Genomic DNA, 288358 nt, shown 5'->3' with positions numbered 1-288358 from the left:
CCGCTGCTACATGTGGCTCCAGGGGATCTTGTCTGCACTTCTACTGCCACCTGTGGTAGATCGCTCACTTAGCTGCACACAGAGGTAGACACAGGTACTCCGTCTCTTTAAATCTTTGGTTGGTTTATTATAACAGCATAAACCAACATTAAGTCCGTGCAAATAAACACAGCCCACTGGGCAAAACAGGAAAACAAAAGCAAAAATGATAACACAAAGAACGCAGTCCTTGTAGTAGCAGGGCTTCGTCTGATGGGAGTTCAGCAACTTACCAGGGTTCAGGAACTAACACAAGCTCCCTTCTGGAGCTTACTTCTCCAGACATTGAACCCTGAATACCACAGCTGGACAAGTACTTAACTCTCCCAGACCACACCCTGAGGTGGAGAGATATTGTGAATGACCTCCCAGCCTTCACAATAGTCATTCACAAAAACCACTCCCTTTTACTATAGAGTTAACCCCTCTCAACAAATAACATGCTGGGGGAAACTTAATGGTTTTAGTTCACTGACGCCAACAGCCTCAGGGAAACATCTCCCCTCCAGCACTTTACCAGTAACTTTGTCACAAGTATTAGACTATATTCCTTTGCTTTTGATGACAAGAATAGACAGAACACAAAATTAAGGATTCCTTGTTAAAAACAATTTTAGGCCGTATGGAAAATCTACAACTACATAATGGTTTCCATTATTTGTGTTATTACAAAGGTATAAGTTGATATGTGATGCAGGTGTGAGCCCACCTGTTCATGCACTGTCCCCATCAGTCACTGGCTTTAAAAAATAGTGCAGAATAAATCTGGTTTCTATTTCTCCTTAGTTCACTAAATAGCCCAGACCCAAGAGATTAAGGTAAGTCTCCTGTTTTACAGGTACACTGTGTGGTGTGTGGGCTAGTATTGCGTGAACATGTTTGGATAAGGAGTTATCCGAGCACGCTCGAGTCCTAACCGAGTATCTTTGGCGTGCTCGCAAAATATGTCCACATCACTGCGGCTGAATGTCTTGCGGCTGTTAGACAGCAGCAACACATGCAGCTATTGCCTGTTTGTCAGGAAATCCCTTCATGTTTCGCGGCTGTCAAACAGCCGCTAGATATGCAGCTGTGGCGACGCGAACGTATTTTGCGAGCACGCTAAAGATACTCGGTTAGGACTCGAGCGTGATCAGATAACGCCTTATCCTGGCACCTTCATGCAACACTAGTGGGGGCCTATCTCATGAGGTCGCATTGTGGCAGGTGGGCTCGCACAATCTAATTTAAACCTGTACAAAAAAACTCAAATGTATACGTCACAATTCCACCCCTCAGTGTGTTTGAGATGCACTTACTGACGGCTCAGCTGTCCAATTTGGTACAGGGGCATTGTGACATGCAGAAGTAGTGCTGTTGCAGAGTGTGACATGCAGACGTAGTGCTGTTGCTTTAAAAGCATTCAGCAACTATTAGAAGTAACACAAGCACATGAAACAGGAAGTGTTGTGCTCCAGAAGCATCCAGCAACTAGAGGGGTTAACACAGTCACAGGAAAAGGGGAGTGTTTTAGCAGAGCCCCAGGAGGATTGTGGGGAAGTTGTTTACTGTCTGGCTAGAGCAGAAGAGAAAGGTGGTGTGTGTGTTCTGCATCTGACAAAAGTGCCCCTGCAAGTGAAAAGGATTCAAGTCAGGAGTGAAGCTAAACACAGGTCAGGTAGAGTTCCTGAACTAGCAGTGCAGAGTATTGTCAGGCAGAAAGATAAGGACTGGAAGAAATGGTGTCACAGGGATCATCTCCCTCAGCAAACCCTCCCCCCTTCTCACTGTGCTGTAAAGAATGCTGTGTTCATTAATGTGCCTTTGCATTAGAACTGTGCTGTCCTGTACTACTAGGAAGACCGTGAACAGCTGTGCTGCTAAGGAAACTGTACTTTTTGTCACTGGAGCCTGTTGCTCATAAGACTTAACTTGCACTGGCTGTGCGACATCTTATTAAATGCTACTGTTCTACCGTTTATTAGGACTCTTGTCAAGTGTGAATGGTCAGTAAGTGAAACAACCTACGTGTCTGTGCCTGAGGGCCAATACCCCTGTGTGCCTGAGAGAAGCTGCAGCACATGGTCTATGGTCGCCCTGAGTAACGGTTCCCCCAGGATTCCAAAGAATTCATGTAACCTGTCTCGCTCCTATCTGAACCTAGCGGCGTGCGTGTAACAGCATGCTGAAGCTGCCAGTACTTTGACAGCTCAGTGTCCAGTCTGGTGCAGGGGCGTGCTGAGCTGTTGGTGTTTTGATTGACAGCTTGGCCGTCCAATCTGAGACTGGGAGGTGCTAGCTGTCTCCAGGTGCTCATTGTCCCAGGTGATTGCTTTGCTACTTAGTTGGGCTGTTAGTCCCAGACCTCTTCCAGACATAGCTTCAGCTAAGTGTGGTTGTTTTTTTCTGTGCCTAGTGTTTTGCTTGATGATCTATCGCTGCCTGAACTTGAACCTCATTCTAACCAGCCGTTTGTTTAACCCCTTTGTTCTGATGCGCTATCTTTCTGGTCTTTTCACCTCGGACAGTTACCTGATTACGCCTTTGTCTCTTTCCTGTGCTTATGAAGTACCCTCCTGGCTTTTGACTTCGGACTCCTTGACTATCCTGACTCATGGCTTGTCCGTGAGAAGTGACTCAGCATCACAATATAAACATAGTATATACAGAAGAACAAATTAAAATATTATCTGTTTGCCAGGGTTGTAATTAGAAAAGGCAAATGTCTAAATGCCCAATGAACATCCATGTGAAAGTTAAAGGGTTATTTCTATCTCGACGTTTCATGACTGAGACTAGAAAAACTCTGTCAAGACACGGACTACGTGAGCTAGGGCTATGGAAACAATGAATGAGAGTTGCGAAAACAGAGTAGCACAGCAAGCTTAGGCGTAAATAAGGAGTTACAGAGAGAGCATAACTTGTGCTACTGTTTCCATAGCTCTCATTCATTTCTATGGAAGTTACAAAACTGCACAGCTTAGGAACTCATGTTTGCTTTCAAAGCCCCATCTCTTGTTCCCTGCGGCTGGATGGAATTATTTCCATCTAAGATGGCTAAACTGGGAATGGGTATAATCCTTTAAAAGGGATATTTTAGTACAAGAAGTCATTACCTATCCACTGGTAATGGAGCAGTGTTGGAACTTGTGTTTTAATGTTCTATTTAAATTTTATATGACTTACGGAACCAGCAACTATAACACCTGTTGATTGTTTCTAATGGAAACCAGCACAATGGTGTAATTGAACAAAGCTATCATCACCATAGATTATTATTTGCATGCATTTAAGGCTCCCACATTAGACCAAATGGACAAATTCGATCAAATCGATCATTCTTCTTTCGGTTCTTTAGATGGCAAAAGATTGACTTTTGGGCAATGAATGTTCGATAGATTGATCAGGCATATCTGATATTTTCGTACCACTCTTGTCCATATAATAATGTGTATGTGCTGATCATTCGGGAAAACTAACAATCTGTTATTCCTAGCTCAACCTTTTGGGTGTATCAAGTTAAGATTTGATGTTTTCCTTCTTTGTACATGAAATGTGTATGGCTTCATCTTAAAGATATTTGTACATGTAATCGAACATGTGTATGGTGCGGTCGTGTATACAAAGTTTCGCACAAACGATCATTCATCATTTGATGTCATCTCATGTTTATGGGGGTATTTACACACAAAGCTGTTCAGCCACATCGCTTAATTTGTGCTATCAATGACAGTGAGCTAGAAAGCAATGTAAAAAAAATGGGGACAACACAAACGGAAAGTATCAAACATATTGTTTTTTTACTTATAGTATGACAAAATAGCACTGATAAATAATTCTGACAATCACAATGCAAAAGTTCCAACGAGGCCCCCAATTATTACAAGTCTTTATTAGTATTGGTCTTTTCAATAACTTTTGGGGCCCCTTAGGTTCCAGGGCCAGGGTGCGAATGCAACCTCTGCACCCATTGTAGTTACGCCCCTGTATGAGTTTCTTCTTGTTTTTATATGTCCAAGGTACAGAATTCAGACAATACTGGTTTATCCAAAAATGGGATCCTCGAGCATGCAAAATAGAGTTCACTGCTTCCCATTTTGAGACAGCTTTTCTTGTAATTTAAAAAATGAAAGCACCACTCAAACATTTTTTTAATTTCTATGCTAAAGTGGTTTAATTAATCTAAGTTTCGTGACTCTAGTATTACACTTACCTGCCGTCGTCTTCAGCTGTCCCCTGTGCCGCTCCAGTCCCGTCCTGTCATCTTGTGACCACAGCTCCTGACTGACCAGAAGTCAGAGGTAACGGTCACAAGCTCTCAGTGTAAGTCTAAGAGACCCTCATTCTGGCCTCGTTCTGCCTCTCATAGGCTTAAATTGAGAAATGACTTCAGGCTCACCCAGCAAACACTGGAGCGATCCGGCAGGTCACACACAACCTGCTGGATGCCAACAGGAGAGGTGCCGATAAAACATGAAGACAGTAAGTAGTAGTAGTAAGTATAATATTAGTGGAAGGGAATTTAGATTAGTTACACCACTCCAGCATTGCAATAAACAAAAACAGCTGTAGTGGTGCTTTAATATCGCCATACAATGCCAAACCTAATATCATAATATATAATATGTTTATAACAATGTCCTATGTTGCCCACACAATAATGCCATTCAGTACCTACAAAAATTACCATTCAGTTTCCAAACATACTGCCATACAATGCCTTAAAAATATTTCCAATACGCCAAAACAATAAAGTCATATAGTGAAAAACAGAATAGAGGGTTTTGTTATTATTATTATTATTATTATTATTATTAATTTTTAGGAATTGTGGTTCTGTGCTCCCAGCTGGGAATGGGTCGGGTCTGGTGCAACGCTACTCCGGTCACAAGCGCTGCCATTGTCCTGCTGGCCCCAAGAGGGTACGCTGTCAGCCTTCCCCAGTTATCAGGAAGGGGTCTGTTCACCCTGGAGACGGAGCTACCGCACGCGCAGTGGGAATCGCATTCTGGAGGAGTAGGATGTGTGAGGACTTGGGATGTTGTATCTCCCACGGATTTCACTGCCCGGGGAACATGCGACGCTGTGTTTCCCGGTTGTCAGGCAATGCAGGCCGTTACTGTGTCTGGTACTAGGCAGCGGTGGGATTGTGTCCATTCTGCTGTGCAGGTTAGCAGGGAGTGGGTGCCTGGTGATGATTGGGAGGTATTCAACACCTGATCATTTCCTACAGCATTAGGTTGGCTATTTAACCCTGTTCCTAGCCCAAGTATTTGCTGTTTATTGCAGTTCCTATGTGCTGTAGTGCTGAGTTGTGCTTGCAGAATTGGTTGCTCTCTTTTCAAGGTTGATCTTAGAGTTCTTCTCCTTGTTTCTTCGTGCTACACTCCCAGGGTTTCTCGCAGAGGTACCTACCTGTTTCTTGTCTAGGCACCAGCCGCGTCTCCAGATGTCAGCTGCCTGGCAACAGCGGGCCTGGGAAAGGGTTCTGCCAAAGTCAACCTCCCATTTAATGGGAGCTGGTTGAAGAGTATCCTGGACTTAAAGGCTCACCTAGCTGGGGCAGCTTGTGCCAGGTGAGTCTGTGGCTGCCCTTTTGTTGGTTTAGTGCCAGTCTTGCTGGGTCCCTCTGCGTTAGCGCAAAACATTAATATTATCCTTAATTTAACCTACAACTGTGTATTGCTAAAGATCAGCTGTAAATGTGGACAGGTCCCAGTAAGATAAGACGATTTTACCCGTGATGACAGCTCTCTGGTGCTAAAGGACAGATTATTTAGTATTACCCAGTTTTCATCGGCTTTAAGACTATCACAATTACAGCAGAATATAATATTATCCATTTATCCTTGTAAAAGGGAACCTTTAAATAGATGGAGTAGACAGAACGGCAGATCATAACACAGAATTGTGCGCCATTTGAAACCACTGTGGCTTTTTTACTGTTCCATTCTACTGATAACAATAGGGTAGGTTACCCCTAAATGTTTCCCTGGAGAGGGCAGAATTGCATCTGACATGAATCAGAACTTTACTCAGGCAATCAGCTCTTAACAATGAAGACCTATTGAATGACCATCAAAGTGCAAGAACCTTTGTGAGCCTGGATTTCAGAGATCGTGCCCTTGTGTTTCCTGGCACATTAAACACATTCCACTCAGGTTTCAAACTATGCCTCGCTGAGCATATACTCCACATTAATTCCAAACTAGTGCTGTAGACACATGGTCCCTGCTCACATGCTTACCAGGAATAATGCAAATTATATGTGTAGCGTGAAAATGAGTAACCTTAATTCATCAGAATTGTCTGTTAGTCAGCAGAGTCCATTAGTGGTGAGCGTGCAATTATGGCTGAAGTGTGGCGCCCTTGAGGGTTCGACCGCCACAGGGATGCTGCACCTCTCTAATGGGGTGTGGTATCCCTCTTTCGAGGTAAGAACGGTGCAATGATCAGGACCTCACCTCCACATCCAACACCACACTTCTCCCACCAGAGGGGGCTAGTAGGCACTAGGTGCTGCTCCTACTGGGAATTGGGAGACTGGGGAACCAAAAGATAGGGGGAACCATGTAGTGGGTGAGGGTGGAGGACTCACATTTAGTTTACACTTAATATTTCATATTTAATACACAGCCATCTTGGCTCTTGGTTCTTTGATTGTGATCTCCCTCCCTGAACGTGGATCCTCTGTGGACCAGCAGTGGATGGGGACACGGCCCTCGTACCCTGGCCTTGGGTCGAGGCGCAGGTTCGAGTTAACATATGTCTCAACCCGGTCAAGGACCATGACCAAGAAGGCCCAGAGCTTAGGAGTGTAGCTCTGCCGCAAAAGGATCCCAGGGGGATGCAGACGGAGCGGTATACGCCACCTGTCCTCGCTAATCTGATCTAGTCATAGGGATTCCGGCTGCAAGAGGGGTACCGGCCCCCGACACCTGACTTTGCTACGCCACGTCCTAGTCAGGGAAGCCCGGCAGGCCCTGAGGATCCCACCGGGTAATGGAAGGAGTGGAGCTGCCACCCGTACCCTGTTTCTGAGCTTAGTCCAGAGGGAGACCCGGCCTATCTACACACACAAATAGGAGAGGACTCAGTCTGAAGTCTAGGAACACTCTGGTGCGGGGTCCTGATTGAGCACTTGAATTACTCGGAGGTTGTCGGACCCCCGTTCCCTGGTGACCGCAGAACTCCATGAGGAGCAGGGAGAAGCCTTGCAGCTGCATTCTCCACCGTGAGTAAACAACCCTGGAAGTCAACCCCCTATGGCCTCCGGACTCGTTATTTCTGCACCACACCGCGCAGCACCAGACACCCTACACTACGACTCCCTCCTTCCTTCTCCTCTGCCCTGAGGCCCTGCTCCGCCTGTGGGGAGTAGTATCAACGTCGGCTGCCACAACATCCCGCCTCAGAGGACTGCAGCAGCGCTGGTGGCCTTCACCAGGTACCACAGGTGGCGTAGTCGATAGCAACCACTCAACCCTGATAGCCCTTACATCCTTTTTAATGTGATGGCCCTGGGCACGGGACGGGTCCAGGCCACGGCTGCACCCCACCTTCCATAGGACCCGGCCCCGAGTAACCCCCCATCTTCCCAGGGCAGGGCTGCGAGCGTCACATCACTGGCGTAGTCGGCAAGATTGCGTACCCGCAGCAACGGAAGGAAATTGCCCATTGCTACCGGGTACTGTGCGCCTTACACCTTAGACTGTCGTTTCCACTTAAAATGGCGCCCGCCCAAGAAGAACAGACGCCATAGTGCATCAGAAAGACAGTCTCCTAACACCTCCTATCGTGGGCCAGGCTCCCACATGGCGCCAAAAGTGCGGACCGCCCCTTCCATCAGAGACTGTCCGCGGGGTAATGCCCATCAAAATGGATGGGCTGAACGAAGGCGTGCCTGTCAGCATACCGCCCTGGAGCCGCCCCAAAAAGAGGAGGGAATGGAAAAACAAGAGGTGCGGCCATAGCAGTTGGAGTTTAGCGACCTTCAGGAGCAGACATGGACGCTGTTGGAGCGAAACAATCGGAACCTTCTGAACCCGGCCCAGATTTTTCTCCCATCAGGGAGCGAGGCGGCACGATCCTCACATCGGGAGATATTGAATTTCTCCACCAGGAAGCCCCGGGTCTCGTGCGGAGACTGGATGAGGCCCAGAAAGCGGCATCTGCTGCGTGGCGGGAAGAAATGCTGCTGCGCATCCGGACCTGCTGCCAAGGAACAGAAGCTCAGGAAGAAGCAGTAACAGAGGATGTGAGCAGCCCTGAGGCGGGTGAGTGTGCTACCCCTGCCCCGGCTGCTGAGCCTACCGTGCCCGTACTGGACCTCATGACCGGCGCGGTCACCTGGGAGCAGGTCTTTGCCCCAGAGCTCGAAGCTTCTGCTATCAGCGGGGACCTGCACTGCCGCCCAACTCCTGACTCGGAAGATCCTGAGTCTGCTGGGGTATCCACCGACCCCAACCCGGACTGGTCCGCACTTGCAGAGGACCCGCAGCAGCCCCTGCTGTCACCGCTGCCCGCACCTACAGTCACCTGGCCGGCGGCTGAAGAGTGGGCCTGGGACAACCAGGGGGGGGACCTGATGGGCTTCCCCCAGGAGACCCAGGCTGAAGCACGGAGGAGGAGCGAGCTGTGCCGTCAGCAGATCCTCCAACTCGGCCGGGAGCAACGCCAGAGGGAGGTCCGCTGCGAGCGCCTCAAGGTGCGCGCCAAGGCTGCAAAGTCCCGGGCCCGCCAGGAGGAGGCGACCCGGCCAAGCCCCCGTGTGGAAGGGCAAGTTGTCCGCTTCCACCATGAGGCGGGGTGGGGATTCATACGGAGTTCCCAAAATGAGCACGACGTCTTCGTCAGCCGGCGGGACGTCGATCCGCGGCTGAAAAAGGGACACCCTGGCCGGAACCTCTTTCCGGGTGACATAGTCACGTACACCCGCCACCACGGGGTGCAGGGGTGGTACGCCCTGGATGTCCACAATGTGTCCGGGAGCGATGCCCCCTCGCGCTCGGCCATAGAGGACCGGTCAGCCTCCGTCGGGAGGAATGAGCCTTTTCCCTGGAGGGGACCAGAGAATTAAGCAGCCCCGGCGGCTGTAACTGGTTTAAAGTTATAATGTTTATGTTGACCTTGTTTTTCCCCGGTTTCTAGAGACATTTGTCCCTGCGGACTTGCAGTAGACAGACTCTTTATCTGTAAATAGTTTGCATCTCTTTAGGTGCTCCTTATTGGTTTTATGTAAAACTGCGGCTATTTCTACCTCAGACCTCAGAAGAAAAACCTGTCTGGAGTGGCTCTTCTGGAGGTCCAACTCGGGATCTTCATGCCCTGCAGCCACCCCAGGGTCTACGTTGGGGGTTTGGGACAGGTCCCTCGTGCTTCTGAACTGACTCTTAGTCCTTGCACTTTAATCCGTCTGTCTATGCATAAATGTCTCTGGATGGTTTTATACTTTTATATTCTTATACTTTTGTACTTTTATATTATATGTTGTTTGTAACATTAAAGATGAAGTGCCTCCCATAATGGGAAGATTGTTTACTGTTATATAAAAGGACGGTACCAGGTTTTGCTCTCTTTGCAGCCCGCGGACGTGCTGTGTTTCACCAGGGGGGAATGTGGCACCCCTGAGGGCTCGACCGCCACAAGGATGCTGCACCTTTCTAATGGGGTGTGGTATCCCTCCTTTGAGGTAAGAACGGTGCAATGATCAGGACCTCACCTCCACATCCAACACCACACTTCTCCCACCAGAGGGGGCTAGTAGGCACTAGGTGCTGCCCCTACTGGGAATTGGGAGACTGGGGAACCAAAAGATAGGGGGAACCATGTAGTGGGTGAGGGTGGAGGACTCACATTTAGTTTACACTTAATATTTAATACACAGCCATCTTGGCTCTTGGTTCTTTGATTGTGATCTCCCTCCCTGAACGTGGATCCTGTGTGGACCTGCAGTGGATGGGGACACGGCCCTCGTACCCTGGCCTTGAGTCGAGGGGCAGGTTCGAGTTAACATACGTCTCAACCCGGTCAAGGACCATGACCAAGAAGGCCCGGAGCTTAGGAGTGTAGCTCCGCCGCAAAAGGATCCCAGGGGGATGCAGACGGAGCGGTATACGCCACCTGTCCTCGCTAATCTGATCTAGTCAGAGGAATTCCGGCTGCAAGAGGGGTACCGGCCCCCGACACCTGACTTTGCTACTCCACGTCCTAGTCAGGGAAGCCCGGCAGGCCCTGAGGATCCCACCAGGTAACGGAAGGAGTGGAGCTGCCACCCGTACCCTGTTTCTGAGCTTAGTCCAGAGGGAGACCCGGCCTATCTACACACACAAATAGGAAAGGATTCAGTCTGAAGTCTAGGAACACTCTGGTGAGGGTCCTGATTGAGCACTTGAATTACTTGGAGGTTGTCGGACCCCCGTTCCCTGGTGACCGCAGAACTCCGTGAGGAGCAGGGAGAAGCCTTGCAGCTGCATTCTCCACCGTGAGTAAACAACCCTGGAAGTCGACCCCTATGGCCTCCGGACTCGTTATTTCTGAACCACACCGCGCAGCACCAGACACCCTACACTACGACTCCCTCCTTCCTTCTCCTCTGCCCTGAGGCCCTGTTCCGCCTGTGGGGAGTAGTATCAACGTCGGCTGCCACAACATCCCGCCTCAGGGGACTGAAGCAGCGCTGGTGGCCTTCACCAGGTACCACAGGTGGCGTAGTCGATAGCAACCACTCAACCCTGATAGCCCTTACATCCTTTTCAATGTGACGGCCCTGGGCACAGAACGGGTCCAGGCCACGGCTGCACCCCACCTTCCATAGGACCCGGCCCCGAGTAACCCCCCATCTTCCCAGGGCAGGGCTGCGAGGGTCACAGAAGCATAGCCATGAACATGTGGCCTCACTTGTTTACACTCCTCGACATTGGAATTGCCATTATCAAGAAGGAAAAGCATTTTTTTTATATCAGAAAATAAAAGGAATTCCAATTACACCAATCTGTGTATGCTAAAAAGATGCAAATTTGGCCTACGCTAAATGCATGTGCACCTATGGACACGTTGGATGCACATGTCGGGGGAATTCTCCCCTCATATGTCTCTTAACAGGTTGAAGAACAAAGTATAAACATTGCCTTACCAATAGGCCTCCCAATCCAGTTTCTCATAGGGTACCTACACTTTCTTTTCTTTCTTTTCTAATATGTGATACAAGTTGAAATGCTTCGAAGATCAATGTGACTCTAGGTCGCTCCTCAAAGCACTTGTCACATGTGCGCTGCTGAGAAAGCTGGAGCACTCTGCTCATATATGAGCGTGCATCAGAGCGGTGTATAAGCTCAAAAGAAAGTCTATGAGCCGGTACGCCGCTCTTTGTCTCCGTGTGCGCATTCATGCAGGAGCAGAGCGCACATTTGACAAGTGTTTTGAATGATCGATGAGAGTCTGGGTATTTTATTCCCATAAAGACTAGGTACCCTTTAAGCACAAGGGCCAATTTCTTAGGAAGAGTGTGGGATGAAAATGGAAGAATCGGAAGAGATAGAAATAAGGGATCGCTCACACTCGCATATAAATAATTGGTCCCATTCTCATCTAGGAGAGTGGGACTATTTTTTCTTCACTTGTCATCCATGAGTTGTCCGTATGCAATCTGTTTTTGCTGCGATCTCACTCTGAAAATCTGATGGGTGTGAGAAAAAAAAAATGGCATGCCATCAGTACGGTATCCGATTTTTACAGATACATTATAATTCTGTAGCATAGGAAACTGTAAATGGTTAATAGCTGCTGAGTAAAAAAATGGATTGTATACGGACATCACATGGATGACAAGTGAGAAGAAATCGTCACACTCTCCTGGAGAGAGATTTGTGATATCACGTCTTGTTAGCCAGGGGGACCTGATCTTCAATTCTTCTCCCCGGACAAGACATGGCTATCATGACAAGATTTACATACAGATGACAAAAAGGAAGAAGGAGCCATTTTTAAGGAAAGGAGAGGCGCAGAAAGAAAAACAAAACAACGCCAGGTTCAGGGGAAGAGCGGTATTTAGACCAGGTAAATAAAAGACATATTTATGGAAAGTGACAAGTCTTATTTAACTCAGCTTCACATATGTGGGATCTATCTGTGACCTTGGTATGGACCATGTATTGCATGCACATTGCAATGATTGGTTTGAGGATTAATAAATATGGCGTTCTGCCTGAATGCGTCTTTTCAATGCAATTTCACCAGAAAGGTGGTTAATTGCATTGATAAAAATGATCCTTACTGTTAAATAACAATGAGTCTGCACATCTTTTTTAGCATTCAAAGTTTTGTGCCTTTCTACCATATGCCTAATAAAGTTTGATGTAACCTAAAGAACAATGTGCTAATGAGCCATGCAAATAGTAAAATGAAAGAAATTTTCCAAGAGAGGTGACTCTAACCTGTCTGTAATTGTTCAGCTCAGTATTCAGGAAGGGAATTGAATCCTTTTTTTCCCTCTAAAAGTGCATTTACACTGCATGATTATTGTGTAACGCTTCCTAATAATTGTGCAGTGTAAACAAGCTGACGATCACCCTACGAACAACCAAAATGCTTGTTTGTCGGGTGAAATAATCTTTTGATTGGCTTAAAAGATCATCGTCATTGGCAGCACCCTGTCCTGTCTAAACACAGGGCATGTGCTGCCGAGAACAATGGCAGTCTATGTGCATAAAACAATCTATTACTAATTGCTCTGGGCATATCTGAAGCATGGTCTGCCTGTGTAAACAAACTATGCAATGACCACAGATAGGCAAACATGTTACTGATCGGCAGCTGTATAACCCCGCCAGTTGACTGGTGCAAACTCGGCCTGCCAGTGAGAACTATCCTTTCTATCATTTAGAGGAGAATACTATCTGTTATATTGCATGCTATCTTTTTTTGAGACAGGAGATTGGCTGTAAACTGAGCTGTTACTTGCAATTCCCATTGATAGTTTATCTAATTTAGATAATGAGCTTTGGCAGTTTTCTTGTATAAATGTCTTGAGAATTATGGTTAAAGCTGAAGTGATCTGACTTCTGACACTTTTGGGGTTCAGGTATTCTATTCTAAGCACAGTAGGCTATTTTTTTAAATTAAAGATTAGTGTTGAGCGAGCACTAAAATGCTCGGGTGCTCGAAGCTCGGGCCGAGCACACCGTGATACTCGGGTGCTCGACCAGAGCAACGAGCCCAATGTTAGTCTATGGGAGACCCGAGCATTTTTGCGACGGCATCCCCGGCAGTCTGTAGAAAGCCTAAAAAGTGCCCAAAACGATAGTGACAGTGCTCAAAAGACATGGGGGCAGCATGGGGATCGCCCCCATGCCCCCAGCATTTCTGACCCCCAGGTCACTGCTGTCAACAACGTGGTCCGAGGTATTAAGCCACTTTTATGGGCTCACAATAAAACGTTCAAAAACTAAACTGAAACGGTTTTCCTGTGAAATATGTTAAGGAATTTCCTTTCCAGGGTAAAGACTTGTGTATAAGGTAAAATAAATGACCAAAAACAAAAATACTCCTCCATACCTTGGGCTATGTTCACAAGTAGCATTTTTCATGCGTTTTTGCACTTTTGCATTGCTTTCAACCGTCACAAATGCATTCACCGGGAAATGTCATTTTAACATTTTACAACCTTATCTGGCCATGTGCTATGTGACACATGGATACAGTGCTGAAAAGACATGGGAACAGCATGGGGAAGACCCCTGGAAGCATCTCTGACTCCCAGGTCATTGCCTAAAAGTGTGCCCATCAGAAGTGATCCTTGCCGCATCAGAAGATGCAGACTTGCAACTATCCCCGTGCAAGTCCTTGTCCCAGGGCAGTGTTCAATTGTACCTCCCCCATTCCTTGCAATGCAAGCGCAAATATGCAGCCAACCACCCACCCGCAGGCTGCAATACCATACTGTTAGCTTTCACTTGAAATGGGGCCTTTTAGTTTGGAGGAGGCTGAAGCTGGCCACTACCTCATGGCTGCTTCGGCAGCGAGGTATCCATACTCAGTTCCCAGCTGCCCGGCGGCCGCGTGTCCACGCTCGGTCCCCAGCCGCCAGGGGGCGGCCAGGTGTCCATACTCGGTCCCCAGCCGCCTGGGGGTGGCCGGGTGTCCATAAATGGTCCCCAGCCGCCCCTATTTCTCCTGTCACCTTCCCACACACTTTTCTTAGCCTGGCATGCTTTAGGGCAGCATTGGACGAGCCCACCAGAGAACCAGACTCCTCCGGTGGGCCCTGGCTTCTCCATCCGGAGAGTTGAGAGTGCCAAGGTGAGAGTGCCTCCCACCCTGCACCTGTCGTTGCAGACTTGCAACTATCCCCGTTCAAGTCCTTGTTCCAGGGCAGTGTTCAATTGTACCTCTCCCATTCCTTGCAATGCAAGCGCAAGTATGCAGCCTGCCACCCACCCACCCCCAGGCTGCAATACCATACTGCTTGCTTGCACTTTAAATTGGGCATTTTAGGCATGTGGAGGCGGAATCTGGTCACCACGTCATGGCTGCGTTGGCGGCCTGGTATCCATACTCAGTCCCCAGCCGCCCGGCGGCCGGGTGTCCACACTCGGTCCCCAGCCGCCAGGGGGCAGCCGGGTGTCCATACTCGGTCCCCAGCCGCCCCTATTTCTCCTGTCACCTTCCCACACACTTTTCTTAGCCGGGCCTGCTTTAGAGCAGCATTGGACGAGCCCACCAGAGAACCAGACTCCTCCGGTGGGCCCTGGCTTCTCCATCCGGGGAGTTAAGAGTGCCAAGGTGAGGAGCATGATGATGATGATAGAAGTTAGCATCTGCTTTGTTTTCTTGGAATGCAAGCGCATGTATGTAGTAGCGGCTAGGCCTGAGGTGGTCAGCGTTTTGGCGCATATCCTACCTCCTCCGAGGATTGCTGGATGTTTTCCTGCTACTATCCCAGTTCTAGGACTCCCGTTAAAACAAAGCTTCAGGTGATAAATTATGGATGAGGTGGTGGCAAAGGAGAAAGAGCAGGAGGAACAGTGACCATTCACATCAATATCAGGCCAGTCAACCACACATGTCTTGTAGGATATGTTTCTGCACCAAAAGGAGCGGTTCGGCTACACAGTTATAGGGCATACAGTGAGTGCAATGCCTACCAAAAATTTTGAGGCACTCCAATGCCCCTTGGAAGTGACATGGAGGTCAGAGGGCCTTAACTAAATCATTTTTTCCATTTATAGCAACTGGGTGTCCTGTACACTGTTGGCCTAAGCAGTGAATGGAAGGCTTTCCAAAAATTATGAGGAACTGCAATGCCCCTTGAAACAGACGTGGATTACAGCGTACTAAAAACCTTCTACCCATTATTGGGGAGTGGGTCTCCCTTAGTTTTTGCCTTTGCATTGAAAAGCAAAAGCTGACTAAAATTAGGAGGAAATGCAATGCCCGTTGGAAGAGTCGTGGAGGTTAGAGGTAATTAAAAACAACATTTCAATGCCCCTTGGAAGAGCTGTGGAGTTCAGAGTGGTTTAAGAAGACGCTTTTAATGCCCCTTTGAAGAGACGTGGAGGTCACAGTAGCTTAACAAGACGGTTTTAATGCCCCTTGGAAAAGTGGTGGAGGTCACAGTATCTTAACAAGACGGTTTTAATGCCCCTTGGAAAAGTGGTGGAGGTTACAGTAGCTTAACAAGACAGTTTTAATGCCCCTCAGAAGAGACGTGGAGGTCGCAGTAGCTTAACAAGACGGTTTTAATGCCCCTTGGAAAAGTGGTGGAGGTCACAGTAGCTTAACAAGACGGTTTGAATGCCCCTTGGAAAAGTGGTGGAGGTAGCAGTAGCTTAACAGGATGTTTTTAATGCCCCTTACAAGAGCCATACAGTACAGCATCTTAAAAACATTATTCCCATTATTGAGGAGTGGGTCTCCCATAGTCTTTGCTTATGCCTTTCAAGCAAAATCTGCCAAAAATTAGGATGGAGGAACTTGCAATGCCCCTTACAAGAGCCATGCAGTACAGCATATTACAAACATTATTGGGGAGTGGGTCTCCCATAGTCTTTGCCTATGCCTTCCAAGCAAAAGCTGCCAAAAATTAGGACCGAGGAACTTGCAATGCCCCTTACAAGAGCCATGCAGTACAGCATATTACAAACATTATTCCCATTATTGGGGAGTGGGTCTCCCATAGTCTTTGCTTATGCCTTCCAAGCAAAATCTGCCAAAAATTAGGACGGAGGAACTTTCAATAATGGCAACACGGACCACGGTCACCCAGGTGGTATAGTGGTGGTGGAGGCTGAGAATAAGGAGAAGAACATAAAACAGCCGAAATGAGGAAGCGTATACCCATGTGTGGGTGTGAAGCGGTGCATGTGAATACACCTCCCAAAATAACACAGTGGATTTGACTTTATGTTACTCTGCTGTCATTTGGTGGTGATGAGAAGTCTGGCCCAATCCAGCCCTTGTTCATTTTGATAAGGGTCAGCTTGTCAGCATTGTCAGTTGACAGGCGAGTGCGCTTATCAGTTATAATTCCCCCAGCGGCACTAAAAACACGCTCCGATAACATGCTAGCGGCAGGGCAGGCCAGGACCTCCAAGGTGTACAGAGCGAGTTCATTCCAAGTGTCCAGCTTGGATACCCAATAATTAAAAGGCACAGAGGAATCACGGAGGACGCTGGTACGGTCGGCAAGGTACTCCCTCACCATCTTTTGAAACTTTCCACTCCTTGTGAGAGTACCCCGCGCCTCAGGGTCTGTCCGAAGGGAGGGTCTGAGAAAACTGTCCCAGAACGTTGACAGTGTTCCGCTGCCTCTGCTGGATTGGAGCTGCGTCTCTCTCGCATGTACGCCTTGGTTGGGCAACGAACTGTGAACTCTGTCACTAGTGTGTTCAGATGGGAATTTTTTTAACAGTTCTGCAGCAAGGGCCTTCTGGTACTGCCCCATTTTTGTAGACATCTCCACCTCAGGAATAAGAGAGTGAAAGTTCTCCTTGTAGCGGGGGTCTAAAAGTGTCACCAACCAGTAATGACTGTCACCCAACATTTTGACAACGCGAGGGTCACGGTTAAGGCAGCATAACATAAAGTCAGCCATGCGTGCCAGACTGGTAACGGACAAGACTTCCGTGTCCTCACCAAGATGACGACTGCCATGCTCTCCTCCTCCTCCTCCTCCTCCCCCCTGTCCTTAGGCCACCCACGCTGAACCGACGGTATGACAGTTGTACAGGTACAACCGTCTACAGCGCATGATACCAGATCCTGTTCTTCCTCCTCCTCCTCTCCCTCATTGTCCCCCAATGCACGTTGGGATGAGATGAGGCTGGGCTGTGTGTAATCGACCGCTACGGCTTCTTGATCCATCTCATCATACTCTGGCTGCAAAGCCTCCTCTTTAATTCTCTGCACAGAGCGTTGCAAAAGACAGACAAGTGGAATGCTGACGCTAATGATGGCGTCATCGCCACTCACCATCTTGGTGGACTCCTCAAAGTTTGTCAAGATGGTACATATGTCAGACTTCCAGGTCCACTCCTGAGGTCTTATGTGTGGAGTATGACCTGAATATCGACGGCCTTGTTGCAGCTGGTACTCCACAACTGCTCTCTTCTGCTCACAAATCCTTTGCAACATGTGGAGAGTAGAGTTCCAACGTGTAAGGACATCACACACCAGTCGGTGTGACGGAATCTGCAAACGCTGCTGCAACACAGCAAGGGCGGCGGAAGCTGTAGCCGACTTGCGAAAATGAGCTGACAGGCGGCGTACTTTGACGAGCAGATCTGGCAACTCGGGGTACGATTTAAGAAACCGCTGAACCACGAGGTTAAGCGCATGAGCCAGGCATGGTACGTGTGTTATCTCGCCTCGCCTCAGAGCCGCCACCAGGTTACGGCCATTGTCATATACGACCATGCCTGGATGTAGTTTCAGCGGTCTCAGCCACAGATCTGCCTGCTCTTTCACAGCTGTCCACAACTCACAAGCAGTGTGAGGTTTCTCACCTAAGCTTATGAGTTTCAGCACAGCCTGTTGCCGCTTGGTGAAGGCAGTACTGCAGTGCTTCCAGCTTGTAACTGATGTGGTGATATCTGAGATGGAGGCTGAACATGAGGAGGAGGATGATGCACTGGATCTGTACACTGTGGGGGCAACTCTGACTGACATAGGGCCCGCAATCCTCGGTGTGGGGAGGATGTGTTCCGTCCCAAGGTCCGATTGGGTCCCTGCTTCCACTATGTTTACCCAGTGTGCCGTCAGGGAGATGTACCGTCCATGGCCACAAGCACTTGTCCACCTGTCCGTTGTCAGGTGGACTCTCTCAGTGACGGCGTTGTTGAGGGCACAGCAGATGTTTTGGGACACGTGCTTGTGTAGTGCGTGGATTGCACACGGGCAAAATAGTGTCGACTGGGGACCGAGTACCGAGGGACGGCCACCGCCATAAGGTTGCGGAAGGATTCCGTGTCTACCAGCCTAAAAGGCAGCATTTCCAACGCAAGCAGTCGTGAAATGTGCGAATTTAGGACTGTGGCCTGTGGGGCGTTGGCTGCGAATTTCCGCTTTCATTCAAAGGTCTGGGATATGGACAATTGAACGCTGCGGTGGGACGTGGACGTTGATGCTGTTTCTTAAGAAACTGCCATAACCAGTGAAGACTGAGAGGAGGGGGCATCTTTGTATGCAGTATGGACAGGGGATTGCCTTGCACACACAACAGGGGGTTCTATTGCATGCACAACAGCGGAAGAAGCAGTGGTGACACCCGCTGACACTGGTCGTGGACCCTGGGGTTCACCCCACAAAGTCGGATGCTTTGCTGCCATGTGCCTGATCATGCTGGTGGTGGTCAGGCTGGTAGTTTTGTCACTCCTGCTGATGCTGGCATGGCAGGTGGTACAAATGGCCTTTTTGGGGTTATCAGCAGAGTCTTCAAAAAAATTCCAGACTCTGGAAGACCTACAGGTTGTACTGGCAACGTCCCTCGTGTTGGTGTTACGGGGAACTGTTGCCTGCCTTCTGTGTGCGGCCACCACACTGCTTCTTCCTGCCTGTTGGGGTACTCTGCCTCCCTCACCCTGTGTGCTGCTGGCCTCGCTCTGCATGTCCTCCTGCCACGTTGGGTCAGTTACTAGATCATCCACCACCTCCTCCTCTTCCACTTGCGCACCTCGATCCTCCTCCTCACTTCCTGGCAATTGTGTATCGTCATCGTCCACCTCTTGTGACAAATTGCCAGCGTCGACTTCCTGTGGCCGTGGCTGTTCAAATATTTGGGCATCGCTACATGGGATCTCCTCTTCCACCACTTCAAGCGGAGCAGGCGAGGGGCACAAATCTGGAAATGGACCAGTGAACAGCTCTTCAGAGTGTCCAAGTGTGGGATCAGTTGCTGTCTGACGACACTCGGCATGGTGGGAGGAAGGAGCATCAGGGTGAGGAGGAGTATGCGGTCGAGACTCACGGCTACTAAGATTTGACCGTGTGGAAGACAGGCCAGAGGTGGTGTTGCCCAGGTAACTGGAAGTATTATCTGCTATCCAATTAATAACCTGTTCACACTGATCAGGTCGCAATACTGGTGTTGTTCTGTGCTTCCCTAGTAATTCGGTCATGAACTGGGAGTGAGAAGATGTGGCTGTTGGTTGTGGCACATTTTCACCTTGGCCACAGCCCCGTCCTCTGCACGCACCATCACCAGAACGTCCAGTTCCACGTCCCTTGCCACGCGCCTTGCCCATTGTAAATCAAGTAAAATAGCTTACACTCGCACTATCAATGGAAAAAGGGTAATAAAAAGGAGATTAGAACTGTGGAAGAGGAAAACCACAGTTCTATTTCTCTGGCCTACACCCAACTCTTTTAAACTATCTGAACAATCAGGGAGAAACTATTACTGTTTTTCTTTACGGAAAAAATACCAAAAGCTGGATAATAGAGATTTTTTAACGTGGAACGGCAAAACCACAGTTATAATTTACTGGTGTATACAAGACTCTTTTAAACAGATATATTTGTGTCTGAACAATCAGGAGACACTATTACTGTTTTTCTTTACGGAAAAAATACCAAAAGCCGGATAATACAGAGATTTGACCTGTGGAACTGCAAAACCACACTTCTATTTCTCAGGCCTACACCAGACTATTTTAAACAGATATATTTGTGTCTGAACAATCAGGGAGACACTATTACTATTTTTCTTTACGGCAAAAAATGCCAAAAGCAGGATAATAGAGATTTTTTACCGTGGAACGGCAAAACCACAGTTGTAATTTACTGGTGTATACCAGACTTTTTTAAACAGATAAATTTGCGGCTGAACAGTGAGCGACACACTCAAACTGTTTTTTTTTAGGTAAAAATGGCCCAAAAGTGGATAATACAGAGGTTTGAACAGTGGAACTGCAAAACCACACTTCTATTTCTCTGGCCTACACCAGACTATTTTAAACAGATATATTTGTGTCTGAACTCTCAGGAGACACTATTACTGTTTTTCTTTACGGAAAAAATACCAAAAGCTGGATAATAGAGGTTTTTTTACCGAGGAACGGCAAAACCACAGTTATAATTTACTGGTGTATACCAGACTATTTTAAACAGATATATTTGTGTCTGAACAATCAGGAGACACTATTACTATTTTTCTTTACGGCAAAAAATGCCAAATGCAGGATAATAGAGATTTTTTACCGTGAAACGGCAAAACCACAGTTATAATTTACTGGTGCATACCAGACTTTTTTAAATAGATATACAGTTAGGTCCATATATATTTGGACAGAGACAACATTTTTCTAATTTTGGTTCTAGACATTACCACAATGAATTTTAAACAAAACAATTCAGATGTATTTGAAGTTCAGACTTTCAGCTTTCACTTTAAAATTGGATGAAGGGTTTAGAAGTTTCAGCTCCTTAACATGTGCCACCCTGTTTTTAAAGGGACCAAAAGTAATTGGACAGATTAAATAATTGTAAATAAAATGTTCATTTCTAGTACTTGGTTGAAATCCCTTTGTTGGCAATGACTGCCTGAAGTCTTGAACTCATGGACATCACCAGACGCTGTGTTTCCTCCTTTTTGATGCTCTGCCAGGCCTTCACTGCGGTGGTTTTCAGTTGCTGTTTGTTTGTGGGCCTTTCTGTCTGAAGTTTAGTCTTTAACAAGTGAAATGCATGCTCAATTGGGTTGAAATCAGGTGATATACTATACTGTTTGTTTGATTTGGCAGCCTTTACAGACCCTACACTAACTATTTCGCAGTATATATCTCTCCCTAAATCAGCAGCGCTGTCCCTACACTGTCTGATCCCGGCCGTCTGTGTCCAAGATGGCGGCGCTCGATTTTAAATACTCGATGTGACGCTGTGCGGCCAGCCAATTAATGTAATGCGCACAACCAACATGGCTGCGGCATTACAGTGACTGGCTGGCAATCCCTGCATGTTCATTGGCTCTGTAAAGAGCACCAAACATGCAGGGTGGAGACCCGAGCTCCCGCCCGAGTAACCCGGAAATGCTCGGTGCCACCGAACATCCCGAGTAGCGTGTGTAACGGATCTGGGAGGCGGAACCTCTGAGCAACTATACAAGGGGGCGGTCCTTGTAAGGAAGCGGGTGGCTCCCAGGGAAGACGAGCAGGTAGTCACGGCAAGTGACAGGGACAGTCTCTGGGTAGAAGGGCAGGTAGTCACGGCAAGTGACAGGGACAGTCTCTGGGTAGAAGGGCAGGTAGTCACGGCAAGTGACAGGGACAGTCTCTGGGTAGAAGAACGGGTACTCATGGCGAGTGACAGGGACAGTCTCTGGGTAGAAGGACAGCAGGCAGGTGGCTGGTGAGCGCTCCCAGGTGAGCGGGCGAGAGTCTTTGGACAGGCAGGTGGTCACGGCAAGTGACGGCAGAGCCTCCAGGTAGGCTAGCAGGCAGGTAGCAGGTGAGTGCTCCCAGGTGAGCAGGCAAGAGTCTCTGGACAGGCAGGTGGTCACGGCAAGTGACGGCGGAGCCTCCAGGTAGGCTAGCAGGCAGGTAGCAGGTGAGCGCTCCCAGGTGAGCAGGCAAGAGTCCCTGGACAGGCAGGTGGTCACGGCAAGTGACGGCGGAGCCTCCAGGTAGGCTAGCAGGCAGGTAGCAGGTGAGCGCTCCCAGGTGAGCAGGCAAGAGTCTCTGGACAGGCAGGTGGTCACGGCAAGTGACGGCGGAGCCTCCAGGTAGGCTAGCAGGCAGGTAGCAGGTGAGCACTCCCAGGTGAGCAGGCAAGAGTCTCTGGACAGGCAGGTGGTCACGGCAAGTGACGGCGGAGCCTCCAGGTAGGCTAGCAGGCACGTAGCAGATGAGCGCTCCCAGGTGAGCGGGCAGGCTGGTCCATAGACAGACTGACAGGTGTCGGAAGGCAGACCGTCGGACCGCAGGCTTGCAAGCAGGTAAACGGATATCAGGCAGGTATCAAGCAGGAATCTGACAGGTGACTGGCAGGTAACTGGTAAAGGGACCTGAGGGCTGAAGCAGAGTGAAGGCTTTGCAACAACATTGCTCGGGCACCTCCATTTTGGAGGAGGTGCCTTATATATGGTGAGGTCCTCCGGCCATTGGCCGGGGACTCCTTAGGACGGCGCGCGCGGCCACTTTAAGAGAGGGGGAGCGCGCGCGCGCGCGCCCTAAGCACAGTGGCCGGGAAGCAGCACGCGCTGCCAGCAGAGCGGGAGGAGGACGCCGGGCACGGAGTGGAGAGGTGAGGGGAACAGCGTCCCTGCCTAGCAGGAGGCAGGGACGCCGACGCTACAGTACCCCCCCCCTTTAGGCCCCCCCTTTTTTAGGCCAGACAGAAATTTATCAAGGATGAGAGGGGCATGGATGTTCTCCCGGGGCTCCCAAGTTCTCTCCTCAGGACCAAACCCCTTCCAATCTACCAGAAAAAAGTTTTTTCCTCTTACCCTTTTGGTGGCCAGAATGTTCTCTACCTCAAACTTGTTTTCAGCGGAAACCGGAGCAGGAGGCGTACCTGTAGACTTGGAAAAAGAGTTAAGTACCACGGGTTTGAGGAGAGATACATGGAAGGAGTTAGGGATCCGCAAGTTGGCCGGGAGTTTCAATTTATAGGCCACTGGGTTGATTTGTTTGATAACTTCCAGTGGGCCGATGAACCGAGGCCCTAACTTGTAGGAACGAATCTTGAGCCGGACATACTTGGACGAGAGCCAGACTTTATCTCCAGGACGGAATTGTGGAGGATCCAGGCGTTTCTTGTCAGCGTGTTTTTTCACCCGCTCGGACGACAGAAGGAGTGCGGATCGGGTACTCTCCCAAATGGAGGAAAATTTGCTAACGAGAGATTCCGCAGCCGGATTGTCCACCGAGGTGGAGACGGGAAATGGGATCCGAGGATGCTGACCGAAGACTACAAAAAACAGGGACTTGGAGGAAGATTCGCTCTCGTGATTATTGTAAGAGAATTCGGCCCATGGCAGGAGATCCACCCAGTCTGAATGGTGGGCATTAACGAAGTGCCGGAGGTAACTGGTCAGGATCTGATTGATCCGCTCCACTTGACCATTGGACTGTGGGTGGTATGCGGAGGAGAAGTCCAGGGTGACGTCTAGCAGCTTGCATGTGGCTTTCCAGAAGCGTGAGGTGAACTGGACCCCACGATCCGACACGATGTGGAGAGGCAGGCCATGGAGACCGAAGATGTGGCGGATAAAGTCTCTAGCCAGCTCGGGTGCAGACGGGAGGCCTGGCAGGGGAATGAAATGAGCCATTTTGGAAAAGCGGTCAGCGACCACCCAAATGACCGTACAACCGGCAGAGACAGGGAGATCTGTTATGAAGTCCATAGCTATATGCTGCCAGGGGGCAGCAGGTACTGGAAGAGGAAGGAGGCGACCGGCTGGCAGGTGTCTCGGAACCTTGTTGCGGGCGCAGGACACACAGGCAGAAACAAAGTCTATTACGTCCTTGTGCAGGGTAGGCCACCAGTAGTGCCGGGTGATAAGCTGGAGGGTTTTTTTATGACCGGCGTGGCCAGCAAGCTTAGACGAGTGACCCCAGTGTAGGATCTTCTCCCGATCAGGTACCGTTACGAACGTCTTACCGGGAGGGAGACGATTTAGACTCACGGGGGCCACCTGCATTACTCTGGCGGGATCGATGATGTGTTTAGGTTCCTCCTCAAGATCAGACACCAGGAAGGATCGGGACAAGGCATCAGCTTTGATGTTTTTGTCAGCCGGGCGAAAATGAAGAACAAAATCAAAGCGAGCAAAAAACAAGGACCACCGGGCTTGGCGCGGGTTAAGTCTCTGGGCACTCTGGAGGTAAGCCAAGGTCCGTGTAAATTATTACCGGGTGAAGAGCCCCCTCGGCAGGTAACGCCACTCCTCCAATGCCAGCTTAATGGCCAATAACTCTTGGTCTCCTATAGAATAGTTGCGCTCGGAAGAGGAGAAGAGTTTGGAGAAGAAGCCGCAAGTTACCATTCTCCCGGAAGACGATTTTTGGGTAAGTACCGCTCCGTCTCCAGAAGAGGAGGCGTCAACTTCCGGGAAGAATTGCTTGTTGCCGTCCGGGCAATGCAGCACCGGGGCGGAAGAGAAAGCCTGTTTTAAGGAAAGAAAGGCTTCCTCTGCTTCGGGCGGCCATTCTCTGGGATTAGTGCCCTTACGGGTGAGCGCAGAGATAGGGGCAGTCCGGGAAGAGAAGATGCCGTATGAAGAGGCGGTAGTAGTTGGCGAAGCCCAGGAACCGCTGAATAGCCTTCAACCCCTCTGGTCGAGGCCACTTCTCGATGGCAGACAGTTTCTCAGGATCCATTCGTAGGCCGGTCTGAGAAATTATGTAGCCCAAAAACGGAAGCGAAGTCTGCTCAAAGGGGCACTTCTCATATTTAGCGTAGAGGTGGTTCTGCCTGAGCCTGAGCAGAACCTGACGAACAGCCCTCCGGTGTGTGGGGAGATCCGGAGAGAAGACCAAGATGTCGTCCAGGTACACCACTACGCAGGAGTAGAGAAGGTCCCGGAAGATGTCATTGACCAACTCTTGAAAGACGGCAGGAGCGTTACAGAGACCGAAGGGCATTACCAGGTATTCATAGTGGCCGTCCCGGGTGTTGAATGCCGTCTTCCATTCATCCCCCTGACGGATACGGACCAGGTTATACGCCCCACGGAGGTCCAGCTCGGTGAAGATTCTAGCCCCCCTCAGACGGTCAAATAATTCCGGAATGAGCGGAAGGGGGTATTTATTCTTCACCGTGATCTGGTTAAGGCCTCTATAGTCTATACAGGGACGGAGTGAGCCGTCCTTCTTTTTGACGAAGAAGAAGCCTGCTCCCGCCGGGGAAGTAGATTTCCGGATGAACCCCGTGGCCAGATTCTCCTCAATATATTCTGACATGGATCGGGTCTCAGCAGCGGACAAAGGGTAAATGCGCCCACGGGGAGGAGTAGCGCCGGGCATCAGGTCGATTGGGCAGTCGTATGGTCTATGAGGGGGTAATGTCTCTGCCTCCTTTTTATTAAAGACGTCCGCATACGACCAATAAGGAGCCGGAAGACCAGGTAGATTGGCTGGAGTAGGAGAAGGACGGACAGGATGGACGGGAACTAAACAAGTCTTATGGCAGTCCTGTCCCCAGCGAAGGACTTCTCCGGTCTGCCAATCAAGCATGGGTGCATGTCTCTGAAGCCAAGGTAGGCCTAGTAAGAGGGCGTGAGAGAGTCCAGGCAGAACATGAAAGAAGATGCTCTCAGAGTGCAGCATTCCCACCTGCAGGGTTATGGATTCGGTGATGAGTTGGATGGGATGTGGTAAGAGGCCCCCATCCACGGCAGCGACAGATAAGGGTACAGCTAGAGGTTTGGTGGGAATGCGGTATTTCTCTACCAGAGGCTGAGAAATTAGATTTCCGGCAGCTCCAGAGTCAAGTTGGGCTAGTTCAAAATAAGAGTTCTCCCCGCAGATGATAGAGACCGACAGCAACAGAGATGGAGAGGGTTTACTCTTGTCTAGGACAACCTCTCTGAGCGATCCTAGACACAGGCGTTTCCCGACCTCTCCGGGCAGGAACGGATCCGGTGCTCCTTACTGCCACAGTAGAAGCAGCTCCCCTCGGCCCGGCGTAACTCTTGACGGGTTTTGACCATCTTGGTCTGGTCGACCTGCATAGGCTCGGGTGAGTGCGCCTGGGGAGTAGCGGGAGAAGTGACAGATTTCTGAAAGGTAGGGACTAGACGTGGAAACCTCCTCTCACGGGTGACCTCTTTGGCGCGTTCCTGGAACCGGATGTCAATCCGGGTGGCAAGAGTTATTAAGTCGTCGAGTGTGGTAGTTATGTCCCGACCGGCGAGTTCATCTTTAATACGGCCGGACAGACCCTCCCAAAAGACAGACACCAGGGCGTCGTTATCCCAGGCCAGCTCCGAAGCAAGGGTACGGAACCGTATGGCATATTGGCCCACGGTGAGACTTCCTTGATGGAGGCGTAGCAGAGATGATGCGGATGAGGTCTTCCGTCCGGGTTCGTCGAAGACTTTCCGGAAAGCCGTGAGAAAGGCTGGCAGGTTGGACACCAGGGGGTCTCCTCTCTCCCATAGAGGATTTAGCCAAGCCAGTGCCTCCCCCGTGAGATGGGACATGATGAAGGCTACTTTGGCCCGGTCGGAGATAAACTGGTGGGACAGGAGTTCAAAGTGCAGAGTGCACTGGTTTATGAAGCCCCGAGCTTGAGCGGGGTCGCCTCCGAAGCGAGGAGGTGCAGAAAGCCGGGGTCCGGGGCAGGATGAAATGGTATTGGTGGGCAGCGGCGCTGCCGGGCTGCGAGTCATGACACTAACGGTGGTTGCTGGTGGAGCAGTCAGAGTGTCCAGGCGAGAGTTGACATTCCGCAGATGACTCAGGATGGACTCCTGTTGGGACCTCTGACGGGACAGTTCATGACATAGGTCCGAGAGCGAGGGAGCTTGGGTGCCACCGGGTTCCATGGCCCGAGCAAACTGTAACGGGTCTGGGAGGCGGAACCTCTGAGCAACTATACAAGGGGGCGGTCCTTGTAAGGAAGCGGGTGGCTCCCAGGGAAGACGGGCAGGTAGTCACGGCAAGTGACAGGGACAGTCTCTGGGTAGAAGGGCAGGTAGTCACGGCAAGTGACAGGGACAGTCTCTGGGTAGAAGGGCAGGTAGTCACGGCAAGTGACAGGGACAGTCTCTGGGTAGAAGGACGGGTACTCACGGCGAGTGACAGGGACAGTCTCTGGGTAGAAGGACAGCAGGCATGTGGCTGGTGAGCGCTCCCAGGTGAGCGGGCGAGAGTCTTTGGACAGGCAGGTGGTCACGGCAAGTGACGGCGGAGCCTCCAGGTAGGCTAGCAGGCAGGTAGCAGGTGAGCGCTCCCAGGTGAGCAGGCAAGAGTCCCTGGACAGGCAGGTGGTCACGGCAAGTGACGGCGGAGCCTCCAGGTAGGCTAGCAGGCAGGTAGCAGGTGAGCGCTCCCAGGTGAGCAGGCAAGAGTCTCTGGACAGGCAGGTGGTCACGGCAAGTGACGGCGGAGCCTCCAGGTAGGCTAGCAGGCACGTAGCAGATGAGCGCTCCCAGGTGAGCGGGCAGGCTGGTCCATAGACAGACTGACAGGTGTCGGAAGGCAGACCGTCGGACCGCAGGCTTGCAAGCAGGTAAACGGATATCAGGCAGGTATCAAGCAGGAATCTGACAGGTGACTGGCAGGTAACTGGTAACGGGACCTGAGGGCTGAAGCAGAGTGAAGGCTTTGCAACAACATTGCTCGGGCACCTCCATTTTGGAGGAGGTGCCTTATATATGGTGAGGTCCTCCGGCCATTGGCCGGGGACTCCTTAGGACGGCGCGCGCGGCCCCTTTAAGAGAGGGGGAGCGCGCGCGCGCCCTAAGCACAGTGGCCGGGAAACAGCGCGCGCTGCCAGCAGAGCGGGAGGAGGACGCCGGGTTCGGAGTGGAGAGGTGAGGGGAACAGCGTCCCTGCCTAGCAGGAGGCAGGGACGCCGACGCTACAGCGTGATGCTCGGGTGAGTACCGAGCAGTGTCGAGCATGCTCTCTCAACACTATTAAAGATGTCTTGGGACAGATTTCCAGATACTGGAATATCTGAAGATAAGCCAGTCAGAAAGAGCAGTGTAAGAAGTATAGATTTTAAGGGCCTGTTCAGGAACAAGGGTACATTCAGACTTCCCCGATAATCGAGAACGAGTATTCCTGAGAATGCTCTTTTTATGATTATTGGCCTGTCTAAAAAGGTCACCAATCACCTGATGAGTGTTTGTGAGGTGAAATGATTTTTAAGCTTGCTTACAAAATAATAATTCTCAACAGCACATTGTGCTGTATAAACAGGACTTGTGCTGTCAAGAACAATGATCTTCTGTACACACAGAATGTGGTTGTTCTGTCTAAACAGTTTATTAAACAACCTCTGATTGTCTTACCGGAAATCTGTTTTGTTGCCTAGCTATTAAACAGCCTCTGATCGGTATTCCTTTAACGACCACAGTCAGCCAGTGTAAATGTACCCCATGGTATTATTTACTTATCCCAATGATATCAGTGTGAGATTGGTGGTGGACTGACACCCGGTACCACTACCAATCAGCTGTTTTAAGGTCCTGCAGCCGCTGCAAGTATACCGTGTATGGTGCTAGAATATCAAAGTTCAAAACACTGTGTACCAGCCCTTCTTGGGTACTGCAGCTTCGTTCCTATTGAAGTGAATGAGATCTGATGTCACGGGTGTGTCAGGTGTAATAGACAGTCGCTCTGGATCTGGCTGTAGAAGGTCACTGTGCTTGGCATTACAGATGCCTTCTTAATCCTTCTTCCTTTTGGACCCAGTGGTGACCCCCTCCTGCTGCTGTTTGACACACCCTTACCTGGGAGTTAAAAACACTGTTTGCTCCAGGGAATCGCTGGTGATACTTCTATGTACCTTTGTGCAAGCTTGGAGCACTAGCAGTCGGCTAGCTTCTTCTCTGGTGCCCTTGGAGGACAGTTGGCGTTACTCTTCTGATGTCTGCTCAAGCTAAGTTTATCCCCTTTGTTTGTCTACCTTGTTGTCTTTTGTTTGTAGTGGGGCCTGACCAGTGCTCACTAGGGACATCCAGGGCTTAGGTTCCTGCTCGGCAATAGGTGTGGAACCAATATAGGGATGGTAGGGTAGGCAGGGTGATATTAGATATGCCTAGGGATCTCCACTCTCCCTTTCCCTAGTGTTTGGGCTTCCTCCCCCTCTTCCCTTTGTGTTGCACTTAGTCTTTCCTACACCTTGCGTGACATCTGAGCACTGAACACGCTTTACCTGTGGCAACTATGGGACCTGGTAACCAGCGTACATGAAATCATGGGGCCCCATAGCAGAAGTTCTTATTAGGCCCCCTTCCCCCGAAAAAAAACCCATCCACACAGTATAACCTCCCCAACACAACCCTCCACACAGTATGATGGCTCTTACTAGTGCTCCAAACAGTATAATGGACCCCACACAGCTTTCAAAACAACATAATGGCCCCCCATACAGCCCCCCCCAAACATCATAATTGTCTCAACATCGTTTTCCAAACAGCATAATGACCCCAATACAGCCCTCCACACACTATGATAGAACCCACACAAACCTTCACAATGTTTAATTGCTTGCATTCAGTATAATTGCCTCCATCATAGCCCTCCAAACAGTATAATGGCCCCCACATAGCCCTGCAAAGCTTATAATGGACGACCCACATAGCCATGCAGTCTATATAATTGTTACACGCACGCCGCCTAAGTTCAGATAGGGGCAGGACCAGTTACATGAATTTGTTGGAATCCTGGGGCAACCGTTACTCAGGACGACCATAGGCTGCAGCTTCTGTCAGGCACACGATAGATTCAGTTACTGACCAGACACATCTGATAAGAGTCTTCATAAACGGTAGAACATGTTAGAACCTTGCTGTTAGGTTTTTTTTCCTTTGCTGGTCACATGACCTTGTTGGCCTATTTAATCCTGCTCCGCCCTTCTGGCTTTGCTGGACTTCATTGTATATCTACTTTCTAGCTAGCCTGTGCTCTGTATCTAACTCTGTTAGTTTGCTTGGTCTACGGACCTCTATGTTCTATCTATTTTGTTTGTTCGTCTGTCTGCTACTATTTCTGTTAGGAGGTGTCCCATATTCTTCCCAGTCCTTAGTACTTGTAGGGATTCCCTCCTCACATCTATAGGTCTCCGTACAGACTAGATTAGGACTTTAGCAGGTCTGATCGCAGGATCAGGTTCCCTGTTACATCGTAGGGATTCAGCTGAGTCTTATAGTAGGGACAGATCTCCTCTCTTTCCTTAGCTTTGGTAGCAGAACATAACAGTAAGTCCAGCCTGCAAATTCTCTAAGGAAAGTTTTTTTTTTTTTTTTTTTTTTTTGTTCCATCATGGTGTCGGTTCAGGATTTGGCTAAACACCTGCAGGGACTCTCTCTGGAAGTGGCCGAGCTCCGTCAGCACGTGAGTAACTGTCCTGGAGCATATTTCTTGGAGCCTAAGGTATGTTTGCCGGATTTATTTTTTGGTGAACATCGAGAATTTTTTTCATTTAAAAATGCTTGCTTATTGTATTTTCGTTTGAGACCCAAGTCCTCTGGGGATGAATCCCAGCGCGTAGGGTTCATAATGTCACTTTTGCGCAAAGAGCCTCAGGAGTGGGCCTTTTCTTTGCAACCTAGTGATACATGCTTCAGATCAGTGGATAGTTTTTTTTCTGCTTTAGGACTATTATATGATGATCCTGACCGTGTGGCATCAGCTGAGACTGAGTTGAGACGTTTAAAACAAGGATCAGGTAATGTCGAAAAATATTGTACTCATTTTCGTCGTTGGTCCACTCAAACAGGGTGGAACGATTCTGCTCTGAAAAGTCTATTTCTTGCTGGGCTCAGTGAAAGGGTTAAAGACCTGCTAATTGCTTATCCTACACCTGAGGATTTGCAACAGGCTATGCAATTAGCTAAAACGGGTGGATAGAAGACTGCGTGCTAGGGTTAATGAGAGCAAATCCTCTGCTATGTCAGTTTCTGGTTATGATAATGTGTGTACTAACAGTGGTGAACCGATGGAGATTGGATTGGTGGCACCTTGCTCTCAAGAAAAAGACCGTCGTTTTTCAGAAGGCTTGTGTTTCTATTGCGGAAAATCTGGTCATTTGATTAAAGGCTGTGAGCTTCGTATGAAGAAAGAAAAAAAAAAGGTCAGTCAAGCCCGTATTGCCTGTTTAAATTCCAAGGGTATATTTTTAGCTGCTTCCACGATTGCTCAAGAAAAATTAATGGAATTTCGGGTGTTTGTTGATTGCGGGTCTACACTGAATGTAATTGATGGGGGATTCGTGGAAAAACTCAATTTAAAACCTGAACCTTTATCATCCCCCATTGCTGTGGTTTCTGTGGATGGCTCCCCTTTGAAGAATATTACTCTCAAGGTCAGTGAATTTCCTCTCACTATTAATGGTGTTCACCATGAGAAATTGGATTTGGTAGTGTTGAATAACTTGCCTTCTCCAGTAATATTGGGTTTGCCCTGGTTAAAATTTCACAATCCTGTACTGGATTGGTCTACCAGTGAAATTAAATCCTGGAGCCATAAATGTTATGACAAGTGTTGTAACGGGCGTATTGCAGCTTTGGATAGGGGAGAATTGCCTGTTCCTATTCAGGATTTTTGGAGAGTTTTTTCTGAGAAGGAATCGCAGGTTTTGCCTCCCCATAGAGACTATGATTGTTCTATTGAATTTGTCCCTGGAGCGACTCTTCCTAAAAGTCGTTTATTTAACCTTACCATTCCTGAGAGGAAGGCTTTGGAGGAATACATACAGACAAGTTTGGCCGCCGGTCACATTAGGCCCTCTAAGTCTCCTGTGGCGGTTGGATTTTTTTTTGTAAAAAAAAAGGACGGCGGTTTACGTCCTTGTCTGGATTTTCGTGAGATTAACAAAATTACGGTACGCAATCCTTACCCACTGCCATTGATTCCTGATCTGTTTAACCAGTTATTGGGGGCCAAGTGGTTCTCTAAAATTGACCTTAAGGGGGCATACAATCTGTTGCGCATGAAGGAGGGTGATGAATGGAAGACTGCTTTTAACACTCCTGTGGGTCATTTTGAGAATCTGGTTATGCCTTTTGGTCTTACTAATGCTCCTGTATTTTTTCAGAATCTGATTAATGACATCCTTAGACCTTTGATCGGTAAAAATGTGGTTGTGTATTTGGATGACATTTTGATTTATTCGCCAGATCTGGAGTCTCATTGGCGGAGCGTGCGTGAGGTATTACTGTTATTAATGGACAATTCGCTTTTTGCTAAGCTGGAGAAATGTGAGTTCGCTGTACAGAGAATTAGTTTTTTGGGCTACATTATCTCCAGCAAAGGTTTTGAGATGGATCCGGTTAAGGTTCAGGCTGTGCAGGAATGGCCTAGGCCTATTGGTTTGAAATCGATACAGAGGTTTTTGGGTTTCGCCAATTACTACAGAAAATTCATAAAAAATTTTTCTAGTATTGTCAAACCTCTGACTGATCTCACCAGGAAAGGTGCTGATGCGGTTCAGTGGTCTTCTGAGGCCATTGAAGCTTTTGTGTATCTCAAGGAGAGGTTCACCTCTGCTCCCATCCTTATGCAGCCTGATGTTACTAGGCCGTTTTTGGTTGAGGTTGATGCTTCCTCTGTGGGGGTTGGCGCAGTATTGTCTCAGGATAACGGGGATGGATTACATCCCTGTGCCTTTTTTTCAAAAAAATTTTCGGAGACTGAACTGAATTACGATATTGGTAATCGGGAATTATTGGCTATTAAACTCGCATTTGAACACTGGCGCCACTTCTTGGAAGGTGCGGAATTTCCCGTTCAGGTTCTTACGGATCATAAAAATCTGATATATCTTGATGCTGCCAAGCGCCTGAATGCCCGTCAGGCTAGGTGGGCACTGTTTTTCTCGCGGTTTAATTTCTCCGTTACTTACATCCCTGGTACTAAGAATGTTAAGGCGGATGCCTTGTCTCGCAGTTTTTCTCCCATAGTCGGTGCTGAGAAAGAGGAAAACATTTTACAAGAAGGTGTTGTGATAGCTGCTTTAGACTCCGTTTTGGAAGATGAGATTCTTAAAGCTCAGGAGAATGCCCCATCTAACACTCCTCATGGGAGGTTGTTTGTGCCTGGGACCTTTAGGAGAGATTTGTTTGTTGAGTGTCACGAATCTCGGTTGGCAGGTCATCCCGGAATCTCTGAGACCAAGAGACTGGTGGGTCGCAGTTTTTGGTGGCCTGGATGGCAGAAGGAAGTCATTAAGTGGGTGCGCCAATGTACTATATGTGCTAGATCTAAGTCCTCACATACTCCTGCTGCGGGGTTGCTTTGTCCTTTGGAGGTCCCCAGTGCTCCTTGGACACATTTGGCTATGGACTTTATAACTGACCTTCCCTCCTCTGAGGGTTTTACTGTCATCTGGGTGGTCGTGGACCGTTTTAGCAAGATGTGTCACTTGGTTCCCTTCGTCAAACTGCCCTGCGCTAAAACTCTCGCTAAGGCCTTTGTCAAGGAAATTGTCAGACTTCATGGCGTTCCTACTGACATTGTTTCTGATAGGGGTCCTCAGTTCGTGGCTCGTTTTTGGCGTGCCTTTTGTGACAGGTTGGGAATTCATTTGTCGTTTTCGTCCGGATATCATCCTGAATCTAATGGCCAGACAGAAAGGAAAAACCAGGATGTTGAGCAGTTCTTGCGTTGTTTTGTGGCAGACAATCAAGAGGGGTGGTCTGAGTTTCTGCCACTTGCCGAATTTGCTCTGAACAATCATACATCTTCTTCTGCTGGTTGTTCGCCTTTTTTTTGTTGTTCTGGGAGACATCCGTCGTTTGGGTCGTTCTCCAAGTTGGGATCTGCCGTGCCTGAGGAGGAGAATTTTTCCGGTGATTTGGAAAGAGTTTGGACGGATGTGCGTGGTAATCTTCAGGAGGCCAACAGAAAATCTAAAGACTACTTTGATAGGAAACGACAGGAGGTTTTGTTCGCTGTTGGTGACATGGTTTGGTTGTCCTCTAGGAATCTGCGGTTGAGGATTCCTTCTAAGAAATTGGGTACCAAGTTTGTAGGGCCCTTTAAGGTGCTTCAGGTTGTCAACCAATCTGCTGTTAGGTTGGAGGTTCCTACCTCCTGGAGAATTAATCCGGTCTTTCATGTCTCTCTGTTAAAAAAAGCTGTTGTGTCGGATGGTGACGCCTCTGCCTCTGTTCCTCCGGTGGTGGAGGACGGGGAATATGAAATTTCTCGCATCCTTGACTCTAGACGGTATAGAGGTAGTTTGCAGTATCTTGTGGCCTGGAAAGGTTTCGGACCCGAGGATAACTCTTGGGTGAGGTCAGATGATGTTTCCGCGTCCAGACTTATCAGAGCGTTTCACAGGAGATTTCCTGATAAGCCTGGTCCTAGGGGATCCGGAGGATCCTCTTAGAAGGGGGGGTACTGTTAGAACCTTGCTGTTAGGTTTTTTTTCCTTTGCTGGTCACATGACCTTGTTGGCCTATTTAATCCTGCTCCGCCCTTCTGGCTTTGCTGGACTTCATTGTATATCTACTTTCTAGCTAGCCTGTGCTCTGTATCTAACTCTGTTAGTTTGCTTGGTCTACGGACCTCTATGTTCTATCTATTTTGTTTGTTCGTCTGTCTGCTACTATTTCTGTTAGGAGGTGTCCCATATTCCTCCCAGTCCTTAGTACTTGTAGGGATTCCCTCCTCACATCTATAGGTCTCCGTACAGACTAGATTAGGACTTTAGCAGGTCTGATCGCAGGATCAGGTTCCCTGTTACATCGTAGGGATTCAGCTGAGTCTTATAGTAGGGACAGATCTCCTCTCTTTCCTTAGCTTTGGTAGCAGAACATAACAGTAAGTCCAGCCTGCAAATTCTCTAAGGAAAGTTTTTTTTTTTTTTTTTTTTTTTTTGTTCCATCATGGTGTCGGTTCAGGATTTGGCTAAACACCTGCAGGGACAGATCTCCTCTCTTTCCTTAGCTTTGGTAGCAGAACATAACAGAACAGTAACATTTAATGAGGCACGGCCAGTGCAATGCAAATGTCTCTTTGAGCAACAGGCTGCAGTAATAACAGTACAGTCTCCTTTGCAGCACAGCAGTACACAGTCTATTATCCAGTAGCACAGTACAGCACAGTTTTAATGCATGCACAACCACAAGCTTTTCCTTCACAAGGACTCAATAGTACACAGCATTCTTTATCCTGCATGGAGATGGAGGTGGGAAGGGTGTGATGAGGGAGATGATCTATATGACAGGCTTCCTTCCAGTCCTTATCTTCCTGGCTGATAATACTCCACACTGTTAGCTCAGGGAGTCTAACTGACTTTTGTTTAGCTTCCCTCCTGACCTGAATTCTGTTCCCTTGACATCTGTGAGATACAGATCATAAGCCACCTTTCTCTCTGGCTCCGGCCAGACCGTAAACAACTTCCCCACAACCCCCCTGGGGCTCTGCTAAAACACTCCCCTTTTCCTTTGACTGTGTTAACTCCTTTAGTTGCTGGATGCTTCTGGAGCACAACACTTCCTGTCTCCTGTGCTTGTGTCACTTCTAATAGTTGCTGAATGCTTTTAAAGCAACAGCACTACTTCTGCATGTTACACTCTGCAACAGCACTACTTCTGCATGTCACATAATGGACCCCCACATAGCCTGCAAACAGTATAATAGCCACACATAGCCCTGAAAACCATAAAATGGCACCCTACATATCCCTCCGTAAAGTATAAAGGTTCCTACATAGCCCTCCATATAGTATTCGAATTAGGCCCCATTCTCCTGAAAAAAAACCTCCACACACTATGACCTCCCCAACACAACCCTCCACACAATATGATGGCTCTCATTAGTGCTCCAAACAGTATAATGGACCTCACACAGCTTTCAAAACAGCATAATGACCCGCCACACAGCCCCCAAACAGCATACTGGCCCCAACACAATTTTCCAAACCGCATAATGACCCCCACACAGCTCTCCACACAGTATGATAGATCCCACATAAACTTTCACAATGTATAATAGCCGCACACAGCCCTGAAAACTGTATAATGGCCCCCTACATTGCCCTCCATAAAGTATAAAAGTTCCTACATAACCCTCCATATAGTATAATAGCCCTCACATAGCCCTGCAAATAATATAGTGGCCCTCACATAGCCCTTCAAATATTATAGTGGTCCCATACATAGCCTTCCAATAGTATGATGGCCCTCACATAGAATAATGGACCCCACATAACCCTACAAATAGTATAACAGCCCCCAACATAGCCTTCCATATAGTATAATGGGTACAACATAGCCCTCAATATTATTATTATAATATATATTTTAGAGCACCGTTGATTCCATGGTGCTGTACAAGAGAAGTGGATACATAAAAATAGAAATGTAAATTATGGTGAACAACATAACAATGACGTATTGTATAATAGGCTCCACATTGCCTTCCATGTAGTATAATGTACCTCACATTGCTGTCTATGTAATATAATGCACCCCTCATAGTCTCCATGTAGTATAATGGGCCCCACATTGCCCTCCATATAGTATAATGCACCCCACACTCTACTTCCTGTAGTATGATGCACCCCACATTATCTTCCATGTAGTATAATGCACCCAACATTGTCCTCCATGCAGTATAATGGGCCCCACAATGTCCTCAATGTAGTATAATGGGTCCACATTGCCATCCATATAGTATAATGGGCTTCACTTTGTCCTCCATGTAGTAGAGTGCATGCCACTTTATCCTCCATGCGGTACAATGGTCCCCACAATGTTCTCATTGATTAAAAAATAGATACTCACCTTTCCTCTATCTCTGCTGCTCTGATCTATGCAGCGTGTGGTTTGAAGTGTTGCACGTCTCAGCGTAGCGGGCGCCATGTAGTGACATTATCACGCCTGAGGCGCTGAGACGTCAAATCTCAGACGCTGAGGGAGAATGATAGAGGAGGGATGCTGATACAGTTGAAAGTGCAATGCCACCGGGTGGCGGGTGGTGGTCAAGTGCTGGCGCTGGCATTGGGCCCTGACTCACGGGCTCCATAGCGGCAGCGTAGTCTGCTGCTATTGGCGGTATGCCACTGCTGGTAACAACTGATTGGTGGAGGTACCGGGTGATGGATCAGACCAATCTCGTATTAATTAACTTTTCTAAGAATAGGTTATCAATACCTTGTCATGGACAACCCCTTTATATGATATGTTGGTAGGCATCAAGTGATAGAGCACAAACACTCTTTGAAAACTAGCCCCAGGCAATCATCAGCTGGCTGATGAGGTCTGGATTATGGCATGGATTATGGCCAGGAAAAGCTATCCAGAAAGATAGCTAAATCTATAGCCAACTAGATAAATGTCCAAACATGTAATGCAAGGATTGCTCAAGTCAGCCAGAGAACATCTCCATTTTGGCCCATAAAGGCTACAACTTAAAAGGAAACATGGATGGGAACTGTCTTCACTAGACAATCCATTTAAAAATTTTCTTCTTATCAGCCCTTAAAGGATTGTGAACTACTCAGACAACCCCGTCTCAATCAGTCTGTTTGGCCCCTGTAAAATATTAACACTTATACTCACCTCCAGTGCCAGCGCTGATTGTATTAAAGGGGTTATCTGGCCTTAGGCTACAAGTCTGCCTTCACTTTATGTCACATTGCACGTCGGGAGCGGTGGGCGTGTGACTGAAAGTATGTGATTTGCATACATGCGGTCACATGCTGACTAGACATGCACAGTCTTGCTCAATGCAAGTGTATTGAGTGAGGTTGTTCAAGTCTTGTCGGAATGTGAGCGGTAAGTATGGAAATTTCATACTTGCGGTCACATGACTGCCCGCACCCGGTGCGCTGGAGAATCCTCACAGCGAGCTGTGCATGTGATGTGAGGATTCAAAGTTTACTGTCATGGGGATACCGCGACAGAGAGGGGCCAGAAGATCGCAGTATCTGGTTACACTAACTCCTGCGCTAATTAGAACTGCTTCACCTTCCTATTAACAGTGCAGGTTTCCTTGCTCTGTCATTGAAAGGGTTAATCGTTTTAGTTGATCCTGGAGCTCTCCATCCTAATTGTCTCAGCTGTTCTATGTTGGCCACTCCCCTCTCGTATATATGCTCACAACTGGTACTTGAGAGTTGCCAGTGATAGTTTCTCGACTTCCTGATTTGGAGTTGAAGGAGTTGAAGGAGAAAGTAGGGATAAAAGAAAACTACAATCTTACAAATACTCTTACAAAACAACAGAGTGGAATCAGGGGAGGAATAGGAGGAAGAAACCAAATAGGAGAGGATAAGGATAAACACTCACACCAACTCCATGCAGATATCTCCGGAAAAACTCTCCAACCGCCTACGCCAAACACTAAACTTTTCCCTTCAACTCCAAACCAGGAAGTGGAAAAACTGTCACTGGCAACTCCCAAGTGGCAATGGCGAGCATATATACCAGAGGGGAGTGGTCAACACAGAACAGCTGAGACAATTCAGTATGGAGAACTTCAGCAACCTAGCTGATTGACCCTTGCAAAGACAGAGCAAGGAAAACCTGCACTGTTGAAAGGAAGGTGAAGCAGTTTTAATCAGTGCAGGAGTTCGTATAACCAGACACTGCAATCTTCTGGCATCTCTTTGTCGTGGTATTCCCATGACACCTGCAGTCACATATACTGACTGCAGACTTGTACCCTAGGGCACAACCCTTTAAATAATTGTTCTGTGCGCATAGAATGATCAGCGGGAAGTCCAAACAGGCCAATACCAAGCACTGATCAGTTGGTATATAGTGGATCGGCGGTCGTTTAATGACATGGATCTGCCCTTTTAGAGGGGCCATAAGAGAGACATACATATCAGTCTGCTAAGGGATAACTTAATGCCACCATAGATTCCACAGATGATCTCAATGGGGATATCATGAAGTAAACTGCACAAGGTTTGCTTATGTTTCCACTCCATTAATATACAATATATTCCAGGAAACGAAAGGAAAATACAATATATACTGATTTAAAAATATATTTCTGTAAAATATCCTTTTAACATTGGTGCCTGCCAAGAAACCAAAGCAAGCACAATAACTATCAGATTGGTAATTTACTCTACCCTGTGGGAATTCAAGGACCTAAGCAGAACTCACTGAACTTAACATGCCCCCTCTGAACTCTTATTGAACGTGTAACTGGTCTTTAATAATCTATGGAACCAAATTAATGCTTTTTGTTAAAACCCAGATCACCAAATAAGTGCGCACTCGAAAAAAGTGAAGGGCATGAATACATGATCGTCACATCTGTGCCGCTGTATGGAACAAAACAAATTCTTCACAAGCATCAAATGCTAATTTGTGAATTCTTCTAACTATATGGGGTTTCTGAGAGGTGCACGCTTCCAAGGCACTACAGAAACAAAGTGCATTGAAATGCATTGTTTGTCAGGTTTTAGAACTAAACTGAAAGAGTGAGATGATTTACCTCTTCTATGAAAATCTGAAGTATTGTATTATATTTAGTTTGTCGGAAAATAAAGTCCTCTTTCTGCATGATTGGGCTGTAATTATGCAGAGCAAATCAAAAGTCTGTTAGAAGTCCACCCTAATGCCCACACACCTTAGACAGAGGTCAGCAGCTATCTTTCCCACAACGCCCCTACACATGAACGCCCTACTGAATGTTCATAATGTTCATGCTTTTTCAATGGGGAGAGAGGAACAAGCCACTGTCAAATAGCCAAAGACTTATATCCCTGGAGAACAAAAGGATTGGACATTTAAAGGGTTGTCCAGTGAAAAGAAGAATAGGTTATATTAGCAGGGTCGGACTGGGGTGTCTGGGGCCCACAGGGGGAATTGACTCTAGGGGCCCACCTACAGCAATATGCAAATATCTGTTATCCGCTATCCCTGTTATAGTGGAGCATTGACTGGCGGTTCCTACACATCTACTGTGCACATACTATAACTGGGATGTACAATTATGGTAGTTTACATTAAAGAGCTTATTTGGTTAAAACAAGTTATCACCGATCCATGGGCTCCACAGGATAGGTGATAACTTATTGATCGTTTTGGTCCAAACATTGGAAACTGCACCGATCTGAAAAATGGGGTACGTTTATCCCTGACAGGACACTTATCCCCATTTTAAAATGCAGCGACAGGTGGGACATCTGACTGCAACCTCATTCATTCTCTTGGGGGCTTCCAAAAAAGAGCAGCACTCACAGCCACTGAGGGAATGAATGGATCAGTGGTCGAGTTGCACATGAGCTCCAGTCTAATGGGGAGAAAAGCTCTACAGTCTGCCGATCGGTGCAGGTCCTAGCAGTCAGACCTCCACCAATCAATAAGTTATCAGTTATCCTGTGGAGAGGTGATTACTTGTTTTCACCGGAGAACCCCTGTAAAGGCCCCGTCACACTAAGCGACGCTACAGCGATCCCGACAACGATACGACCTGTCACGGATCGTTGCTGCATTGCTATGTGGTCGCTGGTGAGATGTCAAACAGTCAGATCTTCCCAACGACGCAGCAGCGATGCAGCGACCCGTAACGATCTGTATAACGATGCACACCTATGTGTTTCTGTGTCTGAGTCGTCAACAAGGTCGTTGGTAAGGTATCAAACACACCGATACATGCTACCCAGCGGGGCCTCAACGATCAAAGAAATGTCCAGATCATTCCGACACGACCAGCGATCTCACAGCAGGGGCCTGGTCGCTGCTAAGTGTCAAACGTAGCGAGATCGCTACTGAGGTCGCTGTTGCGTCACAAAACTTGTGACTCAGCAGCGATCTCGCTAGCGATCTCGCTTAGTGTGACGGGGGCTTAAGTGCATCTCTGATGCTCTGGTCCCAGTATTTAACCTCTAAGGCCACGGCCCCACTATCAGTATTCGGTCAGTCTTTTTTCTCAGTGGGAACCAAAACCAGATCACATATTACCACCACAAAGTGACCGAATAATAACACATACAAGGAACAAATACAGCCACACCATGACCGGACCACATATTACCACCTCAAAGTGACCGAACAATACCACATACAAGGAACAAATACTGCCACACCATGACCAGATCACAAACTACCACCACATAGTGACCAAATAATACAATACTGATCATGAATACAAACCACAATACTAACAACACTGTCACTATACACATGAGCTCTGTATATAGTGTCAGTGTACAGGTAATGCAGTGATTACCGGTGACATTATACACAGGAGCTCTGTATATAGTGTACAGGTAATACAGTGATCACGGGTGACTTTATACACAGAAGCTCAGTATATAGTGTATAGGTAATACACTGGTCACCAGTGACATACACAGGAGCTCTGTATATACTATATAGTGTAAGTGTACATGTAATACACTGACTCACTGTAGCATTGGCGTCTCTGCCTCCTGCCCGGCAGAGACGCCGTCCCCCTTACCGCCGCGGTCCTGCCCCGGCGTCTTCTGGCCTCCCTGCAGCTGCTGCTGGTGCACGCAGCTTCCCTGGCCCTGTGCTTAGGGCGCGCGGGTGCTCCCAACCTCTTAAAGGGGCCAAGCGCGCTGTTCTAAGAAGTTCCCGGCCAATGGCCGGAGGACTTCCCCTATAAAAGGCACCTCCTCCAATATGGAGGTGCCCGTGCAAGGTTGTTGCTCTGTATGCTAAACTCTGCTTCAGCCCACAGGTCCCGCTGCCTGACTGACTACCAGTCTAGTCCGTCTGACTATCAGTCCAGTCTGCCAGCCTGATTACCAGTCCAGCCCGACAGTCTGCTTACAGCCCAGTCCGCTAGTCTGTCTATGGGCTTGGCCAGTCCGCTTATCCGGAGCCTCCACCTGCTCCCTGTCTCCGCCTGCCAAGGACACTCTCCAGCCCGACGGTCTGCCTCCGGTCAAACCCGCCAGTCTGTCTATGGGCTAGGCTAGCCTGCCTACTTGGAGAACTTGCCTGTTACCTGGAGGCTCCTGCCTGCACCTGCCGTATATACCTGACAGCCTACCTAGAGGCTCCCGCCCGCCACTTGCCGTGACCACCTGACAGTCTACCTAGAGGCTCCTGCCCGTCACTTGCCGTGACCATCTGACAGCCTACCTAGAGGCTCCTACCTGCACCTGCCGTGTATATGACGCGCCCCCTGGGCCAGTGTTGTTTAGGGGATACCCGGAGCCGGATCAGATGGGGGTTGTAGTCTCCGAGTGGCGGTGACCCGGTCCGTGCCCAGGGTGTCAAGCTCAGTGTGTGGCAGTCCTACAGATGTTGCTGGATGTTCTTTAGTGTCGACTATGCCACCCGTTGATTTGCGGTCAATACGGCCGCCGCTGCAGCAGGGTCCGCTGAGGCTGATGGTGTGTGTGCAGCTTCTGATAGTATAACCCCCAACGGGAGGGGTATAGCCTCAGGGGGTCAGTTGTAGAGGGTGGTGGTTGTGGTGGTGCAGTGAGGATGGTAATCAGACTCAGATTCGGGCTGTGCAGTTCAGGGTTTTTACTTACTGCTGTTGTGCTGGTCACTCCGGCCTTGAGTGACCGCCCGAGCCGTGCTGCGTCCACCAGGTCCTGGACTCTACCAACCCCCAGGTAATTCTGGAGCGTGATCCTGAGCTCCCTTTCTGACGTTCCTTTTCTCTGGCCTTCCCCACCAGGGATCCACTTATGTCCGGCTCCCTCGGGCCTCTTGTTGGTAAAACCCTTGCCTCTGGGTTCCCTGACCCTATACTTGGTGTGCCTTCGCAGTGGATATAGTGGGGGGTTGTGGCAGATCCTGCCCACAACCTCCGGTCTCTGGCTGAGGATTAGTGCCCTCCACCAGCTTGGGATCCGGTACCCTTGTGCCAACCCTTCACCCTGTTGCTTGTATTTGGGCTCTTGGGGTTCCCTCTTCTTCCCCTCTGGGTCCTTTTCTTCTCCTCTCTCTCTTCTTTCAGGACTGCTTGACCCTCTACAACAGACTGACTGGTAGCTGTCTGCCTGTCTGACCCTGATCTAAGATGGTCCCCACCTTATATACTCCCTCTATGTGTGAGCTCAGGTGACCAGCACCCAATGAGCTCCTAGCCTTACCCAGACTGCTCCCCCTATCTGCCCCTACACTACTGGGATGTTCCACCCCCCTCCCACTCCAGCCAGGGACAGACTCTATCGTACCTGCACATAAACTGGTGGGAGTACCGTTGATCTGTCCCCCGGAAATGGGATGTATGTAGTGCATGCAGCCTACTGAGCTCAGTTCCACACTCCATCCTTACCCGGGAGTGGAATATCACACCTCTGGCTTGAGGTGTAATACCCCTGTAGCAGCCGAATCCTCAGGGTGCTACATTCCCCCCTGGTAAATCACAGCACGTCCTCGGGCTGTAAGAGAATAAACATCCAAAACATACAAAATTTTTTTTTTTTTCATAAAACATAAACATATAAAACAATATATATATCAGCATAAACTTTTCATAAATAACATTCTTGTTCCTCCGGCCACGGTGCAACTTGTCACCGGGTAAAGTGCGACAGTCTCTTCAAGAAAAACAACAGTTTCCTATAAAACCGGTAGGGGGCGCCTTAGAAAGCGCAACTATATACAAGGGAAGGTATGGCCGCTCTCAGTCCTCTGCCAGGTATAAGGAAGGAATGACCGCTCTCAGTCCTCGGTCAGTGGGATTAAGGGAAATACGGGTAACAGTTTACACTTGTCCCAACGGGGACATATTTAAAGCAGCAACAGTTCACTGTACCCCGACGGGTAACTATTTACAGTCTCTTTACCGTACTTTAACGACGGCGTCCTCCTGCTCCTTCTTCATCTTCAGACCCGTCCGGGTCCTCTTGCTCCTCCTCACACCGCAGCTCCTCCTCCGTCAGGCGATGCACATGGAGGGCGTAGGGTCCTTTGGCACACTTGTGCCGGGTGAACGTGACCTCGTCCCCTACGTACAGGTCACGACCTCTGTGTCCCTCCGGCAGATGGCTCTCTACGTCTCTGCGAGTTACAAAGACGTCGCCGGGGGTATGATGGTCTTTTATGAAGCCCCACCCATGCTGCAGGTTGAATTTAATCACAGTCCCGGTGGTACGGGGACCATGAGCTGCACGGGGGTTCCTCCTGGTCCGGCTCTTCTGCCCTGCGCTCTGTTCCTGCAGCCGCTGCTCACGGATCCGCCTCTCTTTCCGCTCTTGCTCGAAGGCTGCCAACTGCTGGCGGCAGCACTCCACTCGCTCTGCTGCAGCTGCCCGCGTTTCTTGAGTGAACCCCATGAGATCTCCTCCGGTGGGGTCCCACTCGAATTGTGCTTCTTCTAGCGGGAGCGGGGTTCTCCTGACGGGCTTCGGAACCGGAATCAGGGGCTCATCTAGGGGTCTTTCTTTCCGGAGTCGGGGATGGTGAAACTCCGGTGGCCACACAAAGGGCTGCCCATCCGGGCACGTGTGCTGGGCAAATAGATCTTCGCCCAGGTGCGGCACTCGAGATGTTGAGGGCGCGCTGATGGTAGCGGCGCCCGGGTTGACCAGGCCTTGCGTCCAGGCTTGGGGCACCCTAAAGGAAAAGGGCACCGTAAGGACGGCGGCGCCCGGGGTTACTCGGCCCTGCGACCAGGCCGGTGGCTCCGCGGAGGTAGGGGGCGCTGTTGGAATTGCGGCGCCCGGGGGTACTAGGCCTTGCGACCAGGCCGATGGTATTTCCTGTTTCGCCGCGCTCAGGGTCGAGGCGTATGACGTCACAGGGGTCGCGGCCGCGGCTTCTACTTGAGGCCTAGTCCGGCACGGTGACGATGCAGCGACGGGCACGGCAGGGGGAATTTCGGGCTCTGCGACGGGGAGCTGGGACAGGTACACGGTTTCTCGGCTCGGGGTAGAGACGTCCCCTTTACCTGCCTCCGTCCGTTCAGCTCCCTTCTCGACGCCGTCTCCGGCCTTCACTCCTCCTGCACCATCCTCAGAGGCGGTCTGTCTCCTCGTCTCGGGTGGCGTGCTCCGCTGACGGGTTCCGGTCTGCTGGGCCATCTCACGGCTCCACTCCGTCAGCGTGTCTTGCTGCACCTGGGCCATCCTCCGTGCGAGGCCCTCCAGCGCGGTCTGTGCACACTCCCGGTCTCGGGGGAGCTGTGCTAGGATCTCCACTAAACCTAGTGGGGTTGTTGCTTGCAGCAGGCTCCTGACCACTGGGTTGGTGCTACCTGTCTCTCCCTCCATCTCCGGGTACGACTTCTCTGGAGTCCTCTCCAGACTTCTTGTCTCTGGGTGCGCTCTCTCCAGACTCCTTGTCTCCGGGTGCGCTCTCTCCAGACTCCTCCAGGCTGCACCCATCTTCGTTCTTTTCTTCTGTCTCCGCCCACATTGAGGGTGGTCCCGGGGCAACTTTGTGATTGTCAGTTCCAGGGGCAGTTCTCTCACGCTGATGGACACTTCCAGCATCACAGTCTCTGTTGGTGGGCGCGGTTTCCGCTTTTGGCGCCATTCTTCGACCTGGCCCACGATGGGAGGTGGCCTTTTGCCACCCTCTGGCACGCCCATAATGGCGTCCGCTCTTCCAAGGCGGGAAATCTTTGGAAATGGCGGGAATCGTCTCCCAGTGGCGGGAAACTCCATGGATGGCAGGAAAAAGCTGCAAATGGCGGACAACCGGCGGGAAACGACCTGTGATGGGGTCCGTTGGCGGGGACCCTCCGGAACCGGCGGGAGACTTCTTTTTGAGGTAACGATGAACTTTTCTTCAGGCACGCAGTACCCGGTTGTTGCGGGCACGTAATCCTGCCGACTACGCCAAAGTTGACGCGCCCCCTGGGCCAGTGTTGTTTAGGGGATACCCGGAGCCGGATCAGATGGGGGTTGTAGTCTCCGAGTGGCGGTGACCCGGTCCGTGCCCAGGGTGTCAAGCTCAGTGTGTGGCAGTCCTACAGATGTTGCTGGATGTTCTTTAGTGTCGACTACGCCACCCGTTGATTTGCGGTCAATACGGCCGCCGCTGCAGCAGGGTCCGCTGAGGCTGATGGTGTGTGTGCAGCTTCTGATAGTATAACCCCCAACGGGAGGGGTATAGCCTCAGGGGGTCAGTTGTAGAGGGTGGTGGTTGTGGTGGTGCAGTGAGGATGGTAATCAGACTCAGAGTCGGGCTGTGCAGTTCAGGGTTTTTACTTACTGCTGTTGTGCTGGTCACTCCGGCCTTGAGTGACCGCCCGAGCCGTGCTGCGTCCACCAGGTCCTGGACTCGGCCAACCCCCAGGTAATTCTGGAGCGTGATCCTGAGCTCCCTTTCTGACGTTCCTTTTCTCTGGCCTTCCCCACCAGGGATCCACTTATGTCCGGCTCCCTCGGGCCTCTTGTTGGTAAAACCCTTGCCTCTGGGTTCCCTGACCCTATACTTGGTGTGCCTTCGCAGTGGATATAGTGGGGGGTTGTGGCAGATCCTGCCCACAACCTCCGGTCTCTGGCTGAGGATTAGTGCCCTCCACCAGCTTGGGATCCGGTACCCTTGTGCCAACCCTTCACCCTGTTGCTTGTATTTGGGCTCTTGGGGTTCCCTCTTCTTCCCCTCTGGGTCCTTTTCTTCTCCTCTCTCTCTTTCAGGACTGCTTGACCCTCTACAACAGACTGACTGGTAGCTGTCTGCCTGTCTGACCCTGATCTAAGATGGTTCCCACCTTATATACTCCCTCTATGTGTGAGCTCAGGTGACCAGCACCCAATGAGCTCCTAGCCTTACCCAGACTGCTCCCCCTATCTGCCCCTACACTACTGGGATGTTCCACCCCCCTCCCACTCCAGCCAGGGACAGACTCTATCGTACCTGCACATAAACTGGTGGGAGTACCGTTGATCTGTCCCCCGGAAATGGGATGTATGTAGTGCATGCAGCCTACTGAGCTCAGTTCCACACTCCATCCTTACCCGGGAGTGGAATATCACACCTCTGGCTTGAGGTGTAATACCCCTGTAGCAGCCGAATCCTCAGGGTGCTACATATACCTGACAGCCTACCTAGAGGCTCCTGCCCGCCACTTGCCGTGACCACCTGACAGCCTACCCAGAGGCTCCTGCCTGTCACTTGCCGTGACCACCAGACAGCCTACCTAGAGGCTCCTGCCTGCACCTGCCGTGTATACCTGACAGTCTACCTAGAGGCTCCTGCTAGTTTCCTGCCGTGTCTGCCAGTCCGTCTGCCCGGATCTCTCGTCAGCCTGCCTGCCATGCTCATCTACTGTACCGGTCAGTCTCTGCCTTCTGACCCGTGGGAGTCACCTGCTCTCATACAAGGTCGGTCCCCAGAGTAGCACCTGGTCCCTCTGCTCGGTCCTTCCCTGGTCACGAAATCGATTGAGCCGCCGTACGGCCTTGGTCGGTCCGAGTTGATACCTAGTTACGCCCCTCTGGTCCCTCCTTGCACCGCAGCACAGAGGTTCCACCACCCGGATCCGTAACACCCACCAGTGATGTATCTAGGTGAAGTTCTTCATCTTCGCTTTTCTTCCTCATCTGGCACAGTCCGCCATCACTTCTTCCAGCCAGGAATCATCTCTGCAGAAAATAACACACAGTTATCAATAACTGATCTCTTTTATAGCACATTCCAACTTTTCCATGGACTTCTACACTACACCAGTTGAAGAAATAAAGCGACATAGTGCCGCCCTGGACAGTAACAGGACCCCCCTTTTGTCCCCTGCCAGGGAAAACAGTTTCCTAAAAAGTAAATTATATTACAGAAGTAATAATGTCCCTAATTGGACTCTAAAGTAATAATGTTCCCCACTCGCCACCATAAACTAATAAAGTTCCTCAATCTGGCCCCCAAACAGTAATTAAGTCCCTTTTCCAGCCTGGCCCCCCATATATCCATCCTCACCCCCCCTGCATATATACGTCCTGCCACCCACCCCCCATATATCTCTTCTGGCCCCCATATTTCCAGCCTGGCCCCTCCATATATTTATCCTGGTCCACGTGTATCCAGCCTGCCCCCCCATATATCCATCCTGGCCTCCATGTGTCCAGCCTGCCCCACCTCACCCCCATGTATCCATCCAGGTCCCATGTGTCCAGTCTGCCCCCCGTCACTCCAATGTATCCATCCAGGTTCCCATGTGTCCAGCCTGCCCCCACTCACCCCCATGTGTCCATCCAGGTCCCTATGTGTCCAACCTGCCCTCCCCTACCCCCATGTATCCATCCAGGTCCCCACGTGTCCAGCCTGCCCCCACTCACCCCCATGTATCCATCCAGGTCCCCATGTGTCCAGCCTGCCCCCACTCACCCCCATGTATCCATCCAGGTCCCCATGTGTCCAGCCTGCCCCCCCTCACCTCCATGTATCCATCCTAGGCCCCATGTGTCCAGCCTGCCCCCCTCTTACCCACATGTATCCATCCAGGTCCCCATGTGTCCAGCCTGCCCCCCCTCACCTCCATGTAGCCATCCTTGGCCCCATGTGTCCAGCTTGCCCCCCCTCACCCCCATGTATCCATCCTAGGCCCCATGTGTCCAGCCTTCCCCCCTCACCCCCATGTGTCCATCCAGGTCCCCATGTGTCCAACCTGCCCCCCCTCACCTCCATGTATCCATCCTAGGCCCCATGTGTCCAGCCTGCCCCCACTCACCCCCAGGTATCCATCCTAGACCCCATGTGTCCAGCCTACCCCCACTCACCCCCATGTATCCATCCTAGGCCCCATGTGTCCAGCCTGCCCCCCCTCACCCACATGTATCCATCCTAGGCCCCATGTGTCCAGCCTGCCCCCCTCACCCACATGTATCCATCCTAGGCCCCATGTGTCCAGCATGCCCCCACTCACCCCCATGTATTCATCCTAGGCCCCATGTGTCCAGCCTGCCTCCCCTTACCCCCATGTATCCATCCTAGGCCCCATGTGTCCAGCCTGCTTCCCCTCACCTCCATGTATCCATCCTAGGTCCCATGTGTCCAGCCTGCCCCCTCTCACCCCCATGTATCCATCCTAGGCCCCATGTGTCCAGCCTGCCTCCCCTCACCCCCATGTATCCATCCTAGGCCCCATGTGTCCAGCCTGCCTCCCCTCACCTCCATGTATCCATCCTAGACCCCAATGTGTCCAGCCTGCCCCCACTCACCCCCATGTATCCATCCTCAGCCCCATGTATCCAGCCTGCCTCCCCTCACCTCCATGTATCCATCCAGGTCCCCATGTGTCCAGTCTGCCCCCCCTCACCCACATGTATCCATCCTAGGCCCCATGTGTCCAGCCTGCCCCCACACACCCCCATGTATCCATCCTAGGCCCTATGTGTCCAGCCTGCCCACCCATATATGCATGATGGCCAATGCTGGGAACACTCACCCAGAAAAACGTGGATATTGCACTTGACTTGAAGTTGAATCAGGGAGAGCTGTAAGCCTGCAGCCTTGTTTCCAGGGTGACGGTGAGAGAGCAGAGTGCAGGTCACCACATACTCCGCCCAGGAGCCGGCATTAAAAGGCCAAGAGAGCAGGAGAGAAGAGGGCGGTGAGCGGTGCCGGTGTTACATACCCGGATGGGAGCCGATGTTACAAGGCCAATTCCAAGGGAGCAGCAGCCGGGACTGGAGAGCAGAGCGCGGCGTATCAGAAGCCGGCCAGGGAGCAGAGAGAGCAAAGAGCGGCGTTGGCGTGTCACCTGACACCACACCACTGCCAGCCACCAGCGGGAAAGCAGAGTGCGGTGCGTCACCGCCCACCGAGAACACGTCCTCTTGTCATGAGCATGAGCATGCGCGTCACCCGCTGTCACCACTGAATAGTATGTGCGCCACACGCGACGTTATATTTGCTTCGGCTGCGCTTTTAAAGGGCCTGCACTTTCAAAGGGCCCCCGCTACCAATTCTCTCACTCTCTCATCGGGGCCCACCAGGAATTTTTCCGCTATCCCGCCAGGCCAGTCCAATCCTGCAATATTAGTATAGGATAGGTAATGACTTGTTAATCAGTGAGAGTTCAACCGCTAGGACCTGCATCAGTTGGCAAATGGGGGAATTCTTATACCCAACTGGGCACTTTTATCCATTTACAAAATGGAGTGGCAGATCAGATGCTGATCGCCGCACCAATCATTCTATATGGGGCTGCTGGAAAAAGTTGAGTGCAGCACTCGGCAGCCCCATAGGGAATGAATGAAGCAGTGCTCAAGCATGTAACACTGGTGGATGTGGACCCACTGCGCCATGGGCTGTGCTTACCCTGAGGGGGTGTAACTAAGTGACTACCAGCTAATCACTAGAGCCTTTGATGGTGAGGATAGGCTTTGCTGGCAGAAGTCACTAGGTATTACTCCAGGGCAGTCCCCGGGTCTTCAGCATCTGACCAGAGGGTCAGAGGTGCGGGTACGAGGTACAGGAGGGCACGACAGAGGCAAAGTCAGAGGGTCCGAGGTCTGGGCATGCAGCATAGGATCAGTAAACATAGACGAGGTCAGGAGCCGAGAGGTCAGTCAGGAAGAGTAAACAAGCTGGGTCAGTAATGGGAAGCGGAAAATGAAGGAATACATAAACAGGTGCTAACAGGATAGGAACCAACATTCAGGCGAGGAGCTGCCTAATATAGGTCCTGCTGGCACGGGATAGGAACCAACATTCAGATGAGGAGCTGCCTAATATACGTCCGGCTGGCACGGGATAGGCCAGGGAACCTAATCTCTGCAGGAAACAGCAGGGTTAAATTCCTGCAAAGACTGGCCATGCCCCCTAAGGCTAAATGGATACCTCATACAGATGCAGAAGTGCTGCAAGAATCAAACTCAGCCTAGGGAGGTTCTGAGGAGGCATGCTGTTTACCGAAGTGACAAAGCATGCACGCTGCTGCTCCATTCATACGGAGATTAAGTTCCCAGTTCAGCTAATCAGTGCAGGACTTGTGGATATGTGATAACTTGTTTTTACTGGACAGCCCCTTTAAGTTACAAATGCCGTAATCCTGCCAAAAAGCTGATTTAATTATGACAGCTGTTGTAAAAATAAAGCCAGTCCTATCCGTAAATTGGAGATGTAACCTGCTCCGTGTATAGCTTTGTTCACTTGTCAGCAATGAGGGTAAATGGGTGCAGTAGCTGCCCCCCCAATCACATGCATAATATGTGTCCATAAAATGGATAAGACGAATGCATTCAGCAATTTATTCTACAGCGACCTAAAGGCATGATGCCAGTAGGGTGCCACATGACTGGATAACTGCAGCCAACATATGCAGTTATATACTACAGTATGTTATTGTGCCTGTCTGAGAAAACGAACACTGCCAGAAATTACCACAAATAGAGTGCAAAGTTGCCACGTTCATCTCAATGTTGGGGACACGTCTGAGTCACATTCTTTCAGGGACTCTGAGGGAACCCCAGGACGGCGTCATGTATGTAAACCAATGCATGCTATCACCTTTTGGTTTAATGTAAGTTACCATTCAAAATATTAAATGGTCATCTGCCCCACTGATGTTGGCGGGTTCAGGCTGCATTAGTCTATTGTGGCCTCCTTCGTAGTCATCTAAATGTAGCTTAGTAATTTTATGATAAAAAGTTAACCTTTCTCTAAGGACTTCATTTCAACAATTTTTTTTTAAATAATATCTTTCCTTATTCATTTAACGAAGGAATAAAATCTACTTTTGGCCCCATAGCTGGTGCATTTGATAAATCTCAGCATGGATCCCAGTACAGATGAGATTTTTGTGCTGCTGATACACTATAGCAACCAGAACAAATACATAAGTATACAGTAGGTGTAAACATATTTTCCTGTTTTGTGTAATAACAACTCAACATGATTTTTGCTGCCATTCTGGATGTCTGTTTGTTCGGGGCACAGTTCCCCTGAGAAGTTTCCTATCTAATAGTGTCCATACATAAAGAGACATTGCACAATATGACTGTTAAAATTGTTCCTCCCGTCAAGGTCTGTACAAAAAAAGCATCATCAAAAGGCATGCAGAAAGTGACCGCAGGTTGTACATGTGTGTGCTCTAGACAGGCGCTTACTCTCAGGACTATAAATTACTGGGATACAAAACATGTGGGGATCACAAAATGTGTGTGGTCCTGAGAGTAAAAGCAAATGTGAGCAGTGAAGACTGAGCAGTTCTACTCCTCCGCTACAACTACTGATACATAACAATGACCACATACTGATGGCCGCACACTACAAAAATTGGGTGTGCATGATCATTATAATTGGGGGAGGTAACAAGCCAATATCACACCCATGTGGCATGAACGCTCGTCTCAGTTGACTGTGTGTTTTCTTGGAGACTAGTAAAATAAGTTGCTAATTCTTCAACAAATAATGCTGTCTACAATGTGTGGTTGTATCTTGCCAATTAACCTGATGTTGTACGTTAGATTATTGTTAGCAGGATAATCTAATGTCAATGAGGGTTGTCCAACTGTGATTTAGGGAAGCTAGCAGAGACAATGGCGAAGATGAAGCATAAGTTCTCCATTTTCTCAGGAGAGAGAAGCAGATCACACTAACATGACACTCGGCTCAGACTCTGACAGAGTTTGAGCCGAGTGTCATTAACATAATCTGCCCAATTCTCTTTCATGAGAGAATCAACAGCTGTGTGACCATAGAGAGAAGTAGGGACTGATTGCAGGAGAAAGTATTCATATTTACCATGAGCCACAGAACTATCAGCTGTTTGGACTCAGCCTTCTTCTAATAGCTGTAGAAGGAAATATAAAGTCACAGACTTGTATTTTTTTTTTTACAAATCTATAAACTGTGCCCTCATCAATACATAAGTGGCTGTGTATTCTGTTTATTCCTTGCTCCAAAAAAACATATTCATAGAGTATCTGGTTTAAAGTGAACTTAACAGTAACATTACCCCTGCACAACCAGAGATAGTGAGATTAGGGAAGTATATACAGTCATGTCCGAAAGTGTTGGCACCCTTGAAATTGTTTGCAGAAAATGAAGTATTTCTCCCAGAAAATTATTGCAATTACACATGTTTTGTTATACACTTGTATATTTCCTTTGTGTGTATTGAAACAACACAAAAAAACAGAGAAAAAAAGCAAATTGAACATCATTACACACAAAACTCCAAAAATGGGATGAACAAAATTGTTGGCGCCCTCAACTTAATACTTGGTTGCACTCCCTTTGGAATAAATAACTGCAATTAATCGCTTCCTTTAAGGCTGAGTTCTCACGATGCGTTTTTAATGCGTTTCCGCTGCATTTTTGCAGTTGCGTAAACGCCGCGGAAACGCATGAAAAACGCATGGTAGAAGGGCAGCAATGTTCCCCAATTGAAATCCGCATGTGCTGTGCCCATGATGCGGATTTTTCCGAAGCGTAAACGCTGCGCTCAAAAATCCACAGCATGTCAATTAATTTTGCGGAAACGCTGCTTTTTTGGCGCCATTGACTTGCATTAGACCGCATGAAATCCGCATCACTGTATATGTTGATGCGCTTTTCATGCGGTCTAATGTGCGGATGGTACCCGGGTGTGGATGAGAGGACTCTCATCCAGACCCAGGTACCATTAAAAAAAAAAGAATAAAACAAAAAATATATATATACTTACCTTCTGACGGCAGGCGCAGCGCTCCTGCTTGGTTCCCCGCACTTCGCGGTTGAATGAAGAAGGACCTTCGCTGACGTCAGAGTCATGTGACGGGTCACGTGACGCTGACGTCGGCAGGTCCTTCAGTCTTCACTGCCGGTAGCCGGGACCGAGCGAAGCAGGACACCGGGGGCCATCAGAGGGTAAAGTATATATTTATTTTTTATTTTTTGACATTCACACACTATATAAATCCATGCCGGTTGCATGGATTTATATAGTGTGAAGTTGACAAGCACTTTCCAAGTAATGCTAAAATCGCTTGGGAAGCGCTTGTCAACCCGCATGCGGAAATGAAAGTGAAGAACGCTTCATTTCCGCATGTCCCTGGCAGGAAACATGTACAATCCGCATGCGTTTTTTCCTGCCAGGGAGATGCAGAAATGCTCAGGAAAAAATCCTGAGCATTTCTGCATCGTGTGCACATACCCTAACCATCAACAAGCTTTTTACACGTTTCTACTGGAATTTTGAACCACTCTACTTTTGCAAATTGCTCCAGATCTCTCATATTTGCAGGTGCCTTCTCCCAACAGCAATATTAAGATCTCTCCACAGGTGTTCAATGGGATTTAGATCTGGACTCATTGATGGCGACTTCAGAACTCTCCAGCACTTTGTTTCCATTCATTTCTGGGTTCTTCTTGAAGTATTGTTTGTGGTCATTGTCCTGCTGGAAGACCCATGACCTAGGATGCAAACCCAGCTTTCTGACCCTGGTCACTACATTGCAACCCAAAATCCTTTGGTAATCTTCAGATTTCATTATGCCTTGCACACAGTCAAGGCACCTTGTGCCAGAGGCAGCAAAACAACCCCAAAACATCTTTGAACCTCCACCATATTTGACTGTAGGTATTGTGTTCTTTTATTTGTAGGCCTCATTCCGTAACTAGAATGTACTTTACCAAAACGCTCTATATTGGTCTCATCTGTCCACAAGACGCTTTCCCGGGAGGATTTTGGTTTACTCACGTACATTTTGGCAAATTGCAGTCTAGTTTTTTATGTCTTTGTGTCCGCAACTCAGTAATATACTCTATTGTTGAAATGTGCCCTGATGGTACTGCCAGGGCTGCTTTTACTGCAGACCCAGCAGTACCACTTGTTATTTAGGTTTCACACAGGAGTTTCATGTGCCTGCATAAGACCAGTGCATTATGTGCAGGGGGCTGGCCGAATGCACATTTCAAAAGCTACACTAGCCCCCTTTTCTGTCAATACACACACTGTCATGGATATGGGGGCTATATCACTATTTGAAATAAACTGCCAGCCTCCCCACTGATGAACAGAACTGGTCCCTTTAAGGCTCTGTTCACATGTCCAGTCTTTATTTCCATTCTTTGATTCTTTTGTGATGCATAAAAACGGAAATAAAGCATTCTGTTACAGGACTTGCCCACCGCTTGCCTCAGTTCCTTGTTCTTTTTTACTCTGTAAGATAACGGATGGCAGACGGAGCCGTATACATTAAGCATTAAAGTCTAAGGAGACTGGATGATAATGGACAGTCATCTGTTAACGGATCTGTTTTCTTAGCACTGCACATGCCCAGATCTCCAGACCTGCTGAGACGCCTCTAGTAAAAACTGACCTTTTTTTTAAATGTTGGATCTTTACAACCCGATTAAAACTGCGCATGTGAACAAAGCCTAAAACCAAGCTGCCCGCTGTGTGTATGAGATCCAGGGACATAAAATGACAATCGCTGTAGAATATGATTGTGCTATATGAGTAAGGCCACGTTCACACGTTCAGTATTTAGTCAGTGTTTTACATCAGTATTTGTAAGCCTAAACCAGGAGAGGGTGATAAATACAGAAGAGGTGACGTGTTTCTATTATACTTTTCCTGATTTTGGTTTAAAAATACTGATATAAAATACTGACCAAATACTGAACGTGTGAACTGGTCTAAGGTTGATCTCATGTGTCCCTTTATTTCTCATCTGTAAAAAAGCAGTTTTTTTCCACTGTGCTGGAACCATTTTTGGTGTTAGCTTTTTACATTCCTTGTTGCATCTGTTTAAAACTAAGACGTGAAAAGGAAAATCTCCAAAAGTGACAGACAGCCCCAAAATACTGGTACGAGTCCTAACTAGCATTACATTCCTGCATTGCCATGTGACCGGCCATTACAGAAGAGATCACAGCCTATTCTCATCATAGATATAAGTGACTAGTGCTACCTGGGGCATGCTGGGAGTTGTAGTCCCCCAGCTCCCTACATCCTGGCAGCTCCCAGGTCCGATCACTCAGCGCTCGTCTCCTCCTCACTGTGCGGGCAGCGGGCCAGGAATGCCTCCAACAGCCAATCAGGAAGCAGAGAAGGGCGCAGAGGGGCGGGGTTTATCCGGTTCCCTTTTTTTTTTTTTTTTTTGTACTCCTCCTTTTTTTGAAGCCGGAGAATTCGGGAGGGGTGACGTATGATAGGTGCACGGGACCGTACGGCCATAACAGCGGCGGCTGTACACCGAGCAAGCGCGGAGAGCACCGGGAGCCTGCAGTGCACGGGGGAGGGGGCGCAGCCTGCGCAAAGAGCGGATCCCGGGCGGTGCCAGCAAGATGGTGTCGTGGATCATCTGTAAGGCCGTGGTGTAAGTCATCCTGATGAGCGGACGTGCACGGAGCGTTCTGTTCTCTATAGATTACCGATCTCTATCATATCTATGTATTATCTACATCTATCTATTATCTCTATCTCTCCATCCTACCATGGTGGTCCTGCTGCCCTGACACTCTCCATACTGTACCTGTGGTTAGGATGGGTGCTAATTCCTTGGTTTTTGCCTTTCTGCAGTCCTCTGTCCGTCCTTCCGTTTTTAGTTTTCCTCTCCCATGACAGATTGCAGAATGGCCGACCCCTTATACACCGGCAGTAAGGTTGCGCCCTTTGGACATGACTTACATTGTCATTTTAGCTACTTTATTTTTCCATCTGATTTCATGGAATATTGTTGCAGGTGTGAACAGGAGCCTATACGCGGGGGCACTATACGCTACGCGGGGGCACTATACGCTACGCGGGGGCACTATACGCTACGCGGGGGCACTATACGCTACGCGGGGGCTGTGCGCTACGCGGGGACTGTACGCTACGCAGGTAACATGGCTACTTACCTGGCAGAGTAACAAATGGCGATAATTGTTGGATTGCCCACTGTTGTCCACACCGGCCCCTGTAATCGCTCATAACGAAAAAGTTATTATGTTGGATGATGATGGTGAAAATTTCTGTGTGATGTCGCCAATAGCAAATGAATTCCTATACAGGCCGCACTCAGACGCCCATGGGTCATGTACTGTGCTGTCTGTGGTTTCCACTGGTGGAACCATATTGCAATTTGTGTCCTCAGTGGTTGATGCCTTTTATAATTTTCCTGTATTAAACTGATGGAACTTCTGGGATTTGTCACTCCTGTTCTTTCTAGGTCTAATATTGCATTGAGGAGAGCCATTTATATACTGGGTCAATCATAGGTATTTATGCACACCTTATAGTCTATGGGGCAGATCGTGTGTTCACAGCAATGTCCATTTCTGATCCAATATGGGTCTGTGAGAATCGCTGGCAGCCGGGTACAGTCCGTGTGCCGCCTGTGATTAATGTTATCGTGGGTAGTAGATGATCTGCAGGTGTGTTTTTTTTTTCTTTCCTTTTATTAGTTAAAATTTGCTGATGAAACACTGATGGTAAACACTGACCAAATACTGATGACACTCTGATCCAAACCCCTGATGAACGGCGGTCTGTGTTTTACCTACCAGTCCCTGACGTCTGGATGAGGCCATAAGGTGACAGCTACGTTTGCTCACACGTATAAATGTCGGCAGCTTCGCTTGGTAAAAGTCATGGAAGTTGAAGTTTTTTTTTTCCTCTGTGTCTCCGGTTGTGGTTGGTGTTGGCTTTCTTGCAGTGATCTCAGTTTGATGTGGAGGTAACATGATGGTATATGTGTGTGGCATTATGTTCTTAGTCATCACTTTGCTATTGTCAAACTACAACTCCCAGCATGGAGCAATTACATCTTAATGAGTCATAAGTTGGCTTCCATCACTGTGCTTTGATTTTGCCTTGCGGTGATGAAGGTGTCATATATGATGGTGGTTTCTGTTTCCCACGCGGGCCGTGGCGGACGTAGCTGTGAGCTGGGCCTGCTGCCGCATGTAGGGAAAGCTATTTCTACAAGTTGAATCCTGCTTTGCTAAGTTGTTAAATTTTTTTACATCTTAATTTTTTTTTTCTAAAGTTTGATTTGAAGCTTAACACATTGTATATACCGATGAGTGTAGGTGTAAACGTCTGTATCTGATCCTTTGTGCAATGTCTTCTCTGTTCTTTATTTAACCTTTTATGCACCTGATAAATGGCTTCTCTACGTTCAGAAAATCTTAGGACATTCGTTTATGGTTGGGACATTAGATCAGCAGTAATGGAGTCCATGATCTTTCAGCTGCAGCCGTTTGGGGCTCATTCATTCAAGCCTATTACCCATGGAGAGGGTACACACCTGTTATAGCCAATGTGCCAGTGCACAAGGCTGATTCTCCAAGCGGATCAATGATCTACATGGAAAAAAACGCTGCATACTTTATTATGGTCCAGTTTATGTTCCCGACTAGTGCATGTAAATGGCAGGCAGCTCCTGCACTTGTCCAAGATGCGGATGAGGACACGGAGCCAATGATCTCCACAATTTGTGACAGTAACTGGCCTGAGTTCTCGTACAGCCGTCTGAACCCGACCTTAGTTTCTCATCTATGATCTTTCTCAACTTCCTGGACTTTCACTTTTTTAACTTGTTTTGTTTTAGACTGGCATCAGGTACAAAGATTGTGTGACCCATTTTACGGTTATGTAGAATGACTTGTTGGGTGGTGGCTTGATTGAAATAACCGCTGTTGATAAGGTGACGTTCTTCTGAGAGGAGTCAGAATGATCACTACATAAGCCTACGATAGGGCTCATTTGTTGCCTTATTTTCTGGCATTTTAAAATGCTTGAAAAAATTACTTTTTAAAAAACGTGACATGGTTCTTATTGTGTTTTTCATGCTTTTTTTCTGGGGAGAGTTTTATAAATGTTTTTCTAACATTTTTTTTTAAATGCTTTTTTTGCATTGCAAAACTTGTGCTTGAAAGATCAAGTAATTAGTAATGTAAAAATTGCCACAAAACTTTATTACAATGGACTTAATGCGTGAACAACCCACTGACATCTATGGGAACAAAGTGCCACAGACTAAATTGCAGTGTATATTGTTTATTTTAGGCCTCATTCAGACATCCATGTTGCACTTTGTGTAGTGTCCCTTTTTCTCACGGATACCACGTGTACCCATTATAATCTATGCTGCTGATCACATCTCCGTGTTTTTCACAGACTGTGTATCAATGCAAAACACATGGAAACATGTCTGCATTTTACCAGCAGCATGGATGACAAAGGCCAATACAAATCTATGGGTCCATGTAAAACACATAGAGCATACGGATGGCATCCATGTGCTGTACGTGTTTAACATTGCAATGTATAGATGATGCTTTGGAATTGCCATACCGGAAAAAAACGGATGGCACACGGAACAAAACCGCTGAGGACACTGGTACCGGTATTATATGGACGTGTGAAGGGGGCCTTAATTAGCATTTGAGGGACATATTCAACAAACTATTTAAAATCGGACCACTGGCCTCCTGCAATCTGTATCCATTGTGCTGATGTCCAAATATTTGCAGCTGCCCTCATCCAGCATTTATTTTGGTATATAAGATTTCATAACATCAGAAAAAAAAAAGTTTAAAAAAAATTGAACTTCCCATAAACATCTATAGAGAAGAACCCGAAAGTTGTGGACCAGTAGCTACTAAACTCCTGGGGTTTGCTCAGCTATGATACACATAGAATTGTCTATTTATTCCCTGGCAATAACCTATATAGTAGTTTAATAGTCAAAAAAAAAAATATCTGTGCATGCGATGTCTTTTTCAGGTGGGTCCACTCCGAAAGCCGCCAGAAAATGCTCAAAGGCGTGAACATGGGTATTTCTTTGTAAAAACAACTTGCTGTTCATTTATATGTTCAGGCTTTTGAGTGTCATTTAACCACTTCAGGTTTCCAAAGCGATTAAAATAAGTGAGCGACCTTTCTTCAGATGGCTTTTGCCCTGAAGACATTTTATACTTTTTAAGAGGAGGCAAAGGGAAGGCTAAAAAGACGCCCGGGAATCTTTAAGTGTTTTGCCTACGATTTTTTTGGTTTAAAAAAAAAAAAAAAAACCACACTTGCAATTTCTTTATTGTTGAATAGAATAAAAAACAAAGCAAAAAAACCCCTAAAAGGCTCTTAAGGGGAAAATAACACAGAATCGTCTTCCTCTTGAAAAACTGAGTGGCTGCACATAACCTTAAAGGATCCTTCTGAGGTCACAAACTCAGTGACCAAATGTTCTTCTTTTTTTTATCCCTTATGTAATCTATAGGCTTTGACCTTGTTAAGTACTGAGATCAGTCAGTTATCCATCCGCCCTCCTACACATTCAGTCCCATTGTTATCTTGCCATGTCTCCTCCTGTGATGATAAATATTGCAGAGTTCATTCACCCCCGGTTTTATATGTAGCAAAACTGGCCAATATTGCTCTGCTGTCCTGTCGCTTTGTTGCTGACACGAGCAGGTGCGTGTTGTGACATCGAGCCTTTGCTGCTGGGTGTTAAAAGTTGACATCTAGTGAAAACTAGGGGTGAAATAGTTTGGATGGTGCTAGTGGTTACCAGCTCAAGAATAGATCACTGATATTTTTGGGAAGAGTACTGTGAACTTCCGAACAACGGAAGTGCCAGCTCTGTTGTTCAGTTCATAAATGGGCGTTCCTGCAAATATAAGTTATGGAGTCTTTCTGCCATGTAACTTATTTAGGGTATGATGGGGGTGGCTGCCATCATCAGTAAATGATGTCATTTTCAGACTACTACTAGTCTATCAGTAATGGTAGTTAAAGAGCACCAATTGGCAATCTGGCGCTGCCCTTTCTATTTAAACAGTGGGCAGCACCACATAGGCGACTTGTCTAAAGATAATCTGGTAACAAACCGTTAAGCAGTCCTGATATTACCCGAAAGGGCGCTTCCAGGGGTTGGGATCCTGGCATGGAGAGATCTTGCTCTTTGCACTAATCCAGCACTGCTGCTAACTTTATGAAGCCATTACTGAGCAGTAACATTATTAAAGCGATAACCGCTCAGTAATGGCTTAATCAAGTGCTTGGCGGCTTTCTTGAGTCTCATCCATGTGTCGGATGAGACTCAAAGCCATAGCATAGCATCCATTTTATTTTTCTTTTACATATACTTGCTATTTCTTTACTATAGGAAACTGTAAATGATCTTGTAAATTATTAACTGCAGCTGTAGAAGAGGGGGGAAAAAAAAAAAGCGGATTGCATATGGATGATCAGTGAGAAATAAAATTGTCCCGAGTTATTTTGGTAAAACTATATGATATTTTTATACAGTAGTGTAAACTTCGCCTTAGGGCTCTTTCACACGTCCATGTCTCCAGTACGTGTGGTTACAGTTTCCACACGTACCGGAGACACAGACACACACACAGACCTATTCAAATCTATGGATCTGCGCACGTCAGTGTGTTTCCACGGACCGAGTGTCCGTGTGCTCCAGACGCTGACTTGTCCTTTTTTTTTTGCGGATGCATGGTCCGCAAAAGAGACACTGAACACATACGGATGACATCCATGTGTCATCAGTGTGACATGGACCGGCGCCTGGGAATCCGTGTACAGTTAGTGCTGTTCCCAAGTGCCAGGTGCTGAACACTGCCCTCATCATGGTTCCCTGCTGGCGCTGCAATCAGCACCAGCAGGGACAATGATGAGAGTAGTAGTGTCTGCTCCCGCAGTGTCCCTGTGTAAAAATAAGATTAAAATTAATAAAATCCATATACTCACCTATCCAGAGATGTCCCCCGCTGTAATCCTCTGACCGCTGATGCCGAGGAGCCAGGGAGAATGAGCCTCTCCGGCAAGCGAGCCCCGGAGCTGCGCTCAGTGAGTGACTGAACACTGCTCTTGAGCTCCGCTTTGAGACCTGCTCGCTGGAGTGGCTCATTCTCCCCGGCGTCAGCAGTCAGAGAATTACAGCGGAGGACATCTCCGGACAGGTGAGTATATGCTTTTTATTGATTTCAATCTTATTTTTAAACAATAGGTACCATAATTATCTTATGAGAGCTTCCATTTTAAGTTTTGTAGACATCCATTTAAATAAAGCATGATGTTTGTATAATAGGTTTTGAAACTTTTTAATATACCTAATTGTGTTTCAATCCATAAAAATTTTCCAAGATCTGTTTTTTTTTTTTTTTTTTTAAATTACCATTTGAGTCGTAATCCGTTTAGGTTAATGCTTTGTGAGTTGAACTCATGTATACAAATGCCTTCTCCATCCTGGTTTTCTGCAATGTTTGCTGTAGACCTGAATCAAACGTCCATGAATTCTCGTACATGTTCTATTTTGTGATTTTCACCCATTATAGTATATGGGGCTGTTCACATGTCTGTGTTTTTGTTTTTTTTTTTTTTTTTTTTTTTTTTTTTTTTTTTTTTTTTTTTTTAGCGTCCCATGTGTCTGCAAAAAAAATCACGCCACTTCAGTTTTTACGATCGGAGTCGCTGATCAAAATTTCCCATATGGGTTCCGAGAAAATCACATACAGCACACAGATGGCATCAGTGTGCAGTCCGTATGCTGTCCGTGATTAACATTGCAATGAATGAGATGAGCTCTGCAATTTATTCACATGTGAAAATCACTGATACTGATGAAACTTTGACTGTTCTTTGCTTATGTGAAAAATTACAACTTCTGCCTGAAGCCTTAGTCACGTTCTAGGCTGTTTTAATTACTGGGTATTTACTTGAATAGATATTATTGCAGAAAATATACCAGTGGGAAGTAAAACAGATCATAAACCATAGACCACATTAACACATCTGTGTGTCATAGTTCGTGATTCACAGGTTGGCTGCGGGTCTCCTGACCAGAACTCCATAGCCTCGCATGTATGTATTAGGCTGTCAAGTCCAGGTAGATGAAATGAAGATAAAAGTCTCTTGTCTTCTTTACCTGCACAGATTGCTCTAATCTGTCTACAGATCTGCCTTCATTCTGTAAGGCATCACATTACTGCTGCCTATAAAAGTCTATGAAGAGAGTTGGTTGGAGAAGCTAAAGAGAAATAAACTGCTGAGGCTTTTGTTGCAGAGGGAAACGTGCAACATACAAATCATATAATGGCAAGAAAGTGTTATTCCTCAAGTACACACACAGGACAGCTCAAAGTTAATTTACTCTGCCCATAAATGTGTGCAGATCAGCTATATACATGTCGATAAGACCTCATTTATGAACGGTTCACACCACTGGCGCACACAAAAGAGCAAGACTGCTCTGTACTTGCCCCTTTTGCTGCCCAATAGCTCATCAGAATGCACAACTCCACCTGCTTAGGAGGTAGATGTGGCCCCTTATTCCCTGGGCCCCTGTGCGATTGGTTGCACCAATGATATGTCCGTCCCTGGTTGACACGTACCAAGTTTGGGTGCCGACAGTGATCGTCTATACAATATGCTTGTTGTGGGCAGTACATCCCGTTTGCTATCAGCAATGAACAAGAATATTTACATTTTGTTGTCAGATCAATTATATTTTTTACATGGACCAAAAATCATAAATAAATGTTTTTTTGTGACTGCTCATTTACTGATTCGGCACATGTGATGGAGCCTTCATGCTGGTTTCTCACATCCTTATTTTATGGTCTGGGCATGGACTGCAGTGTACGGGCTAGCTGCGGGTCTCCTGACCCAAATTCAGTAACCTCATAGGCATTTATGAAGCTGTTGCGTTTAGGTCTGGCGGCCTACAGCCAGTCCGGACACTTGTGGAACGCTTTGTGTGAAGTTAAAAAAAATAAATAAAAAATTTGCAGGAATTTCTGTGGCTGGAAAATCAGTTCCGTTTATCTGAATACAGTTGTTTCAGATGAATAAGACAACTTAATTTTCCACAATTAAATTTCCAGCAAATATGTCGTTTGCACTGACCCTTGAAGCATAACCGTTGTTTTAATTTTTATTTCATAAATCAATAGTTCACATGAAAATAAGCAGCTTTGTAATATATCTTATCAGAGAAATCTGCCCCTTTCTCTGCCAAAATTGATCAGTCATTATCAAAATCCTCACTTCTTAGGTAAAATCTGTACTCGGTAAAGACAGACTTTCCCATTACTGAGATAGGAGATGGTGTCTGCTCCTCATAGAATCTTCTCTAGATAGGCGGGAGAAGCTCTGTGTCTAGCTCCTACCTTCTACATAAATGTGTCCATCTTCTATCTTGTCCATTCTCACACCTCTATATGATGCATAATGTAAAACTTCCCAGTGTGTGCTTTAAAAGACTTTAGCGTTAACAAAAAAAAAAATCCTAAATCCGATGACTTTACAGCATCAAACTCCTCGTGAACCCCTCCTTTTTGATTTACTTCTCTTGGTCTTCACTAGACTCTTCCAAGGCTCTGATGTTAAAAGCTCAAATTTCAAAAACCTTATTGTCTGGGGAACGTATTTCAAGAGAAGGCTGTTAACTTGTTAAATGACAGTGTTTTCTGGCTGAATTCACAGAACATAATCTGTTGTATGTGACAGGAGACAACTAAAATATAGACACTGGCTCACATTTGATATTGTTGCCCCTTCTTTTTGGTGCAAATAAGTTTTAGATAATTTTATTATTTATTTGCCTAGAAATGCAGATGTTTGCACCTCACTGGACACTAATCAAAAGTGTCTAGAAAAGGAAACGTGGATTTGGGGATTTAAAAAATAAAATAAAAGCCTAACTGATAAATTTAGAGCATCTTCCAACTGCGTGAAAATGTGACTAATAGACCGCATCTGTAAATGTAAGTCACAATATTTTATTTAAAAAGTATGACTATCGGGGAGAGAGGAATGGGTCACTGCTGTGTGTACTATGGATGAGACTGGCACTGCTTTGCTGTGACTAGGGTGCCTGAAGGGGGAGAAGCTCTGCTGTGACTAGGGTGCCTGAAGGGGGAGAAGCTCTGCTGTGACTAGGGTGCCTGAAGGGGGAGAAGCTCTGCTGTGACTAGGGTGCCTGAAGGGGGAGAAGCTCTGCTGTGACTAGGGTGCCTGAAGGGGGAGAAGCTCTGCTGTGACTAGGGTGCCTGAAGGGGGAGAAGCTCTGCTGTGACTAGGGTGCCTGAAGGGGGAGAAGCTCTGCTGTGACTAGGGTGCCTGAAGGGGGAGAAGCTCTGCTGTGACTAGGGTGCCTGAAGGGGGAGAAGCTCTGCTGTGACTAGGGTGCCTGAAGGGGAAGAAGCTCTGCTGTGACTAGGGTGCCTGAAGGGGGAGAAGCTCTGCTGTGACTAGGGTGCCTGAAGGGGGAGAAGCTCTGCTGTGACTAGGGTGCCTGAAGGGGGAGAAGCTCTGCTGTGACTAGGGTGCCTGAAGGGGGAGAAGCTCTGCTGTGACTAGGGTGCCTGAAGGGGGAGAAGCTCTGCTGTGACTAGGGTGCCTGAAGGGGGAGAAGCTCTGCTGTGACTAGGGTGCCTGAAGGGGGAGAAGCTCTGCTGTGACTAGGGTGCCTGAAGGGGGAGAAGCTCTGCTGTGACTAGGGTGCCTGAAGGGGGAGAAGCTCTGCTGTGACTAGGGTGCCTGAAGGGGGAGAAGCTCTGCTGTGACTAGGGTGCCTGAAGGGGGAGAAGCTCTGCTGTGACTAGGGTGCCTGAAGGGGGAGAAGCTCTGCTGTGACTAGGGTGCCTGAAGGGGAAGAAGCTCTGCTGTGACTAGGGTGCCTGAAGGGGGAGAAGCTCTGCTGTGACTAGGGTGCCTGAAGGGGGAGAAGCTCTGCTGTGACTAGGGTGCCTGAAGGGGGAGAAGCTCTGCTGTGACTAGGGTGCCTGAAGGGGGAGAAGCTCTGCTGTGACTAGGGTGCCTGAAGGGGAAGAAGCTCTGCTGTGACTAGGGTGCCTGAAGGGGGAGAAGCTCTGCTGTGACTAGGGTGCCTGAAGGGGGAGAAGCTCTGCTGTGACTAGGGTGCCTGAAGGGGGAGAAGCTCTGCTGTGACTAGGGTGCCTGAAGGGGGAGAAGCTCTGCTGTGACTAGGGTGCCTGAAGGGGGAGAAGCTCTGCTGTGACTAGGGTGCCTGAAGGGGGAGAAGCTCTGCTGTGACTAGGGTGCCTGAAGGGGGAGAAGCTCTGCTGTGACTAGGGTGCCTGAAGGGGGAGAAGCTCTGCTGTGACTAGGGTGCCTGAAGGGGGAGAAGCTCTGCTGTGACTAGGGTGCCTGAAGGGGGAGAAGCTCTGCTGTGACTAGGGTGCCTGAAGGGGGAGAAGCTCTGCTGTGACTAGGGTGCCTGAAGGGGAAGAAGCTCTGCTGTGACTAGGGTGCCTGAAGGGGGAGAAGCTCTGCTGTGACTAGGGTGCCTGAAGGGGGAGAAGCTCTGCTGTGACTAGGGTGCCTGAAGGGGGAGAAGCTCTGCTGTGACTAGGGTGCCTGAAGGGGGAGAAGCTCTGCTGTGACTAGGGTGCCTGAAGGGGGAGAAGCTCTGCTGTGACTAGGGTGCCTGAAGGGGGAGAAGCTCTGCTGTGACTAGGGTGCCTGAAGGGGGAGAAGCTCTGCTGTGACTAGGGTGCCTGAAGGGGGAGAAGCTCTGCTGTGACTAGGGTGCCTGAAGGGGGAGAAGCTCTGCTGTGACTAGGGTGCCTGAAGGGGGAGAAGCTCTGCTGTGACTAGGGTGCCTGAAGGGGGAGAAGCTCTGCTGTGACTAGGGTGCCTGAAGGGGGAGAAGCTCTGCTGTGACTAGGGTGCCTGAAGGGGGAGAAGCTCTGCTGTGACTACAATGTAGGAATAGGGACTCTATATGGCTGATTTCACGGAATAGACTCATCTTAAGTTCCTCAGGAAATAAATGACGGCTCTTCTTATCACTCTTGTTTGTTTTTGCTGGAAACTTTCTCTGCTTCAGCTCACCTGAATTATGTAATGTTTATTCCGTAACGGTCTGGTATTTTGCAAGCACAAACCTGCTCAGCTTTGCCCTCGCTGACTGCAGTGCTTCTCCGTTCAGACTTGTTTGTTGTACTTTACATCTGATATTTCTATTTGGGGTCAACTAGTAACAAAGGCTTATACAAGTGTCAAATTCCCTTCATCTATAATCGAATAGTCCGGGAGGAAGGATAATATGGCACTGTCTTCTGTGTACCGCTGATGTTACATGGAGTCATTCACAGGTTGTTACTGTTAAATCGCCTACAAATCTGAGAAAATCGTAGCCTTCATGAATTCTCTTGAATATGAAGTCCAAAGGAGCCATTGTGGTAGTGCAAATTCACATGTTCATTTCACACGTCTGTGTACAGATCGCAATGTGTGGATTGACCGTAGATCTTCTAACCCCAACTACCAGCTTCATACGCATATGGTGCCTGTCAATCAAGTTAATTGATGTGTGAAGTGCAACATGTAGCATATTTACATGCAATATCTTATGAAGGTACTTGGCGCATAAATTGGGTAAATTCACGAGAGCCAATCAGCTGCGACAAGATGCACCTTCTTTGATGGGACCCTAACCTATTATTTTTTTAACATGCCCCTCCGGGCTAAACACCTGCAATATATTTAAAATGAGGGGGGAGAAGTGGATGGAGGTGAGTGATTTTCTTTAATCAAAAGTTATTAAATCATCAAGATTTATTATGTAAAAGTTCATAACATAAAATGACTACAAGTGAAGGAAGTCTTGGTGCATGTGAATGTTCTTTGTCATGTCTTGGACATGTCCTTTAACTTCTCTTCTCCTCCCTCATTTGTAATAAGACTGTAGTCACTGTTTGTACTCACATCCTGGGCATGCAGAGACGGATGAGCCAATTATATAACTCAATGCTATGAGATTTAATAACCTCTTGTAAGAGAAACTCCCTTTCCCGGAATGTGTCCTTAGTGCTCTGAGTTTCGTGGGCTTTTCATCATGCATTGTAAGATCAGAGCCACACAACACCAAAGTATCCCTTTGATTTCTGTGCTTTTTTTTTTATTGCATTTGCACTTTATTTTTTTTTTCACCAGGGCAGATTTGACACCAAAAAATTGTATTCTTATGCCCAATGGATTTGGTAGTTTTTTTTGCTCACTCAATCATTAACCACTTTCCACAAATGGATGTAACTGTACGTCCTGATAGCAAGTGCTTTACCGCAATCAGGCTCACAGTTAGGCCTCTTTCACACACCAGTATTTCCGGTACGTGTGGTGAGTTTCCACACGTATCGGAGACACTGATATATGCAGACCCATTCAAATGAATGAGTCTTTGTCCATGTCAGTGTATTTTCACGGACCGGGTGTCCTTGTGCTCCACACGCTGACATGTCTGTTTCTTTTATACGGATGCACGGTCCGCAAAACGTACCACACGGATGGCATCAGTGTGATATGTATTGGCGCCTGGGAATCAGTGTACAGTTAGTGCTGTTCCCAAGCGCCGGTGCTGAACGCTGCCCTCATCATGGTTCTTTGCCGGCGCTGCGATCAGCACCAGCAGGGGACAATGATGAGGGTAGTAGTAGTCTGCTTACGCAGCATCCACCTGTAAAAATAGGAATAAAATGAAATCCTTATACTCACCTGTCCTGAGATGTCCCCGGCTGTAATCCTCTGACCGCTGACGCGGAGGAGCCGGAAAGAATGAACGGCTCTAGCGAGCGGGGCCCAGAACTAAGCTCCGGAGCGGTGTCCTGTCACTCACTGAGCGCAGCTCTGGAGCCGCTCATTCTCCCCAGCAAAAAAAACCCGGACATGTTAGCATGTGGGGCACATGGACACACGGTCCGTGGAAACTCACTGACGTGCACAACCCATTCATTTGAATGCCCATTCATTTGGATGGGTCTGTGTGTGTCGTTGTCTCCAGTACGTGTGGAAACTGTCACCACACATACTGGAAACACTTATGTGTGAAAAAGCCCTTCCGTCACACAGAAGGCACGGGCACTGGCGGCGTGCCCGCATCATCCACAGCAAGAGCCGGCTTTTATGCACAGTTGAGCCTCAGTGTGATTAGACTGGAGATAGCTGTGATCCCTGCTCTCTTAAACTCTCACATGCCACTGTCCATAACGACAGCTGCATGTGAAGAGTTTGACAGACAAAGATGGCTTCCTCCGTCAGCCCATCAGCGTAATCGGGGGGTGCAGATGGTTGTGGTATGGCAACTGGAGGCCTAACAATGGCCTCCATGTCAGCAAAATTCCTCAGTCTTTAGGCAATGTTTCTGCGATAAGCTTTTGGTCCCTATTTTTTGCTTTGTCAAAAATGCAGTGTCTTACAGTTTTTGCATAGTGGGTGGGATTTTATTTTACTCCGTGTAAACTGCCCTGCGGTGCGTGTTTCAAATCAGCTACATGTTAATTCTCTTTAGAGTACGTCAAGTTTTCTGACTGGATTTTCCCATTGACGTGCATTAGATGCTGAAACTCCGCCAGAAAAAAAACTGCACGTGCATTTTTAGTGTGTTTCCTCATAGTAAATGCATAAAATATGAATGATATCCACATGTAAGTAGATAAAGTTTTGTAAAAGCCTAAAACCAGAAATGATCAAAACCGCTTTATTTAAAGCATGACACACCAGAGACAAAAAACGCAGCGTCACAAACATGATAAAAATGTAGCCTAATTTAAATAATAGGTGCAGAAAATCTGCAGCTTCAAAAACTCACCTAAAAGCTCATTGTGGGAACAGCCAACTTACAGTACAACATGCATTGTACTACAAGGGTATTAAAAAGAAAAAACTTTTTTAAAGTGTGAAAAAAAAAGACAGATTTTGCTTTGCCATGTTAGTAATGACCCGTACTGTAACAATCATTATTAATTTATTAATCCCACGTGGTGAACCCCGTTTAAGAAAAACAAAACAAAAAACTATGCCATATTTGCTGTTTTTGCTACTCTCCCCCTAAAAGTCTTAAACAGTGGTACCAATAAAAACTATGGCTCATTATGTAAAAAAAAAAACAAAGTCCTCATGTAGAAAAATGGATATGGATGGATGTGTATATATATAATTACAGAGAAGGAGACAAGTATTTGATCCCTTGCCGTTTTTGTAAGTTTGCCCACTGACCAAGACATGAACAGTCTATATAATTTTAAGGGTAGGTTAATTTTAACATTGAGAGATAGAATATCCCCCAAAAAATCAAGAAAATCACATTGTATAAATTAGATAAATTTATTTGCATTTTGCAGTGAGAAATAAGTATTTGATACATACACTGCTCAAAAAAAATAAAGGGAACACTGAAACAACACATCCTAGATGTGAATGAATGAAATATTCTCATTGAATAATTTGTTCTGAGCAAAGTTGAATGTGCTGACAACAAAATCACACACAAATCATCAATGGAAATCAAATTTATTAACCAGTGGAGGCCTGGATTTGGAGTCACCCCCAAAATTAAAGTGGAAAAACACACTACAGGCTGATCCAACTTTGATGTAATGTCCTTAAAACAAGTCAAAATGAGGCTCAGTATTGTGTGTGGCCTCCATTTGCCTGTATGACCTCCCTACAACGCCTGGGCATGCTCCTGATGAGGTTGCGGATGGTCTCCTGTGGGATCTCCTCCCAGACCTGGACTAAAGCATCCGCCAACTCCTAGACAGTCTGTGGTGCAACGTGACGTTGGTGGATGGAGCGAGACATGATGTCCCAGATGTGCTCAATCGGATTCAGGTCTGGGGAACGGGCGGGCCAGTCCATAGCTTCAATGCCTTCATCTTGCAGGAACTGTTGACACACTCCAGCCACATGAGGTCTGGCATTGTTCTGCATTAGGAGGAGCCCAGGGCCAACCGCACCAGCATATGGTCTCACAAGGGGTCTGAGGATCTCATCTCGGTACCCAGGGCCGGCGTCAGCACCCAGCGCACCCGGGCAAATGCCGGGGCCCTGAGCAGGCGGGAGGCCCACTGGCGGTCGCGCACCCTGCCGGGCTATGGGCGGAGGAGAGCAGTGCCAGCGCCCGCCCTTCTCCCCCGCTTGCTCAGGGCCCCGGCAGCCGGATACTTACCTCTCCTCGTGCCTCCGCAGATCCGCTGTCTTCCTGCTCTGCGCTCCCTGTGACGTCTCAGGTCAGAGGGCGCGGTGACATCTTTACACCTCGCCCTCCCCTGAGCCGTCACAGGGAGCGCAGAGCGGGAAGATACCGGCGTCACTGGAGTCCAGACCAAAGCAGCGGCTGCAGGTAGCAGGTGAGGAGAAGGGAGGTGAGTATTTGTTTTTTTTGTTTTTTATAATGTATGGAGGGCATGGGGCAGTATAAAGAGAAGGGGGGGGGGGGGGACATCCTGCATGGGGCATTATAAGGTGGGGAACAGCTTGCATGGGGCATTATAAGGTGGGGAACAGCTTGCATGGGGCATTATAAGGTGGGGAACAGCCTGCATGGGGCATTATAAGGTGGGGAACAGCCTGCATGGGGCATTATAAAGGGGGGGGGCAGCCTGTATGGGGCATTATGTGGGGGGTAACAGCCTGCATGCAGCATTATATGGGGGGCCAGTATCCTGTATGGAGCGTTATAAGGGGACCGGTATCCTGTATGGAGCCTTATATGGGGACCAGTATCCTGTATGGAGCCTTATATGGGGACCAGTATCCTGTATGGAGCCTTATATGGGGGCCAGTATTCCGTTTGGAGCCTTATATGGGGGCCAGTATTCCGTATGGAGCCTTATATGGGGGCCAGTATTCCGTATGGAGCCTTATATGGGGGCCAGTATTCCGTATGGAGCCTTATATGGGGGCCAGTATTCCGTATGGAGCCTTATATGGGGGCCAGTATTCCGTATGGAGCCTTATATGGGGGCCAGTATTCCGTATGGAGCCTTATATGGGGGCCAGTATTCCGTATGGAGCCTTATATGGGGGCCAGTATTCTGTATGGAGCGATTCGCCGGTTTCTGAGCTATTGTGGAATTTACAATAGATATCACTCATGTAATGTAAGAAGTGAAATCTTTGCATTGTACTATATATATATTTCTCCGCCGTATCTCTGCATCATGAATCGTGGTATGTGTTAAAGGGGCCCACTGAGACTCTTTCGCCCGGGGCCCAGAAAAACCTGGAGCCGGCCCTGTCGGTACCTAATGGCAGTCAGGCTACCTCTGGCGAGCACATGGAGGGCTGTGCGGCCCTCCAAAGAAATGCCACCCCACACCATTACTGACCCACTGCCAAACCGGTCTTGCTGAAGGATGTTGCAGGCAGCAGATCACTCTCCATGGCGTCTCCAGACTCTGTCACGTCTGTCACATGTGCTCAGTGTGAACCTGCTTTCACCTGTTAAGAGCACAGGGCCCCAGTGGCGACTTTGCCAATCCTGGTGTTCTGTGGCAAATGCCAAGCATCCTGCATGGTGTTGGGCTGTGAGCACAACCCCCATCTCTGGACGTCGGGCCCTCATAACACCCTCATGGAGTCAGTTTCTAACCGTTTGTGCAGACACATGCACATTTGTGGCCTGCTGGAGGTCATTTTGCAGGGCTCCTCCTGTTCCTCCTTACACAAAGGTGGAGGTAGCGGTCCTGCTGCTGGGTTGTTGCCCTCCTACGGCCCCCTCCACGTCTCCTGGTGTACTGGCCTGTCTCCTGGTAGCGCCTCCAGCCTCTGGACACTACGCTGACAGACACAGCAAACCTTCTTGCCACAGCTCGCATTGATGTGCCATCCTGGATGAGCTGCACTACCTGAGCAACTTCTGTGGGTTGCAGAGTCCGTCTCATGCTACCACGAGTGGAAAGCACTACCAACATTCAAAAGTGATAAAAACATCAGCCAGAAAGCATTGGCACAGATATGTGGTCTGTGGTCCCCACCTGCAGAACCACTCCTTTTAGTGAGGGTGTCTTGATAATTGCCAATAATTTCCATCTATTGTCTATTCCATTTGCACAACAGCATGTGAAATTGATTGTAAATCAGTGTTGCTTCCTAAGTGGACAGTTTGATTTCACTGAAGTTTGATTTACTTGGAGTTATATTCTGTTGTTTAAGTGTTCCCTTTATTTTGTTGAGCAGTGTGTGATATATATATATATATATATATATACATACATACATACATACATACATACATACATACATACATACATACATACATATACACAGACAAAAAGTTTGGACACACCTTCTCATTTAAAGATTTTTCTGTATTTTCATGACTATGAAAATTGTACATTCACACTGAAGGCATCAAAACTATGAATTAACACATGTGGAATTATATACTTAACAAAAAAGTGTGAAACAACTGAAAATATGTCTTTTATTCTAGGTTCTTCAAAGTAGCCACCTTTTGCTTTGATGACTGCTTTGCACACTCTTGGCATTCTCTTGATGAGCTTCAAGAGGTAGTCGCCGGAAATGGTTTTCACTTCACAGGTGTGCCCTGTCAGGTTTAATAAGTGGGATTTCTTGCCTTATAAATGGGATTGGGACCATCAGTTGTGTTGTGCAGAAGTCAAGGTGGATACACAGCTGATAGTCCTACTGAATAGACTGTTAGCTGCTTTTTTCTTGCCATAATACAAATTCTAAGTAAAGAAAAAACGAGTGGCCATCATTACTTTAAGAAATGAAGGTCAGTCAGTCCGAAAAATTGGGCAAACTTTGAAAGTGTCCCCAGGTGCAGTTGCAAAAACCATCAAGCGCTACAAAGAAACTGATCACATGAGGACCGCCCCAGGAAAGGAAGACCAAGAGTCACCTCTGCTTCTGAGGATAAGTTTATCCGAGTCAGCAGCCTCAGAAATCGCAGGTTAACAGCAGCTCAGATTAGAGACCAGGTCAATGCCACACAGAGTTCTAGCAGCAGACACATCTTTACAACAACTGTTAAGAGGAGACTTTGTGCAGCAGGCCTTCATGGTAAAATAGCTGCTAGGAAACCACTGCTAAGGACAGGCAACAAGCAGAAGAGACTTGTTTGGATTATAGAACACAAGGAATGGACATTAGACCAGTGGAAATCTGTACTTTGGTCTGATGAGTCCAAATTTGAGATCTTTGGTTCCAACCACCGTGTATTTGTGCGACGCAGAAAAAGTGAACGGATGGACTCTATATGCCTGGTTCCCACCGTGAAGCATGGAGGAGGAGGTGTGATGGTGTGGGGGTGCTTTGCTGGTGACACTGTTGGCGATTTATTCAAAATTGAAGGCATACTGAACCAGCATGGCTACCACAACATCTTGCAGCGGCATGCTATTCCATCCGGTTTGCGTTTAGTTGGACCATCATTTATTTTTCAACAGGACAATGACCCCAAACACACCTCCAGGCTGTGTAAGGGCTATTTGACCAAGAAGGAGAGTGATGGGGTGCTACGCCAGATGACCTGGCCTCCACAGTCACCAGACCTGAACCCAATCGAGATGGTTTGGGGTGAGCTGGACCGCAGAGTGAAGGCAAAAGGGCCAACAAGTGCTAAGCATCTCTGGGAACTCCTTCAAGATTGTTGGAAGACCATTTCCGATGACTACCTTTTGAATCTCATCAAGAGAATGCCAAGAGTGTGCAAAGCAGTCATCAAAGCAAAATGTGGCTATTTTGAAGAACCTAGAATATAAGACATATTTTCAGTTGTTTCACACTTTTTTGTTAAGTATATAATTCGACATGTGTTAATTCATAGTTTTGATGCCTTCAGTGTGAATGTACAATTTTCAAAGTCATGAAAATACATGTGTGTGTGTGTATATATATATATATATATATATATATATATATATATATATATATATATAATATATATTTTACTTGCTTACTGTCGGCTGAACCCATATGGAAGGTGTAAGTTGTGTATGCACCTTTAAGCCAAACCTGCAAACCAAGGGCTCTTCCGTACTTAAGGGAGTTCTCTAGTGAAAACAAGTTATCGCCTATGCAACCCCTTTAAGTTCCTCATGTCCTTTTTACATACCGCCCCCTCTTCCCCAGACACCGGTCATTCTTAGACTGTCAGGAGGCCACCATTACACATTATCAGGTACGCTGTAGCGGTGCCTGAATTTTTCTCTGACAGATAAAAAGAATGGTGGATATTAGCAGGAGAGTTAAAACACGGTTACATCATTCTGGTTTCCACATGTTCACACCCACGTACATCTGGAAGTATATTTCTCATCTTCTGACAAAAACAAATCTCTATGCCGAGGGATGAGTCAAGCTAAACGTGCTTCAGTTTGGTCACAGAATGTGATATTCCTAGAGCTGAATTCACACATCCGCCGTTTTATCCGGTCTGTGCTCAGACTGCTATACCCGCCGTACTGACAGCTTCTTATATACCTACGAGACTGTTAGTAGATGTCAGAAGACCCTTAGTCTGCCCGGTATTGTGGTCTCGAATAAAGATCATATAAGTGTGTGTGAATGCAGACTTTAACAGGTTGTCTACTAATGGTCTTCCCTTATGACTTACCCCTGAGTGCCGCTGATTAGCTGCAGCGATCACTTGTCATTGTGTTCCCAAATTATCCATCTTATGTCCATTGCTAGGGGAGCTTGAGTTCTCCTTTGTAGGCCGGGAATAGCACCTGTTGGCTCATACAGACAGTCATGTTTTTTGTATAGAAGGGATAATCTTAGAAATATTTTTAACATTTCATCTTGCATTAATCATTACTTAAATTTTAGTTGTACTAAAGGTCTTTTTACAGAAGGCAATGATGGATGGTATGATTGTGATTGATCTGCCCGGTCATTGCACAGGGTAAATGGCCAGTGAATACTTAGCTTGTAGTCAGTGATTGCATCTTTTATACGTACATAAACATTACTGCTCATTTAAAATTATGTTCCCTCGTGTTATCAGGGGCTGTGCTGCTGACAAACTGTATTGGGAACATGAATGAATGAACGCGCAAAGGAAAAAAACCTGATTATTGAAGCAAATCCACTTGAAGAGCACTGATTGATTTGCAATATTGTCAACAGAACTTTGTAAGGCTGTGTTCACACACAGCTTAAATTTTGCGTTTTTTTTTTCAGCTGCATGTTTTCTATAGGTGTCCGCACCAAAATAAGAATTAACAATCTTCTCTGACTATTGTGTTGTTTTTTTGGTTTCCCCTTTATTTGATGCATTTTTGGCTCAGATTTGAAGCCAAGTTTGCACAGTTGACTAGCATCCTTAAATGCACCTTTGGCATGATTATTCACAAAATCTGATCCACTTTGCTTAGATCATCAAATGCAGCAGATGGTCAATGCAAAAAAAAAGTGTGAGTATGTGTATATGACGCGCCCCTGGGCCTGTGTCGCGCTGCGTTGCGCACGCGGGAGCTTACCCAGAGCCGGATCTCTTGAGGGTTGTAGTCTCGTGGCGGTGACCCGGTCCGTGCCCAGGGAGTCAAACTGAGCGGCGATGTAACAGCGGTAGATGCAGGACGACTACGCCACCCGTTGAATGCAGCTATGGAGCTGCCGCTGCAGGACAGTCCGCTGAGGCCGGTGGATGGATGGTGCAGCGTAGATGGTATAACCCCCAACGGGAGGGGTATGGCCTCAGGGCAGCAGATGTGGATGATGGGGGTAGCAGGAACCACTCAGAGACGGTGCGGTGTAATTCAGGGTCTTTACTGGTAACAACGATAGACCCTCCCGGAGTACTTGCTAGTGAACGGGGCCTGGTCAGTCCTTGAGCAGATGGGATCTCCCCTGGCCAGGCGGAGTTGTAGGCCTCCCAAACTGACTGTACTCTTCTGGCTACCTTGCTAGAAGCGGATATAAGTAGCCCACGTCCCTGAGTGTACCGTGTGGTGCTCACCCGTATGGCCGGTGACTCGGGGCCTTCTAATGGCTTCCGCTCCACGATGGCGGTGCTGGTCCCACGCGTGTGACCGTGCCTTCGGGTTTCTGGGCCTGAGGACCTGAAATCCCCTGCCGGTCGGCTTCTGCTGCTGGGTAAGAGTTAGTCCCCACAGCCTCGGACGCCGGGTCCGGTAAGAAAGCTTCTCAGTCAGGGCGAGCTCTGCAGCTGCCAGCCCCTGACTCGTAGTAGTATTGCTTCTGCTGTTTCTTGTCTCTACTCTCCTTGACTGACTAACCCTGCCTCAGCCCAGGGTTTATACAGGGGAAGTTCTTCCCCTCCCAAGACTGGGCAGGAGGTGTGGCATGCACAGGATCCCTGACCAAAGGACCTCCCACCTGCTCTCAGACATAACATTACATTACTGTGGAAAACCAGACCCCTGGGGTGCCACATATATCTATCTGTCTCTCTATATATCCTTTTTTTGTTGTTTTTTTTTTTTACATATACATGCAGTGGTAAAAATGTAGCATTTACGCTATGTGTGAATATGGCCTTAGACTTTTCAAATCTGTTTTCCTGGGCTTTTGCAGCAGAGGGTACCTTAGCGTCCTGTAAGTCACATAAAACCCCCCACTACTTATAATGTATCAATAGAGGTTGAAGCTACAATATGTAATGGTCTGGGATTTAGTTTAGATATAAGAGCAAACCCTTTTCTGGACTATTTTTTTAATTTAATCCTTGATTCAACAGTTTTGTTTTCTTTTTGTGCAAAATATCGCATGATCCTTCTGCTCCAGTTTGTCCCTGGAATACAATTGTGCAAGAATTTTGTGACATTTCGAAAAGGTACAAATGATGAATTGGGCTAAAGATCTGGATGAAGACAAGTTCCACATTGTCAAACAAAAAAAGAAAAGTGATAAAACCAAGTAAACTTAAAAAAAACAAGCAAAAAAAACTTAAACCGTGCAAATTAAATAAGGTGCAAACATAAGTTTCTATCACAGCCCTCTATACTCTATAGAAAAAAATAAAATTTAAATTCAAAGACCATTTTGAATCTGCACAGCTGTTTCATCAGACTATAGGTTCAGTGACCCCTTTATGATATATACATACTATATCGGTAAAACTGTCTCTGGCAGGATCAGCCGTTCATGAGGACTGGCAGTAGGTGGTCAGTAAAATGCCACCGTCATTAAAAGATGGCATCTATAGGATGCCTAAAAAACATTAACCCAGCTGGCAATGCTGATTCAGCTGCTGACATGACAAAACGTTCCAGTCTCTTAATGCCGGGGTATTACAGGGTTTTTGCACATAAAGCATCACCACTGTAATTCATTAATATGCTGTGAGGGACATTTTGAAGTCCTTTTTGCAGGAGGCTGCAATTTCATTTTTTTTTTTTCAATAAATTTCATGGATGTGTTCAATTTTTAATGCATTTTGTACTTCTTCTAAACGCAACACTTCTTTCTGTGGATTTAAAGGAATTGTCCAGAACTGACATTTTGTTATCAGTATCAGATTAAGTATGCATTAGAATATAAAATAAATCACATTACTTTGGAATGGCCACTAAACAATGTACAGGACCATGTAGATCACTTGTATCTGGCAACCACCAGCACCAATAATAGCCTATCAAGGGTTGTTTGTCTCTCCAATCCCCCCTTTGCAAGCTGATACTGACAACCTATCCTATTTGTGTCTACCTATGGATAGGTCATCAATATGTATGCCCCAGACAACCCCATTAATTAATTAATTCAGTCTAAACAAAGCAGATCTGTCACCAGGTTTCATTATACATACAGTATTAAAAAAAAAAAACCTTTAGGTTCTAAGTGGCTGCAGTTAAAAACAAAACAAAACAAAAAAAATAATCCTGAAGTACTCCTTACCTTTCCTACCTCCTCCGCTGCTGCCTTTGATTTTTGTCTGTCTGCAGCTCTATAGTCACAAGAACAGCGCTGCAGCCAACCACTGAGCTCAGCGGCTCATGCCGTCTACACAGAGCAGCTGAACTCCATGATTTGCTGCAGCGCTGTTTGTGATGTCAGTGCTGCAGACAAACACAGGGCAGTGGTGGAGAGGCTACGTTGGACCCAGGGGGATAAAAATCCTATGGATACCGGGGTAAAATCATTATTTATGTTCACAGACAAATGAAGTGTGTTACGGGTCCGGGTGGTGGAACCTCTGTGCCGAGGTGCAAGGAGGGACCCAGAGGGGCGTGACTAAGTAGCCACCCGAACCGACCCTGGTCGTACGGCAGCTAACGACACCGTGACCAGGGAGGATCCGGGCTGAGGCACCAGGTGCTACTCTGGGGATGACCTTGTAAGAGAGCAGGTGGCTCCCACGGGTCAGATGGCTGGGACTGACCGGTATGGCGGATGGACACGGCAAGCAGGCGGAAGTCTCTGGTAGCTGACAGGTGGTCACAGTTCGAGAAAGCAGGGCAAGTAGCAGTCTTTAGGTTTACCAGGAAGGTGGTCACAGCAAGTGACGGCTGGGTCTCCAGGCAGGCAGGAAACAGGCGGGTGCTCCCAGGTGAGCGGGCAGACAGACGAGGCAGGTAACTGGCAGGTAACTGGTGGGCGCTCCCAGGTAAGCGGTCTGACGGACTCAGTAGGTAACTGGTGGGCGCTCCCAGGTGAGCGGTCTGACGGACACAGCAGATAACAGGCGGGTGCTCCCAGGTGAGCGGACTGACAGCCAAGGCAGGTAACAGGCAGGTAACAGGTGAGCGCTCCAGGTGAGCAGGCTGGTAGGCTAGGCAGGTAACGGGCAGATAACAGGCTGGCAGGCAGGACAAGGAGTCAGGCTAGCAGCGGGACCTGAGGGCTGAAGCAAAGATCAGACACAGTGCAAACAACCTTGCTCGGGCACCTCCATTTTGGAGGAGGTGCCTTATATATGGGAGATCCTCCGGCAATTGGCCGGGGACTCCTTAGGACGGCGCGCGTGTGCCCTAAGCACACTGCCGGGAAAGGAGCGCGCGCTGGCAGCAGCGGGGAGAGAAGCGCTGGAGGACGCTGCGCCAGGAGCGGGGAGGTGAGAGGGACGGCGTCTCTGCCTAGCAAGGGGCAGAGACGCCGATGCCACAGTACCCCCCCCCCCCCTTTTGGCCCCCTCTTTTTTTGGGCAGAAAGAAATTTTTCAAGGAAAAGCGGGGCGTTGATGTTCTCCCTGGGTTCCCAAGTTCTCTCCTCAGGACCAAACCACTTCCAATCTACTAGAAAAAAGGTCTTTCCTCTTACCCTCTTGGTGGCCAGAATACTCTCTACCTCAAAGACGTCTTCAGCGGAAACTGGAGCAGGGGGAGCTCCTGGATTGTTGGAAAAAGAGTTAAAGACAACGGGTTTGAGGAGAGATATGTAGAAGGAGTTGGGAATCCGTAGGGTGGCTGGAAGTTTTAATTTGTAGGCCACTGGATTAATTTGCTTGAGGATTTCGAAAGGGCCGATGAAGCGAGGACCAAACTTGTAGGAGGGTATCTTGAGCCGCACATGTTTGGAGGAGAGCCAAACCTTGTCTCCCGGACGGAATTGAGGCGGATCCAGACGTCTCTTATCAGAGTATATCTTCATCCACTCGGAAGACAGAAGAAGAGCGGACCTAGTACTCTCCCAAATGGTAGAAAACTCGCTGACAAGAGACTCCGCGGCAGGATTGTCCACAGAAGCGGAGACGGGAAACGGAATCCGGGGGTGTTGGCCATAGACAATAAAGAACGGGGACTTGGAAGAGGATTTGCTCTCGTGGTTATTATAAGAGAATTCCGCCCAAGGAAGGAGGTCCACCCAATCAGAATGGTGGGCATTAACGAAGTGCCGGAGGTAGCTGGTAAGGATCTGATTGATCCGCTCCACTTGACCATTGGACTGAGGGTGGTAAGCGGAGGAGAAGTCCAGCAGCTTACATGTGGCTCTCCAGAAGCGTGAGGTGAACTGAACCCCTCGATCCGACACGATGTGGAGGGGTAGGCCATGGAGACGGAAGATATGGCGGATAAAGTCCTTAGCCAGCTCAGGTGCAGACGGGAGACCAGGCAGGGGAATGAAGTGAGCCATTTTAGAAAAGCGGTCCGCGACCACCCAAATGACAGTACACCCGGCAGAAACAGGGAGATCGGTAATGAAGTCCATAGCGATGTGTTGCCAGGGGGCAACTGGTATGGGAAGCTGCAGGAGATGACCGGCTGGTAAGTGTCTGCGAACTTTGTTGCGGCCACAAGATGAACAGGCAGAGACTAAGTCTGCCACATCCTTACGCAGGGTAGACCACCAGTAATGCCGGGAAATGAGCAGAAAAGTCTTCTTTTGGCCGGCATGGCCAGCTAGTTTAGAAGAATGACCCCAGCGAAGAACCTTCTCACGGTCAGGAACCGCCACGAACGTCTTGCCGGGTGGAAGACTAGTCAAATCCAAGGGGGCATAGGCTCCTCTTGGTCGGAGGACAGGAAGGATCGAGACAAGGCATCCGCTTTGACATTCTTGTCCGCCGGGCGGAAATGAAGGATGAAATCGAAGCGGGCAAAAAACAAAGACCACCGGGCCTGACGTGGATTAAGTCTTTGGGCATTTTGGAGATATGCCAGATTTTTGTGAACCGTGTAGATGATCACTGGGTATAGAGCACCTTCAAGCAGATAGCGCCACTCCTCCAGCGCCAATTTGACGGCCAGCAGTTCTGTCTCCTATGGAATAATTGCACTCAGAGGAGGACAAAATTTTGGAGAAAAAGCCGCAGGTTACCATTCTCCTGGATGAAGACTTTTGGGTGAGCACCGCTCCGGCTCCAGAGGAGGAAGCATCAACCTCCAGGTAGAAGTGTTTGTTGCAGTCCGGACGGTGCAGCACAGGGGCAGAGGAGAAGGCTTGCTTGAGGGAAAGGAAGGCCTCCTCCGCTTCGGGTGGCCATACCTTGGGATTTGCTCCCTTACGGGTGAGCGCAGATATGGGAGCAGTCCGAGAGGAGAAGTGTGGAATGAAGAGATGATAGTAATTAGCGAAGCCCAGGAAACGCTGTATCGCCTTCAACCCCTCTGGACGGGGCCACTTTAGGACAGCAGAGAGCTTCTCGGGATCCATTCGCAAGCCTGTCTGGGAGATAACATAGCCCAGGAATGGAAGAGAGGTCTGCTCAAATAGGCACTTCTCGTATTTGGCATAGAGGTGGTTCTGCCTGAGCCTAAGCAGGACCTGACGAACATCCCTCCGGTGTGTGGGAAGATCCGGAGAGAAGACCAAGATGTCGTCCAGGTATACCACCACGCAGGAGTAAAGAAGGTCACGGAAGATGTCGTTGACCAGTTCTTGGAAGACGACGGGAGCATTGCAGAGGCCGAAGGGCTTCACACGGTACTCATAGTGTCCGTCCCGGGTATTAAATGCCGTTTTCCACTCGTCTCCTTGACGGATACGGACCAGGTTATACGCTCCATGTAGATCCAGCTTGGAGAAGATCCTGGCGCCTTTAAGACGATCAAATAACTCAGAGATGAGTGGCAGGGGGTATTTATTCTTTACCGTGATCTGATTGAGTCCTCTATAGTCAATACAGGGGCGTAGCGAGCCATCCTTTTTTTTGACAAAGAAGAATCCGGCTCCAGCCGGGGAAGTAGACTTCCGGATGAATCCCCTAGCCAGATTCTCCTCTATGTACTCGGACATGGCCCGGGTTTCAGCCGCAGACAACGGATAAATACACCCACGGGGGGGAGTGGCGCCAGGTACCAGGTCGATCGGGCAATCATATGGCCTATGAGGTGGCAGTGTCTCTGCTTCCTTTTTACCGAAGACGTCAGCATAGGGCCAGTAAGGAGCCGGAAGACCGGGTAAATTAGCTGGGGTAGGTAGTGGACGAACCGGAACCAGGCAGGTCTTATGGCAGGCCGGGCCCCCACCGGAGTACTTCACTGGAATGCCAGTTCAACACTGGTTCATGAGTCTGGAGCCAAGGTAGGCCTAGCAATAGGGAGTTGGAGAGTCCGGGTAGCACATGGAAGGATATTTCCTCAGAGTGCAGCATTCCCACCTGAAGGGTTATGGGTTCCGTGTCGAGCAGGATGGTCACCGAAAGGAGTCTTCCATCCACGGAGGCGACTGACAATGGTTCAGCCAGAGACTTGGTGGGAATACGGTATTTCTCAACCAGGGACTGGGAGATGAGGTTTCCAGCGGATCCAGAATCCAGGTGGGCGAGTTCAAAGTGACGGTTCTCTCCCCAGGAGATAGAGACAGACAAAGTCTGGGTTGGAGAGGACTTACTTTTGTCTAGGGCGACCTCTCCGAGCGGTCCTAGACACTGTAGTTTCCCGGCCTCTCCGGACAGGAACGGATCAGGTGCTCCTTACTGCCACAATAGAAACAGCTCCCCTGACTCTTGGCGAGATTTGACCATTTTGCACTGGTCGATCTGCATGGGCTCGGGTGAGTGCGCCCGGGGAATGACAGAAGAGGAGACAGGTCTCTGGAAAGTAGGAGCAAGGCGGGGAAACTTTCTCTCACGGGTGGTCTCTTTGGTGCGCTCTTGAAACCGGATGTCAATCCGGGTAGCCAGCGACACCAGGTCATCCAGGGTGGTAGGAATGTCCCGACTGGCGAGCTCATCTTTAATCCGACCGGAAAGACCCTCCCAGAAGATGGACACCAGGGCCTCGTTATCCCAGGCAAGCTCAGAAGCGAGGGTGCGGAACCGTATGGCATATTGGCCCACGGTGAGACTCCCTTGGCGGAGACGTAGCAGAGAGGAGGCAGATGAGGTCTTGCGTCCCGGTTCATCGAAGACTCTCCGGAAAGCAGTGAGGAAAGACGACAGGTCGGACACCAGGGGGTCCCCTCTCTCCCACAGGGGGTTAAGCCATGCCAGTGCCTCCCCAGTGAGATGGGACATGATGAATGCCACTTTGGCCCGGTCGGAGATAAACTGGTGAGTCAAGAGTTCAAAGTGCAGGGTACACTGGTTTATGAAGCCCCGAGCTTGAGCTGGGTCGCCTCCGAAACGAAGAGGTGCAGAAAGCCGGGGTCCGGGGCAGGATGCCATGGCATTGCTGGGCAGCGGCGCTGCCGGGGTGCGAGTCGTGCAACTAGCGGTGGTTGCTGGTGGAGCAGTCAGTGTGTCCAGGCGGGAGTTGACATTCCGCAGGTGGTTCAGGATGGACTCCTGCTGGGATCTCTGATGGGAGACTTCATGGTATAGGTCAGAGAGCGAGGGAGCTTGGGTGCCACCGGGTTCCTTGGGCCCGAGCAAACTGTTACGGGTCTGGGTAGTGGAACCTCTGTGCCGAGGTGCAAGGAGGGACCCAGAGGGGCGTGACTAAGTAGCCACCCGAACCGACCCTGGTCGTACGGCAGCTAACGACACCGTGACCAGGGAGGATCCGGGCTGAGGGACCAGGTGCTACTCTGGGGACGACCTTGTAAGAGAGCAGGTGGCTCCCACAGGTCAGATGGCTGGGACTGACCGGTATGGCGGATGGACACGGCAAGCAGGCGGAAGTCTCTGGTAGCTGACAGGTGGTCACAGTTCGAGAAAGCAGGGCAAGTAGCAGTCTTTAGGTTTACCAGAAAGGTGGTCACAGCAAGTGATGGCTGGGTCTCCAGGCAGGCAGGAAACAGGCGGGTGCTCCCAGGTGAGTGGTCTGACAGCGAAGGCAGGTAACAGGCAGGTAACAAGTGAGCGCTCCAGGTGAGCAGGCTGGCAGGCTAGGCAGGTAACGGACAGATAACAGGCTGGCAGGCAGGACGAGGAGTCAGGCTAGCAGCGGGACCTGAGGGCTGAAGCAAAGATCAGACACAGTGCAAACAACCTTGCTCGGGCACCTCCATTTTGGAGGAGGTGCCTTATATATGGGAGGTCCTCCAGCAATTGGCCGGGGACTCCTTAGGACGGCGCGCGCGGTCCCTTTAAGAGAGGGGGAGCGCGCGCGCCCTAAGCACACTGCCGGGGAAGGAGTGCGCGCCAGCAGCAGCGGGGAGAGAAACGCTGGAGGACGCTGCGCCAGGAGCAGGGAGGTGAGAGGGACGGCGTCTCTGCCTAGCAAGGGGCAGAGACGCCGATGCTACAAAGTGCTCATAGTTATGCTTACTAACTTAGTGCTGTCAATCAATGCATTAGGGTGCGGAGGGGGAGCTAGAAAATTTGTCAATAGGAAGAGTGCTCCGGACCCCCACTCATCGCCATGGTAAGGCTACGTTCCCACGATGAGCTTTTTGGTGAGTTTTTGATAATGGGTTCAGAAACGCTGCATCAAGTTATATGAATTACTTGGATATTTTCAAAAATTTGCAGCTTCAAAAACGCATTGTGGGATCTTGGCTCAGGGGTCGCTTGCAAATTTCCCCCCCTTTTGGATACAAATAAACCTGAGTGTTCATTTTCTTGATACCAGAATTTGCTTACTTCTATGTGTGATTTCCATCATGGATCTTTGACTGTTAAATCTTTGTCTCTGTAGAGATGGTGGATTAGGGTTCTTAAAATCTCTCATGATCCCATCCTGCTAAGAATTGTACAGCAGTGTAGTAATCATGGGGTGGCCGCATAATCCTGGAAAATATGTTGAGATTTTTCAACCTATAATCATTCATTCGTTGTCTACATGTCAGACCATGAATACCTTGTATTAACACGTCAGAGTTGGTCACCTCCTTATTAAATGTGTGGCTGGATTTTATATTAAGTAATTGGATGCCTTTATTTTCTCTGGATTGGAATTGTTACATCTTTAATTAGGTTTCCATGTATCACTACTCTTCTATCAAGTTCATTTTTATTATTGAGAAGTTCTGATATTTCTGAAAAGACAAAAAAAAATAAAGAATGGAATCAGAGAGCCGTACATAACTGTGTTCTGTTTTGGCAAGTCTGCGTTACAAAACTCGACAAATCGCAGCATGCTTACGTTTTTTTTTTTTTCTCCTGCCGAATTGGTATTAGAAATAAAAAAGTTCATCTGCACTTCTCCATTACATATCATTGGTCCGAGTGTTATCCAATTAAAAATCGGATAGCACTTGTCCGATTAATGCGATGGTGTGAGCGAGCCCTTACAATGCAATTCTTTGAAGCCTTGTTTTGACGCTCCATAGACTTACAATGTAAGGCCACATTCACACGTTCAGTATTTGGTCAGTATTTGCAAGCCAAAACCAGGAGTGCGGTAAAAATACAGAAGTGGTGATGTGTTTCTATTCTACTTTCTCTGATTGTTCCACTCCTGATTTCGGCTTACAAATATGCCCTCAAAGTTACTTCTGGCTCACGCATCTCCCTGTGTGATCCAGGAGAGTCAAAATTAAAGTCTCGTGACTCAGGAGAGGACCAGAGCAGCGCTAGAAACTGGGGAAGACTGTGATCAGCCAGTGTTTTAATGCCCCTGTGCTACACTATACTCATTTGGGAAGGTTTTTAGGATAAAAGCATATTTAGAGTGCTCCTTTAATTAAAAAAAAAATGTATATCCAAATATATGTATGTGTTTGTGTGAGTATATATAATTATATTATATTTAAAAGGCAATTCCAAGTAACTTTTCAGAATAAGCAATCCCGTTCATGTACATTAGAAATTACACCACTTCTGGCCATTATATGACTTGAATCCTGCATTCTCACTACTTTTCACCTCTGCAGTCTATCTTTTCCTTGCCATTTACTGGGTTGAGATGAGATGTAGTGATTTCTTCTGTACACAGCACAGAGACTGCTTTTCATTTACTTTAACTGACATAGACCAGCTGCAATAGCATTGAGGACACTACAGCAGAGCTGAGCTGTCTTGATCTGAGGTAAAACACTTGTTAGAGAGCTCTGGACCATATTTTTCTGTCTGCCTCTTTCCTTTCCCTTCCCTGCTGTGCTCTCCTCCTCTCCCCTGCCCTCTCCACCATAGAGGATAATTCGCTGTGTCACATGATTTGTCTTTTTTAAGGAAGACTGGATGTGAGCTAACCTTCTTTTTTTTTTTTTTTTTTTTTCAGTGGGTGGTGGGCTCAGGAGGCATGGGGGAGGGGAAGAAGTGTCTGATAAGTGTGAAAGGAAAATGATTTCTCTGATAAGATATATTTCATACAGTTTATAATCTCCTTTACTATTGATTTGTGCAACGTTTGTTGAAGGTACAGTTCCCCTTTAAGGCTATGTGCCCACGTTGCATTTATGAAGCAGAAAATTTCTGCTGCATAAATGCAAGTCCTCTCCCGGAAAAACGCATGCGGGATTCCGCACGCGTTTATCACGCGTTTTCCACATGCGGAATTGCCTTGCGTTTTTTATGCATTGGACAAAGGCAATTCCGCTTGCGGAAACGCAAAATTAAATGACATGCTGCGGATTTTTGAACGCGGCATAAACGCTGCGGAAAAATCCGCAGCATGTGCATAGAACTTGCGGAATCCCATTGGGGACCATGGGGTGCGGATATACATGCGTTTTTCAAGCGTTTACGCTGCGGAAATTCCGCAGCATATACGCTTGAAAAATGCTACGTGGGCACACAGCCTTAAATGCTACGTGGGCACACAGTAGTATTTTTGACTTTTCTGAATTTATAACCCTGCTTATGTTGGTATATATTTTTCATATAAACAAAATGATCATAAAGTTTTCCTTTATGGTAAAGTAATAATTTCAAAGGAAATGACAATATTAGTGTGAAATCCGGCAAAGTGGAAAATGAAGAAAACAGCCTGAAACTTGGGCAGATTACAGTGGCGCATTGTGCTAATTTGTCTTGATCCATCTCGTGACATGTCTAGACTTGGTGGACTCTCGGTGACAAATTCCATCTGTCCAGTGAAATTACAGTGCGAGCCTGGGAAACAAAGTCAGACATAGTTTCCTTGTATGTGGTCTAAAGTTTATAATCATTTTCTTGTATATATTTATTTTTAAAGTGAACCCATCAGGAGCTTTAGGGTCAACAAATCCATTACCTTGCAATGTAGGAAGATTAGAACAAAGACACACTTACCTTCCTGGCCACAAGTGCAGTTTCCATCTCCGAGAAATTCCGCATTTAAACATTTTTATCCCATAAATTAGGCTGCAAGTACGCGAGGATGGGCCAAACCCCGAGTAGTGCTCTAATAATCTAAATTATTCCACAGCCCCCCAAATGTGCTGTGCTACGTCACTGATATCAACAAGGCTTAATGTTCAGTCACGTGGGGGTCGTGTTTTTTTTTTTTTTTGTGGGTTTTTTTTGTCCTTATATTTTGGCTGCCAATTGACTGAAGTGATTGTGTGACATTTCTGCAGCAATACAAAGTAACTTGTAGGTGATTTATAATTTTTTTTTTCATTTTTTTTTTTCCAAACCACCATGGGTCCATTTTTTCGAATATGCTCCTGTGTCTTGAGAGAGCCGCTGCCACACTCCCTTTGCGGCTTATCTTGCCGAGAACAAAAGGACTGGTAGTCTAAATTCAGACATGCTGGACGCAGATCTCCCCCCAACATCATCTGTTAGTCATTAGACTGTTGGGTGAGCCTGTCATTGGTAGTCTTGTGTATATGAGGGCTTTAAGGGTGCCTGCAATCTAGGAAACTTGTCTTCACCAATGAACAAGATTGAAATCTGGCAGAATGAAGTTCAGCAGTATCTATTTATAGGATGGGAGAACCCTTACACATACGATAAGTTATTAAAAAATAGTTCTTTTGGCCATACCAACTAGTCATTATTTTAAAAATATGTGATTGTTAGCGATAATCAACAATTATTTGTAACCTGTGTTTTTTTTTGTTTTTTTTTGTACAAATCCTAATTTGCTATGTATATGGCAAGGTGGCCAATGAAGGATCACTCTCACTCACACTCTCACACATGTGTGGTATGATGGTTTATACAGTGCATTGTGAAAGTATTTGGCCCCCTTGAACTTTTCTACCTTTTGCCACATTTCTGGCTTCAAACATAAAGATATAAAATTCTAATTTTCTCCTTCCCCCATGATGGCACCAAGGAGAGAGGGGATCCGCCCTTCAAGGACAGGAAACCTACAGATAAAAGGGCGGTGCCTCTCTCCCGCATCCGTTTGTTTCCTGTCCTTGACGGGATCCTACGGTTCCTGAGGAGGCATACCTGCGGGGTGCCTGAAGATGGACATCGTGGGATGCCAGGCCCGGCCAGTCCGATCCAGGCAGCGGGAGTCCCCCTGCCTCGGCTGGTGCAGTGTCCTGATGCGCCACCGCTGGGGTCAGTGGGCCTTTAGGGTGTGCGGAATGGGGTCCAGAGGAAGAGGACAGGGCCTGTCGAGGCCCGCCGAGGTGCTGTGCTGGACCCCCCTGGTTGCGGCAGGTGGGAGCGCGGCGTGGCTCGGCGGCGTTCTTTTCAACTTCCGGGCCTCCCTCGCATGCGCGAGTGCGCTGGGCACCCCAGGATGACGCGGCGCCGCAAGGCATCACTGGGTAACTGGTCTGCCAGGGGGCCCGGGTTGGCCCGGGGACCTGCAGACTAAATCTAGGTTGTGCTCCATCCCCTGTAGGGCGAGTTACATAGTTAGTAAAGCCGAATAAAGACTTGCGTCCATTAAGTTCGACCTGTTAGTTCTGTAATTGCTAAAGTTGATCCAGAGGAGGGCAAAAACCCCAAATGATTTAGCCAATCTTCACCTGAGGAAAAATTCCCTCCCGACTCTGAAACCAGCAGTCAGAATAAATCCCTGTATCAACCTACTATTTTATTTTATTTTTAAGTATATGCAGAAATCTGCCTGGTATCTAGAAAAGCATCCAGTCCCCGCTTGAACTGGTGTAGTGAATCCGACATTACCGTCTTCTCACTCAGTGAATTCCATATTCTCACTGCTCTTACCGTAAAGAACCCCTTCCTATGCTGGTGCTGAAACCTTTTCTCTTCCAGTCTTAGTGAGTGCCCTCTTGTTACCGTAATATCCCTCCTTTTGAACAAATCCCGGGCAAGATCTCTATACTGTCCCCTAACATATTTGTACACATTTATTATGTCCCCCCTCAACCTTCTCTTTTCCAGGCTGAATAGTCCTAGTTTTGCCAACCTCTCTGGGTATTGCAGTCCCTCCATTCCCCTTATTAATTTTGTTGCCCTCCTTTGTACCTTTTCAAGCTCATTTATATCCTTTCTATATATTGGGGCCCATAACTGAGCACAGTATTCCAAGTGTGGTCTGAACAGTGCTTTGTACAGTGGAAGAACAATGTTCTCATCCTTTGCAGCTATACCTCTTCTGATACATCCCATTACCCTGTTTGCCCTTACAGCAGCGGCCTGACTTTGGGCACTCCATTTTAGTTTGCTATCAATCAAGATGCCCAAGTCCTTCTCCATCTCTGAATTCCCCAATGATTTCCCATTCAGTGAGTACTGGTGACTTCCATTTTTCCTTCCCATATGTATGACCTTACATTTCTCCTCGGTAAACCTCATTTGCCATTTAATGCTCCACCTACCCAGCTTATCCAAATCCCTCTGTAGGTCTGCACTGTCCTCTTTTGTATTAATTGTTTTACATAACTTTGTGTCATCTGCAAATATTGATATTTTACTATTTATCCCGTTGACTATGTCGTTAATAAAGATATTAAATAACATTGGGCCTAGTACAGACCCCTGTGGTACCCCACTAGTGACGCTTACCCAATCTGAGTATATTCCATTTATAACCACCCTCTGCCTTCTATCCTTTAGCCAGTTAGCTACCCACTTGCAGACATTTTCCCCCAGCCCCATCATTCTCATTTTGTATACCAACCTATTATGTGGCACGCTATCGAACGCTTTTGAGAAGTCGAGATACACGACATCCACTGGTTCCCCCTGATCTACTCGAGAGCTAACCTCCTCGTAGAAGTCAATCAGGTTTGTTTGGCAGGAGCGATTCCTCATGAATCCATGTTGGTTAGGGGTTAATAGATTATTAGCGTCAAGATGCTCCATGATTGCCTCATTAATAAAGCCTTCAAAAATTTTGCCCACAACGGACGTCAGACTCACCGGCCGATAGTTTCCGGCGTCACTTTTTGCTCCCTTTTTGAATATTGGCACTACATTCGCCTGTCGCCAATCAAGTGGTACAGACCCAGTCTCAACAGAGTCCTTAAATATAAGATATAACGGTCTGTCTATCACATTACTTAGTTCCCTTAGTACCCGTGGGTGTATGCCATCAGGTCCTGGTGATTTGTTTATTTTAATGTTACTGAGGCGTTTCTGTACCCCAGCTTGGGTTAAATTTGTCATACTTAGTGGAGGATTAAGCTTGTCACTTCTCATTTCGCCTGTTAGTTCTTTTTCCTTTGTGAAAGTTGACGAAAAAAAATTATTTAATAGATTAGCTTTATCCTCATCTTTCTCTATGATTTTGCCTTCATCACTTTTTATCGTTCCAATATTATTCGATTTAATCCTTTTACTATTTATATACGTAAAGAACAGTTTGGGATTTGATCTACTTTCCCTAGCAATACGTCTCTCTGTTTCCTCCTTTGCTATTTTTATTTGTTTTTTACAGGTTCTCGTTTTTTCCTTGTAACACATTAGTGCCTCCTTACTGTTTTCCTGTTTTAATCTCTTGAATGCCTCTTTTTTGCTATTTAACGCCCCTTTTACGTTCTTATTCAACCATATTGGTTTCCTCTTATTTCTGGCCCTTTTATTCCCATACGGTATATACCTCTCGCACTGAGTATTCAGAATTCTTTTGAAGGTTTCCTATTTGGGTCCGCCCTTGATGACATCTTGGATAAAGCAGGGGAAAATAAGAAGCTGTTCCCTATCCTCTCTAACTCTGCTTACAGGAAACCTTTTCGGAGTAAAAGGTTTATCCGTAGAAAACCCCCTAAAGAGCAGGATAAGTGGGAAGACAGGAGAAGGAAGACCAAAGGGTTCCTATTTAATAAACCCTTCAATGATATCAGAAAGCCCCCCCCCCCATGAAGTTTTGCCCCTGGTGAGGGGAAGGCTATCAGGCTTTCTCCCGGCCTGGGATCTAATATCCAACATCTCATGGATTCTGAGCCTAATACAATCGAGCCTGAAACTCCAGTTCCTCAAATTCCCTCAACAAAACTTTGTCATGACCCCCAAAAGGTCCTCAAACGAGGAACAACTGGCCTGGGAGCAGGAAATCCGGGGATTGGTAGGGAAGGCAGTCCTTCAGGAGGTCCCGGGGGGGGGAGGAAGGCATGGGCTTCTATTCTCCATTATTCCTGAGGAAAAAAACAGATGGGACGTACAGGACGATTGTGAATCTAAAAAAGCTGAACAAGCTTTTGAAGGTGGAAGCCTTCAAGATGGAAACAATAAAAACGTCAGCAAAAATGTTGTTTCCCGATTGTTTCATGGCCGTCCTGGATTTAAAAGACGCTTATGATCACTTCCCGATACACAAAGACTACCGTAAGTTCCTCAGAGTAGCAGTTCCTATGGGTGGAGTGGTCAAACACTATCAATATACGGCCCTCCCATTCGGCATTGCCCTAGCCCCAAGGGTTTTCACCAAAGTTGTTGCAGAGGTGATGGCTCATCTAAGGGAGCGGAACACTCTTGTCGTCTCATACCTAGACGACTTCCTGGTAATAGGCAGCTCCTTCCTAGACTGCAAATCTCAACTGGAAAAAGTCATGGATTCCTTGACTCGCTTAGGATGACTTTTGAATCTGAGAAAGTCCAAAACAGAACCATGCCAAATACTGGAATACCTAGGCATCGTGCTGGATTAAAAAAGACAGGAGTGTTGTCTCCCCTCAGAGAAAATCCACAAAATCATAGGCCAGATATCACGGGCAAAGTTCCACCCATCTATGTCCCTTCGGAAAGCCATGTCCCTTCTAGGCTCCCTGACAGCATGTTTTCCGGCCGTCTAATGGGCTCAAATACATACCAGGACCCTGCAGTGGGAAATCCTAGAGGCAGAAAAATCCCTAAAAGGGCATTTAGAAGGGCAGTTAACGCTATCTGCAGTAACCACACTTTCCCTAGAGTGGTGGGGGACATAAACAATCTAGCCCGGGGGATTCCTTGGACAATCCCGACACCGCAGATCCTGACCACAGATGCAACTCACCTCAACAACCGGGTAGCTCAGGGGGTCTGGACAGAACGCCTAAAGCTAGTTTCATCAAACATGAAGGAGCTCCTAGCAGTAGAGCGGGCACCCCGGGAGTTCATGCACACACTACAAGGACACCACGTGAGGGTCTTTTCAGACAACCTAGTAGTGGTGGCATACCTGAACCACCAGGGGGTACACGGTCCCATTGCCTAATGCAGGCGACAGAGGTCGTCTTTCGCTTAGCCGAGGAGAACTTACAATCTCGATCAGCCCTACACATAAAAGGGATAGAAAATCGCACTGCAGACTTTGAGTCGGACACAACTAAAGCAGGGTGAATGGGAGTTAAGTCAGTCAGTCTTTCGGGAGATTGTACGAATGTGGGGTCGTCCCTCCATAGATGTGTTTGCCAACAATTGGAACGAGAAAACACACTCTTTTTGCTCTCTAGACCCCCAAAGGGAACCCCGTAGCCGTGGATGCCTTCACGACCCCGTGGAGTTACCCTCTAGCTTACGCTTTTCCTCCGACCGCTCTGATTCCAGCTGTTCTGAGGAAAATCAGGGAAGAGAAAGCGAGGGTAATTTTGATAGTCCCCTTTTGGCTGAAGAGGGCATGGTTTTCATGGCTGAGGAGGTTATCAATCTCCGATCCATGGGTACTTCTGGACCTTCTTTCTCAGGGTCCGGTTCTCATGGGATTTCTCAGAGCCCATGACGGCACCCTTACATTCCCTCCCTTCACGTGTGGGTGCACACACTTATTAGTTACTTGTTGTAGGCACGTGGTGTCTCTGAGGTCTTAAATTATGAAATTTTGTGTTACTAACCTGGTGGGCCTCTCATGCTCTGTAAACAACTGATGCAGGAGAGAGGCACCGCCCTTTTATCTGTAGGTACCTTGTCCTTGAAGGGCGGATCCCCTCTCTCCGTGGTGCCGTCATGGGCTCTGAGAAATCCCGTTACCGGTAAGTAACTACGTCTTTTTGGGGAAAAATCAACAACAAGTGGGACACAATCGTGAAGTGGAACGAAATTTATTGGATATTTTAAACTTTTTTAAATTAAAAACTGAAAAGTGGGGCGTGCAATATTATTCAGCCCCCTTGAGTTAATACTTTGTAGTGCCATCTTTTGCTGCGATTACAGCTGCAAGTCGCTTGGGGTATGTCTCTATCAGTTTTGCTCATCGAGAGGCTGAAATTCTTGCCCATTCTTCCTTGCAAAATAGCTCAAGCTCATTGAGGTTGGATGAAGGGCGTTTGTGAACAGCAGTTTTCAGCTCTTTCCACAGATTCTCGATTGGATTCAGGTCTGGACTTTGACTTGGCCATTCTAACACCTGGATATGTTTATTTTTGAAACATTCCATTGTAGATTTTGCTTTATGTTTGGGATCATTGTCTTGTTGGAAGATAAATCTCCGTCCCAGTCTCAGGTCTTTTGCAGACTCCAACAGGTTTTCTTCCAGAATGGTCCTGTATTTGGCTCTGTCCATCTTCCCATCAATTTTAACCATCTTCCCTGTCCCTGCTGAAGAAAAGCAGGCCCAAACCATGATGCTGCCACCACCATGTTTGACAGTGGGGATGGTGTTTTGAGGGTGATGAGCTGTGTTGCTTTTATTCCAAACATATCATTTTGCATTGTGGCCAAAAAGTTCGATTTTGGTTTCATCTGACCAGAGCACCTTATTCCACATGTTTAGTGTGTCTCCCAGGTGGCTTGTGGAAAACTTCAAACGATACTTTTTATGGATATCTTTGAGAAATGTCTTTCTTCTTGCCACTCTTCCATAAAGGCCAGATTTGTGCAGTGTATGACTGATTGTTGTCCTATGGACAGACTCTCCCACCTCAGCTGTAGATCTCTGCAGTTCATCCAGAGTGATCATGGGCCTTTTGGCTGCATCTCTGATCAGTCTTCTCCTTGTTCGAGATGAAAGTTTAGAGGGACGGCCGGGTCTTGGTAGATTTGCAGTGGTCTGATACTCCTTCCATTTCAATATGATCGCTTGCACAGTGCTCCTTGAGATGTTTAAAACTTGGGAAATCTTTTTGTATCCAAATCCGGCTTTAAACTTCGCCACAACAGTATCTCAGACCTGCCTGGTGTGTTCCTTGGTCTTCATGATGCTCTCTGCACTTGAAACAGAACCCTGAGACTATCACAGAGCAGGTGCATTTATACTGAGACTTGATTACACACAGGTGGATTCTATTCATCATTACCAGTCATTTAGGACAACATTGGATCATTCAGAGATCCTCACTGAACTTCTGGAGTGAGTTTGCTGCACTGAAAGTAAAGGGGTCGAATAATATTGCACGCCCCACTTTTCAGTTTTGAATTTGTTAAAAAAAGTTTAAAATATCCAATAAATTTTGTTCCACTTCAGGATTGTGTCCCAGTTGTTGATTCTTCCCCCAAAAATTAGAATTTTATATCTTTGTTTGAAGCCAGAAATGTGGCAAAAGGTAGCAAAGTTCAAGGGGGCCAAATACTTTCACAATGCACTGTACAACAGATCCCGCAGACAATTTATTAGCCACCTTGCTTCTGACCACCTTCTTTTGTATGTAGCAGTATACTCTACGTACACCTACAGACTACAGTATATATTACTTTAGGCCTCATTCAGACTTCCACGTTTGATGGCGTACACAAAAAAAACAACGCATGTCAGTTTTTACTGTGTGTTTTTCAGAAGTGAATAAATGACAAAACCTATTTATGCGTATAAAGCTTCTGTCCTCACTGTTAATCATAGACAGCGCACGGATAGTTACACAGATGCCATCCGTGTGATGTCTGTGATTCTCACAAGACCCATAGACTTGTATTGGTGCTTTCCATCCATGATGCCGGTGACAGACATGTTTCTGTGATTTACACGGATACATTCCACAAAAAAACACAGACATGTGAACAGCCCCATAGACTATAATGGGTACATGTTTTATCTGTTGAAACCACAAATGGTTACATAGATGAAAACTTATGTCTGAATAAGGCTTTACTGTATATAACAAAATATTTATAATGGGGACCATCAGGATCTAATGAAGTGTTGGGCAGTAAAGTGTGAAACAGTCTTGCATGGTGCTTTATGGGTGTGTACATATTTAACCTGCTTCAAGATGCTGCTGGGTTTATGATAATAATGTGAAAAGTCTGGAAAAGCACAACGTCTTGCGTGTGATCGTCTCACAGCATTGCCACGTAGCATCTGAGTATTTGTCTAGAATTGCAACATATTGTAGTCTGAGTGAAGGAGCTTTATCTTTGCTTTATTCATTAGCCTTTGCCTTTTATGTCTGCTAGAAAAAGTATTCTCAAGTGTATGCTGGAGCCCAGTAACCTCACAGAATCCATCCGAGGAATATTGATTTATTGGAAGCAAATACTTCTAGTCTTGGGTTGATAGTGGGGAGTGGATTTCACTTTTAAAATACGTTCTTAATTCCTGGCTAGGCATGTATTTTATTGGGGTTAGATCTTGTGAAGTAAAGGATTTTACTAGACATATCAATGTCATACAGTGATTCTTTCTCTGAGTGCTAACAGAGAGGTCCTCAATATAGGTGGCCATACGTATCTAAGGTAGGATAATGGTTGAACAAACTATCGGCTTGTGAATGATCATTACTCCAACACAATTAAAGGGGAAACTATCATGTAAAATTACGCTATTAACCTGCAGGTTAGTAGCCTTTTGACAATGTGAGCCAGCACTGAAAGCCCCACTGCTGGGAGGAAATGACCTTTATTCCCCCGTCAGCGTTCGTCTTCCAGCACGGGGGCGGCTCCGGCGCGGCTTCAGTCACCACTCAGTGCATAGAGAGCCGCGGCTGTGATGCACCCCCTTCACTGCCAGCTGGCTTCTAATGCTCATCCTGCTGTCAGTCAGTGCCGGGGCGCGGTTACAACCGCCTCTCTATACATAGGTAACTGAAACCATGCCAGCGCCACCCCTATAACTGAAAGACCGAGGCTGCCGGGAGGAATAAAGCTCATTTCTTCCCGGCAGTGGGGCTCTCAGTGCCGACGCCGCATTGTCATAACGCTATTAACCTGCAGAGTAACCCCATATCTGCAGGTTAATAGCAATATTTGAAATGACAGGTTTCCTTTTAAGGTTCATTCATACGTCCGTGCAAATTGGTCCAAGCACGAACCTTTAACGATTTCCATGAGACTGTTACGCTCTGATCGGGAGACCTGCGTCCAGTCCGTGCGTTGCGGGCCGATCTCAGAACATTTTTCCCAGTTGTATGAATGAGCCCTTAGTTAAACTGGCCATTACAGTTAGTTAGACTAACACCATGACATTGGAGAAAAAGCTGAAGATCCTTTGGGTTTCATTGATCAAAAATACTGGAATTGTGGACTAGTGACTTTTGGCTGAAAACTTTTAATTGTGGCCATGTTACTTCCATAATGTTTTTCCAGTTTGTCGCCATTGGTTTAAACAATCGTTTGCAGCTAAATTTCACCACTTGAACAATCTTTTTGAAATCTTCCATTTTCCCATCCGGTAGGTTTATTCCCATCTCCCTTGTGAAATAAACATGCACGCTTGGTCAAGCTGAGCTCTCATGTTTATGGAGGAGTTATGAGAAATTTCTGTTTGACATTTATTTCATGTATGTAGCCAACTTTAGTTTCTATGTAGAGCTGGGGGTTCTTGGCAAAGAAAATGTAGTCCTACATGTTAAGCTAATCAAACGCTGATGCAGCCATACACCTTAGTCCATATTTACTATTAGTCATTCATCTGCCATTCAGTGATACCAGACAGTGAACAATCGATCTTTCTTGGATTATTCTTTTCATAAAATAACTTTTTATTGAATTTTAAATATATGTTTCAGTTGGAAAATAAATTATGACCAACTTAATTTCAGATGATCTCTCTGTTCACATCTGGTAAATTAACACCATGATGAAAACTTAAAGGACTTTATTGTAGTTATGTCACGCAAGGTGTGGGAAAAACTAAGTGCAATACAAAGGGAAGAGGGGGAGAAAGCCAAAAACACTAGGGAAAGGGGGAGTGGAGACCCCTAGGCAGATCTAATATCACCCTGACTCCCCTACCATCCCTATATAGGTTCCACAACTATCGCCGAGCAGGACCCTAAACCCTGGATGACCCTAGAGCTTGGCCCTAGATAGGGAGGGGGAGGGGTGAGCTATGGTGAGGCCCCACTACAAACTAAAGACAACCATGTAGACAAACAAAAGGGATTAACTTAGCTTGAGCAGACACCAGAGGAGTAACGCCAACTGTCCTCCAAGGGCACTAGAGAAGACGCTAGCCGACTGCTAGTGCTCCAAGCCTATACATAGAAGTATCACCGGCGATTGCTTGGAGCAAACTGAGGGTTTTCAACTCCCATGCAAGGGTGTCTCAATCAGCAGCAGGAGGGAGGTCGCCGCTGGGTCTTAAAGGAAGAAGGATTAAGAAGGTGTCCGCAAAACCAAGCGCAGTGACCTTCTACAGCCAGATCCAGAGCGACTGGCTATTACACCTGACACACACGTGACAAGTTAGGGAGGCCCGTAAGAAGCCATTTGTGTCAATCATGGGATGGATCTGTCCTCTGTATGCAGGGCTGTGGAGTTGGTAAGCCAAACTCCCGAATCCTCAATTTCCATGACACCGACTCCCTCATACATGGCTCATGTTTAAGTGATAAATTTACTGTAGCACAGATTCATCTCTCCTCTAAAAGTCTAGACCCTCCCTTAGATCAGGAATAGGACAGACATTTATAGGATATTTCATAACTTTCCCAAATTCTTATGAAAAAATATTCCCCACAAACTGCATTGAACTACTGTGCCCAATTTATTATATGTTTTAGGAGTTGGAGTCGGTCCATTTTATACAGATTCTGACTCCACCAAAATGGACTACGACTCCACGACTCGGACTCCACAGCCCTGTCTGCATTAATCTTTTTTTTTTTTTTTTTCTTTGTTCTTAGTGCAAGAATATCTAGCTTACTATTGTTCTACTGTGCAAATATATCGTCAATGAGCATTCGTGGATCATGTAGTTTAAATAGAAGAATGAGGAGAATGCTTGTTTGTAAAGATCATCGGTCTCGGCAGCACATAGTCCTATATAAACGTGCTGCCGAGAACAAAGGCACCCTATAGCACTGAACAATCTATGTAGATCGTTCACTGCCCATATGAAGAGTAGTGTGTGTAAACAGGCCATTAAATGGCCGCCGAGGGGTCCTTTTAATGCAGCAAAAACTCAATTCTAATGAGCTTCATCAAATAACCGTAATGAAGTTGCTAGTATTTTACTGCTTGCAGTCACTGATATAATCTGAAGTTATTTTTTTCCGCACTTTAAATATAGAAAATGATTATTTTTTTAATGCACAGATTAAACATTTTCTTTTCATCCTGTGACTTTGGCACAATGACAATGCTTTGCCTGCCTAGTCAAACGAGATCTCAAGAAGCTGTAGAACGCCTGCTGCTGCTCAAGCCGTCTCGGTTTATACTTGTGGGAGTAAAAGAAGGACAACCGCTTCATAACAAGTCACCCAAAATGGAATTGAATGTCTGAAGGTTTGAGATTTGCCATATAGCAAATTCCATTTCGAGTACATAATTGCACACAGCTACTGTTTTAAGGGCTATGAATTTGTCCCCTCATAATAACATAGGGCATAGTAGTAATCTAGCAAGATGTAATGGCCCTTTACTTAAAAAAAAAAAAAAAAGTTAAAAGTAAAATAAATTGATTTGCAGGATCAGCACACTGAAATTGAAAATCTCATTTTATTGCTTTCTGCTTAGAATTTGATACATTTCCATGCATTTTTTTTCCAGATTCTACCAGCATGAAGGACTTTAGCAGCTATACTAACCAAGTAGAACAGTATTGGAGTCGGTAGCCTACCCATTCAAAGAGACATATATAAGGCTTAGTCTAGATCTACCTTCACAACTAATATTTATTTTTACTTCTTCAATGCATCTGAAATGAAGACATCATTAAAAATGTAAATTGCTTCATATCTAGTTCTGATGCAGACATATGCATCTTCATGGTAACGGACCATCTCTGTAGTCTGATCCTTCAGCCATACTGCCATTTATTTGTCCTTTATTGTCCCATACATATAGTATATTCGGTGGAATAGCTAGAAGTAGAAGACAAGAGAATATTACTTATGCATAAGTTTGTATAGGTGCTGTAGAAACAAAACTGGAGTTTTTTTTTTTTAATCATGACCATTGCCGTGTTTTATTTTTCATTGTAGATTCAGGCCTCATTCAAATATCCATGTTTGTTCACTAATGCAAAAAAATGCTATTAGTGTTATGGATCCGATTGTCCTCAGTGTCAGTAATTTTCACATATGAAAACATTAATTACAGAACTTCTATCCTTTGCAATGTTAATCGCGGACCCATACACTTGCATTGGTGCTTTTCATCCATGGTGGCGGTAAAAAGCGGACAGGTCTCCGTGACTTCTGCACAGACACGGGGTCCGGGAAAAAAAAAGAAATGTGAACAGCCACATAGACTATCATTTTTTCCGTGAAAATCACAGATAAAAGACGTACATGAAAACAGGATGTCTGAACGAGGCCTTAACGCAATAAAAAAACATTTCTAGCAAAGGTGGATATAGCCTGTAAACTTAAGAGTCCAAAATGCTCCTAAATATTCTCAACTCTTTTATAAGCATTATCTATTTAATTTTCTCAATGTTTGGCTTTTGTTTTTCTTATTGACTATGCACGCCTTTTTTGGAGTTTTTTTTTTTTCAATACATATGCCCTGCTCAAAAAAAATAAAGGGAACACTTCAGCAACACAAAGTAATTCCAAGTCAATCATATGTCTGAGAAATCTACCTGTCCAGTTATGACGCAACACTGATTGTGAATCAATTTCTCCTGCTGTTGTGCAAATGGAACAGACAACAGGTAGAAATGATAGCAAATTAGCAAGACGCCGCCTATAAAGGAGCGGTTCTGCAGGTGGTGACCACAGACCATTTCTCTGTTCTCATCCTTTTTGGCTGTTGTTTTGGTCACTTTTGCATTTTGTCATTGCTCTCACCCCTAGAGGTACAGTAGCTTGACGCGATGTCTACATTACAGCCCACAGAAGTTGCTCAGGTAGTGCAGCTCATCCAGGATGGCACATCAATGAGAGCTGTGGTAAGAAGGGTAGCTGTGTCTGTCAGCACAGTGTCCAGAGCATGGAGCAGATACCAGGAAACAGGCAAGTGTGCCAGGAGATGTGGAAGGGGATGTAGGAGGACAACAACCCAGCATCAGGACCGCTACCTCCTCCTTTGAGCTAGGAGGAGCAATGCCAGAGCCCTGCAAAATGACCTCCAGCAGGCCACTAACATCCATGTGTCTGCTCAAACTGTCAGAAACAGACTCCATGTGGGTGGTATGAGAGCCCCACATCCACAAGTGGGTGTTGTGCTTACAGCCCAACACTGTGCAGGGCGACTGGCATTTGCCAGAGAACACCAAGATTGGCAGATTGCACATTGACACCCTGTGTTCTAAAGGGATGAGAGCAGGTTCACACATGTGACAGAGTCTGGAGACGCCTTGGAGAACTTTCTCCTGACGGTCTCTCTCTCACCTACTACGCATGCACGGAGACTGTCCCAATCTTATGCAACATCACATTCTGGTGTTGTGGGATGTGTGAGGACGCGGGATACCGTGTCTCACTGATTTCTCTCGTTGCCAGGCAATGCAGGACGCTGCTGTGTCTGACACTATGCAGTGGTGCGTTGTCTATTCTGCTGTTCAAACTAGCAGGGGGTGGCTGTCTGGGGATGATTAGGAGGTATTCAACACCTGATCATTAGGCGAACTATTTAATCCTGCTCCCTGCTCAGTCCTTTGCTGTTTATTGCAGTTTCTCTGTGCTAGGTGGTGAGTGGTGCTAGCATTAGTGCTGCTATCTTTCAGGGGGTTTTCTCGTTTTCTCTTCTGGTTACACTTCCTGGGGTTCTTGCAGCGGTACTCACCTGGTTATTGACTTGGTACCAGACGTCAGCTGTCCATCGGCAGTGGGCCTGGGAAGGGCTCTGCCAAAGTCCCCCTTCCATTTACTGGAAGCTAGGTGACGAGTATTCCCGGCTCTCAAGGGCTCACCTAACTGGGCAGCTTGTGCCAAGTGTGTCTGTGGCTGTGCCTTTGCTGGTTTGGTGTCAGTCTTGCTGGGTCCCTCCGCACAGAGCATAACAAGTACATAGCTGAATGAGTTAGGCTCTCTTCACATCTACCTTGGAGCCTCCGTCTCAATATTTTACTTGTTACAAGCAGTGCCTCTGCCTAATTCTTCATGCTTTAGACTTTAGGGCTACATGGCTGTGGTTGGGCCAAATTGTGGTAAAATCTTAGCATTATCACAAAATAACTTGTGTTTCCAGGCAGGGCTGTGGAGTCGGTAAGCCAAACCTTTGACTCCGACTCCTCAATTTTCATGACTCCGACTCCCTCATATATGGCTCATGTTTAAGTGATAAATTTACCATAGGACACATTTTTCTCAGCTAAAAGTCTAGACCCTTCGATCAGGAATAGGACATTTCATAACTTTCCCAAATTCTTATGAAAAAATATTCCTCACAAACTGCATTGAACTACTGTACACAATTCAATTATATATTTTAGGAGTTGGAGTCGGTCTATTTTATTTTGACTCAGACTCCACCAACATGGGCACCGACTCCCCACTCTCTGATTCCGCCTCCACAGCCCTGTTTCCAGGGGAGTACAAGGTTAGGGAAAAATATCATGACAAACCCAACTTTTTATTCTCCTCTCCTGTTGTTCGGTCCTTCATTATCAATGCCGAGAAGCTACATTTTTAAGTGTTATTCAGAGCACATCACGTACCACGTTTTTTCAGTCCGTAAATAAGGAAAACTAAGGTTGGCTTAATTAAAATAAAACTTTGTTTGGGCCTCATCATATTTTCTCAGAAAGAATGTGCATAAAGTAGACTGTGTAGTAATCTGAGAAACAAGAGACAGCGGCTCCTCTTGGCATTTCCTATGGACTTTTTATTAGAATCGATTTCTAATCTGTTTCCATGGCAGTGTTCCAAAGTAGAACACTGTGTACAGCCAATGAGCGGAGCCGGCTCATCTCCCACCGGTGCCAACGAGCCTAAGCTCCACTCTTCAAAGCGTCTGTTTCTAGGATGATTCTGTCACAAATGTGTGACCTTCAGAGCCAGTCAGCAGCGTCACCTTACCCATCACGGGACGCTGTTGTGCTAGCATGTATGTGACAGATGTTCAAGAATCTGTATAGCAACAGTGACCCTGACGATGTGATAAAGCATAGTTACCATAACAACAATAAATTGTGACATCTCAACCCTACGCCTATAAGGATGTATACTTTATTCATCTGCATCTCTGAGTCAATGGAAAACACTAAAGCACCATCTTCTTGGCTGTTCTATGAATTTGATATACAGACTGTCAAAATGTCATGGACCGGACCCCAAATACTTTTTTTTTTTTTTTTTTTTCTTTCTTTTCTAACCTTTTAATGCTTTTTTTGTGTTTTCTATTCTGGTTAAAAAATTAAATTAAATAAAAATAAGAAATTGGAAAAATTTGGCACTAATGACCTAGATTATTAATATACAGTAAAAGCACTTCCAGTACAGGTTATGTTTAATTTTAATTAATTTTCCCATCTGTATCAAATGCCCCGCAGATGCTTCTCTATCTTGGGTGTAAGGCATAGATCACATTTATTAGTCATTGAAATAAAAAAAAGTGAAGCTCTTGGAAAAGTCTTGGGGCTGGGGTTTATTCGTTAGGTTGAATCTACAGTTCTCAGGCGTTGACTGTCAGTAAAAAATGTAAGGTCCCATGGCTGGAATGCTCCCATACAAAACAGTGGATTATTTATGTAATGTAACGCAGAATAAGTCTTGTAGACGGTGAGCTGTTGTGTATTTTTTTTATTTTTTTTAATCACATTTAGTTATGACCAAGGTATAAGGATACTGAACAGGGACCCCCTTATTTTACAACTACCTAACCCCTGAAAAGGTTTTCCAGTCTTGAGTTAAATTTATGTAGTAGCTCAATGTGACTGCAGATTGGCAGATCCCGACAGTGTTTTTATTACCGGTGGTCACATGCTGACTAAATTCTTGTCCGCTGCTCTCCATAGATCATAGAGCGAGAGGTGGATAACAGTCTACTCAGCACATCGCTGCAAGTATGCAGCTCTCATACTGATGGTCACTTAACGACTGCTCGATATAGAAATTGAGGGGAATCTTGAGAGTGTGCATATTGCACACTGTCAGGATTCACCAAAGTCCAGACAAATACAATGACTGGAGAAATGTAGCTCAAGCCAAGAAAATCTCTTTAAAGGGACAATGTCAGCACAGAATGATTGTTTAAACCAAGTACAGGCGCTCTGTGGTGTGACCCGACATTTAAATACACCTTCCCACCTGCTTGGTTTCATCTATCTCTGTCCTGCTCTGTTTCTATGAAGCCAGAGCTGTCAGAGAGGGGTGGAAATTGAGGGAAAACAAGCAGATGTGAGGTGTATGTAAATGATTGACTCCGCCATGATGCATAGAGTGGCGGGACTTGGTTTGAACAGTCATTCTGTGCTGACAGAGTCCCTTTAATGGAAAATTATTCTTAAAAGGGTTTCCTACAACACTGAAATTCATGACCTATCCTTAGTATGCATCATCAATATCAGATCATTGGGGGGTGTTAACACCTGGCACCCCTAACCAGGGCTGTGGAGTACGTGTCCATTTTGGTGGAGTCGGCATAAAATGCACCAACTCCTAAAATATATAATAAATTGGGTACAGTAGTTCAATGCAGTTTGTGGGGAATATTTTTTTCATAAGAATTTGGGAAAGTTATGAAATGTCCTATAAGGCTAAGTGCCCACGATGCAGAAATGCTGCGGAGCGTTTCTTCATCTCCCTGACAGAAAAAAAACGCATGCGGATTGTACATGCGTTTTTTCTGCCAGCTAGAAGCGTTTGTGAAGCGTTTTTAACATGCGATTTTGCATGCGGGTTGTCAATCGCTTTTCCAATCGATTTCAGAATCACTTGGAAAGTGCTTGACAACTTGGTCACACAATATAAATCCATGCAACCGGCATGGATTTATGTTGTGTGACCAAGTTACGATGGTCACTTCAATAGTAAAAAAAAAAAAAAAAAAGAATAAAAATGTTGAAAAAACAAAAGCAAAACATTATACTCTCTTTCCAATGGCCCCCGGTCGTGCATTCGGCGGCTCGCGGTGCTCTGAAAAAGGACCTTCCATGACGTTATTTAGTCATGTGACAGGTCACACGACCACAGACGTCAGCGGATGCACCGTACAGGAGATCGGGGGCCATCAGAAGGTAAGTATATGTTTTTTTTTTATTTTAATTCTTTAACTACAGGTACTATGGTACCCGGGTCTGGAGGAGAGTCTCCACTTCTCCAGACCCGGGTACCATCCGTGCATTGAATCGCATAATATCCGCATGTGCACATGTAGTCATGCGGATCGGATGTTATGCGGTTTAATGCAAGTCATTGGCGGTGATTTCGCTGCGATTCCGCAAAATTAATGGTTGTGTTGCGGATTTTTCCACAATGATAATCCACAGCGGAAATTTCTGCAGTATATGCACAGCACACGCGGATTATCATTGGGAAAATGGCTGACAACTTAACAAGCGTTTTTAATGCGTTTTCGCGGCGGACATGGCGCCTCTGAAACGCATTAAATCCGCATCGTGGGCACACAGCCTAAATGTCTGTCCTATTCCTGATCTAAGGGCCTAGACTTTTAGCTGAGATGAATCTGTGCTACAGTAAATTTATCACTTAAACACGAGCCGTGTATGAGGGAGTCGGAGTCATGGAAATTGCGGAGTCTGAGTCGGAGGCTTGGCTTACTGACTCCACAGCCCTGCCCCTAACAAACAGTTGATGGCAACTTCAGTAGTGGCTAGATGTTATTCGTCCACAGAGTTGGAATACCGATATTCTGTCCCCCTGTTTAGTGGTAGCTCTTGGGTCCTACTTATGAATGGCCACTAATCCGTGTGGTGGAGCGGTGGTGGTCCACTGAGTCGCACTGTTTTACATATGGCTGCAGGTAACAGCTTATCAGTGGGGGTAACACAATTGGTCCCCACCTATCTAATATTGATTACTTATCCTGTCGATAGATCATTAGTATCTATTTTGTGGGAAACCCATTTTATCTGGTACTCCTTTGTTTTAATGGGATACTATGACAGGAGTAAAAATTGTCATGGTAGTAAAGTATTGATGTATGTGATCTCTACATTGGCACTAATCAACGGATTACTTTTTTAAAAAAGATTAAGACTTTGTACCTTTGGTCATGTTGGGCAGACAGTGGATGCCAGTATCTATCTGGTTGTCTTTTTGTGTTTTCAATTTTTCCCATGTCATAAAGTGGTGTCTTATCGCTATGATGCTGTCACTTTATGATTATTGGGGGTCCTACATCTGGGACCCACTCTGATGTGTCGATTATCACCTATATAGTGGATAGGTGATCATTTAGTCCAGGGTGCTATATAAATAGTCTGGCTCATATATTTTCAAATCTGCTAGCGTGTTTGAAAAAAATTTAATTTTTTTTTTTAAATGTTTAAAAACTTACAAAAACACATCCCACCCTGTGCCACCATTCAAATCGCTGTATGTGAAAAAATACTCCCCTTACTGCTCCCCTAATGCTTTCATTCTGAGGCTTCCTGATTCCCCGCTAGTCTTTACTTTCTTCTGCGGTGGAGACGTTCCCATCCATGGATATGTAAGCTGCAACCAATCACTGGCCACAACAGAGACCTGCTTCAGCTACTGATTGGCTGCAGCAGTTTCATGTTCCTGGGTGTGGACAAAATCGCTGCAGCTGAGCAGTAGGAATTATCTGCATGGGATCAGTAAAATGTGTATTTATTTTAGAACATTACAGAATATTTTTAAAACAGTCCTGCTCTTAAAGGGGTTAAGCTGGTATATAAAAGTGGACAAACACTTTTACGATGATCAAAAAAGAAAAATGGGTTCCAGTATACTCTCTTACGCTTTAATGATGAGATGGAAAAAGAATAAAGAATGTGTAACCACAACTGTGAGAAGAGTAAAAGCTTCAAGGCTGTGAATGGGTTAACCCGGCATTAAATGTAGTAATGTGTATGTGTGATTATAGCGAAGCCGCCTTCTTCCCCTTGTCCTCCTTTTACTCTTGTGTGCAAAGGAAATCTTAATGGAAAATTCAATGTCTCTCAAGCAATTGTTTGAGAAAACCATTCCAGGGAGCTTTGAGAACAGAAATAGGCCAAACATTTACAGCTTCATCTCAATTCTGCGCAGAGAGGAACATGTTGTGCGCGGGCTGCTGAAACAGACTGTTTACTTAATGGTGGAAATGTATATAGTCTGTGTTATAGGTTTTATCCATATTAATCCAGATGTCTTCTGCATTACCCTTTGTCGATCCTCTGCTGTGTGAGTGCTCCGCTGTAACAGAATTTCTGTATACATTGCTGCACAAGTTCACCCAGTGCCATCTAAATAAATGTGCCTGAATGTTAACGTGACCGGAACATGAAGGAGAGAGCAGCAAGATGTTTTCTTGTAGACCTGAACATGTTGTAAATATACATTTATAATTTCAATTAAGGTCAACGTAATGTAACAGAAGTGGTGGTGAAGGTGTCAGCCGTCTGATGTCTGGTATATAATAAATTCATGGTCTGTTCTTGGGTCATGTCTTAGGTGGAAATAGCCCTTTTAATATATTCATAGCATATGCATAGGTTATGCCATAAATGTTAGATGCAGGTCCATATCTGGGACGGAACAGTGCCATCATCTACAGAGCCTCCTCTTTTTTTTTTTTTTTTGATTAAAGAAGCACTCCTCCTCCTCCCATCAAAGTTCTTATCCTCTTAATATATTGCAGTTCTCATATTATATAGCACTGTGTACTTACAATTGCTCATTTTGCCTTTCTACCCAGTTAATTGTTCTGTTTTCCATTAGGTCTATGACCTCATGTGTTTTAAAAACTGACTAGCTGAACCCCTTCTAAGCTCTATGTAGAAATGGGAAGTCTATTCCCTGCATGAGCTATCATTGGAACTACAATCCTACATCACTGCAAAGTCCCTACAGGGGGGCAGGAATGGAGCAGCTTGGTCTGGAGTTGAAGAGGAGGTGGAGCTGGGCTGCCAGGGACTTTTCTTTTCAGTGATGTAGGATTGTAGTTCAAATGATGACTCATGCAGGGAATAGATACTTCCTGTTTCTATACTATATGTATGTATGTATGTATGTATGTGTATATATATATATATATATCTGTTTCATCACTGATGCAAATGGTAGCAGATTTCCTATTTACTATTATGTGGTTTGTCTGTTTCTTTCATCTTTACAATGACAGAAAACGCGTGCATTACTTAATGGTAATGTGTTTTTTTTCGGAACCCATAACTGCACCAACGAGAGAGGGGATCCGCCCTTCAAAGGACAGGAAACCTTCAAGATTAAAAGGGCTGTGCCTCTCTCTGCATCAGTAGGTTTACAGAGCATGAGAGGGCCTCCAAGGTTAGTGTATACACATATATTGACCATTTCTTAAATTTCCACCAAAGTGAATAATGTAAAAATCCACCAACCAGAAGGTGAATAATTTGGTAACGATAGGGAATATAAGGGTGCTGTCAAGGGTTCCGAAAAAAACAACAACACTTTACCGTTAAGTAATATACTTGTTTTTCTGTCACCCATGACAGTACCAACGAGATAATTTCTTCAAATTAGGGAGGTACCACAGCATGTAGAACCCTTCTACCAAACGTGAGGTCAGAGGAGATGGATAGATCTAGTCTATAGTGGTTATAAAAGGTAGAAGGAGAAGACCAAAGTTGCCTCCTTACAGATTGGTTTGATGGATACATCCACTCTTTCTGCCGAGGACATTGCCATCGCTCTCGTAGACTGGGCTTTCAGATTTTTTGCAACCGCTCGACTTGCTCCCATGTAGGTTATTTTGATGGGCTCTTCTTATCCACCTTAAGGTACCTTTCGACAACTTTGGACCCTGAAAGGAGATAAACAGAGCCCTATCTTTCCCATTTCAGGAAGCCTCCCCCCACCACTGATGCGGAGAAAGGCGCCGCCCTTTTTATTTTGAAGGTTTCCAGTCCTTGAAGGGTGGATCCCCTCTCTTGTTGGTGCTGTCGTGTGTGGCAGAAAAAAAAAGTACTACATGATGTCCCCCCCCCCCCCCCCCCCGTTCTAAAACTGACACATAACGAAACCCTGACGGACCTTTTGATTTTATTTGCATCATTTAAAAAGCCGCAAACCAAATTCTTGTTCTAACCGTGTGTTCCTGAAACAGAACAGACAACAGAATTCCCGAGCGCAGGTGTGAACACAGACTAACAACAACGTATCCAGTAATGCACAATATTGGCTGTTCATCTGCTGAAGGGTAAATGTTTGTCTGTTTGAGGCTTTGCTGCTTTACTCTGTTTTCATTTTTAATTGGGCTGGTTTCCATGGTGTGATTCTGCGATCTCATCAGAATGCCAGCAGGTTTACACTGGCAGCGTACCACTATGCAGGACGCATGACTGTCTTTTCAAGTCTGCAGTATGCCAGTATTATCTCATGAATAAAGTGAAATAACTTCTTAAGTTCACAGCTATTTTTTTTTGTATCATGTGAATAGATAAAGATATTTTTTATTTTTCATTTATTTTTTTAATGGTGCATTTACACTTTTTCCGATGGCAACTATTAAGCCCATCGGCAGTCATTTTAATAACCTTTTTCCCCCGGCTGACCATGCTTCCCATGTACACAGATGGATCAGTAATAATATAGTTTTGTGCGCCTACAATATCATTGTTCTTGGCAGCACATGGAGGATGTGCTGCCTCGAAATAAATTCACCCAACAAACAAGCGTTTTTCTTTTTATGTTTTGATATTTCTAAATAGTGTAGAACGATGCAAACAGGTTGCAGGTTTCGGATCTGATTTTATTATTATTTTTTTTTTGTATATTCTATTGTTAGTATATTTATGGAAAAAAAAACTAAATCCTCTTACTCGGGAATGGGAAATGTGCACCTAGTGCTGCTTCTTATACCATTTTAAAATGGCTTTTGTATGACCCAAAAATCCAGACGCTATATAGGTGATCAGATTACTAGAAACATTAGAGCTTTACATAATAAGCTTCTAGTTTTCTCATTTTATTTTCATTGAGTGCATCACACTTTTCTTTTGCAACATCATGACTACTAAAGCCATAATACCAGCAAGTATGATCTATTGTATGAGCAGTATATCGAGTCAGATCCTGTGGGGAATTTCATATAAGAGACATTGTTGTAATCCTTTGGTTGTCTAACACCATATAAATATGCATGGATCATACATCTGGCACGCAGGCATCTAGTTGGACAGTTTTGTAGTATAATAGGACTCCCTGGGTCTGTCCATGGGGCCGGATTTCTGCCAGGTTTAGGTTTTTGGTAATTAAGAAGCAATCAGTTGATGAACTCTTGTCCAGATCACTAAATGGTTGGTTACTGTAATCAAGTAGATGTTTTCTCGCCTAAAGGAGAGTTCAAGACCAACCCTTACTGTGCTGAGGCTTCCAGGCAAATTATATTATTAGTAGGGCTTGTAAATTATTATACTAGGATTACAGTGCTAATTTATATAAATTGTAGATTTTCATTAAAAAAAAAAAAAAAAAAATATTTTTTCCACTTTTGCCTAAAATATGGAGACTTTCCATCTGTTTCCAAATGTTGAGGTTTGGTACAGAATCACTCCTTTGTTATTAAAGACAAAAAGTTATCCTCAATATATAGGGAATAATTTATCGTAAATAATTTATTGTAACAATATAATATATCGTTAGGCACAGCCTGTTTGCAATAGAGGCCATGAATTTAGGGTGAACATCCCGTAATCTAATGATTGGTCTATTGAGCAAAGGCCTGCAGATCATGATGTAAAGTAGACCTTATCCTTTACAGTGGCATATCCCTTGCCCGCATGGCCACCAGATATTGTAATAACCCGTGAAGATGGTGACTTGCGCTGTTTTCTATTTTTCAAGAATTAGGGAATTATTATTATTATTTATTATTATTATAGCGCCATTTATTCCATGGTGCTTTACATGTGATAGGGATATACATAGCAAAAACCTTTACATCTTAACAAAACGTGTCAGCGACTGGTACAGGAGGAGAGAGGACCCTGCCCGTGAGGGCTCACAGTCTACAAGGGATGGGTGAGGATACAGTAGGTGGGGATAGAGGAGGTCATGCAGTAATGTGGTGGGGCGGTGGTTACTGCAGGTTGTAGGCTTGTCGGAAGAGGTAGGTCTTCAGGTTTCGTTTGAAGGCTTCCATGGTAGACGAGAGTCTGATGTGTTGGGGTAGAGATTTCCAGAGTAGGGGGGATGCGCGGGAGAAATCTTGTATGCGATTGTGGGAAGAGGAGATAAGAGGGGAGTAGAGAAGGAGATCTTGTGAGGATCGGAGGTTGCGTGCAGGTAAGTACCGGAAGACTAGATTACACATGTATGGAGGAGACAGGTTATGGATGGCTTTGTATGCCATGGGTAGGGTTTTGAACTTGAGTCTCTGGGCAATGGGGAGCCAGTGAAGGGATTGACAGAGGGGAGAGGCCAGGGAATAGCGGGGGGGACAGGTGGATTAGTCGTGCAGCAGAGTTTAGGATAGATTGGAGGGGCGCAAGAGTGTTGGGAGGGAGGCCACAGAGCAGGAGGTTGCAGTAGTCAAGGCGGGAAATGATGAGGGCATGCACTAGTGTTTTTGTAGAGTCTTTGCTGAGGAATGCACGGATCCGGGAGATATTTTTGAGTTGGAGTCGGCAAGAAGTGGAAAGGGCTTGGATATGTGGTTTGAATGAGAGATCAGAGTTCAGAGTTACCCCAAGGCATCGAGCTTGTGGGACTGGGGAGAGTGAACAGCCATTGACGTTGATGGATAGGTCAGATGGGGGATATGAATGAGAGGGTGGAAAGATGATGAACTCTGTTTTATCCATGTTACGTTTTAGAAATCTGACAGAGAAGAAGGATGAGATGGCGGACAGACATTGTGGGATTTTGGTTAGTAGGGAGGCGATATCTGGTCCAGAGAGGTAGATCTGTGTGTCATCAGCATAGAGGTGATACTGAAAGCCGTGAGACTCTATGAGCTGTCCCAGGCCAAAGGTGTAGATGGAGAAGAGCAGAGGTCCTAGAACTGAACCTTGGGGGACACCGACAGATAGGGGGCAAGATGAGAAGGTGGTGCGTGAGTGGGAGACACTGAATGTCCTGTCTGTTAAGTATGAGGAGATCCAAGATAGGGCCAAGTCCGTGATGCCAAGAGATGAGAGAATCTGTAGTAAGAGGGAATGGTCGACTGTGTCAAAGGCAGATGACCGGTCCAGAAGGAGGAGGATAGAGTAGTATTGCTTGGATTTGGCGGTTAGTAGGTCGTTGGTGACTTTGGTCAGGGCAGTTTCAGTCGAGTGATGCTGTCAGAAGCCAGATTGTAGGCGGTCGAAGAGGGAACAGGAGGAGAGGTGGGAGGGCAGTTCAAGGTGGACATGTTCTAGTAGTTTTGAGGCATAGGGGAGGAGCGATATGGGGCGGTAGCTAGTCAGAGAGGGTGGGTCAAGGGAGGGCTTTTTGAGGATGGGTGTGATTGAGGCATGTTTGAAACATGAGGGGAAGACACCGGTTGTTAGTGACACAGGTTAAAGAGGTGGGTTAGGGTTGGGATGAAGACTGTGGTACGGTTAGGGATGAGGTGGGATGGGATTGGGTCAAGTTCACAGGTGGTGAGGTGTGATTTGGAGAGTAAAGAGGAGACTTGATCTTCTGTAATGGTGGAGAAGTGGGGTTTGGAGGAGGAAGGTTGAGTAGATATGAGGAGGGGTTGTGCGGACTTTAGGCAAAAGCTTTGTCTGATGGTGTCAATCTTCTGCTTGAAGAATGAGGCAAAGTCTTCAGCTCAGATGAGAGAAGAGGGAGGAGGTTCTGGGGGACGAAGGAGAGAATTGAAAGTGTTAAATAGCTGTTTAGGGTTGTGAGACAGGGAGGATATGAGAGATGAGAAGTAGGTTTGTTTTGCTGTAGTGTGACTTGAAAATAGTGAGGGACTGTTTGAATGCGATGAAGTGCTCGATGGAGTGAGACCTTTTCCATCTCCGCTCCGCAACCCTGGAGGCCCATCGCAGTTCTTTAGTAAGTTTGGTGTGCCAGGGTTGCCTGTTGATTGTGTGAGCTTTGGTATGTGTGAGAGGGGCGATCGAGTCGAGAGCTGCAGCTATTGTGGTGTTATATAAAGCGGCAGCAACGTCTGCATTGTGTAAGGAATTTGTCTGTAAGAGGGATTCAGAGAGTGAGTGTAGATCAAGGTGTTTGAGGTTTCTGCGAGCGTGTATAAGTTTGTGGAGTGGGGATTGTGCACTTGGAGGGGAGAGGGTAGAGAATGTGAGGAGGTTATGGTCCGAGAGAGGGAGAGGTTAGTTAGAGAGGTTAGATAGGGAACAGAGGCGGGTGAAGATGAGGTCCAGTGTGTGGCCATCTTTGAGTAGCTGCAGAAGACCATTGGGCAAGGCCGAAGGAGGAAGTGAGGGATAGGAACTTAGAGACAGACGAGTGAAAAGTGTCAATGGGGATGTTGAAGTCACCCATTATGATAGTGGGGATGTCAGCGGAAAGGAAGTGAAGCAGCCAGGTGGTGAAGTGGTCTAAGAAAGTGGTGGCTAGCCCTGGGGGTCGGTAAATGACGGCCAGTTGGAGGTCAGAGGGGGAATAGATGCACACGCAGTGCACCTCAAAAGAGGGGAGTGTAACGGAGGGTGTCAGTGGGATTTGGGTTAAAGCGCAGGTATCTGACAGGAGAAAACCTACGCCTCCACCATGTTTGCCGTTGGGGCGGGGGGGGGGGGTGTGTGGGAAAGGTGGAATCTGCCATACGAAAGTGCAGCTGGGGAGGCTGTGTCAGAGGGGGTGAGCCATGTTTCGGTGATGGCGAGGAAGGAAAGTTTGTTCGTAATGAAAAGGTCGTGGATGTAGGAAAGTTTGTTGCAGATGGAGTGAGCGTTCCATAGAGCTCCTGTTAGTGCAACTGAGGAAGTGGGGATTAGTTGGATGGGTATGAGGTTAGAAGGGCTGCGACAGTTTGTGGAAGGTCGTGGATAGGAGGTAGAAGTAACTGTGGGGATATGGTGAGGAGGACCAGGATTTGGAGAGATATCTCCAGCAGTGAGGAGGAGCAGAGAAAGTGTTAGCAAGAGAGAGCATGAGGTGGCTGTTTGTGTTTGGAGATCCAGGATTGAATGTTGAGGAATAATTCTGAGGAGGAGGTGAGATGAATGGGAAGGATGGAGGGAAAGATGAACTGTTCCTTACTAGGTGTAGGGATTTGAGGGGTTACTAGAAAGTGGAGGACTATAGGGGAAAAAGTGAGAGCTAACAGAAACATAGTTAATAGAGAGTAAGTAGTCAAAGTGTTGGTTACCGGACTCCTGCCCTGACTAACTGCCTCTGAAATAACTGCCACTTATCTCCAAAGCCACTTTGAACAAGAATACGCGTGCACAACCCAGCATGTTTGTTTGCTTCTTGCTTATAAAGTTTGATTTGTTCTATGCGGGTTAAAAGGAAATAATAATTTCTAAATCCTGTATGGCTGCGTTCTTGCTGCTCAACTCTCAGATATTCTTGGATTATGGAACAAATTTTTTTTTTCTCCTTTCAGACTCAGAACTGTGTGTTCTCCTTTCTGACTAAACACTAATGTTCCAGCTCTGTGTGAGTCTGCCAGGGAATTTTTTTTTAAGGCTCTATGCAAGAGTTCTTAAAGTTAAAAGATATAAGCCCGTCTGTGAGTTGAGAGCACATATAAATAAGGTCGGCTTGGACACTTGTCAGCGCCATATTTACCATTCGATTTCTGCTGACTTCCAGCTCTGTGCAATGTTTGGCAGGAGGAAGATGATGGTTTCCAGCTGTTCAGCCTGTATGTGTCCAGATATTCTCTTTTTCTTTGGGCTCAGACATGGAAACGGCAAGTGGAAAGATTTCTGAAACTTACTGACGTTTGAGATGAAAGTGAGCAATAATGTATTGATCGCAGTGCTTTCAGTAGGTAGCGCCTCCAAATTATTACTTGTTGAGAATTTTTCATTCTTTGCTTCCCTAGTAAGGCATTTCTTTATCTTTCTGGGTAAATTTCTTGTTGAGATCATAGTAACTTATAGGGAACACTAAGGGTATGTGCACACATTAAGTATCCTAGTTTTCAGATTATAAAACGCACTTTTTCCGAAATTAGGGGGAAAAATGGGGGTGCGTTTTATAATCCGAATGTACCTTACTGGGGGCGCGGCTGCAGTGAAGCGGGGTCCCAGGAGGCTGGGTCACTGCTGCAGGAAGCTGGCAGCGGCAGGAGTGGGGTGATGCTGCGGCCCCCGGGTTGGGAGGAGGGGGTGTTCGGTGGTGTGAGGCTGCTGCTGGCCCCATGCTTTCAGAAAAAGTCGTGAATCCCTGCACTTCCTATCCTTTTGACTCCCGTGGACTTCAGAAAAATGGCCTCCAGAGGCGGCGCATGCGCAGATTGAGATCTCTGCTCCTCTTGGCAGGAAATAGGCGATTTTCATTGTTTCTTTTTTCGTATGCGTTATTTTTTTTTTCAGGTACATTTGTCTCTTGCGTATGCTGATAAAGTTTAGTGCAAAACCTGATGCCTTAGTTTTTTGCTGCATTTTTGAAGTTACTCATTGCTTTCTACAGATGAAAAAACGCTAAAAGTAGAGACATGCTGCAGTTTTAAAAAACGCAGCAGTTTTCCAATTCAGTCAGGGGAAAAAAACAAATTTGTGTACATGAGATTTCTGAAATCTGATGGCTTTTGCTGGTACTTTTAAAAGGAGCTTAAAATTTGCATAAAAAAGCAGCAAAAACGCAACGTGCGAGCATAGCCAAATGCAGCAGTAAAGACGCACATTTTTGCTCTGTTTTTACTTGCATTTTTTTATGTAAATTTCCCCCCACTCATTAGAATTGGTGAAATATGCAGCAAATACGCTGAAAGAATTGACATGCTGCAGATTTAAATTTTCACCAAATCTGCAAGTCATAAATAAGCAACGTGTGCATGTGACTTATTATTATACATATCTAATATATATAATTGTCTTATCCTGTCCGTCTGTCTGTCTGTCCAGGAAATCCTGCGTCGCTGATTGGTCCAGCCGCGGCCAATCAGCGACCCGGGATTTCAGAAAAAAGATGGCGGCCGTTAGCGGCTCATCTGCCGCACGGAGGTCAGCGGCGATGCAGCCGGGAGATGATCGCAGCAGAACTACCCCGACCGGCGGCGCCGCTGACCTCCATGCGGCTACCGTCGGGAGATCAGCGGCTAGGACCGCTGATCTCTCGACGGTAAGTGTGAAGGGAGGACCGGGGAGCGGCGCCGCCGGTCGGGATGCTTCTGCTGCGAGCAGCCGGTCTTCTCCCAGCTGCTCGCAGCGGAAGTACCCACACAAGCAGCGCCGCTCCCGGGCCCACACTAATACGACGCTGATTGGTCGTGGCCGTCGGCAGCGACCAATCAGCTATATTGGCGCCAAGTTTAAACACTGCTGTGCTGATTGCGCCCGGTGTACCGCATACATATTCTAGAATACCTGATGCGTTTGAATGGGGCCACCATCTAGTATATTTATATTTGGTCTTTTTAGCCAATTGGTGGTGATGCTTAAGATGACTCCTATAGAAAAGAGTTTATTACCACGCCCACTTGGCTAAGAAGACTAGTTATACATACAAAGACCATATCTTAATAATGGAGAGGGGTTGAGCCAAAAGCAAAGTAATGCCAGATTCAGGAGTATAGCGACATTTACACCCAAGTAGAAGTCCTAGTTAACTTTGGGGTAAAATACCAAAAATGTGAGTCTATTACTCTCTGATTGTGTACATGCAGTGTGTTACTGCCCAATCATTATGCATCTTGGCCACACTTTCCATTAATATTTCACAGCAGGAAACATTCTTTCTTGGCTGACCCACATTTAACATGACTTAATTATTGTGGCTCACCAATAGACTGGATCTTGTTGGTGTCTTTGGCTCCTAGCCATAGCCATTAGCAATAGTAACGTAGTACTGTTATGGCTTCACTATCACAACAAGAGAATGTTTGTTCATGTTTACAATAAAACATGTAATTTTTGTGTTATTACATAGTATTATGATTATTCCTAGAGATGTCTTGTATGTGCTCTATTAATACCAGTTCACATTATTATGTTAAAGGAGAACACCATACTGCATCTCTTTCCTCCTCCATTGTCACGGGTGTGTCAGAAGTGACACAGTCGCCCTGCAGTTGGTTGCAGGATAGCTCTTCGTTTGGCATTACAGACAACTTCTTAGAAGCTGTCTCTGTAGGACCCAGCAGCTACCTTCCTCTAGCTAATTAACACTCTGGCCTGTGTGTATAAATACCTGCTGTGTGCCAGAGGGAGGTGCCGGCGATACTCACATTTACCCCTTATGAAGGCTCAGAGCAAGTGCATTTCTTCTTTCTCTCTGGAGCTGTGAGGTCGGGTGTTCATCTCTCTGAAGTCGACTAAAAGCTAAGCTATCTTCCCTTGTCTGTTCCCCATTGTTGTCCTTAGCTGTTCAGTGGAGATCAACTAGCGCTCATCCCCTTCCTTCCCTAGCCAGGGCTTAACGCCAGGGAAAGACAGGGTGAGGTTCACGTGTGGCGATTGGTGAAGAACCAGTATAGAGATGTTAGTGGAGACAGGGTGTTATCAGGTTAACCTAGGAAGTCTCCACTTCTCCCTTTCCCTCTTCCCTTTGTGTTGTACTAGTCTTTCCCACACCTTGCGTGATATCCAACCCTGAAGTCTTCTGCCAGGTTCTTGTTTAGAATCTTACCTGTGTATGAGACTGTCTAGAGTTCATGCATTTGTACCTCCCATCATGCCTTCTATGTCTACACACCCTTTATCAGTTTTAAAGGGACCAGGTTTTTTTTTTTTTTTGCTGCTCCCTTATTTGAGAGCAGCATATAATGGGTACAGAGACCTAGCAGTGTGTCACTTGCTGTGCTTTTTGTTGTAGTGTCAATAAAACAGTGTTGCCTGCAGCAGCTCTGCTAGTCTTCTCAATGATGAGATTCTGCTATGTAGTCCTCGATATTTAGGAGTTTCATAAATCCTATCCACCATAATTGACTGACTGCCAACTTTCTCTATATATGCAGAAAGCTATCAGTGGTGCGGGGTTAGTTAAACAGAGCTTTTCATTGAGAGGACTAGCAGAGATGCAGCAGTTAAAATTTATAAATTTATCAAAACTACAGCAAAAAGCCCAGTAAGTAGCACATTGCTGTAATCAGGGTCTCTGTCCCTATTTTATGCTGTTATCAGATTGTGAATCATAAGCCTGGTGACCCCTTGATTTTAACCCCTTTACCACCTATGACGTATAAGTGAGTCATAGGTCGTGTTTCACCCTGTTTGATGCGGGCTCCGGTGCTGAGCCCGCATATTTTCAGGCACATGACAGCTGATTTGATCAGCTGTCATGTGCCCCTAAGAGCCGCAGGTGGAATCGCGATCCACCTGCGGCTGTTAACATGTTAAATACAGCTGTCAATCTCTAACAGTGGCATTTAACATGCGCTCGCCGGAAGCACGTCACTAACGCCACCAATCAGCAGCTCTGTCACATGATCGTGGGGCACCGATGGGTTAGCATGACAGCCTGGTGTCTGCAGGAGACCCCTGTGCTTGTCATTGCTGATATGCTATGAGCGCCGCCAAGTGGCCGGCGTTCATAGAAGATGATCATTTCTGCTACACATAGCCAGGCTTAAACCCTGCTATGTGTAGCACTTGCGATCAGACGATCGCAGCTTCAACTCTCCTAAGGAGACTATTGAAGCAAGTGAAAAGTAAAAAAAAAAAAAAAAAAAAAAAAAAAAAAATTCAAAATAAAAGAATAAAAAAATATCAAAAATACACATATTCAGTATCGCAATGTTCAGAATCGCCCGATCTATCAAAATGTAAAAAGAATTAATCTGATTGGTAAACGGTGCAACGAGAAAAAAAAGTAAAAACACCAGAATTACGTTTGTTTGGTCATCGCGACATTGCAATAAAATGCACTAATAGGCGATTAAAACATTGTGTCTGCCCCAAAATGATATCAATAAAAACGTCAGCTTGGTGTGCAAAAAATAAGGCCTCACCCAGCCCCAGATCCCGAAATATGGAGACGCTATGGGTCTCAGAAAAATGGCGCCTTTTTTTTTTTCTTTTACAAACTTTGGATTTTTTTCACCACTTAAATGAAAAAGATCCTATACATGTTTGGTATATTCGAACTCGTAATGACCTGGAGAATCATAATGACAGGTCAGTTTTGGCATTTATTGAACGTGGTAAAAAAATAAACCAATCAAAAAACAGTTGTGGAATTGCACTTTTTTTGCAATTCACTGCTCATGAAATTTTTTTCTTGTTTTCTAGTACATTATATGGTAAAATCAATGGTGTCGTTGAAAATTACAACTCGTTCCGCAAAAAAAACAGCCCTCACATGGCCATAGTGATGGAAAAATAGAACCATTATGGCTAAGGGGAGCAAAATACTAAAAGGCAAAAAATGGAAAATCCCAAGGTGGTGAAGGGGTTAAATGATCCCCTTGAACATTACCTTAATATAAAATAATAAAACTACTTGCCTCTTCAGCTCCGCATTGCTGGAGTGAAGAAAGTTTGAACAAGTACAGTTTATTTCAAGACATTATGGCCCTTATTTATCAATGTCTCAAATTTTGCAGTGTTGCACAAAAATTTTGCAACTTTTAGCGTTTTAATGCCAATTTCGGGCAGCTTTGCCAAAAATGGGTGGATCAGGAGAGAAGCTGGAATTGGGAGTGGCTTGGTCTGCCCGCCAAATTTTTAAGAGATTTTTTTTATGCCAGAAATGTTACTCTAGTCCCTTACTGGAGTAACAGTTCTGGCGAGGTGCACATTGCTAGTAAGATGCACCAAATTCATTAATGCCGGTCTTAATCGGGCCTTTAGTTCTTTCGGACATTTTGTTTTTATAATATGGACTATGGTAGCCTCTTCTCTCTACATTTTGTAACAATATTGGACATCTTTGATTTCAGCATCCCATTGATTGTCCGGCAATTGCTTACTCTATTGTATAATGATAGCATTAACTGTTCTGGAAACCTTGATATAAGGATGATTTTCTATTCATTTACTGGATATAATTTTCAAATCTTGTAGATCTTCTATAGCTGATAAGGATTGTGATAAAATGTCACTTTTTTATGAGCTGTCTTGAGATATTAAAGAAATCTGATATTCCGAGCGCATTAACTAAGCTGTGAAGATAAATGACGAGCAATGTAAGGACTGCCAGTGAGAAATGTGTGCGTAATGGCTGGTAATGTGTGCTTGTGGTGCTGCATGTGTGACACCCCATGGGTCCGGTTGCCACAGTGGCATTGCCTCCCTCACAAAAGGTGATGCCATGCCTGGAAGCAAGCAGGGGTCCCCTAATTAGTTTTTGCTAAGCATGCAACACTGTCCTGGCTCCAGACCAGCAACGGGAGTTCCTCCCCTTGGCAACTGGGATCTGGGGGCGGGGTTAGTTAGACTTGGTGTAAGGAGTTGAAGTGAGGACGTCGACGGGAGATGCTGGGGAGTGGAGCTGCGCGGCAGTTCACCCCAAAAGGAACCAACACAGAGGAACCGGACACGGGAGTCCGAGGCTGTGGGGCACTGAAGGCCCAGCAGCAGAAACCGGAGGTCAGGAGACTGCAGGTCTCCTGGCCCCATCAGACGCCCGGAGGCTCAGCAGCACCGCAGGGCCCAGCACCGCCACGTGGGAGCTACGCATCAGCAAGGCCCGAGCTGCCTGCCATACGGGTGAGCACAAAGACGTTGCACTCAGGGACGAGGGCCACCGCACAGCTACAAGCAGCAGGGCCAAAGAGTTTAGTGGAAAGGTGAGGTGGATTCCTTACTTGCTTCCAGGCTGCCCGGACTTCCACTTCTAGCCAGTACCCTAGTCCCGGTTTGCCTAATCACCGCCAGTAAAGATAAGAGAAAACTGCCGTTAAGTTGTGGACTGATTATTGCTGCGCCATCAAACCCTGCACTATAACGTCCAGCATCACCTATAACATCTACACTGCCCTGGAGCTAAGCTCTACCTGTGGAGAGCCGCACCAGCTTTGCTGCACTAACATCCGCTCCAGAGGACCTGCTCCGCAGCGGCGGCTCCCTTTAGCCGCATACCACAGGAGGCGTCACAAACTTTGTATATAAAAACTATAAAATCCCCTTTTTATTGACCGTCCTGGGTCACAGACCGGGTCACCGTCACTGTGACATCTCCCCTAACAACGACCGGCCCGGTACCGAGTACCCCACGACCCAGGGGGCGCTTCACATGCATGCATAATAGCTGGTAATGTGTGCTTGTGGTGCTGCATGCATGCATAATAGCTGGTAATGTGTGCTGTTTAGCATATTTCTCTTTACTGGATTACTAATGCCACTTAGACATGCAGGTTTCCTTCAATTAATTATTTTCTGCTCTGTCCTAGAACGCCTAGCTCTGTAGCTCTGTGCAAATTTGGAGTCTGATAATAAAAAGTATTTCATAATTGCTTTATTCTAAGGGGTAGGAGGCCCAGAAATAAACCTCCCACGACCTATAATCCTAGCTGCTTTATCCGGTCTGCTATCATTCATTACCTGAGTTTTGGTATATTGCAGTGTGAACTGTTGCAAGCTAGGAAGCCGCTTCTTGGTTGTAGTTTTATATGATACAAAAGAGACGCCAGCGGTAGAGTATTGTTTTACCTGTGGATTTGAAAAATTGTTTGCACCTGTGGAGTCGGGCTTTGTTTTTTTTTTGTAATGTGTGAACACCTTAGGCCACGTTCAAACATTCAGTATTTGGTCAGTATTTATAAGCCAAAACCAGGAGTGGGTGAAAAATGCAGAAGTGGTGACGTGTTTCTATTCTGCTTTTTCCTCTTATTTTGGCTTAAAAATACTGATATAATATACTGACCAAATACAATGCTGAATGTGTGAACGTGGCCTAAACCTGTAGATAGGAGAGGTGCTGTGTTTTTTTTTTTACAGACCCATCAGCATTAATTACAGTGTGACATAGGTCGGTGTGCCACAATTCCAATGATACCACTGTGGCTCCGTTGCAGCATTGTTGTGAAAACCTGCATTCTGATATTTCTAAAAAAAGTAACTGCAAGTTCACTGGGTGGCGGTTTTGGTGCACTTGCAGTTCATGGCTCTTGTGTTTTCCTCTTTTCCTCACCCAGCACTTGAATGACAGTAGAGATAAAGGCTTTGGTGTCTGTGACTTCACCTCATCCCCGTCCCAAAATTTTGCTCATGCACTTCTCTCGATAAGCCGCTCCAGCCTAATAAAGCGGACAGGTTTTTGTTCAGTTCTTCTGCTAGTTTTGAAACAAATCTTAACTGTACATTTAGGGTATGTCCTATCTGTCTCTTGGTGCAGGTAATATGGATGGTTTAATGCACCCGTATTACCGCCACCTGAAACCATTAATAATCTTTTCATTAAAATTCCAGGAATTTTTTAAGACTCCATCTCTTTATTTTTGTTTCCCATTGCCCCTCTCTTTTCTGCACCCATTACCAGTATATTTGAGCTTGCAGTGCTGAAATGCTGAAACGGAAGGTTATAATGTGATTTTTATATATATATATATATATATATATATATATATATATATATATATATATATATATATATATATATATATATATATATATATATATAATATGTGTATATATTTTATTTGATGCTTTTTTTTTATGCTGATTTGTGATTTTTTTTTTTTTTTTTTCTTGCATACTTTTATTGTTACTAGTTTTTTTTTTTTTTTTTTTTTTCCATTCCCCATCCCCCACGTAGATAAAACCTTGACAAACAGAAAGCCTGGAGTCTGGCCAACTGCGGGCTCCGCGCCGCTTCCTAAGGCCGTGAATTACAATCTGTCGTTGCTGCGCTGTTCCTCGGGTTGCCAAAGCAACAGCAGAAGAGTGAATTAAAGGCTGGGTGGACCTCCTCATCTAAACCACTGGAGAGGAAAAGAAAATAAGATTGCAAAGGCATAAAAGCAAACGTGGTATCGGTGCGGCGAGCCGAAATTAGGAAGTTGGGTGTATTTACAAACGGCGCATACGTTTTGATGGGGATAATTATGTGTTTTTGAGTTTTTGTTTTGAAATTGAATTTGTTTGGAATGGTTCCCGATCTGAAACAATAGCCTTTGTTTTGGCACATAATGTTCAGCGCTGCGGTTTACCATGGGCTTATGCTGAACTGTTATTTTCATGTGGACCTGGAAATAAAGCTTGTAGGGACTGCAACGTGACAATTAGTAATCGACTAATCTAACTAAGTTGTTGGTTGGGGTTAAAAAGACTAAAAAAAGACTAACGTTCATTTAATCCAGATATATACATATTTATATGCTGTCATTGATGATTGTGAGATCTTAGGAATAGGGTCACTTACATAATTTACATATTGTTACATTAAGTATTTTATTTTTTTTTTTTTTTTATATATCTCTCACTCTACATGACTGCAGACTTGTGAATCCTCACAGTGTGCACTGTCAGGATTCTCCGGTGCTGGGCGGTCATGTGAGCACAATTATGCGACACGCATACTACCGGCCACATTCCGACTAGACGTGCGTGGCTTTGCACAACTTACTTATCTTCAACAAGGCCGGGTGTAAGCATGTCACGTGACCGCATGCTCCCTGCGCCAACCCTGAATCATGTCAGGGTGCGAAGTAACGAGTCAAAAGTCTGCAGTCACAAAGTAACTGCTGACTTTTGTGCCAAACCTGGGTAACCCCTTTAACACTGTAATGGCTAGAAAATCCTTGCATTTTTTATTTCTATTTTTTTGCACTCGAGAAAATCACTGAATTGTAAAAAACGCTCTAAAAAAACACTGAAATCAGTCTGTTTTTTTATTATAATGAGACTGAAAAGAAGAAACAGGAAAAACTGTTTCTTAAGAGAAAGAAACCAAATAAATATATACCGTATAAATAAATATGTAAGAATATATATTTTTTATTCAGTAATAAATGATGGTGCGTTCACGGTGTAAAAAAAAGATTATTCTGGGCACCCAAACACCAAAAAAGGTATTTATTAATTGAGGAATTTTGCGTATTGTATGTCGATATATTACCAGATTCTAAACGTTATTGGGGACAGGAGCTAATGTAAGAATTTGCTCCCCATCTCTGGATCATGTTCGGGCCATAGGTAGAATAATAAATGGATAGATTTGGAATATGAAAACCATTGTGTCTTGTAGCTGGGCTGGGGCTTCTGAATGCTTGGGGAATTGTCACACTGGTTTTGTTCTGCTTGCGGTTTTGTTTTGCTGGTGTGAGCAGTTTTGTGGGAAGAGGGAACATAAAAAAAAGGCCGTGTGATAAACAATTTGTGATTTAATTGCGTTGTAATGTTGATGTTTATGGGATGTTTTAAAATGATGCTTTAAATACAAGCGGCAGTGCTGGCTGATGGGGTTTTTGTTGCTTGCAGCATTAATATTCTATGGATGTGATTGGCAATAAAAAGGGTAGACAGAATGTACGGTATATAAAATCAGGATCAGACTGGTCTGTATTAATGGAGATGTGACTGGTGAGCTGATGTGAGACTTGACTGCTAAAAACCAACTGATGTTCTTTTCACTGAATATTACAGTGACCCTGGTGTATACAATGACCCTGGTGTGTCCAGCCTGGTGTATACAGTGACCCTGGTGTATACAGTGACCCTAGTGGGTCTAGCCTGCTGTATACAGTGACCCTGGTGGGTCTAGCCTGGTGTGTCCAATGACTCTGGTGTATTCAGCCTGGTGTATACAGTGACCCTGGTGTGTCCAGCCTGGTGTATTCAGCCTGGTGTATACAGTGACCCTGGTGTATACAGTGACCCTGGTGGGTCTAGCCTGGTGTATACAGTGACCCTGGTGTATACAGTGACCCTGGTGGGTCTAGCCTGGTGTGTCCAGTGACTCTGGTGTATTCAGCCTGGTGTATACAGTGACCCGGGTGGGTCTAGCCTGGTGTGTCCAGTGACTCTGGTGTGTCCAGTGACCCTGGTGGGTCTAGCCTGGTGTGTCCAGTGACCCTGGTGTATACAGTGACCCTGGTGTATACAGTGACCCTGGTGTATACCGTGACCCTGGTGGGTCTAGCCTGGTGTATACCGTGACCCTGGTGGGTCTAGCCTGGCGTATACAGTGACCCTGGTGGGTCTAGCCTGGCGTATACAGTGACCCTGGTGGGTCTAGCCTGGCGTATACAGTGACCCTGGTGGGTCTAGCCTGGCGTATACAGTGACCCTGGTGGGTCTAGCCTGGCGTATACAGTGACCCTGGTGGGTCTAGCCTGGCGTATACAGTGACCCTGGTGGGTCTAGCCTGGCGTATAAAGTGACCCTGGTGGGTCTAGCCTGGTGTATCCAGTGACCCTGGTCTATCATTTCTGTTGTGCTCTGTGTATGGAGATGTCGTACTGGAGAAAACCTCTCTATAGATGTGATCTGATGAAGAATGCTATTCTTTTTTTTCTCCTACAGACTTGTATGGAAGATAAAGAGGTTGTCCATTACTGGACAGCTTCTAATTAATTTCTTAAGTGCCCTAAATAAAAAAAATATATAAAGAACCCCCAAAGAAAATATATATTTACCGACCGGACTGTGCCTGTAACTTCAACACTGTGATTCTGGGCAGTCACATGACCACTGCAGCCAATCAACAGCTACTGATCAGTTGCAGCCTTCACTATTGTATACTGAATGTTTGAGTCTCTTTACCTCTCTTTGGTAGATAAAAAAAAAAAAAAAAGCACAATCGGGTCTTAATCAAGTAATAAAGAAAAACCAAAAGGTAGATCTGTGGTGTCCTGAAGAAGTCTGAGTGACTGTGAAACGCGTTGACATTAAATCGGCTTCATCTCATCATGGCTCGTCATTTAATCATCAGTGCAGGATACTTCCATCGTCCTTGCCACAGTGTCTATATACAGTACCCCTCATACCTCTTTGGGGTACATGGGCCTCATGGCTGATATTTATTATTATTTTTTTTTTTTTAGTGATTTAATGCATAGGCCATGGGTCTTATATTCTTCCTTTCCATTTTAGAGTGTTTTCGAGACCCACCAGGTCACATGCTTAGCTGGCATAACGTTTCTTCTGTGCGTGAAACTTGGCATATACTTCTTCCATCTTGTTTCCTTAGAATGAAGAGACCCCAGCTATATAACCTGCTAATTCTAGTTATATGTCATAGTATTTTGAAATTGGAATACCCCTTTAAATGTTCAGTTATTGATTTATCAGATTGGTCATGTTTTATACTGAATAAGTTTTGCTTTCCATATATAATTGGATGCAATTCTTAAGTCTTCCCCTTTTATTTTCTTGTTTTCATGAGGACGCCTGGGCATACATACATACAGCCTACCGTCTGACTATCAGCCAACAACATTGTATTATTAAAAAGATATTAAAACTGTCATTAGAATAGAAGTTGGTCGTATTTTGTTGCAGGTTATTTGCATATAGAACTGTCATAATTATATTTAAGCCCCTGGTGATTTGTAAAAGTGACATTACAGAAGCGAATTCCCTGTGCTTTTCTTTAAGAACACGCAGTCAAGGTTTTTTAAGGTTAGGCTGCAGTGGAAGAATGCTACATTAATTGCTGTGTGCAGCCGGGAAACTGAAAGCAGGGCATTTTACTGGCAGACATGGCCAAGCAAGACTAGCCATAAATCTCACAGTGCGGAACGTAATAAATTAGATTCAGCTGAAACCTGCTTCCAGATTATATTAAAAAAAAAAGAAAGTTTCTTTGTTCCAGTTGGTTTATAAAATCCGTGACTTTTATTGTCTGCAAGCAATATTTTTTTTTTTTCTAGAACATTTGCTTGTTTCATCTGCAGGTTGGAATGTGGGGAAATGTGATGCAGGCAGTGAATAAAAAAGAAAGTTAGTTTCAGATTACAACCATTTCCTTCCTTCCTTCCTTCCTGGTCTGGCCAGTTTGTAAGTGGCTCAGTATGAGCGTGGCTGCATTCCTGTTTTCCCTTAGTTTTCAGATAACAGTAGATGGAGCTTGGTAAACAATGGAGAAAATGGCAAATGTGTGCTGACACTAAGTGTTTTTAATAAGTACCATATTTTTCGGACTATAAGACGCACTTGTTTCCTCCAAAATTTTGGAGGAAAGTGGGGGGTGCGTCTTAAAGTCCGATATACATAAATACTGTGGCTGGGGGATGTGGGAGGAGCGACAGCAGCAGAGTAGCGGGGCGCAGGAGACAGCAGTCGCCTGCTGCAGCCTACACTTTGCCAGCTTCTAAAGAAAATGAATATTCACTGCTCCCCACGCACATGAACGTGGGGAGCAGTGAATATTCATTTTCCTTAGTAGTCGGCACACTGTGTAGCGCGGCTCCTATATATGCCCCCCCATCCCTCTTCCTGGTATGAATGGCACCCTTCATCCCTGTATGTATGGCCTTCATGTGTGCCCGCTATTAAAGTCCATGAATATTCATACATACAGGGATGAAAGGGTGCCATACATACCAGGATGAGGGGGGCCATACATACCAGGATGAAGAGTGCAATACATACCATGAAAAAGGATGAGGGCTGCTATGCATACCAGGAAGGGGAATTGGGGTGCCATGCATATCAGGAAGGGGATGAGTGCCACGTATTACAGGAAGGAGGGGGGCCATATGTACTAGGATGGAGGATATTAACATAATTGGGGGATATTACCCATATAGTAGTGTCAGCAGCAGACCCCTTTCCCCTTAACAGTGACCTCATGACCTCATCATGACCACATTTTTTGCTTAATTTTTTTTTCTATTTTCCTCTTCTTAAACCTAGATGTGTCTTATGGTCCGGTGCGTCTTATAGTCTGAAAAATACGGTACTTTTCTAAAATCATGCACCAATATGTTCACCCAAGAGTGGAATTTCAGGGGTGGCAAATACCTAGACCATTTGTACATCCAGAGGATATGGAAACGCGGCAGATCTTTTTTTTCTTTCGGTGTGAAATATGCACGTAGAAAATCTGCAAAAGAATGCAGTAACGAGCGAGTGGTAACCTTTTGAAAACCTCAACTATGCAGTGGGATTGCTTGGCATAAAAACTGACAGATGGTGCAGGTTTTTATAGGGAGTTGCTCAGCACAAAATAAATGCTCCAATCAATCACAGGTGCTTGGTGCACCTTTGGTGTGGCCAAACAGTTCAGCGTACCTTCTCACTCACTTATTTTTCTTCTATCTCCTTTCTCCTCTTCCTTGATTGATAACTCTGGCTTTTATAGGAGCCATAAAAGGACAGAAATTAATGGAGAACTAGTAAGTGGGAAGGTTCACAGAATTTTTTGGCCACGCCAAGGGTGCATCGAGGACATATGCTTGGATTGAACAGTGGTTTTGTGCTGATGGAGCAATGCTTAAAGCTGCATTAACGCATCTGTGATTCCTGGACCAATTGCAGGTCTCCCAACCCAAACTCAACAGCTTTGGTGCTCGTGCACATAACAAAATTTTCAGTCCGAGCACAAACTGACAAAACATCAGAGCGCACTCGGACCAATGTTATTCTATGGGGCCATGCACATGTTAGATGTTTTTAATCCTTGAACATGGCTGGTCTGAGGAAAAAAAATCACTGCATACCTGAGTTTTATTTGATATTCAGATTACATTCTGCCAATGCAGTCAATGAGTCCATGGAAAACATCGGACTGCACTCAGATGTCACTGTTCGATTTCCATGGACTGACTGAATAGAGGAGATGGAGAATTTTTTTCCCCCTTCTCCAAATCCGAGAGAATCGGATCACACTATGCTCCTACTCTGATCAGTTTGATCAGAGTGTGATTTGCGTAATCGGCCTGATTCTCTCAGATGAGAGAAAATGCTGCCGTGTACACCAAGCTTTATAGGCATGAGTGAGGCTGTCGAGTTCGAATCAGGAGACCCGTGGCCAGTTTGTGCTCGGACTGCAACATCCGTGCTATGTCGGCAACCTATTAGTTTCTGTCGCAAAGGGAGCAAATATTTGTTGTAAGCGTCCCCCAATGGCTTAGATGAGAGTCAAAATCCGCAAACCTATTGTTGATTATTGCAGATTATATTCCCTTTATTAATCTCCTGGTCCTTCCTTGTCAACACTTCCCTGATCCTTTGCTGGTCTTTGTTTTCTGGCCTCCAGAGATGACTATTTAGCACTTTATCACTGTAGCGGTCACTTGTGTCCACAGGTGTATCTCACTAAATTAGAATATCATCAAAAAGTTAATTTACGGTATTTCAGTTCTTCAATATAAAAAGTGAAACTCGTATTATATAGTCATTACAAACAGAGTGATCTATTTCAGGTGTTTATTTCTGTTAATGCTGATGATTATGGCTTACAGCCAATAAAAACACACGTTATTATCTCAGTAAATTAGAATAATTAACAAAAAACACCTCCAAAGGCTTATATAGTGTTTAAAAAGGTCCCTTAGTCTGTTTCAGTAGGCTCCACAATCATGGGGAAGACTGCTGACTTGACAGATGTCCAGAAGGCAGTCATTGACACACTCCACAAGGTCCCAGAGTTCCAATTTTCATTTGGAAATCAAGGTCCCAGAGTCTGGAGGAAGAGTGGAGAGGCCACAATCCAAGCTGCTTGAGGTCTCGTGTGAAGTTTCCACAATCAGTGATGGTTTGGAGAGCCATGTCATCTGCTGGTGTAGGTCCACTGTGTTTTATCAAGACCAAAGTCAGCGCAGCCGTCTACCAGGACATTTTAGAGCACTTCATGCTTCCCTCTGCTGACAGGTTTTTTGGAGATGGAAATGTCATTCTCCAGCAGGACTTGGCACCTGTCCACACTGCCAAAAGTACCAATACCTGGTTTACACACAACAGTATCACTGTGCTTGATTGGCCAGCAAACTCGCCTGACCTTAACCCCATAGAGCAGAGGTCCCCAACCTTTTTTGCACCAGGGACCGGCTTTAAGCAAGACCAGTTTTCCATGGCCCGGTGGGGGTGGGGGCGGGGCTTTGGTCATATGGGGGTGGGGTTATGGAGGGGTGGAGCTGTATGGGGAGGATGCTGGCGGGACCTCGGTGTACAGCGCTGCTAAGTAGCAGCATTGTACATTGAGCGTCAGTGTATACAGCGCTGCTGCTTAGCAGCGCTACACACTGAACACCGGTACCGGGAGCCGCGTCACTGAAGCCAGTCTGCTGCCCCAGCACGCCCCACATAACATGTTCTGCCGGGGGCGTGTCAGTGAGGAGAGCCTGCCGCCCCACCCCGTCAGGAACACACCATGCTGTGCAGGAGGGCCGCGTCACTAAGACCCGCCCCGTGACGTACAACAGGTACCATGCTGTGCTGTGGAGGGCTGCGTCACTAAGACCCGCCCGACGCCCCACCCCGTCCTGCATAATGTTCTCTGCCGGACGCTGCGAGCTGTCACGGCTATGGCAGAAAACATTATAAATCCACACAGAGCGAGTTCTGACCAGGCGCAGGGCCGCGGAGCTAGCTGTCAGCGGCAGGGCCGGCTCCAGGTTTTTCTGGGCCCCGGGCGAAAGAGTCTCAGTGGGCCCCTTTAACACATACCACGATTCATGATGCAGAGATACGGCGGAGAAATATATATATATATATATATATATATATATATATATATATATATATATATATATATATATATATATATATATATATATATATATATATATATATATATATATATATATAGTACAATGCAAAGATTTCACTTCATGAGTGATATCTATTGTAAATTCTACAATGGCTCAGAAACCGGTGAATCGCTCCACACAGAATAGTGGCCCCCATATAAGGCTCCATACGGAATACTGGTCCCCATATAACGCCCATACGGAATACTGGCCCCTATATAACGCTTCATACGGAATACTGGCCCCCATATAAGGCCCCATACGGAATACTTGCCCCCATATAAGGCCCCATACGGAATACTTGCCCCCATATAAGGCCCCATACGGAATACTGGCCCCCATATAAGACCCCATATGGAATACTGGCCCCCATATAACGCTCCATACAGAATACTGGCCCCCATATAACGCTCCATACAGGATACTGGCCCCCATATAACGCTCCATACAGGATACCGGTCCCCATATAATGCTGCATGCAGGCTGTTACCCCCCACATAATGCCCCATACAGGCTGTCCCCCCCTTATAATGCTCCATGCAGGCTGTTACCCCCCACATAATGCCCCATACAGGCCCCTCCCTTTTAATGCTCCATGCAGGCTGTTACCCCCCACATAATGCCCCATACAGGCTGCCCCCCCTCTTTATAATGCCCCATGCAGGCTGTCACCCCTCCTCTTTATACTGCCCCATGCAGGCTGTCACCCCCCCTCTTTATAATGCCCCATGCAGGCTGTCACCCCTCCTCTTTATAATGCCCCATGCAGGCTGTCACCCCTCCTCTTTATAATGCTCCATGCAGGCTGTCACCCCTCCTCTTTATACTGCCCCATGCAGGCTGTCACCCCTCCTCTTGATAATGCCCCATGCAGGATGTCCCCCCCTCTCTTTATAATGCCCCGTGCAGGCTGTTCCCCACCTTATAATGCCCCATGCAGGCTGGTCCCCACCTTATAATGCCCCATGCAGGCTGTCACCCCTCCTCATTATAATGCACCAAGCAGGAATCCCCCCCTCTTTATAATGCCCCATGCAGGCTGGTCCCCACCTTATAATGCCCCATGCAGGCTGTCACCCCTCCTCATTATAATGCCCCAAGCAGGAATCCCCCCCTCTTTATAATGCCCCATGCAGGCTGTTCCCCACCTTATAATGCCCCAAGCAGGATGCCCCCCCTCCCCTCTTTATACTGCCCCATGCCTCCATACATTTAAAAAAAAAAAAAAAAAAATCAAATACTCACCTCCCTTCTCCTCACCTGCTACCTGCTGCCCGCCGCTCGCTGCTCTGCTCCGAACTCCAGCGTTGTCGTTTCTTCCCGCTCAGCGCTCCCTGTGACGGCTCAGGGGAGGGCGCGGTGTAAAGACGTCACCGCGCCCTCTGACCTGAGACGTCACAGGGAGCGCAGAGCAGGAAGACAGCTGATCTGCGGAGGCACGGGGAGAGGTAAGTATCGGGCTGCCGGGGCCCTGAGCAAGCGGCGGAGAAGGGCGGGCGCTGACACCGCTCTCCTCCGCCCATAGCCCAGCGGGGTGCGCGACCGCCAGTGGGCCCCTCTGCCTGCTCAGAGCCCCGGCATTTGCCCGGGTGCTGACGCCGGCCCTGGTCAGCGGTGCCGCGGACCGGCTGAAAAACCCCAACGGCCCGGTCCTGGTCCGCGGACCGGCGGTTGGGGACCTCTGCCATAGAGAATCTACAGGGTATTGTCAAGAGGAAGATGAGAGACACCAGACCCAACAATGCAGACGAGCTGAAGGCTGCTATCAAAGCAACCTGGGCTTCCATAACACCTCAGCAGTGCCACAGGCTGATCGCCTCCATGCCACATTGCCGCATTGATGCAGTAATTGATGCAAAAGGAACCCCGACCAAGTATTGAGGACATTTACTGAACATACATTTCAATAGGACAACATTTCAGATTTTAAAAACATTTTTCAAGCTGTTATAAAGTATTCTAATTTACTGAGATAATGACTTTTGTGTTTTTCATTGGCTGTAAGCCATAATCATCAACATTAACAGAAATAAACACTTGAAATAGATCACTCTGTTTGTAATGACTCTATATAATGAGTTTCACTTTTTCTATTGAAGAACTGAAATAAATTAACTTTTTGATGATATTCTAATTTAGTGAGATGCACCTGTATGTACTATGAACACAGAATGGTGGGGGGCCAGAAGTTTCGCAATGGAAACTTAAGGAGCTCGGTAATATCACCAAAGGAAATCTTGTTCACACGTTCAGTATTTGGTCAGTATTTTACCTCAGTATTTGTAAGCCAAAACCAGGAGTGGAGCAATCCGAGGAAAAGTATAATAGAAACACATCACCACTTCTGTATTTATTACCCACTCCTGGTTTTGGCTTACAAATACTGATGTAAAATACTGAACAAATACTGGACGTGTGAACACTGCCTTACTTTTGGACTTGCGCTGGTTTGTTTGCACAGACATGGATGGGCCTCGATGACTACAACAACCATACATGCTGCATTTCTTTGAACAATATGGAAAATGAGAGCTGAACTCTAGTTGCTATGGGCAACAAGAACATCAGAATTATGTTTCCATAGGTCTCTACATACTTCATGTATGAAAGCTGTGGTAGACAAGTGGTCTTGTCCCTAGTAACCAACCAGCACACATGTTCGATTTATACACTTATGGTTTTTGTTAAGCCCAGGTGGAAAATGAAGACTGTCGTCTGGTTGCTATGGGCCTCAGTGACACTTTCTCTCTGATTAAATTGTATATGAAGAAACAATTCAGGTGATTTGATTCAGTGCCGAACTTTCAGGACAAAATATTAGAATATAATAAATGGAGGTTTGTCAGAACTGGATCACAAGAAAACAGGAGCAGTTTATTTATTTATTTATTTATTTTACTCACTTATATAAAGCCATTAATTCCACAGCGCTTTACAGACATATTCATCACTGTCCCCATTGGGACTCACAATCTACATTCCCTATCAGTATGTCTTTGGAGTGTGGGAGGAAACCGGAGAACCCGGAGGAAACCCACACAAACACGGAGAGAACATACAAACTCCTTGCAGATGTTGTCCTTGGTGGGATTTGAACCCAGGACCTCAGCGCTGCAAACCTACAGTGCTAACCACTGAGCCCCCGTGCCCTATAGTAACTCATCAGGTTTCGGCTTCCATTTCGAAAAGGGCCTCTGAAATATGGAAGCTAGTTGCTGTGGGCAGCTACTCCACTTTTTCGGTGCTTTAGATTTGATGAATGAACCCCCAAATGCTTTATAAGCCTTATATATGAAATGAGAACCCTCTTTGATCCCATAATCACTGCTCTCTTGCTAATTGACACCACATAATGTATTAGGGGCTTTTTTTATGTTCCTTCTAATCTCAATGTCCCAGAGATTATTAGTGCTGATTACAGGCCTCTTTTTATGGTGGTCTATACACCGTGTATGAAGCCAACTCACAGATTACGCCACCATAAGGAGTCTCCTTAACCTGCATGTTCTCTAGCTTCAAATGCAAATATTCCACAGAAAAATCTGAACATGTGGGAAAGCATAATTGACATATCATGATGTATGCCCTTCACTCGCTCCCATTGTAACGCCTGTCCTCCTTCCTCTGCAGGCTGGTGTTTGGTATTCTGTACCCTGCATACAATTCATACAAGGCTGTGAAGACTAAGAATGTGAAAGAATATGTAAGTAGCGCATTATAACATTCCCAATTTCTAAGGCTTGCTGTGCTCCAGCTACGTTTTCATATCTGTGCTGCACAGGTTCATGGGATTAATGCCACAGTGCAGATGTTTTCACTTTAAAGGGAGGCGATAGTCTGCAGTTCTATTGTTTTACGGAACCTGCGCTCTTGCCCATATGCTGGCTTGTAGCTTTAGTTATTGTGTCTGTGTTTTTCAGACACAATGGGTTAGATCTATAAGAGAAAAAAAACCAAAAGTATTATGTATTGGAGCTGCACAACGGGAATAGTGAGACTCGTAACATATATAAATCCTGGTCTGAAGTACAGCCATGTACAAACTCCAGCGATTCATTATCCTTTTTTTACTTTAGGAAAGAATTAGCAATAAGAAATTAGACTAGGGCTTTATGGCGCTATGAATTATGCAGCGGTCAGACAGTGTTGACTGTGACTTTCTTCCCGATTAAGCAACGATTTATAGTCTTATTTTATGTTTGAATTGTGCACAAATACACAGACTAAACTCGGCCAAAAATGTCAATTATCAATGGTTTTGTCAGACGGCTTAATGTGTATGGGGTCGCTGACTGACTGACGATCAGGAGAAACGTCTATCGGGAATGTCCAATTTTGGACTGTGTTTTCCCAGTGATAAGCCACCGATGGCTTTCTCATAGAGAACGCAGGAGAACTTGGCCGAACAAGTGCTCCTGTTTATAGGATAGTCGGATGAGAGAACTGTCAGCCAAAGCATCATTTGGCCAACAAAAATCTAACGTGTTTGGCGAGTTAAAACTGGTTTCAGCTACTTATCTCCCCAGAGAATAAAAGGATTTGTCATTTGAAATTCCAATATCATCTGTGAAGTGACAGTCAGGAGGCCTCCATAAACCTCAGATGGTCAGCCGATCCAACCGAAACCGGCAGGTTTGGCTGACTTTTCATCTAACGTGCATAGAGGGCCTTTAGACTGACATTTTAATACAAGATGTTCTTTGGCAGATCCTACAGACTTTGAAGGAATCTACTAGAAATGTAATGGCTATGGCGACCACAGGTCATAGTTGTCTTGCCTTTGTTTTCTAGGGTCCAAATACTCCCATACAAATTTTGGTTATGTCTGTCGAACTTAATGATATTGGCGGTTTTGGCCTACAGTCTGATGTTTATGGGCTTTCCAGTTCTTCTCCGTCATCATCCAATGATCTGGCATGTCTTATTTCAAATCATCAATCCTTTTTGTTCTTGGCAATATAAGCCACTACCAGAGGAGTCTTGCAGCTTCTCTCTCGTAGATAACATAGGAGCCAAGCTCTCCTTTTGTATGGAGTAATCAGGAGAGATTATGGTCAGCGAAACATTTGGCTGAACAATGGTTTGGCCGATAACTATCTATTTTGGGTTTGTGTGTGGGTCTAGTGCTAGAATCATTCTTTGACCTCTTTTTCCCTTCTCTTAAGGCCCCGTCACACTAAGCGACGCTACAGCGATCCCGACAACGATACGACCTGTCAGGGATCGTTGCTGCGTCGCTATGTGGTCGCTGGTGAGATGTCAAACAGTCAGATCTTCCCAATGACGCAGCAACGATGCGGCGACCCGTAACGATCTGTATAACGATGCACACCTATGTGTTTCTGTGTCTGGGTCGTTAACAAGGTTGTTGGTAAGGTGTCAAACACACCGATGCATGCTACCCAGCGGGACCTCAACGATCAAAGAAATGTCCAGACCATTCCGACACGACCAGCGATCTCACAGCACGGGCCTGGTCGCTGCTAAGTGTCAAATGTAGTGAGATCGCTACTGAGGTCGCTGTTGCGTCACAAAACTTGTGACTCAGCAGCGATCTCGCTTAGTGTGACGGGGGCTTTAGTAGAAATTTGTACTTGTTATTCTGGAAGGATAGCTGTGTGCAGACTTGTTTGTTGGCTAATTAGTAGGACTTTAAAATGGCAAGTTTGAAAATGCTGTCCAGGAATGAAGAGATTGTCTTTACTTGGATGGTCAGGATACAATCTATGAGCAAATTTTGCTCCAGAATCAAGTTAATATTTTTTTTCCCTATTTTAGGGTAGTGTGTGCTTGTAAAATAACAAAAAAAAAAATAAAAACAAAAGAAAACCAGTTGCATGTACACAGAAAGTGCAAAATGTAGAGAATTCTATACAGATTTGGGTGCGTAAGTGCAGGCAGAAAGCTCAACTTCATGGGCTAGTATCCCAACTCCTGTTATAACGTTAGAAAACATCAAAGGGCAGAGGCCAGAACGCTCTCATCTCATTCTTCTGGGCCACCTACATTGGTATGGGAAAACCAAGCAGCTGATACTTAGCCTCACACACAGCTGCCTATCTTAGAAGCTAAACTTTGCCAATTCTGTGGATTTAATCATTCATATATCGAAGTTGAACAGCTTGACCCATGGGCTCTGCTATTAGCGCCGTGTTCTTAATTTTTGTTAGTGTTAAAACTCATGGCATCTTAGATTTTATTTGCAATTATATTCTAAAAGCACTGTTAAAGGACTGCTGATTCCTGCTGCCTGAACCACGGTCAGCTTGATTGGGACACCGGCTCCATCTGTGTGTGTGTGTGTGTGTGTGTGTGTGTGTGTGTGTGTGTGTGTGTGTGTGTGTGTGTGTGTGTGTCATTTGGACTAGTTATCTCGAGCCATCGGCTTTTAAATATATGTTTTCTCTGAAAAAGTAGAGGAAAACATATTTGTGTTAATGCTAGCCTTGGTTTGGGCAGCATGAATCTGCTGTCGCTTTCCATTTAAGAGGGTTTATGATTATAATAAATAAAATCCAAGATGCCACAAGTTTTGAAAGTTAGTAATATGGCTCAGGCAGCATGATTCGGCTTACAATGAATAGTTTTTGTATTTATATTCTAGAGGTAATGTTACTTTTGACATACTAGATGCTTACTTCACAATTGCCTACTGATTCAGTGGAAAACAATGTATACCTATTCTGCAAATTATTTTTTATGGGATTGTCCAGTGCATCCATCTGGACCATCGAGATCATTTCATGCATGATAATGCCTCGTCTCATGCTGCACATAACACATCTGCATCTCTGGCTGCTATGGGCATAAAAGGGGACAAACTTATGGTGTGGCCCCCATGCTCCCCTGACCTCAACCCCATTGAGAACCTCTGGAGCATCATCAAAAGGAGTGTCTATGATGGCGGGAGGCAGTTCACATCTAAGCAACAGCTCTGGGAGGTTATTCTGTCCTCATGCAAAACAATTGAAGCAGAAACCATCCAAAACCTGACAAATTCAATGGACGAGAGAGTTCAGAAGCTCCTTTCGAACAAGGGGTCCTATGTGCAAATGTAACATCACCTAGAATAAAGTTTTGAGTTGAAAACTGTTTGATCTCAGCTTGTAATAACCTGCTAATGCTTATAATTTCAAAAATGACCATTTTTTTGTTCTTTATTAAAATGAAAAGGTTGAAAACTCTGCTGTGCATAATAATTTGGAACATGCATTTTGAGTGCAGTTTGAGTTTTTTATTTTTTTAAAAATATACTGTTATCATAGGCAGTTTGTACAAAAACCTTTCAGTTGTACTCTAATAGTTATTTGACTGGAAAATTACAATGACTGCAATTCATATAGGTAATTTGGGAAAATCTGAGAAAATATTATTTGCATAATAATTTGGAACACAGTGTAGTTATCAGAATAGAAATTCAATACAATATTGTGACATGCTAGCAAAACCTGCTGTAATCTATAATTTATATCTCATTATATCTCAACATGTAGAATAGACCTCTCCCGACAGAGTAACACAAAATTATTTTTTTTGTTTTGTTTGCTTACCCCCTGCCACACATCTTGTCAAATTAAGAGGAAGAGTAAGGATGGTATTTATAAATGTTAGCGCTTCTACCGGGCATAATGTTTGTACCTTGACCCCTATCTCACATTAATGATCCTCAGTTCTGATACGTTACAGTAATGTTTGGATAACCTGTGTATGATGAATTAAATGTGATCACATACATTGTGAGACTCCCTGGGTAGTTCAAGATGTGAAGGGTTAATCCTTATACAATTTAACATGGAGACTTCCTGACTTATGATTATTCCAAATAAATGAGCATACGGAATTCCCAAGGATAAGGAAGCCAGATGGTCTTGCTCTCACATGTGAATCTTGTTGCAGCAATAACATGCATACAAGAAGAAACGTTCTTGCCAATAATAATTGAGCAAAACTCCCTTTCGGGCCTCAGTCATAATTTTAGATTGGAATTGCTTCTCATATCCCAACATTTCTCCGTGTTTTTGGCAGAACATTTGTTGGGTCTAAAGAAAAACTGCTGCAGGATTCACAAGACTTGATAAACACGAGGTTGGCGAGTTTAGTTGTTTATCACAATTGTAGAAGGAAATGTTTGTGGCTTTTGTGTTTATTATCTTGTACCATTTCACCCTGTTATGTCTTGTTTTGTGTTTGCACAATAGATTTGCCTTTGTTCCGATTTTTATACTTTTTTATATTCTGCCTTTTCTTTTAAATAAGAAGTTTCAATATTAGTATCAGTTTGAATTATTTTGCATTATTATTTTTTTTATTTTGTAAGGAAAGGTAATTTTATATTAAATCATGGTCTAGAAAAGATTCAGGAGGTCATCAGACCCTTAACTTTTGTATTCCTGTAGTTCATTCAGTTGTGTAGTTTATAAATTTTTAGGCCATCCGGCACGGTTTCCTTTTGCAGACAGCAGTTGTAGAGTCTTACAATGTTTCCTGGGAATAGGTTTGTAAGTTGTCTTTCCTCCAGAAGTAAGAAACCTGTCTCTTTAAAGCTATCTATAGGCATACAGGGTAGTTAACTATGTTCAACCCATTAAAGGATTATTCCCAAAGAGAAAAAGTCATCCCCCATCAATAGGATAGTCTATAACTTGTTGATTGCTTGGGGTCTGACTGTTGGGACCCTGGCAATCTCAAGAGTAAGGCTCTGAAAAACAAAGAATGGGGCTCTGCAGCCCAGTTTTGAATGGAGCGCAGGTTCATGCTTGGTCTCCACACCATTCATTGTCTATAGGACAATAGAGAGACCGAGTACAGGACCCTGTTCTCGGGATTGCTGGAGGTCCCAGTGGTCTGGAACCCAGTGAGAAGTCAAGTTAGCCTCTATTCTATGGATAGGAAATAACTTTTTGTTTTTGCAATAACCTTTAAAAGGACCATGAAACATAACTTGGGATTTTAGCCAAGCCAGCATCTACTCCAAATAGAAGGAGGAGAGTTTGTTTGGAGGGGAAGAATCCTTTTAGTACTTTTGGAGACACGTCTGGCTGTGTAAAATCCCTACTTACATTTCTAAGTACCTTAAGGGGTTACATATTGATGTACAGGGGAAAGGCCAACAATTAGCTTTAGAGAAGCAGTTTTATTGATAGCATGGCATGTTCAAACTGGATATGTTTTGGTCATTTTGCAGATTTTTAGGTGTAAGTATATGGATAGATATGATTTTTCCATTTTCATTCTTTCTTTAGAAAGTTCACCAGTTCTAGTAAAAAGACATTTTCTGTGCTTCTCTGCAATACCAGTGCACAGTCAACTGACCTAAGTCATGAATCATGAATATTTTATATGAGACTAGGTCCCACAGTATTCAGCAGCCAATACATAAGAAATTGATATTCCCACCACTGTCAATCAGAAAACAGGACTAGGTTAATGAGTGCAGAGATTTGTTTTTCTAATTTCAAGCCTTGGTCTGTTTCTCATGCTGCCCGGTTTTCCATGTGTCCGATGAGAGTTGCATTTTCTTGCGGTCTAGCTTTGCAGATAAATACCAGCACATGTTGGCAGACTGCCAGATGCAAACTGGGAAACTCAAACCCTAATTTGCTTAATTAGGATGGTGGTGAAAACATAGAGAGCTCTTTTCTGTACCTTTTAGCACTGTCTTTAATGCTGATAAATCATAACAGTGTATTACAGGATTACTGGCTACATGAAGCTACAAGATTATCAATTGTACAATTAACCAAAATTTCATATATTTTCAGGACGTGATGGTTGCCAAGCTTAAGGTTATACATCCAATCTGAAAATGAGTGGCTTGGCAACCATCACGTCCTGAAAATATATGAAATATGAAATTTTAGTAAATTGTACAATTGATAAATAATCTTATAGCTTGAAGTGGCCAGTAAGTCCTGTAAATACATTATGATTTATCAGCATTGAAAATGCTCTGTGTGTGTGTGTGTGTGTGTGTGTGTGTGTGTGTGTATAGATCTAATATAAATATATATTATAATATATATATATACTTTTTGTTGTTTATGGGCTACCAAACTATACATGCATTCTCCACATCCAATAGAGGTAGCAGCAATGTTATTGAGAGTTATGTAGGGTCCTCAGCTGTGTCTGACATCCAGCGATCTGATTTCTCCTGCTATGTTACAGGAGCTTTAATATAGACCGTGCACGGTCTATGTATTCAGTGCATAGGCTAACCTGTTTAATCCAAGGTATTTGGCCAATTTAAAGTGGGTGTCAACTAGTGTTGAGCACAAGTGCTCGTTACTGTAGTTTGCCGAGGGTGCTCGGATATGCACCGAGTGACATGTTCGCGTGTTAGCCTCAAAACATGCAGGGATTGCCTGACAAACTTGTAGGGCTTGTAATCATGGAAACACATAGGTCTGTGTAGGTACTGTAGACACAGAGTGAGTCAAGTATAGTTACTAAGTTCATTATTTTAGAATCTTTGGATCAATAAAAAATTGTTGCAGAAGTGGACGTATGAATTGAGTATTCCAGTCTTCAGAATTATCACCTATCCACTACATTTATAATTGTATGATCAGTGTTGGTACCACCACAGTGATCGCTTCTGATTTCTAAATTTTGTGCATGTGCCCATAAGTACCATTTTAAGTCTATGTCTCTGACTAAAGAACCAAGCGCAGCAGGGCACACGTCAGTTAGATTCCTTCTGTCCATGGAGAAATGGGCATATTGGTGAGGGACGCATCGGTTACACCCAGACCGATATAACAATTGCCACCTGTCCTCTGGATAGGTGATTATATATGGAGGCCGGATTGTCCTTTTAAAGAGAATCTGACATCAGATTCATTCTGCCGACTAGCATGATTGTAGCCAGGTAACTTTTACTCTAGAATGCTGTAGCATTTCAGAGTAAATTTACTTTGAAAAGCCGGCCAGGAGCTATGTCTCGGCTGACTAGTTTGAGGATGGTCCCCAGATGGCTTTTCTGTGCCCCAGTCAAGTTGACTTGACAGGTCTTTCTCTGTTTTGACCAGTAAGTCAAAAGGAGTAAGTGGGGAGAAGCCACCAGAGACCTGCTTCTAGGACTAGTCCTTGGGCGTTTTTCAAATCTATAGCTGTAGTGGCACAACCGGTGTCTGATCCAAACCATGGGCAGCATGAATCTGATGACTGGTTCCCTTTAAGGAAAAATATTATGCAATACCTCTACACAGAATATTATCCACATCTTGGACTGATATTTTTCGGAAAACATATGAATCTGATCTTATTTTCACATGAATTTAGCTAGAAAAAAAAAAAATCCCACATTTTTATTTCTCCTTGCTTTCAATCGTTCCTTTCATGGAATCAGTTCCTTGGTGGAAAATGGAGAAGTGTACATGTTGAGCAGAATAGATATTTGGCTAAATAATTCATAGATCCTGCATCTTGAAAAGCTTCCAGAGGACATAGGAAGCCACCGGGGCTCACATTCCTGAAGACAAATAACTCGAGAGCACACAACGGGGACATTTAAAGTGCATACAGAAAGCTGAGCAGAAAGACTTCATTTACATATAAATAGTTTCAGAATCCAGGTCAGGAATCTGTGACAGTCGGTCTGATTGATGAGGTCTCCAGCTGTCCATATGATAAGTTTATATGTGCAGCTGTGACTCAATTACAACAATGCAATCATTGCGCAAATCTCCAATGTGAGGGTCCTGCTAAATACTTCATATAGGATCTGCCATTGCTTTATCAAAGTGGAAAAAAAATACCCTGGGTTTTTTAATGACGTTACTTACCCAAGAAAACACTTTTTCCTGTGGTCAGCAATAACAGGCTGGGAAACCATTTTATGGAGCCTTAATTCACTTTTGATGACCTGAGCTGTAATACCATGCAGAGACCATGGAAAAGGTGGCGCTGTTCCTGGTTTACTTTAATATAACGTAACCCTATTAATGACCATGAAAAATCGACAGGTTATAATAATTTCTACTACTATCTTGAAGTAGTACTAGCTTGATGTTTGCAAGAGTGATTTGTTTTAATCTGAGAATGTATGTGTTCTAAATTTAGGATTTGAGGAGTTTTATTTGGAAAATTGCTTGGTTTTGGTTATTTCTTTCGTTATCTGTCACAAGTCGGGTACAGAGAGCCTGGTAAAGAGCTTTAAAGGGAATATAATGTCTGTAAAGCACTGTGGAATTAATGGCGCTATAGAAGTGAGAAAAATAAATAAATCTGTAATCATGCTTTGCACTGAGGAGGTGCAACACCCTGAAACACGTGTCTGAAAATTGAGATTCTGATATGGCAAGGCTCATTAAAGGGTCGATATTGACTTTTAGGATTACCACTTCCAATTGAAGTCACTAGAGTCCAAGTCCTCTTCCTCTCTGGAGAGGCAATTTGCAAATCCATTAATTCCGGAACAGTATATTTTTCTCCTGTGCTCCTCCTTTCTAAACTTATGGCCCTCCCTCCCTTCAAATAAAGATGCAACTTTTTCCCACCAACCATCTGGGTTCTGTAGTGTACAATTTATATGTAGTTAAAGGGAATGTTTACATCTTTATTTCCAGGGGCATAACTTTTGGAATAGAGGGGCACAGAAGAAAACCAAAAACTGTTCCAACATCAATGGAGCAGCACCAACTGGAGGAGGTGCTCAATTTTAAATAATAATTGAAAAAAATCTAGGGAAATGTCCTGTTTTAAATCGGATTTTTTTTCCGATTTAATAAAATAAACTTTTTTAATTTAATAAACTTAATAACATTGCCAAAAATGTGTTTAAAAAGACATAAATGACAATAAACCTGATTTAAACAATAGGTTGTTTTCAGATTCCACAATCCTTTTTAATATCCGGAGAGTAAAAGGACTAACTCTAGTGCCACCTATTTTAAGTAGCCACCCTAAAAGTCAATATCGACCATTTAATTAGCCTTGCCGCATGACTTAAACCTGTGTAAATGCTATGGTGGCGTTTTTTTTCCTCAGGAGAAAGGGGTCATGTTTTTGTAATTCTGCGCAATCCCTTTATACATTAAAATCTATTTGACCTGGTTTGCAGCAATCATGACAAATAACCAATCATAATATGCGTCCAGATGGATGAAGCTCAGGAATCCATTACCTTAGGTGTTATACTTGTCAATCATCCAACTTTGTAGCTGAATTTCAAATGAAATGAAAAATACACACTTTTTGCCTTTTATGGCCCACATACACCTGCAGAACGCATAAAATAAGAGATCTAGAAACGCTGAGCTATAGCAAAGCTTCCTTTCACCTATGGTTCAGTTTGGTTCCCTAGACCTGTACCTAGTCTTGTTTCTAGGCATAGTGGTTTGTTAGCGATCCTGGAACTACACATCCAAGGCGCGTGCCTTTATGATCTAGGACTCAACCAAACGCTAGTTCTCTTCTAATGAATGAGTCTTCTTAGTAAATGGCATCATATGGTGACTTACTTTGTACCTTAATATGAATTTCACTAATATTTCCACTTTTGATGTAGGGAAAAGCACAACCATTCATCCAAGAGATGTCATTGTTTTTTTTTTTTTTTTCTTCCTTCTAATTACGATAACTTGATTTCGTAGGCTATAGGAGGAAATGGGCAAACGTGAATTCTGTCAGAACATCTCTCCATGGAGACTGGATATATTTTTCTCTTGTTTTGAATGATAAAATTACATTTTGCTAGGATACAGAAACTAGGCTGGTGCGTCGGCTACACGTTACCATGGAAACTAGCGTAAAAGCTTGATGGTAAGGTGAAAATTAGCCTTCCCACTAGTGTTCGCTTCTAGCCTTACGATAATCAATCTTTTTTAAAGTAATGCACATAAAAGCGGACGTTTTTCTTTTATTTTCTTCTCAATTATTTATTTTATGTTTATTCTAGTATGCTACTAGCTAATATTGGTGTGTGTGTGTGTAGGTGTATGTGTTTATGTATATATAATATATATATTACACACATACACACGCACATACATATATATAATATAAAATATATATATACAGTGCCTACAAGTAGTATTCAACCCCCTGCAGATTTAGCTGGTTTGATAAGATGCAAATAAGTTAGAGCCTTCAAACTGCAAACGAGAGTAGGTTTTATGAACAGAAGCATAAATCTTACAAACCAAAAAATTATGTTGCTCAGTTGAATTTTATTAAATTTTAAACATAAAAGTGTGGGTCAATTATTATACAACCCCTATGTTTAATATTTTGTGGAATAACCCTTGTTTGCAATTACAGCTAATAATCGTCTTTTATAAGACCTGATCAGGCCGGCACAGGTCTGTGGAGTTATCTTGGCCCACTCCTCCATGCAGATCTTCTCCAAGTTATCTAGGTTCTTTGGGTGTCTCATGTGGACTTTATTCTTGAGCTCCTTCCACAAGTTTTCAATTGGGTTAAGGTCAGGAGACTGACTAGGCCACTCCAACACCTTGACTTTTTCCCTCTTGAACCAGGCCTTGGTTTTCTTGGCTGTGTGCTTTGGGTCGTTGTCTTGTTGGAAGATGAAATTACGACCCATCTTAAGATCCTTGATGGAGAAGCAGAGGTTCTTGGCCAAAATCTCCAGGTAGGCCGTGCTATCCATCTTCCCATGGATGCGGACCAGATGGCCAGGCCCCTTGGCAGAGAAACAGCCCCACAGCATGATGCTGCCACCACCATGCTTGACTGTAGGGATGGTATTCTTGGGGTCGTATGCAGTGCCATCCAGTCTCCAAACGTCACGTGTGTGGTTGGCACCAAAGATCTCGATCTTGGTCTCATCAGACCATAGAACCTTGAACCAGTCTGTCTCAGAGTCCTCCAAGTGATCATGAGCAAACTGTAGACGAGCCTTGACATGACGCTTTGAAAGTAAAGGTTACTTACGGGCTCGTCTGGAACGGAGACCATTGCGGTGGAGTACGTTACTTATGGTATTGACTGAAACCAATGTCCCCACTGCCATGAGATCTTCCCGGAGCTCCTTCCTTGTTGTCCTTGGGTTAGCCTTGACTCTTCGGACAAGCCTGGCCTCGGCACAGGAGGACACTTTCAAAGGCTGTCCTGGCCGTGGAAGGCTAACTGTAGTTCCATAAGCCTTCCACTTACGGATGATGCTCCCAACAGTGGAGACAGGTAGGCCCAACTCCTTGGAAAGGGTTTTGTACCCCTTGCCAGCCTTGTGACCCTCCACGATCTTGTCTCTGATGGCCTTGGAATGCTCCTTTGTCTTTCCCATGTTGACCATGTCTGAGTGCTGTTCACAAGTTTGGGGAGGGTCTTAAATAGTCAGAAAAGGCTGGCAAAAGAGATCTTTAATCCACACATGTGAAGCTCATTATTCTTGGTGCCTGAACTACTTCTTAATACTTTTGGGGGACCAAACAGAATTCTTGTGGTTTGAGGGGTTGAATAATAAATGACACTCTGAATTAACTTTTAACGTTTTTTAAAAAACAAAAAAAAAACAAAAAACAAAAACAAAATTTGCTGCAGTACATTTCCCACTTCCAGGCTGATCTACAGTACAAATGTCACAATGCCAAGTTAATTCCGCATGTGTCAACCAGCTAAATCTGCAAGGGGTTGAATACTACTTGTAGGCACTGTGTGTATGTGTGTGTGTATAGATAGATAGATAGATAGATAGATAGATCACATATGTATGTATATGTGAGCGTATACATAATATATTATATACACATACTCACATACGTATGTATATATAATTATATTTTTTTGAAATCTATCATTCTAAGGTTAATTTCGAAGAATTTACTGAAAACTCAAAAGAAAAGAAAAAAATATCAAAATTCTACATTTTTATTTCTATCATTTTATTTGCCTTTGAATACAATAAATATGCAGATAATTTTTCACCATGAGTGTTTTCTGTAATTGCACATGATTTGCAGATGCCAAGGCCATTCATTTCTGGTACAAATGATTAGCGTCTTGGAGCCTCTGTGCGATCTGACCTTTCTTCTGCAGTTGCGATGTGCTGCATACTTGGGTTAATGTTGCTTGGGATTTGGAGCCTTGGGGAGAATGAACGCCGCAGATCTATATGTAGTTCATGAACAAGAAATAAAAGAGCAAAATATAGAAGTATGGGAAAAGCATTGCACAGACATCCACACAGTTCTAACGTAGCATTGAATGTGGAAATGTCCTTGAGGTCAAGACTCTAGGAGAATATAGAGGGAGTCGTAACTGAACTATTGTAGACAAAAACAAATACATATATGAATATAATTTATGTATAAAATGTATATATCTTATTTATAAGCAATAACAAAAAACCTTTTGAGTCTACAGTATATAATAATTTTACCATATAGTGGTAACATAGAAATGGGTCATTGGGTATTTGGAGGGCTTCTAAGAGAGCCTGTTGGCCAATTGTGGAAATCTAGTACTGTCTCACATGTCTGCTGCTTATAGTGACCACCTTTATGGGTTGCCTGATAAGTAGTGTTGAGCGATACCTTCCGATATCAGGAAATATCGTATCGGATTGGATCGATATTAGTGTCAATGGGACACAAATATCGGAATGAAAATAAACCCTTTCTTTCCTTGTAGGTTAATTCTACATGAAGTAAAACAACTAAGAATAATGTAGAATGTATGCGAAAAGCCGGCAATTCATCAGCGCATACACCGGTACCCGACAATTTACAACAGAAAGAATAGAGTTTCACACATAGATTAGATAGATAGAAACATGTCAGTCACATATATATGAAGTACAGTGACAGTGTTGCTTACTGTACTTGTCATTTAGTGTAAAGGATTTATATAAAAAAATAAGTGTTTTCATGCACCGTCTCTTTAAGAAAGCCGGCCGGCAATTCAGCATCTGTACCCGACAATTTAGAATAGAAGGAATAGAGAATCATACATAGATTAGATAGATAGAAACATGTCAGTCACATATATATGAAGTACAGTGATAGTGTTGATTACTGTACATGTCATTTAGTGTTAAAATAAAGGATTTATTTAAAAAAAAATTGGTGTGGGGTTCCCCTTAATTTTAGTCTCTAGCGGAGGTTAAGCAGACAGCTAGGGCAGATGTTTGAAGCCTGGGAAGGGGGTAATACCCACGGAGCTTCCCAGGCTACTAATATCAGCCCCCAGCTGAATACCTAGCCTTTACTAGCTATTAAAATGGGGGACCCCCCCAAAAAATGACGTGGGGTCCCCCCTATTTTAATAGCTAGCAAAGGCTAGGCAGACAGCTGGGGGCTGATATTAATAGCCCAGGAAGGGAGCCATGAATATTGGCCCCCTCCCAGGCTAGAAACACCAGCCGTCAGCCGCCCCAGAAATGGCGCATCCGTAGGATGCGCCAATCCTGGCACTTAGCCTCGCTCTTCCCACTGCCCTGTAGCGGTGGCAGTGGGGTAATAGGGCTGGGGTTGATGTCGGCTTATAATGCCAGCTGACATCAAGCCCAGGTTAGTAATGGAGAGGCGTCTATAAGACACCCCCATTACTAACCCCATAGTGAAAGTTAAATAAAAACACAAACACCCAGAATAAAGTCCTTTAATTGAAATAAACACACAATTCTTTATTGTTCTAAATTAAACCATACTTACCGTCATGCCCATTCCAGCTGAAGCCAACGATCTCCTGCAATAAAAGAAAAATAATAAAGCAACCTCATCCTTACCTTTCCATGGTTCCCACGACGGCTCCAGCTCTGCAACATCGAGATGACAGGCTGGACCGCAGCAGAACGCTACCATCCAGCCTGTCATCCCGCAGACACTGAGAAGCGCAGGCTTGCTTGCGCTCCTCAGTGTCTCTCTGTGACGGCATCCAGATGAGCCGACAATGAACTCGGCTCACCTCATGCACGTCACTGACAGCGTGGGAGAATTCTCACGCTGAAGCGCTGAGTGCAGGAGAATTTTCCCACGCTGTCAGTGACGTGCATGAGGTGAGCCGAGTTCATTGGACATGACCTCACCTCATGCACGTCACTGACAGCGTGGGAAAATTCTCCTGCACTCAGCGCTTCAGCGTGAGAATTTCCCCACGCTGTCAGTGACGTGCATGAGGTGAGCTCATGTCCAATGAACTCAGCTCACTTCATGTACGTCACTGACAGCGTGGGAGAATTCTCACGCTGAAGCGCTGAGTGCAGAAGAATTTTCCCACGCTGTCAGTGACGTGCATGTGGTGAGCTGAGTTCATTGGACATGAACTCGGCTCATCTTTATGCTGTCACAGAGAGACACTGAGGAGCGCAAGCATGCCTGCGCTTCTCCGTGTCTGCGGGATGTCAGGCTGGATGGCAGCGTTCTGCTGCGGTCCAGCCTGTCATCTCGATGTAGCAGAGCTGAAGCTGTCGTGGGATCCATGGGAAGGCAAGGATGAGGTTGGTTTATTATTTTTCTTTTATTGCAGGAGATCGTTGGCTTCAGCTGGAATGGGCGTGATGGTAAGTATAGTTTAATTTAGAACAATAAAGAATTGTGTCTTTATTTCAATTAAAGGACTTTTTTCTGGGTGTTGTGTTTTTTTTAAATACTTTACTAGAAATTCATGGTGGTCATGTCTAATATTGGCATGACCCCATGAATTTCGGGCTTAGGGCCAGCTGATAATGCCAAGCTGGCCTTAACCCCTTTATTACCCAGTGAGCCACCGCCCCAGGGCCCTGGATGAGTTGGGTACAGCGCCAGAAGATGGCGCTTCTATGAACGCGCCATTTTCCGGGGCGGCTGCGGACTGCAATTTGCAGCGGGTGGGGCCCAGAAAGCTTGGGCCTCCCTGCGCTGCAGATTCCAGCCCCCAGCTGCCTAGTTGTACCTGGCTGGACACAAAAATAGGGCGAAGCCCCACGTATTTTTTTTTTAAATTATTTCATGAAATTCATGAAATAATTAAGAAAAAAAGGGCCTCCCTATATTGTTGTGTCCGGCCAGGTACAAATAGGCAGCTGGTGGTTGGGGGCAGCCCGTTCCTGCCTGCTGTACCTGGCTGGACACAAATATAGGACGCAGCCCCACATCAATTTTTTTTTAATTATTTCATGAATTTCCTGAAATAATTAAAAAAAAATTGACGTGGGGCTTTGCACTATATTTGTGTCCAGCCAGGTACTGCAGGCAGGAACGGGCTGCCCCCAACCACCAGCTGCCTATTTGTACCTGGCCGGACACAGCAATATAGGGAAGCCCTTTTTTTCTTTATTATTTCATGAATTTCATGAAATAATTAAAAAAAAAAAATACGTGGAGCTTCGCCCTATTTTTGTGTCCAGCCAGGTACAACTAGGCAGCTGGGGGCTGGAATCTGCAGCGCAGGGAGACCCCAGCTTTCTGGGCCCCCCCCCCCCGCTGCAAATTGCAGTCCGCAGCCACCCCGGAAAATGGCGCGTTCATAGAAGCTGGATGCTGTACCTGGCTGGCATACAAAAATATAGCAAAGCCCACGTCAAAATTTTTGGGAAAAATTAATTAAAAAATAAATAATAATTTAGGGACTGCATCTTTATTAACTCCTCAAATGTAATTTAGTGTTAAAATAAAGGATTTATTTAAAAAAAAAATTGGCGTGGGATCCCCCATAATTTTAGTCTCTAGCGGAGGTTAAGCAGACGGCTGGGGAATATGTTTGAAGCCTGGGAAGGGGGTAATACCCACGGAGCTTCCCAGACTACTAATATCAGCCCCCAGCTGAATACCTAGCCTTTACTAGCTATTAAAATGTGGAACCCCCCCCCCCCCAAAAAAATGACGTGGGGTTCCCCCTATTTTAATAGCTAGCAAAGGCTAGGCAGACAGCTGGGGGCTGATATTAATAGCCCAGGAAGGGAGCCATGAATATTGGCCCCCTCCCAGGCTAGAAACACCAGCCGTCAGCCGCCCCAGAAATGGCTCATCCATAGGATGCGCCAATTCTGGCACTTAGCCTCGCTCTTCCACACTGCCCTGGTGCGGTGGCAGGGGGTAATAGGGTTGGGGTTCATGTCAGCGCCAGCTGCCATGAAGCCCAGGTTAGTAATGATGGGCGTCTATAAGACACCCCCATTACTAACCTACAAAGTGTTAAAAAGAAAAAACACACTACACCCAGAAAAAAATAATTTATTTGAAATAAAACACACAATTTTATTAAATTCTTAGTTTACTAAAAAAAAATAGTTACCTGTCCACATTCCTGCGCTGATCTCCCATGCACAGCTGTCACATCTGGAGATGGTGACAGCTGTGCATGGCTGCTGTAAGTTAACACTGCCGGGAACACGTCCGATCCCGGCAGCGGGAGCCACTGACTGAGGTCACCGGAGTGCATTCAGTCAGCGCAGCTCCGGAGACCTCCTTTACGGCACTGCTGTACCGTGGGAATTTCTCACGATACAGTAGGGCCGTAAAGGAGTTGACCGGAGCAGCGCTGCCTGAACTCCGGTGAACCCGCTTATGCAATGACGGGGCTGCTTTACGGCCCCGTCATTCTAGCGGCGGCAGCGGTTCAGAGCGGTCACATTCCATGTGGCTGCTCTGAACTGGAGATCTTCGTGGGACACTCGTGGACTACTACGGAGGGGTAAGGATAAGGTTGTGGTTTATTATTTTATATTTTATTACAGGAGATCGATTGCTTCGGGGAATTAGGTGTCTAGGTGAGTATAGGTGTAGTTTTTTATTTTTTACTTTATTTTAGGTGGCGATCGGCGGGGACAGGTAATGTATGAACTAATTTATTGTAGGCAACCACTGGCCACCAATGAAATGTATTTAACATTTATTGGGGACACAGTAGGGCAATTTAAATAGCAGGATCAGGCTGATGGGAACTACTGCTCCCATCAAGCTGATCCTGCTGGCACGAGTGGACGGGGGACAGACATAGGCCGATGGGAGTAGTAGTGTCACATCGGCCTATGTCTGCCTGCACGCACACACCCGCACACATCACACAGACACCGCACACACCCTCACACATCGCACAGACACCGCACACACCCGCAGACATCGCACAGACACCGCACACACCCGCAGACACCGGACAGACACCGCGCACACCCGCACACATCGCACAGACACCCACACACACCAATCATGATGGGTCTGATCGTCTGGGAGGTGAGGCTGACCTGTGCGACCGTGGGAAAGTTCATGTGAGTTCATGCAATGCAGTCAAGCATGAACTCACATGAACCCTCTGAGGGCACCGCGGCGACTTCAAATGAACAGCTGATCAGCATCACCTGATACCGCAGCTGTTCATTTGAAATAACCGGCGGGAAAGCGCAGCACAGAACGGGAAAGCCGGCGGTGAAGTCTTTTCACTGCCGGCTTCCCCGCCCGGGTCCTTCGCTCCCCGCTCCTTGGTGCTGCGCTCCCCGCCCGGTCCTAACTTACGATCGGGATGGGAGGTGGCGAGGGGAGCGGAGGATCGGGGTGGGAGGCTGCGGGGAAGCAGTATGGGGCTGTGTGATTGTTTAAAAGCCGGCGGCTTTTTACCGCTCGCCGGCTTTTAAACAATCAGGAGAATTCTCTCACGCCGGGATGGCATTCTGATGACAGGCTGGATCGCAGCTGAGCGCTGCCATCCAGCTTGTCATCCTTCAGAGAAACGGCAGAGCGCAGGCATTATGGGAACTTCCGATTCCGGTATTCGATATTGTAAAAGTATCGGAATTTCGATATCTCGAATATCGGCCGATACCCGATATTTCAGTATCGGAATGCTCAACACTACTGATAAGCTATGACACTTTACTGGGACCTAAAACAGTCTAACCTGGGAAAGAGTTAGACTGTTTCCAAGTGAGTCTTGAGGTAGATTCCTTGAATCGTGTTACTGGCCACTTACTAATTTATAAATTCAGAAATTGTGGTCATTGTATGATGGAGGACACTAGGGTGACCCCTGTATCAATCCTGCGGTCTTGAAACTACAATTTCCAGTATGCGCTGTAGATCTTAAAATGGGACCTGCCATCAGATTTCACAATACCTACTGCAAACATTATTAAATAGATTGCTCAGACACTTGATGAGGCTGGTGTATTTACTTTGAAAATCTCTTTAGAATTGCTTTATAACTGTTTTTGAAAATTGTACCGCCTGATATTAAAATTAGCATTGTGCACCTCTTTTTTTTTTTTTTTTTCTTAGTAACCAGATTATAAAGCCATTCAAATTGAAAACACCAGACTCATCTGGTCTAAGAGATCTGTTTAATTTCCTATGCAGTTTGAGCTTGATGACTGATCTCCTTCGGCCCACTTCATCACCAGTTTTTTTCCTCCAGTTCCTTTAGTATGAGCATCTAGCTCAGGGATGTCAAACTCAAACACACAGAGGGCCAAAATGAATAACCTGGACAAAGTCATGGGCCAGCTAGTATACAGTATAATGGGCCCACATAGTCCTCCATACAGAATAATGGGCCCACATAGTCCTCCATACAGAATAATGGCCCCCACATAGTCCTCCATACAGTATAATGGGCCCACATAGTCCTCCATACAGTATAATGGGCCCCACATTATCCTCCATACAGTATAATGGGCCCCACATAGTCCTCCATACAGTATAATGGGCCCACATAGTCCTCCATACAGTATAATGGGCCCCACATTATCCTCCATACAGTATAATTGCCCCACATAGTCCCCCATACAGAATAATGGCCCCCACATAGTCCTCCATACAGTATAATGGGCCCACATTATCCTCCATACAGTATAATGGGCCCCACATTTATCCTCCATACAGTATAATGGGCCCCACATAGTCCTCCATACAGAATAATGGGCCCCACATAGTCCTCCATACAGAATAATGGGCCCCACATAGTCCTCCATACAGAATAATGGGTCCCACATATTCCTCCATACAGTATAATGGCCCCACGTAGTCCTCCATACAGAATAATGGGCCCCACATAGTCCTCCATACAGAATAATGGGCCCCACATAGTCCTCCATACAGAATAATGGGCCCCACATAGTCCTCCATACAGAATAATGGGCCCCACATAGTCCTCCATACAGAATAATGGGCCCCACATAGTCCTCCATACAGAATAATGGGCCCCACATAGTCCTCCATACAGAATAATGGGCCCCACATAGTCCTCCATACAGAATAATGGGCCCCACATAGTCCTCCATACAGAATAATGGGCCCCACATAGTCCTCCATACAGTATAATGGGTCCCACATAGTCCTCCATACAGAATAATGGGTCCCACATAGTCCTCCATACAGAATAATGGGTCCCACATATTCCTCCATACAGAATAATGGGCTCCACATAGTCCTCCATACAGAATAATGGGCCCCACATAGTCCTCCATACAGAATAATGGGCCCCACATAGTCCTCCATACAGAATAATGGGCCCCACATAGTCCTCCATACATATATACTTACATCTGGGTCTGGAACACCCAGAAAAAAACACTGAAAAGAGGCTATAATACTAAAAAATGATCAATTTTATTCATATTTAATTAAAATCATGAAGTGCCACACATACACAAAGGCACACAAACAAAGAGAGTATTGTGCAAAGAGGATTGTCCAAATAATTGAAGGCAGTGGTAGAAAAACGATCAGTATACATTCATTGCATCAAAAATGTTTAAGGTCATATTCATATCGAGTAATGGCTCATGAACAATGCGCCTATAACTTTAGGAGCGTTTTTTTTTCTCCCTGCCCTATTTTACTGCTGTGCTCTAGTGCACGGGCGCCGGGAAGTCACTGTGATTTCTGCTACAGTGACTTCGTCCTGGATAGTTGCTAACTATCAGGATGTGGGGACCAAACCTTATTGTTGCGCATGCCGGAGGTCACAGTAGCAGAAATCACAGTGACTCCCCGGCGCCCGTGCACTAGAGCACAGCAGTAAAATAGGGCAGGGAGAAAAAAAAATGCTCCTAAAGTTATAGACGCATTGTTCATGCGCGGGATGTACAGATCTAGAGTGCTTGTCACAGGGCCCTATGATGTGCAGGGGTGGGGGGAATATTTAAATTAAGTATGGTAGGTAGACGGGCATTTCTTGGCATCCCCCCCCCCCCCCCCCCCGGTCGCCAAGCCTAGGAAAAAGGATTTTATAAAAAGATATATCAAAGAAAGCAGACCTCTAATATGGGCCATACAGGTATGTATAGACTTACAGTTCTATCACCTGTATTAGAGGTCTGAAAAGTCCCAGGAGGTGACATGCAATTGTTGAACTTATTATTATTCCAAGATCTTTTGATTAAAATGAAATTTTGTTTGTTGGAAAACCCCTCTAACTGTTGACAATAATAGTAATTTTGATCACGGGGTGCCTAAACTTTTACATGCCACTGTATTAAGATCTGGCATATGCGTGCCACATTTCCATGACACTTGACGAGGTTGACCGTTGAACAATGACCATTTTGTTTTAATCTACGACATTCATCCATTTCTTTTCCTAATCTAGAAGTGAGTCTGTAATGATCTTTCCCGTTTTTTAATTAGGAATCTCTCTTGAGTGATGTCGTAGAATGGTCTAAAATGATGGCTGATCCAGTGGAGAAATATATAATTAAATGGACTGTTTTTTTCTTTCTTTTGATAATGCAGTCCTGTATTCAGGTTTGCCTCCATTCAACGCGACCTCATTGTGTCTGCTTTTCAATTTGCTTCCAGCTGCATGAGCCCATGTATAATGAATTCCTGAGGACGTACTACATGGCTGTAGTGTTTCATTGGGTCTGCAATTCCATTTCCCACTGAGCGGTTTATGTAACATGCTTCACTTCCACATCCAGTGATTGCACACCCTCTCTTGGAAGAATACCTTCAAGTTATCAAGTGTTTATTTTATTTCAGATGGACTGTGGATTACACAGCCTTACATTATATTGATGGCAAAAAAAAGAAAAAAATAACCCCGGCAGCTAAGTAAAGGTTTTTATTTGCTATAAAAGTCTGAATTTGCCAAGAATTTTTCAATGATCTGCAGCCTGTGTCTCATGCAGTCGTCTTAGTAGAGTCTGCTAGGCTGGTAGGATATATCTAATGGATGAAAATCAGCCCAGCTTTTTGTTACATGTAGAAAAATAAACTGATGTCGGATTCAGTCCAGTGACCTCTCATATTGAACATGATACATCTGTCATTAGTTAGCTCTTACTAGTGGTGGCTGTAAGCCATCATGATTTTGCTCTGGTTGTTTAATTTACTATATGGCTTTATTAATAACAGGCTGATATATGCAAGGCTGCGTCAAATATTCTATACAGTTAAAAGAAATCTATCAGCAGGTTTTTGCCACCTAATCTGAGAGCAGCATAATGTAGAGACAAAGACCCTGATTCCAGCGATGTATCAGTTCCTGGGCTGCTTGCTGTAGTTTTGATAATCTCCTGCTAATAAAACAGTGATTGTATCACTAGAGGACTATTAAACCTGCTGCCATGTAGTCCTCCATACTCATGAGCTCTGTATAGCCCCGCCCACACCACTGATTGGTTGCCTTCTACCTGTGCTCAGTGTACATAAAAAGCTGCCAATCAGTGGTGTGGGCGGAGCTATACAGAGCAACATTCAGGGAACTGGTAGATCTGCACCTGAGAAACTGATTTTATGAAAACTACAGCAAGCAGCCCAGTAAGTGATATATCACTGGAATCGGTCTCTCTGCCTCAACATAATACTGCTCTCAGATGGAGTAGCAAAAACCTGGTGACAAATTCCCTTTAAATGTCACAGGACGTTGGCCCGATTTTGGAATAAAATAAATATGATTTCATGCGTAGAAGGAACATCTACAATGCAGGGTCAGCGGTCTCCAGTTTAGATCTCCCTTCTGCATTAAGATTGAGGTCCAGCCAGTAAAAATAAAAAAAGTTTAATCAATTCCTATTAGGGCCAGTAAAAAAGACTTTACAATTTTTTTTTTAAGTCTGTAATTCACATTCTTTACCCAATGATTGAAGTTGCTGTGTATTCAACTTGTTGTAAATCAATGATATGTTACAATTCTCAGCTGTAAAATACCCGGCTCCCCTTCCCCCATATGTAGCTGGTAACCCTGAGCAAGATTAGTTATTCCTGTGATGGTATGAGGCTGCTGCCTGCCGTTGCTGTTGTGTTGCCTGCCACCTACTGACTAAACATTGGCCTTTTTCTTTATGATGTTGAACTAGATTTGTTTTCAGAACAGCAATTTTGTTTTTAATGGAAAATGGTTTGTTGGTGTCGACACTTGGAATTTTTTTAAATTTAAATACATTACATATATACACTGTTCAAAAAAATAAAGGGAACACTTAAACAGAATATAACTCCAAGTAGATCAAACTTCTGTGAAATCAAACTGTCCACTTAGGAAGCAACACTGATTGACAATCAATTTCACATGCTGTTGTGCAAATGGAATAGATAATAGATGGAAATTATTGTCAATTATCAAGAAACCCTCAATAAAGGAGTGGTTCTGCAGGTGGGGAACACAGACCACATCTCGGTACCAATGCTTTCTGGCTGATGTTCTGGTCACTTTTGAATGTTGGTTGTGCTTTCACACTCGTGGTAGCATGAGACGGACTCTACAACCCACAGAAGTTGCTCAGGTAGTGCAGCTCATCCAGGATGACACATCAATGTGAGCTGTGGCAAGGAGGTTTGCTGTGTCTGTCAGCGTAGTGTCCAGAGGCTGGAGGCGCTACCAGGAGACAGGCCAGTACACCAGGAAACGTGGAGGGGGTCATAGGAGGGCAACAACCCAGTAGCAGTACCACTACCTCTGCCTTTGTGCAAGGAGGAACAGGAGGAGCACTGCCAGAGCCCTGCAAAATGACCTCCAGCAGGCCACAAATGTGCATGTGTCTACACAAATGGTTAGAAACCGACTCCATGAGGGTGGTATGAGGGCCCAGACGTCCACAGATGGGGGTTGTGCTCACAGCCCCACACCGTGCAAGACGCTTGGGATTTGCCACAGAACACCAGGATTGGCAAAGTCGCCACTGGCGCCCTGTGCTTTTCACAGATGAAAGCAGATTCACACTGAGCACATGTGACAGACGTGACAGAGTCTGGAGACGCCGTGGAGAGCGATCTGCTGCCTGCAACATTCTTCAGCATGACCGGTTTGGCAGTGGGTCAGTAATGGTGTGGGGTGGCATTCCTTTGGAGGGCCGCACAGCCCTCCATGTGCTCGCCAGAGGTAGCCTAACTGCCATTAGGTACCGAGATGAGATCCTCAGACCCCTTGTGAGACCATATGCTGGTGCGGTTGGCCCTGGGTTCCTCCTAATGCTGGACAATGCCAGACCTCATGTGGCTGGAGTGTGTCAGCAGTTCCTGCAAGATGAAGGCATTGAAGCTATGGACTGGCCCGCCCGTTCCCCAGACCTGAATCCGATTGAGCAAATCTGGGACATCATGTCTCGCTCCATCCACCAACGTCACGTTTCACCACAGACTGTCCAGGAGTTGGCGGATGCTTTAGTCCAGGTCTGGGAGGAGATCCCACAGGAGACCATCCGCAACCTCATCAGGAGCATGCCCAGGCGTTGTAGGGAGGTCATACAGGCACGTGGAGACCACACACAATACTGAGCCTCATTGTGACTTGTTTTAAGGACATTACATCAAAGTTGGATCAGCCTGTAGTGTGTTTTCCACTTTAATTTTGGGGATGACTCCAAATCCAGGCCTCCATTGGTTAATAAATTTGATTTCCATTGATGATTTTTGTGTGATTTTGTTGTCAGCACATTCAACTTTGTACAGAACAAAGTATTCAATAAGAATATTTCATTCATTCAGAGCAAGGATGTGTTATTTGAGTGTTCCCTTCATTTTTTTGAGCAGTGTATTTAATACTGTAGATATAGTTTATGTATGGATAAAACTCTAATTAAATATGTCGGGTACTCGAACCCCTTTCTTATTTGCAATACTGAATAATAATGGAATCTACAGTAGATCTGCCTATAAATAAATTAAAACCAAAAATGTCTAATATCTGATAGTCTGGGCAGTGAGTTCCAGAGAATGGGTGCAGCACTGGAGAAGTCCTGCAGATGGGATTGAGAGGATATAATAAGGGAGAGTGATTGGCTGAGCATAGAGCACGTGTGGGCTCTGTCATTACAAGTGCAGCTTCACTTTAATGTGATGTATAAATAATATATTAATAGGAATTATTAAAGGGATTATCCAGGACTATACAATTATTTTTTTATTATGGGCTTCAGAACTAAAAGGCCGGTAGTTGCTAAATACCTGCCTATTGTGCCCAGATCTGACATCTGCTGGCACAGAGTGGTCTCTGACCACTCCTGCCGGTGATTCAGCGGTTTATGCTGGCGTCCTGTTGACAGAGCAGTGACTTTTCATCCGCTCTTCTCTACTGACGGCGCATCCCTGCCGATGCCATGCCCATTGACACCTGGCTCCCCGCTGCTTAACTGTGGGGAGCCGGCTGTCAAATCAGTGTGACGTTATAGCAGTTATGCCCCGTCAACAGAGCAGTCTGGAAGAAGTAGAGTTTTTCTGTTGGTGGAACAGCTGAATCGCCGGCAGGAGTGGTCAGTAATTGCTCTGAGCCGGCGCCGTGTAGAACAGGCAGGTAGTTGCCTCTGCTAGCAACTACTTGTCTGTTAGTTTTTAAGCCCATAGTAAAAATAAATAAAAAATAATAATCCTGGACCTTAAAGGGGCTGTCTCGTTTCATGCTTTTGTAGTCTATAGGCTTGAAGACTGATAAAAAAACAAAGCTTTTACTCGCATTTCCATCACTACTCCAGTCTTTGTTGATCAGCTGCAGCGGTGATGTGACTTCTACAGCACTCATAATCATTGCAGATAAAGGCAGTACAAGCTGCTGAGCACAGTGAATGGCTGCAGTGATTTATGTGCAATGTGGATATGACGTCACCGCTGCAGGCCATCAAAAAAGCCTGTAGCAGCAGCAAATACCAGGAAGGGTGATTAAAAGACCAGTTTGTGAGTCTATGGAATTCAAAAACATGAAAATGGACAACCCCTTTAATTTCATTGTCCCAGTTACTGACCATGCACGCTTTGCTCTACTTGCTATTATCTATGCTATTTAAAATTTTAATGCAAATTATTTATTCCTCTTTTCTATAGTATAGTCTGAAAGTATGAAAATAGCAAGGTTAAAAGCATACCTCTAGAAATCCATGCATTTGCCATATAGTGCATTAGCATTTCTGCTCTATTTTTCTGCATTTAGTGTTCATGAATACATTCGTTATGTTCTTTTAAACCCCGCTTCAGACAGTTGTCAATAAGTCTTTTGTGGTGAGCTGCACTCATGACACCCGGCTGCATTGTGATCCAGGAACACATGGGAAACCACTTACTGTATATAGAGCATAAATGTGCATTCATACAACCACATGTTAGACGTGCTGTAATCACGTCACAAACACAAGGGAAGTGAGACGCCTGTGCCTAAACTTCCTTGAAGGGATGGCGACATTGAACAAAAATACTACATTTTCAGTCTGCGGTATAGCATTTAAATCCGTTTTCCAGGGAATAAACATTCTTTCATTGCATTCGAATAAAAAAAAAAAAAAACAACAACAAAAAGATAGCCTCTCCCATCCCAATGACTATTTCCTCCCCGCTGATTGTCTGCACAGGCATGATCAGCCATTGGCGATATGTTGAGGAACTGGACCAGGAAGCACAGACTGTCGGGGAGGCATTTAAAGGGAACCTGTCCGCAGCATTTTACAAAGTAAAGTATAGACATAGTGTCATAGTGATTAAAATGATACTTCAGATTAAGACCTCAGTGTTGTAGATTTTCTTTAATCTTTGTTTTGAAGTTTCCTTGTATTCATATCTTCATGCATCGGGGCAGGGACTGTGAGTAGGGTCTTCAGCTTTGTTGCGTCCCCTCCGCTGTGTCTGGGTGTATTTTCTGCGAGGTTATTTAACATTTTGCATCTGTGCCATCCTAACCGTGGGCACCGCTTGCGCAGATTGAGCGCTTGAAAGTTTTCAGGAAAATGGCGCCGGCGGCTGCACATGCTCAGATTGCTCAGTGCCACCGGTGCCATTTTACTGAAGCCCACCATCAGACCAATCTGCGCAAGTGCCGCCCGCGGCGAGGACTAGTGTTGGGCTGAAGTAAAATGGCGCTGGTGGCATTGAGCAATCTACGCATATGCAGCCGCCGGCACCATTTTCCTGAAGACTTCCACGAGCTCAATCTGCGCAGGCGCCCCGCCCGTCACTGGGACGGCACCGGTGCAAAATTTTAAAAAAATTAGAAGAAAATACACCCAGGCACAGCGGAGAGGATGGAACAATGCTGAAGACCCTGCCCACAGGCCTGTCCCGATGCAAGAAGGTATGAATACCTTTTTTCTTTTATTACATGCTGGTCAGAAATGCAGACAATAGACTAAGTGGAAGATGGTGGAGCGGACAGAAAGGTCTGACTAGGATTTTAAAACGTGTCTTCATTGAGATGCTGTTTTGTATCTGGGCCAAAGAAAAGTAGATCAGATGGCAAAACAACACGCAAGTTTAGCTGGCTCAAAGAAAAGCCGCTTTCACTAATCACTGCGGCTGCTTAGCTTTATGGCTCTGCAAATCAAAACCTAAACATGATGTTTATATTCCCTTAATGTGTCCAATCCTGTGCAAATGGGGATGAAAATGTGTTTTCTTCTGATTGGTGACAAAAAAAAATTGCTCACAGTTTAGAAAATTGTCTTTTTTTTGATGGACAGAAGTTTTGTTTAATTGGAGAGTATTTCTCTCGTTGGAGTCCTCCTTCAGCTGGTCAAACGAGCGATTGTCTGACTGATATTTCATGTGTATGGCCTTACATCAGGTTTTTGCCATCTAATCTGAGAAAGAGACCCTGATTCCAGCAATGTGTCACTTACTGAGCTGCTTGCTGTAATTTTGAGATCCTGCTGATAATTAGTGATTTTATCAATAGAGGACTAGTAAACCTGTTGCCAGGTAGTCCTACATATTCATGAGCTCTGTATAATAATTATGGGCTCAGTGGTTAGCACTGGTGCCTTGCAGCGCTGGGGTCTTGGGTTCAAAGCCCATCAAGGACAACATCTCCAAGGAGTTTGTATGTTCTCCCCGTGCTGGCGTGGGTTTCCTCCTACACTACAAAGACATACTGTTAGGGAATTTAGATTGTGAGCCCCAATGGGGACAGCGATGATATTATCTTTAGTGCTGTGGAATATGATGGTGCTATATAAGTAAGCATAGTATAATAATTAATAATAAAAAAGAAATCTACCCATCAGTGGTGTGGGGGCGATTATACAAATATATTTGTTTTTCCCTATATATATATATAGATAGATAGATAGATAGATAGATAGATAGATAGATAGATAGATAGATAGATAGAGATATATATCTCTATCTATCTATCTATCTATCTATCTATCTATCTATCTATATATATATATATATATATATATATATATATATATATATATATATATATATATATATATATATATAATATCTATATATATATATATATATATAATATCTATCTCAAAACTGCAGCAAGCGGCCCAGTAAGTAACACATCGCTAGAATCGGGGTCTCTGCCATCACGCCGCTCTCAGATTGGGTTGCAAAAACCTGATTCCTTTTAAAACTATTTGCCTGTTGACTATTTTAAAACATATTTACAGAAGTGGTCCGAAGTTTTACCTGCTATACAATGTACTGACTTTCTTTATCGCACTGACTGTTTTATGTTTGTCTCAAGATGGCTGTAGAAATATTACTGATTACCGAACATTCAGCTACGAATTTATCCCACACTTTAGTCCAGGAGATCAACTATAGACAGTCAATTTAATGGAAGACTTTGATTTGCTATGATTTCCAATCTTGTAATCTGTCATATAGGCCGGGGCTGTGTGGAGGCCGGGGCTGTGTGGAGACCACGTGTAACAAGCAAGCCACTGTACGATTTGTTCTTTATAGAGGTAGTGGTGGGACGGATTTTGGAGACCCCTTAACGTAATGTTATTCTGAGCACTATGACAGTGGAGCACCGCAATCTTACAAAATATGCGCCCGTTCCGGAGAGCGATGAAACGCTGGATGCACTAATATAACCCATTATTCTTAGTGATGTTGGTTTTCACTTTACCCATCTTGCTAGTAATAGTGTTTAATATTAAAATAGTTAATGTGTGGGTTTTTGGCATCAAGGAAGTATTAAAAATGTCAACTTTTATCCTGAAATATTTAAGAAGTCTAAATCTATTGTAATCCACGCACAGCAACATGTAATGAGTGCTTCCTCCCCGCAGCACAGATAACCAGCTCCACTCTGCTTGGTCGTAGCGGCTGTTTCTTCTGCAATATGACTGTAATTTTGCCGTGCCAGCTGTGCTGCTCCAATCTCTAGAGCCTCTTTTATATGACCCTTCTCTGACCTGGGCTCGGAGTTCGGCTTTTTCGCTGAGAGAGGCTTGAGAATCCGCTGCTGCTTTGTTTTTGCGCACACATGGATTTGCTTGTTTCATCGCAATCCTGTAATTATATTGAGCACAAAGAAAACATGTCAGATCATAAAATAGCAGCCTCTGCAAAGGTGTAACCTTCTGAAAGGGGTTTCCAGATTCGGAATACCCCTGTCCCCCAGCTGCAGTTTGTTTAAAAAATAAAAAAAAAGAGCTTTGCATTTCTTACCATGACTGTCTGTTATTGACTGCAGCGCTGATATTGTATCGACAGCGCTGCAGCCAACAACCAAATTCAGCTGCTCGTGCTGTCAACCTGGACATCCCCACTGAGCTCTGCTGTTGGCTGAAGCGCTGTTGATGTGATCTCAGCACTGCAGATAATCACGGACATCGGGAGAATTGGCGGAGACTTGGTGCTAAACCTCGGAAGGATGAGTAAAGCGCAATGTGTGTGTGTGTGTGTGTGTGTGTGTGTGTTTGTTTGTGTTATTTTAACAAACTGAAGCTGGGGAAGCTATGTCTTCTAAAATCGGAAAACAACTCTTTAGGCTAAGTGCCCACGTTGCGGAACTGAAGCATATTTTTTACGCTTCTCCCTGGCGGGAAAATCGCATGCTGATTTTACATGCGGTTTTCCCGCCAGGTAGAAGTGTTTGTGAGGCGTCTTTGCATGCATTTCCGCATGCGGGTTATCAAGCACTTCTCCAAGCGATTTTAGCATCACTTGGAAAAGTGCTTGACAACTTGTTCACACTATATAAATCCATGCAACCGGCATGGATTTATATAGTGTGACCAAGTAATAGTTAAAAAAAAAGAATCAGAATGGTAAAAAATAAAAAAATAAAGTTTATACTCACCTACCGATGCATTCTCTGTCCCGTCCGGAGTCTTGAGCGTCTCACGCTGTTGTGTGCAGTGATGGGTCACATGACTCAATGACGTGGCAGGTCCTTCACACAACAGCGCGACGGAGGGAAAACATCAGAAGATAAGTATAAACTTTCTTTTTTCTTTTTTTTACAGGTTCTTTGGTACCCAGGTCTGGAGGAGAGTCTCCTCTCCTCCAGACTTTGGTACCATCCGCACATTGATTCCGCATGCGGAAACGCAAAATTAGCGAACATGCTGCGGATTTTTTGACCGCAGCATATACGCTGCGGAAAAATCCGCAGCATGGGCATTTACATTGCGGAATGCCATTGGGGACCATGGGGTGCGGATATACATGCGTTTTACAAGCGTTTACGCTGCGGAAATTCCGCAGCATATACGCTTGTAATACGCAACGTGGGCACACAGCCTAAGGCTATGTTTACACGTTGCGGTTTTGCAGCTTTTTTTTTCTTTACCCCAGCGTTTTTTATTCAAATTTCAGCTGCATTTTATGGTACCAGCAAAGTCTATGAAAATCTCATGCACACGGCTTGATTTTTTTTCCTGACTGTTTTGTCAAAGAGCTGCGTTTACATGTCACTACTTTCAGCGTTTTTTTTCAGCGTTTTTCACGCATTGAAAGCAATGGGTAGTGCAAAAACCCAACAAAAGACACAGGTATCAGGTTTTGCTGATTTTTTTGCGTCAAAACCTGATGAAGTTGAAACAGAATTTTTTTTTATGCACTAAACTTTATCAGCATGCCCAAGAGACAAATGTACCCTGCCAAAAAACGAAGCAAAACCTGCTTTTTGTAAGCAGCTTAAACACAGCTTAAAATTTGCATAAAACGCTGCAAAAGCACAACCTGAGAACATAGCCCAAGGTCCTTAAGATACCAGATCAATAAAACATAAGTTGTCCTCAAAATAACTAGGCCTTTAGCAGAAGCTTCTTGATACTGAGCACACTGTTAGAAAGCCACGTAATCACTGATTTAGTACCAATAGCATTGTGTGTTGTCTCATTTTTCATGAGTTTTAAGATCATAAAATCATTGTGATTGATGTGATATAAATTGTCATCAGAAATTGTTCTGTTGGATAAATTAGGTCTTTGAGTCGTGTGTATGCATGTGTGTGTATATGTATGGGGATTTCTTTTTTTCATATCCCGATAAGTCAAAATTTTCTAAGAAAAAAAATAAAAAATCCCCCCCCCCCCAAAAAAACAAAACAAAAAACCCTCAATTAGTAGTCTTGCAATTTTCACACTGGCCTCTGGGGCTATTTTGAATGAATTTATTTATTTTACTCACTTATATAGCGCCATTAATTCCACCGCGCTTTACAGAGATTATCGGCATAAATGAATATTGCATACTTGCAGTGACATAGCCGATGCTGCCGGCATCTGAGAATCCCCACAGCGCGTTATGTGAAGATTTAAGTCTCCACTCAAATAGATCATATAGTAGACAATGTGATGGACTATTCGCAAATAACTTTTATTAAGTAAATGATGTTGTTGTAACCTTGACAAACACTCCAAAGTGTTCTGTCTAAATTGCTCAGGGGTGTACGTCCATAGCAGCAGCCCATGGACCAAGAGTCAGGGAGGAGTCTGGCGCTGCTCAGCATCGGGCCCCCTCACCTGTCCTCACAATTTCAGTGGTATCCATATCCTCAGTACGCAGATACAGTTGAATAGAATGGTGGATCAGGGAGCAGAGGGCTCTGTGATCCACCATTCAGCCTGTGCCTGTGAGTCTGAGACTCCGTGCTTTGCAGAAGACGCCACTCCATGGCGCCTGTAGTGTAGAGCCTCAGTACTCACACTACACAAACAGGATGAGTTCGTCCCTGGAACAGGGAGAGATGAGTAGTGTTTTTTTATGGCTGTAATTGTGGGGGCCATCATACTGATTTGGACTGTTGGCGGGGGACATAATACTGAGTGGGGAGATTGGTGGGGCCTTAATACGGAGTAGGGACCATTATACTGAGTAGAGGCTGGTGGGGGCCATAATACTGTGTAAGCGGCAATGCGGGACTTTGAGGGCCCCATATTGAGTTGGGGACTGTGAGGGACCCCATTCTGATTAGAGGCCTTAATACGGAGTGGTGTGTTTTTAAGGTCCTCATTCTGTATAGATAGCTGTGGTGGCTCCAATACTGTGTGAGGGGCTGTGGGGGACATCATATTAAGTGGGGAGCTCTAAATGGGGATATATATTTTTTCTTTGGGGGGGGGGGGTGCTATATATGGTCAAAGGCCCAATAATTTCTGTGTATGCCACTGAATTTGCTCTTTTATGCCTGTTGTGAAGAGCAATCTGCATTTAGCAGCCGGGAAGTCAAGACAGATTACGGGAAGTCACAATGCATATACGCATTACAGAGAGGAAGGCCTTCAATTAAAAATAAGCAACCATTGGACAATGGCAGGTGTAATGCATGCTGGGAAGTAAAGTGCTGGAAAATTAGTTTGACAACAGCCAAGTGAGTCCTGGCTGCCACGACCGGTAGATAATCACTATAGAGCACCAAGTTGTGCAATCCAATGTTGTCACCTTATAATCTGCAGAAGTGTTCCATAAGAATGCTCCTGAAAATTTTATAGAAGAAAACAAAGATTTTGATTTATTATTTTTTGTACGCTTTAGTACAGGGAACATGGCGTAACCAGGAGTGTTTTTTTTCCGTTAGAAATTCTGGTCTAGACTATTGATTTGTATTGACAGTGACATATTGGAGTTGTCAATTTGTACTTCTCTTTCCTCCTTCTAATTGAAATCAACCTTGAAATGCACTTGGCCGCCTACATCTCCCAATCGTAAATGCAACTGGAGAAGACCTTACCAGAATCAAAACTCTTAGCATTGTACATAATGACACAAATAGTATAAAATAGAAGCCATATAGATCTGTGAAATGAAACCCACATTAAAGAACATCAACTTCAACTCTGAAATATGCCGATCAGACGCATATACGGTGATGTATTCTGTTGCATTGTCCTCATGGAAGAGTTCCGTGAAGTCTTAAGAACTAGGGACACGTCTTCTGTTCTTGTCTGCCCTACAATTTGTATCTAAGGTCATATAACAGATGCTCAGATGATGACTTTATCATTGTGATCAAGATGATTGCTTTTGTTTGTCCTGCTGTGAGCAATTGGCATACCTCTCTTGTAACTCATTGTTTCAAGCACTATTCCAGCACTTTTTTTTAATTTTACCCCCTAGAGTGGTATCACTAATGTAGGTTCCCTGCCTTTAGTAATATACGTGTCAGCCGCTGCCTTCTTGGGTTCTCACTGCTGTTTCGGTCATCTTCTGCTCCTTCTAACTGCGAGTGAGCGGGATGTCACTTCTCAATGCAAGTCTATGAGAGCCAGAATGAGGATCTTGTGCACTTACATTGAGAGCTTGTGACCATTAGCTGTGACTTGCGTTCAGTCAGAAGCTGTGGTCACAAATGCTGGAATGGGGCCATATGCTGGAATGGGGCCATAGTGGCACCTGGAACACCAGAAGACTATCTGTCTTGGTGCTTTAACGAAGTACTCTAATCAAAATTTTTATCCTCTTAATATATTGCAGTCATCATATTATATAGCACTGTGTACTTACAATTGCTCATTTTGTCTTTCTACCCAGCTAATTCTTCTCATTTCCATTAGGTCTATGACATCACGTGATTAAAAATAGACTAGCTGAATCCCCTTCTAAGCTCTATGTAGAAACAAGAAGTCTCTTTTCATGAGTCATCACTGCAAAAGTTCCAGGCAGGGGAAGGAGAGTAGCATATGGGTCAGAAGTTGAAGAAGGGGAGGACTCATGCAGGGACAAGAGACTTCCTGTTTCTACATAGAAAAGAGAAGAATTAAAGGGTATCTGCCGCCCCATTTGAGCGTTTTTAGCTAATATGGGCACATAGGTTGTAGAAAGCTGAAACTATTCATATCTGTATTCCTCCTTGATGCCTTGTAAATTATAAATCCTCTTTATTTTGTTTTGATCAGCCAGGCGATGGGGCGTATGCTGCCCAGAAGAGAAGACTGCCTCCTCTGATGATACTAGATTTCTCCTCCTCCTCATCCTTGCTTGTCTTTTTGACGTCAGGTGCGTGGCCGGTAATCCCGCGCCTGCCATTCTGCCTGCTGTCTCTCCTGTGCACCTTTCTCAGGGTAGTGACTTCAATGTTCTTGTGCACAGAACCCGAAGAGTCACTGTCACTTCCAGTCCCAGTGTTCTCCATTGCTCTGAAAAGTTGCATACCTGAGAAATCTAGTTCAATGAGAGGAGGTAGTCTCATCTTCCGGACGGCATACACACCATTGCTTGGATGATCAAAATGAAAAAAGATGATTTTTATTTAATGAACAAGGCATCATCAAGCTTGTTCATAATTTCAGCTTTATATAACCTGTATGCCCATATTAATAGCTAAAAATACTCAACTGGGGTGACAGATACCCTTTAACTGGATAGAAATTAAAAATGATTAATTCTATGTACACAGTGTTGTCTAATACGCAGAGGATAAACTTTGATGGGAGTGCTTCTTTAAAGTGTGCTAAAGCGACAAGCTGGCTGTAGGCGGAGGTAAATACAGGAAAGACACTGTCTCTTTTAAATTTCAGGTTAGTTTATTTAGTTTCATAAACTACCCAGTAGTCCATAAAGAAAAAAAACACAGCCCATTCAGCTAAAGTGGCAAAACAAAATCCAAAACTTGCAGCACAGTCCGTATATCGTTCAAGGTCTGGCCACTCACGATTAAACACACGGTTCAGCACAGCACGCGTGAGCTTCTCTCTGGAGCAGGTTTTCTCCAGGTACTGAACACACCTGGGTGTCAAGGCTGGCTATTTAAAGCCCAGAGCACTCACTGGATTGGAGATATGGTGGATGAAGTCCTGCCCTGCGCTTCCTCATCCACTCCAAACATTACCTTGTAAACCTGGACAGTTAACCCTCTCTGCACTTAATGTGCAGGAGAAACTTCCATGTGTGCACATCACTGAGGCTAACAGACACAGATCTCCCTTCCGACACACTGCCAGTGACTGTCACAAAAGACACCAAAAAAAATATTCTGTGGATATATATGTTACATCATACATAAATTTTTTTATTGTTGCTCCAATGCAAAATCTGCATCAAATCCCCCCCCCCCCCCCACAACTCTTATCTGCCCTTTTATTTTACTAACGTTATCATATAGGGTGAAGATAAATTAATTGATTCACAGGACCCTGTTCCGGCAGCCATGTCTCGTAGTCTGTGGCTGCCAGGTGGGAGCTTTGCAAACTGCCTCTCACCTGCTGGAATCCCTGGTGCCACTTCTGATTTGTATGACATTGACCCCGGTACTACTAATTAGGAGGTGTCGGAGATTCCAGCAGCCAAGAGCCAATTCGCAGGGCTCCCGTCCAGTGACTACCAAACCAAGGTCCCGCGATTCAATTAGCTTATCTCTATTACAAAGGCTTTTTCAGCCCACTAAGGCTCCTAAGCTACTTTTTGTAGACACATCCTGCACCTTGCTGTGGTTATACCTCTTGTATCTAATTAGTCAAAAGCAGAGTCTTGAGCCCCCCAATAGACTGTGGATAGAAATCGTTAGGCTGTCAGTCATCTTGAGTGCCCCATACACAGGAACACTTTCTTTGGCCAGGCTTGTTCTGCCACTTCTCCATTCCTGAGATATGGCCCACTCTTACTTGTATGTCAAATCTAGTCTTGTTAGTCAGGTGGGTGTGGTCCTCAACTCTTCTCTGTGGACCATGCCTCCTTGGCTAACCAGACTAGATTTACATACAGGGAAGAGGGGGCCATATCTCAGGAATGAAGAGGTGCAGGAACAAAAGAAAAACCATGTTGGATTCAGGAGAACAACAGCATTTAGACTAAGAAAGAAGCATTACACATTTATGATAAGTCACCGGTCCTTTTTATAGGCAAACGAATGCAGAGGAAGCATGAATTGGTCCTCGTTTTTGCATAACATAATACAAATTTGGGATGAAGATATAATCTGACATTAGGCATTTGAATCAAGTTGTCGGTTTCTGTGCATCGTTCCCATAAATATCAAATCTAGTTGTGGGCTTCCCACAATGTACCCCGGGATCTGCTGATGAGTAAACCTAGATGGAATAGTTTGGATATTGTGTTTTATCCATCTCTTACTCTAGAAATCAGATGCCAGTGCTGTCAGACATCTGCACATCTGCTCCAAGCCTATTTGGATAGAAAACGCATTTGGCGAACCACCAATTCCAAAATGACAAGTGGCATCTGATTGGTTCGCTTTGGTCCGCAATACTATTCACGCTAATTTGACACATGGCTCCAATGTGTCATCAGCTATATCGTCAGTGCCCACATGCAGTGAATCCTTTCAGAAGCACCTGATAGCATTTATTGCATACACAATTGGCTGGATTCTTCATTTCCGCCACATTTCAGCTCTATTTAGAAGCCTGTTGGATCCAGCTTTTCACATCTGGTTGCAGAGCACTGTGGTCAGTGTTTTATAGACAGTCCATTTTATCTGAAATGAACTAGCTCATGAGCGCTTCCCCAATTATCTGCTGACTTGTATGGCGCTAATTAGAGTCTGTGGGTCATGATGACTTTGTTCGAGGTTTATAGCCGCTGAAAGACGAGAGCATAGAAGGAAAAAACCTCCATCAAATGAGTCGGATCTGGTTCTCACTCCGAAATATAATCTTCACTTGTGTTCGCGGGCTTCATTAATTGGCGCATTTGATGAGTTTAATGTAACTAGCGGCTTTGAAAAATATTCATTGTATTTTGTAGTTGTTTCTGTAAATGTATATTTTAGGGCAATTTATTTTTAATAAAGAAGGTTTAGACTATGTATTCATTGTTCCTGTTCCTACGCTATCTAGTTGGAAGATAGAGGTCAATGTTTCATCTCGACAATGAGTTTTTAACCTAAATATGCAAATAGACTCATTCCTAGTAGGACACAAATTCTCTAGCTAGTGCCCCCTAGTGGAGGTAACTACTCTGTAAGTCATTAAATGCCCCACCCTTGCAACATGACGAGCAATATTAGCCAAAACAGACAACTGTATTTTCCCATCATTCGTGCAGCGGCGGATGAAATGAGATGCCTTTGTCGCAGCTTTTGTGTAAAACTGGCTCTTAAAAAGAAACCGGTCATGTCCAAAAAACTCTATTAACCTGCAGATATAGGATTAATCTGCAGGCTAATAGCGCTGTGAAGGTACCCGGCTGCTGTACTGAAATAGCTGCACTTGGGAGAAATGCACTTTAGTCCTACCAGGAGCCGCCGGCTATCAGTCATGCAGGCGTGCCTGGAGGAATTAGTTACCACTTACAGCCATGAGAACGGCAGCTGTAAGCAGGCTTGGACTGGCCCACAGGAGAATAGGAGAATCCTCCGGTGGGCTGACAGCCCGCAGATTCTTTATATAAAAGAAAAGGTTGGGTCACTCAGAGCATTAGCCGCTGATACTTGGTGTTCTCAAGTCTGCTGGTCTCCAGTAGAGGTTTCATCTCGCTATTATTCTCATTGTGTTAACGAGTTAGCTAATTTTTTTGCGTACTTGGCACCAACATTACAAAATTTAGCATTTGATTAAAAAAATTGTTACAGAAACTGCTTCAAGAAACATGAACACTTTAACTTTTAGGCAAAGTTTTATTTTTTATTTTTTTGTGGGTGATTTTCTAATGTTTTTTGAATTCCACTAAGCAGTGAATGTAACACCACTAGTGTTTTGTAAGCCAAAAACTGACAAAACCATCAAGAAAACTCCATGAGTCTTTGACATTTTTGTTGCCTTCCAATTTACTTCTATTGGAAAGTATGGAGCGGCTTCATAGTGAAGAATGGTCAGCTCACCTAAAGGCTCTTTTGAGAACCTGGGGCTAATTAAAAATGCTCAAAAGAATGAATTAATGAACAGCAAAGTTGTTTTTCTATAAAAAAAAAAAAAAAATGGAGTCTTTCAGCCATTTTTTGTGATATATTGCCCTCGACAATTTTTTTTGGAACGAACCCAGAGTATTTTAACATTTTCCGTGTACTTGGGGGAGGAACAATGGCTTATATGGCAAATGACGTAGTATGAAGATTGCTGCACTGTAAAGCCTCCCTTTATTGATCATGTAAAGCCTATAACAAGTCAATTTTGTGGTGAAATTGTTAATTGCTGGTGCGTCCTAATATCACGTCATATCAGATTTGTTCTGACATTGCAGATAATTAATTTTATACCTGACCCATTGGCAATCAGTCTGAAGATGTCTGCGACGCAATACAAGGTTGGAGGGTGACTGCTTTAGCGAGAAACCCATGACATGAGTGACAGGGCATTTAAATATAAATGGGATTCCTAAGATCACGGAAGTGTTATCGACCAACATGTCGTGCTTCTGTCTGAATTATTATTGCAGAGAAATTGCTGGTTTTAACCTTCTCTTGGGGAATGTTTTTTCTTTTTTCATCATCTTTGGTGCAAGATGAACTCATATGCCATTTTGTTGCATTTTTTTAAAAGATGGGGTAACTTTTACATTTGGCACATGTATTGTAAATGTTTCAAAATCTTTATCTGTTTTCCTGGATTATTTCAGTTTCCAAATTTTAGATTATTTCCAAAAGTTGGCCTTAACTTTTCCTTTACTGGAAACAATAGAGTTTTTCTGTTCCCTAGTAAATCTGGAAGCCCTTTTATATAAATTATTGGCTTCTTTGGATTTATCTGTTAACGATAACTATGTCAAATTCCCTTTTTTGTCCAGTTTTAGGCTTTCTTCTGTAGTAGAATAGTGTTTCTTACAAAGATTTTTTTTCATAGTGGAACAATTCTGCACTTGGTAAGGTAAATTCTTTTGTTCTGGTGAACGAGGCTTGGCAATTTTTGTCACTATAGTGTTTTCTGATCTTTTTCTTATTGTGTAAATGCTTATTTGTATGCATACTGTTTTATTTTTGAGCGCAGCACAAACGCTGCGGAAAAATCCGCAGCATGGGCATTGACATTGCGGCTTGTCATTGGGGACCATGGGGGACGGATTACCAAGCGTTTCCCAAGGGTTTATGCTGCGGAAATTCTGCAGCATAAACGCTTGGAAAACGCATAGTGGGCACATAGCCTTAATATGGGGTCTGAGCTTCCCTTTATGGGATGAATTGATATCACCTGATATTGGTGTTTTTTTTTTCTGCTTGTTGTTCCTCTTTAATATTATTTTAGATTGTTACACTAAAGATTGATAATATGATTACTATAATGTCTTAAGCTTCCATATCTTTGTAGGTTTATAATGGGGTATCAATATTGTTTCAATAGAACAGAGCTGTGCGAGCTGCAGCTGCTAATGTGTTTGTTATGAGACAAAGTGCAGTTCTACTGTTCTGTGTACACACGTTAGTATACCTAATATATATTACTGCCTTAAAGGCTAGAATAGGAAGGCTCAAAGAGAAGTATGCATAAAGTGCATATGTGCTAGATTATATCAGTACATCGCATATAAACATCAGCAAAGTTGATAGTATAACAAATCTATAATTAATATGTGGGTATTTAATCAATAGTACAAGGTTTATACCTAAATCCCAATCTCAATGTCCCACATTATAAAGTGCCTAATGCAATTCAGAAAATTATATGTATATACTGTAAATATCTAGCAGCATAAATACAGAGAGATCCTCAAATGCAAGTGCCACATCATACGGTGCCAACTATAGTGCAAAAGCAATTCTACTATCCTCTGCAATGTAGGGTATATTATTTCCATGGTATAAGTCAAAGTGCTGGAGAAACAAAATGTGTATTTTTCTGCAATAAGACATCAGATTGCAGATATCAAGGTATCATTTTATTCAGCTTCCTATGTCCTACATGCTCATATAGACGGTTTAAAGCGCACCTGTCAGCAGGATTGTGCTCAGTAAACTACATTCATTGTCAGGTGGTTGACCTTACACTGATTAAAATGATACCTTGGTTGATGAAATCCGTCCTGTAGTTCTTGTGTAATCTTTACTTTCAGTTTGTAGATAATGATATGCTCGTGCTCCGGGACGGCCTGTGGGGGGCGCTCTATCTGGTGCTCTGCTTACATATTCATCTGTATGCTCTTATGACAGCTCTTGCTGACAGGTGCTCTTTAAGAGGGTTGATCCTACTGACAGATTCCCTTTAAAAGTCATAGTATTGGAATGTACTAACCAGGATTTATAGAAGTGGTTGGACTGCGATTCCACCATATTAGTAACATTGTAGAAAATGATAACTTTCTGTTCATCAAAGGGAAAGGTTGCAGCACAAACCAATGAGCTTTAGGGTATGTGCGGATTTGATGCGGTTTTGAGGCTACAGAATTTCTGCACCTAATATGCAAATTAGGTTACTTGCTTTTTTCGGTGCGGTTTTTACATGCGGTTTTGCCGCATGCGTTTTTTGATGCAGTTTTTATGCATGCGTTTTTCATGTCTTCATGTTGAAATTAGAGAATAGTTTTGTTTGTTTTTTTAAACAAACTTTATTGATCATCATGTAGCGGTTTTGTGTGCTGCACACAAAACACACATACGGTTTTTATGCATTTGGATTTTCCTCATCTAATGCAAGTCTATGGGGAAAATCCGCATGCGTTCCTGCAAGAGAAATAGACATGCTGCGGATCTGAAAAACGCGCCGGTCAGTTTCCGCAGGTGCACAAAAACGCATAGTGGGCATGGGATTTCTAGAAATCCCATCCACTATGCTGTAACATCTGGCCGCTGCATAAAAACGCAGCGTCAAATCCGCACAATGTGCACATACACTTACAGTTAAAGGGGTTTTCCGTTTTGATAAAAATTTAATTTTTTTTTAGTATTATCCATGTTGCTGAGTGCCTACATACCATAGACTGTTCTGTTTCCCCCCCCCCCCCCCCCCCATTTCTATGTAATCTTTTTTTTTTTTTTTTTTTTACTTGCAGCTCTGCTTGTTTAAATTGTAATGCAGCAGGGATGGGGAGTGTCACTAGCAGGCTGCACTTAGTATCCATCCACGCTTTCTCTTCTCTTCCCTCATTACTTCCTGATGTCTCTCTCTCTTTTTTTTTTTTTCTTTTTTTTTTTCATTACATCCTACCCCTTCATCCAAGTTGAATTCTCATAGGTGTTTGGTCTCCCTGCTCACAGCTCGACCTGCAACTCTGCCTATGATTACTGTGCTGTGACAAATTTACATACAGTCGGCTTTGCTATACCAGACAAAACGAAATACAGTCTGCTCTGCTACACCAGACGCAGCGCGACGCACAGTCTGCTCTGCTACACCAGACGCAGCGCGACGCACAGTCTGCTCTGCTACACCAGACGCAGCGCGACGCACAGTCTGCCCTGCTACACCAGACGCAGCGCGACGCACAGTCTGCCCTGCTACACCAGACGCAGCGCGACGCACAGTCTGCCCTGCTACACCAGACGCAGCGCAACGCACAGTCTGCTCTGCTACACCAGACGCAGCGCGACGCACAGTCTGCTCTGCTACACCAGACGCAGCGCGACGCACAGTCTGCCCTGCTACACCAGACGCAGCGCGACGCACAGTCTGCTCTGCTACACCAGATGCAGCGCGACGCACAGTCTGCTCTGCTACACCAGACAAAACGAAATACAGTCTGCTCTGCTACACCAGATGCAGCGCGACGCATAGTCTGCTCTGCTACACCAGATGCAGCGTGACGCATAGTCTGCTCTGCTACACCAGATGCAGCGTGACGCATAGTCTGCTCTGCTACACCAGATGCAGCGTGACGCATAGTCTGCTCTGCTACACCAGATGCAGCGCGACGCACAGTCTGCTCTGCTACACCAAATGCAGCGCGACGCACAGTCTGCTCTGCTACACCAGATGCAGCGCGACGCACAGTCTGCTCTGCTACACCAGACAAAACGAAATACAGTCTGCTCTGCTACACCTGATGCAGCGCGACAGTCTGCTCTGCTACACCAGAAGCAGCGCAGCGCAACGCACAGTCTGCTCTGCTACACCGGAAGCAGCCCGACAGTCTGCTCTGCTACACCAGATGCAGCGCGACACAGTCTGCTCTGCTACACCAGATGCAGCGCGACACAGTCTGCTCTGCTACACCAGATGCAGCGCGACACAGTCTGCTCTGCTACACCAGACGCAGCGCGACACAGTCTGCTCTGCTACACCAGACGCAGCGCGACACAGTCTGCTCTGCTACACCAGACGCAGCGCGACAGTCTGCTCTGCTACACCAGACGCAGCGCGACACAGTCTGCTCTGCTACACCAGACGCAGCGCGACACAGTCTGCTCTGCTACACCAGACGCAGCGCGACACAGTCTGCTCTGCTACACCAGACGCAGCGCGACACAGTCTGCTCTGCTACACCAGACGCAGCGCGACACAGTCTGCTCTGCTACACCAGACGCAGCGCGACACAGTCTGCTCTGCTACACCAGACGCAGCGCGACACAGTCTGCTCTGCTACACCAGACGCAGCGCGACACAGTCTGCTCTGCTACACCAGACGCAGCGCGACACAGTCTGCTCTGCTACACCAGACGCAGCGCGACACAGTCTGCTCTGCTACACCAGACGCAGCGCGACAGTCTGCTCTGCTACACCAGACGCAGCGCGACACAGTCTGCTCTGCTACACCAGACGCAGCGCGACAGTCTGCTCTGCTACACCAGACGCAGCGCGACACAGTCTGCTCTGCTACACCAGACGCAGCGCGACAGTCTGCTCTGCTACACCAGACGCAGCGCGACACAGTCTGCTCTGCTACACCAGACGCAGCGCGACAGTCTGCTCTGCTACACCAGACGCAGCGCGACAGTCTGCTCTGCTACACCAGACGCAGCGCGACAGTCTGCTCTGCTACACCAGACGCAGCGCGACAGTCTGCTCTGCTACACCAGACGCAGCGTGACGCATAGTCTGCTCTGCTACACCAGACGCAGCGTGACGCATAGTCTGCTCTGCTACACCAGACGCAGCGTGACGCATAGTCTGCTCTGCTACACCAGATGCAGCGCGACGCACAGTCTGCTCTGCTACACCAAATGCAGCGCGACGCACAGTCTGCTCTGCTACACCAGACGCAGCGCGACACAGTCTGCTCTGCTACACCAGACGCGGCGCACAGCCGGCTCTGCTACGCCAGACACGGTGCACAGCCGGCTCTGCTACGCCAGACACGGCGCACAGCTGGCTCTGCTACGCCAGACACGGCGCACAGCTGGCTCTGCTACGCCAGACACGGCGCACAGCCGCCTCACTCTGGATTGAAGAACACCCTTTTGGCTGCAAGTTGATTTATTGTTAGATATAAGTTTAAGGTGTGGAGGTGCTGATTGGGGAATTGAGCTGTTCTCCCATATGATTTCTGCTGCTTGGTCTGTTCATGCGATGTAGACGCTGAGCCTGATGGCATCCTGTGGACAGGGCTGGAAGCTGGAAAGCCAGAGACCCATATGACTGTCCTAACAGCCAGATCTCAACAGAATACACAGGAGTCACTTACACAAATGTACAAAGTAAAAGACGGGATGGAAGGCGAATGATGGAGAGGAGTATTCTGAAAGTGGACTAGCCCTTTAAGTTACTACTGTAGTTTTCAAATTTGGGACCCAGTTATTATAAATGTCTAAAAGATTAGAATCTAATCTCTACAATTTTGTTTTGTTTTTTTTGCTGGTCCTTTCTTCAATGATGAGGAATTTTTTTTTTTATAAAAAAAAGTCTTAGCTGTCAGCTGTATACTTTTGCATTTATTCTCCTATTTATGAAAATGACATATGCAAAAGAGAAAATTCAGTATGTGGTTTGTCCCATGAATATTTTATTGCTGACAGCGAAATATGGGAATCTTGTGCTTTTAAACAGTTCCAGGTAATAGATTTTTAAATAATTGAAGAAGCAATCAAAGCCTGAAGCTAGAACCGCTGTCTGACGTCCCAGTCTCATTTCTAATGTGAGCTAAATATTGAAAAATAATTTTTTAATTGTTCACCTTGTATTTTAAGCTACTTTTCTTATGAAGAGAGTGTAAGGCCTTCATGGACTTAAAGCTATAAAAACCTGTTCCCTTCACTATCAACATCATAACTGAGAAAATATTCTCATAATGTGTAAAGTGAAGTCCTTTTTGGAAAATTAACTTTGGCTCATTTTGCTCCAAAAAGCTGTTATACATGACTTGGGGCAGATTGGTTATGCATTTTAGACATTTTTTGTTCCTCACTATATAGCTTCAAAAACAAAGTGTGGCTTAAAATGTGCAAAATACCATGTAAAGCTAACCAAGAGATGGCATAAGGAAAAGTAACTAAAAGATGTGTGAAACTTGCCACACAGGTGAGCTGGAGAGTTGTAGGCTAAGTTTTGTACCAAGATGTGAAGTAATCCGCTATCCGTGGAATAGGTAGATTACTTCCTGATTACTTATGGTCCGTCTGCTGGAACCGCCACTGATCCCAAGAACCCCGTCTGATTGGACCTGAGGTCGAGCATGTGCACTTCTGTACCGTTCATTCTCAATGAACATATTGAAGATAACTGTGTGTTGCGCATTAAGAATGGATGGAACTGAGGTGGGCACGCTAGATCTTTCATTCAATTCACAAGATCAGTGGGAAATCCAAGTGGTTGGACCCCCTAGTGATTAGGAAATTCTCATCCTTCTGTGAAATAGGTATAAACCCTTTAAAGCAGTATGAGCATCCAGCTCACTGTTGTAAAATCCCACTGCAGTCCGGAGCACGGACAGCATCTCTGCCAAGGCGCAGCAGTACCGACAAGCGAAGGATATGTCCAGCTCTACGAACACGCAATCTTCTTTTATTCAGTAAGTAATCTAACAATGCTACTCGCTTAGGAGCGATCTGAGGTATTGCAGAAACTATTTCTATTTAAAGGCCGGCTGGTTTATTTCAGTCCTCATAAACCACATCACAGGAAAACTTAAATAGAAACTTTTGTCCGGTACAAAGTAAAACATAAGTTATCAAGTCCATACAATAGTGCTGGTTAGCCCGCCTGGCTTGGAGTCTAGCTTCTTAGTCCTTTAGCAAAGGCAGTCAATCCAGGAGGTCTGCACACCTCCATACACACACACAGCCATGTGTGAGACAAACAGGTCTCATTTTAGCAAGTGAACCACACCCAGGGGTGGAGATATGGTGAGCAGCTTCTCATAAGCAACATGTTATGACCAATTAATCCCTTTTAATCCTAGATGTACTAAAGCATTGCTCCATGTTTATCTCCCATCCAATAGGTGTCCTACAGGCACCTTACAGTAGATACAAAACAATGACATACATTAAAATCTTCATGCTTAATAACATCTACGCGTTTCATGACTAAGCTTGGTTGAGCACCTGAAACGCGTAGATGTTAGCATGACGAAATTTAATGTATGTCCTCTGTTTTGTGTCTACCTACTAAATAATAGAATTGCATGTTCATGGAGCTGGACTTATCCATCTTTTGTCCATAAACCCTTAAATATAGCTTACCTCTATATAGACAGACCGTAAATGTGCAGAATTATTCAGTAACTCACCCCTGTGTGACACATATTGCTACATGTTACACTGTTCCTTTTGCCATATCTTGGTTTTCCAAGGATATGGCTTCACATTTTGGTGCGAACCCTTTAAAGATGTCCACATTACCTTCGTAACTTTTGAGTGGCTTGTTCATCCAACAGCTGTCTCTCCCGATTTCCCCCCCTACTCTTTAACACTTTATTATTATTATTATTATTATTATTAATATAGCGCCATTGATCCTATGGTGCTGTACATAAGGGGTTACATACCAAATACAGATATCACTTACAGTAAACAAACTAACAATGATGGACTGGTACAGAGGGAGGAGGACCTGCCCTTGTGAGCTTACATTCTACAGGAATGTGGAAGGAGACAGTAGGTTGAGGGGTGGCAGTAGCTCCAGTGTTGTTGGGGTGGCATCAAGCAAGGTCATGGCAGGCTGTAAGCTTGTTTGAAGAGATGGGTTTTCAGGTTCCGTCTGAAGGATCTGACGCGCCCCCTGGGCAGTGCGGGGGAACCCGGATCCGGGCCTTGTTGGATGCTGGGGGTTGTAGGCACCATGGCGGCGACCCGGTCCGTGACCCAGGGCGGTCAAACCAGTGGCAGTCTGTGTATAGGTTTATATAGTCCGACTACGCCACCTGTGGATTGCGGTTATGGAGAACCGCCGCTGCGGAGCAGTCCACTGAAGCTGGTGATATGCGCAGCAAGTGTAGTATAACTCCCCACAGGAAGAGTGAAGCTTCAGGGCAGCGCAGGTGAATTATGGTGGTGGTTGGGCACGGGAGCAGTAGTAACGACTCAGTCTTGGCAGTGCAGTTCAGGGCCTTTACTGATGGCAATTATTAAGGTCCCGCTGGGATTACTGGCTAGCAGTGGAGGCCTGGCCGGTCTGAGAGCAAACTAAGAGTTCCGCTGGCCTGCATTTCTGACTGTACTCTTTCTGACTACCCTGCTGTAGTCGTGTGGTAGCCCACGTCCCTGAGTGTACCGTGTGGTGCTCACCCGTATGGCTGGCGACTTGGGCACTTGGTATTCCTCGCTCCTCTGTGGCGGCACCGGTCCCCTTCGTGTGGCTGAGCCTCCGGGCTTCCTATGGCCAGAGGACCTGAAATCCCCTGCCGTGTGGTTTCTGCTGCTGGGCGTATAATCCCCACAGCCTCGGACTCCGGTGTCCGGTTCGTGGTGTCTCCAGCCAGGACGAGCTCTAATCGCTCCCGTCCCTGGCTCTCTGCTCCTGTCTTGCCTACAGGGCTCCTTGCTTTGCTGCTCTGTCCTTGTCTCTGGAACTACTACCTAACCCCGCCCCAGATCCAGTTTATAAAGGGCTGGATCCTCCCCTTCCTGGCCTGGGGCAGGAGGTGATGCATGTAAAGCACTCCTGACCAGGAAACTCCTGCCTGCTCTCAGACATGGTATTGCTACCACTGTGGCAACCAGACCCCCTGGGGTGCCACAGATCCAAGTGTGGCGGATAATCGGACGTGTTGAGGCACAGAATTCCATAGGATGGGGGATATTCGGGAGAAATTTTGGAGGCAATTGCGTGAGGAACGAGTAAGTATGGAGGAGAGAAGGAATACGTGAGGGAATATATCGGGAGATTAGTTCAGAGATGTATGGAGGAGAGAGGTTATGGATGGCTTTTTAGGTCAGTGTTAGTAGTTTGAACTGGATACGCTGGCAATTGGGAGCCAGTGAAGGGATTTGCAAAGGGGGGTAGCAGAGGAGTAGCGGAGAGAGATGAACTAGTCGCGCAGCAGAGTTAAGGATGGACTGGAGGGGTGTGAGAGTGCTAGCAGGTAGGCCACTGAGGAGGATGTTGTAGTAGTCGAGGCGGGAGATGATGAGGGCATGCACAAGCAGTTTAGTAGATTTAGGGTTGAGGAAAGGACGGATTCTGGAAATATTTTTGAGCTGGAGGCGACAGGAGGTGGCGAGAGCTTGGGTGTGGGGTTTGAAGGACAGGGCAGAGTCAAGGGTTACTCCGAGGCAGTGGATTGTCGGTACAGGGGAAAGATATGCGAGATGGGGGTAAGATGATGAGTTCAGTTTTGTCCACATTGAGCTTGAGGAAGCAGGAGGAGAAGGAGGATATGGCTGCTAGACATGATGGGCACTTTACCAAGCAATAATGCACTTTTAATGAGGAAGTTGAAAATCAACTTAACCTGAACACCATCTGTGGGGAGAGAGTTGGGAGGCCCCGATACTCATTGGATGGTTAGCTGAAATTGGCGGGTTCAGCTGACTTTTCTCTAATATGTATGGCCCTTAGATGTAATAATGAATCAACCCCATTGTGCAGTATGGTTTTATAATTTTTCAACACTGAAATCTCGGTACGAACACGGTTTCCCTCTTTAGTAGTATAGTTTATATAAACTGCTAGCAGACTGATTACTTTCCTAGAATCCGTGCCACATCCTCTGCTTGTTCGGTGTCTTTGTGATTGACATAGTGGAACAGTCTTAACACTAGGGATTGTAATTTGTCCTAGAGAACTTTAGGGGAGATTACCTTCTGAGATTAAAGGGTCTCTTTGCTTTTGACAAAATAGGCTGATCACAAGGTGTTCCTCGGGTAGTACACCTATCGATTCAACTATTATCTACAGGGAAACATGGCAGCAAGTGTATAATTTCTCTACAATGGTACCACAGAGGAACAAAAATCATTACACCATGCCCATTGAAATCAATGTCGACCCACTTAATGCATGGAATTTTGTGGTCCCACAGCAACAGAAACATTATAGCTGCTCCCTCAGTCTCGGTTATTTCTGGATGATGTGTTTCCATAAACTGATTCCGGTAGCAAGTAACAAAATATGGATGAAAACTCTGGAGTAAACACTTATTTGAAGCAGTGCAGGATGACTGCAAAGTAAGAATGTTCTCATGGCAAATTCTCAATGATTTTTCTGGCAGGTCGATGTACACTGTTTTGTAATAATAAATATGCTGAGGATTTTTTCTATATATTTTTTACTCCACCCAGAGCATGTATAAAGCATTCACTTGCATTGTGTCACGGGGATACCGCAACAGACAGGGGCCAGAAGATCACGGTGTCTGATTTCATGAACTCATGCACTGGTTAGAAGTACTTCATCCATCTTATTAAACAGTGCGGGTATTTTGCTGGCTGCCAGTGCAAGGGTTAATCTGTTCAATTGAAGCTCCTGAAGCTTTCCTACCTGGATTGTCTCAGCTGTTCAGTGTTGACCACTCCCCTCTGCTATATACTCTGCCTCTGTCACTAAAAAATAGCCAGTGTTAGTTCTTACTGCCTGGTTAGGAGTTGGAGGTGTAGTTCATGGTTGGAGTTTGGAGATTTGTTCAGGAGATTGTTGCTTGGAGTTTTGTTTATGTGCTCATCCTCTATTTGGTTTCTCCATTCTTTAACTCCCCTGTGTTCCACTCTGTTTGGTGAGTGTATTTTGTATGATAGTTATTTTCATTCATCAGTGTCTGTCTTCCCTTGTTTGTCTGGTTAGTATTATCCTATATACTTTTGCTTTCCACCTCTGAGTGGGGGAGGGGACAGATGAGGGTTGTTATAGGAGCATAGCAAGGCAGTTGACCTCGGCATCTCCACCTTTAGGAGTAATCCAGGGGACAGGGATAGACTAGGGCACCCCTAGTTCTAGGCACCTGGTTAGCGCCCACAGTCCCAAGGCACTGCGTGACACACTGCGGAACCTTATCGGTTTCTGTTAGGATTTAGGTGCGGAATCCAAATCTCTAAATGTGGCCTAAACCTGTTATGCATCCTAAAGTCGCGCGACACTGAAACGGATTTGATTAAGAAATGACACGTTTTGAACCCCCCTCCATATTGTAGGTTTTATTTGTAAAATGTGACATTAAAAAATAGACAATCCAATTATATCCTGGGGGCTTTCTGTGTAGCGACTTGTTTTCTCCGCATGTCGTTCAGCTATATTTCTTGCCTGTTTCTCAGTCACAGTTCTGGCTCTGCTGAATACTTTAGCTTGAAGCAATTTAATTGCAGGGCTTTTATTCAGTGATGTGTAAAACCTAATTCAGAACTGGGAGAAAATGACAATATTACACTCAAATATTATGATGTATATCTCCCTGTACCAGGATTACTAGCTGCACAGCTTTCTTTCTTTTTTTTAAATATAGAAATGTGCCAGATTATAGGGGGAGAGCTGTCTAAATTGTAATTTTCTAAGTAAATGGTTCCTTAAAGGGGTTGTCCACTACTTGGCTATTGATTACGTATCGTAAGGGTGGTTCATGAAAATCAGATCTGTGGGTGTCCGAAAACTGCACCCGATCATCTGTCATCAGCGCCACTGGCGGTTGGATGTAGATAATACTCAGCACCACAGCCTTCCTACACTGTATCATGGCCGTTCTTGGGTACTGCATCTCATCTTCTATTAAAGTGCATAGGAGCTGAACTGCCATACCCAATAGCAGCCACTACCCAGTAAATGGGTAAGAAAAATTGATATAGACACTTATTCCTTTCCTCTACTTATTTCCTCTTTTTGAAAGCTAAGTTGTTTTTTTTCTGGCTAAGATAACAGAAAATGGATTTGTATTTTGTAACATTAAAGTCTATAGGAAACTTATCATAACAAATGAGCATCCGACATGGCATGTGTTATTGCATCCATCCTGCGCTTGCCCAGAACACTACAGGTGTTCATAGACCCCTCTAGTAAAAATGGGTCAGTTACTAATGGAATAACTACAGATGCAAAACCGAAATGAGAGTGTCCGCTTTGAAATGGATTTGTTAAAACAGAGACTTTGGATTCCATTTTGCATCTGCTTTTGCTCCAGTTAATATTTTGTTTTTATTTTTTTCCCTACTAGTGGATGTGTTAGACAGATGTCAACTGGACATGTGAAAAAAGCCTAACACTTTGTAATTATGGTTCCCCCATGGTGGTGGTGGGGGCGTTTATATGTATGTTTTTTTTTTATTAAAGCAAAGTGGGTGGTTTTGTCCTCCGTACTATGTAGCCTCCACAGGAGTTTAAAAGTTGCCCCATTAGGCAATATGGACACTATATAGGGGTGTTCTCCACTTGGGACTCCTCTGAGCTGTATCAAAAGACAGCTCTGGCATCCTCACATCGCCCATTTATTGCTTCTAGGGCCATTTTTATCTAAATGGTCGCCATGCAGAAACTACATCATCACTGCGATTAAAATATATATAATATGCGAGACGGGTTTCATGAATTCTTTGGAATCCTGGGGGAACCGTTACTCAGGACGAGCATAGGCTGCAGCTTCTCTCAGGCACACAATAGATTCAATTGCTGACCAGACACCTCTGGCAAGAGTCTTTTTCAACAGTTTAACAGTGGAATTTAATCTGAAGCACGGTCAGTGCAATTCAGGGACATTACAGCAACAATCTTCATTACAGTACAGTCTGAGTTTCTTGAGCAACCGGCTCCAGTGACAATACAGTAGTTTCTTCACAAGGCGCAGTATTACAGTCTCTTCAGTAGCATAGATTAGATCTCTTCGCAGCATACTTCTATGCATACACAACCACAGGCTTTTCCTTCACAAGGACACAATAGTACACAGCATTCTTTATCCTGCATGGAGATGGAGGGTGGGTTTGATGAGGGAGATGATCCCTGTGACACAATTCCTTTCAATCCTTATCTTCCTGCCCGATAATACTCTGCACTGTTAGTTCAGGGAGTTTATCTCCTGATCTGAATCCTGTTCAGTTGTCTTCTGTCAGATCCAGATAACACACCACCACCTTTCTCTTCGGCTTCAGCCAGACTACAATAACAAGTTCCCCACAATCCCCCTTGGGGCTCTGCTAAAACACTCACTGTCTCCTGTGACCGTATTAACCCCTCAAGTTGCTGGATGTTTCTGAAGCACAACACTTCCTGTCTCCTGTGCTTGTGTTATTTGTAACAGTTGCTGGATGCTTTGGAAGCAACAGCACTACTTCTGCATGTCACATCTCTATATACATTATAATATATACTATTATTTTTTATCAATTATTTTTAAAGTGCTTTTCTCCAGAGCGATGTTCAGCTATGGTGATGACCTTACATAATGTTCTTTGTTATTTGAGAACATTTGGACTGGAGCACTTAGCATTCAGTGCAGCAGTGAAATGTGACATTTGTCGGTTTCCTTGTTTTCTAGGTACGCTGGATGATGTATTGGATTGTTTTTGCCCTTTACACTGTGACAGAAACATTAGCGGATTTAACAATATCCTGGTAAGTTCCCATAATTACTTGACTAACGTGCTTTAGACAACTGCCTATTGCTTTGGTGCACAGTATGGTTTCATGGTGCCTATTCTATTGACTAAGATGACATTGGGGGGACTATATTATTATTACCCCAATGCTGGTGTTCTGGCTTAAAAAACTTGTATATTGTGCAATAATTTATGATTTATTTATTTTTGTTGCTTTTTTTCTGATGCTCACTCTACTTTCCTAACAAAGTGGGCCATGCTTAATGGAAGGGAGCAATCCAATGGGTATCTCTGGTCTTGATCACACTCCTCCTCTCTGGTCCCAAACACCATCCTCCTTCCCGCCTTAATGTGGATGCCGCATCCTATGTCCCCCAATCGTGTTCTTGTGCAGGAGAATTTCGCTGTGCCCTCAGTATGACTGAACATAGTACTGTAATGCGCATGAACTGGGAGAGTGCTAATGACCCTGGCGTTAAGTCTGCACATGCGTATTACAGCACTTTGCTGAGAGAGAAGTACACCTGCGCAGGAGCACGATTAGGATACACTGAGTGGATGACATAGGACACGTCATCCACATGAAGCAGGGAAGGAAGACAGCGTTTGCAACCAAAGGAGAGGCGTCGCATTAAGATCAGAGATGCCCATCGGACCGGACTGTGCGGAGGCATTATAAGATATTTTTGGGCTATACAGTGGGGGTTTGAGATTCATATACAGTGGTGTGAAAAAAATTGTTTCCCCCTTCCTGATTGCTTATTCTTTTGCATGTTTGTCACACTTAAATGTTTCAGATCACAAAACAAATTTAAATATTAGACAAAGATGACACAAGTAAATGCAAAATGCAGTTCTTAAATGAAGGTCTTTATTATTAAAGCACACTTGTCAGCAGGATACATACACGGTCAGGTGGGCGCCGTTACACTGATTAATATGATACCTTGGTTGATGAAATCTGTCCTGTGGTTCTTGTGTAATCTTTACTTTCAGTTTGGAGATAATGAAATGCTTGTGCTTCGGGGTGGCCTGTGGGGGGCGCTCTATCTGGTGCTGTGCTTACATATTCATCTGTGTGCTCTTATGACAGCTCACAGTGCCTTCACTGACCTGCCTCCTATTTTACATAATGCATCTAGTAGTGCGGGGCTAGGTAAAATAGGAGACAGGTCAGTGACTGCACAGTGAGCTGTCATAAGAGCATACAGATGAATATGTAAGCAGAGCACCAGATAGAGCGCCCCCCACAGGCCGCCCCGGAGCACGAGCATATCATTATCTCCAAACTGAAAGTAAAGATTACACAAGAACCACAGGACTGATTTCATCAACCAAGGTATCATATTAATCAGTGTACTGTCGCCCACCTGACAGTGTGTGTAGTTTACGGAGCACAATCCTGCTGACAGGTGCGCTTTAAGGGAAAAAGAAATCCAAACCTGTGTGAAAAAGTGATTACCCACTAAACCTAATAACTGGCTGGGCCACCCGCAGCAGCAACAACTGTAATCAAGCATTTTCAATAACTGGCAATGAGTCTTTTACAACGCTCTGGATGAGTTTTGGCCCACTCATCTTTAAAAATGGTTGTAATTCAGCCACATTGAAGGGTTTCCGAACATGAACTGCCTTTTTAAGGTCATGCCACAGCATCTCAATTGGATTAAGGTCAGGACTTTGATTAGGCTACTCTAAAGTCTTAATTTTGTTTTTCTTAAGCCATTCAGAGGTGGACTTGCTTGCGTGTTTTGGATCATTGTCCTGCTGCGTAACCCAAGTGCGCTTCAGCTTGAGGTCACAAACAGATGGCTGGACATTCTCCTTCAGGATTTTTGGTAGAGAGCAGAATTCATGGTTCCATTTACCGCAGCAAGTCTTCCAGGTTTTGAGGCAGCAAAGCAGCCCCAGACCATCACACTACCACCACCATATTTTACTGTTGGTATTATGTTCCTTTTGTCAAATGCTGTGTTACTTCTACGCCAGATGTAATGGGACATACACCTTCCAAAAAGTTAAACTTTTGTCTCTTCAGGCCACAGAATATTCTCACAAAAGTCTTGCCAATCATCAAGATGTTTTCTGGCAAAACTGAGACGAGCCTTTGTTTTTTTTGCTCAGCGGTGGTTTTCGTCTTGGAACTCTGCCATGCATGCCATTTTTGCCCAGTCTCTTTCTTATACTGGAGTCATGAACACGGACCTTAACTGAGGCCTGCAGCTCTTTGGATGTTGTTGTGGGGTCTTTTGTGACCTCTTGGTTGAGTTGTTTCTGCGCTCTTGGGGTAATTTTGGTCGGCCGGATATTCCTGGGATGGTTCACCACTGTTCCATGTTTTCGCCATTTGTGGATAATGGCTCTCACTGTGGTTCGCTGGAGTCCCAAAGCTTTAGAAATGGCTTTATAATCTTTTCCAGACTGATAAATCTCAATTCCTTTGTTTCTCATTTGTTCTTGAATTTCTTTGGATCGCAGCATGATGTCTAGCTTTTGAGGATCTTTTGATTTACTTCCCTTTGTCAGGCAGGTTCTATTAAAGTGATTTCTTGATTGAGAACAGGTGTGACAGTAATCAGGCCTTTGTGTGGCTAGGGAAATTGAACTCCTCTTAGATGTGATAAACCACAGCTAAAATCACTTTTTCACACAAGGCCCTGTAGGTTTGGATTTCTTTTTCCCTTAGTAATAAAGACCTTCATTTAAAAACTCCATTTTGTGTTTACTTGTGTTATCTTTGTCAAGTATTTAAAAATATAATAATTCATGCTGGGCCAATGACCAAATGAAGTTAAGTAGATGTAATAAATAAAATAAATATGATTTTTATTGAAGAATAAATTGGATTAAAAAGAGGTTCTTAAAAATTGTTTTTAAAAATAGATGCTAGTAAAATACAGGGTATGGCATATATTTCATTGTATGGTGGTTGCCTCGATGGATCCCTGTTTAGGGCTTTGTGTCGTTCGTCCCCTAGTGGAAAAGGAGAGAGAATAGGAGTGAGCTTGCCTATTTCGTGACAGGGTGGGTATTTACGTACAGGCTACACTATATATAGCTGGTGGCTGAAAAGGGGAAGAGGTTTTTGGCCCTTGGGGGCTGGTAGGATGGTTCAGGTGATGAAAATAAAGGTGAACAGAGAGTTTAAAAGACTGCAAACACCAAGCCGGATTTTATATTGAACTGAAGAAAGTGGTTACCCAAGTATGGTAGATGAGACTGGTATTGAAGAGGGTAGCGTTCCTTAGGTCACTTCAGGTGAGATGGCGAAGTAGTGCAGGCTGCAATTAAGGTGACAAGGTTAAAGGAATAAATGCTTGTGCCTGAAAAGGAAAGGGTAGAAGGTTAACAGATACCTATTGAAAATGACACTGGCGTATGCTGAGATATCTGGGTGCTGATCCCCAGATGAGCTGAGCTTATAACGAGGGCCTCTGGTGGTTGGAGTGACTGTTTGTCACATGGACCTTATCCGGTGTAGATTACCAGAGGAATATGCTGCCGATGTAGCTGGTGTTTAGCGTTGGTCCCGTGTAGCAGGGGGACAGGAGTTGTAGTACTGATATCAATGTGGAGGTGTAGAGCAGCGCTCTCAGTACCCTGTGAGTACGTGGAGATCGTGCCTGCGGTGCGGCGGTGGCGTATGTGTGATGAACGGCGTCCTGCCGTGTTGAGATGAAGGTTTTTGGTAAGGAGGCTTACTTACAGGCTTGGAGCAGGAGCCGCGGTGTGACCTTGGGTCCTGTGCGGAGGAGCTTAGTCCCGGCCAGTGACTCTCGCTCCTGGCAGCTGCTTTTTCGCAGCAGGTCCTACTGACCTACCTACTAAGCGCCTCTATTCCCATATATCCCACATTCAAAGTGTGACAAACATGCAAAAGAATAAGAAATCAGGAAGGGGGCAAACACTTTTTTACACGACTGTACATCTTCCTAGCATACTGTAAAACAGGCGGTAAAGGTGGTGATAGTACTTGATATTGTGAAAATCTGATGACCGGTTCCCTTTAAGAATGGCGTACAAAAGTATGGTCCTAATAAACTCTCTCCCCTCCTCCTCAGTGCTTTTTAAGTCTGATAGATGTAAGCAAGTTACTATAGTAACTTACTTATATCTATCAGACTGAAAAAGCTCACAAAGCTGTAAGAGAGGGAACAAACCTTTTATTTTCCCGGCATAGAGGCCCCTCTGTTTCTTCTTTCTTTCATTGTCCTTGGCACCGTGCCCCTCCTGACCTGGCACTGTGTAGGAACTACAGCACAACAATGTCCACTTAATTGAACATAATTGCAACCCAGGGATTAAGTGCTTGGCATCTTCATTCAAGGTATCAAGGTCAGACCCTATCGATATGTCGTCAGTGTCTACGGTAGACTAGCCATTTCAAGTCTAATCTCTAGTGTCTGTGGGTGACGTGCAAATATCCAGAATCTTATGGACATATACAGGTGCTTCTCACTAAATTAGAATATCATCAAAAAGTTAATTTGTTTCAGTTCTTCAATACAAAAAGTGAAACTCATATATTATATAGAGTCGTTACAAACATAGTGATCTATTTCAAGTGTTTATTTCTGCTAATGTTGATGATTATGGCTTACAGCCAGTGAAAACACAAAAATCATTATCTCAGTAAATTAAAATAATTAACAAAAAACACCTGCAAAGGCTTCCTAAGCGTTTAAAAAGGTCCCTTTAGTCTGTTTCAGTAGGCTCCACAATCATGGCGAAGATTGGTGAGTTGACAGATGTCCAGAAGGCAGTCATTGACACACTCCACAAGGTCCCAGAGTTCCAATTGTCATTTGGAAATCAAGGTCTCAGAGTCTGGAGGAAGAGTGGAGAGGCCACAATCCAAGCTGCTTGAGGTCCAGTGTGAAGTTTCCACAATCAGTGATGGTTTGGGGAGCCATGTCATCTGCTGGTGTAGGTCCACTGTGTTTTATCAAGACCAAAGTCAGCGCAGCCGTCTACCAGGACATTTTAGAGCACTTCATGCTTCCCTCTGCCGACAAGCTTTTTGGAGATGGAAATTTCATTCTCCAGCAGGACTTGGCCCCTGTCCACACTGCCAAAAGTACCAATACCTGGTTTACACACAACAGTATCACTGTGCTTGATTGGCCAGCAAACTCGCCTGACCTTAACCCCATAGAGAATCTATAGGGTATTGTCAACAGGAAGATTAGAAACACCAGACCCAACAATGCAGACGAGCTGAAGGCTGCTATCAAAGCAACCTGGGCTTCCATAACACCTCAGCAGTGCCACAGGCTGATCCCTCCATGCCACATTGCCGCATTGATGCAGTAATTGATGCAAAAGGAGCCCCGACCAAGTATTGAGTGCATTTACTGAACATACATTTCAGTAGGCCAACATTTCGGATTTTAAAAACATTTTCAAGCTGTTATAAAGTATTCTAATTCACTGAGATAATGACTTTTGTGTCTTCATTGGCTGTAAGCCATAATCGCCAACATTAACAGAAATAAACACTTGAAATAGATCACTCTGTGTGTAATGACTCTATATAATGAGTTTCACTTTTTGTATTGAACTGAAATAAATGTAACTTTTTGATGATATTCTAATTTAGTGAGATGCATCCATATTCACACTGTGTATTAGTACACTTGACTGGTACTTCCGATCAAGCAAAGTAGAGGCAACAAAAAGGCCAGCGTTCTCCTCTCCATAATAAATATATCTTTAGAAATTAAGTGAACTTTTTAGGGTGTGTAAGATTTCTACTCACTCGGTGGCGTTTTTAGGTAGGCACGGGAAGCAGTTTCAGTAAATCGTCCAGGCTAGTTTATTAAAACCTCTCAGGATAACAAAACAAAATAGCCTTTTCGGGCACAAAGTGAAAACATAAAGTAAATGGTCCTAATGTGGGTTAGTGTACAGCTCTTTAGTCCTCAGCAAAGACAGACCCCACTGGAGGTGTGCACACCTCCACTCAGACAGTGAATGAGACAGCTTTTCTCCTTTTTATCTGCTGTACCACGCCCCGAGGTAGGGATATGTGAGCAGCCAGTCCTACCCATCTCTTTGACTGCTCGTAAACCTGGCCCTGACAGGCCCTATCAACACTATACCTGCTGGAGTCTGCTTTTCCCAGCTTGCATCACAAAGGCTACCAACCTTGATGATACATATTTCCCGTCGAGGACCTGTCCGGTGGCCATCTTCTAAAACTGATCTATATTGGAGGTGTTGTTTGGAGCCTAAATTTCACATTGCATGGTACTTGATAGTGCAACATGCTCCTCATTGTCTATTTTTCCTATCAGTGGGGTTCATCCGGTTCTAATGGTATCTATCTTGGGAGCAGTCTAGCGATATGTCATGTTTTCTGTTATAAACAGGGAGGAGTACACGTAGAGCACCACAATACTGCTGAGCCACAGATCAAAGTCTTTATCATAGTCCCATTCAGCCTAATGGCATTTATCAAGGTCTTATGAGGCTGCACAAATGGTTGGCGCACCTCTAACTTAGAGAATTTCAGCTCAAGCAATGATGTTTTCTATATTTACATGGTGAAGGGTTTGGACCTAGGCCTACAACACATTCCCCATCAATGCGTTCACATGGCTGGTGAGATGCAGGGTATGATTACTTAAGTTGCTGAATAATTTGAAACTCACCCCCTGTTGAATAATGGGGGTCTCCATGTTAATCTGTTTGCCCGGGGGAGCTGTATTCTGCAGAGCAGGATTTAAGTTTTGCTACCCACTAAAAAGAAAATATTTTTATATAGAAGGAAGGTCTCACCGGCTCCTTTTACACATACAGAGATGTATTGTATTCCCTTCCAGGACACGTACGAAGGTTTAGAAATTCTATCCAGCATTTGTTTCCATAAGTACAGGACACATAACACACACCCTCCCTGGTCTTCCTGGGGCCGGCATCATACATGAAAAACAGATTTGGCAGCGGACCCCAATACATAATTGATTTCATGTGTCCTTCTTCCTGCCAGGACTGTGTTTCACAATGTTGAGCATGGAGCCAGAATACACGGAGAGCTCTGAATGTTTTATTTATCCATGGGCGTACATTTCCACTTATACAGGCAGACTTCACACGGGATGTTTACCGCTTCTTCTACTGTACATCAAGTTCTCTACGCAGGTCGACTTTTTCTAATTTACAGTATGTATACGTTAAGGACAAAATGTGGATAATGAAAAGCAGAGTGTTGGGAATTATCCAAAAATAATATTTACATGTCTTTATGGAGGTTATGGATATGACTTATGGAAGGCTTTTAGCAAAGCCCCATTATTTTGAACCACTTCCATTGACATAAAGGGAGTAAGGGTATAAAGCCGAAGAAGCGAGAGATCGCAGATCTGAGCAGTTTATGAAGCTATTTTTGTAATTATTCTGCAGTGGAGTTCACTTTGTATTAATATGTTTATAAATCAAAAATCTAATTCATTGGTTTACATTAAATACGCACCTAACGTGGTATATTTGTGTACACTGCCTATGACCTAGGAGACTCGGAATTCCCCATGAGGGCCTCACATTATAAGTAATGTCCTCCTGTTTGCAGCGAAGAATTGGCCTCCATTATATCTTTTGGGAGCTATATCATCTGTTCACTATGATGGAAGTCAACCGAACATCTCTGCATCAGTGACGGTCAGTGCAGTGGGACTTTCACGAATTAAAAAAGCAAGAAAAAACCAGGCTAGGCCAGATATCCCCCTGCACGGTGTACAGACAAAACTGGGGAACCTGGAGAATGCCCAAACACAGCCCCCCTTTGCTGCCCATTGCCTACCACAATGCAATGTGTATCAAAAAAAATGTGTTGCACTTGAAAAGCTTCAGTAAATATAATTGTTCACTTCTGTTGTAAATTGGCAGGATGTTTTTTTTGGGGGGAAAAATATGCATCCTGTTGGTTGTGTCTTCGAGCTTCAGAGACTGTTGTTTGAGGTTCATAGTAATGAATGGGCACCACATCTTAAGAAAGACATGAAGAAACTGGAGCAAGTTCAGAGAAGAACAACCAAAATGGGGAACAGTCTGCAAACAATGTCCTATGAGGAACGGTTAGAGGATTTGGGAATGTTTAGCTTACAAAAGAGAGGAGACTTAATAGCTATCTACAAATATCTCAAGGGCTGTCACACTGTAGAGGTGTCAGACGGAGAAGATACAGATTAGATATTAGAAAAAACTTTTTTAGAGAGGGTGATCAATAAGAGAAACAGGCGGCCACAAGAGGCGGTGAGTTCTCCTTCAATGGAAGTCTCCAAACAGAGGCTGGACAGACCTCTGTCTGAGATGGTTTAGTGAATCCTGCAATGAGCAGGGGGTTGGACATGATGACCCTGGAGGTCCCCTCCAACTCTAACAATCTATGATTCTATGATGGTTGGTAAAAGCCTATCGCCCTTAGAGAAGAATGGAATATTTGAGCAGTTAGTAATGGGTCGATAAAGATCCAAGTCTATGGGGCAACTTCATTAAAGCATTCCAGAAAAGTAGCGTAAAATTTTTGAAAATTGTTTAAAAATTTGCCCAATGGAGACTTGTGCAAAAGTTTTGCATCTTGCAAAATTTTTTGGATACTTTTGACATTTTTTTGCCAGTTTGAATCATTTCAGCGGAAGTGGGGAGTGGTTATGCCCACCCATCAAATGTGCTGGTGTTTTGTATGGTCATAAGTGCTACTCTAGTCTCTAACAGGAGTAGCATTTCTGGTATGGCACACGGGCGCACTCAGAAGAGGCGCTGGATCCATTAAGTGGCATTCGCTTCTTTATGAAAAAGGTGCCTACTACTCCAGCAAGACCGGTGGAATGCGAGCCTGCACTATTTTTTTTTTATTTATTTTGCTCACTTATATAGCGTTGGCTTCACTCTACCCACCTTCGGATGGATCAGACATCAAGAGGAAGTGAGTGGTAGTCGCTGCTCTCAATTCTTCTTGATGTTTGATTTGTCCGAAGGCTGGGAGAGTGAAGTCAACTCTGGATGGGTGCAGGGATCGCCTGACATTGTTATCCCCGAGAGAGCCAATGCCGACACGGTAGCGGAGGTGAGTATTAAGTGTTATTTTACTGGGGGAAAACACTGATTGAGAAAATGTTTTCCATGTAGTGGACAACACCTTTTAATTCTCCTCCAGAAGACAAATCAATCTCTTGGGTGCTACCTACAGAGGTAGATACCATAAAAGTCAATGTCCAACCTTTTACATTGATAAGTAGTATACTTTGTATCAACTTTCAAAGCCAGAGGGCAGAAATTAGCACAAGAGTCAATCCTTACTCAATCTATTACTTAAAAGTTTTATTTTTTTACCTACTTCTTGCAATAATATTTGGCTAGAATGAGTTGATGCCATTAGTGACAGTCAATTGTCCAAGACTCATGACCATTTTTGGCAGGATTATTATTATTATTTATTATTATTATTATTATTTTCTGAGCATTAAGTGCGATTGACATTTTAGCCTTAGAATTAATTTTTTTTATGAGGTTCTTTTATATCAGAACTTTTTTTCAATGTGTCTTCACATCCACATGAGACCAGAAACAAGAGATGAAGGAAAGAATCTGAAAATCTGACAAGTTAGGAGAACAGCCACGTCTCTCCAGGCAGTCTAGGAGACAAGGTCATCGAGCATGCCACATATAATTGGATGCCGCTCTCTGTCTCTCACAAACTCATCAAAACACGTCTGTACGCGACATAGTTCAGACTTCCAGCATGTTTTTTTTCTCCTTACTGTATTCTGACTCGCTGTCCTTATCTGACCTCACATTACTTGATACTTTCAGTACCAGACACTGAACAGCGGTTCAGATAATCACAGATTTCATCTATTTTTACTCCTTGTGTAAACCATTTGGCGGTTTCATTTTTCTTTCTGTGAATTTATAGAATATATTTTCATTTTGGCTTACAAGATTGTGTATTATAAAATATAGATGGCTGGATAAAATGCTAGGAACGGGCAATGGTATCTCAGATTAATCCACATTCTGCTCTCTTCTTGCTTGTAGGTTTCCTTTGTATTACGAGTTGAAGATTGGTTTTGTAATCTGGTTATTATCTCCGTATACAAGAGGTGCCAGCTTGTTATATCGGAAGTTTTTGCACCCTCTTCTTTCCAAAAAAGAAAAGGTAAGTTGTAATCTGATGGATACAGAAAATGTGTGCGACTGTTTGCCGACAACAAAAACAACTTCTTGTTGCATGGGCCTGTACTTTATCAAATAAGCAAGATAAAGTTTTTAAAATCCCTCATCTACTTTTTAACCATTTGTAATGGTGGGTGAAAAACACTAGTTACTTTTATCATCAAATTAAAATTTGCTCCCTAAAAACCTATTTGATTCAATGCGATGAAATGCAGATGTAGCAAACTTCAACTTGACATTTAATATGATACATGCCATCTGTTTCCGTGGCATGTGATGTGTTAAATGTCATGTTAAAGTTTGCTAAATCTGCAGCCTCTGCAAAAAGTTTCTTGTATTAGGCTGTGTGCCCACTATGCGTTTTTTTAAACGTTTCCGCAGCGGCAATTCCACTGCAGAAACGCTTAAAAATCGCTTGGTTAGAAGGCCTGCCATGTTCCCCAATGATAATCCGCGTGTGCCCATGCTGCGGAAATTTGTGCTGCGGATTATCATTGTGGAAGAATCCGCAGCACTACCAATTATTTTGCGTAAGCACGGTATTTTCTCCACCACGGACGTCGGCGGTCGCATGACCCGTCACATGACTAATTGACGTCATGGCAGGTTCTTTTAGACCACCGCTAGACATCGGGGACACCGGATGGATCGGATAAGGACACCGGGGGCCATCAGAAGGTAAGTATAATATTTATTTTTTACCATTCTTTTACGGTCACACTATATAAATCCATGCTGCTTGCATGGATTTATATAGTGTGACCAAGTTGTCAAGCACTTTCCAAGTGATGCTAAAATTGCTTGGAAAGCGCTTGAGAACCCGCATGCGGAAATGCATGCAAAAACGCTTTACTTAAGCTTGTCCCTGGCAGGAAAAACGCATGTACAATCCGCATGCGTTTTTTCTGCCAGGGAGATGCAGAAATGCTCAGGAAAAATCCGGAGCATTTCTGCATCGTGGGCATTTAGCCTTACATGCTAAAATCATCTGTTCACTGTCCATTGTTCCCCCACCATCTGATATTAAAGGATTATTCCTAAATTAGTAAGTCAACCACCATAGAAAAGGGAATAACTTACTGATTGCAATTTTGAGAATGACTTTTCTGGCTCGTAAATGAAAGTCCCATAAATGACAGTGATGTCCCATAATAGCGGCATAAGGAAATGAGCGGTCTTAAAGAGCGAGATGCTTTAAAGTGTCCCTCTACACTGGGTGGTACAGTTGCACATGTGCTATCAAAAGGAATAAGACCCATGCAAGATACTCTATAGGATTGCAGAGACTTTCACCATGCACACCAAGATAGCTAAACCTACCATTTTATTAAAGATCAACCATGGATGCTGTCAGTCAGTCCTTTAAATGGTTGATCCCAATAATTTATCCCCTATCCGGCGCTGTACATTCGCTGGTATTTCCACAGACCATGAATGGAACATGGGAACCTCTTTCAAGACTGTTCTCTGCGGAGCCTGGTTCCCTTGTGCCAGAGCCTCATTCTGTAAGATCAGGACTTTAGTGGACTCCTTCCATATGTGCAGTAACAATGTTGACCATTCATTTCAAAAGATCAGCTGGTCGTCACTATTGTAAGTACACTGCTCAAAAAAATAATGGGAACACTCAAATAACACATCCTAGATCTGAATGAAATATTCTCATTGAATACTTTGTTCTGTACAAAGTTGAATGTGCTGACAACAAAATCACACAAAAATCATCAATGGAAATCAAATTTATTAATCAATGGAGGCCTGGATTTGGAGTCACCCCCAAAATTAAAGTGGAAAAACACACTACAGGCTGATCCAACTTTGATGTAATGTCCTTAAAACAAGTCAAAATGAGGCTCAGTATTGTGTGTGGCCTCCACGTGCCTGTATGACCTCCCTACAATGCCTGGGCATACTCCTGCTGAGGTTTCGGATGGTCTCCTGTGGGATCTCCTCCCAAACCAGGAGTTGGCGGATTCTTTAGTCCAGGACAGTCTATGGTGCAATGTGACGTTGGTGGATGGAGCGAGACATGATGTCCCAGATATGCTCAATCGGATTCAGGTCTGGGGAACGGGCGGGCCAGTCCATAGCTTCAATGCCTTCATCTTGCAGGAACTGCTGACACACTCCAGCCACATGAGGTCTGGCATTGTCCTGCATTAGGAGGAACCCAGGGCCAACCGCACCAGCATGTGGTCTCACAAGGGTTCTGAGGATCTCATCTCGGTACCTAATGGCAGTCAGGCTACCTCTGGCGATCGCATGGAGGGCTGTGCGGCCCTCCAAAGAAATGTCACCCCACACCATTACTGGCCCACTGCCAAACCGGTCATGCTGAAGGATGTTGCAGGCAGCAGATCGCTCTCCATGGTGTCTCCAGACTCTGTCACGTCTGTCACATGTGCTCAGTGTGAACCTGCTTTCATCTGTGAAGAGCACAGGGCGCCAGTGGTGACTTTGCCAATCCTGGTGTTCTGTGGCAAATGCCAAGCATCCTGCACGGTGTTGGGCTTTGAGCACAACCTCCATCTGTGGACGTCAGGCCCTCATACCACCCTCATGGAGTCGGTTTCTAACCGTTTGTGCAGACACATGCATATTCGTGGCCCTCTGGAGGTCATTTTGCAGGGCTATGGCAGTACTCCTCCTGTTCCTCCTTGCACAAAGGCGGAGGTAGCGGCGCTGCTGCTGGGTTGTTGCCCTCCTACGGCCCCCTCCACCTCTCCTGGTGTACTTGCCTGTCTCCTGGTAGCGCCTCCAGCCTCTGGACACTGCGCTGACAGACATAGCAAACCTTCTTGCCACAGCTCGCATTGATGTGCCATCCTGGATGAGCTGCACTACCTGAGCAACTTCTGTGGGTTGTAGAGTGCATCTCATGCTATGAGTGTGAAAGCATAACCAACATTGAAAAGTGACCAAAACATCAGCCAGAAAGCATTGGTACTGAGATGTGGTCTGTGGTCCCCACCTGCAGAACCACTCCTTTATTGAGGGTGTCTTGATAATTGCCAATAATTTCTATCTATTGTCTATTCCATTTGCACAACAGCATGTGAAATTGATTGTCAATCAGTGTTGCTTCCTAAGTGGACAGTTTGATTTCACAGAAGTTTGATTTATTTGGAGTTATGTTCTGTTGTTTAAGTGTTCCCTTTATTTTTTTGAGCAGTGTATATACTACTGGAGTATGCAATTCTGGTTGAAAGAGAACACTCTAAAAAGACTCTAAAAATTAGGAGAATAAAAGAAAAATGAGTAGCACTCGCCACTGGCTCACCAGATGAAGCATAATTAGATGCGAAACAATTGTAGCCTTGACTTTGGAATAAAAAAAGCTCAAAACGATGCGCCATTGGTGAGTGCAACTTTATTTTTCTTCTGTTCTCGTAAAACAATGGTGACCATTCATTTGTTTGGCCAGTTTGTCATCTAAATCTCCTATGGATTGGTGACCAGTTTTGTTTGTGGGAACACCGCTTTAACAAAACTCGAGAGAATATCACTAGGGGTAGGCTTATCGGCAGCACATTTATTGTAAGAAGTGAAGCGGCCTCGATATTGCATCTGATATGTTTAATAGTCCTGAGTAACAACAGATGTCCTATGTTTCCTGAACAGGAGATTGATGAGTACATCGTTCAAGCCAAAGAAAAGGGCTATGAAACAATGGTGAACTTTGGCAAGCAAGGCTTGAATCTTGCTGCTACTGCTGCTGTGACCGCTGCTGTGAAGGTGAGCGTCCCACTTTATTACTCGTTAGCGCGCAGTTATAATTATTTCTCCTTGTAAAACACAGTTTAGATGATTACTTAATTTCCAAAACCTTTCAGCCTACTGAGCTGTTCTTTATTTTCTTATTAAATATGCTGAAGTTGAGCAGCAAGATGTTGAATTTTACAATTTGTTTAGTTTATCGAGCAACTTACCTTATTTTGGTTATTTTTAGGAGTGTAATGATTTTGATTTCATGGCTGACGTGTGCCAGTCCCATAGGTGATAGAAGCGTTGTGCCATAGATACAGTACAGACCAAAAGTTTGGACACGCCTTCTCATTTAACGATTTTTCTGTATGTTCATGACTATGAAAATTGTACATTCACACTGAAGGCATCAAAACTATGAATTAACACATGTGGAATTATATACTTAACAAAAAAGTGTGAAACAACTGAAAATATGTGTTATATTCTAGTTCTTCAAAGTAACCACCTTTTGCTTTGATGACTGCTTTGCACACTCTTGGCATTCTCTTGATGAGCTTCAAGAGGTAGTCACCGGAAATGGTTTTCACTTCACAGGTGTGCCCTGTCAGGTTTAGTAAGTGGGATTTCTTGCCTTATAAATGGGGTTGGGACCATCAGTTGGTGTTGTGCAGAAGTCTGGTGGATACACAGCTGATAGTCCTACTGAATAGACTGTTAGAATTTGTATTATGGCAAGAAAAAAGCAGCTAAGTAAAGAAAAACGAGTGGCCATCATTACTTTAAGAAATGAAGGCCAGTCGGTCCAAAAATTGGGAAAACTTTGAAAGTGTCCCCAAGTGCAGTTGCAAAAACCATCAAGCGCTACAAAGAAACTGGCTCACATGAGGACCGACCCAGGAAAGGAAGACCAAGAGTCACCTCTGCTTCTGAGGATAAGTTTATCCGAGTCACCAGCCTCAGAAATCGCAGGTTAACAGCAGCTCAGATTAGAGACCAGGTCAATGCCACACAGAGTTCTAGCAGCAGACACATCTCTACAACAACTGTTAAGAGGAGACTTTGTGCAGCAGGCCTTCATGGTAAAATAGCTGCTAGGAAACCACTGCTAAGGACAGGCAACAAGCAGAAGAGACTTGTTTGGGCTAAAGAACACAAGGAATGGACATTAGACCAGTGGAAATCTGTACTTTGGTCTGATTAGTCCAAATTTGAGATCTTTGGTTCCAACCACCGTGTCTTTGTGCGACGCAGAAAAGGTGAACGGATGGACTCTACATGCCTGGTTCCCACAGTGAAGCATGGAGGAGTAGGTGTGATGGTGTGGGGGTGCTTTCTTGTGACTCTGTTGGGGATTTATTCAAAATTGAAGGCATACTGAACCAGCATGGCTACCACAGCATCTTGTAGTGGCATGCTATTCCATCCGGTTTGCGTTTTAGTTGGACCATCATTTATTTTTCAACAGGACAATGACCCCAAACACACCTCCAGGCTGTGTAAGGGCTATTTGACCAAGAAGGAGAGTGATGGGGTGCTATGCCAGATGACCTGGCCTCCACAGTCACCAGACCTGAACCCAATCGAGATGGTTTGGGGTGAGCTGGACCGCAGAGTGAAGGCAAAAGGGCCAACAAGTGCTAAGCATCTCTGGGAACTCCTTCAAGATTGTTGGAAGACCATTTCCGGTGACTACCTCTTGAAGCTCATCAAGAGAATGCCAAGAGTGTGCAAAGCAGTCATCAAAGCAAAAGGTGGCTACTTTGAAGAACCTAGAATATAAGACATAATTTCAGTTGTTTCACACTTTTTTGTTAAGTATATAATTCCACATGTGTTAATTCATAGTTTTGATGCCTTCAGTGTGAATGTACAATTTTCATAGTCCTGAAAATACAGAAAAATCTTTAAATGAGAAGGTGTGTCCAAACTTTTGGTCTGTACTGTACATGAAAAATGGACATTGGGAACAACAGTTTCCTGTATGTGGAAGCACATAAAATAATCATTGGGTGGCTCTACAGATGCATTACATAAAGGAGCCCATCTCATGCACCCAGCGTATTTGTTAGAGCTGAATTGCAGGAGGGTAGCTGCTATCTGCGAATTGATGCTGCAGGGAAATATGGTGTTTTATTGTAGTCCTTTTAGATGAGTAGTTATCCTTGTAGGACAGCTTTACAGTGTGTGAATAACTCCCATCTTGGGCAGATAGTATGAAATCCCCCATGAGTCCTCCTATCTCTGTGGTCTATAAATCCTAATAACGCATATGGACAACCTCCTTCATAACTCAATAATACACGTGAACGTAAGAAACTTTGTAGTACAACTTATTAGAGAAATCTGCTTCTTTCTCCTCCTGGATTGATGATTCATTCTCAAAATTCTCAGTTTCGGGGTACAATCTGTCTTCAGTGAGTACAGATTTTAATATTGGAATAGGCCTTGCAGCGCTGGGGCCCTGGGTTCAAATCCCACCAAGGACACCATCTGCAAGCAGTTTGTATGTTCTCCCCGTGTTTGCGTGGGTTTCCTCCCGTTTCCTCCCACACTCCAAAGACATACTGATAGGGAATGTAGATTGTGAACCCCAATGGGGACAGTGCCGATGATGTCTGTGAAGCGCTGTGGAATTAATGGCGCTATATAAATGAGTAAAATAAATAAATATTACTGTGAGAGATGACAGTTGGTGCTCAAAGTTCTATGGAACTTGCAGTCTCCGCCTCTAACTCCTCCCCCTCCATAGAATACTAAAAGCTCCAACTGTCATTTCCTCTTTCAGTAATGGGAAAGTCTGTCTTCACCTAATATTGGTTTCATAGATTTTTATCTGTAAATGGAGAATATTAAAAATAAATTATCAATCCATGAGGAGAAAGAAGCAGATTTCTCTGTTGTGATATATTGCAAAAGATTCTTATGTTCACGTGTACTATTGATGTATGAAGTCAAAATTAAAATGATGGTTATTCGTTAAGTTGGACTGGTCCTGATTTACTACCTTCAATATGGTCGTTCAAAGTCACTGATTACAACAGGATCAGCCGACAATCTGATGTCTATTGGGGCCTCACCCCCGCGACAGATGATCTTGGGAAAGAGAAAGATCACCCATTCCTTTTTGTTTTCAAGGGAAATAATCTGCTGCCAGGGTTGTGTTGCAGCGGCTTACTCTTTTCTTTCTGTAGGAAACGCATGAATGTTTCACCTAGCGCCTGTGTATGGGGGAGTCGGGAGTGATGGCTGTCTGACAGCATGGCTGTCTCTTATCCGTTCTGCAAGTAAAAAATAGAAACCTTTTACCCCATCACCTGGACACCGTTTTTGAAAAGTCCCATATCAGCTAGTCACCAACTGAATTTAGGGGTTCCCATCTATTTTTCAGAGAAAGATAGTGCAGGTCACATAAATTTGAGTATTAGACGTTGGGTGGGCAATTATCTCTTAGTAGTAATCGTAGGCTCTGAAATCAATCAATTGTTGTTATGCTATAAAATAAAAGTCTCACTGTGTAGAAACAAGCTGTAAGATCTCAATATACAAGTCTTGGTTTTATATTCGGGATGAGACAGCCAATTAATAGGACACGTGGTCAAGCCACCGAGGAGTCCAGCAGATGTCCGCCCAGTGGTGGAATGGAAAGGTCATCTGCACAGCTTGTAGGGGAAAATGTTTGTCGAATTGGTAGTTGATCTGGGAATCCTTCCTTATTAAATGACTTTTTCTCTTTTTCTCATTTTTGCTGCCCTTGGGTAATATTCATTCAGCAATCTATCTACTGTTCTCCTTCAATCAAGTGAAGGTAAATGGTCACAATCCCCGAGCATGGCATATCCGCTTACCAGTCCTCTGTAGCGTGGTTTAACCTACTACCAGTGGCTTACTAAAATACAAGACTGTACATGTAAATATAAATGAATGAATGAATATATGTATATGTGTGCGTGTAATATATATATATATATATATATATATATATATATATATATATATATATATATATATATATATATATATATATATATATATATATATATATATATATATATATATATATGTATGTATGTGTATATATATATATACAGTACAGACCAAAAGTTTGGACACACATTTAAAGATTTTTCTGTATTTTCATGACTTTGAAAATTGTACATTCACACTGAAGGCATCAAAACTATGAATTAACACATGTGGAATTATATACTTAACAAAAAAGTGTGAAACAACTGAAAATATGTCTTATATTCTAGGTTCTTCAAAGTAGCCACCTTTTGCTTTGATGACTGCTTTGCACACTCTTGGCATTCTCTTGATGAGCTTCAAGAGGTAGTATAAGACATATTTTCAGTTGTTTCACACTTTTTTGTTAAGTATATAATTCCACATGTGTTAATTCATAGTTTTCATGCCTTCAGTGTGAATGTACAATTTTCAAAGTCATGAAAATACAGAAAAATCTTTAAATGAGAAGGTGTGTCCAAACTTTTGGTCTGTACTATATGTATGTATAGTCCAAAATTAGGTAGCACATTATTATAAATGAATTGAACAAGCAATTAACACATGAAAAATAACTTGACCTCAGCTTCTCATTAAAATCTAGAATACGTTTTGCTTTTATTTTCTGTATATGAAGTTGGTAGTTAAAAAAAAAAAACAACAAAAAACCTAATTGCCGCTAATTTTGTGGCTACGTGATATTTTTCATAATGTTTTTAATATACTGTTTGCAGTTGTTTTATTACCATATATCTAGATGGACATGCCACTTTGGAATATACCCATCACCACCGACTTCCACGGCCGGCCGAGTCTTAGTAATGGCAGGGAGTCTGCACTATGCAGGGGCCAAAATACGAACCATATTAGTACAAGGGAGCGCTCAAAAGCACAGCGTCGCCCTCATGTATTGTATTGTATTGCATTACATGCAGAACGCAGACACCTTGTAATTGAAAATGACTCATTTATTAGCAAATTACAGAAATTGGACTCTAAATGTCAGGTGGCAGCCTGTTATTTTCTACCTCGCCCACTGATGCTTAATTAAATAGAATCACAAGGCTGAATTTAAATAAAAAACAGTGTTTGCTTTTCCAGCTAACAATTTATCTAGAAATCCTTGGATTTAGTGGTTTGCCATGGTGGCTTTATTCCAGAAAGCGCCAGATACTTGTCCACGGGCTTTGTCTGGTTTTGCATCTCACCTAATTCAGTGTCCACGTCCCATGCCCCATTGATACATTCTGTGCTTGCTCAGTAGGGCCTCCCACTAGGCCCAAAACCAGTAGAATATCCAAGAATCCAGAGGATAAGCCTTAAAAATGATGCCGGCTGAATGGCCAGATATGGCCGAAACGTTGCCTTGTCTTCCTATTTTTGTGATTTTCTTTTTTTTGTTTTAATACTATGAAATAAAAATCCAACTCTCTAAGGATTGTTCCCTGGTGCCTCGGGATTCTTAGATATTCTACTAGTTTTGCATCTCTGCTCTTTTGAATTTAATGGTCCTGAGCTGCAGTACCAGACACAACCTGAGGACAGACTTGGCACTATTTCTGGAAGGAAGTCAGCATGCTTTTCTAATCCTGTACCACCCTATCAAAGAGGTATGCTTGTTTTTGTGCCAGTGCCACTCTTCCATGTGCTGTGTCTGGTATTGCAGCTCATTTCACTTTTGAGAGTTTTTATCCACATTGTCTTCACCTCCTAGGTTTATAGTATAATGTGTTTTCTTAGACGATGGCCCAACTGTCAGTATTTTTTCTCAGGAGTGGGTGATAAATGCAGAATTGGTGACTTGTTTCTATTAGACCTTTTCTCTGATTGTTCCTCACCTGGTTTTGGCTCCCACTACTGAGAAAAAATACTGACCGAATACTGACCAAATACTGATAGTGGGGCAGTGACCTTACATAGCGACTCTGTACCTGATCTGTCACACAATAAACAGCGGCAGTTGCCAATGGACTTCATTGCTACATGATGTGAACAGATCCCTACAAGTCATCCTTTTTAGCTTCATTTAGACCTTTTTTTATGAATATTCAGAAAATAAACCAAATTGAGCAGTGATATGTATTGGATAGCTAGTCAGAATTGTTAATGAGTCAGTGAATGCAAAGTGGAACTTAAGAGGTTTTCCATCTTTTTCTTTAAAAGGAATCTGTCAGCAGTTTTTTTGCTATGTAATCTTAAGAGCAGCATAATGTAGGGACAGAGCCCTTGATTCCAGCGATGTCACTTACTGGGCTGTGTGTTATTGTTTCAATAATATCTCTCTTATAGCAGCAGGAGATTATCACTAGAGGACTAGTTGTTTCGTGCCGTGATGTCGTCATGCTTTGTGTAACCGCGTCCCCACAGTTTAGCAATTTTCTGCCTATGCAGAGTGTATACAACTGCCAATCAGAGGTGTAGGCGGGGTTATACAGGGCTTAGCATTCACAGAACTGGTAGATCTGCAGCAAAGAAAATAGTGTTTTTTTTTTTAATCAAAATGACAGCAAGAAGCCCAGTAAGTGATACATTGCTGGTATCTGGGTTCTTGCCCCTACATCATGCTGTTCTCAGATTACATAACCTGCTGACAGATTCCCTTTTAGCTTTACAAATGTGGTACATTTGAGATGGCTTATACTCAGATTCTTTTTTTTATCTCCTTCCAGTCGGTCAATAAGTGGCCGCAGCAGTTGGCTACAGCTGTCATGTGCTGACCACTTTGGAAGGAAAGGAGACCGGGAGTAGAGAGGCAGGAATTTTCAAGATGATTTTTTTTTGTTGTTTTAGTGTACTAGGACCCTACGTAAACTTAAAATGCAGCCTTTTTGTCACAAAAAATGACTTTCACAAACTTGTCATTAAGGGTGTCATTAAACTCTATTTTTTTTCTCTTTTCCCTAAGACTTGCCCTTTGAATCATGACTAGCTGAATCCAGAAAAATATATTATTTTTCCTTTTTAAATTGCAGTCGCTAGAATTTTGCAAATGTCCAAATCTCCATAAAAGTACAGTCGCCGGGAGAATAGGGAGAGTATATTGATCACCTGTAAGTCAATGAGTTGTTTCCAGCAGATGAGCGATGACGGTTCAGTATAATACAGACTTTTAGCTTTGGATCTGTAGCTTTCTAAAATGAAATGCTTTGTGAAAGGTATAATAGCGATTGCTCGTTGAATTTCCTGCAATTTGCATTACTTTTAAAACCGGTGGGTTCATAGCTAAATGCACAAACCTGAATCAGGCGTCCTTAGACGAATAAATCTCTAAGTAAACATGAAAGCAAATGGGAAAACAAAACATTTGCCCTCGATGGCCCTTTCAGTAGTGCCGTGTAGTTCTGTAAAAACCAGACATCCCTCTTTCTGTCTCGACATCACTTAATTGTATTCCAGGTTATTTGCACCCCCTCTACTCCCACTCCTACTTCATTCTACATCTGCAGCTGTCGCCGTATATTGTGCCGCATGTTACTGGGCTCTGAATGCAAATGAATAATTTAGCTTAATTTGTTTGTGTTCTGTATCCTGTATTAACTATAATCTAGCTCATTCAGGAACATTAAGGCTAGCAAGACATTGAAAGTTGGAAACGTGGCAACGGGGTCTCGTCATGTATTATAGTGCCATGAAAGAAAATCGCCATACCTACTGTAATTCAGTCATTATGTCTAAATTGTGTAAATGTAAAGTCGTAGATGCTGAACTGTATGGCTGCTTTGCCATCAGCTAGAGGCTATGTTCACTCCGTGCCTGGAGTATATGTCCAGGAGATGACGGAACGTGATCCCATTGTGTTTGCATACACAATAATGGACTGAACGAGTGCCCCTTGGCATAGGCAAGTAGGTGTTGACATTTTCATTTTTTTTTTTTACGTCTGTTAAATTTGGTATCTGGGGTTCTAAAAAATTTTTGAAGAAATCACCCTAAACAATTTTACATGTATTTCCTAAGGTTTATTAGACATTTTCACTCAAAAAATTGTCACACCAGACAGTTTTTTTCCCCCTCTTTCTCCCCTTTAATTCACTAGCTCCGCCCTCCTCACCGGTGAGGGAAAAAAGTGCTCTTAATCATGGAGGGTTGTGTCGGAACATCATCAAACCACAAAAATTTTAATTTTGGGAACTTGACATGTCTTGAACAGAGAAACTGGTTAGATGAAAACGATTAATAACATTAGTATGAATGAGACTATTTTAGGCCCGTGAAAATATAATATTTTGTATATCATTCTTTTCTTCTTTTATTAGCGAGTTATACATATAATTATAATAAACCGGACACCCCATTTTTAATGTACTTTTTTTTTTATTTCAAATAAATCTCTAGTAGTGTTTTCCTGCCAAATTCGTTGGTAAATGAAAGTAAAGCATATTGTTACAGCGTGTCAGTGGCTTTCCCTTGACTTTGTGTTGTTTGCTTTCCTTTTTTATTGTGGTGTGATAAACCACAGTGGTGTTTTTTGCCTTTGCAATGGCACGTGTGCTGCTGTATGTGCATGTAAGGATTATTGCTGGGATCTGGCCTACACTTGTAGAAGTGATCTATATGTAAGCTTTGATCATTCGATTTGACGATTGATCGATCATATTGATTACATGTGACCAGTATATGGTGAAGGGTAGAAGATGATCTCAGACATAAAAGAGATTGTATTGGGCAATGCCAAAGCTTTTCTCTGCAACATGATAAAAATGGACTTCAGATGTGACCTTATCGCCTAGACCAAATTGACCAAGTTCGGTTGTGAAAACAATTAGTTTGTTGCCCTCTGGAACTTTAATTCTGCTTTCTATTTAATAATAATTTTGCCTAATTTGTTTTATTGCAGAGGTAAGAAATAATTGAGCAAAAAGATTCATAAGACTCTGGTTCAGTGGTCACATTGGTAGTCCTTGGCTGCCAAACCAAGAGCCCTGTGAACCTCCTCCTACCTGCTGGCATCCCTGGTGCCTCTGTTGATTAGTAGTCATCTTTTGCAGCGTTTCTCACTCATGATGTTGTGGTGCCAGGTCTGCTGATCATAGGAGGCACTGGGGATACTGGCCGGTAGCTGGAGGATAAAAGTGCAATGGTCCAGCGGACACGGACTACTGATGGATCAGTGTCCTGCAAATCGTCCTGTTCAAGTCTAGTAAAGATAGATATAAAGATAGAGATATATATATATATATATATATATATATATATATATAATATATATATATATACTGCCAAAGTTATAAAGGTGTTGCATTAAAGGAGTTGTGAACTACTAATTTTTATTGGGTACTCCCTTACTGGACCGCTGTCGCTGGTTTGCACTTTTCAGTCTTTTTCCTCTTCCAGCTGGGGATGTCACGTGGCTTATGCAGCTGATAAGCGGCCTCTGCTCGGCTGCAGCCTTTATATTCGTCCAAGCTGGAAGAAACTGTCTCTTTTCCTGTTTAGGAGTGTCAAACCGTCGGGTAGGTGAGTATCTGTTAAAGGAATGTCCAGTGAGAATTGCCTATACTGAGGATAGGTGATAACTTGCTGATCGGTGAGTGTCCCATTGCTGTGACCTGCTCTGTTCATTAGAACAGAATTTTAATGGGGAAGGTGTACCATCGCTACAAAATGGAGCAGCGGGTTGGATGTGCATGTGCGCTGACAATCCATTCTAACGGGGATAAAAGTTTTGCATTCTACTGATAAGTGCGGATCCCAGCAGTTGAACCGTCACCGATTTAACAAGTTAACACCTATTCTGTGGATAGATTTTCAACCGACAACCGATTTTCAACCGACAACCTCTTAAAGTGCTGGACCTTATTGCGTGACATTGAAGGAACACCAAAATGAGAATACTTTTTTTTTTTTTTTTTTGTACGATCCAGTCTAGGTCCTTTACTAACACAGTGAAGCAGCTTTCGCTTGGGTGTTCCTGTAAGAGAGGCAGTAGAAAATCTTTTCTTTCCTAAAAATAGACCTGATATGGGAATACCCATTTAATGTTAAAATGTAACCTATAGAAATTCTAACAATTGTACACTTACTTTGTGGCAATTTATGATACATTGCTTGTATTACCTGATGACAACACCCTAATTTCCATTTTTGTTCACCGCCATTATTACTTTCTTGTGCCAATCACAACTTGGATACTGCTATACAAAACCATGAATGCACTTGTTGGCTTTTTTTCACTTTGTATTTAATAAAAATATATTGACATAATGCAGATTTTATATCATGTGTTTTTTATTTTGTGTCCTTGCCCAGGGCCAAGGAGCTATTACAGAACGGCTTAGAAGTTTCAGTATGCATGACTTGACAGCAATACAAGGAGATGAGTCTGTCAGTAACAGACTCTTCCCGTCTTTACCTGAAGCACAAAAGAAACCTAAAAACGCTGGTGGTGAAGGGTCTGGTAAGTTATACCAGAGTGTGAAAGAATTTTAGGCAAGTCTGGAAAAATGCTACAAAGTAAGAATGTTTTTTAAAGGGAGTCTGTCAATAGGATTAACTCTTCGAAGCCGTCTATATGGGCATGTAGGTCATAGAAAGTTGAATAAAATGATACCTCTGCGATCCGATATCTTGTTCCAGAGAAATCCACATTTTTCTTATATGCAAATGAGCAGGTAAGATCTATGGGCCGGACACTGATCACCCTGAGAATCTGCTTCCAGAGCTTATTGTAAATGAAAGGGGGAGTTATCAGCGTGAAACATGTAGATCAGGAGAGCAGACTGTCAGTTATTACATGTCTCACACTGGTACCTCCTCTCCTTTCATTTAAAATAATCACTGGAGGTAGGTTCACAGGGAGATCTGTACCCGGCACATAGATCTTAACAGCTCATTTACTTATTAAGAAAAAAGTACATTTCTCAGGAATAAGACATCAAAGCGTTGATAACAAGGTATCGTTTTAGTCAACTTTTTATGACCTACATGCCCATATAGACGGCTTAGGGGGGGTTGATCCTACTGACAGATTCCCTTCAACAGTTTATTCACTGTGCAATATGTCAATTGATAAAAATAAACAGAAGAGAAAACAAAATCATAGCAATGTTTTGGTGCGAACAGCCTTTACCTTCAAAGCACCATCAAAGCATCAATTCTTCGATCTACACTTGTATGCAGTTTTTGAAGGAACTCTACAAGGAGGTTTTTTATAAACCATCTTAAAGGACTAACCACACAAATCTTCTGTGGATGTAGAATTTGCTCAAATCCTTCTGTCTCTTCGTGAAATCCCAGACAAGGACGCTGTAAAGATCAGGACCCTGTGGGGGCCATAACATCACTTCCAGGACTTTGTTCTTCTGTACTCTGAAGATAGATCTTATTGACATTGGCTGTATGTTTGGAGTCATTGTCTTGATGCAGAATAAATTTTGAACCAACCTGAAGTACTACTAGGGGTATTGAATGATGGATAAGCATCTGCCTGTATTTCACATCATTGAGGACATCATTAATCCTGACCAAATCCCCAACTTCATTTATTGAAACGCAGCCCCAAACTTGGAGGAACCCTCACCATGCTTCACGGTCTCCTCCAGACACTCATTTTTGTACAGCTCTACAGCAATTCGGCGTCAAACTGCCTTCTTTTACAGCCAAATATTTCATATTTTGACTCATTAATTCAAAACACCTGCTGCCATTTTTCTGCATCCCAGTTCTTATGTTTTTGTGCATAGTTGAGTCATTTGGCCTTGTTTTGATATAGGAGGTATTGCTTTTTGACTGCAGTTCTTCCCTGAAGACCACTTCTGGCCAGACTTCTCTGAACAGTAGATGGGTCTATCTGGATCTCACTGGTTACTGCCATTTCTGAGCTGATGACACTGCTGGACATCTTCTAATTTCGAAAGGAAGTAAGCATGATGTGTCTTTCATCTGCTGCACTAAGTTTCCTTAGCCGACCACTACGTCTAGAGTTTTCAATGTTGCCCATGAAGTTCTCAATGCTGAGAAATAAATTATCCATCATGCAGTACCATCTGATTAGTTCCAAATTTATTTTGTAGCAGAAGAACGACCTCAAACATACAGCCAATGTCACTAAGAACTATCTTCTGTATAAAGAAGAATGAGGAGTTGGGTAAGATCGAAACGTTTGATTTGGTGGATTGCTTGGACAAACAAAATTAAAATAAGTTTCATGTAATTTTGTTTGTCCTTTTTCACAGTATTACTGATGAAGGTCGGATGAGATTGGAAACGTTTGATTTAGTAGAGTTCTTGTACAAATAAAACACAGTTTTCATGATTTTTGAGTGGCAAGTCTCTTTGCTATGTTATGGGGCTGGATCCCACTTGTGCACCAAGCCATATACACCACGAGTGCCGTGTCCAATTTTGAAAGGGTCTCATTGACCTGACCTTTGCTATGTTTTGCTTCATCTTCATAGAAAGGGGGTTCTTTACTGTAAAAGCAATGAGATTTTGGTGCTCTCTGCCATGTCCTATTGGGATAGACAATTCATTAAACAAATTCAAGAATGGCGTTTGGATGCCTCTTTTGAAAAATACGATCTGGGTACTAGATTTCTGGAGATGGGAATTATGGGGATCTATTTGGATGGCCATAACTTGGAGTTTTTCTTTCACATATGGCGAAATTTCCATCAGATTTTGTCCTACTTCTGGAACAGCACAGTAGGATTAGAAGTGTGACTTGATAGCCTTGTATCTCTTCTTCAAGCCAATTAACTACACTGCTCAAAAAAATAAAAGGAACACTCAAATAACACATCCTATATCTGAATGAATGAAATATTCTCATTGAATACTTTGTTCTGTACAAAGTTGAATGTGCTGACAACAAAATCACACAAAAATCATCAATGGAAATCACATTTATTAACCAATGGAGGCCTGGATTTGGAGTCACCCCCAAAATTAAAGTGGAAAAACACATCCAACTTTGATGTAATGTCCTTAAAACAAGTCAAAATGAGGCTCAGTATTGTGTGTGGCCTCCACGTCCCTGTATGACCTCTCTACAACGCCTGGGCATGCTCCTGCTGAGGTTGTGGATGGTCTCCTGTGGGATCTCCTCCCAGACCTGGACTAAAGCATCCGCCAACTCATGGACAGTCTGTGGTGAAGCGTGACTTCGGTGGATGGAGCGAGACATGATGTCCCAGATGTGCTCAATCGGATTCAGGTCTGGGGAACGGGCGGGCCAGTCCATAGCTTCAATGCCTTCATCTTGCAGGAACTGCTGACACACTCCAGCCGCATGAGGTCTGGCATTGTCCTGCATTAGGAGGAACCCAGGGCCAACCGCACCAGAATATGGTCTCACAAGGGGTCTGAGGATCTCATCTCTGTACCTAATGGCAGTCAGGCTACCTCTGGCGATCACATGGAGGGCTGTGCGGCCCTCCAAAGAAATGCCACCCCACACCATTACTGACCCACTGCCAAATCGGTCATGCTGAAGGATGTTGCAGGCAGCAGATCGCTCTCCACGGCGTCTCCAGACTCTGTCACGTCTGTCACATGTGCTCAGTGTGAACCTGCTTTCAACTGTGAAGAGCACAGGGCGCCAGTGGCGACTTTGCCAATCCTGGTTTTCTGTGGCAAATGCCAAGCGTCCTGCACGGTGTTGGGCTGTTAGCACAACCCCCATCTGTGGACGTCGGGCCCTCATACCACCCTCATGGAGTCGGTTTCTAACCGTTTGTGCAGATACATGCACATTTGTGGCCTGCTGGAGGTCATTTGGCAGGGCTCTGGCAGTGCTCCTCCTGTTCCTCCTTGCACAAATGCGGAGGTAGCGGTCCTGCTGCTGGGTTGTTGCCCTCCTACGGCCCCCTCCACGTCTCCTGGTGTACTGGCCTGTCTCCTGGTAGCATGTCCAGCTTCTGGACACTACGCTGACAGATGCAGCAAACCTTCTTGCCACAGCTCGCATTAATGTGCCATCCTGGATGAGCTGCACTACCTGAGCAACTTCTGTAGGTTGTAGAGTCCGTCAAGTGTGAAAGCACAACCAACATTCAAAAGTGACCAAAACATCAGCCAGAAAGCATTGGTACTGAGATGTGGTCTGTGGTCCCCACCTGCAGAACCACTCCTTTATTGAGTGTGTCTTGATAATTGCTAATAATTTCCATCTATTGTCTATTCCATTTGCACAACAGCATGTGAAATTGATTGTCAATCAGTGTTGCTTCCTAAGTGGACAGTTTGATTTCACAGAAGTTTGATCTACTTGGAGTTATATTCTGTTGTTTAAGTGTTCCCTTTATTTTTTTGAGCAGTGTATATTTTTGATGCATTTACCTTTTTCCCTTTTTTAAAGGGAATGTATTATCAGAGATAATGACCTATTGTTTTAATCAGGCTTTTATGTTCAATATATTTTTAATCGTATGTTTGTCAATATTCCATATCTCTATCTTCATAATAAACAGAAATCTTGTCTAATTTTCAGATATTATGCTTAAAGTTCCTGTTATGTAATACAGATGACTTGGCAGTAGTCTCATTGCCATTACAGGCAGAATTATAGTGACCGATATCTATTGTATATACATGTGTTATGTCATTGTACAGGAGAAGAAGAAGGTGAGCTGTGATATCACATGTTGTGAATGGTGGATCTTGTGTTTATCTACTGTATATAGTGGTGTTAATTTAACACAAGATCCAGCTTTCACAGTATGTGATGTCAAAGCTCGCCTCCTCCCCTTTCTCTACAATGACAAATAGCACCTCTATATACAGTAGATAAGACAAGATCCGCCATTCACAGTATGTGATGTCACAGCTCGCCTTCTCTCTCTCCTGTACAATGACAGATAACACCTCTGTATACAGTAGATAACACAACACAAGATCCACCATTTACAGTATGTGATGTCACAGCTTACCTCCTCCTGTACAATGACAGAAAATACCTCTATATACAGTAGTTGACACTAAATTCACCATTCACAGTATGTGATGTCACACCTTGCCTTCTCCTCCTGTACAATGACAGAACACTTCTTTAAATACAGTAGATAACTTTAAATCCACCATTCACAATGTGATGTCACAGCTCGCCTCCTCCTCCTCCTGTACAATGACGGATAACACTTCTTTAAATACAGTAGATGACCCTAGATCCACGATTCAGAATATGTGATGTCACAGCTCGCCTAATCCCCATCCCTGCACAAAATCCCTTGCCCAGATCAGAGCATGAGCAGAAAATACTTCACCAGTAAGGGATCCAGCCTAGTGCAGTTTATTTACATGAGGCTGCTGACAGAAGAGAAAAAAGCAAACAGGAAGTTTGAGTTGGATATTAGGCCTAGTGGCCAGTGTGAAAATTGCAAGATTAATTATATTTTTTAAAGTTTTAGATTAGCACTATGAAAAATTATAAAGAAACATTATCAAACATTTTAAAATACATTTAACATAAGAACATTTAAGCAATAGGTCATTTCCGAGTCACTCATCCCTTTTAAGATGCCCATAATTTGCTACGTGTACAGACACAAAAAATGGATTTCAAATAGGAATTTTTGAGGAAAATATCAGATTTTGTCTCTGTAAAGACATTGATGCAATAAAAATGTTATGTGAATGGAGCAGGCGAGACACTGCGGGTTCATTACCGCCTTGTGGGTATAGGGGCTGTTGATCTGTTATTTATGGGAACCTGTCTGTGCCATCTCCAGTTATTTCTCGGTGTGATGTGTGCGCATATAAAGGTGGCACGGCCCATTTTGGTGGCTATCTGGCTAGCTAACTTTTACTGCTGCAGGAAAACCAAGCCCTCCTTTCTAATATATAATCACAGTGCGTTAATCTCCACATCATTTGCACTATGCCTGGCTGATATATTGCTATTTTTCCCCAGACACTTGACTAAGCCTATCTAGCAAGCTTCACGGTGATGGAATACAATGAAGAAGATGTAAATTCATAAGCGAGTAGGAATAAAAAATAAAAAAAAAAGTAAGATAAAAAGATTTCTGAGCATGTAGTGTGGAAATGGTTCAGCGCTGGGCGACATGACTGCAATGCTCAATGCGCTGCCAGTCTACCAGGAATTTTAATGGAGCAGCTCAGAGTCTCATGCCGAGCGCCACATTTCTGCAAATTGAGAAATCTGAGGCTTCCATAAAATAAAACAGATTTTTAGATTTTCAGAGTTAGTCACTGTAGACGGTATTACCAGTAAATAGCTGAGTGTTAGTAATGGAAAAAGTCCGAACTAATTCTCATGTTCACCGCAGGGACTGGTCGTTTCATCAAGGAATACGAAATTCAGATGGTTATTGTAATCCAAATAATTTGGGACGTTTCATAATAATCTGTGCGTTCATAGTTGTGATGTAGAACGGTTTGTTTTGAAAAGAGACGGGAAGTAGGAAATAATGGAACCCAGATGTCGGCTGCACATTGTAGGATGCCGCTACTGCCACCTAGTGGTTCTTGGTAGGTTGTATTTTTTACTGTGACAATACAAACAGAAATGTGTTGTAAAAATGTTTATTTTACTTAAAGGGATAGTTTCATATATGAGAGAGTCAGTCGGCACCATGAATCCTACAAAACTAACATATCATATTGACATAAAAGCTCCATCTGTTTGATGGATTATTCCACATTTTCTCAAGATTTGTATAGAGCACATGAAAGACCTGGGGCTGGGGGCACAGTACTAGACTGGGTGTGTGTGGGGGGCACAGTACTTGACTGGGGGGGTACAGTACTGGACGGGGGGTACAGTAGGGAGGGGCACAGTACTGGACCTGGGGGGAGGGGCACAGTACTGGACCAGAGGGGCGGTCTGATTATGGCACCTCAGTTGTACAACTGAGAGCATAAGTCTTAACGGACACAAAACTGGACATTAGTGGAGAACTCTCGCAACCTGTACATAGAAATCCTTTTTTTATTGATAAGTTACAAGCTTCCTTTTAAAAATAGGCTTGTGTCCCCATGACAACACTTTTTATCCAGAGTTATTACTGGAATATTGTGTGGCTCCTAATCTTTCTCCATTGGCATTAGTCCTACTGCGGTACTCCCGATGTTGGATATCCATACTCTATAGAGAAAAGTTGGCCAAAGCTGCGGATTTTAGTTGGGATCGACCAACCATCTACTTTTTATCAAGGTATCGTGACTGCCCCCTGACAGGTAATACTGGGATAAAAAAAGAATCCAGATGCTGGAATTTAAACTCCTGACACATTGCCATGCTGCGCCCAGATGACTTTCGGCTGCTTTCTCTTAAAGAACACAGGAAAGCATTTTCCTTGATGGGAATCTGTCCTATGGTCACTGGCTATCTAATGTGCACAGCCAGCTATGGTTCGGCAACATGACCCTATGACAACAGTCTACACCTAACGCTGTAGGAACTCCTAGGAGTTGTTAATTAAAGGGGTGTCTGCTATTTACAATCCTTTTTTATTCGAAGGGCTCCCAAAAAATTGATAGTAGGCTTTTCTGTTGCAGGGACCTAAGGCAGGATAATTTGCATACGTGTGTCTAATCAACTAATAATGACACCAAATAGGGTAATTAAGCTATACCATTAGTCAATGTGATGTCCATGTTATGTCCTTAATATCACCTATCTACCAGGGAAGGAAGCACAATTCCTGCTCCTGCTAATTGGTAGAAATCCCAAACTATGGACCCCCCTCAATTCACTCAGAATTCTCATTTGAAAATCTGTTTTTTTTTTCTTAGAGAAAGACCACCAGTGTGCATTAAAGCTGATCCGTCACCAGACCACACAATACAGACTGCTTTTTTTTTAAATTGCATATCAGAATGACTGTATAATCGTCAAATTAAAATGAGCCTTTTAATATTGGGCAGGAAAAGATTCGCAGAGAATTTTATAGGCATTCTGATATGGATTTTCAAAGTAAGGAGACCAGCTTCATCAGCTCCAGGAGATAGATTTACTACTATATGCAGTTTGTGAAATCTGGTGACAAGACCCACTTCATTGTTCTGTTACCCTTCCAAGGTGAAGAGTAGACTATTGCTGCCAGAAGCTCTTGCTTACACCCTTTGCATGTTGCCCCCCATGTTGGTTGGCCACACATGCATTGATTTGGTGGTGAAAATCCTGAAATTTAGGGAGTTGGGTGAATAAGGAGATATATACAATACATTACTTTGCAAATGTTTTGCTCAAGTGTAAAAAAAAACAACTCTAAAGAATACTTTAAAAAATCATGTTTATATTTTATTATTGATGAACAAAACGCAACGTATATGGAACGAAAGTAAAAAAAAATTAATTAAATCAGTATTCGGTGTGACCGCCCTTTGTCAAAAAAACAGCATTAATCCATCAAGATACTTTATCCATCATGTAATTACCATCAGGGAAGCGTCTGATTAGCCCCAAATTTATTCTGTATTATGCAACAGGACAATGACCTCAAACATACAGCCAATGTCTTCACCATAAAGAAGAACAAGGAGTCCTGGAAGTGATGATATGGTCCCCACAGGGTCCTGATCTCAACATAAAGTCTGTCTAGGATTACATGAAGAGATGGAAAGATGTGAACAAGCCTACATCCACAGAAGATCTGTGCTTGGTTCCCCAAGATGTTTGGAACAACCTCCCTACCGAGTGCCTTTAAAAAAAACTGTGTACCTAGAAGTGATGCTGTTTTTGAAATGTAAAGGGAGGTTACCACAAATATTGATTTTTAAGAAGCACTCCTCCCATTAAAGTTTATATTCTTTTAATATATTGCAATCATCATATTATATAGCACTGTGTACTTACAATTGCTTATTTTGCCTTTCTACCCAATTCTCCAATTCTTCCCTTTTCCATTAGGTCTATGACATCACGTGATTAAGAACTGACTAGCTACATCCTTCTAAGCTCTATGTAGAAAGAGGAGGTTCATTTTCTTTTCATGGGTCATCATTGCAAAAGTCCCTGGCAGAGGAAGGAGCGGAACAGCTGAGTCAGGAGTTGAAGAGGGGAATAATTTCTGCTGGGAAAAGAGACTTCCTGTTTCTACATAGAGCAGAGAACAGAGAAGAATTAGCTGGGTAGAAAGGTAAAATGAGCAATTGTAAGTACACAGTGCTATATAATATGATGACTGCAATATATTAAGAGGATAAAAACTTTGGGAGGAGGAGTGCTTCTTTAATTTGTTTGTTTATTAACTTTGCTTTTTGTTAAATGATAAAAAAACAACATATTTTTACTTTGCAGCATATTTCCACAGTGCTGCATATATTTCTTACATGTCACTTATGTGGGTGTATCTTATCGATGGAGATCTTGGGGTAATCAATCCTGCAGTGATGACACAAGATGTGCTCCGTTCTTTTACTGTAATGATCGGAGTGTGAACAGCCCTTGTTCTAAGAAGCATTCTCGCTGTTCTCCAGAGAAGCCTCCAGTGAGAAGAAAGCATTTAGTATTTTGGCCTTGAATAATAATGAGATTGTAGTAAAAGGAGCAATTCTCACACACAAAGGGCCTGATTCATCAAGGCTGGCATTGTTCACCGAGGTCTTGATGAGGGAGATGTGCTGGAGTCAGACGCTCCTGATTCATCAAGGGGCACATGCCTCTTGTATGAGTGGTGTGCACTTCTGTGTTTTTCTTTGCCACAAATCCTACTCCAGTCCCTTCTGGATTAAGATTTGTGGCTAGGCGAACGACGCCGTGTCATAAATTTGACGAGCGGTGATTACCACACCCTCATCCCAGCTCTGTTCATTTTGTCTGAGCTGTGACAAACTGGCATGAGATCTCCAAAATGTGCAAAATTTAGGTGCAACTCTCAATTGCGCCTAAATTTTGCGACTTTTCCAAGCGTTCATGCCAGAATCCTGGGGTGAAAGCTTTGATGAATCGAGCCCCTAGAGTTCAATAATGATCTTGTGCAAGAATACTTGAAATAATTTCATACTGTAGTATGTATACATTTCTCTCCCTCTCATATCAACCTTACTATGGGGCACCCTCATCCCCTCTGTATGTTCCTGCCTCCATTTGGCACTGGTTAATGCCACCAAAACCTTAACCATTGAGAAAGAAAGAAAGATATTGCTTTTTTTGTCCCATATCCTTTTGCGAGGATCCTTATTAAACCAGCATTGCAGGACTAGTGAGGGGAGACCACGGCATCCACACATCACAATAAGTAACTTGGACTGGGCCCACTCTCTCAAAGGGAGATGTAGTAGTTGCGTTAGTGGCTCCTATGTGTTACGATGTTACTGGCGTATTACTGCTGGAAACCAGTGGCCGAAGGAGCACATGCAGAAACAGCAAGCGGTTATAGATGTACTTGGATATAACAAAGGAGTTGTAGGGAACAATCCGTAGATGAATGAAAACAGTCTGGGAAAGAATGTTCAGAAGCTGAAATTGGAATTAAGCTAACAGCTAGACACAATACTCAAGCAATGAGTGAGAAATCCATATGGCTTTAAGTAGGCCCAGACAGGAAACAAGATGGATTCCAAGGTTCAGAATATTCCATCTTAGTAAAGGGCAATTGCAGAACACAACAGCAGCCTCCAGTGGTAAGGAGTGGGATTGCAGCATAATTATTAAGGTGAACAATAGCAGCCATTAGTGGTCAAACTGTAGAAAGACGACAGGAATTCTGACACTATGGTACATGTGCCCTGGTGTGCAGGGGGTCTAAAAAGCTCCTATAATACACAGGGATGTAACTAGAGATGTTACAATGCCAGAACTTTGTGGCAATGAAGATTGTAGTCTATGGTTAGGTTACCACGATAAGTTTTTGTGAGTTTTTGATGTTGCAATTAATTTTTTTTTGCAGCATTTCTGAACTTATTAGGTTACTTGCATTTTTATCACATTTTTGACGCTGCGGTTTTTTGGTATGTCAGGTTTTTAGTAAAGCGGCTTTACTTTTTTAATACCTTATTTGGCTTTAATAAAACTTTCATGATACAGTCTTGTGCAGATTACATATGTGTTTCATGCATTTTTGCAGAGGAAACACATATGCGTTTTTTTTTAATTGCGAAGTTTTTTCATATAATGCAATTCCATGGGAAAAATCCACACACAAACCCCAGTGTACCCTCGAGAGAAATTAACATGTTGCGGATTTCAAACACACGCTGCAGTCAATCGACGCAGCGTAGAAAGAGCATTTTGGCCTTGATATTTCTTTTAAATTCCATTTACTTTGCTGAAATTATAAGACGCTGGGTTTTTTTGTGTAGTGAAAATACGCTGCATCAAAAATTCACCAAAAACTCATCGTAGAAACCTAACCTAAGGGGCCAGGTCATAACTTTGTCAGATGTGACCTCTATAATTATGCCACTGGCAATACTTATTGCTTAGTATTTTGTTATCCTGCTGTTTTATAGCCGTTTTATAGTACTATAGTGCTTTTAAAAGGTGCCTATCATTTAATAAAAAAAAATTAAGAGTATTTATTATAATGGCTATAATTGGTCAAAACATCTCTCTAAGGGCATCAGAGTGGTGTTTTGACCAATCAATGGGTTCACAGGACCTGGAAAAAAAATATATAAATAGTTACCCTTTTAATAGAAATATACTGGTCAGACTGCACTTTTAATATCATTTCCACCTGGTAAGCGGAACGTAAAATATCCCACTTCATTATGGGGTTTGGGTGCGTGCCGGTTTATTGCCAGGCAGAAAGTCCCACTAATTCGTATATATACATGCTGAAAGGTAAATGGTGTCATTTTCATTCAATGATGCTTCAATTTGTGACACACATTAACCATTCTTTTTCATGGTATTATGACAAATTTAATACACATTATACTTGTAGGCGCAGACCATGCAGAATTTTAATGGTTAATATCCACTTTATACCGCACTGGTAGAAGTGTTTAAAGCATATATTCCTTTTACTGTTCCCAGCTTCTGTTAGTCTTGGCTTTCTGTAATGTTTTATCTTACTTTTAGAAAGTTCTACTATTCCAAGTTCAACAAGTCTCTTGCCTGTGAAAATCTGTTTATCCAAGACAGACCAAAGAGCTGTCCGACATTGCTGTGTTTCTCTCATTCCAACTTGTCTAGTCTCTTCTCCAAAGGATATCCAAATACAGCATACCAGCACCTCATATAAAGAATATCTCAGGGTATTGCTTCCTAGCTGTATATATATACATATATGGAGCGAGAGTGTCTGTTTAACTTGACTGTCCTCGTGCTGTGACTAGCTCCAGATTTTACTTTCCATATTAATGTGAATTATAGTACACAACCAATTGTCCCCAACATCCAGGCTCGGTGCTGTGGTTTTTTTTTCAACTCTGTCCCTTTATTAGTGCTTGGCAGTCCATGATATTAAATACTGAGTTATTAGCAGGGGACATCATTGGCCATGCAACGGCAAGTAAAGGCCCAGTCTTGAATTTCCTTCCCTCCTTTCTTTCCTTTCTTTCTTTCCTTCCTTTCTTTCCTTCCTTCCTTTCTTTCCTTCCTTTCTTTCCGTCCTTTCTTTCCGTCCTTTCTTTCCGTCCTTCCTTTCTTTCCTTCCCTTCTTTCTTTTCCTCCCTTCCCTTGCCTTCTCTTGCCTTGCCTTCTCTTGCCTTGCCTTCTCTTGCCTTGCCTTCTCTTGCCTTGCCTTCTCTTGCCTTGCCTTCTCTTGCCTTGCCTTCTCTTGCCTTGCCTTCTCTTGCCTTGCCTTCTCTTGCCTTGCCTTCTCTTGCCTTGCCTTCTCTTGCCTTGCCTTCTCTTGCCTTGCCTTCCCTTTCCCTTGCCTTCCCTTTCCCTTGCCTTTCCCTTGCCTTGCCTTTCCCTTGCCTTTCCCTTGCCTTGCCTTGCCTTTCCCTTGCCTTGCCTTTCCCTTGCCTTGCCTTTCCCTTGCCTTGCCTTTCCCTTGCCTTGCCTTTCCCTTGCCTTGCCTTTCCCTTGCCTTGCCTTTCCCTTGCCTTGCCTTTCCCTTGCCTTGCCTTTCCCTTGCCTTGCCTTTGCCTTGCCTTGCCTTTCCCTTGCCTTGCCTTTCCTTTCCCTTGCCTTGCCTTTCCTTTCCCTTGCCTTGCCTTTCCTTTCCCTTGCCTTGCCTTGCCTTTCCCTTGCCTTGCCTTTCCTTTCCCTTGCCTTGCCTTTCCTTTCCCTTGCCTTGCCTTTCCTTTCCCTTGCCTTGCCTTTCCTTTCCCTTGCCTTGCCTTTCCTTTCCCTTGCCTTGCCTTTCCTTTCCCTTGCCTTGCCTTTCCTTTCCCTTGCCTTGCCTTTCCTTTCCCTTGCCTTGCCTTTCCTTTCCCTTGCCTTGCCTTTCCTTTCCCTTGCCTTGCCTTTCCTTTCCCTTGCCTTGCCTTTCCCTTGCCTTCCCTTTCCTTCCTTTATGGATAACCTTATATATGTCAACAAAATATTTTATCCCACTAGTATCCTGGTGATCAGCCATGCTTTAAGACCGCACATTTGTCCATAGTCCTAAGGAAAGTTCAGACCCTGTTTTGACTGTTAGGAGGACCCATCCCACTACCCTTTCTGCTTTAGAAGACCAGGATAAACTTAACCCCTCATTGATCAGTAAGCAGGAAATGAAAGCATGGTGGAGATTAACTCTTGTGTTCTCTGATTTCTACTATTTTATCTCCTGTTTTCTTTACTTCTCGGATAGGTGGGGGCTGGACGACCGGCGATCATTGAGTCGTGGCACAATCTAACAATATACCATTACTTACTACAATGGAACTGCCCTTTTATCATTCATGGCAGAAGTGTGTGTGTGTGTGTGTGAGGGTAGTCTATTCTGTGTGGTTATAATTCATCCATATAATTCCAGTTTACTATGATTTGCCATTACTGTAATTATTGATTTTTACATTTTAACTTTAAATGTAGTTTTTGTGAAACGTTTTGAAGATTTAAAGCTCTGCATGTGACGCGCCCCTGGGCCTGTGTCGCGCTGCGTTGCGCACGCGGGAGCTTACCCGGAGCCGGATCTCTTGAGGGTTGTAGTCTCGTGGCGGTGACCCGGTCCGTGCCCAGGGAGTCAAACTGAGCGGCGATGTAACAGCGGTAGATGTAGGACGACTACGCCACCCGTTGAATGCAGCTATGGAGCTGCCGCTGCAGGACAGTCCGCTGAGGCCGGTGGATGGATGGTGCAGCGTAGATGGCATAACCCCCAACGGGAGGGGTATGGCCTCAGGGCAGCAGATGTGGATGATGGGGGTAGCAGGAACCACTCAGAGACGGTGCGGTGTAATTCAGGGTCTTTACTGGTAACAACGATAGACCCTCCCGGAGTACTTGCTAGTGAGCGGGGCCTGGTCAGTCCTTGAGCAGATGGGATCTCCCCTGGCCAGGCGGAGTTGTAGGCCTCCCAAACTGACTGTACTCTTCTGGCTACCTTGCTAGAAGCGGATATAAGTAGCCCACGTCCCTGAGTGTACCGTGTGGTGCTCACCCGTATGGCCGGTGACTCGGGGCCTTCTAATGGCTTCCGCTCCACGATGGCGGTGCTGGTCCCATGCGTGTGACCGTGCCTTCGGGTTTCTGGGCCTGAGGACCTGAAATCCCCTGCCGGTCGGCTTCTGCTGCTGGGTAAGAGTTAGTCCCCACAGCCTCGGACGCCGGGTCCGGTAAGAAAGCTTCTCAGTCAGGGCGAGCTCTGCAGCTGCCAGCCCCTGACTCGTAGTAGTATTGCTTCTGCTGTTTCTTGTCTCTACTCTCCTTGACTCCAGGCTCAGGCCCCTGGACAGGGCCTGCATGTGGAGCAGAGCCCATAGAGCAGCTCTGCTCCCTGTCTTCTCCTCTCAGAACTCCTTACCCTGCCTCAGCCCCAGGTTTATATAGGGGAAGTCCTTCCCCTCCCAAGACTGGGCAGGAGGTGTGGCATGCACAGGATCCCTGACCAAAGGACCTCCCACCTGCTCTCAGACGTAATATCTCTATCACTGTGGCAACCAGACCCCTGGGGTGTCACACATGTCTCCATAGAAATTTATTTTGGCACTTGGTACAAAAAACATAAGACCCAGTGTCTCATTTATTAGCAGAATAATTCTGTATTAAGAAAAACTAATCTGTTGAGTATTGTAACAACTCACTGATCTATTTAAAGAGCACCTGTCACCCACATGGTGTAAATGCCGCTCTTCTCCTCAATCTGGCTTTGTTTTTCTTTAGTTCCTGCTCCTCTCCATTCCTAAGATATAGCCCCCTCATCCCTTTATGTAAATTGAGCTGTTTATAGCCAAGTGGGCGTTGTCCTCAACTCTTCTGAAAAAATGTTTTTAAGGATCACACCCCCTTGACTAGGAGGATGAGATTTATACATAGGAAAGAGATGGCCATATCTTAGCAATGGAGAGGTGCAAAAACTTAAGAAAACTGCACCGTATTCGGGAGGGAAAGGCATTTACATCTGGTTAAAAAATGCTTATTTTTTTGCAATAAACGAGTCTTTTTTAAAACCATTACCTGGATGCTACTGTATTATTGTGTATTGAAAGGCAACCGGTCGCCATGAAAAAACACTGTGTGACTTCAGACTTATGAAGCCTCCCAGCGCGCGCTATGTGCACTGCGGAGATTCACCGGTTTCTGATCCGGGACCAGAGTGTATGTATGAGTTATACATAGTGCCAGCCAGAGCCCGTCTAGTGGGCACCGCCTCTCTCCATACAAGTATTTGGAATGAGACCGCGCCCACTAGACGGTCCCTGGCCGGGAGTATGTATAACGCATATTCTGAGCCGGTCTCGGCTCAGAAACTGGAGAATCCTCGTGCACGCGCTGGGAGGCTTCATAAGTCTGCAGTCACACAGAGTGAACTTTGTACACTATATTTTTTTGGATTGGTCTTGACTTCATCATGTTGTTTTCTCCGGTCACGTCCAACATGGCGTTTACAATTCTACTCCACATTATCAGTCGATTGAAATGGTAAAATGATGTTTGAATGGTGACGCTTTAATTTGTAATCATTACTTTTGGTTCCAGCTACAGTTCAGTCTTTTATTCCTATTCACATTTCAGTCTATTTTACTTTTGATTTTTGTAGGATTTGGCTCATTAAGGAAAGAGCCTGAAGATGACAAATCTGATGAAGAAACAGGGGCACACTCGGAAGACGAAATGTATGCACACAAGGGGCTTCGGAGATCACAGAGCATGAGATCTGTAAAGGTCGTCAAAGGCCGCAAAGAGGTATGTGCTCCTTTTTTTCCCCTATAAGGTATACATTAATAAACAGAGCTAGTTTATTTTGGCAGCAGTTCATACTGAGCAGCACAATGCAGATCTAGAGTTTGTATGTGTTTTATTAAACTCTAGATGAACTGTGGATCCCTTCCTCCATTTGTTCTGAGTGGATAATGTTCCCTGCCAGATAGCAGAGGCAGAGCAGATTCACTGTAATACGGTTAAAATACACTGTAAACTTACAGGTTTACTCTATTGCTTTGGAAAATGCCAAATTGGGCACAAATGGAAAGTGGAAGATTATACTATTAATAATAAAGAATAATAAAGTGATAAATATGCATTAGCCTTTATCCTAATCATGATGGGTGTAGTAATTCCTACTACTTTGTTTATGGTTGCCCCCTTCAGTAATCAAGATTTTTAATTCTTCTCATTGCATCCATATGTTTTTTTTTCCTAGTAGCAAAGTAATATTTGTCATTAGTTGCATGATATATATACAGTGCACATCATAAATGAGTACACCCCAACAAATTTGTGAGAAAACCGTTAGGCTATGTTCACACACGTTATGTTTTGCTGCGTTTTTTGCAGCAGATTGTTATGCAAATTTTCAGCTGCTTATAGCAGTATCACCAAAGTCTATGAGAAACCAGAATTCTCCTTTCACACATGTGGCTTTTTGTTTGCTGCGTATTTTCTCCCTTGCTTGCGTATTTGGAGAATAGACCATGTCACTTCTTTCAGCGTTTCTGCAGCAGAAAACGCACCTGCGTTTTTGCTGCGTGTTTGCAAGGTTTTTTCACCCATAGGAAGAAACGGGTGGTCAAAAAGCACAGCAAAAAAACGGATTTTACATGCGTTGTTTCTGCCTGGGACAAGCTTTTGTCACGCGTTTTGCACATGTGATTTCGCATGCGGGTTGTCAAGCACTTTTCCAAGCGATTTTGGCATCACTTGGAAAAGTGCTTGATAACTTTGTCACACTATATAAATCCATGCAACCGGCATGGATTTATATAGTGTGACCAAGTTTATTTTAAAAAAAATAAAAATGGTAAAAAAACAAAACAAAAACATTATACTCCCCTTCCGATGGCGCCCGGACTCCTTCTCCGATGCATCCGTTCTCCCCGTGGTGTAAAAGGACCTTCCATGACGTCATTTAGTCAAGTGACAGGTCACGCGACCGCCAACGTCAGCGGTCGCGTCACCTGTCACATGACTAAATGACGTCATGGAACGTCCTTTTAGACCATTGCGAGCTGCCGGGGAGCCAGGACACATCCCTAAGGAGATCGGGGGCCATCGGAAGGTAAGTATAATGTTTATTTTTTATTTTAAAATCTTTTTTTTTTTTTTTACAGGTAGTATGGTACCCATGTCTGGAGGAGAGTCTTCTCTTCTCCAGACCCGGGTACCATCCGCACATTGAATTGCTTAATATCCGCATGTGCACATGTAGTCATGCGGATATTAAGCGATTCAATGATGGCAAAAACACCGCGCTTACGCAAAATAATTGGTAGTGCTGCGGATTTTTCCACAATGATAATCCGCAGCGGAAATTTCCACAGCATGTGCACAGCACATGAGGATTATCATTGGGGAACATGGCAGACCTTCTACCATGCGTTTTTTAAGCGTTTCTGCTGCGGAAACGCTTAAAAAACGCATAGTGGGCACACAGCCTAACACCTAAATAGGAGCGTACTTTGTTAAGAAGGGTTGAAGAAAGAAGACATTCAAATTCGTTGATGTTAGCTAAGGAAGTAGAAACCAAAGCGGGGTAAGGGTTTCCCATGACACAATTCAGCGCACACTGCAGAAGAATGACATGCATAGTTGTCGTTCACGTAATAAGCCTCTCCTAAACCCCAGGTACAAAAAAGTCCACCTACAATTTGCCAGGATCCATTCTGAAAAATTTGACGACTACTGGGATTCTATACAATACCACTCGTGCATGTGTGCCAGCTCTCACCTGAAAGATTTCCCGATACCAGCAAAGTGAATGAGAATCCTGAAGTCTCATGCACATGTTACTTATTTGTGACTTGCAGATTTGGTGCAGTTTTAAATCTGGTGCATGTCAATTCTTTCAGCATTTTTACTGCAGATTTCACCCATACTAATAAGTGGGGAAAAATCGGCACCAAAAATGCAAGTAAAAAGCACAGCAAAAATATGCATTTTTCCTGCCAAGAGGTGCAGAAATTTTTGCACCAAATAGTTAACACATGCATATACCCTTCGTATCACCTTGTCTGATGATAAAACATCTTTGTGTCCAGAGTTAGCTGTTGTCTCAGCTACATAATGTGTTTTATATGCCCTAATGGGGCATATGAACTTTACAGGGGCACCTCCCTCTATTATCTAGAGCCACAGTTTCTTGCTGTGTTGATTTTTGGGCTGCCACCTGTTGTGGCTTTAACTAAATACAGTTGAAACTATAAGTTTACATACACTATATAAAAAAACACATCTGCATGTTTTTCTCAATATCTGACATTAAATCAGAATAAACCTTTCCCGTTTTAGGTCAATTAGGATTACCATCATTTTTAATATTTGCGAAATGCCAGAATTATGAGAGAGAGAATGTTTTAAGGCATTTTTATTACTTACTGCAAAGTCAAAAGTTTACATACACTAAGATTACTATGCCTTTAATCAATTCTGGACTACCCATATGATGATGTCATGTGTTTGGATGCTTCTGATAGGTTTTTGGCAACATCTGAGTTAGAGATACACGTGTGGCTGTATTTTAATGCACACCTGAAACACACTGCTTCTTTGTGTAGCATCATGGGAAAGTCTAAAGAAATCAGCCAAGATACCAGGAAGAGAATTGTGGACTTGCACAAGTCTGGCTCATCCTTGGGTACAATTTCAAGATACCTGAAGGTGCCTCGTTCATCTGTACAAACAATTATACGCAAGTATAAACAAGATGGGAATGTCCAGCCATCATACCGCTCAGGAGATGGGTTCTGTGTCCCAGAGATAAGATAAATGTGCTTTGGTCCGACATGTGCATATCAACCCAAGGACAAAAACGAAAGACCTTGTGAAGATGATGGCGGAAGCTGGTAAGATTGTGTCAGTATCCACAGTGAAACGAGTACTGTATCAACATGGGCTGAAAGGCTACTCTGCCAGGAAGAAGCCATTACTCCAAAAGAAACATAAAGACTGATTAATGTTTGCTAATGCACACAGGAACAAAGACCTTAGTTTTTGGAAACATGTCCTGTGGTCTGTTGAAACTAAAATGTAACTTTTTGGGCATAATGACCATCGTTGCGTTTGGAGGAAAAAGGGAGAAGCTTGGAAGCCTAAGAACACCATCCCAACTGTGAAACACGGGGGTTACAGCATCATGTTGTGGGGTTGTTTTGCTGCAGGAGGGACTGGTGCACTTCTCAAAATAGATGGCATCATGAGAAAAGAAGGCAATACTGAAGCAACATCCCAAGACATCAGCCAGGAAGTTAAAGCTTGGGCGGAAATGGGTCTTCCAAATGGACAATGACCCGAAGCATACTGCCAGAATGGTAACAAAGTGGCTTAAGCATAACAAAGTCAATGTTTTGGAGTGTCCATCACAAAGCCCTGATCTCAATCCTGGATCAGTTACACCAGTTTTGTCAGGAGGAATGGGCACAAATTCCGACCAACTATTGTGAGAATCTTGTGGAAGGATTTCCCAAACTTTTGACCCAAGTCATTCAGTTTAAGGGCAACGGTACCAAATACTAATGAAATGGATGGAAACTTTTGGCTTTGCAGTAAGTAATAAAAATGTGTTAAACATTCTCTCTCTCTCTCTCTCTCATTATTCTGGCATTTGGCAAATATTAAAAATGATGGTAATCCTAATTGACCTAAAACGGGAAAGGTTTATTCTGATTTCATGTTGGATATTGAGAAAAACATGCATATGTATCTTTTTATATAGTGTATGCAAACTTCTGGTTTCAACTGTATATGTCTAGCCTCAACTTTTAAAGGGTTTTCCTGTTTCGAAAAAACCCTGTCCACGGCTGCAGTTTGGCTTTAAAAAAATAAAACCAACAAACTGTTTACTCACAGTTCCCTGGTTCAACTCTGAGTCTCTGCTGCTGCTCCCAGTGTCTGTTATTGTCTGCAGTGCTAACTTCATGTCGACCTCGCTGCAGCCAATCTGTGAGCTTTGCGGCTTATGCCATCAACTCAGACAAAGCTGCTGATCTGTTATTGTATACAGTACTGTTGACATAACCTCAGCGCTGCAGACCATTACAGACCCTGGGAGCAGCGGCAGAGACTTGGTGCTTGACTTGCCCTCCCTGGGTCCAGCACAGTTTTTTTTTTTTTTTTTATAAAACATCTGCAGCCAGGAACAGGGGTTTTTCGAAACCAGAATTGCTTGAATGAAAGATTAATATGCTAGGGCATAAGAACTTGTTTTAATAAATAAAAAAGTTACAATTTTCTCCTTCCCTATCAAAAAATGTATTTACTTAGGGGTCATTAATTCAGCGGTTTCTGACCCAATCATCTGTCTTTGCATACCCACTAAAATGCCATTGATCTTTGTAACTCTGCAGCACAAGTACAAGCTGTGACGGAATTACTTTTTTCTGTAAATATGTAATCATGTTAGTGAATTAAATATAAAAAAGGGTCTCCACAACAGTACCTGAAAGGGAATATCTTTCCTTTTTGTATCTAATTTTGAAATGACTTTAATGCAAACATTATGCCATGGTGTGAGACAGGTGAATTTTCAGCATTGGGTGTGGGTACTTTCTGCTTTTTAATTAACAGTACTTAGAACATCAACAGAAACATCTTAATGAATTGCATAAATTGTTCTCCTGCTGGGACACCTGCAAGTGATTGTGTAAATCACGAACTACAATCCCATGTTGAGTGTAATGATCTGTGAGATATAAACCTGCTGGGATTTCATTTATAAATTGTTTCTCAATTCACCAAAATGGTTTATTTTCCACCCAAACAACTTTTGTACAGTTATACTTGGAATACTCCAGTTCTTCCTTTTCCAGTTTCCTAGACTGTTTATATGCCAGAACTGACAGATGTCAGTGGCATGAATTCCAAAAAAGTAAAGAAAATGTACTTAGATCTGTTTTTTACTTTTATCGATAATTAGAGGGGTATTCCCATCGCCAAGATCCTATCCCAATATGTAGTAGGTGTAATAATAACAATATTAGTAAATGCCTCCAATTAGAAATGTAGTAGCGTTCTCCTGATTAGCTATGTCGCTTACCCCATGTTCAGGGCATTGCAGTAGCTTAAGTATCCATGGTAACGACCACTAACGGCTAACTGTCACTATATGAGTGGTTGTAGCTTGGATACCTAAGCTACTGCAATGCCCTGTACATGGGGTAAGCGACATAGCTAATCAGGAGAACTAGACCCTTTAACTCGGGGATCTCAAACTAGAAAAAATTTGAATTTGATGGTCCACGTTCTTTGCAGGATAAGATGACTTTTTTAGTGATACAGTTTTTTTTTTTTTTTTTTTCTCTTTACCCTTTTAGCTATTTTTTGAATGTTTGGCATGTTATTTATTTAAATTTTAAATAGAATTAATTTTATGTGTATGGTGGAGTTTTATAGCTTGGGTCATTACAGATGCAGCAATAACAAATGTGCACCTTTTTGTTTACTTTAGTTTGTACATAAAACAGCATTTTTAGGGGCAAAATATTTTTTCATTACTTTTTTTTTATTTATTTTTTTTAATATATATATTTTTTTGTCCCCCAATTGGCCCCGTGCAATAATATTGCCTTACAATTAGCACAATATAGTAATTCTGGCCAACATGTAGTAATAATGTAGTAATGTCTCCCATCCTGCTCCCGATTTAGCAGCCATGTTCCCGAGCCTGGTCAGCATGCAGCGGCCATGTCCCCCCTGCCTGGTCCCCATGCAGCGGCCATGTCCCCCTTCTCACCTGTCCTCTGCTCCCTTGGCGAACAGCGTCATCTTCTTTCAAAGCCGGGACAGCGCGTGGCAGTGACATCATATACTGCCGGATTGCTGACGTCAGCTGCCGGCCTCTGATTGGGTGGCTGCTATTGGCATTGCAGTACAAAGAGCCAGTCTCTGCTCCGCGATACATTTCAAATGAATGTGCGCTTGGGGATGCACGTTCAATTGGAGAGAAGTGCTTGTGTCGGCAGCTCCCTGGGCCGGGCTAAATTATTACTGGAGCTCATGTGCCTGCGAGCCAGGAAACAGCCTGAGAGGCCACGTGCTGCCTGCATGTTTGAAACCCCTAGCTTACCTCATACAGCTAGTGCCTGATACTTGCTGCCTGTGAATCGGGCATCATGTATCAGTGTCAGGTTTGCTTGAAATCCTTTGTGTTGAATGGGACTAAACTGCAGTACTAGAAATAACCACATGTATGTATGAGCCGCGGGAGGCCATCAGGTTTAGAGTGGTTGTCCGGTCTTAAACTTTGTGACTGCAGACTTGTGAATCCTCACATCGCTGTGACGCTTCTCCGGTGTCTGCGTCAGTAATGCTGTCATGCATGTATGCGATATGCATACTCCCGACCGCATATCAACTACATGGGCGCGGCCCCGCTCAATGCAAGTGTATTGAGCAAGCTCGGAAACAGTCTAGTCAGAATGTGACCTGGAATGTACATATCGCATACTTGCCGACACCGGAAAATCTGCACAGCACGTCGTCCCCGCAATGTTGGGATTCCCAAGTCTGTGATTTAATGGAATGACTGCAGACTTGTAGTTTAAGACCAGACAACCCTTTGAAGGCCCTGAGAGTCGCTTGCATTGCTTGCATTTACTCCTCCCCAGATCATAGTAAGGGTTATTGCAAATAAAAATAGGAAGGAATTGAGTACAATTCATCTTCAGTTTTCATTGTTGGGCAATATTTCATCGTGTACCAAATTGCTTCCTTCACTTGATTAAATTACTGTAAAATAACATAATTCCAATTTGTCATGTTTATCCTGCACATGTCTGGTGAGTGGCCTGAATATTTAAAAGAACACTGGAAAATATTTCATATATACAGGAAATATGGTTCTCCTCACAGTTTCTCAATCTATAGAATTTTAGTAGAATTCCTCCAGAAAACACAGGGTAAATGTACTAATATAATAATAATAATAATAATAATAATAAATGTACTAATCTGTTCCATTTTATTAAGAGGTTGAACTTGGCGCCTTTTTTGTCCCAGTGTACAAAAAGCATAGCTGGGGGTTTTCTGCTGCAGCCAGTTGTCTTATAGACACACACAAGACTAAGGAGGACGGAAACTTTAATATGGCTTTAACTATAACATGAGATAATATAATATCACTGAAAAGTAGGTGTTCTCAAATAATAAACAGAGCAGGTACTCTCCCTCCCCAGGTCCATTGTCTGTTCCCTGCCACTTCTCGGGTCTCAGTGTTTTGGCTGCAGCGGTGATGTCATGTCGACAGCAAGCATCAAAGCTGTAGCCAACACTGAGCTCAGAGGCTGTTCCGAGTTAGACGGTGTGAGCGGCTGAGCTCAGTGATTGGCTACAGTGGTGATGCTCACTATATCAATGTGACGTCACCGCTGCAGCCAAAACGTTGAGCTGCGGAGGGAAGAGGACGTTGGACCCGGGGAGGGTGAGTACCTCTTCCCTCCGCAGCTCATGTCGTTTTAGGTATTTTAGAGCACTTGGGTCCCACTTTCCTGAAAGTGTAAACCCCCTTTAAGGTAGGAATTTGTGGGATATTTTATTTTTTGTGTTTCTTTAAGTGACAAACTGTTCTTGTTGTTTTGCAGGTACGATACGGATCACTAAAGTACAAAGTGAAGAAAAGACCCCAAGTTTACTTCTGAAGGGAACTGACGGAACGCCCTGAACTGCTGTACTGCCATTGTTTTCTATGCTCTGTGACGTAGTAAGATGCTCTACATTTCAAGAGACACGAGGAGACTACCACGACCTCCATGAGCACTATTTATTGCATATTTTTATATGATCTATAGAACGTTTTATATCTGTAACTTTTGTAGCCACTTGTGGGATTCAGTACAATTAGTACAGGAGTGGTTTATTCTTACTATTTCGGGAGCGGGTCTAGAACTTCCAGGTCGTGCGATGGAGTCAATCAGCATTTGGAGGACTGGACCCTAACAATAGGGTATTTTATTACAGTTTTATGGAAAATGCGCGATCTCTTTGATAGTAAATGTCTTTACACTAAGATGCCTTACTAAGTTCTGACAATGCTATGACATGGAAGCTGCCTTTCATTGTTCTTTTTAAGGGCTTACGGACTACAGTTTAATCACTTAATTTACATAAACATCAGCTATTTTTGTCACATTTACTGGAAACTTTTTACCTGAGCCAAAAAGAGATTATTTATTTATTTTTAATCTTTTCTTAGAACTCTGTTCAGCACTGTTCCTCTGTTATTCCTCCTGGAAATACATGAATAGAATGACAATCCCCTTTTACCATTCCCTTTAATAGTGTCCCTACATGTTCTAACATTTGTTATTACTGATTGGACAGTGTGTGGGGAGAAATCCTATTAACAAGAGATATGGTAACAGCCAGTCAACTTAAATATATATTTCCAGGAGGATTAGCAGAACTATACAATACAGAGTTCTAAAGAAAAAAAGCTCCTGAATTTATTAAATCATGTCAGAAGAGCTGGCAGGTCCCTTTAAAAATTAATTTAGTTCAAATATTTTTTTTATTTTGGTGTAAATTACTTTATATTACTGAATACCTTCACACAATAGTCTGATTACTGATAAAAATGTAGTTCTGGATACAAAGGTAATCTCAACTTTTTTTTAACACCACTTATAATTTTTCATTTATTTTTCCTTTTTATTGTTCATCCTTTTGTATTTGATCTTTTTTTCGGTGCTCATAGCCAACTATTGAACTTGCTTTCAAATAGAATATTGTCCTTTGATGCCTTTACAACCACTGCTGGCGGTGGACTGTGCCGCAGGGTGGAAGGCCTGATAGAACAATTTTTTGCTTAATTTTTTTTTTTTTTGCATTCTTTTGCTACACAGTTTGGAATTTATTTCTTTATTTTACCAATTGTTAGTTGTTGTTTTTTCTCAGTCCTGGTTTACAAAATCATCTGTCTTTTTTTTTTTTTTCCATTGCAATTCTCAGCTTTATTTTGCTGTGCTGCATATATATGATATATGTTGTGTGTTTCTATTTCTTATATTGTACTTCTCTGAGGTTCAGAGTGGAAATTTTTTTTTTTGAACGATTTCTAGTAGTGCTTTATTTTTGGGAATAGGATTTGTTTTGTGTGATTAATTTGAAAGCGTGTATTATGCATATTGTTACTTTTGTGGTTGTTACATTTTTATACCTTATAATCTATGGCTAATATTATTTTCCATTGGTTCTAACACATCATTAAGTACATTTATAATATTTATAATATGCTTCATATGATGGAGGAAGTTTTGATGCTTTTTTGTAGATACTTTACATTAGCTTTAAAAGACCCCAGTCCCACTTTTTTTCCCAGTATTTGACAACAGGGCGGAGTCTAGACCGCATCGGGCACATTAGTTGGTTGGCTGGTCTTTCTGAAATCAGTGTGTTTCGCCAATTTTTGTCTTAATGTGTCTGGCTGCCTTTTAATAGTTATTCTCTCCTATGGACTCTGCAAGTAATTTTTACCCTCAAAATTGTTGGAAACCAAAATCGGCAATTGTGTAGGAAACCAGGAAAGTAGTGCACCACAACTGGTGTTTTTTTTTTTTCCTTTGGTGTAAAAAATGTTTGTCTTTCTACAATGCTAGGGTTTCCAAGCAAACCCAGGTTTGGCCACATCTTAGTTTACAAAATTTTGACAATCCAAAGTGCCTATTTGGTGGGCAAGATTTTTTCCTACTATATTTGTATCTTGGCACATTCTAAGATTTTTATATGTAACTTAAAGAGGTTGTCCACTACTTTAGCATTGATGACCTAACCTTAGAATAGATCATCAATGTCTGATCGGCCGGGGACCAACACCAGGCACCCCCGCCGATCAGCTGTTATCGGTGCCAGTGGTCATCAGCCAAAAGTACACATTTTTTGGAACGGGCTGTCTTTTGATAGTGGCCGTCGTAGGTTACTACACATCTGCCTCCTATTGATTTGAGTAGGAGGTGGATGTGTACTACCCTGTGGCAGCCACTACCAGAAGACTGAGCATCTCCGCAAGTGAGTACACTGATAACAGCTGATCGGCAGGGGTGCCTGGTGTCGAACCCCCAACCGATTAGCATTGATTACCTATCCCCAATGTCTAAAGTAGTGGACAACCTCTTTTAGTTATATATGGGTAAACATGACTTGGAGTAAATCTATAAAATGTATATAATCAGTTCCTGTATGGGAGAGGTTTCTTCCCAATGCGAATTGTTCTGGAACCATTAATTCATTTACTGTATTTAATGCACGTGGTGGAAAACCTACTGATTATACTGATTAGCTTGACTCAGACCTCTGAACAATATGAAAATACATTTATCCACAATTACAATCATCTAGGCCAAAAAAGGTCTGAAATTTGAGCCTCTAATGTGTTCTCGGGACACTTCTTATACATGAGTTATTTCTGAAGGAAGTATCTCATCGTTTATATCTTGTAATATAAATGTCTTTTTTTAAATGTAATTAGTTGACCATAAGGAACCAATTTATCAATACGAACGTCTTATCTTAAAATAAATAATACTCTAAGACTTGGCTCACATCCCGATTTTTGTTCCGCTATAGGAACACAAAAAAAATAAATCGCAGTGACGGAACCCGACAGACACCTACAGCCTTGACTGACCCTTTTTGATTGGGGTCTGAGGGGCACCCTTCATGGTGGTCAGACAATTATCTAGTATTTTTTACCGATTCTGTACCCGAGCCTTCACCGTAAATGTGCACCTATACAATGTAAGAATTAAAAAGCTTTACAGGTATTAGTAGCCAGTGTTCATTATTGGCCTCTGCTTTGGTCTATAGTATTGACTTACCTCATCAACAGTCTCAACAAGATTAGGTTATTCATAGTCAAGCTACCACTTGTTGACATCTATCTAGGTATGACGATTATGGGATACTTTAATTTATATTTTGTTAAAAAATTAACTGTAAATACTTAAGTCAGGGATATCCAGTCTGTAATTATCATTTCCAGGGTTCATAAAAATCAGACTAAGGCCACGGCCCCACTATCAGTATTCGGTCAGTATTTTTTCTCAGGAGTGGGAGTCAAAACCACGAGTGGGTGATAAATGCAGAATTGGTAACTTGTTTCTATTATACCTTTTCTCTGATTGTTCCTCACCTGGTTTTGGCTCCCACTCCTGAGAAAAAATACTGACCAAATACTGACCAAATACTGATAGTGTGGCCGTAGCGTTAGGTCGCCATACACCTTTTAATAGCAGTCAGCCATTCCTTTCCACTCCTTACCCATGCTCATGCACCTTTTTAACTTGGCTGTTCATGTGTTTTGCAAAGAGAAGGGGGAAAAAGCTGCGGTTGGACACCCTGGGTAGCTTATCACCCTTGAGAACAATGGATTGGGCATGTTGAAATTCAACATACCCAATCCTTTGTCTGGCCACCACTACCCCCCTTTCAACCGGAAACCAAAGTAGACAGCCTTAAAGATATATTTATAATCATAGTCCAAAAATCCTAACACTTCACCATAGATATATTAACCACAACTCAGGGTATAGTACATAATCCCAGGCTAAGAAGAGATTTATGCAAAATTCTTTACATATAAATATAATTTTATTGAAAAAAAAAAAATATATATATATATATATATATATATATATGTGTGTGTATATGTATGTATGTGTGTGTGTATATATATATATATATATATATATATATATATATATATATATATATATATATATATATATATATTATATTATGATAAAATGACAGGGAACACCTCACATAAGGGACACCTAATGAGCTTGGACAAAACGTAAGACCTAAGACATGAATGGTATCACACATTAATAGCCAGGGTTACAGGACAATAAAGTGCCAGTGCTAATCATTCAATATTGATCTACCACTATCATGAATGCTAAATAAGTAAGATCCCCAGGTTCCTAAACACCTCATAGCAGCATAACAACCTTGTAAATAGGTAATGTTGCCTGTAATAATCACTTCACCGCCAATGGGGTTCTGAGGTCTGGGGGCCCGCAGAAGAAGCAAGGCAAAACCGTGTCGGGGTGGAGGGACACAAAGCTCGGGACCCCATATTCAGTAAAGTGATTATTACAGGTAACATTACCTATTTACAAGGTTGTTATGCTGTTATGAGGTGTTTAGGAACCTGGGGATCTAATTTAACATTCATGGCGGTGGTAGATCTTACTTGGCACTGGCACTTTATTGTCCTGTTCCCCTGGCTATTAATGTGTGATTCCATTCATGTCTCAGGTTTTGCCCAGGCTCATTATGTGTCTCTTATATGAGGTGTTCCCTCTCATTTTATGTTTTTTATATTTATTCACTAAAATAATATTTTTATATTAAGAATTTTGCATAAATCTCTTTTTAGCCTGGCGTTATATACTATATTCTGCGTTGTGGCTATTACACCCTTTAAGGGTATGCACATAGTATTAAAGCAATAGCAACTAGATGGAGAAATTTTGGGGCGTTATAGCATATGCAAGGTGGTTACAATATTTCAAGTAATTTGCACTAACTTTTCATGGAGAATTACTAATACAGACTACTTTTTATACTGTGGATGGACTTCTCTGTTAATGCTTTTTAAACTTGTGCACAGTCTTGGAAGAGGTGATGGCCGAGGAGGACTGGTTTTATATAAGGGATAACTTTTGTAAGGAAAAGTCTAGTCACCTTGAACTTACGAGGAAAGCTGCAGATGAAACATGGCGGTCTACCTGTAGCTCAACTCTAGTTGCAAATTTTTTTTTATTCTGCTCCTAGAGTTTTGGGTTGTATGAAATTCTAAATTGCATGCAGAAATTCTGTCTTTAAAGTGGTATTCCCATCTCCAAGATCCTATCCCAATATGTAGTAGGTGTAATATTATAAAATATCTCCAATTAGAAATGTAGTATAGTTTTTCTGATTCGCTATGTCTTTTTCCTCATGTGCAGGCATCGCAGGACCTTGAGTATCCATGGTTACTTCCACTGATAAAGTCACAGTTAGTTAACTAGTTGCTAGTGGTCGTAACCATGGATACCTAAGGTCCTTCAATGCCTGCACATGAGGTAAGAGAGATAGCGAATCAAAAATACTATACTACATTTCTAATTGGAGATATTTGCTATTATTATTATTACATCTACATATTGGGAGTAGGATCTTGGAGATGGGAATACCACTTTAAGGCCACAGGTCTCTTTTTCGGCGTGTGTATATGTAACTACATAAAAAAATGACTGTGTTGGGATATTCCCAATGCTGATATGAGCCTGTAATGTGTATTAACACGTTTTTACTATAACATTGTTCGTATAGTAATGTAATAGCCTCTATCTTGGAATTTTACCTTGACCGCTCTTTTCTTTGTAAGCACCATACAACCTCATTCCTTACAGTTGTCTCTTAATTACATCCCCAGTTCTCCTTTCAAGCCACCTCTTCTAACAGAACTGAGTATTATTTTTTAATTAAAAGTACAGTTTCAAGGCAAAATATTAATAAAAAAAAAATCAGTGCTGTAATTTCTGAAGGATACGTCAGAATGGTTGAATTTTGTAACTGCTGCAATCCTGGATGCTGCTTATTAAGCTCAAGAAATGCAAAAATGCTGGATCTTTTTGCAGATGAGTCCAATAAAAAATAATCTTAACTGCAGACGGCTGTATGTGATTTTTCTTTTGAGTGTGATAACTGCTCTTTAATGTTTGATTTCTATTACTTTTAATTTGTTAGATTGGGTTATCATGCATGTCAGAAGTATTTGCATTAAAGAGTAACCACTGTTTTAATTTTTACTTAATAAATCAATTGTACAGGAGAATAGAAAAAACTTTTAATATATTTTAGCAGAGAAATCTGTTTGTTTTTATCTGCCAGAACTGATCTTTCATTCTTAAAATGCTCAATTCATGGGTAAAATCTGTATTCAGTGAAGACAGATTTTTACATTACATCAAATCTTATGAAAACAAAACTACCATCTCCTTTCTCAGTAAAGACTGGGGGAGAGGAGGAGGGAGCTCTGCCTGTAGCTGCCCCCTCATCCTTTTCCTCACCCCTCTACATATAATCTTATCACACAACCCCTCCCCCACTGATGGTTTATCTGTAATGATGTGGAACAGTTAGGCCACGTTCAGTATTTTACATCAGTATTTGTTCGCCAAAACCAGGAGAGGAACAATCCGAGGAAAAGTATAATAGAAACACGTCACCACTTCTGCATTTTTCACCAACTCTTGGTTTTGGCTTATAAATACTGATATAAAATACTGACCAAATACTGAACATGTGAAAGTGGCCTTAGACCTCACGAACACTCATAAGAGAAAATTACAGGTTTCATCAGGTTTTTTTTCGCTTTCTCTTATCAATCAGTTAATAACGAATAGCACGCTGCTGGCATCCGATTGCTGACCAATTTTATTTATTTTTTATTTCATGGACCCATAGACTTGCATTGTTGATTTTGATTTGACCCTCAGATCAATATCGGACATGTCTCCGCAATGTTCAAAAACTCAGACGTGAACAGCCGCATACACTATCATAGGTACGAGTGCTAGCTATGGGAAAAAAAAAACAGATAGTGCTAATAGAAGACGAACTGACATTTGAATGAGCTCTTAAAGTGCACCTGTCAGCAGGATTGTGCTCCGTAAACTACATACACTGTCAGGTGGGAGACATTACACTGATTAATATGATACCTTGATTGATGAAATCCGTCCTGTGGTTCTTGTGTAATCTTTACTTTCAGTTTGGAGATAATAATATGCCTGTTCTCCGGGGCAGCCTGTGGGGAGGCGCTCTATCTGGTGCTCTGCTTACATATTCATCTGTATGTTCTTATGACAGTTCACTGATCGTTCACTGACTTGCCTCCTATTTTACATAATGCATCTAGTAGTGCGGGGCTAGGTAAAAAAGGAGGCAGGTCAGTGAACGATCAGTGAGCTGTCATAAGTGCATACAGATGAATATGTAAGCAGAACAACAGATAGAGCGCCCCTCACAGGCCGCCCCAAAGCACGAGTATATCATTATCTCCAAACTGAAAGTAAATATCACACAAGAACCACAGCACGGATTTCATCAACCAGGGTATCATTTTAATCAGTGTATTGTCACCCTCCTGACAGTGTATGTAGTTTACAGGGCACAATCCGGATGACAGGTGCACTTTAAACTGCATTTACACTGCAAAATAATCGAGAACAAGCGTTTTTAAAAACGCTCATTCGTCCATTATTATTTTGCCTTGTAAACATCACATAAAATAATTTTTTTTACGCAGTGCAATCAATCATCATTCCCTGCTGTGCCATAGCAAGTCTATGTACACTGAACGATCTAGTATAGATCGCATAGTGCTCATCGTTAACTTTGGTCTGTGTTAAGAATCGTGGTTCTGTGCTCCCACCTAGGAGTGGAGCAGGTCCTGTGCCATGCTACTCCAGTCGCAAGCGCCACCATTGTCCTGACCCTGGAGACGGAGTTACTACACATGCAGGGAAACTGTCCCAATCTTGTAGAGCGTTGCGTTTTGGTGTTGTAGAATGTGTGAGAACGCTACTTTGTCTGGTACTAAGCAATGGTGTGATTTTGTCCACTGTGCTGTTAAAGCTAGCTGGGGTGGCTCTCTGGGGATGATTGGGAGGTAATCAACACCTGATCATTAGGCGGGCTCTTTAACCCTGCTCTCTGCTCAGTCCTTTGCTGTTTATTGCAGTTCCCTATGTGCTTGGTGGTGAGTGGTGCTAGCATTAGTCTTGCTGTCTTTTCAGGGGTTTTCTAATTTTCTCTTCTGGTTACACTTTCTGGGGTTCTTGCAGAGTTACTCACCTGGTTCTTGACAGGGCACCAGCCATGTCACCAGACGCCATCTGTCCGGCGACTGTGGGCCTGGGAAGGGCTCTGCCAAAGTCCCCCTTCCATTTACTTGTAGCTGGGCGGAGAGTATTCCCGGTCCTCAAGGGCTCGCCTAGCTGGGCAGCTTATGCCAAGTTCATCTGTGGCTGTGCCTTTGCTGGTTTGGTGTCAGTCTTGCTTGGTCCCTCTGCACAGCGCATAGGTCTGCCTATGTAAATGGGCATTTAAACAACCGCTAATTGATAAAAGTTCACCGATCGGCGGTCGTATCATGATGCTGGTCAGTCCATGTAAACGGACCAAGCAGCTGTATGGTGGTTGTCGTAAACATTTGACTACTTGGACTTAAATCACCAGATGAACGTCTATTAAGTAAGGAACGCTAAGAGATATCTGCTCCGCAGTATTGTGAGTTCAGCTTTGTGGTGTAACACTTACTGTAGCTCAGGGTCAGTACAATATGTTGTCTAACTCGAGGCAAAAATTGTTTGGTACACTTTTGACCTCAAAAAGAATTCTAAAATCATCTAACACTGAGCTGCTACTTGTGGAGAAACACTGTCAAAAGTTACTTGGGTATGAGGAAAAGTATTATTTGAATTGTTAATTACTGCACACAATAACAATTTAATAACTGAGCCACATGATCATAAACCACCCTGGAAACTATGGTAACTTTTGATAATATTGAGCCTGTGTATGTGTAGGTTGGTCACTGATACTAATGAGTAACCTGGTTGGTGAATGTATGGCTTCAGGCACAAGGTATTTCAAGTGAAGATGGGCTTTAAGTGACGTCATAACATAGTAACAGCCGGTAGATTAGGATATTTTTTACTAGACTAGTAAGGAATGTGCAAGTTGTATTGGGACTTGGAAACCTCACTTTTTATGCACGGGAAGTAGAAAAATTGTAACGATCAATAACTGCAACTATAAAGCATACATGACTATTAGATGCATCATATCAACAATTTCTCTACCGGCTGGTTACACACATCCCTGATTGCATTGTGATCTACGTGTCATTTTTATGATTATTTTATAGATTGGATTTCCAGAGAAGTAAGCAACATTTGGCACAAAGTAATAATATATTGCATAAAGTTGCTGCAGGCTGTCTGTAGAGTGGCATGAAAAATTCTGTTTTTGTGTAACAAATGCATTTTTGGCATAATTTGGGGCTCTATTCCTTCGGATTAGAGAATAGTTTGCACTTCTCTAGTTTGTGGAAATAGGGACCTGATGAAGTGTTCATGGACATATACATAAAGAGATTGCCGGACTGTACATATAGCTAATTGACTACTTCTGTAACTGGGTTATTGATTGTTAATTTAGGGCTCATTCAGACAGTATACCGGTCCTAAAGAAACGCTATGATTTAAGTCACATAGGCAGTCTGTCTGGAAAAAATCACAGCAAGCACCCCTGCCATTCATTTCATGGATGAGGATAAGAAGGCTATTTATTGTTCCGAATTACACAACGTTTGAGTGGATCTCCTCCACATGGACTGCAATTATGTCCGCAAATGTGAACTTGACTGGACCATTTGGTCGTGAATTTGGTTCAGGAGACTTCTGCTCCATGGTAGAATCTACAGTACTGTACAAAATTTTTAGGCAGCTGTGTAAAACATGGCAGAAGGTAAAAATGCTTTAAAAAATAAGTATTAATTTTTATCAATTAACAAAATGCAAGGTGAATGAACAAATGAGAAATCTAAAATCAATATTTGGTGTGATCGCCGTTGGCCTTCAAAAGAGCCTGAAAGCATTCCGCCTTCTAGGTACACCATTTTTAAAAGAACTCGACAGGGCAGTTTTTCCAAAAATCTTGGAGAATCACAAATCATCTGAAAATCCTTTTGTCTCTTCATGTACTCCCAGACACACCTGATGATGTTGAGCTCAGGGCTCTGATGGGATCAAATCCTCACTTCCAAGTCAACTTGTTCTTCTTTACGCTGAAGATAGGTCTTAAAGGGGTTGTCCAAGTAACGGAAACCCCTTTCTCAATTACTATATACCCCCATGTAAAATAAAAATTGCTTATACTCACATCCGGTAGTGGTGCCGTTCCTTTGACATCGGCGCCAGGTCTCTTGGGGCTTAGAGAAGTCATGAATTTTGCAGCTAATCAATGTCCACTAATGGTCCGCTTTACTCACTTCTTTCCGACGAAATTGACAAAACTTCTGGTACAAGGTAATTTGGAGTGATGAGAGCAAAATTGAACTTTTTGGCCACAACCATAAACGTTACATTTGGCGAGAGGTCAACGAGGCCTATGATGAAAGGAACACCATTCCTACAATAAAGCATGGAGTGGATCGCTGATGTTTTGGGCATGTGTGAGCTACACAGGAACAGGAAACTTGGTAAAAGTTGAAGGAAAGATGAATGCAGCACATTATCAGCAAATACTGGAGGCAAATTTGCACTCATCAGCCCAGAAGCTGCGCATTGGACGTACTTGGATGTTCCAACATGACAACGATCCAAAACACAAGGCCAAGTCGACCTGTCATTGGCTACAGCAGAACAAAGTGAAGGTTCTGGAGTGGCCATCTCAGTCTCCTGACCTCAATATCATTGAGCCACTCTGGAGAGATCTCAAGCTCCGTTCATGCTAGACAGCCCAGAAATTTACAGGAACTGGAGGCTTTTTGCCAAGATGAATGGGCAGCTTTAGCATCTGAGAAATTTAAAGAACCTCATCCACAACTACCACAAAAGACTTCAAGCTGTCATTGATGTTAGAGGGGGTAATACACGGTATTAAGAAATGTGAACTTTTGATCAGGGTCATTTGGATGTTTTTGGTTGTCATTAAGATTTAAAAAGAGAAAACACAATAGTTTGACAATAAATACCTTCACCCAACCAATAACCATGAGTGGAGAAAACGTTTTTTTGTTATCATTCATATTCTCTGAAACAAGGTCAAGAAAGCAAAAATTCTGCTTGGGTATGTCAACTTTTGAGCACATCTGTATATTCAAGAGAACTTTTAAAAGTTAAACAAGGGCATTGGACCCAGCTTTGAAAGCCCACTTAAAATTTGTAGCATTCCCTAGACAACCACTATATCGTGGGAGCATGTAAGTGTAATTGTCCTTTTTCTGTAACAAGCACATTGGTAAACTAGATACCTTTAATTAATCTACACTGAATAAAAATATAAACACAACACTTATGTTTTTGCTCCCATTTTCCATTAGCTGAACTCAAAGATCTAAGACTTTCTCAAGGTATACAAGTAATTTTTCTCTCAAATATTGTTCACAAATTTGTTTAAATCTGTGTTAGTGAGCACTTCTCATTTGCCAAGATTATCCATCCACTTCACAGATTTGGCAAATCCAGATGCTGATTAGACACATGATTATTGCACAGGTGTGCCGTCGGGTGGCCACAATAAAGGACCACTCTAAAATGTACATTTTAATCACACAGCACAATGCCACAGATGTCGCAAGTTTTCAGGGAGCATGCAATTGGCATGCTGACTGCAGGAATGTCCATCAGAGCTGTTGCCGGTGAATTGAATGTTCATTTCTCTACCATAAGCAGTCTCCAGAGGTAATTTGGCAGTACTTCCAACTGGCCTCACAACCAAAGACAACGTGTAACCACACCAGCCCATGACCTCAACATCCAGCATCTTTACCTCCAAAATCATCTGAGACCAGCCACCCGGACAGCTGCTGCAACAACCTGTTTGCATAAGCAAAGAATTTTGGCACAAACTGTCAGAAATAGGGTTGAGTGAGTATGTTCCGTCCGAGTATGCTCGGCTGAGCTCCGAGTATTATGATAAGGTTAAATCGCTCCAGTGTGCATAATTTGCAACTGTGTGACAGCTTTATTACATGTGAGGAATGTGTAAGAAATAGACATTCCTCACATGTAATAAAGCTGTCAAACAGTTGCAAATCATGCACACGGGAGCGATTTAACCTGATCACCGAGCAGCTGTAAATACTCGGAGCTCGGTCCGAGCATACTCGGCGAAAGGGTTAATAGAACATACTCGCTCAACACTAGTCAGAAACCATCTCAGGGAAGCTCATCTGCATGCTCGGTGTCCTCATTGGGGTCTACACCTTACTGCAGTTCATTGTTGTAACCGACTTGAGTGGGCAAATGCTCACATTCAATGGCGTCTGGCACATCGGAGAGGAGTTCTTTTCATGGATGAATCCTGGTTTTCACTGTACAGGTCAGATGGCAGACTGCGTGTATGGCGTTGTGTGAGTGAGTGGTTTGTTATTGTCAACATTGTGAATCGAGTGGCCTATGATGGCAGTAAAGTTAGGGCAGGGCCACCATCAGGGCATTTCTATCCTTACTGGTGTATGGGGCCCAGTAAGTGGAAGAAAAGAGGGGGGACCCGGATCCTGTCTGCCCCCCACCCGCCACCTCCTCTGCTTCTCGGGCCCCAGGGGCAGAGTTGGGTTGCGGGGCACATCTCGGCGAAGGGAGCTTTTCTGGAGCTCCATGGCCGTCAAACTGGGCAAAAATTGTGCCATAATACTGGCGCACTCAAAAATACACTGGAGTAGTGGGAAGGGATTGAGTGGAGTTGCACCAAATATTGCGACTTTTTAAAAAATCCCAATTAATAATTCAGACTAAAACATAAGGAATTACTAAACTCTGTCCACAAAGAAAAAAAACAGGCAAGCACATATAAAATAGACTTCAAGCAAGGCGCAAATAGAATAATGAATTGGAGGTAAACAGTAGAAAGACACAAAACACTCAAACCTAAACAAAAACAGTTACAAAGGCAATGATTAATCAGGGCATTACTGTTTATTAATACTTTACATAGTAATGTCAGATGACAGCCAGGGAACACAGCACCAACATTATTGGAACAACACTGGATTTGGAGGGGAGTATGCCTTTTTTTATTGGGGACTTTAGCATTTAAGAAGGGGTTGTACAGTAATGAACAACCCATTTTAAAGGTATGTTCACAAAGACTGTGCAATGCCCCACTGTGTCATGCCACACTGACAGGAGGAATAGTCAGCTCCAGCTGTCAATATAAATATTATATAATACATATTTTCCTGGAATAATGGAGCATTCAAATAAAGGTGATCAGAATTTTTTTAATTTCATGGGTAATGCAAGTATTTACTAAGACACATCTGGAAAGTCTTCTGCTGCTTGGTTGCTTTGGACTGCATATACAGCTGCATCTTCAGTCTTAGGTTTTTCTTCAGCACAGTATGCACCACAATTATATTTAGAGAGCTTAAAAATACATTTTGAATGTTTTTTTTTCCTTAATCATAGCCATACATATTTACTTCTGCATACTCATGTGCGCTGGGCTCTGCTGAGTGCTCCTGAGCTCTTTATGAGCCGCTGCCAGACTCATCTGGCGGTGACTTGTCTCAAAAAGAACAATCGTCAGTCTGAAATCCTACATGCACGATTCTTATTTTCCTCAACATTATCGACATGTTTGGCCGATGTTAGTCTAATGTTCAGCGGATCTTAAATCTCCGGTAAGTGTGTTTTTCTGCCTTCAGAACAAAAGGATCGGGCAATTGATTTCCAACCACCTTATTCTTGACTTCTTAGGGGAAAGTTGGGAGGTCGCCATACCAGAAGAATCAGTAGGTATGGTCTACTTTTTATCTAATGTGTATGAGGGTCTTTAGTCAGTGGGTTATAGTAAAACAAAAAGTCAACGCAACCGCTTTTATTGCGTACCTGAGTCTTTATTTTCGGCACCAGTGGTGGTCATAGCAGTATTATAATAAATATTTTTGTAGCTTCGTTATATTTTTGAATGTGCCTTTTGATAATATTTCTTCCTAATTACTTGTCAAAAAATCACAGTTAACAGGAGAATATCTCTGAATAGTTCTCTATTATCATGATATCAAAGAAGACAAAGCGGGGTCTTTTTAATTAGCTATTTATCTGATGCCTTTTAAATAGCACATCCCAGATTAAAGTAATTAGAGTAAATTTTATTACAAAACATGTAGAAGGCAAAGCTGACAATAACATAATTAATGTTAGGTTTAATTAAAACAAAGAATAAAATAATAAAAGATAATTAATGTTTTAGTGTACTGCTCATTATTTGGAAGGTATGAAGCGTGTCAGCGTGCCCTGTGCAAAAAAATTACCATTCTTTACCAAAACATTGTAACACTGTATAAAGGTACAATTACACAATGCATCCATCCTAAATACTGAGAAAACGATCCCTAGCTGGTTTTGGTATCATTGTTCTTGATTTCTATTGTTATGATATAAATATAAGGACCAAAAAGTGCAACAACTACAAATCTGTTGTATTCTGTTAAAGCTGAAAAAAGTACAAAAAAATAAAAATAAACTTATTATTCTCACCAGATGATCTAGAGCTCTTGACTGCCGCGGTTGGAAAAATGTTGTTGCTTAAAGCACCACTTCAGAGTTTTTTCTTTTCCAGTTATGCAGTGGTGCTACTAATTTAAGTTCCATTACCCTACTTATCAGTTGCTGTCTTCAGCTTTTCCTGGAGCCGCTCCAGTCCCGTGACTTCTGGATCGCCCAGCAAACACTGGAGTGATCCGACAGGTCACAAAATACTGGAAACCAACCAGAACGATGCTGGGAACAGCTGAAGATGGCAGATGGAAAGTATAAGACTAGGGACAAGGAACTTGGATTAGTAGCACCACCCCTGCGCAGCAATAAAAACCTGCTAGAGTGGTGATTTAAAACTGTTGTTGGACCTGTGGCACTGGGGTGGGCTCTGTTGCATATCCGGTGACAGTGCCCAATTACTAATCCCTTCTGGGAGCTAATCTTTGATTTAGAAGCTATGTGGAGGAGCGTTGGTTTTAAGGGCTCTTTCAGACATTCGTAATCATCAGTCTAATCACGGATCACAATGTACGGACTGGCTGCAAATTTCTCGACCCAGAGCATGATGCCCCCATAGAAATATATATTCGATTTTTGGTTTTTGGATGCAGTTTTGTCTTTTGTTAATTCGCCTGACACTTGGGCTAATGCTCAACAGACAAATTGTAGCTTAAAGAAGTTGTCCATTACATTTTTCAATTGCCCCAATGTATTTAGCATATGCCCATAAGTGTTTTTGTAAATACCTTGAGTTGTATGTATTGCCTATGAGTGGTGCTATAGCTGGCCACTCACAGGCATCACGTGACCCCCCCGGCGGCAGCCGGCTTTTTCTTCCGCTGATGTCACATCAAGTGAGGCGTGACATCAGTGATGCGGTCCCCGCAGTGGATGCTGTGTTGTGGGCAGTGTTACCCCACTCGTCACACCCAGCATCCACCACGCGCTTTCCCAATGAATGAGGAGAGGAAAAGCGCAGAGTGGATGCTGGGTGTGATGTGCGGGGTAACCCCACCTACAGCACATGACTCACTGAGTCACGCCAGGCTGCAGCCAGAACTTGACGTGACATCAGCAGATGTCAGAGCTGGCTGCAGCCAGGGGTCACTTTAAGAGTATTTGCACACACAGCGAAAAAATATATATTTTTGGAGACGGTCTCTTTAAACAAAAAACACACAAAAAATGAATTAAACAGTTGAAAAATTCCAATTCAATTCCATTGTGAAACCACTGTGTTATTCATATGTTCAGTGTTTTGAACGTTTTTTTTCCTCCTTTTTGATAGGTACTATTCACTACATACTGGGAATACCCCCACAAAATGTGCCAGTTTGGAAATGCGCTGACCCAGTTGTCTAGCAATCACAACTCAGCCCTTGTTATCATATGTTCACATGTCGCATTTTTGCTTGCTGGGTCCTAGAGTAAGACCGACTTAAGAACGCGTCTGTAATGCCAAACGAAGTGACCTTCTGCAACCAGATGCAGAACAACTGTCTGCTACATCTAACACACCCGTGACAGTACCCCCTATCCCTTCTACGAGTGGCCTTCGGACACTCAGGACCAGATTTCTCAGGATAAGAGGTGTGGAATGAACGTACCAGCTTGGGGGCATTCACCTCTGATGCTGAAACACGCATCGTCTCCTCAGGACCATAACCCTCCCAGTGTACCAAGTGTTGTAGGGAACAACGCTGGAGACGAGAATCTACAATCTCCGAAATCTGAAACTACAGATTACCATTAACCATTATTGGGGGCGGCGGTAGAGGTGGCGACTCAAGAGGTTCCACATATTTCTTGAGTAGAGACCTGTAGAACACGTTTTGGACCTTAAGGGCCTGAGGAAATTCAAGACGAAACACTGCTGGGTTAATGACGGCGGTTATTTTATAGGGACCAATAAACCTAGGTCCCAGCTTCCAAGAAGGAACTTTCAACTTGATATTCCTGATAGTAGACAACCACAGTCATTCACATTCGGGTCCGGATCTGGCAAGCCTTTTCTGTCAGTCATACGTTTATACCGGACTCCCATGATCTTCAAGTTACTCAGAACTCCCCGCCACACTGAGGAGAGCGATGAAGCAAAACGTTCCTAGTCAGGAACTCCCGAAGCTCCTCCCCCACTAAAAGTACCAAACTGTGGATGGTAACCGTATGCACCAAAGAACAGTGACCTGCCAGTAGATTCTTGACGATGACTATTAATGGCAAATTCTGCCAGCAGTAAGTAGGATGCCCAGTCCTACTGATTTTCGGAGGCAGGTCTCCAAATTCTGATTGACGCGCTCGGTCTGTCCGTTCAACTGAGGATGGAAGGCAGAGGAAAAGGACCGAATGCTTTCCAGAACTTGGAAACAAACTGGGTCCACTGATCTGACACCACATCGGAGGGAACCCCGTGAAGCTTCACGATCTCATTTATGAACATCTGAGCAAGAGTCTTGGCATTTGGAAGTGCTGGTAATACGATTAAGTGAACCATTTTACTGAACCTATCTACAACCACCAAAACCACTGTTTTGCCTGCAGAAACCTGTAGGTCAGTAATAAAATCCATGTACAAGTGTGTCCATGGCCTGCTAGGGATAGGTAACGGAAGAAGATTACCAGGCGGACGGGTATGCGATACTTTAGAACTCGCGCAAATGCTACAAGCAGATACGTGTTCAACCACATCCCGATGCAACTCCGGCCACCAAAAACGACGAGAGAGGAGGTCCGTGGTTGCCTTACTACCTGAATGACCAGCAAGCACAGAGTTGTGATGTTCCTTAATTACTTTGCGGCACAGATTAGATTAGTAAAAAACAGGGACCATCTAGCTTGCCTAGGGTTGAGACGTTTAGCTGATTGAAGATATGACAGGTTCTTATGGTCAGTAGTAACAGTAATAGGATGGACAGCCCCCTCCCACAAATGTCGCCATTCTACGAATGCCAAGTTGATCGCCAAAAGTTCCCTATTACCCACGTCATAATTTCTCTCAGCCGAAGACAATTTCTTAGAAAAGAAAGTGCATGGACGCTATTTACCAGGGGACGGACCCTGAGACAACACAACACCAACCCCCACCTCCGACACATCAGCTTCCACAATAAACGGTTGGGAAACATCGGGTTGACTGAGTATACAGTCATGGCCAAAAGTATTGAGAATGAGACAAATATAGTAATTTTTCCAAAGTTTACTGCTTCATTTTTTGTAATGGCAATTTACATATACTCCTGAATGTCAAAGAGTGATCAGCTTAACAGCAATTACTGTACTTGCAAAGTCAATATTTGCCCAGAAAATGAACTTTAACCCCCAAAACACATTTCAACATCATTGCAGTCCTGCCTTAAAAGGAGCAGCTAACATCGTTTTAGTGATTGATCCATTAACACAGGTGTGGGTGTTGATGAGGACAGGGCTGGCGATCAATCAGTCATGATTAAGTAAGAATGACATCACTGGACACTTTAAAAGAAGGCTGGTTCTTGGTATCATTGTTTCTCTTCTGTTAACCATGGTTATCTCTAAAGAAATACGTGCAGCCATCATTGCACTGCACAAAAATGGCCTAACAGGGAAGAGTATCGCAGCTACAAAGATTGCACATCAGTCAACAATCTATCGCATCATCAAGAACTTCAAGGAGAGAGCTTCCATTGTTGTCAAAAAGGCTCCAGGGCGCCCAAGAAAGACCAGCAAGCGCCAGGACCGCATCTTAAAACGGTTTCAGCTGCGGGATCGGACTACCAGCAGTGCCGAGCTTGCTCAGGAATGGCAGCAGGCTGGTGTGAGTGCTTCTGCACGCACTGTGAGGCGGAGACTCTTTGAGTAAGGGCTGGTTTCAAGGAGGGCAGCAAAGAAGCCACTTCTCTCCAGAAAAAACATCAGGGACCGACTGATATTCTGCAAAAGGTACAGGGAGTGGACTGCTGAGGACTGGGGCAAAGTCATTTTCTCTGATGAATCCCCTTTTCGATTGTTTGGGACATCTGGAAAACAGCTTATTCGGAGAAGAAGAGGTGAGCGCTACCACCAGTCTTGTCTCATGCCAACTGTAAAGCATCCTGAAACCATTCATGTGTGGGGTTGCTTCTCAGCCAAGGGAATCGGCTCACTCACAGTCTTGCCTAAAACACAGCCATGAATAAAGAATGGTACCAGAATGTCCTCCAAGAGCAACTTCTCCCAACCGTCCAAGAGCAGTTTGGCACCCAACAATGCCTTTTCCAGCATGATGGAGCACCTTACCATAAAGCAAAGGTGATAACTAAATGGCTCATGGAAAAAAACATAGAGATTTTGGGTCCATGGCCTGGAAACTCCCCAGATCTTAATCCCATTGAGAACTTGTGGTCAATCATCAAGAGACGGGTGGACAAACAAAAACCAACAAATTCTGGCAAAATGCAAGCATTGATTATGCAAGAATGGACTGCTATCAGTCAGGATTTGGTCCAAAAGTTGATTGAGAGCATGCCAGGGAGAATTACAGAGGTCTTGAAGAAGAAGGGGCAACACTGCAAATATTGACTTGCTGCATTAACTCATTCTAACTGTCAATATAACCTATTGGTACTCATAATATGATTGCAATTATATTTCTGTATGTGATCTAAACATCAGACAAACACTAATAAAAACCAGAGGCCAGCAGATCATGTGAAAATATAATTTTGGTGTCATTCTCAAAACTTTTGGCCATGACTGTAGGTGCCATGGCAAAACAGTTCTTTATGGAGGAAAAAGCCTGCAGGAAGGTGACGCGCCCCCTGGGCCGTGGGGTACTCGACAGCCGGGCCGATGGCTGCTTGCGGGTATTATCACGGTGGCTGGCCCGGTTCGTGACCCAGGGCGGTCAGTAAAAAGAGAGGGACAAAACAAAAAGGGAATAGTTTATATGGGAAAGTTCGTGACGCCACCTGTGGTATCTGGTCAGAATCACCAGCGCTGCGGCAGTCCACTGAGGCCGGTGGTAAGGCAGCTTGATGGTACAGCTCCCCACAGGTAGAGCTAGGCCTCAGGGCAGTGTATGATGTAAGGATGCAGGACAGACAGGACCCGCCAGGTCAGAGCAAGAACAGGGACAGACACGATAGTCACTTCAGTACCTTTTACTGATGGAAGTTCAGGCACATCCCGGAGCACTGTAGGGTGAAGGGTGCATTGCCGGATTCTCCCCCCCAGGGAGCGGGGATAGGGCCTCCTGTCTCTGGTCTTTGTGTGGTAAGTTTCTGACCTGCCTGGAGCCAGGCCTAACTTAGTCTCTGTTCTGCACCTGCCGACCTTGTGGTAGGGCCTTCTGTTGGAGATCACTCTCCCTATTCTTTGGGGTCTCTGTGATTCCTGACCCTGGTACGTATCAGCTTTTGGTGATCCTGGGACATGTAGTTCGCCAGGGGTTCCGGTAGTTTTCTACTGGTCATGGAGATCCACGTAGATTCGGACCCGGTGTCCGCTATAACTTCGGGGTGAGCTGGTTAAGCTCCTCTGCCCCCTATGTTACTCACTTTCCACTCGCCTTCGGCCCCGCTCGGGCTCTCACTAGGCTACACACACTGCAGCCGGGACACTGCTCTTCTTCGCCGCTCTCAGAGTGTCGGCACACTCCTAGCTCTCTATCCTGAGCTCTGTGAGTTCTAGTCTGGACACACTCTACAGACTGTACTGAACTCTTTCTGCAGGAACTACTAGGCTCTGGCTCGGCTGCACTGATTGCTTTTGTGTCTGAGCAGGAACTTGCTGAATCCCTCACTGAGCTGCCTGGCTCCACCTTCCCTTTAAATATCCCAAACCGGCTCCCTCTGGTGGTCTGAGGTGGAAGGTGGAAGGTGGAGGTGTGTGAATGCTTAGAGAGCCCTCTGGTGGAGGAATCCTTCAATACACCCTTCTAGGATTTGTGATACCAAGCGCACAAGCTGGGCGTCACAAAGGCATCCGACCATTTGAAAAAATCAGACCCCTTCTTAGTCATATCAGTAAGGGGTTTCACAATCACTGAATAATTTTGAATGAATTTCTGGTAAAAATTAGTAAAGCCCAGAAAATGTTGTAGAGCCTTCAGGTTCTCGGGACGGTCTCGATCAAAGACCGCATGGATCTTCTCCGGATCCATCCGAAAACCTAAAGATGACAATAGGTAGCCCAAAAACTGCACCTCCTAGATGGTGAAAACACATTTTTCTAGTTTGGCATATAGTTTGTTATCCCTTAATATCTGGAGCACCTGTTTAACATGCCCCCGATGTGTCTCAAAATCAGGTGAGTAAACCAAAATGTTGTCCAGATAGACCAGCACAAACCTCCCCACCAAATGATAGAAAATATCATATATGAAATGCTGGAACACCGCAGTTGCATTGGTCAGATCGAAAGGCATAATAAGGCTCTCAAAATGCCCTTCAGGGGTATTGAACGCTGTTTTCCATTCATCTCCTTCTCTGATTCTAACCAGATTATAGGCTCCCCTTAACTCCAACTTGGAGAATACCTTAGCTCCCACAACCTGCCTGAATAAATCTGGAATCAGAGGAAAAGGGTATGGATCTCAGATGCTAATTTGATTTAATTCCAAGAAATCTAAACAGGGGCGTAGGCCACAATCTTTTTTCTTCACAAAGAAGAACCCTGTCACTCATGGGCGAAGATGAGGGTCTGATATGTCCCTTCTCCAGACTTTCAGAAATGAAATCCTTAATGGCTTGTCTCTCAGGGCCAGAAAGATTATACAGTCTGGACTTTGGTAGTTTAGCTCTGTGGGTCAGGTTAATATGACAGTCATATGCACGATGAGGAGGCAAATCCTGACACCCCCTCTCAGAAAAAACGTCCTCAAAACCAGACAGAAAAGCAGGTAAGATTTCCGTAAACACTGTAGAAAGGGAAATACCTTAACAGTTCTCATGGCAGTAATCTCCATTCAATGATCTCCCTGGCTTGCCATTCCACCAACTGATTATGTTTCACCAACCAGGGTAGACCCAAAACAATTGGGGTGGGAAGACCGTCCAGGACATAGCAAGGCATTTTCTCACAGTGAACTAACCCCACCCTCAGTTTTACATTATGTACAATCTGAGTGAGAGCTTTCTGTGCAAGTGGCGCTGAGTTGATGGCGAAGATGGGAATAGGTTTAGCTAAAGTACAGCAAGCAAGACCATGAGTTATCACAAACTCAGCATCAACCATGCTGACTCAGGCTCCACTATCAACAAACACAGAAATTTTCTCGGTTTTGCTCTCTAGCATCTCTTCTGCTTTCAGGACAAACCGAGAACTGCAGGTCGACGATAAATGCACCCCTTGCTTATCCAACTCCAGACTACCAATGGATAATCGACTCTCCTTTTGCTTAGGAATCAAAGGACAGGCCCCAATAAAATGTCCCTTTTCCCCACAAAATAAACATACGCCTTTTTTTTGCGAATCTCCAGGGAAATGTACGATGTAGAGACACCCCCTAACTGCATGGGTTCCTCCACCTCCCACAGTACAGGTTCACCGCAAGACCGCTTCCCCAGCAAAGGAGCATAACCCGGACAAGAAGGCATCGGAGAAGGTGGTCTCACCCACCTATCCCAAAGGCGTCTATCAACACGTACAGTACAGACCAAAAGTTTGGATACACCTTCTCATTTAAAGAATTTTCTGTATTTTCATGAGTATGAAAATTGTACATTCACACTGAAGGCATCAAAACTATGAATTAACACATGTGGAATTATATACTTAACAAAAAAGTGTGAATCAACTGAAAAGATGTCTTATATTCTAGGTTCTTCAAAGTAGCCACCTTTTGCTTTGATGACTGCTTTGCACACTCTTGGCATTCTCTTGATGAGCTTCAAGAGGTAGTCACCGGAAATGGTCTTCCAACAATCTTGAAGGAGTTTCCAGAGATGCTTAGCACTTGTTGGCTCTTTTGCCTTCACTCTGCGGTCCAGCTCACACCAAACCATCTCGATTGGGTTCAGGTCTGGTGACTGTGGAGGCCAGGTCATCTGGCATAGCACCCTATCATTCTCCTTCTTGGTCAAATAGCCCTTACACAGCCTGGAGGTGTGTTTGGGGTCATTGTCCTGTTGAAAAATAAATGATGGTCCAACTAAACGCAAACCGGATGGAATAGCATGCCGCTGCAAGATGCTGTGGTAGCCATTCTGGTTTAGTATACCTTCAATTTTGAATAAATCCCCAACAGTGTCACCAGAAAAGCACTACCACACCATCACACCTCCTCCTCTATGCTTCACGGTGGGAACCAGGCATGTAGAGTCCATCCGTTCACCTTTTCTGCGTCGCACAAAGACAGGTGGTTGTAACCAAAGATCTCAAATTTGGACTCATCAGACCAAAGTGCAGATTTCCACTGGTCTAATGTCCATTCCTTGTGTTCTTTGGCCCAAACAAGTCTCTTCTGCTTGTTGCCTGTCCTTAGCAGTGGTTTCCTAGCAGCTATTTTACCATGAAGGCCTGCTGCACAAAGTCTCCTCTTAACAGTTGTTGTAAAGATGTGTCTGCTGCTAGAACTCTGTGTGGCATTGACCTGGTCTCTAATCTGAGCTGCTGTTAACCTGCGATTTCTGAGGCTGGTGACTGGGATAAACTTATCCTCAGAAACAGAGGTGACTCTTGGTCTTCCTTTCTGGGACGGTCCTCATGTGAGCCAGTTTCTTTGTAGCGCTTGATGGTTTTTGCAACTGCACTTGGGGACACTTTCAAAGTTTTCCCAATTTTTCGCACTGACTGACCTTCATTTCTTAAAGTAATGATGGCCACTTGTTTTTCTTTACTTAGAATTTGCATTATGGCAAAAAAAAGCAGCTAACAGTCTGTTCAGTAGGACTATCAGCTGTGTAACCACCAGACTTCTGCACAACACAACTGATGGTCCCAAGCCCATTTATAAGGCAAGAAATCCCACTTATTAAACCTGACAGGGCACACCTGTGAAGTGAAAACCATTTCCGGTGACTACCTCTTGAAGCTCATCAAGAGAATGCCAAGAGTGTGCAAAGCAGTCATCAAAGCAAAAGGTGGCTACTTTGAAGAACCTAGAATATAAAACATATTTTCAGTAGTTTCACACTTTTTTGTTAAGTATATAATTCCACATGTGTTAATTCATAGTTTTGATGCCTTCAGTGTGAATGTACAATTTTCAAAGTCATGAAAATACAGAAATTTCTTTAAATGAGAAGGTGTGTCCAAACTTTTGGTCTGTACTGTATAGCCAATGACATGGTAGCCTCCAAGGACTCAGGGATTTCATACACTGCCAAAGCATCTTTTAACCTTTCAGTAAGGCCCTGACAAAATTGGCTTATAAGAGCTGAGTCATTCCATTTTGTATCCGTTGCCCATCTAAAGAATTCAGAGCTGTACGTCTCCACTGACCGATTCCCCTGCTGAAGGTGACGTAGCCTAGACTCAGCCAAGGCGACTCGGTCAGTGTCATCATAGATGAGGGCCAGGACCCCTAAAAAACCCTCCACAGACAGGAGACAAACCGAATCTTGCGGCAAAGAAAAAGCCGAGGATTGAGGATCTCCCTGCAGCAGTGAGATCACAATTCCCACTCGTTGCTCCTCAGTACCGGAGGAGTAAGGACGAAGTTTAAAGTACAGTTTGCAGGCCTCCTTGAACACAAAAAACTTGTTCCTACCTCCTGAAAACCTGTCCAGGAGGGCAAACTTGGGTTCAAGCTGGACCGGCCTGCCTGCAGAGACCCCAACATTAGTGACCTTTAGCCGCTGATGCTGCTACTGAACCTCACAGCGGAGGTCAGTCACCTCCAGAGACAGACAGTGCAGCCGCTCTGCAACCAAATCCATAACCAAAGTAGAAAAAAGAAAAAAAAAACACGCTTAAAAAAAAAAAAGAAAAACACACAAATAAAACCACGTGTCAGTTTTTTTTTTTTATAAATATGCACGGCCGGTGATAATATCATGCACAGTGTAGGAAAGACAAAGTGCAACAGGAAGGGATGAAGGGAAGGGACCCCAGACACTATGGAAAGGGGGAGTGGAGACCTCCTAGGCTGATCTAATATCACCCTGTCTCCCCTACTGTCCCTTTATTTGTTCCTCACCAATTGCTGAACAGGAAACCTAAGCCCTGTATATCCCTGGAGCTAGGCACTGGATAGGGAAGGGGGGATGAGCGCTGGTCAGTCCCCACTATGAACTAAAGACAAAAAGGGAGACAAACACAGGGGGAAGAAACTTGGCTTGAGCCAACTTCAGAGAGATTACACCAAACGTCCTCCAAGCACCAGAGAGGAAGTAAGCAGACTGCAATAGCTCCAAGCCTTCACAAGGGATTATGTGAATATCACTGGCGCCTCCCTGCAGCAAACTGAAAGTATTTAAACAACCAGGCCAGGGTGTCAATCAGAGCAGGAGGGAGGTAGCCGCTGGGTCCTAGAGTAAGACAGATTTAAGAAGGTGTCTGTAATGCCAAATGAAGTGACCTTCTGCAACCAGCTGCAGAATGACTGTCTGCTACATCTGACACACCCATGACACTACCCCCTCCCCTTCTACGAGTGGCCTCCGGGCACTCAGAACCAGGTTTCTCAGGATAAGAGGTCTCATTGCATACTGAATCATTCCAGGGGCTGTACTCCAAATTAAAGGGGCATTACCTACTGTGACACTTATGGCATATCGAAAGTATGCTCCCATACAGTACTGTTCATCGCTATTGGCACCCATGAAATTTAAGTACATATTGTGGAATATCTCCTGAAAAAAATGAATCCAGTGAAAGTTTTTTTTGTAAAGAGCACTTGTGTTAAATACAAAAGGGCAAATGCTAAAAAATAATTTAAACCCAAAAGCAATGGCAGGGAAAAATAGAAAAACCTAAAGCTTGTTGTGACACTGGTGTTGGTACCCTTTACATTAATTTATTATGGAAACCAATTTTGACACACCTGTGGTAAATCACAAAAGAGATTCTCCTGTGATTTATTGTTGGTGCCCATGTGATATGAATTAGCCAATGAATGATGACTTCACTGTTTTAAAAAGCCACATGGTAGGCCCCGTTCCTTTGTCACAATGGTGAAGACCAAGGCGTTGTCTGAGGATATCAGAACTGCTGTTATTAGCAAACACAAGACTTCCAAAGGGTATAAGGCCATCTCCAAAGACCTTGCTATCCCAGTTTCAACAGTGAGCAATGTTAAAAAGTTTGCCAAACATGGAACCATCAAGAACCTCCCTGGATGTTGGGAAAAGAGCAAAATTGACAAGAGAGGTCTTTGAAGGTTGGTGCAAATGGTGGAAAAAGCACCATGTCAAACATGCAAAGACCTGAAGGCCAATCTGGAACAGTCTAGGGTTATGGTTTCAACAAATACCATATGCCGCACACTAAACCAAGCAGAGCTTTATGGGCCCAGGAAGAAACCATTGCTGAAGAAAACACTTAAAAAGGAACCGCTGATCTTTGCCAAAGAGTAACTTGCCAAACCACAATTCTTTTGGGTAGATGTTCTGCGGACAGATGAAACAAAAATAGGGCTTTTTGGCAATGCAAAGCTACAGTTTGTTTACAGACGTCGCAATGAAGCTTATAAGAAGAAGAACACCTTACCAACAGTTAAGCATGGTTGAGGATTCATAATCCTGTGGCATTGCTTTGCTGCGTTTGGTACTGGAGGCCTTGACCATATCACGGGAATCATGAATTCAGAGAATTATCAAGAGATTTTAGAGTGCAATGTCCTATCCAGTGTAAGAAAACTTGGTTTGAGTCGAAGATCATGGGTCCTCCAGCAACACAATGATCCAAAAGTACACAGGAATGGTTGAAAAAGAAAATATGGATTGTTTTAAAATGGCCAGCAATGAGTCCTGACCTCAATCCCATTGAAAATTTTTGGGGAGAGCTGAAATCTGCCATTGGGAAAAAGAACCCTGCACACATTCAAGAGCTTGAACAAACTGCAAAGAGTGGAATACAATTCCAGCTGAGAAGTGCAAGAAGCTTATAGATGGCTACAAGAAACATTTGGAGGCTGTCAGCAATGTCAAAGGGTGTGCAACCAAGTATTAATTAGGGGTGCCTTTATTGCTGTACCTGCTGTTTATTCTGTTTTTTCTTTGAAATTGCAACATGTAAGTTGAAAAACAAACAACGTTTTATTGTTGTATTTCTTTGGACCACCAACTAAAAAATCTTGAGGCTATAACTTTGGTACATTTCCATTTATTTCTGAAGATATTGTACACTGTATAGTTAACCTGTCAGTCAAGCATTTTTCTGTCCATATGGTTGTGGGCTACACAGAATGACATTGTGGGCTGCATGTGGCGTGGCCTCAAGAACGCAAGTGGTGTACGGTATAGAAATACATTACCCTCACAATATAAATTATTTATATTAAATTCAAAAATGGCACAAAAAAGTACAAGAATTTTGTCTTACTAAACAAAAAAAAACTAGGCCTAATCAAACTATATCATCAGCAAAAATAAATCAGCAACTAGAATGCTGAGAGGCGAAGACAAAATAATTCAGGTCAAGCCAAAATTGTTCTAATATAATAAAGGGGTAAAATTGAATTTAGATTATCTTTCAAATAAATATATATATACTAAAAAGTTAAAAAGAAAGAAGTATAATTTATCTTTATCTTTATCAAATTGGGTGTGTGAATAGTGAGCTTTGCTTTTTCTCACAATAAAAGTTGACATGAATGTTTCTGTGTCTTGCTTCATTTCCTTTCCTTGCAGATGTGTATTTCTAAGTTAATAAAATGCAGAATAAAGGTTTTAGCTGTGTTTGTAGCTGGATGGATTTTCCCATCCTTGTCATTTTGGCGATATTATGTAAGTAAAGAATCGCCGCTTTCCACCCTTCCACGCTCTCTTCTCATCTGGAGACAATCAGAAAATCCTCCTGTGTGGCTCAGTCATTTCCGCTCTCACCCTGAAGAACTTTTCACATTGAGAGATTTTCACTTTATGCTAGAAGACTTTTTACAGCTTAGGCTAGAAAGGTCACCAGCTAGGTCTTCAAGTTATAGCTTAATTCTGCACATAAAAAGGGTCAGGCCAATAAGAATTTGCATGAACGTCTCATGTCTAAAGCAGATATATAACCCTTGTCCGAAACAGGGATCAGGTGGGTGAATATTCAATTAATTTGCTGTATATATAGAGATACCAGGAATAAACCTTTCAGACCTGGCAGCCCTATCTGGTAACTTGACGCTTCTGATTCCTTTTACAAATTCTGTAATGGGCCTTCCCAGCTATTATAGTAGAAAAAACTTCCAGCACCAGAATGTAGAAAAATCTAAGGGTTTTTTTTTAGGAGCAAATTAAAAGCAGATGGTGTTTTTTTAGACAGTGGGTCACAGAAAAAAAACATTGTTTCTTTGTGATGTTATCAGAAATCTGGGATAATACAAATAAACCTCAAAGCATTAGTTTTCATATTCAATGTTCAGAGTATTACCAATGAAAATGTTACAATGTCTTCCATGTTGTATAAACAAAACAATATCTTCATTTGATGGATACAAACAAAATAATTTCTGGCAACTCAGTAAGGGTATGTGCACACTGTCCGGAGCTGTCTGCGACCCCGACACAGCGGAATAGCCGCCGGCTGCTTCCGCTCATTTTATGCAAATGAGCAGAACCAATTTTCCTCCGGACTTTCCTCATAGAGGTTAGATCTATGGGGAAAGTCGGCATGCGGACCCGCCAGAGAAATTTACATGGTGCGGTCTGGAAAGATGTGCCGCATGTCAGTTTCCTCGGGTGAGCCGTATACGCATAATGGACATGGGATTTCTAGAAATTCCATCCACTATGCTGTAACTTCTGTCCGTTGCGGGTTTGATGCTGCATAAGTCCTCAGTGTCAAACCCGCAGCGGCTCCTGACAGTGTGCACATACCCTTAAAGGAGTTGCTCACTTTTCTAATTAAAAAATGCAATAAAGGGCTTTTTCTGTCACTGGAAAAGAATTTATTTTATTGCTTACCCCAGACCTTAATTTCAATGCTGGGTGGCATGTAAATAATAGATACGGCTGTCACTGTGTACTTAGGAATTAAAGGGAATGTCTCATTAGAAAATAACATGTTTCTGAAAACAGGTTTCTATGTTAAATCTATTTATTTAAAAAAGGCAATATTTTTTTTTTCAAAATCACAATCTTTATTCAAATAAAAATGAGAAATTTGGCAAGTTTCACACTGGCCATGAAGGTTTTTTTTAGACTCTACAATAAGGCTATGTGTGCACCATCAAGCATTGCTTGCAGAAATTTCTGCTGCGTTTCTGCACCTCTTGGTAGCAAATGCGTTTTAATGCATTTTTTGTGTGTTTTTGCCTGCAGATTTGCCATGTGTTTTTTTCCAATGCACTGTATAGGAAAAACCCAGGCCAAAACGCACAAAGAATGGACATGCCGCTTCTTTTTCTGCACATGAAATTCAGTCAGGGAAAATCCTGATCGTGTGCACAGAACTTGAAAAATGTCATAGGAAATCATGGGATAAGGTTTGCAATGCGTTTTTGGCCCGGAAAAAAACGGACAAAAAACGCACCAAAAACACACTGTGTGCACATAGCCTAACTTCCTTTTGTTTCAAGAAATCCACGTGTACATTATCCATAAAATTGGTGCAAATTGGAGCATCAAGAACTGCCTTTTATCTTACTGCATCCGTGGCTCTTCTTTTGATTAGCCGGCCTGGTTTGATGTCACATGTGTGTCATGCTGCAGCAATGACATCACTCCAGGCTGGCTAATCAAAAGAAGAACTGAAGATAACAGAAGGAATGGGGCAGTTCTGAGGGCTTCTCCAGCAGCCAGAGATAACCAATGTGCTTGATGGACTGGGTCCTGTGAATCAATTAGCACCAGCTCTAATTAGCCACAGAGAACAGACTCAGACCCTATCTTTTGTATTAAATCATCTAATGTGCGTGTGCAAAGGTCATTGTGAAGGGAGGGGGAGCAGGGGAGCTGTGACATCGCCTACTGAGTTTGGTGGATCTTGTGTTCAGCTGTGTATAGAGGAGTTACTTTTTATTGTAATCCTGCCTCTGATGTTAAGGAACCTGGTGAAAACTCTTCCTGAAAGGGCTGTAAGTAGGAATATAAAATAGCTCCAGCGGCCAGGGTGAAAATCGCAAGATTACTACTTCTGTTTTTTTTATAGTTTGAAAAAAAGTGTTTTTAAAATTTAATGTAACACAAAAACCTAATTTAAACAATAGGTCATTTTCTAATAACACATTCCCTTTAAGGTGATATTCACATGATTTGCCCATGTAATGTTGTTTCTGGCTCTCCCTACATCCTGTGTCTATATGCAGCAATATCTCCTATCTGTGCTTACTGTATATTCAGCCTCTGAACTTGTTCAGTGCAAACACATGTCCAAGCGGCAAAATTTCCTGTATTTGCCCTGGCCACAGCCGCCACTTTGCATGCACAAAGTAGAGGAGGCAGTCACATGAGTAAAGGCGCATGCGCAGAGAATTACGCCTGTATCTACGCATGTGCTGGACATGTTCAGTGCTTTAAGAGAGTGGATACTGCTGCGTAACAGCCAGGTAAGGGGTCATATGGGTAAATGCAGAGGCTGATTATAATGAGGGCAAGGACTAGATTGCCCTCATTATAGTATTTTTGCCACCATTGGCAGTGTACATCACTGGGCAGGGAGCATTCTTGTAGCTTCGCTGCAAACAATAGAGAATCACATCATGGTCGCTAGAAGCCATTCTTGGCACTTTCTTTATGGGTAAGCCAGCGCGGTGTTGTCATTGTGCCAGCTGTGACATTTAGCATGTACCCACGGGCCAAAAGAGGATGGAAGTGAAGCAGAGGGGGGGAACATTTGGGGAGGTAAGTGATTTTTTCTTTAAAGCTTTATTTTTTTTTACATTGCAATGACTGCGTCATGGCTTCATGACGTCGATGAGAAGGTTTGACAAGATAGAGAAGAAACAAAGAAATGAATGTAATGAGATGAGACATCAACGGTAAGTTTAATGTATGTAAATATTTATTCTGCAATGCAATATTCAAGGGTCTGTTTACATGGACAACCGGCGGCATAAACGACTGCGATCAGTAAACCTTTACCATTTGGTCAGGGCTGGCGTCAGCATCCGGCGCACCCGGGCAAGTGTCGGGGACCTGAGCAGGCGGGGGGGCCCACTCACCGTCTGTCACCACGGCGTGCTATGGGACCCGTGAGCGGTGCGGTGCTGGTATCAGTGCCCACTCCCCCTCGCTAGCTCAGGGCCTCGGCACAATACTTGCCTCTCTACGCGGCTGCTGTACTGTGACGTCTCAGGGACAAGTGACATCCTGCATGGTGCATTATATGGGGGGGACAAGTGACATCCTGCATGGGGCATTATAAGGGGAGGGGAACAAGTGACATCCTGCATAGGGCATTATATGGGGGGGAACAAGTGACATCCTGCATGGGGCATTATATGGGGGGAGAACAAGTGACATCCTGCATAGGGCATTATATGGGGTAGGGGAGGTGACATCCTGCACGGGGCATTATATGGGGGGTGACATCCTGCATGGGGCATTATATGGGGGGGAGAGGTGACATCCTGCATGGGGCATTATGTGGGGGCCAGTATTCTGTATGAAGCGTTATAAGGGGGCCAGTATCCTCTATGGAGCGTTATATGGGGACCAGTATCCTGTATGGAGCATTATATGGAGACCAGTATCCTGTATGGAGCATTATATGGGGACCGGTATCCTGTATGGAGCATTATATGGGGACCGGTATCCTGTATGGAGCGATATATGGGGACCAGTATCCTGCATGGGGCATTATATGGGGGGGTGACATCCTGCATGGGGCATTATATGGGGGGGAGAGGTGACATCCTGCATGGGGCATTATGTGGGGGCCAGTATCCTGTATGGAGCGTATGGAGCGTTATATGGGGACCATTATCCTGTATGGAGCGTTATATGGAGACCAGTATCCTGTATGGAGCGTTATATGGGGACCATTATCCTGTATGGAGCGTTATATGGGGACCATTATCCTGTATGGAGCGTTATATGGGGACCAGTATCCTGTATGGAGCGTTATATGGGGACCAGTATCCTGTATGGAGCGTTTTGTGGGGACCAGTATTCTGCATGGAGCATTATATGGTGCCCATAATACTGTATGTAGGACTATACTGTCCGGTCTGCACTGTGCATTGAGAGAATACGCCGGTTTCTGAGCTATTGTAGAATTTACAATAGATATCGCTTATGTAATGTAAGATGTGAAATCTTCGGCCTTGTACTATATATATATATTTCTCTGCGGTATCAGTGCATCATGAATCGTGGTGTGTGTTAAAGGGGCCCACTGAGACTCTGTCGCCCAGGGCCCACAAAAACCTGGAGCCGGCCCTGCATTTGGTGACCTTTTTTTTTTTTTTTTTTTACAGGCAGACCAAAGTGATTGATGCACTAGATCATTCAGTGTGGAGGATAGTAGATTGCTGAATACACATAGGTCGCCATGCTTCTTGGCAGTGCGAGTCCTGTTTATATAGGATGATGCAGTGCTGAGAACGATGGTCTTTTGCAATGCACAAAACATCATTTCATTTGATGAATGAGTGTTTTACTTGTTTAATGAGAGATTGGCAGCCTGTTTACACTGCAAGATTATTGAAATTAAGTGAAATGAGTGTTCTTAAGAGCTATTGTTCATGATTATCTTTCTGTTTAAATACAGCTTTACTTGCACAGAGATGATGGGAGTAACACTCTTGTTTGTAAAAGAAACTACCTTATTATGTATTGTGCTGTCCATTAGTACATAGTGTCCATTCTTGTTATACATAGCGCTGTCGTTTATTACATAATGTCCCCTCTTGCATAGCGCTCGCCCTTATGATATAGTATCACTTCTTGCTATGTATAGTGCTGTCCTCTATTACATAGGATCCTCTCGTTATATAGAGTTCTGTTTCTTGTTAGTGTCCTCTCGTTATGTATAGTGCTGTACATTATTACAGTGTCCACTCTAGTTATGTATAGTGTGCCCCTTATTACATAGCATCCCCTCTTATGTATAGTGCTGTCCCTTATTACATAGCATCCCCTCTTATGCATAGTGCTGTCCCTTATTATATAGCATCCCCTCTTGTTATATACAGTCATATGAAAAAGTTTGGGCACCCCTATTAATCTTAAGCCTAATGTTTTATAAAAATTGGTGTTTTTGCAACAGCTATTTCAGTTTGATATATGTAATAACTGTTGGACACAGTAATGTTTCTGCCTTGAAATGAGGTTTATTGTACTAACAGAAAATGTGCAATCTGCATTCAAACAAAATTTGAAAGGTGCATAAGTATGGGCACCCTTATCATTTTCTTGTTTTAAATACTCCTACCTACTTTTTACTGACTTACTAAAGCACTTTTTTTGGTTTTGTAACCTCATGGAGCTTTGAACTTTATAGCCAGGTGTATGCAATCATGAGAAAAGCTACTTAAAGTGGCCACTTGCAAGTTGTTCTCCTGTTTGAATCTCCTCTGAAGAGTGGCATCATGTGCTCCTCAAAACAACTGTCAAATGATCTGAAAACAAAGATTATTCAACATAGTTGTTCAGGGGAAGCATACAAAAAGCTGTCTCAGAGATTTAACCTGTCAGTTTCCACTGTGAGGAACATAGTAAGGAAATGGAAGAACACAGGGACAGTTCTTGTTAAGGCCAGAAGTGGCAGGCCAAGAAAAAGATCAAAAAGGTAGAGAAGAAGAATGGTGAGATCAGTCAAGGACAATCCTCAGACCACCTCCAGAGAGCTGCAGCATCAACTTGCTGCAGATGGTGTCACTGTGCATCGGTCAACTATACAAGGCACTTTGCACAAGGAGAAGCTGTATGGGAGAGTGATGCGAAAGAAGCCGTTTCTGCAAGCACGCCACAAACAGAGTTGGCTGAGGTATGCAAAAGCACATTTGGAGAAGCCAATTTCTTTTTGGAAGAAGGTCCTGTGGACTGATGAAATCAAGATTGAGTTATTTGGTCATACAAAAAGGCGTTATGCATGGTGGCAAAAAAACACAGCTTTCCAAGAAAAACACTTGCTACCCACAGTAAAATTTGGTGGAGATTCCATCATGCTTTGGGGCTGTGTGGTCAATGCTGGCACTGGGAATCTTGTTAAAGTTGAGGGACGCATGGATTCCACTCAGTATCAGCAGATTCTTGACAATAGTGTTCAAGAATCAGTGATAAATATGAAGTTACAAAGTGGATGGATCTTTCAGCAAGACAATGATCCAAAACACCGCTCCAAATCTACTCAGGCATTCATGAAGAGGAACAACTACAATGTTCTGGAATGGCCATCCCAGTCCCCAGACCTGAATATCATTGAACATCTGTGGGATCATTTGAAGAGGGCTGTCCATGCTCGGCGACCATCAAACTTAACTGAACTGGAATTGTTTTGTAAAGAGGAATGGTCAAAAATACCTTCATCCAGGATCCAGGAACTCATTAAAAGCTACAGGAAGCGACTAGAGGCTGTTATTTTTGCAAAAGGAGGATCTACTAACTATTAATGTCACTTTTCTGGTGAGGTGCCCATACTTATGCACCTGTCAAATTTTGTTTGAATGCAGATTGCACATTTTCTGTTAGTACAATGAACCTCATTTCAAGGCAGAAACATTACTGTATCCAACAGTTATTACATAGATCAAACTGAAATAGCTGTTGCAAAAACACCAATTTTTATAGAACATTAAGCTTAAGATTAATAGGGGTGCCCAAACTTTTTCATATGACTGTATACATCAGTCCCTTATTACATAATGTCCCTTCTTGTTACACATAGCACTGCCCCTTATTACATGGTGTCCTCTTTTGTTATGTATAGTACTGTCCATTATTACATAATGCCCCCTCTTGTTATATAGTTCACTGTCCCTTTTCACTTAGCATCCCCTCTTGTTGTGTATAGCACTGTACTTTATTACATAGCGTCCTCTCATGTTATAGAGTGCTGTCCCTTATTACAGTCTCTTCTCTTGTTATGTATAGTGTGTCTATTATTACATAGTATCCCTTCTTATGTATAGTGCTGTTCCTTATTACATAGTGTCTTCTCTTGTTATGTATAGCATCATCCCTTATTACATAGCTTCTTCTGTTATGTATAGCGTTGTCCCTTATTCCATATCATCCCATTTTGTTATTTATAGTGACAACACTTATTACATGGTATCCTATATGGTTATGTATAGGGAAAATGTGGTGCTATGTGCACTGCTCTTTCTCTCCTTATGTCTACAGATGTTCAACAGAGTACCTCGGTGTTCATGTTGTGACCTATCACATCACGACCCAAAAGTCATGTGACATGTCACATACTAAATTTGGTGCTGGAGGGCCCACACGCTCTAAAATTCCTGGGTCCCTGACTTCCCTTATTCTGCCCCTGGGCAAATGACATGATGACCAACATCATCTTGGATTTTGTGGATGCAGAGACCACCATGTTTATTGTTCACTCGTACTGTTCATTGGTAGACAAATGAGGCTGCTAAAGTTTCTTATTACAGTCTATGACTGCTTATGGCAATTTAAACAATCTGAAGTGGTAAACTAAATTCTGTAAATGAAAATCAGTTCCATACATCTGAATGGGCTGTTAATGTAGTAAGCACATTGATATCTGCAAATTTTATTCAGCTGAGTAGGAAGGTCATAGAATTTTGGGAACAAATCTACTGAAATTCTCAGACTGGCGGGAAGGAGAACTGACGTATTCAGAATACTCTGTCTAGAGCATCAAGAGTGAATGTGCCACAAAATCTGTAAAGCAAAAGATTTACTTAAATTTTTCTTTACATTTTCACAGAAAAATTGGAGGTTTGAAGGAGATGGTTATCAGCTATTTGTGAATCTATTTAATATTTGATGTAATGAGAGCAATGTGTATATTATTTGGGTTCACCAGTGAAAACAAGTTATCTATTTATAGGATAAGTAATAACTTACTGATCGATGAGAGTCCGACCGCTGGAGCCCATGCCAATTGGCAGAACAGGGCATTTTTATTCTCAACGAGACACTTTTATGTCTGTTACAAAATGGGGAGAACTGGCGTGCTATGGGGCCCGTGAGTCTGGTCGGGGAAGCCCGGTGCTAGTACCTGCGAGTGGGCCCCCCCGCTTGCTCAGGCAATACTTACCTCTCCTTGTTCCTCTGCAGCCCCGGTGTCTGTGACTTCTCAGGGCAGAGGTCGCAATGACATCACTGTGGTGTGCCCTCTGCTGTGAGCAGTCACAGTGCAGAGAGCGGGAAGACAGCGATGCTGAGGAGTCCAGAGCAGCTGCCAGCGAGGAGAAGGGAAGAGGGGAGTATTTGATTTTTTTATTTTTATGTATGGAGCGATATATGGGGCCCATACTGTATGGAGCATTATATGGGGCCCATTATGTAAGGTGCATTATATGGGACCCATTATGTATGGAGAATTATATGGGGCACATTATGTATTGAGCATTATTCTCTATGGTGCATTATATTGTGTCCATTATTCTGTATGGAGCATTATATGGGGTCCATTATTCAGTATGGAGCACTATATATGGCCCATTATTGTGTATGGAGCAATATATGGAGTCCAATATTCTGTATGTAGCATTATATGGAGTCCATTATTCTGTATGGAGCATTATATGGGGCCCATTATTCTGTATGGAGCATCATATGGGGCCAGTTATTCTATGTAGAGCAATATATGAGGCCCATTATTCTGTATGGAGCATTATATGGGGATTAGTATTCTGTATGAAGCAATATATGGGGTCCATTATTCTGTATGGAGCAATATATGGGGTCCATTATTCTGTATGGAGCATTATACAAGGCCCATTATTCCGTATGGAACTTTATATGGGGTCCATTATTCTGTATGGAGCAATATATGGGGTCCATTATTCTGTATGGAGCATTATACGAGGCCCATTATTCCGTATGGAACTTTATATGGGGTCCATTATTCTGTATGCAGCATTATATGAGGCTCATTATTCTGTATGGAGCAATATAAGGGGCCCATTATTCTGCATGGAGGACTATGTGGGGCCCATTATTCTGTATGGGGGACTATGTGGGGCCATTATTCTGTATGGAGGACTATGTGGTGCCCATAATATTGTATGGCGGACTATGTGGGGCCCATAATACTGTATGGAGGATTATGTGGGGCCCATAATACTGTATGGAGGACTATTTGGGGCCCATATAATACTGTATGGAGGACTATGTAGGGCCCATTATTCTGTATGGAGGACTATGTGGGGCCATTATTCTGTATGGAGGACTATGTGGGGGCCATTATTCTGTATGGAGGACTATGTGGTGCCCATAATATTGTATGGAAGACTATATGTGGCCCATAATACTGTATGGAGGACTATGTGAGGCCCATAATACTATATGCCGGACTTTGTTGGGCCCATAATACTGTATGGAGGACTATGTGGGGCCCATTATTCTGTATGGAGGACTATGTGGGGCCCATAATACTGTATGGAGGACTATGTGGGGCCCATTATTCTGTATAGAGGACTATGGGGCCCATTATTCTGTATGGAGGACTATGTGGGGCCCATTATTCTGTATGGAGGACTATGTGGGCCCATTATTCTGTATGGAGGACTATGTGGGGCCCATTATTCTATATGGAGGACTATGGTGGGCCCATTATACTGTATGGAGGACTATGTGGGGCCATTATACTGTATGGAGGACTATGTGGTAACAATAATACTGTATGGAGGACTCTGTGGTGCCCATAATACTATATGGAGGACTATACTGTCCGGTCTGCACTGTGCGCTGTGAGGGTTCGCCGGTTTCTGAGCTATTGTAGAATTTACAATAGATATCGCTCATGTAATGTAAGAAGTGACATCTTTGCCAACAAGGATAAAATTAAACCGGTCTAGCGATCAGAGTGGGTAAAATAAATTATTACCTACACTATTAATAGATGATGACTTGTTTTCACCAGACAACCCCTTTAAATTTTTGTATGTTGCGCTTTCAAACAAATCCTTGCACATTTTTCAGTCCCCATTGGGCTTTTACTATCCTTTAGAGTTGTAAGAAAACGTTAGAAACTTTGCAGCAGCCCCTCAGATCATGAGAGTATTCTCGAGCCATGATTGAGCATATTGTTGTAAGTCTGGGGAGTGAATATTTTGCATCTCTCAGTGATAATTTAGAGAAATAACCAGGTTACAGTACTGTATAAATAAATATCATTGCTGTCCCGTTCCTGTGGTAAATGCAGATGTTAAAATGGACAAATATAGTGTCTGTCCAACACAAACACCAATGCAATGCCTGTGATACAGCTGTGTTTTTCTTATGTGCTATTGCAAACATGGTCATTCGCTGATGGAGGTAATGTATTCGTGTTAACATTTCCTACACTGCTCTCACTAAAACTTTCCATTGGGATGAAGTCATTTAACAACAAAAATCACTTGATAAATGATTAAATGAGTTTTCCGGATTTAAAAAAAAAGTCATCAGGATAAAAAAAGAAAAGAAGCTATGATGAAATCCACTCTCATCTCCAGCGCTGCCTCTCCAACAGTCTCTACCAGACCGGAAGCGATGACATCCCCACCACCAGTCTCCTGATGCTGCAGCCAATCGGTGGCCATAACAGTCAGATGACTGGTGGCCGTCATCACTAGTGGACTGGCAAGTCAGCTGCAATTCTTTTATCCTGATCACTTCTTGTTGTTATTTATTTATTATTATTTTAAAGCCAGAAAACCACTTTAGGGCTGAGACAGACTACCGTATAACTCGTGCGATGATCGCATCGCACTGCACGGACTGGCCAGCACCTCTCATGACCTGAGCATGACAGCATGATGCATTTCTATGCAGCTGTCACGCTCAGGTCAGGGAGCAGACAGCCAGTATGAGGTTTACCATGCGATCCTCGCACAAGAAATACGGCCATCTGACTGTGCCTTTAAAGACAAACTCCAGACAATTTTAATAGTTAGTAAAATGGATTATCGTGCGGGTTCCATCAATCAGACCCTCATTGATCAGTAAGTTATTACCTATCCTATGGATAGGTGATCATTTGTTTTCATCAGAGAGCTCCTTTAATACAGAATTTGCTTTAATAAGCTCAAACACATGCAAATAGACATTATATAACTCCTTCATACTTCCATTTTAAACATTTTGTGGCGTATTAATTATTTTTCTCTGGTACTCTAATTGCAATTTCTGTACACTATCTGACCTTAAAGGGATAGTCTAATATTATTATTATTATTGTTAAAATAAATAATTAGAAAAATTTAGAAGCGATAATCACCTCACATATTCCTCATTGCTCCCATTCCAATGCTGCTTGGTTCTGCTGTCATTCTCCGGCAAAGAAAGCTTTTATCTTTCATAGTGTACAGCTGGTTTCCATGAAACTTGACCCAGACCGTAGCCGAGAGTGCACAGAGGTTATATTCCAAGAGAGGAGCTAATGCCTAACATACCAGTCAGCTATCTCCAGTCCATTGGTTTCTATACATCAGTTAGCTGCTCACCAGACTCCTCCTCCCATTCAGTTTCTGACCAAGCTGCTCTTATCAGTATGTGGAGTCACAATCCCCTAGTACTCCGCATCAAAGCTCTCAAGCTGTGTGCTTGTTGAAATGCTCTGTTACCTCTATTTGCAAATACTGTGAGAAAAGTGTAGATTCCAGAACAAATCACTGATAGCTGAATGTGTTACAGTAGAACTTGTGCTGAGCTTTATAGTTCTACTAAGACTACAGCGCTGCTACTCACCAGAACTGTCTCTCAAGTAGGGGTCTCCACCCCATCAGAAATTAGGAATTAAGCGATTGCAATATTGTGAACTGTTCAAGAGACAGCTTGAGAATAATCCTTTAATGTGAATAGTCTCTAATAATAGTTTGTGATGCTCACAGCAAACAATGGGCTAACCCCCAGAGAGCTAGCAAAGGGTTAACCAACAGGTTTGTAGAAATCACAGTATTTTGTAAGATAAATGCATTGCAGGGATTAGTCTCGCAATATCAGTTCATTGTGCTTACTGCAAACTATTTTTTAACCACCTGGTGCTAGTTGCAGAATCCTAGAAGTCTGAAGAGATAATGGCAACAGATGAAGGTGGATATTTACAGAGTCCTAACAAATGACGGCTGAAGCTAGTGCTGTATTAACACTCAGACACAGGGATATGTCCAACTGACCCTTAAAAGGTCTATAGAGATTATGTCACTGAGACATGCTGGACAACTAAAACCCATCACAAAAAAGGATGGTGGCCTTAGATTATGGAAGCAGAGCCCGGCTCACCTGAGACAGGTGAGAAATAGGGTGCTATGTAGCTATAAGCTGAAGGCACACATCACACACTTACTGCTCTGCCTGTTCCCTTCATGCACTGTACATAATATATTTCAGAAAATTATTTCCTTATTTCACTATTATAATGTTTATATTAAAGACTGGAGGCTTGGTCCTTCTCAGCCCTTATCCACATGTATGTCACTTAACAAAATGGTAATGTTTTAATATCAGAGGTTAGGACTGTCCCAAATAGGGTCACTGTGACGTGGTGGGATGGCTTTTACATTTTTTTGATCAAAATTATGTTAACAAAGCACCCTATATTATTTACATGCACTATTGCTGTTTATTTATTTACTACAGGGTATTTGCTTATTATTAGTGTTAAGCGAGCACTAAAATGCTCGGGTGCTCGAAGCTCGGGCCGAGCTCACCGTGATACTCGGGTGCTCGACCCGAGCAACAAGCCCAATGTTAGTCTATGGGAGACCCGAGCATTTTTGCGGCGGAACCCCCGGCAGTCTGTAGAAAGCCTAAAAAGTGCCCAAAACGATAGTGACAGTGCTCAAAAGACACGGGGACAGCATGGGCATCGCCCCAGGAAGCATTTATGACCCCCAGGTCACTGCTGTCAACAACGTGGTCAGAAGTATTAAGCCACTTTTAAGGGCTCACAAGAAAAAGTTCAAAAACTAAACTGAAAGTGCTTTCCTGTGAAATATGTTAAGGAACTTCCTTTCCAGGGTAAAGACTTGTGTATAAGGTAAAATAAACAACTAAAAACAAAAATACTCCTCCACACCTTGGGCTATGTTCACAAGTAGCATTTTTTATGCGTTTTTGCACTTTTGTATTGCTTTCAACCGTGACAAATGCATTCACCAGGAAATGTCATTTTAACATTTTACAATCTTATCTGGCCATGTGCTGTGTGACACGTGCATACAGTGCTGAAAAGACATGGGAACAGCATGGGGAAGACCCCTGGAAGCATCTCTGACACCCAGGTCACTGCCTAAAAGTGTGCCCATCAGAAGTGATCCTTGCCGCATCAGAAGATGCAGACTTGCAACTATCCCCGTGCAAGTCCTTGTTCCAGGGCAGTGATCAATTGTACCTCCCCCATTCCTTGCAATGCAAGCGCAAGTATGCAGCCTGCCACCCACCCCCAGGCTGCAATACCATATTGCTTGGTTGCACTTGAAATTGGGCCTTTTAGGCATGTGGAGGCAGACGCCAGCCACCATATCATGGCTGCGTCGGCGGCCTGGTATCCATACTCAGTCCCCAGCCGCCCGGCGGCCGGGTGTCCATGCTCGGTCCCCAGCCGCCAGGGGGCGGCCTGGTATCCATACTCAGTCCCCAGTCGCCCGGCGGCCGGGTGTCCACGCCCGGTCCCCAGCCGCCCCTATTTCTCCGCTGAACTTCCCCCACACTGTTCTTAGCCTGGCCTGCTTTAGGGCAGCATTGGACGAGCCCACCAGAGAACCAGACTCCTCTGCTGGGCCCTGGCTTCTCCATCAGGGGAGTTGAGAGTGCCAAGGTGAGGAGCATGATGATGATGATAGAAGTTAGAATCTGCTTTGTTTTCTAGGAATGCAAGTGTAAGTGTGCAACCTGCCACCCACCCACCCCCAGGCTGCAATACCATACTGCTAGCTTGCACTTGAAATGGGGCCTTTTAGTTTGGAGGAGGCCGAATCTGGCCACTACCTCATGGCTGCTTCGGCAGTGAGGTATCCATACTCAGCCCAAGCCGCCCGGCGGCTGGGTGTCCATACTCGGTCCCCAGCCGCGCCACGGCTGGGTGTCCATGCTCGGTCCCCAGCCGCCAGGGGGCGGCCGGGTGTCCATACTCGGGCAGCTGGGTGTCCATAAATGGTCCCCAGCCATCCCTATTTCTCCGCTGAACTTCCCCCACACTTTTCTTAGCCTGGCCTGCCTTAGGGCAGCATTGGACGAGCCCACCAGAGAACCAGACTCCTCCGGTGGGCCCTGGCTTCTCCATCAGGGGAGTTGAGAGTGCCAAGGTGAGGAGCATGATGATGATGATAGAAGTTAACATCTGCTTTGTTTTCTTGGAATGCAAGCGCATGTATGTAGTAGCGGTTAGGCCTGAGGTGGTCAGCGTTTTGGCGCATATCCTACCTCCTCCAAGGATTGCTGGATGTTTTTCTGCTACTATCCCAGTTCTATGACTCCCGTTAAAACAAAGCTTCAGGTGATGAATGATGGATGAGGTGGTGGCAAAGGAGAAAGCAGGAGGAACAGGGACCATTCACATCAATATCAGGCCAGTCAACCACACATGTCTTGTAGGATATGTTTCTGTACCAAAAGGAGCGGTTCGGCTACACAGTTATAGGGCATGTAGTGAGTGCAATGCCTAACAAAAATTTTGAGGCAGTCCAATGCCCCTTGGAAGTAACATGGAGGTCAGAGGGCCTTTACTAAACCGTTTTTTCCATTTATAGCAATTGGGTCTTCTGTGCACTGTTGGCCTAAGCAGTGAATGGAAGGCTTTCCAAAGTTTAAAGCCCATGGCACTGTGGCTAACCTCCCTAGATGTGGACGGAAAAGAAAAATTGACGAGAGATTTCAACGCAAGATTGTGCGGATGGTGGATGAAGAACCTCGACTAACATCCAAACAAGTTCAAGCTGCCCTGCAGTCAGAGGGTACAACAGTGTCAACCTGTACTATCCGTCGGCGTCTGAATGAATAGGGACTGTATGGTAGCATACCCAGGAAGACCCCACTTCTTACCCCGAGACATAAAAAAGCCAGGCTGGAGTTTGCCAAAACTTACCTGAGAAAGCCTAAAACGTTTTTGAAGATTGTTCTCTGGTCAGATGAGACAAAAGTAGAGCTTTTTGGGAAAAAGCATCAACATAGAGTGTAGAGGAAAAAAAAAAGAGGCATTCAAAGAAAAGAACACGGTCCTTACAGTCAAACATGGCGGAGGCTCCCTGATGTTTTGTGGTTGCTTTGCTGCCTCTGGCACTGGACTGCTTGACCGTGTGCATGGCATTATGAAGTCTGAAGACTACCAACAAATTTTGCAGCATAATGTAGGGCCCAGTGTGAGAAAGCTGGGTCTCCCTCAGAGGTCATGGGTCTTCCAGCAGGACAATGACCAAAAACACACTTCCAAAAGCACTATAAAATGGCTTGAGAGAAAGCACTGGAGACTTCTAAGGTGGCCAGCAATGAGTCCAGACCTGAATCCCATAGAACACCTGTGGAGAGATCTCAAAATGGCAGTTTGGAGAAGGCTCCCTTCAAATATCAGGGACCTGGAGCAGTTTGCCAAAGAAGAGTGGTCTCCAATTCCAGCAGAGCATTGTAAGAAACTCATTGGCGATTTTTGAGGCTGGTGACTCGGATAAACTTATCCTTAGAAGCACAGGTGACTCTTGGTCTTCCTTTCCTGGGGCGGTCCTCATGTGAGCCAGTTTCTTTGTAGCGCTTGATGGTTTTTGCAACTGCACTTGGGGACACTTTCAAAGTTTGCCCAATTTTACGGACTGACTGACCTTCATTTCTTAGAGTAATGATGGCCATTCGTTTTTCTTTACTTAGCTGCTTTTTTCTTGCCATAATACAAATTCTAACAGTCTATTCAGTAGAACTATCAGCTGTGTATCCACCTGACTTCTGCACAACATAACTGATGGTCCCAACCCCATTTATAAGGGAAGAAATCCCACTTATTAAACCTGACAGGGCACACCTGTGAAGTGAAAACTATTTCCGGTGACTACCTCTTGAAGCTCATCAAGAGAATGCCAAGAGTGTGCAAAGCAGTCATCAAAGCAAAAGGTGGCTACTTTGAAGAACCTAGAATATAAGACATATTTTCAGTTGTTTCACACTTTTTTGTTACGTATATAAATCTACATGTGTTAATTCATAGTTTTGATGCCTTCAGTGTGAATGTACAATTTTCATAGTCCTGAAAATACAGAAAAATCTTTAAATGAGAAGGTGTGTCCAAACTTTTGGTCTGTACTACATACATATATATATATATATATATGTGTATATATATATATATATATATATATATATATATATATAGTGAAGGAAATAATTATTTGATCCTTTGTTGTTTTTGTAAGTTTGTCCACTGACAAAGACCTAAACAGTCTATAATTTTAACATTGAGAGTTAGAATATCCAAACAAAAATCAAGAAAATCACATTGTATAAATCAGATACATTTATTTGCATTTTGCAGTGAGAAATAAGTATTTGATCCCTTTGGCAAACAACACTTAACACTTGGTGGCAAAGCTCAGCAGTCAGATGTTTTTTGTAGTTGATGATGAGGGTTGCGCACATGTCAGGTGGAATTTTGGTCCACTCCTCTTTGTTGATCATCTCTAAATCATTAAGATTTTGAGGCTGTCGCTTGGCAACTCCGGGTTTCAACTCCCTCCATAAGTTTTCTATGGGATTAAGGTCTGGAGACTGGCTAAGCCACTCCATGACCTTAATGTGCTTCTTTTTGAGCCACTCCTTTGTTGCCTTGGCTGTATGTTTTGGGTCATTGTATTGCTGGAAGACCAAGCCACGACCCATTTTTAATGTCCATGCGGAGGTAAGGAGGTTGTCACTCAGGATTTTACGGTACATGGTTCCATCCATTCTCCCATTGATGCGGTGAAGTAGTCCTGTGCCCTTAGCAGAGAAACACCCCCAAAACATAATGTTTCCACCTCCATGCTTGACACTGGGGATGGTGTTCTTTGGGCTATAGGCAGCATTTCTCTTCCTCCAAACACGGCGAGTTGAGTTAATGCCAAAGAGCTAAATTTTTGTCTCATCTGACAACAGCACCTTCTCCCAATAACTCACAGAATCATCCAGGTGTTCATTGGCAAACTTCAGACGGGCCTGCACATGTGCCTTCTTGAACAGAATGTGTTACCAATAGTTTTCTTGGTGATTGTGGTCCCAGCTGCATTGAGATCATTAACAAGTTCTCCCTGTGTATTTTTAGGCTGATCTCTCACCTTCCTCATGATCAAGGATACCCCACGAGGTGAGATTTTGCATGGTGCCCCAGATTAATGTCGATTGACAGTCATTTTGTATTTCTTCCATTTTCTTACTATTGCACCAACAGTTGTCTCCTTCTCACCCAGCGTCTTACTTATGATTTTGTGGCCCATTCCAGCTTTGTGTAGGTCTATGATCTTGTCCCTGACATCCTTAGAAAGCTCTTTGGTCTTGCCCATGTTGTAGAGGTTAGAGTCTGACTGATTAATTGAGTCTGTGGACAGGAGTCTTTTATACAGGTGACTATGTAAGACAGCTGTGTTTAATGCAGGTAACCAGTTGATTAGTAGCGTCTAACTTGTCTGTAGGAGCCAGAACTCATAAAGCAAAATCCAAATAAATCTATCTAATTTATACAATGTAATTTTCTTGATTTTTTTTTGGATATTCTATCTCTCAATGTTAAAATTAACCCACCCTTAAAATTATAGACTGTTCATGTCTTTGTCAGTGGGCAAACTTACAAAAACAGCAATGGATCAAATAATTATTTCATTCACTGTGTATATATATATATATATATATATATATATATATATATATTGTAGGGATTGTACTCACTCAGGTGCGTTGAGAGGCAAACAGGAGGCAGGTTCCAGAGGTGAGGTATGTGGGTTGCTGGACCCGCCCATCTCTCCTAGCAACCCATACCCCGGCTCCCAGCTGCACCAATTTATCCTCTTCGTGCATGGGTGCACTTGAGAAAATACACTGGATTACATCCCAGAGACCAGCCATCTCTGGGATACATACCTCCCGTCGATTACAAGACCATTAGCCATACAATATAATAAGTATATATATTTATATATACACTGCTCAAAAAAATAAAGGGAACACTCAAATAACACATCCTAGATCTGAATGAATGAAATATTCTCATTGAATACTTTGTTCTGTACAAAGTTGATTGTGCTGACAACAAAATCACACAAAAATCATCAATGGAAATCAAATTTATTAACCAATGGAGGCCTGGATTTGGAGTCACCCCCAAAATTAAAGTGGAAAAGCACACTACAGGCTGATCCAACTTTGATGTAATGTCCTTAAAACAAGTCAAAATGAGGCTCCGTATTGTGTGTGGCCTCCACGTGCCTGTATGACCTCCCTACAACGCCTGGGCATGCTCCTGATGAGGTTGCGGATGGTCTCCTGTGGGATCTCCTCCCAGACCTGGACTAAAGCATCCGCCAACTCCTGGACAGTCTGTTGTGCAACGTGATGTTGGTGGATGGAGCGAGACATGATGTCCCAGATGGGCTCAATCGGATTCAGGTCTGGGGAACGGGCGGGCCAGTCCATAGCTTCAATGCCTTCATCTTGCAGGAACTGCTGACACACTCCAGCCACATGAGGTCTGGCATTGTCCTGCATTAGGAGGAACCCAGGGCCAACCGCACCAGCATATGGTCTCACAAGGGGTCTGAGGATCTCATCTCGGTACCTAATGGCAGTCAGGCTACCTCTGGCTTTTACGCTTTTTTGATGCAATCCAATGTTTTGTCGGATTACAGTCAGACCAAAAATATGCTCTTCTGCACCTGCCTTTTTACAATATATAACCTCCATAAATATGGGTGGCATTGTATTACATTCAAATGGCCTACATTGTGTTACTAAATAAGTGTCCACTAGATGGCAGCATTGTATAATGCTCAAACCAACTTCATACATGTACAGTTGTCAGCGGAAGGCTTACCCGTAAACCGATCTAACACTCATTTCGGAAAAATTGTACAATTTCTATTATTATCCGACCGCACCATTCTACTGAAACTGCCCTGACTAAAGTCACCAACGACCTACTAACCGCCAAATCTAAGCGACACTACTCTATCCTCCTCCACCTGGACCTGTCATCTGCCTTCGACACAGTGGACCATTCCCTCTTACTACAAACTCTCTCATCTCTCGGCATTACAGACTTGGCTCTATCTTGGATCTCCTCATACCTAACAGACCGGACATTCAGTGTCTCCCACTCACGCACCACCTCCTCATCTCGCCCCCTATCTGTCGGTGTCCCCCAAGGTTCAGTCCTAGGACCTCTGCTCTTCTCCATCTACACCTTAGGCCTGGGACAGCTCATAGAGTCTCATGGCTTTCATTATCACCTCTATGCTGATGACACACAGATCTACCTCTCTAGACCCGATATCTCCTCCCTACTAACCAAAATCCCACAATGTCTGTCCGCTATTTCATCCTTCTTCTCTGATAGATTTCTAAAACTTAACATGGACAAAACAGAATTCATCATCTTTCCACCATCCCATTCACCCCCCCCAACTGACCTATCTATCAATGTCAATGGCTGTCCACTCTCCCCAGTCCCCCAAGCTCGCTGCCTTGTGTGATGTTGTTACTACATCTGTGATTGGTTGGCTGTTATCCTTGTTTCAGTTTCTGCCTAGTAACGATGTTGTAATGCGGAGGAGGGGACAAGGCAGGAGGAGGGTAGCGCGCGAACAACACCAGAGAAGGGAACGGAAGCAGGAGAATAAAAGTATGGCTGTTTAAACCTATCATCCAGCATCTCTGTGTGGCCTTCTGGAGGTCCTTTCGTCTGCATAACAACACCACAACTGGCGACGAGGAAGCGTTCATCATCAACTAAAGGTATTTCAGCTCTACAACAATGGCCTGTTTACCTGCCTTCCCTGCTTTTGATGTACATCAGTCCCCAGCTAACCTAGCAGCATGTTGGGAGAAATGGCTGAAGCGTTTTGATATATTCCTACAAGCCATGAACATATCAGATGATACCAGGAAGAAAGCCATGCTATTACATTATGCAGGGGAACAAGTCTATGATATCTTCACTACTCTGCCTAATACTGGAGAAGACAAAGACTATGAGCTCAGCAAGGCAGCATTAATCAAATACTTCTCCTCACACAGAAATGCGGCATTTGAAATCTTCAAGTTTAGACAATTAAAGCAGTCAGCAACAGAAAATATTGATGAATATCATGTCCGACTACTCAACCTTGCAGCTTACTGTGAATTTGCAGATGTCGACAAAGAGATCCAAATGCAGATTTTACAAGGCTGCATCTCCTCTAAATTACGGAGACAAGCACTCAGAGATCCCACCATGACTTTAGTAAAATTGCTTGAAACAGCACGTGTAAATGATACCGCCGAAAAACAAGCTAAACTCATAGAGAACATTGAGTGCGAGGCGGAAGCACCATCTTGTATAGCAAAGCTAACACAGAGACCGCCTGTGCCTCGTACGCAGGGGGCAACTTGCTACAACTGCGGAGGGTCGTATCCTCACAAGAATATCTGCCCAGCAAAAGGGGGGACCTGCCATAATTGAGGAAAACAAAACCATTTTGCAAAAGTGTGCAGATCCAAACCACAATCCCCTCATCCCACAGTACAACCCAGGTCACAAAAAGTCCAAACACTGCAGCTTACTGACGAGCCTCACAGTATTTATCTATTCTCAGTAACTGCAGAGGGATCTCAAACACTGCACGCACTTACCAGTCCAAGGCGACTTATCCTGATAAATGGCAGTCCGGTGGAAGCCCTAGTAGACACGGGGGCGTCAGTAAACGTCATCAGCCGTGCAGTCTATAGCCGACTCCCGAACAGACCTGCTCTACAAAGCACTAGCCTAAAGATTTTTCCTTATGGTTCAGCATCGGCACTACCCCTGTGCGGCAAATTTCAGTCAGAACTTGCAGCTGAGGGGAAGTCCATCACCGACACTGTATATGTAGTAGAGTGCTCCGCAGACACGCTTCTCAGCTGCAGTACTGCTATATCTCTGGGTCTGGTCAACCTGGTCAATAGCGTCACGGGTCCTTCGGCCCAACACATCATGCAGAGGTACCCCAATCTCTTTAAAGGTCTCGGTAAGCTAAAAGACGTTCAGATAAAATTGCATATTGACCAGTCAATACAGCCGTCTGTTCAACCTCACAGGCGCATCCCATTTCATGTCCGCAAACTTGTGGAGCAAGAACTGCAAGATCTGGAAGCGTCTGATGTTGTTGAACGAGTTGAAGGCCCGACCCCTTGGGTATCGCCCATTGTTGTTGCACCAAAACCAAAGCAGCCTGGTAAAATCCGGCTATGTGTGGATATGCGGCATGCCAATCTGGCTATTCAAAGAGAAAGGCACATCACGCCCACTATTGATGACATTCTCGCAGACCTGAATGGTGCAAAAGTATTCTCTAAAATTGATTTAAAATCAGGTTACCATCAACTTGAGTTGCATCCAGATTCCAGATACATTACAACTTTTAGTACCCACGTGGGTTTACGACGATTCAAGAGGTTGAACTTTGGTATCTCATCTGCGGCAGAAATATTTCAGAACGTTATCAGTCAGGTTCTATCTGGAATAGCAGGAGTCCTAAACGTCAGTGATGACATTCTTATATATGGTACAACCCAAGAGGAGCATGACAGTCACTTAGAGCAAGTGTTTCAGAGACTGCAAGCCTGCAATCTAACTGTCAATCCGTCAAAATGTGAGTTTAACCAAAAGTCATTAAGCTTCTTTGGATATATCTTTTCTGAGCAAGGAGTTTCAGTAGATCCTCAGAAAATTTCTGCCATAAAGTCAGCTAGCCAACCTCAAAATGTGTCAGAGGTTCGCAGTTTTCTAGGACTAGTCACGTACTGTGGACGATTTATACCTGATCTGGCCACGGTCTCCGAACCCCTGCGACTACTCACGAAAAAAGACACTCCTTGGACACGGACTACTGAACACCAAGCAGCATTCGACTCCATGAAGTCCAGTCTAACTGGCGACACCATCATGGCTTATTTTGACCCTCTAAAGTCCACCGAGCTTATCGTGGACGCAAGTCCGGTGGGCCTGGGTGCAATTCTCACACAAGTGTCCAAAGCAGGCAACGTCTCTACCATTTCCTATGCAAGCAAAGCCTTAACAGAGACAGAACAACGCTATTCACAAACTGAAAGGGAAGCTCTTGCGGTTGTATGGGGATGCCTTCATTTTCATCTGTACCTTATGGGACATAAATTCACAGTGATAAGTGACCACAAACCGCTCATTCCGCTTTTCAACAAACATTCTTCAAAGCCTCCCCCACGACTTGAACGCTGGCTGCTCCGCCTACAGAACTACCAGTTTCGGTTGAGATACGAGGCAGGAGCTGGTAATCCGGCAGACTACTTCTCGAGACACCCAACACCACAAACTACCAAGGACGACATCCCAGCAACTATCCTTGCAGAGGAACATATCAATTTTATTGTTGCACATTCTGTGCCAAAAGCCATGACTATGGAGGAAATACAACAAACGGTGGATTCCGATCACCAACTTCAGTTAGTTATAGAGACTGTTCGATCTAAAAATTGGAGCAATTTTCTTGCTGAAGCCCGCCTCCAAACACCAGATCAAACAACCTACTTGACAGCTTTCTTTAATGCACGACATGCTCTCTCCGTGTCTGATTCAAATCTACTGTTGCGTAACAATCGGCTGGTGATACCCCAGAAGCTTCAAAGCAGAGTACTGGATCTGGCCCACGAGGCTCATCAAGGGGTGGTGAAAACAAAGCAATTACTGAGAGAGAAAGTCTGGTTTCCAGGACTAGACAAAAAAGTAGAGGCACTTATTGAAACTTGCATACCTTGCCAAGCAACTACAATTGACCATAGACGCGCACCCTTACAAATGACACCCCTTCCAGAGGGCCCGTGGACTGCTGTTAGCGTTGACTTCTGTGTTTTACCGGATCACTCCTATCTGCTGGTTGTCATGGATGACTATTCGAGGTTCCCAGACAAGATCTTCTCGGCATATGGCATACCGGAAACAGTGAAATCCGACAATGGACCACCTTTTAATCGCACAGACTTTCAATCATTCGCAACCTATCTGGGTTTCACTCACAGGAAAATAACTCCTTACTGGCCTCAGGCCAATGGTGAAGTGGAACGGTTCATGCAATCAATCAACAAAACTTTGAGAATCGCTACCATGGAGCACAAGGATTTACAGCAAGAGCTACACAGATTTCTTAGACAGTACAGAGCTAAACCTCATTCTACTACCGGGGTACCACCCGCCACTGCGCTGTTCAACAGGCCTATGCGTGTCAAACTCCCGAGCGTTCCGCTGAGTCCTGTTCAAACACCAATTGCTACTAAGGATGCCATATCCAAACAGAAGATGAAGAGGTATGCAGATAAGAGCAGTCATCGTTGCAAGCCGCCGGAAGTTTTGGTGGGAGATTGGGTCCTTGTAAAAAGACTAAGACCTAGTGACAAGTTTGCATCACGATACTATCCTGAACCCTTTCAGGTCACACAAGTCAAAGGCACCATGGTCACTGCTCAAGATCACGGTCGCCAGGTCACAAGGAACGTGTCACATTTTAAAAAACTTTGTGACTATATCCCAGAAACAGACGAGGCAGATGGCGATGACGTCCTGCCGGGTCCCCAGAGCTCAGCAGTTCCAAGGGAGGATACCTCAGAGGACTTGGAAAGTTCATCTGGGACTGAGATGTCTCACCGCTATCCAGCGAGGGCAAATCGAAGACCGCCAGCCCACCTTTTGGACTATGTTCTGCAGTAAAAAGAAAAAAAAAAAAAAAAAAAAACCCTTTGTACTAATGTGAATTTTTGAACCGTTATCCAGTTCTATTGTTGTTTTGTGAGAAGAGGAGAGATGTGATGTTGTTACTACATCTGTGATTGGTTGGCTGTTATCCTTGTTTCAGTTTCTGCCTAGTAACGATGATGTAATGCGGAGGAGGGGACAAGGCAGGAGGAGGGTAGCGCGCGAACAACACCAGAGAAGGGAACGGAAGCAGGAGAATAAAAGTATGGCTGTTTAAACCTACCATCCAGCATCTCTGTGTGGCCTTCTGGAGTCCCTTTCATCTGCATAACAACACCACACCTTGGAGTAACCCTGATCTCTCCTTCAAACCACATATCTAAGCCCTTTCCACTTCCTGCCGACTCCAACTCAAAAATATCCCCCGCATCCGCACATTCCTCAACCATATATCTGCAAAAACACTAGTGCATGCCCTCATCATCTCCTGCCTCGACTACTGCAACCTCCTGCTCTGTGGCCTCCCTTCTACCACTCTTGCACCCCTCCAATCTATCCTAAACTCTGCAGCCCGACTAATCCACCTGTCCCCCCGCTATTCCCCGGCCTCTCCTCTCTGTCAATCTCTTCACTGGCTCCCCATTGCTCAGAGACTCCAGTTCAAAACCTTAACCATGGCATACAAAGCCATTCACAACCTGTCTCCTCCATATATCTCTGACCTAGTCTCCCGTTACATACCCGCACGCAACCTCCGATCCTCACAAGATCTCCTTCTCTACTCCCCTCTTATCTCCTCCTCCCACAATCGCATACAAGATTTCTCCCGTGCTTCCCCCCTACTCTGGAACTCTCTACCCCAACACATCAGACTCCCGTCGACCGTGGAAACCTTCAAAAGGAGCCTGAAGACCCACCTCTTCCGACAAGCCTACAACCTGCAGTAACCATCGCTGCATGACCAGCTCTACCCTCACCTAATGTATCCTCACCCATCCCTAATAGATTGTGAGCCCTCACGGGCAGGGTCCTCGCTCCTCCTGTACCAGTCGCTGTCACATTGTGTTCAAGATTATTGTACTTGTTTTTGCTATGTATACCCCTTTTCACATGTAAAGCGCCATGGAATAAATGGCGCTATAACAATAAATAATAATAATTATTATCATCACCACTTTCGATAATATGGGAAAAAAACTGCATATACATCTTCAATCAAACTAAAACTGTGCGACTTTGCTTATAATTCCAAATAATAATAATCTTTTCATTTATATAGCGCCAATATATTCCACACAATTTACAGACATTATACAATATATCTGTTTGTAAATTTCAGCAGTGACATAGTGGGGATTGATTGTCTAAATGTCTTGCAGTTATTTTGATTTTTATCTTGAGTCTATGAGATGGATTTGTGTAATGTACCTATATCCTGCCATGTCGGAGCTACAGAGGCGGAACTTTAAAGGGAACTTCTCACGTCAGATAACACTATTTAACCTGCAGATATCGGGTTAATCTGCTGGTTAATAGGTGCTCGGCCGCATTACTGAATGTGCAGGTCCCATGAGAAAATGAACATTATTCCCCCCCGGGGACTGTGAGCTGTAGCTGTGGCTGTAAGCATGCTCTGACTGTCAGTTCAAGTATCTTGGAGCTCTTATGGCTGCGGATCTCAGTGCTGTGAGAGATGACTGAAGCCTCTCTGGGCACACCTACATGACTGAAAGCCGGCGGCTCCTGGGAGGAATAAAGCTCATTTTCTTCCTGGTGCAGCACTTTCAGTACAGCGGTAGGGCACCTTCATATCGCTATTAACCTGCAGATATGATCTATATATGAAAAGCTACTCGAGAACTCTAGGTAGAGACCTAGTGTGATATGACCCTCAGCCGGCTTCTTTCTGTCTCGCACCAGTTGATTGACCAATCAGGGGCTGAGCCGGAACGGTCACCTCTCTTCCTATGGTCCTCAGCTGGTCTCCCAAACTACGTTTCAGAGAAAAACATACTTGGCTGCAATCGCACAGCCAGGTCCTAATTCATTCTGCCCGTGGTCCAGGCAGCATTAATTTAGTGACAGGTTCCCTTTAATCTTTTGGGCTCCAATACAAAATCTCTAACATAGCCCCCAACTGTCTCTCATCATTTATACTATTGATCTACATACAGTATATAGGATAGAGGGAACCAACAGGCTCTAGGCACCCCAAATAGTTACACCCCTGTAGCGCAACATACACAGATAAACCTCTAGGCAGCACAAGCAAATGATCTCATATCTGCACAATGATCGGTGGGGGCAGTTTTATTTGCCTGTTACTGTCTTTTTAACACTATAAGGCCTTCTTCACATGTCTTTGTGATTCTGGTACTGAAAAAATCAGTACTGGTGACATCCGTGTTTCTATGTGCTGCCTGTATCCGTGTGTCCTTGTGCTGTCAGTGTGCTGTCAATGTGACACATATGGAATGAAATGCAGCATAGAAATTAAAGAGTGTTAGGTATTAAAGATTTTCAAAGATAGAGATAGATAGCGATGAGTAACATGATAGATTTATAGATAGATGATAGATAGAAATATATCAGTGTGCTATATAATCAGTGCTTTGTTGCTTTTTTTCTGTACTTGTATTTATTGTTTAAATAAATAAATAAAAATAAAACGGCTTGGGGCCCCTCGTAATTTTCATAACCGGCTGAGGGAAAGCCAACAGCTCGGGTCTGATGTTAATACTCAAGGAAAGGGGCCAATAGCCCTAAAGGTTCCCAGGCTATTAATAACAGCTGACAGCTGTATACTTAGCCCGGTTAATAAAAGGTGCACCCCAGAAAAAAAATTACGTGGGGTCCCCCTAATAATACTAACCAGCAAAGGCTAAACAGATAGCTGTGGGCTGATACTAATAGC

General features: G+C 44.2%; 1 protein-coding gene across 3 annotated transcripts; it reads left to right on the top strand.

The window, feature by feature from the left end:
• Positions 1–56045: 56045 nt before the first annotated feature.
• REEP3 (receptor accessory protein 3) lies at positions 56046–237791 on the top strand. Of its 3 annotated transcripts, none has more exons than XM_073685400.1 (8): positions 56046–56267; positions 134320–134392; positions 185829–185905; positions 195928–196048; positions 199687–199800; positions 210025–210172; positions 225762–225907; positions 233734–237780. In XM_073685400.1, the coding sequence occupies exons 1-8, from the start codon at positions 56110–56112 to the stop codon at positions 233788–233790; spliced, it is 894 nt and encodes a 297-aa protein (XP_073541501.1). In that variant the 5' UTR covers positions 56046–56109; the 3' UTR covers positions 233791–237780. The 3 variants fall into 3 exon arrangements, with proteins under 3 accessions (XP_073541501.1, XP_073541499.1, XP_073541500.1); XM_073685398.1 differs by having other exon boundaries at positions 56114–56280; positions 233734–237777; XM_073685399.1 differs by lacking the exon at positions 134320–134392 and having other exon boundaries at positions 56163–56280; positions 233734–237791.
• The last annotated feature ends 50567 nt before the right edge of the window (positions 237792–288358 follow it).

The sequence above is a fragment of the Phyllobates terribilis genome, unplaced genomic scaffold (assembly GCF_046119375.1).
Source record: "Phyllobates terribilis strain yellow unplaced genomic scaffold, ASM4611937v1 Scaffold_5__5_contigs__length_657084704, whole genome shotgun sequence".
Taxonomy (NCBI): Eukaryota; Metazoa; Chordata; class Amphibia; order Anura; family Dendrobatidae; genus Phyllobates; species Phyllobates terribilis.
Note: the sequence above shows the minus strand (reverse complement) of the source record. Positions and strands in the feature narration are given on the sequence as shown.

Bases quoted from the DNA above. Each gene is read 5' to 3' on its own strand.
- REEP3 (XM_073685400.1), top strand. From the start codon at position 56,110: ATGATAGGTGCACGGGACCGTACGGCCATAACAGCGGCGGCTGTACAC. The intron at 185,906-195,927 runs GTAAGTTCCCAT...TCTTGCTTGTAG, and splicing joins GCGGATTTAACAATATCCTG to GTTTCCTTTGTATTACGAGT. The intron at 196,049-199,686 runs GTAAGTTGTAAT...TTTCCTGAACAG, and splicing joins TTCTTTCCAAAAAAGAAAAG to GAGATTGATGAGTACATCGT.